This window comes from Peromyscus maniculatus, chromosome 19 (assembly GCF_049852395.1).
Source record: "Peromyscus maniculatus bairdii isolate BWxNUB_F1_BW_parent chromosome 19, HU_Pman_BW_mat_3.1, whole genome shotgun sequence".
In the NCBI taxonomy this organism is placed as follows: Eukaryota; Metazoa; Chordata; class Mammalia; order Rodentia; family Cricetidae; genus Peromyscus; species Peromyscus maniculatus.
The window spans coordinates 65,451,483-65,679,743 of record NC_134870.1 but is presented as its reverse complement, the minus strand read 5'-3'; the positions used below and the strand labels follow the sequence as shown (position 1 = coordinate 65,679,743).

The following is a 228,261-nucleotide window of genomic DNA, read 5'->3' as shown; positions in this document are numbered from 1 at the left end:
GTGGGGGCTCTGAAGAGAGGAACCAGGCCCATGTGGTAAATGAGGAGTTCTTCTCTTGCAACTTTCTGAAGATGGTTTTATAGGACAAGCCTGAAGCCAGGCTCTCCAATTCTCAGGTAGGAGACAGAGGAAGAAGTATGGAGCAGAATGTGTTCTCCCCGTACCCACCCAGGATCTCCTTTACTGTAAACTCATCTTCCCCCGGGGAAGAAAACTGGGCACCTGGAAGTCTGAGGCCCAGACGGTACCTCAGCAGGCACCTGCCAGGGTCTATGAGAGGGGAGGGGTTGCTGCAGGGATTGTGGCCTGAGTAGCAGTCTGGTCTGGATTCTAGATAGAGCATTAGGTTCTGTTCTGTTGGCTTTGTCAACTTGACACAGCCTAGAGTGTCTGAGAGACGAGGCCTCCATCCAGGGATGGTCTAGATCAGAGTGGCCTGTGGACATGTCTTTGGGAGAGTGTCTTGACTATTGGTTGAAGTTGGAGGGCACAGCCCACTGTGGGTAGCATCTTTCCTAGGCTATATAAGAAACTGAAGCTAATCATGAACTTGTGAGTGAGCCAGAAAGTATGCCAGCATTTGGTCAGTGTTTTATCATAGTAGGGAGCAGGGCGTGGGGTGGGGACAAGACTGTGGTTTGAATGCTAAACGGTCTTATAAATAAAAAACCTGGTACCAGATATTGGGGTGAAAGCTGAAAGATCAGAGAAGCAGAGCAAGCCACAGCCAACCTTACCTTGCCCACTCCTCAGCCAATCCTAAAAGCCTTTGAGTCCTCACCCAAAAAGCCTCAGCCAAAAAGAGCCTGTAGTTCCTGTCTCATGCCTTATATACCTTTCTTTGCCTTGCCATACTACTTACTGGGATTAAAGGTGTGTGTGCTTCCCAGTACTGGAATTAAAGGTATGTGTCACCACTGCCTGGCTCTGTTTTTTCTCCTGGACTGAGTCAATCTCATATAGTCCAGGGTGGCCTTGAACTCAAAGAGATCCAGACTGATCTCTGCTTCCTGAGTGCTAGGATTAAAGGTGTGTGCCACTAGTATCTGACCTCTATGTCTAATCTAGTGGCTGGCTCTGTCCTCTGATCCTCAGACAAGTTTATTAGGGTACACAATATATCACCACATGGGACCCCACCATGGCCCAAACTATAAGCAAGCCCATTTCCTTTACTAATTCCTGTCTCCAGGGTTTTGGTAAAGTACCACACAGGGACTTCACATCCTGTAAAACCAGACAAGCTGTACTGAAAACTCTGCAACCAGAAGCTAAAATCAATCTTTACTCTCATTAAGTTGGTAATGTCAGGTATCATGTCATGGCAATGAAGAATTGACTAGTATCTAAACAAAAAAACACATTTATTTGAAGGAAGATAATTATGTCTAATAAAGTATACAAACACAGAGAATAAGAGTTTATCCAAAAGGTGTAGCTACAAAACACTAAAAGACCCAGAAACTGTGCATTGACATTTAATAAACTATCTTGGAAGCTTGTCAGGGCAAGCCCTCCGCATGGGGTGGACACTCTGAGACAGGGCGTGATGCTCTGAGAGGATCTCCTGGATCCTGTCCAGACAGGCCTTGTTTGCTGCCATGCCTGCTTCAAATTCCTGGCGTTTCTCTTCCTTCTCCGCTTCTAGAGCCTGCTGCTGGTAGGCAATTTGCATCCGAAGTTGATTCCTATACTCCTTAGCCAAACCACAGCGCCTAAGTTTTAAAGACAACAAAGGATAACATTAAAAGTTACATTTGGATTCATTTATAGCATTATCATGAAATAAAGCACTTCCATGAATATGAACATGCAAATGTCACTTAGAGACTGAGAAGTGGGATTGCTAGATTATGTAACAGTTCTGGGTTTTGTTTTTTTTTTTTCATATTTAAGAAACTCCAATGCTGGAGAGATGGCTCAGAGGTTAAGAGCACTAACTGTTCTTCCAGAGGACACAAGTGCAGTTTCCAGCACCTGTGTTATAGGTCACTATGATCTGTAACTCTAGTTCCAAGGGCACCAATATCCTCTTCTGGCTCTGAGGTCACCAGACACGTATGTGGTGCTGGCAAAACATGCACACACATACAATAAAAAGAAATAAATACCCTTTTAATAAGTAAGAAAACTCCAGTTAGTTGTTGTATAATAACTGCTGATGGTACAACTGTGATATTACCCTAAACCAAAGTCCCTGGTCCTAAGAACAAGCATAGAGAGCTCTTTAAAACACCCTGAACAGCTTCACCCACAGTTCTGCAGCAGAACACCTGCGGAAGTCCTCCCCTTACTCTCTGATTCCCATCCCCAGAAGATCACGGAGACCTTCCCATCCTACCTTCTTTCCTCCCACTCACCCTATTACCCAAGACCCCAATGCAGACAGAAGTGCTGGCCGCCACAACATCCAGGGAAACAGGTAGGCTAACTTCAGATCTTTGCCTCTCCTTCCTTCTAAATCCAAGCCCCAAGCTCTGAGCAGAACATCTGATGTACCCCCACTCCTCTATGCCCCCATCTCCATCAGACCACAGGGATATCTGCACCCAAAGTTATAACCTTCCTAAATACAGATGCCTATCTGCCAGCATAAAAACACAATAATATCCAGGAAAATATGTCCCCACTAGAACACAAGAACTACTACAGTATGCCTTGAGAAATGCAAAATGGCTGAAGCATAAGACAAGGAACTTAACACATCCATTACGGATATGCTGGAGCTCCTTAAGGAGGAAATCAATAAACACCTTAAAGAAATCCATGAAAACATAAGCAAACAACACGAGAATAATAAAAGAGTTAAAAACTTCAAAGTGGAACTCAATCAAAAAAGAAAACCCAAACTGAGGGAAATCTGGAAATGAAAAACTTAAGAACTTGAACCACAGAGGCAAGGCTCACTAACAGAATACAAGAGAGAGAAGAGAGAATCTCAGGCACTGAAGGCATGATAGAAAAATGGATACCTCCATCAAACAAATACTAAATCTAAAAACTCCCTCTTGGGGCTGGCCACAAAGAGGACATTGTAATTCTTAATATCTATGCACCAAATACAAAGGCACCCAAGTTCATAAAAGAAACACGACCACAGCTTAAATCCCATATTGACCCTCACCCACGAATAGTGGGAGACTTCAAAACCCTCTCTTGCCAACAGACAAGTCATCCAGACAGAAACTAAGCAGAAATGCTGTTGCTAACTGACATTATGAACCAAATACACCTAGAAGATATATGCAGAGCATTTCACCCAAACACAAAAGAATATACCCTTTATGTTTATTCATAAAGGTATATTTATGGGTGAACTGGGGACAAACAGGGCAGGAACAGGAGAGATCAGGTGAGGGGAAGATGAAAAAAGAGAGTACTGGGAGAGATGACTGGAATTGGAGGACACTAGAATTGCAATGGAAACTCCCAGGAATCTATGAGGGTGACCCTAGCTAAGACTCCTAGTGATGGGGCATATGGAGCCTGACCCAGTTATCTTATGTAACCAGGCAAGACTTCCAGTGGAGGGATTGGGACACCAACCCAGTCACAAAACTCATGACCTACAATTAGTTCTGCCTGCAAGATGTACTACAATAAAGGTAGCACTGAACTTGTAGGAGTGGCCAATGATGGCTGGTCCAGCTTGAGACCCATGCCATGAGAGGAAGCCCACCCATAACACTGCCTGGAGGGCCAGGACACAGCATCTGGATAGCCCAGAGACCTAGAATATAGTCAAACATGACCAACAGGGAAAAAAAAGTCAATGAAAATAACCTGGGCTCATAGGGTCCCACGGGAACTGAACTAACAACCAGCAAGCCAACGTGGGACCAACTGAGGTCCTCTGCATGTATGTCACAGTTGTGTAGCTTGGTCCTCTTGTGGGAATCCTAACAGTGAGAGCAGGGGCTGTCTCTGACATTTTGCCTGCTTTAGGGAGCCTTTTCTTCCTACTGTATTGCCTCATCCAGTCTTAATATGAGGGGATATGCCTAGTCTTACTGCAACTTGATAGGCCATGTTTGGTTGATATCCCTGGGAGGCCTGCCCTTTTCTGAAGCAAAATGGAGGAGGAGTGAATCTGTGGGCCAGGGGAGGTGGGGAGAAACAACTGGAAGGAGAGGAGGGAGGGGAAACTGTAGTTGGGATGTAACATAAGAGAATAAAAACGAATGAATAAATGAATAAACAAATGAATGAATGAATGAATGAATGAATATGGCTTCTTCTCAGCACCTCATGGCACTTTCTCCAAAACTGACCACATACTGAGACACAAAGCAAGTCTCAACAGATTTTAAAAAATTGAAAAAACACCCTGCACCCTATCTAACCACCGTGGATTAAAGACAGATATCTACAACAACAGAAACACCAGAAGCTTACAAACTCGTGGAAACTGAACAACTCTCTACTGAATGAAAAATAAGTCAAGAAAGAAATTAAAGACTTTCCAGAATTGGATGAAAATAAATACTTCACATGCACAAATTCATGGCTCTTTGAGAAAATTAGTAAGATTAACAAAGCCTTATCCAGTGCCGGGCGGTGGTGGCGCATGCCTTTAATCCCAGCACTCGGGAGGCAGAGGCAGGCGGATCTCTGTGAGTTCGAGGCCAGCCTGGGCTACCAAGTGAGCTCCAGGAAAGGCGCAAAACTACGCAGAGAAACCCTGTCTCGAAAAAACCAAAAAAAAAAAAACAAAGCCTTATCCAAAAGGCAAAAGAAAGAATATCCAAATTGACCAAATTAGAGATGAAAAGGGGACATAACAGACATCAAGGCAATCCAAAGAATCATAAAGACATACTTTAAAAACCTGCACCCTACCAAATTTAAAAGTCTAAAGGAAATGGATAATTTTCTTGATACATACCACTTACCAAAGTTAAATCAAGATCAGATAAACAATTTAAACAGACCTATAATCCTCAGTGAATTAGAAGCAGTAATTAAAACTCTACCAACCAAAAGAGCCCAGGGCCAGATGGTTTTATTAAAGAATTATACCAGACTTTCAAAGAAGAGTTAATACCAATACCCCTAAAACTAGTCCACAAAATACAAATAGAAGCAACATTGCCCAGTTCATTTTACTAGGCCACAGTAACCTTAAGACTCAAACTACATAAAGATCCAACAAAGAAAGAGAATTACAGACTATTTCCTTTATGAACATAGATGCAAAAATTCTCAATAAAATATTTGCAAATGGAATCCAATAACACATCCAAAAGATCATCCATCACGATCAAGTGGTCTTCATCCCAGAGATACAGGGATTGTTAAACATAAATCAATAAATGTAATCCACCACTTAATCCACCAGTTTAAATGAACTAAAAGACAAAAATCACATGATCAACTTATTAGATGCAGAAAAGGCCTTTGAGAAAATCCAACACCCCTTCATGATAAAAGTCCTGGAGAGACTGGAGATAAAAGGGATACACCTCAACATAATAAAGGCAGTTTACAGCAATCCCAGAGCCAACATCAGCTTAGATGGAGAGAAACTCAAAGCAATCACACTAAAATCAGGAACAGTACCTGGCTGTCCACTCTCTCCATAGCTAGTCAATATAGGACTTGGTAGTCTTAGCTAGAGAGGTAGCATAACTGAAGGACACCAAGGGGATACAAATTGGAAAGAAGAAAGTCAAAATAGCCCTATTTGCAGATGATATGGTAGTACACATAAGAAACGCCTACAGCCGATAAACACTTTGACCAAAGTAGTTAGATACAAAGTTAACTCAAAAATCAGTAGCCCTCCTATATGTCAATGACAAATGGATTTAAAAAGAAATCAGGGTAACATTACCCTTCACCAGAGCCTCAAATAATATAAAATATCTTGGGGTAACCCTAACCAAGCAAGTGAATGATTGTATGATAAAATTTAAGACACTGGAGAAAGAAATTGAAGAACATATCAGAGGATGGAAAAATCTCCCATGCTCATGGATCAGTAGGATTAATATAGTAAAAATGGCCATCCTATGAAAAACAATCTAGAGAATCAATGCAATCCCCATCAATATTTCAACACAATTCTTCAAAGATTCTGAAAGGACAATTTTCAGGTTCATATGGAAACACAAAAAGCTCAGGATAACTTAAACAATCCTGAATCATCAAAGAGATCTTGGAAGTACCACCATCTCTGAGTTCATGTTGTACTACAGAGGCATAGTGATAAAAACAGCATGGCACTGACACAAAAACAAACACATGATCAATGGAATCAAATTGAAGCCCAGATATAAACCCACACATCCATGGACACTTGGGTTATTTTTTTTATAAATAAGCAGAAGTATACACTGAACAAAAACCAGCATCTTCAACAAATGGTGCTGGTCAAACCAGATGGCTGCAAGTAGAAGAAGCCAAATAGATCCATTCATATCGTGCTGCACAAAACTAAACTCCAAATGGATCAAAGGCCTCAACACAAAACTAGATACACTAAGCCTGATACAAAAGAAAGCGAGGAATGGCCTTGAACTCATCGGCACGGGAAAAGACTTTCTGAACAGAACAGCATTGGCACAGGAACTAAAGTCAAGAATTAACAAATAGAACCTTAATGAAACTTAGTGAAAAGCTTCTCTATATGGCAAATGACACTATCATCCAGGCACATTGGCAGCCCACAGAATGGGAAAGATTTTTACCAACTACACATCTGATAGAGGTCTAGTATCCAAAATATATTAAGATATCAAAAACTAGATATCAAAGAAAACAACCTGATTTTAAAAGTGAGGTACGGATCTAAACTGAATTTTTAAGAGTAAACTCAAATGGTGAGAAACACTTATAGAAATGTTCAACATCCCTTGTCATCAGGAAAACATAAATCGAAACTACTTTGTGATTTCATCTTATACCCATCAGAATGGCTAAGATCAATAAAACAAGTGACTGCTCACCCACTGCTGTTGGGGACTGTAAACTTGTACAGCCACTTTGGAAATCAGTGTGGCAAAAGGCCTTCACAGCAACACCATAGCCAAGGCTCTAACCCTATGCCAGGCTAATCTTCTCATCCCTTTCACTGATATCTCCACAGTGATCCTCTCTTTCAAGGATGGCCCCTTCTCCTAAAGGTCCTACCTACAACCTCCTTCCTTATCCCTGAAACTTTAAAACTTACTTTTCATCAGTCTATCTCTGTAGCTTCACACCATCAGTTACCCATTGTAAATGGAAGTTTCTGTCCTGCCAGCAACTCCCAAATACCTGGCAGCTGCTTCCCAAATAATTGACTCAGAGGCTTAATATTCCTTATAAATGTTTGGCTGGTGGCTCAGGCTTATTACTAGCTAGCTCTTACATCTTAAATTAACCCATTTCTATCAATCTATTGTATTGTCATGTGGCGGTGGCATTACAGGTCTACTGTCATGTTGCTCCTTGGGTGGCTGGCTGGTACCTGCTTTGACTCCACCTTTCCTTCTTCCTAAAACTGTAGGCTCACCAAGATAAGATAGATAATTAAGTATTTTCTCTAATTTTGTCAAATGCAAATGGATTAGAATCATGACTGTAATTCTTACTTAATAACTGTTTTTGTTTTACTATATTAAAGTTAAAAGCTTACTTTTTAATTGGACAAAAAAGAGGAAATGCTGTGAGATAATGCTCTTGGATACTGGAAAGATTTGTCCCTTGAATTGATTTAATAAAACACTGATTGGTCAGTAGCTAGGCAAGAAGTATAGATGGTGTGACCAGACTGGAAGAATTCTGGGGAGAGGAAGGGCAGAGTCAAAGAGTTGTCAGCCATATGCAGAGGAAGCAAGATGAGAATGCCCTACTGAGAAAAGGTACCACGCTATGCAGCTAAACATAGATAAAAATTATGAGTTAATTTAAGTGTAAGTGCTTGTTAATAATAAGCCTGAGTTACTGGCTGAGCATTTATAAGTAATATGAAGGCTCCAAGTCAATTATTTGGAAAGCAGCTGCTGAGTATTTGGGAACAGGCAGGTGAGAGTGAAACTTCCATCTACAACAGCAGCCTACCCTTCATGTTTTAGCCTTCATGTCTCCAATCCCTGCACTCAGCCTTCCTTCACCCTTCTGTCTCCCTGTATCCATGCCCTCCCCTAAATAGGGATACCTTATTGCCAATGAACACCTCCTCCACTGATCTCCTTCACTTCTGAAATTATGGATAGCACTCTAATACCCCTGTCCCAGAGGCTAGTGACTGCTTCACCGATGGTCATGCCTTAAAATTGCCTGCTATGCCATCACCAAGGAGCTGTCAAATCACTTCCTACCACCTCTGATCATGGATTCTAGCCCCTCCTTCCCAAGACTACCTTTCAGTAGGCAAAACTCACTGCTTTCATTACAGCACTGATCCTAACCACCAGTCCACATGCCTTAGTCAAAATCTTATTGCTATGAAGAGACACCATGACCATGACAACTCTTATAGAGGAAAGCATTTAATTGGGGCTTGTTTATAGCTTCAGAGGTTTAGTCTATTATCCTCATGGTGGGAAACATGATGGCACTCAGGCAGTCATGGTAGAGAGTGCTACATCCAGATCTAAAGGCAGCAGGAACACACACACACACACACACACACACACACACACACACACACACACACGAGAGAGAGAGAGAGAGAGAGAGAGAGAGAGAGAGACAGAGAGAGACAGAGACAGAGACAGAGAGACAGAGACAAAGACAGAGATAGAGACAAAGACAGAGACAGAAAGACAAAGAGACAGAGACACTAGACCTGGGTTAGGCTTCTGAAACCCCAAAGCCTACCAACAGTGACACACTTCCTCCCAACAAGGCCATGCCTACTCCAACAAGGCCACACCTCTTAATCTCTCTCAATTAGTACCATTCCCCAATGACCAAGCACTCAAATATTTGAGCCTACAGAAGCTGTTCCTATTCAAACTACCACAAAACATACCAATATCAGGCTTGGGGTCAAACACCTTTACCCACTGACCCATTTGGGCACCCTTATTTCCTTTAATTGATACAGTCCATTATGTAGCCCAGGCTGACCTTGAACTAAGTATATAGCCAAGGATACCTTGACCTCCTAATCTTTGCTTACATCTTCCCAGTGCTGGGATTACAGGTATACACTAGCATTCCTAGCTTGCACAGGTATTATTTTTAATATTAGCTGGTGGAATGATGAGAATTCTATTTAGCCTTTGCTTCTAGTAGGGAAACATATTTATAGGGCTTTTAAAACCCTTGAAGGAACAAGAATGTCTTCTTTAATTCACCAAATCAAGTCAGTTTATGGTAAAGAGATGGGTCCCTAGGTAGTTTCAAGACAGGTTTCTAGTCACCAGAAAGACAAGTTCTCAGGTAGCTGAGGCAGGTATTGAACCTACTACATAGCTGAGGATGACCTTGAACTCCTAATCCTATTGGCTGTACCACCTGAGTGCTAGAATTATAGGTGTGTGCCCCCACATCTGGCTTGGATATTTTCTTCTTCTTTTTTCCAATCTTGAATCTAGGGCCAGGGACATGGCTCAGTGGGCAAAGTGTTTACCATGCAATCATGGGGACCTGAGTTCATATCTCCAGAACCCACAAAAACTTGGGCACAGTAGCATGCATCTGTAATTCTAGCATTCTGATTGTCGCTTGCCTGTGTCTCTTCCTTGGTTACCAGACTACTGAAACAATGGACCCAAGAAATTTGAGTTTGACCATAGTAGAGTGCCTAGGTTGCAAAAATGGGCAAAATTGGATTTCTATGAAATCACAGCTGGCCTTTGCTCCCTAGCTAGTCTGTCTTGCTTGAGCAAACAGTTCCAAGAAGAAGGGACCATTGCAATCTGCAAATAACTTCATTATAGTTCCTACTTCCTCACCCCCAAGTCCATCACCTGTCCCTGTAAAGATTTTGAGCCAGCTCCAACCCTCCCACCTCCAGGCAGACCCTGCATTCCCTTAGGAGAGAGGCTGTCATCGATGTGTGTGCTAATAAACCCAGCTCATCTGCTGAGGTCAGATTCTGGTCTCTTTCTGGCCTTTGTCTCTTTATTCTGCACTTTGGTCAAAAATCTAACAGCCCAGGAATATCTTCTTGGCTGAAACTCTAGGGGCAGCAAGGGAGAAATAAGTCTCCCAGAGAGACATACAACGTGTTGGGAAGACTTTCAGGAGAGACTTTCCCTTCGGTTAAACCTCACCCTCATGTCAGGACCCCTGAAGATGGACTTGAGGGGTTACTGGATCTCTGTGTCCCTTTTTCCAATGTGGTCACATTCTATAAACCATTTGTTTTCCTGCTTTTAACTATTAATTTGGCTTTTTAAATTGGCTCATAGAGACTAAGTGGCCAAACCTAGATTGTTGGGGCAAAGGTTGTGCCCCCAAATCCGGTAACAATCAGGCAAGATGGGAGGTACCTTGGTGGAAAAGAGCACCAGCCATGCAAGCATGAGAACTTGAGTTCAGTTCCCCAGTACCCACATAGACTCTGTGCATGGTTACAGATGCTTGCAGTCAGCCTAGTCAAAACAGCTAGCCTCTGGCTTAGTGAGACACTTTACTTAAAAAAAAAAATAAAGTAGAAAAAGATAGAGGAGTGTGGTGATATTTTATCTGTGTACCCTGATAAAGTTTATCTGGGGATCAGAGTAAAAAGTCAGCCACTATAGTAAACATAGAGGTCAGGTAATGGTAGCACATGCCTTTAATCCTATCACTCGGAAGGCAGAGATCTGTCCGGATCTCTGTGAGTTCAAGGCCACGTTGGGAACAGAGCCAGGCATGGTGGTACATACCTTTAATTCCAGCAGTAACCATAAAGGTCTGGAGGTCTGTATAGACAGGAAGTGACATAGTGGTCAGGAAGAGGAAGTGATGTAGCTATACAGAGAGATGAAATGAGATGGCAGAACAGAAAGGCACATAGGCATGGGTATATAGGAAGTAGGTCTCTTTGGCTGACAGTATCTAAGTGGTAAGAACATGGCTGGCTTCTTTCTGCTTTTCTGATCTCTCGGTTTTAATCCCAATATTGGCTCTGGGTTTTTTATTAATAAGGCTGTTTAGCACTTTGTCTTACAGAGGACAGAGGACAAATCTACTCTGGCCTCCACATACACGAGTACTGACACATGAACATAAGCACATGTGCACACATACTTTCACATGCATGCAAAACACACACACACACACACACACACACACACACACACACACACACACACACACACACTCTACCTGAAGCTCACAAGTCAGCTACCTGGTGTATGCAGCAAACAAGAGACTGGCCCAAACAAGGTAAAAGGGCAGAACTGACCTCAACATGTGCACCATGGTCTGTTCATACCCACGCTCACACATGAACACACATGTACATCACAGACACACAAAAAGGTTAAAATTTTGAGTCTTACCACCTATATTCCTAGCACTTGGAAGTCAGAGGCAGGAGAACCTCCACAGGTTTGAAGCTGGCCTGTCTACATAGAAACTCCAGACTATCCAGGACTATATACCAAAACTGTCTCAAAACAAAACAAAGCCAAACAAAAATAAAAAGGGAAACAAAGAAAAAACCTCAAGCAAACAAACAAAAAATAAAAAAAGGCTTGAACTTGCCAGGTGTGGTAGTGCACATTGTAATCCCAGAAGGCTAAGACTCAACTATGAGGTAGTGACCAGCTTGGGCTACATGTTGAGTTTGAGTTCAGCCTGGGCTATGTAGGAACACTTTGTATAAAAACATACAAAAGTTTCTTGGATAATGCTTAAAGAGCTTCTGGAATGAGAAGGGTGGTAGCCCCACAGAATGTAAGGTATCTCTTCCATTAGTGACGAGCAGGTAAATATATGTAAAATATGTTTCTGAGTTCTATGAGCAGGCCTAGGAAACTTTGAATTTTGAGAAAAGGAAGTAGAAGCCTCTGATTTTTATAGGTGGCCAGAAAAGCCTGAGAGCTGGGCTTGATATTTAAAATACGTCTTGTGGGACAGCCCCTAATCCTGTGTGGTCTGTGTTATCTACAGTTAATGTCATAATTTAATTGAACTTTTGGATATTCAGTGTCTAGAGAATCAGATAATTGGTCATTGGTGTCAGTACAAAAGCTACCAACCTTCATAAGAAATAAAGAATTGTTTAGATATCCCTCTGTGGAAGATTCTGTCTTCCAAGACTGTGTTCTGAGACGGACTTTAATCCTACTCCCCTTCTGACATGCCTTTCTAACCAGAGGTGATGCTTCTTTCTCCATTGCTGTGAATCTGCACAAACCCTGTATGTGTCTGTGTGACCCATGGCATTAGGCAAAGGAGGTGCTCTGCTGGTCCTGCTCTTAGTCTGGGTCTGGAAACTCCTGTTCCTTATAACACTTGCTATGCAAATGCCCTCTTTCAGAACAGGTTGCTCTGCTATCAGTACTCCAGGCCTCACAGCTGCTAACACAGGTGAGATCCCCAACTACAGTGAGACACACTGCCAGTGATGAGTGGTGTCTTTAGGTCTACCTCAGTGTCTAGCTGCTAACACAGGTGGGATCCCCGACTATAGTGATGAGTGGTGTCTTTAAGTCTACCCCAGCCTCTAGCTGCTAACCCAGGTGAGATTCATAACCACAGTGAGGCACACTGCCAGTGAGGAGTGGTGTCTTCAGGTCTACCCCAGTCAAGCTTCCAAATGTACTCAGCCTCAATTTACATCTGAGCTACATGAGCCATCCTAAGTAAGAACCACTGAATTGAGCTTTGCCAACTTGCAGAATAAGAGAAAATAAATTGATTTAAACTACAAATTTTGAATGTTTTCAGGCAGCAATAGGAATCTACAATGCTTCCAGCTCACACTCTTTTCTTATGCCCCAGTTGACTTGATGTTGGGTGGGAAGGGGTGCTAATGGAAGATGTTTTCAAATCTCCAACAATAAAGTAGGAAGTAGGAAATCGGAAGGAGGGACTGCCAAGGTAAAGGAGCTTGCCACCCAATCTGATGACTTGAGTTTGACCCCTACGATTCATAAGGTAGAAGGTTAAAACTGACTCCAACAATTTGCCCTCTGATTTCCTATGCATGCCACCCTTTAGAGCAGAAACAGTAATTTGAAGTAAACAGGGTAGGCTACATACTATTTTTATCAAAGTGGCAAAAGGCTTAGATACAAAATCATACTCTTCTAGGGAAAAAAAAGAACATATTTATATGCACCAGGTATGAGAGAATGGACAGAACCCCACTCCCCAGGGCAGAGAGGATGACTGAATCAGAGGATACAGGCCCTCTTCTTCTACTGCACCCCATGGGAAGACAGTGAGGAAAGCTTCAAGGAGACGGTGGCCTGCTTTTCCCCCTGAGCCTGACTGGATAATCATAAGGAAGCACACTCATCCCAGAGAAGACTGTCACAGGAGGACAGTGGAGTTTCCAAAAGCATCAGAACACATAAACACATAGTCTTGGGGACACATACAAAGAGCACTGTGCATGTGAGCCATTCCTGCTAATCTGGCTATTAGGCTACTCTGGTCTATGCCAAGGGTCTTCCTCAATCACTCTCCATATTATTTATTGAGGCAGGGTCACTTGTTGAACTCAGAACTCACCAATCTGGCTAGTCTAGCTAGCCAGCTCGCCCCAGGGATCTCCTGTCTTTGTGTCTTAGTGCTTCCAGTTTTTATGTGGGTTCTTGTGATCTGGTCCAGTCCTCAAGCTTCTGTAGCAAGGACTTCATCCACTGAGCCACCTGCCCAGTTCCCTAGCCTGGTAGCAATCACTTTTAAGTAGAACCACCTGGGAAGTCCTCTGGTCACTGTAATCTTGACCTTGGTGGAAATATTGGGATCTCAGCTCCTTCCTCTTCCTGTTTCTTACATCCCAGCCATGAGGTGTTTAGATTTCTGCACTGTCATAGGCCCAAAGTGATAGCGATAACTCACTGAAACTCTGAAACTGTGAGGGGGAAAAATCTCTTTAAAAAGAAAAAGAACTGACCAGGTAGTGGTGCATACCTTTAATTACAGCACTCAGGAGGCAGAGACAGGAGGATATCTGTGAGTTCAAGGATAGCCTAGTCTACAAAGTGAGTTCCAGGACAGCCAGAGCTACATAGAGAAACACTGCCTTGAAAAAACCAAAACCAAAGAAAAAAAGAAAGAAACAAAGGAAGGAAGGAAGGGAGGGAGGGAGGGAGGGAGGGAGGGAGAGAGAGAGAGAGAGAGAGAACTTCTGATATAGGGTAAGGATGTAAAGACAGGATGAACATAGCTATGTACAAACTACCATAATCCCAAAATGGAAAGGAAGGAAGGAAGGGAGGGAGGGAGGGAGGGAGGGAGGGAGGGAGGGAGGGAGGAAGGTTGGCTCTAGATGTACAAGTACAGCATTAATATAAAATACTATCAATATGTATGGATTAATAGTGCATTATCCTTATGTTAAAGATACATTTTTTCTACATAAGAAATAGGAATAAAGAGAACAAGATCATACCTGGCAAAACTCTCCCTCTCTTCACAGTTAAGTTCTTTCAGGCCTTCATTTATACGTTCTTGTTCTATAGCCAATTCTTCTTGTTCTTTGAGTTTTCGTTGCACTAAGAAAGACAAGAGAAATTACTTGACAAAGTTTTTTTCAAGCAAGACTGGCTGATATCTCTCTGGGCACTAATGCCATATTGTCTTTAGAATTGCTGGGGTGGATCTCCATTGTATAGAAAGGAAACATAGGTCCAGTAAGATGATTTAGTGGGTAAAGGCTGCTAAACCTGAAGACCTGAATTTGATCCGTGCGACTGAAACATGGTGGAATGAGAAAATTGACCCCAACAAGTTGTCCTCTGACCTCCACGGGTGCCATGGTGCATATGTGCATGCACACATACACATACAATCACAGAGAGAGAGAGAGAGAGAGAGAGAGAGAGAGAGAGAGAGAGAGAGAGAGAACACAATAAATAAATAGATAAATGTAATAAAATTAAAATAATTTTTTTAATCAAAGGAAAAGAGAAGGTATGCAATTGTATACCTGTAGTCCCATGTACTTAGAAAGCTGATAGAAGAGCATCTCTTGAATTTAGGATGTTGGGGCCAGCTGGCTAAGATGTTGGGGAATATTATTTTAAAGTGTATTACTTTTGTTTATGTTGCATTTGTTTAACTCTGTGAAGCTGTGTTACTGTACCTGTCTAAAACACCTGATGGTCTAATAAAAAGCTGCATGGCCAATGGTAAGGCAAGAGAAAGGATAGGCAAGGCTGACAGGCAGTGAGAATTAATGAGAGAAATCTGGGAGGAGAGAAGAAGGAAGGAGAGAGGAAAGAGGAAGAAAGACTTCAGGGGCCAGCCACCCAGCCACCCAGCTATACTTCAGACACAGACTAAGAAGGAAAGAAAAGGTACACAGGAATAGAGAAAGATAAAAGCCCCAAGGCCAAAGATAGATGGGATAATTTAAGTTAAGAAAAGCTGGCAAGAAGCAAGCCAAGCTAAGGCCAAGCATTTATAATTAAGAATAAGATTCTGTGTGTGATTTATTTGGGAGCTGGTTGGTAGGCCCCTCAAAAGAGTGAAAACAACCAACATATTTTGGGCATATATCTACCTAGGTAGGGCCTGAGAAAGCTGGGGCAAAAAAGATACCACTCCTTAAGAGGCACTGCTGTTCAGCAGGGAGCATTGAATAGAAACAGCAAGCTAAGTAAAAAACAAAACAAAACAAAACACCCCACTTGCTTGTGGTTTCCTACAACTAGGAGGGTTGAATGCAGTTCCAGATCAAACAAACCTCTAATGGGGCCACAAGCTTTAGGTTTGGCTCCCATGAACCTAGAAGAGGGCAGAGCTAGACAAGAGGGTGGTGTGGAGGATCAGGTGTAGCTTAGCAATCTAAAGTTTGCTTGTGCAGTCAAAGTAATAACGTCTTTGAAGAGAGAAGAAAATAACGAAAAAGAATAAGCCACATAGAGATGGGGAATACACAGGGAGTCTGGAACCTGTATGTTATTGTGTTGATTTTGAATGTTTTGAATGTTGATAAGCAAACAACAATTGCTAAGAGACATGGGATTGAAATAAACCAGCCTATATACTTTAGGAATGCCTTAACTTTAAAACATCAAAAAATGTATTTGTCAAAGAGAAATAAAAAATGCTTTGGAGAAGAGGTTTTGCTTTCATTTCCATAGGAAACAAGAGGCTGTGGATTTGTGCCAGGTTAATATGGATCAGGTATGATCAAGGGAGACCTTCTGAAACTTGACAGGTGATATCTATCAGCAAAGGTTACTTCTGGCCTTTCCAGGACTTGGCCATTATCTCAAAATTTCCTCAGAGACCCTAAAGATACTTTGTCCACATAGAGCAGGAAGCAGTTTGGAGAACATGATGTCCACATTCCCAAGAGAGGTATGGGAGGCTTTTGGTTATTTAGTGGGTTATAGATGTTTGTTATAGTTAGAGGAATATAGGATAAAAAGACAACTATTAATCTCAGATATTGTGTATTGGCATGGATTTTGGTGTATTGATACAAATTTGAAGTTACTTTTGCTATACTGTATATATGTTTCTACTCTTGTTTGAAGTATTTTGCTTATGTAGCTCATTTTAAAAATGCAATATATAACTAAAAATGAGGTTAGTAGTTAATCTATAATAATGAAACTTGTAGTCACATTAGGTTTGTTCTCAAGGCTAAATAGATATATTTAGATAGATAAATGATTTTCAAACACTTCAAAGATCTACAGGATATGGCATTTACAATATTTTGTTAACCTAAAGGTTTTCATGACAGTGAGACACATCTGCTCCTGGAAGTACCAATTTACTTCAGAGATGATGGGCATTGAATGAAACTGATTTCATTGTGGCAAGGTTAGTCACTGGGCAAAGAAACTGCTTTTGCCTGGACTGCCTGACTGTATATTGTATAAGCTTTGCAGGACCCACAGTAAAGTAACCACTGAACTTTGCAAAAACAATACAGGATAGTCCTTCAAGGTTCCTGCTTCACAGAAGAAACTGCCAGATATTCTGCAGGACAAAGAGGAAACCGACTGATGAACTTTGCCTATACAAGGCAGGACAGTCCTTCAAATTTCCTGATTGTCTGAAAAGTTTGCCAGATATTCTGGGCCCATAGGCTGATGCTAGATGCCCCAACATTACAGAGGAACTTTGGGTGACTGTCCAGGCAGTCAAATATCTCTGTCATTTCTAGAGTTTTTGGAAATTCTTTGCAATGCACTTTTTGCTTAAATAATATTATACCCTTCTGGGGCCTTTGATGCAGTTGAAGACTAGACAGTTATAGCTGCAGTTTTCTTTAGATATGATAGAAAGTAAATTAGGTATAAAAATTTGAATTTACTAAGATAGGATAGATTATGGAGTATTTTCTTTAAATTGATCAGATACAAATAAATTGGAATTCAGTACATTGTGAATGTAATCTCTACTTGATAATTGTTCTTATTGTATACAGTATTACTATGTCAAAGTTAAAACCTTTAATTTTTGTATAGAAGAAATGGGGGGAAACATTGGGGAATATTGTTTTAAAGTGTATTACTTTTGTTTATGTTGCATTTGTTTAACTCTGTGAAGCTGTGTTACTGTGCCTGTCTAAAACACCTGATGGTCTAATAAAAAGCTGTATGGCCAATGGTGAAGCAAGAGAAAGGATAGGCAAGGCTGACAGGCAGTGAGAATTAATAGAAGGAGAAATCTGGAAGGAGAAAAGAAGAAGGAAGGAGGGAAGAGGAAGACTTCAGGGGCCAGCCACCCAGCCACCCAGCTACACATCCAGACACAGACTAAGAAGGAAAGAAAAGGTACACAGGAATAGAGAAAGATAAAAGCCCCAAGGCCAAAGATAGATGGGATAATTTAAGTTAAGAAAAGCTGACAAGAAACAAGCCAAGCTAAGGCCAAGCATTCATAATTAAGAATAAGCCCCTGCATGTGACTTATTTGGGAGCTAGGTGGCAGGCCCCTCAAAAGAGTAAAAACAACCAACAACAGTAACATAGTCGAATTCTGTCTCAAAAACAAAAGGGAGATGTACTTCTCTCCAGGAATAAAGCTGTGATCCACACAGATTTCTTTTCATCATTTTGCACTGAAAATCTGTGAGTGGCCTTTTCACAACAGATTAAAATATGTCTTGGCCAGACCTGCTAATTAGGGAACAGGCAAGGTACTCCCTTCATCTTCAATGCCCATGATCCCTCCCTAGCCTGGTAAGCCTGCTCCAGTCTACTGGCCACAAGCAGCCCATTGTGGAGTAGACTGGTAAGACAGCCTCCTCTTCTCTATCCACCTCCTACCCTCCATTCTCCTCCCAAGTGGTCTAGCCCCCTGATCACCTACAGGTACCAGGTTTGGTAAGCTAAAAATACATAACAAAACTCACAACCAACAAACTAACTCTGGATACTCAAGACTTGTTGGAAAAATACACCCAATACAAAAAAGAATAAGAAGACAATGTGCCCCAACCAAGCACCAATGGTACAGTAATGATCCCAAAGGAGAACAAATTAGATGAGATAGAAAATATGGAATTCAATCTTCTACGCTCTTGGATAGGTAGGATCAACATAATAAAAATGTCAATCTTAACAAAATCAATCTACAGATTCAATGCAATCCCCATCAAAATCCCAACACAATTCTTCACAGACCTTGAAAGAACAATACTCAACTTCATAGGGAAAAAAAAAAAAACCCAGGATAGCCAAAACAATGCTGTACAATAAATGAACTTCTAAAGGCATCACCATCCCTGACTTCAAGCTCTACTAAAGCTATAGTAATAAAAATAGCATTGAAGACCCTGACACTAATCCACACACCTATGAACACCTGATTTTTTAAAAAGAAGCCAAAACTGTAAGTGGAAAAGAAAAAAGCATCTTCAACAAATGGTGCTGGCATAACTGGATGTCGAATATATCCATATATATCACACAATACTCAAGTCCAAGTGGATCAAAGACCTCAACATAAATCCAGTTACAATGAACCTGATAGAAAAGAAAGTGGGAAGTAGCCCTTAATGCGTTGGTACAGGAGACCATTTCCTAAATATAACACCAGTAGCACAGACATTGAGAGCAACAATCAATAAATGGGACCTCCCGAAACTAAAAAGCTTCTGTAAGGCAAAGGACACAGTAAATAAGACAAAACAACAGCCTACAGAATGGGAAAAGATTTTCATCAACCCCACATCTGACAGAGGGTGGGAATGCAAACTTGTACAGCCACTTTGGAAATGAGTATGGTGAATTCTCAGAAAATTGGGAATCAATCTACCTCAAGACCCAGTGATACCACTCTTGGGCATATACCCAAAGGATGCTCAATTATACCATAAGGACACTTGCTCAACTATGTTCATAGCAGCTTTATTCATAATAAACAGAACCTGGTAACAACCTAGATGCCCCTCAATTGAAGAATGGATGAAGAAAATGTGGTACATTTACACAATAGAGTATTACTTAGCTGTAAAAAAACAATGACCTCATGAAATTTGCAGGCAAATGGCTAAAACCAGAAAAAAATCATCCTGAGTGAAGTAACTCAGACTCAGAAAGACAAACATGGTATGTACTCACTCATAAATGGATACTAGATGTAAAACAAAGGAGAACCGGACTATAATCCATAGCTACAGAAAAGCTAGGTAACACAGAGTACTCTAAGAGGAATGCATGGATTGTCCAGGAAAGGGGAAATAGATGAAATCTCCTGGGTAAACTGGGGGTGGGGATGATAGAGGAGAGGGAATTGGGGATGAGAATATAAGGGAATGGAATGGTCAAACTGGCAGAGGGAGGGAGTGGGAAAGCAATGAAAGAGATATCTTAATAGAGGGAGTCATTATGAGGTTAAGGAAAAAGCCAACACTAGGGAAATTCCCAGGAATCCACAAGGATGACCCCAGCTTAGACTCCTAGCAATAGTGGAGAAGGTACAGGAACTGACATTCCCCTATAATCAGATTGGTGAATATCCTGTCATCATAGAGCCTTCATCCAATAACTGAGGGAAGCAGATACAGAGATCCACAGCCAAGCACCAGGCCAAGCACCGGGAGTCCAGCTGAAGAGAGGGAAGAGGGATTCTATGAGCAAGGGTGGTCAAGATCAGGATGGGTAAATCTACAGAAACAACTGAACCAAGCTCCTGGTAACTCAGAAACTCTAGACCAACAACTGTGGAGCCCGCATGGGACCAAACTAGCCCCTCTGCATGAGAGATAGTTGTGTAGCTTGGTCTGTTTGAGGGGTCCCTGGCAGTGGATCTATCTCTGGTGCATGAGCTGGCCTTTTGGAGCCCATTCCCTATGGTGGGATGCCTTGCTCAGCCTCGAAGCAGTGGGAGGAGCTTGGTCTCTCCTCAACTTAATGTACCAGGCTTTGTTGACTTCCCCTGGGAGGTCTTACCTTTTTGGAGAAGTGGCTGGGAGGTGGGTTGGGAGCAGATGGGGGAGGGGAGAGCTGGAGGACAAGTGGAAGATGGAACTGTGGTTGGTATGTGAAAATGAATAAAAATTTGTAAAAAAGAAAAGAAAACACGGGATTCAAAAGGACAGTTATAAACAAATTCAAAGAGTTCAAAGACTTTGAAGAGGACACAAACACCTCAATGAGCTGAGAGGACAGAGATAAACTGATAGAAAACTCAAAGTGAAATGAAGCTGGAAATGAGAAAAAATTCATGAAAAGTTCAATGGAAAGCCTTAGCAGCAAAATGGGCCACGGAAAACACAAAGTAGAAGAATAGGACCACAGCCTCAGAAAATATGAAAGGTAACACATGAATTGGACATCCAGGGTCTCTGAGACACTACAAAAAGATCTAACCATGAAATGTGAGCATAGAATAAGGAGAATAATTCCAGGTCTAGGGCAAAGAAATCATTTTTAATAAAGTTATGAAAGAAAAATTTCCAATCTTGAGATGCCCCTACAGGTACTAGAGGCCAACAGAATACCAAATAGATGGGACAAGAAAAGGGACCCATCACATATTACAGAAAAATCTCAAAATCAAGAAAGGGTATTGAAAGCTGCAAGAGAGAAGGACCAAGTAACATATAATGGCAGCCCATTAGTATAGCTACTGAAAACACTATAAAAAAAAACTTCTAAATTTACATTTAAATTAATTAATTAAGTGTATGTGTTGATTATCTGTGGGAGTCTGTTCTCTCCTTCTACTGTGTGGGTTCTGAGGAGCAAGGCCAGGTCATCGGAGACTTATTTGGTTGTAGCAACCTTTCTCAAATGTAGCCAGACTTTCCCTTCTGGGACCAACAGCTCCCCAATAATGACACAGAGTCTTAATATTAATTATGAAAGCTTGACCTTTAGCAGGGGCTCTTCCTCAACTAGCTCTTATAATTTAATTAACTGTTTTTATTAATCTGCCTGTTGCGATGTGCCTCGGTTACCTCTCCTCTGTACTCTATGTCTGACTTGCTCCAAATCTCGATGGCATAATCTGCACACCTAGATTCCTTCTCCTCTTCCTCTCTTTCCCCAGAAATTCCATTTATCCTCTCCTACATAGCTATTTACCACTCAGCTCTTTATTAAACCACTCAAAAGGCACCTTGGCAAAGATACATCTTCACAGTGTACAAAAAGATTATCCCACAACACTTGGTGAGCACCATCAGCCATGAGCCATCTTACAAGCTCTTGATAGAAATGTTCAAAGCTAGGAAATCTTGGGAAGAGATACTTGAAGCTCTGGAAAAATACAACTGCCAACCCAGGCTATTATATTCAGCAGCACTATTGTTATGAGCGAAAGGGGAGCAAAAACTTTCCATGATAAAAACAAACTAAAGGAATTTATGACCCTTAAGCCAGCCCAACAGAGGATACTTGAAGGAATACTTCAGACCAAAAAGAAGGATAAACATACTTAAGAGGCCACAGGGAAAAATAAACATTATCAGGGCAGTCAATCAAAGAGTATCTTTTAAAAAAAAATCACAAAATCATAAAAATGACAGCAATTAAAACACATCTTTCAATATTACTGAATATTAACGGGCTTAACTCCCCAATAAAAAAGACACAGATTAACCAACTGGAGTAGTAAATAGGATGCAGGGGTTGGAGACCTGGCTCAGCAGTTAAGAGCACTTGCTGTTTTTCTAGAGGACCAGAGTTAGGATCCCAGCACCCTTTTGGCAGCTCACAACCAGCTGTAACTCTGGCTCCAGGGGTCCAATGCCTCTGGTCTCAGAGGGCATCAGTGTTCACATGCATATATCCACATGTAAACACACAAACCTACACGTGATTTTAAAATAATATTTTTAATTAAAAAAGAAAGTTAAAAGGATCCATCTTTTCTTGCTCCAAGACATACACCTTACCATTAAGGATAGTTACTACCTTAGAATACAAGTAGGATATTCCTTGTATCCATATTTCCAAGATATTCTAAGCAAATGGAACTAGGAAACACATGGCCATAGCTATGCAATATCTGACAAAACAGAAGACAAAAATTCTCAATAAAATACTAGCAAAACAAATCCAAGTTCACATAAAAAAGATCATACATCATGAAAGAGAAGTTGGTTTCTTCCCAGGGATGCAGAATGGTTCGATACTCATAAATCAATAAACACAATTCACCACATAAAGAGACTCAAAGATAGAAATCACATGATCATCTTAATAAATTCAGAAAAAGCCTTCAACAACATCTAACATCCCTTCTGGATAAAAGTCATGGAGAAGTTAAAGATGGAAGGAGAATAATAAAGGCTATCTATTACAAACCTACAGCCAACATCATACTAAATGGAGAGAAACTCGAAGTATTCCCACTAAAATCAGGAACAAGTTTCCACTTTCTCTACTCTTATTCAATACAGTGCTTGAAGTTTGAGCTACAGCGATAAGATGAGAGAAGGAAATACATGGGTATAAACAGAAAAGAAGTCAAAATATCTATTTTTGTAGATGACATGATTCTTTACACAGGATACTTTAAAGACTCTACCCCAAAACTCCCTTAGAACTGATAAACACTTTCAGAATATAATGCAAAGTGGCAGTATATAAAATTAACATGCAAAAATTAGTAGCCTTACTATATACCAATGACAAATATACTGAGAGAGAAACAAATGAAACAATTCTACTCACTTTATCCACTAAAAAAAAAGAAAATACCTGGGAATAAACCTATCTTAAAAAAATGAAAGACCACTAAAATGAAAATTTTAAGACTCTGAAAGAAATTAAGGAAGATACTAGCAGATGGAAAGACCTCCCATGTTCATGGACTGGAAAAACCAGTACTCTAAAATGATGATCTTATAGAATTCTACCATATTGAATCTATAGATTCAATGCAAGTCCAATCAATACACCAAGAAAATTCTTCAAATATAGGAAAATACAATCTTAAACTGTATATGGAAACACAAAAGACTAAGGATAGTCAAAGTCACCCAGAGCAAAAAGAATACTGTAGAAGGTATCACTACACCCGATTTCAAGTTATATTACAGAGCCATAATAATTTTAAAAAGCATGGTACTGGCACAAAAACAAACAAATAAAAGTACTCTATCATTAGAATAGAGACCCAGATGCAACTACAGCTTCCTGATTTTTGACAAACAAGTAAAAAGGGTACACTGGAAAAGAGATAACATTTTCAGTAAATGGTGTTAGACAACCTAAGTGTCAACATGAAGAAGAATGAAACTAGATCCTCACATTTCACCCTGCCCAAAATTCAACTCCAAATGGATCAGAGACTTCAATATAAGACTTGATACCTTAAAACTGCTAGAGGGGGTATGCTTCCACATACAGATATAAATAAGAACTTTTTGGATAGGGCCCTGGTAGCATGAGAAATAATACCAACAAGTGACAAATGGGAATTTTGTGAAACTTAAAAACTTCTGTATAGCAAAATAAACTGCTAATTCAGTGAAGATGCAGGTCCAAAGAATGGGAAAAATATTTTCCAGCTATATGTAATAGGCCCCCTGATCTTAGCATAACTAACTCCATGATGGAGGTACCATTCAGCATAAAGCTCAGCACATAGATAGCACCCCCCCAGCCAAAAAGAGGACAAAGACCTAATTCATTGAAGTCCATAGTTCTGGGAATGTTTCTAAATGTACTGACCTTGCTTTTTTGCTCCTGTAGTTCCACTTCTAGCTACCTGTTCTTTTTAACAGAAGTATGTCACCCAGGATACGGTTTTATGCTCAGAAGCTCACCCTGAGAAAGGCTTGGGGCTTCAGTGAGATCCTGAACACTCAGTGTAGTCACCAGCCAGCTAATAAAGACTTTCCATTGGCTTAAACCCATGTCTGAGCAGTCTTCTCTGGTGCATACCCCACATCTCTGGAGGTTCCACCAAGATTCTAGAGACCAGACCTTGGGACACTGGGGGTCTCAGGACCCCTTGGAACAGGAAAGAGTGTGGTGTTCAAGGGGCTTCTAGGAGGTTCACAACCTGAGATGTTCCAGGTCCCTGAGATGTTCCAGGTCCCCACGATTCCCTTTGATCGACCACTACCTAACACTTTTGAGGATTCTTATAGCTCCCCCTCAAAAGGAAACAAATTAAAAAGTTTCCTGATCTGTCACCTCTGGAGATAATGTGAGGGCTAAAGTTATATTTTAAGTCTACATTATTATGCTTTAAGAGATCTATAAAACAATACCTCCAACCTGTAAGCCCCAGTTGCCCGAGACCAGATAATGTCCTGGAATGCTAGGGGCTGTTGTTCATATAAGATAACAAGCCATGTGTTTTTGCTTCTATAAACAAGCTTGGTTGCCCCAGCTGCACAGGATGTGTGCTTGATCATGCATAGGCAGGAGGTACATAGACAGGAAGTACATCAGGATGCGTGTGTGCCTCCTATTGGATGGGGGTGGGAAGTGTGTAGCCCTTGGGTTTTGCCTTTATAAGCTTTTGACTAATGTTATTCTCTGGGAGTCCTGGGTATAGACCAGGCCGGTGTCCATCATCCTGGCTATTATTTAATAAAGCTTGTTTCAAATTTGTCTCAAAATTTGTGGTAGTGATCTTATTCTCACCCCGTGGAATTAACAGTAAATCTGGTTAAGGCACCTCCTGTTAGGACACATAGGAGAGGTTGAACACAGCCATTGCATATCCAGAATCTGTGGGAAATGTCACCAAATTCCCCTGTATGTTTCAAATGTGTGGTGGCCGTGTGTGTGTGTGTGTGTGTGTGTGTGTGTGTGTGTGTGTGTGTGTGTGTGTGTTCCTGTCAGTTCTGTTTCAGTGTATTGATCAGTGGTTTTCTCTGGTGTGAGACACCTCCCCTCCAAGGTGTTGTCTATGCCCCCTCCTATTGGGAACCCAAATCCTTTTGACTTTGCCAGGTTGCCCAGAGAAACTCTCAAGCAAAACAAAACAAAAACTCCACCTGTCCCATTCCCAGAGCTCTTCCTTGTTTCCAGGTAGGTCCCTGTGTAGGGGATGGAGAAGCTGGGCCTCTCATCCAGGCTCCCTGACATCTAAGCAGAATGCACACAGGGGTGGTGAGGCAGTTCCCCAGGTGTGTATTCCCTGTGCTCCTCGCCTGCTCAAACTGCCCTAGGGAAGGGAAAAGGGGAAGTTCCATTTCTTTCCCTTCCATGATTTACGTCTTTTCGGTCAATGATCCATATAATTGGAAGACCTAAAACCTACCTTCCTCTGAAAAAAAGTAGAAAAACCGGCCCCAGACTGGATGGGGGACTGCTGCTGGACAATGCCACCTGGAAAGAATGGATTTTCTCTTCTGTCCAAGCCTGACCAAAGAGACTTTAAACAATGTTTGCTAGGTCCCCTTTAGAAGCATTAAAGACAATTGCTGAAAAGATTTCCTTTGTCATCCAGTTGGCCCCAGATATTAGGAAAAGTTACAAAAGTTTAAAAAAATTAAAGACATAAATAGGTCGCAGATGCTGGGGGTGGCTCAAAAGGCGATTACCAACAGAGAACTGAGAGGGGCAAAGCCTTTTCCATAAACTGAAAGCCACCATCACCTTCTCTGACCGTGAGATACAGTCGGACTCTCTCTCAGATTAACAACGAATACTCATGGCAGTATGGGCAGAAACCAAACCCCCAGGACGGGCCCAGCACCAAGTTCCTATACCAGTTCAACTAACCAGGTCGACTAGCTCCATCCAGATTAAACAACTCCCAGTGAGCCTGAAAACAAGGGGAAATTGCAGTCCGTGTTGCCTGGCCTGGAGAGACAGCGTCTTCTGTGCACCATCCTGGCGCTCTGTCAGTCACTGTGGAATACACCTCTCGGGCCTGTGAAGAAACCTGAGACCTCTGATTCTCATGGTTCTGATTCTTCCAGAGAAACAGCTGTACACTGTCTTGGACCGGAAAGATGCATTTGAGCTGAGCCAATGTTGCTTTGAAAGGGACCCAGAGAGAGGACCCAGAGAGAGGCTACAGCAGGCAACTGATCTGAACCATGTTGCCCCAAGGATTTAAAAATTCTCCAATCCTTTTTTGATGAGATGCTAAATGCTGAACTCCTGCCCTTCCGTCAGAGGTTTCTCGGGAAAGTAAATTATAAAAGAGCCCCTGAGGGGCTGCTTCAAGAGTTCCAGTCTATAGATTGGGCTATAGATTGTTGGCTAAGAAAGTCCAACTGTTGTACATCAGGGCCACCTATTTGGGCTACTAGCTGAAGGGAGACAAAAGGAGCCGGTCTCAGAGTAGGACTGCTGCACTCCTTCAGATCCTGACTCCAAAGAGACAGGTTCAAGAGTTCCCAGGTGTGTGTATTGCTGCCTCTGGATACCAGAGTTTGCAGAAATAGCAAGGTCTCTATACACCAGCACAAAGGGGGCTACTGAGCCCCTTAATCTGGACTGAGACTAAACAGAAGACATTCGAGGCTTTGCTTTGATTTGGGCCCACTGAACCCCATAAAAGGAGGGATTTATCCCCTATGAGAATCATGTTTAAAAGACCTCCCCCATACTGGGACACCAATTCAACCACAAAACCTTCGACCCACACCTGTCCTGCCTACAAGATGTACTGGGGGCAATGGTGGCTCAGAGCTTGTGAGAGCGGCCAACAAATGACTGGTCTAACTTGAGGCCTGTGCCATGAGAGGGGGCCCATGCCTGTCACTGCCTGGATGGCCAGGAACTGGAAGCTGAATGGTTCAAAGACATAGGATAGAACCAAATAAGACTAAGCAAAAAAAGTCAATGAAATGATTCCTAATGATATTTGTGGTGATATTGTGTTCCCCAAAATATTGTGTACCCTACTAAACTTATCTGGAGTCAGAGAACAGAACAGCCACTAGATATAGAAGCCAGAAAATGGTGGCACACACGCACTTTAATCCTATCACTTTAATCCATCACTGGATGGATCTCTGTGAGTTTAAAGCCACACTGGAAACAGCCAGGCATGGTGACTCATGCCTTTAATCCCAGGAAATGAGCCTTTAATTCCAGGAAGTGGTGGCAGAAAGCAGAAAGGTATATAAGGCGTGAGGACCAGGAACTAGAACTGGTTAAGCTTTTAGGCTTCTGAGCAACAGTTCAGCTGAGATCCATTCTGGATGAGGATTCAAAGGCTTCCAGTCTGAGGAAACAGGATCAGCTGAAGAATTGGCAAGGTGAGGTGGCTGTGGCTTGTTCTGCTTCTCTGATCTTCCATCATTCACCCCAATACCTGGCTCCAGGTTTGATTTTATTACTAAGACCTTTTAAGATTCATGCTACAAATATTCTGCTATACTCATAGATTGGTGCCTAGCCCAATCACCATCAGAAAGTCTTTTTCTGGAAGATGATGGGAGAAGATGCAGAGACCCACAGCCAAACGTTAGGTAGAGCTGGGGGAACTCTATGGAAGAGAGGGAGGAAGGATTGTAGGAGCCAGGGGTGTTGAGGCCATCAGGAGAACATGGCTCACAGAATGAACTAATCAGGGCTCACAGGGGCTCACAGAGCCTGAAGCAGCAAGCATGGAGGCTTCAGCAAGCATGGGTTTGTGATAGGTCTTCTGTGTATATGCTGTGGTTTTAGATTGGAGTTTTTGTGGGACTCCTAACCATGGGAATGGAGGTGCCTCTGACTCTTTTGTCTGCTCTTGGGACCCTTTTCCTCCTGCTGGGTTGCCTCATCCAGCATTGATATAAGGGTTTGTGCCTAGTCTTATTGCCTCCTGTTATGCCATGTTCAGTTGATATCACTGGGAGGTCTGCTCTTTCCAGAAGGGAAATGGAGGAGCAGCACATCTGGGGGAGAGGGTAGGTGTGAGAAGAGGGCCTGGTAGGGGTAAAGGGAGGGAAGGATTCAGTCAGGATGCATTGTGTGAGAAAAGAAAAAATAAAAAGAAAACAGAAAAACAAAACAAACAAAAATACCTCCCCCACAGTTTCCCAGGCTCAGAGACCAGCAGTTGGTAGAACTCTCTAGCCACTCCTTTCCCAGGTCATTACAGACGCTCTAGTCTTCCATAAAGCCCATTCATCAGACGATGCGAGAGACCCAACTGACCTTCAAGTCCACCACAGTTTCCCCTTGTTTGAGTCCAGTGATACTGTCTGGGTCAAGCAGGTAGCCAAAGGGGTGCTGGGACCAACTTGTAGAGGACCCTAGAAGGTGACTCTCTCCGTGCCTACAGCTTTGAAAGCAACTGGAATGACACCATGGATCCACTACACCCAAGAAAGTGGAAGAAAGTGGAAGCCACAGATGAGGACGCCAAGTGACCCACTAAGGTTTCATCAGGCCCCTGGTACTTCCACTCCCTGTCCCTCTATTTCCTCCTGAGTCTTATGTTTAGTCTAAATACAGGGTTCTGGTCCAACCTGCACCACCCTCAGGCTTTGACCTGGGAACTGAAGAAGACAGATACAAGGAATGTATTAGACCAGTAACCCATATTCATCTTGGCCTTTGCTCACTGATGCTCAATTTAAACGTCTGGTTGTATTGGGGAAAGGAAAGATATGAGAATGTATCCTCTCAGATAGAAATACAGAGTTCACAATTCTATGCATGTCCTGTGGCTGGGCCTCTTAGTTGCCAAGAACAAGGGAGTTTTCATTGTAAAAATTGGTGTATTGAAACTGAGGTTTTCCTGAAAAAAAAAAAAAAAGAAATCCTTAAAAAGTATCTGGCCTTTGGGAAACAGGAAGAACCTAGGCATCCAACTCTACCCATGTCAAGGTCTGATCAAATCTCCCCTAAAAGTACTTGACACATCCAGAGCCAAAGTCTCACCTCCCACTGTCCAAGAACCTGAGGGACGCCCCATCCCTACTCTTGACATGGTCCACTGCTCAGTTAATTATTTCCAGCTGGAAATTAGCCAGGATTGCTGGTTATACTTAGACCTCCATCCCCTTTACTACATAGGGATAGGAACTCACCAGCCTGTCAGCCCTTTACACTGTGTGAAGATGTGTCACTGTGATTGGTTTAATAAAGAGCTGACTGGCCAATAGCTAGGCAGGAAGTATAGGCGGGACTTCTGGATAGAGAGTGCTCTGGGAAGAAGAAAGGTGGAGTCGCCAGTCAGACATTGAGGAAGCGGGATGTGTTAGAATTCTGCCCTTACTCCAGCTGCATGACTGCACATGTGCAGTTCAGGAGTTAAGCAAGGGGTCTTGCGTCTTGCATCATCATTGTGCACCGGTGATCGCGTACGTGTGGCAAGGTCCCACAATCTGTGCCTTAAATAGCCGAGATGCAGACCCCACCCTCTCTCTCTCTGCTCTGCTCTGCTCTCTCCCCCCACCCCACCACACCATCTTTCTCTCTCTTTCCTCCCCAGGCCTGGTCCTTTTGTCCCTCCTCCCCCTTCCTCCTAATAAAGCTCTCCACTACTAAGCAACCAGGTTCCGTCGTGACCGTGAGCTTTCCTCCCATAACCAGCACCACTTATCATTCATTTCAGGATACGCAATATAGAGTAAGGTAACTGAGCCACATAAAACAATGTAGATTTTAAAATATGGGTTAATTTAAGTTATAAGGGCTAAGCTAAGGCCAAGCTTTCATAATAAGTAAAAAAAAACTCTGTGTCATTATGGTGATATTTTATTTGTACTGAAATGTAATTTTAATTTTATGTTAATAAAGTTGCCCTGGGGTCAGAGCTATTAGAGCCATAGCAAGAGCTTGGTGGTTAGAAGAGCTAGGTAGATTTCTGTGTGTTCAGGGATACAGCCAGTATTGGAGACATACGCCTTTAAGACCTGGAGGGCGGTACTTACAGGCAGTGATGAGGCAGTCATGTGGTTGGGTTTACAACCAATGAGAAGGCAGAACAGAAAGTCTATTTAAACACAGACAAACAGGAAGTAGCTCTCTCGGGGAAGTTAGGAGCACTGCAGGAGGTAAGATTTTATCTCTGAGCTCTGACCTCTCGGCTTTCTTTTACATTGGCTCTGTGTTTCTTATTTTAATAAGACGATTGGTTACATCTACATGTCATTTTTTTTGTGAACTGGCAGCCCAAAGAAAAATCTGTCTACTTATGGCATCCAACATCCAGCCATGTATATCCACATCAGGCCTGAGAAAGCTAAAGTTCAAAACATGGAGCCAAACACAGCTTCCTGGCACAGCTCCCTGGTAACTAAGGTCTCTTAGGTAGGTTCACTGTACAGACACTGCCTGCAGGCTGGAGCCAGCCTCCGGCACAATGTACCAGTACCATGTGCTAAGCTGAGCCACACTGGTGGCTGACATAGTAATTTAAGATTTTTCTCACATCATCAGAGAACACTAAGCCATGCAGCAATACATAGATGCATAGAAATGGGTTAATTTAAATGTAAGAGCTAGTTAGTAACAAGCCTGACCTATTGGCTAAGCATTTACAATTAATATAAGCCTCTGAGTGGTAATTTGGAAGTGGCTCCTGGGACAGGAAACCTTTGTCTACATCAGTGGGTTATTTTTTTAAAGACATGAAGTTAGAGGGGGATATTGATGGGGATCCTAGAGGAGTAAGGGAATGGACAGTGGGCAGATAGGATGTTGTATATATGTATGAAAGTCTCAAAGAACTTTTCTAAAAGGCACATCTCATATGAATCAAGCAAGGCTATACATGAATGCAATCTCCATATTAAAGAGGCAGAGGCAGGGAATTCCAAATTTAAAGTTAGCCTAAGCTACATACCAAGACTAGTATTAAAAAAAAACAACAATTGTATATAGGAGGGCTACTGATTTTTTTGAGTTGATCTTGTATCCTACTATGTTGCTGAAGGTGTTTATAAGCTGTATCAGTTCCTTGGTTGAATTTTTGGGGTCACTCGTGTACACTATCATGTCATCTGCAAATAGGGAAAGCTTGACTTCTTTCTTTCCAATTTGTATCCCCTTAATCTCCTTATGTTGTCTTATTGCTCTGGCTAGAACTTCAAGTACTATATTGAATAAGTATGGGGAGAGTGGACAGCCTTGCCTCGTTTCTGATTTTAGTGGAATCGCTTTGAGTTTCTCTCCATTTAATTTGATGTTGGCTGTTGGCTTGCTATAAATTGCCTTTATTATGTTTAAGTATGTTCCCTGTATTCCTGATCGCTCCAAGACCTTTATCATGAAGGGGTGTTGGATTTTGTCAAATGCCTTTTCTGCATCTAGTGAGATGATCATGTTTTTTTTTTTCTTTGAGTTTGTTTATATGGTGTATTACATTGATGGACTTTCATATGTTGAACCACTGCATCCCTGGGATGAAGCCTACTTGATCATGGTGGATAATTGTTTTGATGTGTTCTTGGAGTCTGTTTGCCAGTATTTTATTGAGTATTTTTGCATCAGTGTTCATGAGGGAGATCAGTTTGTAGTTCTCTTTCTTTGTTGCATCTTTGTTTGGTTTAGGAATCAGGGTAATTGTAGCCTCATAGAAGGAGTTTGGTAATGTTCCTTCTGACCTACTCTGGGGATAGGATGGCCCAACACCCTAACTGTCATGCTAGCAATCTCATCCAATGACTGAGGGAAGCAGATGCAAAGATCCACGGCCAGGCCCCAGGTAGAGCTCCAGGAGTCCAATTGGCGAGAAAGAGGAGGGTTTGTATGAGCGAGAATTGTTGAGACCAAGCTTGGAAAAAGCACAGGGACAAATAGCCAAACTAGTGGAAACACATGAACTATGAACCAATAGCTGAGGAGCCCCCAACTGGATCAGGCCCTCTGGATAAATGAGACAGTTGATTAGCTTGAACTGTTTGGGAGGCACCCAGGCAGTGGGACCAGGACCTGTCCTTAGTGCATGAGCTGGCTGTTTGGAACCTGGGGCTTATGCAGGGATACTCTGCTCAGCCTGGGAGGAGGGGACTGGACCTGCCTGGACTGAACTTAGGTTGAGCTGAATCCCCAGTAGAGTCTTTGCCCTGGAGGAGATGGGAATGGGGCGTGGGCTAAGGGGAACATGGAGGGGGGGGGAAGGACAGGGGAATCTGAGGCTGATATGTAAAATTAAATCAAATTATAAAATAAAGTAAAAAAAAAAAAAAAGCTGTGTGGTGGTGGCACACACCTTTAACCCCAGCACTCAAGAGGCAGAGCCAGGTGGATCTCTGTGAGTTTGAGGCCAGCCTGGGCTACAGAGTGAGTTCCAGGAAAAGCTACAAAGCTACACAGAGAAACCCTGACTCAAAAAACCAAAAAAAAAAAAAAATGAGGACTAATAAATAGTCTAGCTCAGTATTAGAGCTTGTTTTAGTTAACTTTAAATTGCTATGATAAGACACAATGAAGGCAACTTAGAGTAGGGTTTATTGGGGGGTTCACAGCTTCAGAGGGTGAGTCTGTGACCATAATGAGAGGGAGCATGGCAGGCAGGCAGGCAGGTGTGGCACTGGAGCAGCAGCTGACAGCTTACATCTGATCCACAAGAATCAGGTGGAGAGAGCTAACTGGGAAATGGTTTGAGCTTTTTAAACCTGAAACCCCACACACAGTGACACACCTCCTTCCAACAAAGCCACACCTCCTAGGCTTTCCCAAACAGTTCCACCAACTGGGGAGGAAGGATTGAAATATATGAGCTTATGGGACAATTTTCATTCAAACCACCATGGAGCCCTTGCCTATCACACTTGAGACCTTCAGTATTATCTTCAGCACAAGAAGAGGAGGAGGAGAAGGAAGAGGAGGAGGAAGAGGAGGAGAAGGTAGAGGAGGAGGAGGAGGAGGAGAAGGAAGAGAAGGAGAAAGAGGAGGAGGAAGAGGAAGCAAAAGGGAGTTCACCAAGGAGCAAAAGCAACTAGGCTCATTCTGATTCTTGAGAGAAAATTATACACGTGTGAAGAAAATGCTGAAGAGAAGGTCTCAAAAGCTGTGAACAGTTATGATTTCCTGGGTGGTAGAATCATGTTTGGTTTTGTTTGTGTACTTATAACTCACCCTAGATGTTTAAGTTTTCCATGGTTCCTCAAAAATTTCAACATTTATCAATGATGAATACAAACATAGTTTCCACTTATAAATTTTCTTCTCATTTGCTGAGAAATTTAACTAATTTGAATTAACAATTTTTTTACTGCTATTATAGTTCCTAAAGTAAAGAATTAATCGGCAAAACCAGGATGAGCTATTCCCGTACAGACCACTTGTGTGGAAATCCAACAGTACTCTCCCGGTCTATATTGTACTTTTCTGGCAGAGGCAGAAACCTCAAGGAAGCAACAAACTTTACTCCAAGACTGAATGAGGATGAGGAAACACATGGGGTAGTGTAGTTTTCAGCTTCTTAAAATGGGGGTTTGCAATTCTACGTGGAGTCACATAACTGAATGCAGAGCCATGAGAATGTTGGCGACATTAAAAGGTTCCTGAACCTGCAACAACCAAACTTGAATTCAAAATCAAACAGGTAACATGACTGGACGTGCCTGCTAGTGTTGCAGCGACTTCCCCGGCCCCTTGATTCCAAGTGCACAGTGTGTGAGTTTTTTACTACACATAATGCCATACCACCCAGCGCCAATGAAGGCCGTTGGGATTACTGTGGGTTAGATTTGGGTGACTGTGTGCTATGAATTGCAGTTTATGTGCCAAGCTTTCTGTTCCTAAACAAACAAAATGGTTTAATTATGGAAATCATGGGGGTCTGATGAGGTCCAAAGTGAATGTGTGCCATTGGCATAGGCCTAGACATGTCAAGGCACAAATGCCTCAGATCTATGGGGATGGAAGGCCTTCCCCTGGTCTGGCTGAGAGGGATGGCAAAGCCCTCCTGGGTTCCAAGTACAGGTGTTGAGGAAAGTTTGATCTTTAGTTGAAACCAGTGTGTGCAGAAATTACCAACCCCTGCTTCCTCCTTCCTGATGACTGCATCCCAGGACTGCTTGCCTACACAGACCCCCCTCCCTATCAAGATTAGCTCACCTGCCTTCACCAAAGGCCTTATACATAAAAAAGCTGCTGAGTCCCCAGACTGCTTGCACATCTCCATCACGGCCCACGGCCCACGGCCCACCCGATCCCAGCCTTCCTGTATGTGTGCCTGTCATTTCTTCATTCCCTGTCACTTAGGTTAATCACTAAGCCACGCAGGTCACAGCAAATGGCACCCTAACAAGGATCCTGGCTCTGGGGGCTTGACATTTGGCCAGATGAGGGAAATCTCTTAGGAGAAATGCAGATGCATGCAAATAAAGTTTAGGGGAGCTCATTTTTATGCACTGGGAGCCAAACATGGGACAGCAGAGTCGAGAGACGGGCAATTATATCTTTAGATTTTGAAGGAGGTTTTGGGGAACCAAGGAAATAAAAATGTTATGGTTACATCAGTTCTTAGACTATGTTCAGGAGAAGTGCCCTTGGCTTCCAGAAAGGACAGGAAATTTGGCTATTTGAAAAAACGAGGAGAAAAGTTAAAGGATGGATACACAGCTAAAGGACCTGAATATATTCTCGTTTTAAATTTGGTTGATAGAGTCTTATATGGGATTCCATAGATCCTGGCTGTTTCCTCACTAAAGGACAAACTCTATCAAAGAGGGTCCCAGAGGTTGTCTGGTTTTGTGGGCTTTGCCCCTCGGGTTACAAAGGACTGACTCCTTGTCCCCCAGAGACAGCCATACATAGTTACAAGGGGACCACAGCTGAGGCTCCAACAGCACCCCTGGAATCTGGAGAAACATGCAAATTTGATTCACATGTCATGCTGGCCCTGACCTGCCTGATGCTTTGGTCAGTGATGCTGAGAAACATGTCCATGAGGACAAAGACACCCAATCTGGGGCAAAAAATTATACCTTGAGCCATGAGACTTATAGGGAAATAAACTCACTCCTTTACCACAAACCTTGTTTAGCGAGAGAGATTTGGGGGAAGACACTAATGATTTTAACCGCTTTCCCATATTTGAGTGACTTGATCCACAGAATCCCAACTAAATGGTATGCTATTATGAGACTGCACCTTCACATTTTTTAAAAGAGATCAAACAAGCCTGTACAGCCTACGAACCTACAGCTCCATACATTCAAGGGCTTATTCAGAGGATCCCCGGCGACAATGACTGCCTCCTTCTGACTGACTACCCTTGGAAAAGTCTTGCCTCAACCCAGGGGTTTGCCTGTTATTCAAAAATGGGTTTACAGAACCCTGTCAGGGCCAGGTGCCATGTGCTCCAGCCATTGCCATAACCCCCGATACGCTCCTGAGGGTTATGGGACCTTAACAGGGAGCTGAAAACCAATTACACTATCCTTTTCAAGCTTACCAACAAATTAATATTGCTGCCTTAAGGGCACTGAGAGAACTGTCCTCCAAAGGGTCAAAAACCTGGCCACTAACAGTTTTGCCAGGGCCAGCAAAACGGTGCCCAGACTTTGTGACCGGGCTCTTACAGGCAGCCCTGAGGAGAGGTGCTGCAGGGGCCAGGAAGGCCTTACTGGTTTCCCAGTTCGTCCAGCCTTTGAGCAGAATGGCTGGAACAACCCAGGCCAGAGGTCAAGGAGTTTGTTTTCATCCCTTCTCAGCCAGGTTCCAGAGACTAGGTGGGTGGAGCTGCTGCAAGGACTGGAGGTGGAGCTGCATTGGGAGCATTTGACAAATACCAAAGGGAGCCTCCCAAACAGTGCAAGCTAATCAACTGTCTCACTTATCCAGAGGGCCTGGTCCAGTTCCATCGGGGCTCCTCAGCTATTGGTTCACAGTTCATGTGTTTCCACTGGTTTGGCTATGTCTCTGTGCTTTTTCCAATCATGGTCTCAATATCTCTTGCTCACATAATTCATTCTCTCTCTCTCTCTCTCTCTCTCTCTCTCTCTCTCTCTCTCTCTCTCTCTCTCTCTCTCTCTCTCTTCATGGATTGGACTCCTGGAGCTCCACCCGGGGCTTGGCCCCCAGGCAGTGGGACTGGGACCTGTCCTTGGTGCATGAGCTGGCTTTTTGGAACCTAGGGCCTATGCTGAGACACTTTGCTCAGCCTTGGTGCAGGGAGGAAGGGACTGGACCTGCTTCAACTGAATCTACCAGGCTGGGCTGACTCCCCAGGGGAGACCTTGTCTTGGAGGAGGTGGGAATGCGGGGGGGGGGGGGGGGGGGGGGGGGGGGGGGGATCGGGGGAGGAAGCTGGGGGGGGGGAGGACAGGGGAATCCGTGGCTGATATGTAAAATGACTAGAAAATCTCTTATAGAAAATTAAAAAAAGAAAGAAAGAAAAAGAAATGCCAAAGGGAAAGATACAGGAAGCAGATAAAGTCCTGAGCAAATGTGTTGTTGACAGGAGCACAGCCAAGTTGGAGATGCCAGTGCCTCAGACCCATGAGAACAGCCAGGCCCTCCTCTGGTCCAAGTGCAGATGTTGAGAAATATTTGACCTCTAGCTAAGATCAGTGTGTGTATAAAGTAGCAGCTGCATCCTGAGACTGCTTCCCTACAGAGACCCTCTATCAGCTAACACACCTAATAAATGTGCTGAGGTTCCAAGATGCTCTCAATGCGTCTCCACGACAGCGCTGGACCATCTCACCCCAGCTTCTCTATACATAGAGTCTATCCCTTCTTCAGCCCCCATTGCCCCAGTTAGGTCAATCCCTAAACTGTGCAGGTCACAGAAATAAACAAAGACTTCAATTATTTTCTTATTAACATTCCTCAGTATTATCAGATCTTTGAATTGTATTATGTTAGGATGTTTGATTATTGATTAACGTACTATTATTGCTGTTTGAATTGCTGACTTGAGTTTCATTTTAAAAGATCAGTAAATGAGTTTTCACTTGGGATTAGGGCAGAACTTCCAACATTTCTGAAACAGGCTTCAATGTAATTCTGCCAGTTTGAACTACATGTTTATGTGAAGTTGCATTCTCAGTGCTGATGATTATAAAATAAAAACACCAGTCAACTCTGAAAATATAAAAAATGCTATCAGTCATGCATTATCAAATATTCCACCAAGATTAGGCCTCAAGATTTCATTCTTTATGTAAAATATGCAAGCATACCCACCTCATTAGTATGCAATTTTGCTTTTACCTTTAATAAATGGTAAAAATATACATATACCAAAGAATTGTTTTAAAATAAATTTACTTATGATATATTATCAGTTCATTGTTTGATCTGTGTATCTATTTTATACATTCATAGATATGGATTTGTTTAACAATTTCCTGAGTCAAAGGGTCATGAGTGGGAAACTGTAAGAAGTTATAATCTGGGGCTGGAGAGATGGCTCAGAGGTTAAGAGCACTGACTACTCTTCCAGAGGTCCTGAGTTCAATTCCCAGCAACCACATGGTGGCTCACAACCACCTGTAATGAGATCTGGCGCCCTCTTCTGGTCTGCAGTCATACATGCTGTATACATAATAAATAAATAAATTTTTTAAAAAAGAAGTTATAATCTAGACACTCAGAAGCTCTAAGACTGGTGGTCTCCAGGAGACCCTTTGAGACTCTCACTGAAGGCCTCTACATTCAGAGAACAAGAGGGCCACTACGTTGGATTACACTAAAGAGATTTATTGGAAGAAATATTACCTTTAATAAAGGTAGGCAGATACCAGCATGGCAGGAACTCTGGGGAGGGCTCAGGCCCATGTAGTAGAGTAGAGGTCCCTTATAGGTTTTAGTAATCCACAGTACACACCTGCACTCAGACTGTCTCTGATTCCCAGGTGATGGGGGTGGGAGCATGGGGGAGTGAAGGGTGTGGGGGTGTCATCTTGCCCTTAGAAAGGAATACACGACCTTGAGAATATGGCATGAATAGGGCGGTGAGGCCCAGTTCGTTAATGGGTATCTATCATACAGTTGGGAGTGTGTTAGCCAGTGTGCAGACTCGGCTAGAGGGAGGAGGAAGACACAGCTACAGAGAGGCATGACCTGAGAAGTCCCTGGTCTGGCTTCTAAGGCAGAGTTAATAGAATCTGTCACTTAGTAGTATGGGGCAACTCGGTCCAGGGAGATCCATGAGTCGAGGGTAACACAACACACAGGTACTTCCAGAAATCTTAAACTAAAGTTAACCCTCATACGAATAATTGAAAGTTCTTTATGAAACACCTGCGAACTGATGTAGACTAACTGCTGATAGAAAAGGGGGGAAGACCTCTCCAAATTTTGAGAATGGTCTCTGAATGGAGACCCTTCTGGCCCGTCAGTCATCTGAAATGTCAGAAAGTCATAGTTAAAGCCTTGGAGAGAAGGATACACTTTCAATGGGGGGACACAAAGAGCATTGAGAGAATCAGCCATTTGAGTTGACTTCAGCAAACACCTAGGATCTCTCAAGGTTCAGTACATTACAGGCTGTTAAAAATGACTTGCGCAGTTATAGGGATAGAAACACCTTCAGAAAGAAAAGAGGGACAGATGAAAGAGAGGAGGAAGAGGTGAGTTTCTGCCTTCCACCATTTCCTGCCTTTTATAATCATCAAAGTAAATGGCACTCAGAGTACACACTGCTCTTCGACCTTGAGAACACCTCCCTTGGGACTGTGCAGTGTCTGCTAGGATGTGAAGCTTCTCATTCATTGATGTCTCCAGTTCTAATTAGACAAGGTTCGCAAAAGCAGGAGTCTTAGTACTTGTAACATTCATGACATTTCACAGATAACGTACTTCAATGTTTCGATGGTTAAGATAAGAGCATGGAAGAGGAGGGTACAAGAGGATGGTGGGGAAAGGGTGAAGGAGAGCACAATATAATGACATGTATGTATTAAAACATCACAGTGAAACCCATCATTTTGAGTTGAATGCTAACTAAACAATTAACTTTTAAAAAGTAAAGACAAAGAGAAGATGGAGATAATTCAGTTCCTTACGCTTTTCTTGAACTTGGAGTTTTCTTGTACACATGACTTCGTTCTGGAGTCGCTTCCTTGCCTCCTTTTCAAGGGCCAGCTCCTGATCCTTCTGAGCCTGCTTCTTGGCCTTTATGTCCTCTAGTATTCTGTCTAGTTCTTTCTCTTGGGCCTTCTCTTCCATTCGCCGCTGCTTTAGATAGTCATTGTATATCTTCTGTTCTCTTTCCATGTCTTCCTACATAGCATAGAATTTAATTCATGTTATTAGAACACATCAGCAAGAGCAAGTTTATTTTTTTGACTTACATGGAATATTAGGTTGTCATTGCTGTGAAAAGACACCATGACCATAGCAACTCTTATTTAAAACAAAAACAAAAACATTTAATGAGGTGATGTGGCTTACAGTTTTAAGGTTCAGTCCATTATCATCATGATAGGGAGCATGGCGGCATGCAAGCAGATGTGGTGCTGTAGCTGTAGCTAAGAGTCATACATCTTGCAGGCAACAGGAAGTCGACTGAGACACTGGGTGATATCCTGAGCATAGGGTACTTCAAAGCCCACCCCCACAGCAACACACTTCCTCCAACAAGGCTATACCTCCTCCAACAAAGCCACACCTCCTAAGAGATTGATGCCACTCCCTAAGAGGTTATGGGGGCCAATTACATTCAAACTACCACACATGGTAATTTATTTGGTATGTGAATGTGTAATGTGTATGGGTAGAAACACATGTACCATGGGTGTGTGTGTGTGTGTGTGTGTGTGTGTGTGTGTGTGTGTGTGCTAGCATGCCTGTGGTGGGGAGGGGCGGTATCAAAGGACAACTTTTAATAACAGGCTCTGTCTTTCTACCTAGGGAAAGAACTCAAATCAACAGAGTTGATAGTAGACTCCTTTGCCTGCTGAGCCATCTTGTCAACCCCTAAGGCAGCCTGAAAAGCAGTCTTCTAAAAGGTACCATCCTTATCTTGTGGTGCCACATATTTAAACATTCATTGATACACTATTATGTCTGGAATTTACTTCAAAGGACTCAGAAGTGCTTGTAGGTATAGACAAGACAAGAATGGATTTTAGCTGAAGTTTTCTAAAGCTTGCTAAGGACACAAGAGGGCTCAGACCATTCTTTGTATCTGTTTGAAGTATTTGACAGCACATTTTTGAATAAGCTGATTCAAATGCTTTCTCAAAGTGTTTCCTAAAGCAGTTACCAGCACACTTTCAATGGGAATACTGCTACCCTACAATGGGTTGACTGGAACATCAACAGGAATGACCTAAGTAACCCATAAAGAGACCTTTCACCTAGGAGACTAAGGAGAGGGCAAATAAGAACATAAAACACTGTTCAACATCATTAACCATTAGTGAAATGCAATTTAAAGTCATATGAGATATTAGTCAACATGTATCATAATAAAGCAAAAAGAGTGACAATATCAAAAGCTAAAGAGAATATGGAGATACTGGAGTGCTCCTGCACTGCTGGGGTGACTAAAACTATCTTTTATAGTCTTCCCTCCTCTCCTCTCTCTCTTACCCTCTTCCTCCTGTCTTCCCTTCATTCCTTTCTGGTGCTGGAGACTGAGTTTAGGGCCTTGCACCATAAAGCACACAGAAAGTAACAACCCTATTCCCATGATGTCTTCATTTATCATGGTATCTCTTTCCTTGCTCTCCCACTCTGTCCCTGTTCCAGCTCAAACCTTCTGCTCCCCTATGTTCTCAACCCCCATCCCTTGCCCTCCATTGATGCCCCCCTTCACCCCCTGTTTGCTCATGTAGATCTCATCTATTTCTCCTTCGCTGGGCAATCCATACATCCTTCCTATGGTCCTCCTTACTAGCTAGCCTCCCTGGAACTGTGGGTTGCAGTCTGGTTGTCCTTTGCTTTACATCTGGTACCCACTTATGAGTGAGTGCATACCATGTTTGTGCTTCTGAGTCTGGGTTACCTCACTCAGGGTGATATTTTCTAGACAGAGTGCTAGGGAAGTTCCCAGGAATGCATGAGGATAACTCCACCATAGACTACTGGCAATGGTTGAGAGGGTGCCTGAACTGGCCTACCCTGGTGATCAGATGGTTGAATACCCTAACTGTCATCATAGAGCCCTCATCTAGTGACTGATGGAAGCAGATGCAGAGATCCATGGCCAGGTGCCAGGCCGAGCTCCAGGAGTCCAATCGGGAGAGAAGAGGGATTCTATGAGCAAGGGACATTGAGATCATGATGGGAAAAAGTAGAGACAACTAGCCAAACCAGTGGAAACACATGAACTGTGGACCAATAGCTGAGGTGCCCCCATGGAACTGGACCAGGCCCTCTGGATAAGTGAGACCGTTGTTTAGCTTAAACTGTTTAGGGGGCCCCCAGGCAGTGGAATTGGAACCTGTCTCTAGTGCATGAGCTAGCTTTTTGGAGCCCAGTGCCTATGGTGAGACACCGCGCAGCCTTGGTGCAGGAAGAAGGGGTTTGGACCTGCCTCAACTGAATGTGCCAGGCACTGTTGACTCCCTATGGGAGACCTTGCCTTGGAGGAAGTGGGATGGGGGTGGGTTGTGGGGAGGGAGGTTGGGGGAGGGAGGAGGGAGGACAGGGGAATCTGTGGTTGGTATGTAAAATGAATAGAAAATCTCTTAATAATAATAATAATAATAATAATAATAATAATAATAACAATAAATAAATAGAACTTGATCCACTAACTGAAAAAAGAAGAGAGAGAGATAGTAACAACCCATAAGACTGACAACAGCCAATCCTGACCAGCATTCAGTAGGCACTAAATAAACGCCTTACTCTCTTCTGCTTCTTCTTATCTGCCTCCTCTTGCAAGTCTTGCAGGGCCCTCCCCACAAGTTTCATGTTCAAGTCCTGCTCCTCTCTGTGCTCCTGCTGCAGAGACTCCAGCTTCTCCTGCACGGCCTTTTGCAAACTGTTCCTGGTTTCCCGTTTGGACTTCTGTTTCCGGAGCTTCTCTTGTTCCTTCTCTAGCTTAACCTGTGCGTTGTTCTTCTCCTGAAGAGCAATCAAGATGGACCGGCATAGTTAAGGAGGCAAGTAAGTCAATGCATTTGCTCTAAGGGGTGAGCCTAAGGGATTTCTTGCATTAAGAGGGGCTGTAGAAAGGGAGCTTGCTTTTTGACATAGCTGAGCCAGCAATAAAGCTTTGTTAGAATTGCTCAGTGTGTGACTGTAAACAATAGGTAGGTGTGTGTCCAAAAGTGACACACACAGAAAAGTAAATGTAAATGATCTTTGATCCCATTACTCATCACTCGCCACCACGCTCCACATGCCAGCCCACAGTCTTCCGGGCCTTGTGCTTCTATGCACATCTGTACATCTAGACTTGAGTGTATTATTAAGAAGCCATGAGACTTCAAAGTGGAAATGTGCTTAGTGGACCAGCCCCAAACTCCAAGCCTGAAAATCTGTATTAACCAGCCAGAAAGCGCTACCCTCGTGGAGCGCATCACCCCATCACGGGCATCTGAAAGGGCTCACCAGGAGGCGGGCCTCCTCTTCCTTCATCCTCTGTTCAGCCTGCCTTTGCGCCAGGTTGCTAGTGACTTGAGCATCCAGCCCCAGGCGTGTGTTTTCCACCAGCGCTTTCTGTCTCCTCTCCTCGTAAGCTTCTCGCTTTTCCTTGGCTAGTCTGTCTTCCTCCCAGAGCCTCGCATACAGCTGCTCTTCCACCAGCTTTTGCCTCTTCAGCTCCTCGTTGAACGCCACCTGGGCCTTCCGTTCCTCGCCCACCTTCAGCTCGTGGACGCTGACCAGTTTACTGCGGAGCTCCTCACAGCGTTCTCTGCAAGGGAGATTTAAAAGGGCAAAGCCCAGCATTCCGTGAGGGGCAGCGCTGTGTGTAGACATCTGACTACACAGTAACGCACAGGAGCAAGGACAACCAAAACCAGCCAGATGCAGGCCATCTGGACAGAGGACATGTGAGGAAGCCACAGGCAGGGGGAAGGTCCAAGCTGATATAGGCACTGCTAAGATACAGTCCTGCCATCAGGCCGGATCGGCTTGAATCCTTGCTCTGCCATTTCCTGTGTGACTTTGGATCAAAAATTTAACTTATCTCTCCAGGCGTAGTGGTGCACACCATTAGTTCCAGCACTTGGGAGGCAGAGGCAGGCAGATCTCTGAGTTTGAGGCCCAGCCTTGTCTACGTAGTGAGTTCTGGGACAGCCAGGGCTACACAGTGAGACCCTGCCTCAAAAAGAAAACAAAACAAAAAGAATTAACTTATCCGGGCCAATTGCCTCATCTTTAAAACCCCTGCCCAGAAACCTGTTCTCTCTGGTTCCTAAGTCTGAATTTCTTCTTACCAGCTAGCTGTTCTTACATCCTATGCCCATCACTCATTACAGCAGCGTACTTTTCCTATTATCCTCTGCTGCAGTGGTTTCAACCTTCCTAATGCTGCGGCCTTTTAATACAGTTCCTCATGCTGTGTTGACCCCCCAACCATGAAATTATTTTTGTTGCTACTTCATAAACATAATTTTATCACTATTATGAATCGTGTTGTAAATATACAATGTGCAGGATATCTAATACAAGTCCCCCATGAAATGGTTGTTCCACCCCCAGAGGGGTCTAGACCTACAGGTTGAGAACCATGGCTCTAGCAAGAAGGATTAGTGCAGTGTGTATTGTGAATGGAAATTCTATAGAACTGTGGTCAGTGATGAAGATTTCATGGTTCTCTGGACCACATCTTGATCTGATTTTGCTGCTTTCTCACCCTGCTTTGCAAGTGCTGTGAAAATGAACTCTTGTATTCCCTTTGTATTCTGCAAGTTAAGTGGGGACTTCCTCTTAGACCCTCTGGTCCCAAATGCAACTTAACAAAAGACATCCCTTTGCTTACTCATGTTCAGTGACTTGAGAACCTAACTGATATTCATTCTCCTTAAGTCAATCACCATAGTATTCTATGGAAGAAGTTGACGGTAAGTCTCAAAAATATTTATTGAAGCCAGGGGTGGTGGTAGTCCTAGGACTTGGGAGGCTGAGGTAGAAATATCTTCAATTCAAGGCCAGCCTGGGCCACAATGTGAGTTTTGAGATAGCCTAGATTACAATGTTAGACCTCATCTCAAAAATGCATGCATTCGGGCTAGAGAGATGCCTCAGCAGTTAAAGCCCTGGTTGCTCCTGCAGAGGACCCTAGTTTGGTTCCAGCACCCACATGGCAGCTCACAGCTGTCTGTAACTCCAGTTCCAAGGCCTTCTTGGGCACTAGGCACCTTCTTGGGCACTTACACCCATGCAGACAAAAAGCTCATACGTATAAAATAATAAGTGCATTTATTAATGAATTTTTGAAAAGGCTAATGGCTATGTTTTAAATACTTCCAGGAAAAATTTGACCTTTTCAAATCCCTTCTGGAGATTAAATTCTTAAAATTAAAAGACATATGAAACTGATAATCCTATCATGTGACAATCACTACATTGAAGGACTTGCATTTAAAAAAGGGAGCAAAATGAAGAAACCAACTTGAGAAATAAAATGGGAATTTTTAAAGATTTGTTTTTTTGTGTGTTTTCTAAATTATTTCTATATGTGTCTGTCTATATGTGGGTATGTGCACATGAGTACAGGTGTCAATGGAGTCCAGAAGAGGGCAGCAGATCCCCTGGAGCTGGACTGTCAGATGCTTGTGAGCTGCCAGATCTGTGTGTTACAAACAGAACATGCAAAAGCAGTGCACAGCTCTTAACCCCAATGACAGCAATGTCCTTAATGTCCACCTCTTAGTAGAAGAGGCAGTGAAAATATAGCTGCAGAATAATAAATTAGTTATAAATATATTCTTACTCTAAAAACTAGGAAGAAACAGCAATCATGGAGACTTTTCCAAATATCTCTGCTTTATGCCTGGGGATATATAAAGGCATAAAGATATAAATACAATCTACTGAGTCTGTCCAATGTCCCTTTTATTTGATTTCAGGGCTGACCACTTGGCACTGTAACACTAACCAAGAAGCGCACCCCTGGAAGACTAATTCTCCCACTCTCAACATTCTTTAGTTGCCTATAATTATTTGCCTAAATGAGGTACATTGTGAGAGGTCCCCCTTCCACAGCTCTGCTAGCTTTCTTATACAGCCCAGGCCACCACTTGCCTAGGGATGATGCCACACACAGTTGGGTTGGGACCTGTCACATCAATCAAGACAATTCCTCACCGACATGGCCACAGGCCAACTTGATCTGGCAATCCCTCAACTGAGGCTTCTCTCAGCAAGCTCTAGGCTGTGTTGATAGCTGAAGCTACCTAGGACAGGGATGGACATATACACACACACACATACACACACACACACACACACACACACACACACACACACACTTCTTTTAAAGGTAAGGAATGTGTCTTAGTTTATGCTGTTAAAGGCATCTGCCACACTCTGATGATGTAACACACAATTTCAAAGGAGTGGTACTTCCTTCAAAACGTCTCATGAAATCAGAACAGATTCAGGACATCTTAAGGTGGAAAGGCAAAATGAGAAGGGACACTAGAGACAATCACGGGATCAAACTGAGTACAGAGAAGACCAGGGATCTGAAAGCGAAGGGTCTCTGTAGTCTGTGTCAGGAAGCGGATCACAAGTCTAGGTGATCAGAATTGATCACGGTACCAGGCAATAATCGGACACTAGTAAACGGGGATCCACCATCTATTTGGCAGAGGTGAAAATGACCCTCACGTGGCACTTCCAATCTTGGGAGGTAAGCACAGAGCCCTAGAGCAGGGTTTAAGACAAACTGAGCACTTGTGTTTTAAGTGATCTATGTATTTAACCTGTGAATTTTAAGTGATTACCAAGATTTAAAGTATGATTACTGTGCACATCCTTCTAAGGCCACGATTTACTGTGAGCTAGCTTTCCTAAATCATTTTTAATATACCAGTTAGAATGCAAGACTGCCCTTTAAGACAGTGGTCACTCTTAAAAGAGATTCCACAGCCTAAAGAAGTCAAGCCCTGCTCCCCACAGCCACCGCCTGCCAGAGGACTAAAAGGCAGTCTATGCTCTGACAGCTCGTAATTTATCCTGGCTCTTCCGTGCCCTTTGTCATGAAGGTTATGTTGAACTAAATCACTGGTGTGAAGTGTCCACCAGCCTCCAGAAAGTTACAAAATCTGGCATCTCCTTTGTTCCTGAGGTTGATCCCAGGGCTTTCTCTGAGAAGGCTCCTCTGTGCCCAACCCCCACCCATCCCAGGTGCTCCAATGGGAGGGGGGCTCTCTCCCCCCCCCACTCTCTCTCTCCCCTCCCCCTCTCCCTCTCCTTCCTCTCACCCCTCCCCTTTAAGGCCCCCCGTTGTTCACTGCCACACACTCGACCATTTTCTGTCTAATGTCCTCCCTCCCACCTCAGGGATCCATCATGGTCTTGAGGAAGGGAGCCAGCCATGTGTCTGCTTCCTTCCCTTGATGAAGCACTTCTGCCAGTCTCCCTTCCATAGTCTAACAGTCCCGTGTCCCGTGTCCACACTCCCCTTGTGCACTCTTCCCATTTATCACCTGAATTGCTGCTCCAACTTTTCAGCCACAAAATCCTGCCTCTCTTTCTCCTTCTTCTCTCGTAAAAACTTGGTTCTCTCTCTCATTTTGTCTTTTTTCTCTTCAATGGTTTCTCCTTTCGATTGCATTTCAGTAAAATACTCATTTTCTTCTGATGCTAAAAGTTCACGTAGCCTGAAACAAACAAACAAACAAAACTAAGTAATTTATTCATTAAAATTATCATTCCAACTAACTTTTGTTCTTCTGAATTAGTGTCTAATAGTTTCTTCAGAAATAAAAGATCACTATTAAGTTGAGGAAATAACTCAGCAAAGCGCCTGCCTTGCAAGCATGAGTTTTGTCTTCAGAACCCACTTCTTTTTCGATTGAAAGAATAGTCTGATGACCTGAGTTTGACCCTGGGACCCACACAGTGGAGGGAGAGAACCAACTCCCAAAAGTTGTCTCCTGAACTCCACATGCGCAATGACACTCCCTCCCTCCAATAAATAATGTTTAAAAAAAAATCACTGTGGGTCTCCATAAAATAAGACCTTAATCTGTGCCATATTTTATTTGATAATATACAGATAAAATATGAACGCTTATCTTCAAAAGTAGCAGAGTGGACAGATTTTAATTAAAGAATCAAACCATACAACAGTGTACTCTTTTTCCATAAAAATGTTGTTAACATAAGCAAAAATAATCACAAACAACAGTTACTGGCTTTACTATGAAAAACTTAGCCAGGACCTTTATTTCACTTGATTGTTTCATGCACAATATTAAACATGGGTGAGCTGAGGACATAACGAGATGTTAGAGAACTTGCCTAGCCTGGGAGAGGCCCTGGGTTTGAGCCCCAGTACCCAAAGGAATCAAACATGTGTGGCGCTTCAAGAACACTCGGGCGCCTGGGCTCCCGGGTTTGCGAGCCTTACCTGTTGCGTCTCTCTTCGGTGTTGAGGATGAAGCCTTGCATGGCATCCCTGGTCCTCGCTCGCACCAGGCTGTCGAAGTACTTGCGGTCATTGTGCTCGAGCCAGTCACTTCGCAGGCGATCCTGCTCGTTGGACTTAATGGACGCCAAAGTAGTGTGATACTTGTGGTAGCTGCGCTGGATTCGTTTCAGATGTTGCTCAGCCCTATGGGCCTTGGGATGCTTGGCCCTCTGAAGACAAACAACAGCTGTCATTGACAAGAGGCAAAATTCAAGAGCCTGACTGTGGATAGAAAAAAACTTGTGTGTCACAACTTCTTACAAGTGTGTTACAACTTGTTGCTGTTACAACCAAAAAAGCAGCTTAAGCATCTAAAGGCTAACTTGTTTTGTTCCCTGAGTTTGATATCCTTCAAATTAGCCTCAAGCACAGAGAGTCTTTGACTTTTGATGAGGTGCATTCTGATAAACCTATTGTAAACAGGAGATACTAAAATGCATTTAACACACATAAACTACCAAGCGTCACAAACACTGCAGAGTATCTGTTACTCGGCCTCACGATCTCTCCTGAGCCTGGTGTAGGCTCCACCTTAACGGCATGCCCAAGGCCTTGAGAGTCACCTTACTATATATTGCTAGTCCACGAAAAGATCCAAATTCACATTTTAAAGTGCAACCTACTGAATGCCTATCATTTTTGCACCATCATTCAAGAAACATAAGTCAAATCATGAGTTATAGAGCATCTATTTTTCTTAAAAAGTCCTTTGATTAAAATTAGAAAAAAGTATTAAAGTTAAATTTTGAACAGCTTTTTGCACACTTTTCTGCATATTCCCACCAGGTCAATACATCCCTCAACCCTCACCAGAAGCCTCTATTTGCAGTAGATGGTGATTAACATGGACACCCAGAACTGGTCAAAGTGCATAGAATAAGAGACTACAAAATGCTCAGCCCCAAGGGAAACATATATACTGCACTCCAGCACCCCCTCCCACTTCCAAGGCTCAGGGATCATTGCAGAAGAGAGAGCAGAAAGAGAGTGAGAGCCAGGGGCAGTGGATGACAAGAAAACATCCTCTGGACACAGGAGGGGAGCTGCACATATGAACTCACAGTGACCGCAACAGCACAAAAACTGGGTAAGCCCAAGCCAGACTGAATCCCAACATGGAAAGGGAAGCCGGGCACACAATCCCATCACTAGCTGTGGAGCAAGTGGCAACAACTGTTAGCTGCTGAGAGGGAGAGGGAGGCAGGGAGGGAGGGAGGGAGAGGGGTGGAGGAGAGAGAGAGAGGGAGGGAGGGAGGGAGGGAGGGAGGGAGGGAGGGAGGGAGGGAGGGAGGGAGAGCACTTTCACTAAGAGTGTATCCCCTGGTTAAGCTGACCACACTCAGTGGAAGATCACACATCCAAGAATATTGGGGCAGCATAAATCGGTCTTGAAGGGTTAAAAAAGAAAGAGCGTACAAGTTGGGTGAGTATGGAAGAAGGGGGTGGACATGGGAAGAGTTGGGGTAAATACAAGCAAAACAGGCATGGAACTGGAAGCTCTCAAAGAACTAATATAGACAGATAGATGATTGATAGATAGATAGATGATAGATAGATAGATAGATAGATAGATAGATAGATAGATAGATAGATAGATGATTGATAGATAGATAGATAGATAGATAGATAGATAGATAGATAGAGATAGTAGATACATAGTAGATAGATAGATGATAGTAGATAGATAGATAGATAGATAGATAGATAGATAGATAGATAGATAGATGATAGCTAATAGATAGATGATAGATAATAGATAGATAGATAGATAGATAGATAGATAGATAGATAGATAGATAGATAGATAGATAAAAATTTAACAGACTAGGTTCTAGAAATTATTTAGTCAACCAGAGATATGAATGTTATGTTCAAAGTACTTCAAATAGGCTAGACCTGGATAACAAGAATTAGGGGCTTTCTCAAGCCTGCCCCTGTGACCTACTGTCCGCACACTGTAATCAGTTATTAGCATCAGAACACTTTCAATGAAAAAAAAAAAGAGGGCTACTATTTAACTACACATGTACTAAATTGTGAAAGACCAAAAAGGAAGAAATGAAGTAAGGAAAGAAGACTGGAGGAGGGGGCTGCTATTAGAAATTTACTCTGATTTGGTTGGTTTTTAAAAGTTTGAATGCAAGACCTATGTGACAGACATTTTGGGGATAGTTTCAGTTTCTTTTGAAGGGGTTAAACTCTCCTGTTTTCACAGCTGAATTTAGGTTCCAGTTCTCTGAGAAGGACAAATAGGTGTCTTTTCCGACAAAGGGCCACTTATCTACAAGACCCTTACATTCAGGGTCGAGGGAGAGGACAAACCCAGAGGGTCTAAGTCAGCCTCACAGTGTCTCAAGGACAAACCCAGCAGCCCCTTCTGGGCCACTTCAGAGCTTATGCAGATGTGTCCAAAAATGATAAGACTAAACCACGGCCAATTAAAAATATACTAATGTAACTGCTGCCTGCTTAACCAAGCAGTTATTATGTAGTTGACCCTGAAACGCCCTTTAGCTGTACTTAAAAGGAGCCTACCAGTCCCTCTTGGGGTCACCGCCATTTTTTCCAGGTGAACTGTAGATGTAACCAACCATCTTATTAAAATAAAAAACACAGAACCAATGTAAAAGAGAAAGCCGAGAGGTCAGAGCTCAGAGCTAAAATCTTACCTCCTGCAGTGCTCCTAGCTTCCCCGAAAGAGAGCTACTTCCTGTGTGTCTGTCTTTAAATAGTTCTGCCTTCTCGTTGGTTGTAAACCCAAACACATGACTGCCTCTCACTGCCTGTAAGTACCGCCCTCCAGGTCTTAAAGGCGTATGTCTCCAATGCTGGCTGTATCCCTGACCACACAGAGATCTACCTAGCTCTTCTACCAAGTGCTGGGATTAAAGGCGTGTGCCACCAACACCACGCTCTTGCTATGGCTCTAATAGCTCTGACCCCCGGGCAACTTTATTTATTAACATACAATGAAAATCACATTTCAGTACAAATAAAATACCACCATAAACAACTGCATATGTGTGCTGGTATAATAAACGCTCTTTGTTCTTGCATCCTACTTGGGCCTGGGGTCTTCCTTCAGCATTTCCTGGGATGCTACACTTTAAATGTATTCTCTTTGCACAACGGTCACTCAAACGTTGAACACGCCCACACACTTTGAATATGTATCCACACACTAAATGAAATCTCCTTGACTACATCTTTATCATTTCTGTATCACTAGCATTGAGCCTACTCTTCCCACAATTAGTCTCTCAATATAAGTGAGTGAACAAGTGTTTCTGGGTGGTCTTGATTCAGTCTCTGTACCTTTTGGTGCCACCAAGAAATTAGTAATCTTGAACATCATGTTTTCAGCAGCGGTTTTATGCAGTAATCCTTGGGTGAGTGGTGGCACGTGGATGCTCATTCATAGAAATAAACCCAGAAGGCACAGGCGGACTCATTATTCTGCTGAATTACATTTAGAACATTGGTGCCAGGATTACCAGATACTGGGGTTGGGGATTTGTAGTAGAGCATTGGAAGAAAATAAACAAACACAGCATCCAAAGATAAACTGATGAAATGTGTCAGGGACAAGGACAGAATCTCTAGTTAGTGGAAAAATACAGACCCCCAATAAGACGGGGAACTAGATCATCTTACAGTCAGGTTGCCTAGCAACAGGACATTGAGTCAGAGCCCTTGACCCTCTCACCCTGTAAACATCCTATACAAACATCCTGTTAGCTTGCCCCACTTTATGCAGATGACAGCTTCTTGCTCCCCCCCCACACCCTGTGGAGCTATATAAACCTTTGTGGAAGAGAAATAAAGTGCACCTTGATCAGAATCCAGACTTGGTGTCTTTCCTTTGTATCTCCTGTCCCTACATTCCCTCCTTAGGGTGGTCAAGAACCCGTTGAAGCCCTGCAGGCGGGGCAGAAATGTTTCGGGTTTGGGGCACACAAAAAGGTACCTAGACACAGCGGATAGGATGAACTGGGAAGCAGACCCAAGAGGAGAGTAGGAAGTATCTCATGAGAAGCAAATCCACATCAAAACTCTTTGGAGTCTAGAGTAATCTAATTAAACTACTATTCTCTAACAATCCTGGTATTTTATGAGTACAGATTCTGTGACAATGAAGTAGCTCAGGGTCACTTGGGCAGGAGACACAGCAAGAACTTAGGCTTCTGGTAGACAAGGGTGGGCTGAGAACAGCTCACAGGCCAGCTAGATGCAATTGTTGCTGTCAGGACAGGAATCAAGACCTGAAGTACACTTTGACTAAAGGGGGAACAAGGGTAAGAGTTGATGAGAAATAGCGTGGGTGGTAGCTAGACCTGGAAGCCTTGGAAGGCTTGGGGCATTGAGACATGGTGTCATGTAGCTCTGGCTGGCTCCAGGTCTCTCTTTAACTGATCATCTGCCTCTCCCTCCCAAATGTTGTAGTTACAGGCGTGTATCACCACACCTAGCTGAGTTCCCAGTCTCTGGATGAAGGAGGGACCTTGAATTGTCTAAAAAACGGAAAAAGGTGATGCCAATCAAGGAACAGGCTTGTCAATGACCAAAATCCACACTGTTCAATAGAAATATAATACAGATACATAACTGAAGTTTTTCTTGTAACTGAATTAGTTAAGTGAAAATGGGAAATTGATTGTGATAATATATTTTATTTATCCAATATATCCAGAATATTATCTTTTCAAAAGGTGACTCAACACATTTCCAGAAGTGAAGTCATATGTGGTTAGCAACTATAATAATGGACACTAATGCTCTGACCACACTAAAGAAAGAGCAAAGATTTGTGAAGATCAAGGAAGGACTTTGCTACTATAACATCTCAGGTTCCTATTTTAAAGAACAGTGACTTCATCTAGATTTGATTCTGGCCTACAGACTAGGTGGCTACTCACCTCACTATTCTTTTTTTTTTTAATTGCTTTTTCCTAGGGAATTTCTGAGAGTCTATGCTTCATCAATTGTTACCTCTCATCCTTTCATATCTGCATTTCTTTTCTTTTCTTTTCTTTTCTCTCTCTCTCTCTCTCTCTCTCTCTCTCTTTCTCTCTCTCTCTCTGTTTTGTTGTTGTTGTTGTTGTTGTTGTTTTGTTTTTTGAGACAGGATTTCTCTGTGTAGCTTTAGAGCCTATCCTGGAACTTGCTCAGTAGATCAGGCTGGCCTCGAACTCACAGAGATCTGCCTGGCTCTGCCTCCCAAGTGCTGGGATTAAAGGCGTGCGCCGCCACTTGGCATCACGTCTGCATCTCTTATCACACACTTATACACCAGAGAAAAAGAAACAACTCTGCCTTCTTTTGCCTCCTATTTCTTTTTCTGTAAGCACACAGTATTCAGTGGTCTGGTTCTGCTTTAGCAGTCTGGTTTTGTTTTGTTTTTTTTTCTGATCCTTATTGGTTATGAATATAAATATGTTCTCCAACAAAGGGCCTGGACCCTGAGCACTACATTGAGATACATGACCCAAAAGTGTTCTGATTCTGTCCCTCATGGAGTTATCTTGAGCCCTTAAAGCCCACAGCAGTTTCCAGACTACTTTCTTCCAGGGCCAGATTCTATAGTCCTTGGACCTAGAGAAGAGGGAGGTCTGTAAGTGGAAATATGGCATGTGCCCTATGTACCATATTACAGCTGTATTCTTGATTAGCCCAAATCTTTCTTCCACAAGTTGCCACCATAGAGACCATAACCTCCTACCTACTTTTAATGGCTTATTTAGGAGGAAGCTTTTCCACCATGTGAATGGGGCTTTTAATGAAGGGGAAACAGCCAGGGTCACTGGATTTACCCCTGAATATTCTTTAGTGCTATACACCCTGTAGTGGTTCCAGCCATAACTCTAATTACACAGTGCACGTTTTCTGGTCTGTAGAAACAAGTTTGCAGGAATAAAGAAACCCATAGGAGTGCGTGTATTCTGAGCAAAATTAAATTCCATTCTTATGGGCTACCATTATCAGCCCATCCTAGGAGGCAACTACCTGGCTTGCTTTCAGTCTGTAGGGGCACTTTTGTCCCTACCACACCAGCTACTTACTCATTTAGGGGGGCACAGGGAACATTCCATTATCACACACAGCATTCAAAGCCCAACTCCTTTTCTATAGACTATTTTCATAGGGTCACAAGAGCAATCCAAGGCTGTGCCGTTGAACCACAGCCAGTACAGATCTGCCTCCTGGCCCAGTGCCCTTCCACAATGCTCCAACACCCAAGCTCATAGCAAGGGGTCAGATCTTTCCTTTTGGAGGAGACTGAAGGCAAAACAAAAACACGAAGATCCCAAGTGGTGATTGTAGCTAGAGGTTGGAGTAGAAAAGGATGGGGTGGGTGTGGGCAGAATGATAGACAGGTGAGCAACCACCTTTTCTTCCTCAAACCCCGCGGCACCAGGGACCTGCTTCCCAGGTGAAGGACAGGCTCCACCAGATGCAAAAAGTCGTAAGCTTCCCGCACAAACAGCCTGTACTTACTATGATCACCGCCTTGGGAGTGGGGCCTTTAAATTCCCTGGGGACAGTGCCAAACCGTTGGCTGTACATTTTCAAGTCTCCTTGGGATGGCTGCGACCGGGAACCGCAACGCCCAGCGGAGTCTACTTCCTAGACGCAGATGCTCGTTGCCATGGTGAGCCACCCCTCCTACGAGCCGCTAGTGAAGGTGGGCGGGTCAAGCGGAAGTTGTCCCTGGTCACTGGCCCGTAACAGCACTCTGCTGTTATCACCCCGCCCATCCATTGCCCGGCCCCTGGCAGGAACACCTCCTTCTCATCCTCCAGGGCTTGCCAGATGCCCCACCACTGGATGGGGGAGTGGTGGTAATGGAGTAATGGAACCGGACGGGGCACACCTCTAACTGAAGGGTCAAAACAATCCAGTTCGCTAGCTGTCACCTGTAATTGACCTAAAAGCACGTGAAAGGTTAGTGGGCCATGAGTGACAAGGTTAAATTTTCTACTACCTTGAAGTTAATATTGATGGCGGTAATAATCACATGGCAAACTTATGCTTGATTTTTTTTTTTACAATTTGCAAAATATTTCCAGAAACAACCTTTGAGGTTGACAACAATCTTACAGAGTTGAAGGAACTGAAAGTATCATTAGCTTTATTTTATAATGAAATCGATTAAGGCTCAAAGAGCTTTAAGTGCTATATAGAGCCACACAACCAGTAATAGCTGTGAAGAGAATCTTCCCACTGCACCGAACGGAGAATGGGGCTTACACTTGGGTGAACACAGGAAGCAGGCAGGTCAGACGCACTGGTGGGGCAGTAGTCTTACTGGGCTGAACACGATAGTCTGAACGGAGGAATCAGAGTGGACCAGCACTTGCAGATCACAAGTTCAGCTACTCAATTCTTGAGCCAGAAACTCAGGCAAAACTGGCAACATAGTCCAGGGAACTAGATTGTCCCCCAGCACTCGTGGGGACCTCCCATCAACAGTAAGATGGAGTTATAATGTCGAAGAGCCAGTTATGAATGCTGCTTTGGTACCCCTGCTCTTAAGTGGGGGGGGATAAGAACAGAAAAGTAGACGAGGGTGGGTCAGTAACAAGGTCAGTCACTGACAGATACTAATAGTCTGAGTGCAACTCATGTGTGTGCCCTCTTAAGGTCGGTTTTCTTCAAAATTAGCATGCTTAATGATTTGTAACCCAACCACTTCAGGTTTTCTACACGGTACATCTCTAGATTTGGATTCCATTTCCTGAATTCCGGGTTCAGCTTTTCAGCCACAAAAGAATGTCTTTCTTCTCTTAATAATAATTGTTTTTTCTCTCCTACAATATTTCTTCTTTCAACTGCAGTTCAGTAAAATACTCATTTTCATTTACTGCTAACAGTTTATGTAGCCTGAAACAAACAAAAAAGAAAAAAAATTAAGAGGCTGTCTGGGTTCCCCAACAATGTCCAGAGGGGCAGCTCCTTCATCTGAGCGGCTCTAGGTGCTGGTCTTTGGGTGGGTCTCCCCTCGTCCCCAGCACATATTTTCTCCACAGAAGGGAGGAAACCCCTTGAGCAGGGTTTGTCAAAGACCCCAGAGATTGGGGCTGCCGGCCCCACACCCTTGAGATTCATGTAGCCACAGAGGTCCTGTTTGTGAGTTTGGGAAGGCCTGGGGAAGCTGACCCTTAGAGGCAGCCAGCTGCTTGCAGACATCACACCACCATCCTGAGCTCATACCACAGAGCCGTCAGGTGATGAGCCTAGTGAGGAAACTCTCAGGCTGTTCCACCATCCTCTGAAGAGTGGAACCGGCTTCTCTGTACCACAGGAGGGACTGCTTGCAGACTCTGCCCCAGGGTGCCTGGTACCAGCTTTAGAATCTACCCAATGGTCTTCTCAGCCAGTCCAGGCCTGGAGGAGACTTGTACACTGCAAGGTGGATGAGGAGCACAGTGCCTTAGCCTGCAGCTACGGCAATCTGAAGCCTAGGGAAATGACAGAACTGACCTTCATCTTGCCACCCACTATCCCAAATTTTCCACAGCAGTCAACACTGTTACCACCACCAAACATTCCTCAAAGAAAAACTAACATAAAAACCAATAAGTAGAACAAGAAAATTATTTTAAAATAATTTTAAAATAGAACAGCTTAGAAATAGAAATGATTAAGTTGTTTCCAACTTCTGGAGCATCTCAAAAAACTCAAACAAGGACTGGCTTCTCCATAGTATACTAGATTCTATATTTTGAGCATCAATGTCCATAATAAACTGGAGATCTGTGTATCACTTGTAATATATACTGATGCATTTTATAAAATTGCATTTCTAGACCTCAGTATCATGTACAGTGATAACTATGGGCCAAGTTTTCAATACTTGGATGAGTAACACATATACAGCTGAGACCAGCAAGACTGTTATGGATGAGCTTGACATGATTTCTTTGCTTGCTGGGACCATCATGAATCCATGGTCTTTACGATTCCCCCAATGTACTTCTGTCAGTTATCCTCAGGTGATTGCTGAGACCTTTGGGAGCTGCATCATGGCAGGGTGGCTTTCTAACATGTCACCTTGACTAGACTATGCTTCCCAGAATCCTTCCCCACAGACTTCTAGTTAAGAAAATCCAGAAACATTGTGGTTAGCAGAAGTGAAGCAGCAGCAGCAGGCTGTTGGAAAGTTGTTGCAGGGATACCAGGCATGTTGCAGTTCATACAAGTGGTCATTAATCTGCTGTCTCACCTTGGTGTGGGGAAACAGCAAGTCCTACAGGCAGGCCTTCAGCTGCTACAACTTCCCTGGGATCTTCCTTCAGCTTCTCTAGTCCTAGGTCAGATGCTACTTCACTCTGAGGAAGGACACTAGCTTCTGCAGGACACAGACATCATCGAAGCTGGAGACGATGAGACACTGACATGGGTTCCAGGCCATCTTCTTGAATTCCAACTCTTGTTCATGGGCTCCCATTTGTCCATCCACCTTCCCTTTCTGACTGACTGTCCTGAATACTTTTAAGTTCCAGCACTACATACAAATGACAGCCTTAGAGGCTATTAAACCATCTCCCAAAATTATATAATGTAAAATGTCTCCCAAAATTCCCTTACAACACATACACTATTCTTTGTTGTAGTGGTTCTGATCTTTCGATTGTACCCTAGTCAATACATAGTAATCAGAATCTTCATTCACAAGTCAAATGCCAACCAAAGGCATTACTCTTAGAACGTCGCTGTCAGAATTACTAGAATACTAGGGACAAGTGGTGTGCTCTGGGGGTTAAAGAGCAATGATTCCAGGACAGAAGTAGACAAAGCAAGAGTAGAGGGTGGCAGAGAGCTGTGCCTCGTGAGGTGGAAATAAGAGATGAGTAATCCCCATCTGAATTACCTAGAGCAGCAGGGCGGGGCGAGGCTAAAGCAAAGGGGGCACACAGGACACAAAGGATGACGAGGCACTCAGTCCTAGCCCTGTAAAGCTGGCTAAGCAACCAATTATATATCTTTTTGGCATTTTAAGGATAGAAAATGAGGTAAGGCTGAGCCAAGTCCAGCCCTTGGGCAGGACTCAGTGCATAAATTCATTCAGCCTCCTAACAAACATTTGGGCTGAGGGCAGGAAACAAGTACAAAAGACATCAGAGAAAAGATGCTGCCAGGAAAAGATGGGCCAGGCTGACAGCTTTAGTTCCAAGCACTGCTCCGGCCAAAGGGAGACCATCTGGGCTCAAGTAAACTGTCAGCCAGCAGTGGGAAAGAACACACTTTCGGGAGTCAGGGGTCCTATGCAGCATCCAGGGCCTTCAGGGAATCTGGATTCCAAATGAACCAATGCTCTGTCCAGAAGGTGACCCCATCCACCCACAGTCTGGGAATCCCTAAACCACAATGGAGGCAAAAGTGTAAAGGATATCTTAGCATTCATAGTGATCCACTGCTATTTTCAAAGTTACTAAAACTGTTACTGTAATATACATTATTGCACAAAAGATTGCAGTTAGCAGTTTAGTGGATTAAAGAATAAAGCTGTTATAGCCTGATGTATTTCTAGACTACCAATACCAGCTGTTTGACACTGGGAACATTCACCTCTTCTGGGTCTGTTTCCCCGCCTGCAAAAGTGCACAATGTCACTCACTGTCTTCCTAAGGACTCCTGTGAGGGTTTAGGAAGTGGCTCCACAGGAGGAGCTAACCAAACAATGCCTTTTCCTCCTTTATTCTGTAGCATTTCAACTGCTGGTTCCCTGAGAAAATGTTCAGACACACTGCCAGGTCTCATCCAGAAGCCACCAACAAACAGTTATGAAGATGGCTTGTTTGAGTTGTTTGTCGGGGCTTCAGTTATATCCCTCCCTACCCTACATCCAACTTCTCATCGCCTCGAGATCCTTGGAGGAGCAGACGTTCTCCCAGCCTTCTACTCTTTCTCTTCCTCTCCAGCTGGCTTCCGCTAAGCTTCCAGGACCGGGCAGGCCTGTTCCTCGATTGTGCTTGCAGGATTTTCTCCTAGGGTTCATTCACAAACAAGCTCTGCAACCAAACCATGGCCCAGCCCCTGGTAGATCAGGGTTGATTCTCATAAAGCCGATCTGCAAATATCACCTTCAGGCCTACAGTCAGCAGAGGCCTCCAGTCTACTGCATTTTAGCTTCAGGATTTTTAAGGTCCTTGGACCTAGAGAAGAGGGAGCAGGTCTGTCTGTTGAATGAGGTTTGCCATGTATAAAACAGAATCACAAAACCATTTCCTACTATTTTGCATCTGCATCAATTTCTCCTTTTTCACCTATACTCACTGTTCTGTCTTCTACAGACTAGCAAGGCAAACAGTACAGCACTTCTCTGTTAAGAGGAAACAATTTCATCTTCCAGAAAATCCTAAGCCCCTGGAATCCCGGGATCCTGCATCTCCTTGGAGCTGAACCTCACAGGCTGCAGTGGAAGTCCCCAGCCGCTGTACACCAGGCAGTCTCAGGCATCTTCACCCGCTATCTACAAGGTACACTAGCAGGTTTTTAGCAGTTAAAACTGGTGTGTGGGAACCAAGGAATCCAGGTGCTTGGCTAAAGAGTTTTTTAACCATAGGGGTGGTCCTCCCACTACAATGGCCTCTCTCCTCACTTCTGTCACTAGACATGTGGGGCAGTTCTACACAGCACCTGCAACAGTCAACTCAACAGGAAAGGCTTGGGATGCACAGCCCAAACCTACCCACAGAGGCTACTCTAGGAAGTGGGGGGGTACACTTGAAATCACACAGCTAAACAAACAGACTCAGCCACAGAGTCACTTAAAGCCCAATCCCCTAACCAGCTTGGGCAAGGCCAATGTCATCTGTGTGATCCACATTCTTCCCATCATCAGGGAACAGCTCACCCAACAATGGGCTCGGGGGACTTCAAAGGCCTTCAAGACCACAAATGGTGATCTGAGTAAGAATGTATTAGATATATCAAGTCTGACTCTTAAAAGGATTTTCTTAGGGAGTTGAGGACCAGCCTCACTTTATCTGTTTTCTTTCAAATCTCATTGTGGAGCATCAGTCCTTCTGTTCCTTCCCCAAGAAGAGAGCCCTGGAATACCAACAGGCTGGGTCTCAGGAGCAAGCTTACAGTGCTGCACGCACGCACGCGCGCACACACACCCACATACACACACCCACATACACACACACACACACACACACACACACTCCCTTACTGGCTGTGTACTGTAATGGTTACAGTGCTGCACACACACACACACACACACACACACACACACACACACACACTCCCTTACTGGCTGTGTACTGTAATGGTTACAGTGCTACACACACACACACACACACACACACACACACACACACACACTCCCTTACTGGCTGTGCACTGTAATGGTTACAGTGCTACACACACACACACACACACACACACACACACACACTCCCTTACTGGCTGTGTACTGTAATGGTTACAGTGCTACACACACACACACACACACACACACACACACACACACACTCCCTTACTGGCTGTGCACTGTAATGATTGCAGGCCTTTATGTCCCTCTGTACCCAATCAAATTGCTGACCCATGTTTAAAACTTGGGGCCCACACCTGGCCGGCACCCACCCGTCCCCACACCTAAACTATATGGGGCACACCTTGGCAACCAGGCTGCTGCATCCCGGAGACGGGTTCCACCCAGGCTGAAAATCTCCGTGATCTAGGGAAGAATTAACATCATGGGTCAGCATGACAGGAGAGAGCAGGCAAGGTAGGGAAGGGCGGCAACATCCCCCAGCACTGACCACTGGTGTGCCAACCCCTCCTGCCTCCTCCTCCGGGGCTGATTCAGAGACATAATCTTCTCTGTTTTCTTCTCTATCCTCTGCAGGGCCAGGGGGCTCTTGTTTCACGGGTGGAAGGTCTGAGTCTAGTGCCTGGAAGATTGAAGAAGGGCAGCAGTTAGGGCAGGGCCAGCTGAGGCCGTTTTTAGCTAACCCATTATGCAGGCAGACCTTGCTTTTATAACTAAATGCCACCTCTCTGTCTATGAACCTTTCCAACTCCTCAACGATCTTCAGGCTCCTGTGAGCTGGGCAGTACAGCAGACACTTAGCCGCCTATGGAGAGGAAGGCACCTGCTAGACACGCTGGGTAGTTCAAGAGAACGGTCCTCATCAACACACCGACCGGCACTATTCACAGTGCCGCCGCCGCCGCCGCCGCCATCAGGGCTCACTATAGTTTTGTTTAAGGACGACCTGTACAGCAGCGCCAGGACACCCACTGCCTCGCTAACCTTGCTAGGGTAGCCAGGCTGCAGTGCAGAGGTCGGGAAGCCTGTGCCTGATGTCCACTCCTCGGGGGCGTCCGTCTTCTCCTGCTTCACCTGGGGCATGGCTACACCCCAACTCTGGGCCTCCTGCATAAGGGAGGAGGGCAGCAGCTTTGGTCTCAGATCCGCGGCACAAGGCTGGGTAGAGCTTGGAGCAGCGGGAGGAGAGCCTTACCTGTAACGGGGCTTCCGATGAAGCTGCGGCAGGGCCAGGCACCTGCACAGGACTGGCGGCACCCTCTTGTAAAAACACAAAGTCTGTGTCAGGTGGGGGCAGCACAAAGCCTCTACCTGCTTGCTGCTTTGCTGAAGCCCGGGCAGGGCCTGGTGGGGTGGTGAGCACAGCCAAAGGGGCCTTTGAGGGAGAGCTCAGACGGAGTCGTCGTCGAGGAGAACCAGGCCTCTTTCGACAAGGGCGACATGGAGGCAGTCCTGCTCCCTCCTCAGACCCTGGCCCGGTACTGGGCAGCAGCCGCTTCTGTGAGAAAGATTGGGTGGTGTGGTCAACCTGGTGCCATCCGACCGTACCCACCCTGCCCTAGTCATTGTGCCCGCTAACTTCCCGTCGTCAGAGCCGGCACAGAAGCTGCTGCTGCCTACACGAGCGCGCGCTCACCACTGAACCTCTACAGTCTCCTGTTTGCAATGGCACTACAGCTGGACTCACTCAGCCCAGCACAGCAGCTGCTCATCCTCCACGACGGTCACTACACCACCCACCCATCTACCAGGCCTGCCCACTGCTCCCAGACACAGGGGTGGGCTGGGCCCAACCTAGCCCATCCACCTAACCCTTCCTGCCCCACCCACCATGGCAAACTGCAGGCACTGGCGCCAACGACACTTCTGGCGCTTCTGGTTGCTGCCCCCGAATTTGGGCTTGTCGCAGCAGAAGTCGCAATGGCCGCAGTCCATCCGCCGTAGGCAGGCTGCACAGGCCCCGCACTTGCGGTTCTGCCGGTGGTGGTTCGTGTAGGGCTGCTGGGGTGGAGGGGAACGGGGCTGCTGTCACTAAGGCTAGGAGAGGCCGTCCTCCACACCCGCTGCAGGGCTGGGGCTGGGTTCCTCGAGCCCCATGGAGGAGCTGTCTACACACGAGCCTCAGCCTGCTACCTCTCCTCGGCATCTGCGACTTCAAAATAGGCCACGATCACTGTGCCACCCGGCCTCCAAGACCACTAGGGCTGAGGCCGCTCCATTACTGCATCATCAGAGCACCTGCGTCCAAGACAGTGTCTTGGGCCCTCACTGCCACCGGTCCTCACCACTGCCAGCTGCGTTGACGTGTTGCCCTGCACCCTTGTGAGCGCCACCATTCAGCCTGCTTGTCCTGCACCAGCCACTGATGCTGGTCCGTCTGACAGGAAGCACTGTGCTGCTGAACCTTCCTTCCTTCTTCCTTCCCGGCATTGCTTTCCCATCTAGTACTCACTATCACTCCCTACTACCGGTTCAGCATCTGCTTCCTTGGGCTAAAGAAGCATCAGGAGCGTCTAGGTTTACCCAGGTAGGTGGGGCCACTCACTAGCTCGTCCTCGTCTACACAGTAATAGATGAACTCAGCAGGTGATGTGGGCGCTAGGTCGCTGATGTGCTGCAGAGGCAAACGTGTTGGGTCAGGGCAGGTCCCGAGGAAGTTTAGGGTTGTGCCTTCCCCCTGCCCACCGGGGCCTTACCAGCTCTGTGGGCTCTGGGTGCTGGGATGCAGGACGTGGAGGCAGGGGCTGGGCTCGGGAGTGACGTCGGGCAGCCACCTTCGAGCCACTCTTTCGACGGTCACGCTTATCCTAGAAGCAGAGACAGTTGAGGCTTGGTGGTACCCGGTCGACACAGGGCCCCCAGGGAGTGCAGAGAGCATGCAATGACTGGTCGGGACGAGTGTGCAGTCAGGCACTCACAGTAGGGGAAACCACAACCTGAGGAGGGCACTGGTGACATCCTTGAGGGTGACCACGGAAGCGATGGGCAAAGTGCTGGCAGAGAAAGGCAGGTAGGCAGAACCAAGGAGGTGAGCATGGACAGGAAAGAAGAGAAGACATGAGGCAGGCAAAGCCACCGGGAGGAAGCAACCGCGGCATCGGTGGCAAATGTAACAGCAGAATGAGCTCGGGCCGGCCGGGCTCCACCAGCGTGGCCCCTCCCGCCTGACTCACCCAAAAGCAGCGCCGCTGCAAACACCTCCACTGGCGCTTGAGACCAGGGCGGGCTGGGCGAAGGCAGACTCGGCAACGGCCACAGTCCTCTTGGGTCTGACAACCCCGGCACACTCCACACCCTCGGCTCTGTGGGGGGAGCCCGAGTTGTGACCTATGGGGTCAGGGCCTTGAAGGCCCGGGACTGAGCAGAGCCTTGACCCACCTCACCTGACTGCCTCACCTTCTCCACAATCCGGAGGCAGCGTCTTCGCTCACACTTGCAGAAGAGCTCCGAGGCCACGTCATGGGGCAGCTGCAGGCGGCAGATGGAGCAAGCCCCACAGTCTTCTTTTACAAGGCAAGCCGTACACTCTCCACAGCCGACTCTCTGTGAGCAAGGGATGGGGAGAGGTCAGAAGCCTAGGAAGGGGTCCACAGCGACTGCCCTTCCAAGTGTTGGCTGTACTCATTCGTCTCCATTAGCCTTCTTACTACAGCTCCGAAACTACTGACTGACTAGCTTGCCGACACCAAGACCACTACTATGCCTTCTCCTAGTGCCCTGTTAAATTCATCCCCGTGTCTGCTGCTACCCCGTTAATTCCCATTACTGCATCTACAAACAAACCAACAGCCAACTCTCTATTTAAAAGACAACAACAAAAGCCAACCTATCATGCCCTGCAGACCTGTCATCAATGCTAAACGCTCCATCAGTCCTGTCACATCCTGCTCCCTTGCAGACTGTAAGGAGACATGTTGTTCTTACCCTAAACATTCTCTGTTCTCGGTTGAAGGCAATTCTCTGTGCTGGTGGAAGAAGAATGGAGAGAAATGGGAATGAAAAGGGGCAGACACAGACACAAGGCTGCAGCTCCTGCCGTCAGCCTGACTTTGACCACTCTCCCTATGCCAACAGAGTGGCGTCACAGGCTGATCCCATCCATGCCCAAAGCCTCTATCCTGACACGTACCATACACCCTCCAGCCTCGCCTGCCACTGGGTCCAAGATGTGGTCCGTCTCCCACTCCCTAGGGACGTACTCACCTCGGCAGTCTTTGCACAACGCCTTCAACCTCTGCCTTTTGATACAATCCCGTGAGAGGCGGATCCCACAATTCTCACAGCACCTAAAAGGAAAAGAGCCGAGGTCAGTGCTCCCAATCCCAAGCCTCACCCGCATGGCTCACCTTAGGCCAACACTCACCCAAGTGCAGGTAACGAGGCTGGAGCTGCGCCCGCGGCAGCGCCAGAGCCAGCAGCAGCGCCAGCGCCAGCCTTACGGCCCTTCCGTGGAGTCTCCTTCCTGACCTCACTCTTCTGGGGCCCAACCTGACGTTTCTTAGCCTTGGCTGGTTTAGAAGGCTTCTTTTTCTTCTTGTTGGGGGCAGGCAAGGGATGGGTCTGGAGGTGAAGACAGCAAGAATGTGAGTCAGTACACGGGTGCCATGTGACTCAGAGGCCCCCTGCAGACACTGACACTGGGAAGCACCTTGGGAACCGGGTAGCACAAGATGCCTTGTCTGAAGTTGAAGAGGGTGAGGTCACATGCAGGGCCCAGGTATCGAGTCAGCTCAACTTTGCTTCGAATCTTCTCTCCTGTGGGGCTGAGAATGAACCAGAAGGAATTGGCACCAAGATGGTGTTAATGTCATGCCCCCCACAGAACATCCCCACAGATCCGGTGAGATGTAGGAAACAGTCTGGATTCAGCCTGTGAGCCTCACCCAAGTCCTTCAATATAACTAACAGGAATACAAAACATGAACATAAATACCAGCATGCAGACAAATGTTAATAAATAATACAACTGTGAACCTCATTTTTGATCCATGACATCACATATTCTATGGTAATCACATAGAATTATAATACAGGGGAAAATTCTATTATCTGACAATACTGTAATAATGTTAATGTCATAACACAAAACAGTATTCAGGCACCTGCAGTGGTGTATACAAAAGTATATACACAAGTGGTGTATAAAAGAGTAAACAAGCCTAGTGTATTGCACACTGATGTACAGTACATGCTTCATTAATAATTCAATTACTGGTTTATAAACTTAGTGATTCTTATCATTTTAGAGTCCTACTTAGCAAAAAAATGAATGTACTGTGAAACTGCAATGTTAGACTAGTGGTAACCTAATATAATTAAATGGTTACTGCTTCTTTTGACTTCATAATTCTCTCGTGTTTGATTTAATCTCATGATTTTTGTTCAGCATAGGAGCATATTCCATAGCTTATACAATTATATGGTATTCAATGATGCTCTCATCAATGATCAACTGCATATACACAATAGTCCCATAAGATAATATTGTCTAAGGACACATGTCCTAGTTTTATAATCTATAGTTTTCACATGAAAAATCATTAAATAACATGTTTCTCAGAATATATCAGTCCTAGTAAGCAACGTATGACTATATGAACATTTGACTTAGGTGTGTAATGTAGTATATTATCTCACCCAAGTTTGTGTAACTGTATTCACTGTATATTTCTCAGATTGTATTACTATTGGTACAGACACATAAAACAGGCAGGGCATGGTAGCACATGCCTTTAATCTCAGCACTTGGGGGTCAAAGGCAGGTGGATGAATCTCTGTGAGTTTAAGGCCAGCCTGGTCTACACAATGAGTTCCAGTGTAGCCAAGGCTCTGAAGAAAGCAACCCTGTCTCAAAAATGAATAAAAATAAAGACATACAAACATACTTACAACATGTAACACTATTAGTGTTGAAAATATGAGTAAAAATCGACACAAAACACATATTAAGTAACATGTAAATATGTATTTTGTTTTGTTCTGCTTTGAGATGGGGATATCATTTTAACCTAGAGGGCTTTGAACCTCCTATGTAAAGAAAGATGACCTAGAACTTCTGATCCTCCTGCCACTTCCACGCCAGTGCTAGGATTTCAGAAGTGTACTACCACACTTAGTTTATGTAGTCCTGGAAATCAAACCCATGGCTTCATGAACGTTAGACAAGTACCCAGTACTTAAACATGTTATGTATTACATACCAAATGAATGAGCATTAAAGCTTAGAACAGAGGTATTTTTTAAACATGAAAGTGAAACTACATTCAATACAAAGTGTAAGTAGCTAATGTTGAGGGATGACACTCCAAGTCTTTTCACTTCTGCAAGAATTGTGAGAGGCATTCAGTGTCTCTTGAAACAAACTACCTTCTCGTTGTCTCTAAAAACAAGTAACTTTAGAAAAGGTCCCCTTCCAGGGGAAAGGGCAGCATGCTTATTGTACTGCTCCTTGATTACCTATGATCAAACAGACAGGCTGTCTTTCCAGTAGACAGTGCAGCATATATGCTACTTAGGCCTCTTCACGTCATCCAATGGGAACTGGGATTCCGGGAGAGGTCAGAAACAGATATTTTCGGTTCTGATACTACTGTGAGAAGCTTTTTTTATCCTTGGCCCATAAGTACCACATTTCCTACCAGCATCCGCAAAACTAACAAACCAATTTACTATTCTGAGAAATATGTATCTTTTGACAATTACTTTTAAGTTTTGAAATTGTTATAAAATTTCATATGTGAAAAAAAGTTATAAACATAATGAAAACTATCTGAAATTGTATTACATTCTTCTAGGGAAATGGCAACTCAGATAAACAGGAAGGGTGGAGAAATGTTAATAGCTCTATCACAAATACATTCTAACACATGCTTCTGAACCTCAAGGCCGATGTATTTACAGTCAATTCTCATTATATATGTAGTAATTATGTGTTAGGAAGTTGCTACAAACACCCTGAATTTATGGAACAAGAACCACTGCTCCCACAGGAAATACACAGTCGGTTCCAGCATGGCCGCCACATTTTCAGCAACTCATCAATGCAGTCTTGTATGTGCTTCAAGACACTGTAACATTCTTTCTTACAAATGACTCCATGATCGGTTAATGATTAAGGGCCACTGGCTTCAGAGGATGTTCTGTCTACGTTTGTCTGCCAGTGTTTTGGTTTTGTTTTTCTGAACACACCTGATGTACAGAACCTGTATCACAAGTTTAAGGTCTTCATGCCATATCACCTTATGAAACACGCAAGCCAGCCAGAAGCAGCTAAAATGGTTTACATTTTCCTAATGCTGGCTAATAGGTCTTGGGCCTTCTTCACAACAATGCTGTTCACTATGCTTTACTGGCCACCAGTTCACACATCTACAGATTAGCTGCTTTCCCAACTCCTCCGACGCTTCATCAAGTGCTACAGATGTTAGTTTTTGTTCTTCCCGGAGCGGCCTCACACAATCCCAGCAAGTTTCCTCTTCTCTTTCGGGACGCACCATTTCTGAGCCTTAACATTGTAACTCAAGCGGATAGTACATGCAATTCATGGAGGAAACTTATCTGACGAGGAAAAGCACGTGACCATCTTCTTGCACTCAGAACACTAGAAAACCTTCAGCACTTTATTTGGGAGTCATTTTAAACAACAAATTTGGCAAGAAAACTATGGCACTAAATAGACAACAGAAAGAATGCCCGATTTGCAGTACAAAAGGAAACAAAAGGTTCTTGTTCAACTGATTGGGAACGCAAGCACTAGACAAGTCAAATCTTTAGCTGCCCCATACGTGTCTGTGAATAATCACAAATGCACTGTGAATACTGACTTTGGTCAAATAAAACTTTATTAAGAATAGGTGACTGTGAGAACACAAAACTTTTAATAAGGACCGACTACATGCACAATGTGAACTCCATTCGTTTAACTACTAACTAACTAGGTCCCACTCCACTGAACACTGTCCACAACCCACCCATTACCTCTGATAATAGATGTCTGAGCGTCCACAAGAGGCCCCTGACTTTCGAAAGGCCTCACGTCGCTTCCAGCCAGGGCCCAGGGCTGGGCAGTCTTGCCAGTCCTCAGCCATAGATGCTTCAGGAAAAGAACAGAAGCCTGCGGGATTGGAAGCAGGTAGAGCATGGAAGAAATTGAGGCTCTAGAAAGTAGGGAATCTGTTTCCAGACCACAAAAGTCATGTTTCCTTTAATACTTGCCCCAGACCTGCACACATACTTCCTTCCATGGTGCAGACTACTCATTCTGTATGAGAAGACAAGCTGCTCCTATTCTGGGTATGAGGACCCCATTTCTCTTCTCCTCAGCCCCCTACTTGAGTTTAACTTCATTTAAATTTTCCTTGACCTGAGTTTCCAACGCCTTCCAGTGTTTCAGCTGCATTTATGTGCATGAAAGTCCCCAACTCCATCTATCCAAGAGTCTCCTCATTCTTCCCATTCCTCAGCCTGGAAGCCTCCGGTGTCCCCCCTTCTTAAACCCAAGAGCTCTCCCCAAAACTCCTTTTCCCTCATTACTCTGACCCACAATTCCTCTCCAATCTCATCCCTCACCCCTCCAGCCAGTGTTAACCACTCTGTTCCCCTAACTTTGCAATTCTCGATTTCTCTTATCGTCCTGTGAAACTTCCTGGTTCCTTCACATAGTGACCCGCCTCTCAGTTTCTGCTTGTGTTCCAGGACGATACCATCTGTGCGTCCGTCTTCTGACGTTCTCCTCCTTTTGGTCCTCCACGGGTCTCGAGTCCCTCGTAATTCTAACCCTGCTACTTCTCCCGTCCCGTCTCGGGTCCCTGCTTCTCACTATCAGCTTTGAGGGTCCCCGTTTCTAGAACCTGTTAACCTGGCCGCCTGATGCTTGTCTGAACGTTCCGATCTCTTCCATTCCTCTTCCCTCCTCGTCCCGGAACCTCGGCACGGATGTCATCGCCCTGAACCACACTCCTTCCCTTCCCCTCTCGGGCCCAGATTCCCCAGGTCTCTCTTTCAAAGCGCAGAAGACGCCATGCCTCCTCCTGGCTGCAGGGCCCTGCGCGTCTCCCCGCTAGCGCTCGGGAGCCTCAATTCCTCCCAGCCTCCTCCTGAGATCGCTCTCTCTCTCTCTTTCTCTCTCTCCCTCTCCACTTGCACACGCGCGGCTGGCTCACCAGCTTGACACGAGGCCCGCAGCCTGCGGCGCTCTAGGCCCGGGGACCCATGGGGAGGATCCCGCCCGCGCGCGTCCCGCCTGCTCCACTCTTCTCCTCCTTCCTCTTCCACCGCAGCCTCCTCCTTAGCACTAGTTGTGGCCTCCGCGGCCGTTGGCTACTCCCGGAACCGGAAACCCACGGGCTGCCTTGCGGGCTCCGACCCGTGAACGGCACCTGTGTGCAGCCCTGACACGCCTGCCCTCAGTGGGGTGGCTCCGGCGCCTGCGTACTGCCGCGTCCGTGGGGCGCGCGCTTTGCCCGGGATCTGCTGCGCCTGCGCGCTGACGACATCCGCAGCCTGCACAGGTTCCCTTGGCCCTTGCGCCTGCGCGCTGAGCTCCCCGTATTTGCTTACCTCCCAACTCTGCTTGTCCCAAGAGCGAGCATAGGCGCCCTCGGGTCCCAACACAAGGGGGCGTGGACGGCCTGACCCCCTAGTTTTTGTCTCCACAAATAGCAAGCATGTGATCGCCCAGCTCGTGTCTGTCCACTTCCTTTCCTAGGAGACACCCCTCCTTTGTTCCTGTGACTACCTTCCTCTGGATTGGTACCCCTACTTCCGGGAACTTCCAGGGTCTCTGCACCCTGGCCAGGTTCCCTTCCTTGGGAACCAGGAGGGGGGAGACATAGTGCGGAAGCAGGGAATGAAGGTGCAAGTGAGAGCTTGCCCATCCCTCAAAGGCCCCACGGGAGGGGATGGTGAACTGACCAAGGTAACCCGCTTCGCTTTAACTTGACACCATTTGTGTGCTTCACCCAACAGCTCCCTGGCCCTGATGGGTTATGGTGTTCCGGGGTTGCAGACCACTGGGAAAGATCACTCAGACTCAAACAAATGCAATTAGCTGAATTTGGGCCAGCTGACCGTAAGAGGTCTAAACTTCCTCCATTTTACAAACTGGGTCCAAGTTTCTGTTTTAAGGGGATGTTAATCAACCAACAGCACCCCTGATAGCAGGGACAAGGGAGAGTGCATGGACAAGGCCTGATTCCGCGGCACAGTACCTCAAAGCAATGACCAATAAGGACAGTTCCTACCGTTGTGCCCAGATCGAGACCCCTGAGAGACCACCGAAGTCGAGCATTCCGGAATGCAAAAGCAAGGCTTTATTTGGGCGCAATACCAGCCTAGTCAGGGACCTCGGCAAGCACACCCGACCCGAGGTGTTGACCGAGGATGGAATAGGTGCTCAGCCTGAATTGAACATAGTTTTTTAAAGGCAAAAAACATAGGATTACCACAGCAAAGAATTACTTCGGTACGGGTACGTTTCTGATTTGCTCACTTCTAGGGACTTCCAGAAGCTTTGTCTTCATCTTACTGCAAAGCGGGTGGTTGTTTGTCCGCCGCCTGCGGGTGGGGACATTCCGCGGTTAAACAGTCACTCCCAGATGGTTATCTTGATATCCTGTACTTTGTACTTTTAGGTTCCTGGAATTTGGATCAGCGGTTCCAGGAACTTACACCTAGAATGTAGAGGCTTACAAAATGGAGGCCTTCTTAAGATGGAGGTGCTTTGGTCTCACACTACAACCTCCCCCCTTCAAAACTCACCCAAGTATGTCCAAAGAGGAAAAGGCTAAAAACCTCAGCCTATCAAAAATGTACTAAAATAACTGCCGCCTGCTTAGTCAATTTTATTTTATTTGACCTGTCCCTGAAATACCCCTAGCTACACTTAAAAGTGTTAGGATTCCTAACCACCACCACCACCACCACCACCCTGCCAGCTACATGACCCTATATGTGCTATCCAGCAGCCAGGTAAGATGCTTAGTCATCCCAGGGTCTTACGTCGTACGTAATGCGCCATGAGATCCCAGGGCCTATGTCCTCTGTAATACATGTTGGTTATGCCGCGGCGCTGCCTCTCGTGGCTGGTCGCCGCCTGCAGCAGTCATGCCGGAGGAGCATTGTGCTGATTAAAAGAATCACAGCCATGGTTACCTTTTTAGAGCTTTACTGGGGAGGGAGGGTGGAGAGACAGAGAAAGAAAGACAGAGAGAGACAGAAAGGGGTGAGGGAGAGATGGGGGCCGACGGGAGGAAGGGGCGGAAAGGAGAGGGGACAGAGAGCCCACAGAGGGCCTACCCGCTTTTTAGGCTGGGAAGCCGGCAAAGGTTGATGTCATAATTAAGGATCAAATCCTTACAATACATGCACCGTGAGGTCACGTAATTTGCGTGCAGCTGCGTAGGACTATATGTGCATGCTGGGGGGGGGCGGCAATAAAAGTAGATGCAACCCGTTCCTCCCCTCCTTCCCAAACCTGCCATTTCTATAGATCTATGAACCTCTTTACACCTGTCCCCTTTCCTTAATAAACTCTTTTTTTTTTTTTTTTTTTTTTTGTTTTGTTTTGTTTTGTTTTGTTTTTGTTTTTGTTTTTCGAGACAGGATTTCTCTGTGTAGCTTTGCGCCTTTCCTGAAACTCACTTGGTAGCCCAGGCTGGCATCGAACTCACAGAGATCCGCCTACCTCTGCCTCCCGAGTGCTGGGATTAAAGGCGTGCACCACCACCGCCCGGCTATAAACTCTTATATATATTTGTTGTACCTTGTGTTACTCTCACATGGTAAACAATGCCGCATAATAAATAGCCCCACGTTGGGCGCCAATATTATGATATACACGTGCTGACAGGTAGAACCAAGTGCCCCTTGGCAGGTGAGAGACAGAGATGCCATGCAGATAATGCTCAGTCAAGAGTTTTATTTGAAGGGGGAGGGAGAGAGGGGAGAGAGAAAGAGAGAAGGATAAGGGAGAAGGGTTTGGGAGGTACGCATCTCATGGTAGGAAAGCTGAAGAGATAGGACAAGAAAGAGAAATGGGCAGAGTTTCCCTTAAGAATAGGCTTTTGCCGGGCGGTGGTGGCGCACGCCTTTAATCCCAGCACTCGGGAGGCAGAGCCAGGCGGATCTCTGTGAGTTCGAGGCCAGCCTGGGCTACCAAGTGAGCTCCAGGAAAGGCGCAAAGCTACGCAGAGAAACCCTGTCTCGAAAAACCAAAAAAAAAAAAAAAAAAGAATAGGCTTTTACTTCAGGGCATAGGGTGGTGCCAAGGGGCCAGAATCAGAATATTAACCAAAAGGAGCCTGTGCATGCCTATCTGGGTCTCCATTTTGTATAAATGGTTGACCCTGCATGCCAATTGTTTCTGCAGAATAAGCACTCTTGGTTTTTTGCATACTATTCAAGTTTGGGGTCTTCTTCAGTGTTTCTTGGACCCTTACATCTGCACCCTCCAGATTGGAATAAGAGACTGCAGCCCAGGCTAAAAGAGGAAGGGAGCTTTTAAAGGCAAAAACCTACAATTACTCAATTTCTGAGGAATTTGTAACTGTGAGGAAATGCCTTACTTCCCCCTTGCACACAGCCATAAGCATGTTTACAGAAGCCAGTGCAAGCTAATCATTTCACAACAGATCCACTGGCTCTGGATCATGTGGATCAAATCATTGATTCATACTCATGTTGGGTTAAATGTCGATATTGGACTAGCAGAGCCAATATCTTAACCACAGTGGTGTTTTTTATATATGTAACTAGACAGTTTATGACATAAGGCCTGTGGTGACATCAGGAAGTAACAAGAGGAAAAGTCTTGCAGTTAGGGTAGTGAGCCAGGGGACCAGGAGAAAAGTGACGGATACCAGTGAGAGGACTCCCACTGGCTCTCTGATCTAGATTTTGCTTTACTGGAGTAAAGTTTCCCTTCATGACTTCCTGAGTTATTAGCATTAAAAACAGTGGTTTTCATCAAAGATCTCCTTCCTTTATGAGTAATAATTTCAGTCCTCTACAATTTTGTAATACCATCTCAGGGAGTTTGCTTGTTTTTTTTTTTTTGTTTGTTTGTTTGTTTTTTGTTGTTGTTGTTGTTTTGTTTGTTTGTTTTTTTAAGCTGGCCTATGGGACTTCAAAGGTGATCTAAATCTTGATCTATGCCAGAACTCAGAATCTGGAAGTTCTGATTCCTTAAGGCTAATGCTTAGGCTCCTAGGGCCGTTGATTCGGCTGTTCCTATCCTTGTGAGGAGGGGAGTGAGAATGGCTGAGACCACCCTCTTGTTTATACTGATGACTCCATCAGTCAAAATGGGGGTAGGGAGTCACCAGTGGAAGTGTTACAGCTCTGAGGAGAAAGGCATCCTGGCAGTCAGGAGCAAAGGAATACCACAAAGTCACACCACAGAACAAACCTCACACAAGAGTTTTATCAGGAGGGAAAACCCCTGGAGGATGATTGCCTCTGATCAGGTGAGAAGCAGCAGAGAACTGAACAGAAGAAAGGGTTTTTATATTGGGTTTCAGACAGAGGAAAGGGGCACTTTCCAGGGTGGAAATTTCAATCTCAGGTATTGGTGAGTTTTCAAGTTCAGAGCCTGGGCTTTTTATTCTGTAGGGTGGAGCTTGGCCGCCTGTATCTAGAGGGACTAGGGCTGGCTATTAGCAGCCAGTAGAGTGTTCTGTTAGAGGAGCCTGGTGGTTGGAGGTTCTTAGGGGCAGTGCCTGTCCACTTGCATGCCTCATCCCCCCCCCCTTTGTGTTTACTATTGATAAACAATCAGGAATTGGGAAGGGGATGACATTATCATTATACTACTTCCTGATGAATGGGGGCATCAAAGTCCTTTGGGTGACATCAGGGAATAATTGGGAGTCACCACCTCTGGCTTCATAGACAGGGTGCCAGTAATCCTGCAATAGCAACAGATTAAACATCTGGTTAGAAATCTTTTTAATCTGTTGTTGAAGAAATCTAGACAAGAAGTTTATAAAGCAGGTTTCAACTAGTAGGAATTTTAAAAGGAGAAGAAGGGGGTTAAAAGGGGTAGTATCCAGTTTCATAATGGATTGTCAATGACCCACTGGACGGAGGCATTGAGTTGTTTCTTACATTTTTTTTTTTTTTTTTTTGAGATCTGTCTGGAGTTGTCAGATCTTGTCTTTTACTATACCTGTTTAGTTGACATAAAAGCAACATTCATCCCTGAGGAAGAGACAAACGCCACCTCCCAGCTGTTAGTAAGCCTAATTATCACCGATTTTGTAGCAGCACAGCAGCCCGTGAGTCTATTTGGCCCTGGAGGGCAAGGGTGATCTAAGCCACCCACTGGAGATCCTGGATGAACTTAGATGAGCACTGATAGTAAATAACTGGGGAAGCAGTCCCACCTCTCCAGTGGCAATGCCAGGGCTTATGCCCAGGACTGCAAGCAAGGGTAGGACCTGAACCATTCATTCATTATGCAGCACCGCTATAAACCCTGTGTTTGAGTGTGGTTGAGTAAACAGCTTTCAAAACTAAGAAGTGACGGTCACCCCAAGGTTCCTTTGTAACACTGCAGCATCCATCTTCAGCCTACGGGTCTTAAATATCTGGGAGACGTTTCCGTGAAACAGGAGTTTGAAGGACTGTTTTACCTTGTCTTGGTAAAGTATGGCAGTTGTCTTCGTTTGGGTTCTGATTGTCCAATTTGAACAGCATTGTGTCAGCAGTTTTTTTGTTTGTTTGTTTTTGTTTTTGTTTTTGTTTTAGGCAAGGGCAGTTTCTTTGCCCAGTGGCTAATCTTAACAGAAATGAAAGCAAACTCCATATAGAAGTTCTTTTATGCCCATCATCTTTTTTTTTTTTTTTAAAGTAAATTGGTGCTGCCAGGAGCAGACATGTCTCACTGTCATGAAAAGCTTTATGTTACTAAAACATTTTAATGCCATATTCTGTAGGTTTGTGAAGTATTTAAAGATCACCTCTCTATCTAAAATATATCTGATTGACTTTGAAAACATACCTAGCATGACTATAAGTTTGATTGTTATAAATGACTAACTACTAACCTGTTTTTCTTTATTATTCTAAATAGCTTTCAAGTACTAAAATTTTACATTGCATTTAAAAATGAGCTGCATAGGTACAATACCTTAAATAAAAGTAGAAACATATAATAAATGCTGTGGATTAGGCTCATTGTTAATAATAAAGTTGATTGGAAAAAGATTGCAGAAGACAGTCTGACACAGGAAGAATGCTGGGAGAGAAGAATGGAGTTGGGGCAGTTGTGAAAGATGTCAGCCCGCTGACGAGCAAGCAGGATGTATAAAAAATTAGTTAACAAGCCATGAGCCATGTGGCAAAGCCTAAATAGAAATATGGGTTAATTTAAATGTAAGAGTTAGCTAGTAACAAGCCTGAGCTACAGGCTGAGTATTTATCATTAATTTTCATCTTCTGAGTCTGTTATTTGGGACTAGGTGGTTGGAACAGGAAACATCTATTTACATATGGCGCCCAACATGGGGTATACATCCACATAAAGCCTGAAAAAGCTTTTTTTTTTTTTTTTTTTTTTTTTTTTAAAAAAAGGGTTCTAAATGCACAGAAATGGTGTCACACTGTGCTTCCTAATCTCTTATGCTAGGCACAGTACAGAGATGCATCTTCAGACTACTGCCCACAAGACGGAGATGGCTGCCAACTGCCATGAGCTAAGTGGTGTGGCAAGTTTCTGCAATCTCTCACACAGGCCGCAGTACCAAGAGGTGAGAGGTGTTTCTCAGCTCCTGCCTTTAGACTTGAGCTGTGAGCACCAGCTTGCTGCATGACACACTTGGGGTTTTGCTCATGCCAACGGAAAGGTTTACAGATACACAGTAAGAACAGATTTAGACAGAAAAAAAAACTCTAAACAGGTTGCAGTATATTTCAAATATACATAGACTTGGGAGAGAGAAGAAAGAGTATACAAAAAATAGTTAAAGAATAAAATAGTAAAGTCCTTTTATTTATTTATTTATTTATCTATTTATTTATTTATTTTGGTTTTTTGAGACAAGGTTTCCCTGTGTAGCTTTGTGCCTTTCCTGGAACTCACTCTGTAGCCCAGGCTGGCCTCGAATTCAGAGAGATCCGCCTGCCTCTGCCTCCCATGTGCTGGGATTAAAGGCGTGCGCCACCACCGCCTAGCCAGTAAAGTCCTTTAAAAAGAAATAGAGTAATAAAAAATTAGAATAAGCCATGTAATGATTAAAAATACACAGAGAGTCTGGATTCTGTATGTTATTGTGTTGTCTTTAAATTTTTGGGCTGCTAAAACACCTTGGATTGCAGAAACTGCTATATTAAAACAACCTATATATTTTTAAATGATTTTGACTTCAAAATTTAAATCAAAATATATGTTATTTTGGGAAAGAGGTTCTGCTTTTATTTCCACAAAAAATAAGAGGCTGTGGACTCATTCTAGGTTAAAAACAAATCAGGTTTGACAAAAGAAGACCCTGTGAAAAACCTCTGATGGGAATGGATGACCCAGATGATCCAACATTTCAGAGTGCCTCTTTTGCAGTTTCCTCTGAGTTCTGCATCCAGAACAGCTCAAGGTTGCTGGCTGAGATGACTTAGCCTCACAGAAAACTCCAATCAGGACTTGACCATAATCCTAAATTTTCTCAGGGTCCCCCAAAGATTACCAACACGCCAATCAATAGTAAGTATTCTAGAGAACTATGCCCACATTCCCAAAAAGAAATTATAGATATTTGTCATTGTTTGGGGGTTTGGTTGCACATTGTTATTGGTCATAGTACAAAAAAAGATGCTAAACAAAGTAGTTAAATTCAAAGATCTTTTTTCTAAAGGAAAAAAGGGGAATATGATATAGAAATGATGGGGGAAAGGGTAGATTATTGAATCTACTTTAATCTAAAAAAACCTATTAATCTCAAAATATTTTACATTGGTATGGATTTTTGTATCTTGACACAAATTTGAGGTTTATTTTTCTACTCATGTTTAAGATATTTTTGTATATTGATACAAATTTAGCGTTATTTTTGTTAGAACATACTGTACATACATTTCTACTCTTGTTCAAAGTTTTGTGCCTATACAGTTTATTTAACAATGTAATGTAAATTTCTAGTCCTTAAAAGATATTATTACAAACTATTTCAGATAATAAAGAAATGCATGTCATTACAATTAAATTTGTAGTGAAATTTTAGGTATGTTTTCAAGGTCAAACAGATATATTTTAGATAGACAGGTGGTCTTCAAATACTTCAGTCATCTACAGAACATGACATTTAAGATGTTTTAATAACATAAGTTTCATTTGTTTGACAATGAGACATATCTACTCCCGGTAGTACTAATCTACTTCAGAGAAGATGATTGGCATCAAGGAAACCCCATGTGGAGTTTACTTTCTCTGTGGCAGAAGTTAGCCACTGGGCAAAGAAACTGCCCTCACCTCAGTTGCTGACATTTACTATCCAAACTGGGCCAGCAGGACACAAAAAAAATGTGACTGCCAAACTTTGCCAAGACAAGGTAGAACCATCCTTCAGAATCCCCTGATTCAAAGGAGAGTCTGTCAAATACACTCAGCCTGCAGGCCCAAGTTGGATACCCCAACATTACAAAGGTACTTTGGGAGACTGTCCAGGTAGCTTGAGGTCCCTGTCATTAGATAGCATTTCATCTTTCTGGGGTCTTGGATGGAGTTGAAGATTTGATAGTAAAAACAAAAGGTAAATTAGGTACAAAATGTTGGACTCACATAGATAAGATAAATAGTAAAATATTTTCTCTAATTTTGTCAAATACAAATGGACTAGATATTTTAACTGAAATTCTTACTTGATAACTGTTTTGTTGTATAACTATTTATTATGTTAAGCCTGAGCTATTGGTGGAGTAGTTATAATTCATATTCTGCCTCTGAGTCAGTTATTTGGAACTGGGTGGTCAGGACAGGAAACATCTCTTTACAGATACAGTATAAGAAAAATAGCCTTAAATTTGTATCAATATACAAAAATCCGTACTGATACAAAATATTTGAGACTGGGGGTTTTTTAAAAGTAGACTCAATAATCCATCCTTTTATCCCATCATTTCTCTACTATATCCCCTCTCTTTTTCCTTCAGAAAGAGATCCCTGAATCTAATCTCCTTTGTTCAGTTTTTCCTCTGGCCGTGACCAGTAACAATTTGCAACCAATCCCCTTAAATGATGATACACATCCATAAGCCACCAAACAGCCAAAAATCATCCACCCCACCTCTTGGGAATGTGGATGCCATGTTCTCAAGACTTCTTCCTGCTGTCTGGGGGTGATTACATCTTTGGGGGATCATGAGAAATTTTAGATAATGTTCAAGTGCTGTGGGATGGTCTGTATGTCAAATTGCTCTGATTGGTCAATAAATAAAACACTGATTGGCCAGTGGCAGGAAGTAGGCGGGACAAGGAGAGGAGAATTCTGGGAAGTGGAAGGCTGAGTGCAGGAGACACTGCCAGCTGCCGCCATGACAAGCGGCATGTGAAGATGCCGGTAAGCCATGAGCCACGAGCCACATGGCAAGGTATAGATTTATGGAATTGGATTAATTTAAGCTATAAAAACAGTTAGCAAGAAGCCTGCCATGGCCATACAGTTTGTAAGCAATATAAGTCTCTGTGTTTACTTGGTTGGGTCTGAGCGGCTGTGGGACTGGCGGGTGACAAAGATTTGTCCTGACTGTGGGCAAGGCAGGAAAACTCTAGCTACATTCAAGTTCTAGGAGAGCTAGCTATTGTCTAGTCTTGGTGTGATGGGAAAATATAGGGCTTATCTAAAATCTAGCTGGAGTAGTCTGTGAGTGTGGACCATCTCAGCCAGCAGCCATGAAGCTGCTCTGCGTGCAGAACTCTGAGGAAACTACAACAGAGGCATTCTGAGAGGCTGGATCACCTGGGCCACCTATTTTCATTTGTGTCTGGTGCTCTTGCTCTGAAAACACACACACACACACACACACACACACACACACACACACACACACACATTCTGCATTAACACAATTATGGAATGTACACTATGTGCAAATCAGTTAAAGATGGCTTTTTGTTCTATGTTTGAGCAGGTAAAGGCATCTCTCAACTTTATAAGTCTGTTTGGACTGCATAACCAAACTTTAATATAAATCTCTAGCTATGCCTTATAAAAGGATAGCATGTAATAATAAGTCATGAGGACTCTGTAGCCAACAAGATTTATCATTTCTCTTCTCATCTCTGAGCTGTTTCCATGCAGAGGGATCAGCTTACACATCACCTGTCCTGAGGTCTTTATTGGCTTCCTCCCCCATGTCTGTAGCCAAGATACTCAGTCAAATCCCCTGGTCAAATCTGACCTCTATTAACCTGAAAAGAACCCACAGCCTTTCGTTTCCTTTGGTAACAAAAGCATAATCTCTTCCACCAAGGTTATACATTTTTTGACCTCCATTTTGAAGTTAAGAAATTTAAAAAATATATAGGTTGGTTTAATTTAGCAGTTTCCATAATCCAATGTCTTTCAACAGCTATTGTTCACTCATCAGCAATCAAAAAATTTAAAGTCAATAAGACACCATACAGGATCCAGACTGTATTTTTTACCTTCCTTTTTTATATTATTTTATTTTCTCTTTAAAGACATTTTCTTATTATTTATGAACTACTTTTTCTATGACTGCCTATACTCACCTTTTTAAAGCCCACACACATTCTTTTTAAAACACACTGTAACCTGGTTAGAGGGTTTTTGTCCCATCTGGATCTGTCTTTACTGAACATCTGTACCATTCTCTGATGACATGAGACAAATCTTGAACTGCTGTGTCAGCCACCGGGGCAGCTCAGCTTAGTGGGTGATGCTGGCTCCAACCCGCAGGCAGTCTCTGTAAACAGAGCCTACCTGAGACACCTCGATCACCAGGAAGCCGCTTGTGACTCTGGTTTCTGAACCTTTTTTTTTTTTTTTAAAGCATTCTCTGGCCTTATGTGGATATACATGGCTGGATGTTGGGTACCATATGTAATGAGTCTTTCTCTGTCCTACCAGCCAGATCCCAAATCACAATGCAGAGGCACTATTAATTATGAAAGATTGATCAATAGCTTAGGCTTGTTTCTAACTAGCTCTTACAACTTAAATTAACCCATTTTTATTAATTTACTTTCTTCCGTATAGCTTTATTACCTTGTCTCCATAGTACCCATCCTGCTTACTCTGTGTCTCTTGCCATCTCCACCTTATTCTTCCCAGCATCCTCTCTGCCTAGAAATCCTAGCTATTGGTCATTTGGCTTTTTTTTTTTTTTTTTTTTTTTTTTATTAAACCAGTCAGAGTAACACATCTTCACAGTGTGCAAGAAGATTATTCCACAGCAGCAGTTAATGAGAGGCAAGTGTCTAGTGTCCAGTGGGTGAGGTTATGAATGGTGATCATGCATTTGACTCAGGAGGAATGCACAACCAGACCTCCTCAAAGCAGACAGAGTGTTATTCAGTAGCTGATGTGCAATTAGGATGGCCCAGATTGTCCCATGATATTTGCAGGACCATTATGAGTAACCTCTTTAAGTTTCTGGCCACTTTTTACAGTACTCATCCATGTGATTATAGAGAAAACAGGCATTTAGGTAAGCCCTGGGGAAGGAGAGATGGATAAGGGAGGTATAGGGGACCGAATTAACCCCTGACAGCCTGATATAGTGTAATTTCCCAACCCCATGAGGATGGACTATTGCTTAGAGGTAGAGGTCTTTTGAACATTGACTATGCAAACATAAGAGCTACCCCAAACAGGTGTAAATAGGAAGACATAGAGGAACAGAGAGAAAGTTTATATATAAATGATTTTTGGGTCATTTGTTTGGTGTGAGTCTTTATCTGTCCCACCTGACAGCTCCCAAATCACAGAGACTTAATTATTAATTATGAAAGCTTGACTGGCAGCTTAGGCTTGTTTCTAACTAGTTCTTATAACTTAAATTAACTCATATCTTTAATCTACATTCTTTTATGTGGCTCAGTTACCTTTACTTTGTAATATCCATGCTGCTTGCTCTGTGTCCCCTGGTGTCTCCACCTTTCCCAGTATCCTCTCTACCTGGAAATCCTGCCTAGCCATTGGCCATTCAGCTTTTTATTAAGCCAATCACAATGACATATCTTTATACAGTGTAATCAAATATCTTACAAATTCCTTTGTGCAGTCACATTGTCACCACTGAAAATCAAGCATGTCAGTTTTTGCCACTGAACTGTACTGAGGCCAAATTGTTTATAATAACAGAGCAAGGCTTTACTAAAATCTGAGTCTGTGGAGGAAAACAAGAAAGGTCACTGTAGTCAGGCTTTCTTGTTGGCTGCCAGCCCCAAATAATGACATGGAGACTGATTATTAATTATGAAAGCTTGGCCTTTAGGTTAGACGTGTTCCCACCTAGCTCTTATAACTTAAATTAACCTGTATCTATTAATCTATGTTCTGCCACGTGGCTTTTATCTCTCTCTCATTCTGTATGTCTGTCTTGCTCCACATCTTGCTGGGGTCTGTTTTGAACCTAGGTTCTTCCCAAGTTCCTCTCTTTCCCCAGAAGTCCCGCCCAACCTCTTCCAACCTATCTATTGGCTACTCATCTCTTTATTAAACCAATCAGAAGGTACCTTGGCAAAGACATATCTTCACAGTATATAAAAGTATTATCCCTACATATACACAATGGAGTACTACTCAGCAGAGAAAAACAATGAAAGCATGAAATTTGCAGGCAAATGGATGGAACTAGAAAAAATCATCCTGAGTGAGGTAACCCAAACCCAGAAAGACAGTCATGGTATGTACTCACTAATAAGTGGATTCTAGAAATAAAATAAAGAACAATCAGATCACAACCCATAGAACCATGGAGGCTATATATATAGCATGGAGGTCCCTAGGACGACTGTGGCTTATAATAAATTTCAGTTTTACTCAATTATTGAAAAAAAAAATAGCCAAATGAATGGAAATACATGAACTATGAACCAAAGGCTGAGGGGCCCCCAGCTGGATCAGGCCCTCTGAATAGGTGAGACAGTTGATTGGCTTGATCTGTTTGGGAGGCATCTGGGCAGTGGGACCAAGTCCTGTGCTCATTGCATGAGTTGGCTATTTGAAACCTGGAGCTTATGCAGGGACACTTGGCTCAGTCTGGGAGGAGGGGACTGGACCTGCCTGGACTGAGTCTACCAGGCTGATCGCAGTCCTCGGGGGAGGACTTGTCCTGGAGGAGGTGGGCATGGGGGTTAGGCTGGGGATAAGAGGAGGGGGTGGGAGGGGGGAGAATAGGGGAATCCGTGGCTGATATGTAGAACTGAATGGTATTGTAAAATAAAATACAAAAAAAAAAAAAAAAAAAAAAAAAAAAAAGAAGAAAAAAGAAATGCTGTATCCACAGCTAAAAAAAAAAAAAGTATTATCCCACAACAAGTGACAAAATCAACTCCACCAGAGGGAGTTTCTATAAGCTCCAAGTGTGCGCTGAAAGCAAGAGAGAAACCCAGGAAGGCACAGAGAAGCTGTGGAACTTCCAAAGCAGAGCTCAGAGACAGGAGGGATAAGGTCACAGAGGCCCATAAAGGCTTAAGGAAGCTGCAAGACTTAGAAGACATCTCCTAGGGGGAGAAGGCAAAGAAACAGAGGTTGATTCTACCAGAAGTAGAGGGGCAAGTGTCTTAATAAGTAGAGAATTGCCCACATGGTTATGCTCCAGAGGGTGTAGGAGGCTCCAGGAGCCAGAGAGGGGACACTTTCCAGGTAGGTGAGGAGAGTTAGATGGTTAGAACAGTTGGGGGGAAGGGGCAGCTGATGGGTAGCAGAAGCCAGCAGAAATAAACGATCCATACACACCTTAAGAGAGTCAAATCAGCAACTTGAGTCAAGTTGAAATGTTGAGATATGAGCATGGCTAAAAGGTAAGTGTGGCATCCTGTACCAGTGGTACCTGAATAGAGAGAACTCGGGAAGGGAGGAGTGTTTGCAGACTCTTGTACGTTAGAATATGGGACAGGAGGTGAGGAGAGAAGACAGAAAAAGGTTACTCAAAGGTTAACTTCTTTCATTTGCGTTTAAGAAGTTTGACTGTGGCCAGAGGTACATTCTTGTATATGAATGCATGGAAGTGTAGCTTTAATACCTTTTTAAACAAGCATTGTTTTAAATCCCATCTTTCGTAAACTGAATCCAGTGTCCAGAAAGTCCAGCAATAGATTCTGAGCTCTGGCCACCAAAGCAGTCACAGCAAGCAGTTAGCAGTGGTGGCTGGTGGCTGGCAGTGGCAGAGAGAGCAAAAACAAAACCAATAAACACAAAACACAGGAAGCTCACACACTCAAAGAGCTCTTGCAACCTACATTAGCCCATATTTCTTATCTAAGTCCTACCACGTGGCTCACGGCTTGTTACCTCATTTTCTACATACGCATCCTGCGTCCTCTGTGTGTCTTCTGACTCCCACAACTCCACACCTCTTCCCAGCATCCTCTTAGTCTGGCTCTCATGCCTGATCTCTTCCTACCTCCCTACAGGCCTGTCAGCTCTTTATTAACCAATGAGAGTCATACATATTTACAATGTACAAAGATTGTTCCACTTCAGACCAGTCAGAAACAAAACATTTAGTGGCCACCATCATTCATACATTCAACTAAGCCTGAGCAATTTCCATCGTAACTCCCCTGTTTACAATGAAACTTATGGATACACCAGAAAATGGATCCATCTGCACACAGGAAACAGACAGAACTTCCAAACAACTAGAATCCAGTTGGCAGGCTACATCCTGTCTTTTACCCTGGATGGGAGGGAGTAAAAGGGTTTTGTAATTGGATGATAACAGAATTTTCCCAAGGGCCTGCCCTGAGAAAGTGCCTCCCAGGGCCCTGGGGAAGATGATACATCTGACATGGTGTTATCTGAAGGGAAGGAATCTATATACACCATGCTCCTTCGTCCGTTTACTTTATGTCTCTAGGACAAAGTTCTGTCTACACAGCTTCAGTTCTGTTCTGACACTCAGTTCCTCTCTGTCACTTCTATTTCCATCCTCTCATTGCCTAATAGTAAGATCCTATGCTTTCCAACTTATCTTCGTCCTCTGTTCCTTTGTCCTCCATCTTTCCTTCCTTACTCCTTACCCCTGACTGCCTTTTTCTCTTCTCTCTGGCCACTCAGCTCTGCCTGCATCAGTAATTCTGCTCCAGTCTTTACTGCACCTGGTTATGCAAAAAGCCCTATTGTCCTGAGTCAATAGCTCTGCAATGCTACTTACTAGGCCTGAAGGCAAGAGATGGTCTGAGCTTCATTTGCACAAGAAACAAAGCTATGCATCTACAGTCTGCCTGTCTCCTGGGCCCTGCAGGGGTGTTAACTAGTGGATCAGCAGTAGGTCTGAGAAGCTTAACTGTTTGTCCTGTGGCCTAGTAGTATGTGAGGACACAAGAATTTCATAGCAGAAGACAGCTGATATATAGTAAAAGCTAAATAACACCAAATATTCCTTGAAGGAGTCCTTGGTAAGTCAAAGTATAGCTTATTATATACAGCTGAATCTCTATAATATATTCTTTCAGCCCATTGCAATTCCCCTTTTCTTGTATAGTTAAAAAAAGAATGTTTAATTCTCTCTAGGGCAACAAATGATGTGAATAAATATTAAGTTTGGAGATGACTGGAAAAATGATAAGTAATGGTCAGTTAATATTGATATATGATGAATATTTGTATCAATATATATTTATAATCTACAAAATATATTTATAATCAATAATCTATATAGATGGCAAGCTAAGAATTAGTTTAATCATCTAATAGGTATATTTGTATATAATTAGAATATCTCTGTCCCAAGAAGAGGGGCAGAGGAATAACATAAAAACCTATCATTGGCTAGTATATCATAATACGGTCAAATGTGTCTAAATACTATGATTCTGACTTATCAAAAAGAAATGGTTAGTTTGGAACATTGGTTCTATCTATTAATCTCTGGTAGTGGTATAAATTTGGTTAAACTGTATTTTAAAGAGGCATTGTTAGATAAAATTACCTGAATTAGTCATGAGCATCTGTGAGACCAAGGCTGCAGTTGAAGCTTACCTAATTTAAATTTATAATCAATGCAATATTAAACCATAAGCTGTGAGAGGACAGTAATAACCTGTGTCAGGGTGTACATAGAAAGACTCACCTATGGAACAACTGTGAAAAGTACATGAGGGGAATATCTGGTAGTGTATACATTTCAGGATCATGGGTAGAATTATACCATTAATAGTAGAAATTTTTTAAGGGCAGCTTAGCCCCTGGCCTTGAGAGTTCAGCTCAGAAAGAAGGGTAAGTGACAAAGGGGTTGTAGAAATCATCCATGGTTACTTCCTGCTGATATGGGGGCAAAGCTGAGGGTCTTGAAGGCTGGAATTCAGTAGAAACCCAGGAAGAACAGGCTGTTTTAGGCTTTGTAAGACGTGTAGCAGGATTTCCTGTCTCGTAGGCTGGAGGGCAGAGTGCAGGGTTGAGATGGACGGCACATCTGTGTGGGCTGGAGGATGAGATGCAGACCTGCAGCTGAACAGCGTGTCTATGGTCCAGAGGATGGCAATCTGTAACTCTTTAAATTGGAATTTCTGCTGGGAACAAATATATGTTTTAATGGTAGAACATGCAGCCAAGGAGTTTTAAAGATGAAGAGTTTTAAAGAGAAAACATTTTCTCTTAGGTGTACCTATGGAATATTAAATGCATGGTTTTAGCAGATGAGAGAAGGGGATACCAGGCCAGGGAGAGGGAAAGCTTCCCCCTCCTCCAGAGAAAAAGGAAAATTTGTAAGTGGGAGACATAAATTGTAGTCATGTTACATTCCTCCTGGTCTTTCTTGGCTTGTGAGTGTTGGTGAATTTTGATCTCCTAACGCTTATAAGAACCTTCTTAAAAGACAAAATCTTTAGACATATTAGCAATATGATAACAGTGATGAATTTTGTCAGAGCAAAATTATGAATCCTTGGAGTCTTAACAAAACAGCAGGATAGCTAGAGAATAAAGTCTGAAATGTTTCATATATATATATATATATATATCAAATCTTGTTCATCATTTGATCAAAATTAATAAAATACATTTAGAACAGAATTATTATTTTTAATCATATTTCTACAAGTTTTGATATCACTGATGATATCAAACTCTGTTCATCAATAGGACCTGGAATTGTATCAATTTATTTATAAATTCAAAGCCCAATAATTAAGTATCTATGAGTGATTAACAGCCTGTAATCAAGCTGGCAACTTTAGAGCACCTCTGTCCTGCAGTTGCCTGGTCATATGGTGTGATCAGGTGATCCAGGATCCATAAAGGCAAGTCAGTGTCCTATAAAAACATGTAAGCATATCCTCTTCCTGACAGTATGAAACTATCAGGACCTTTTCAAATACCAGTGAGAAGGTCCTAGAGACTTAGGTGTGACTTTGTGGCTTGGCCTGGGGGGTGATAAGGAACGCTGTAGTGGGAGATAGGAAAAGTTAAGCACCAATTCTTAAGAGCTCTTGAAGTATATGTAAGGCCTTTGTCCAATTATGAGCTCTAAGCATTCCTAAAATTGAAAAGCAGTAGAATAAATGGTGTATTACTTCTTATTTCATAGCCATAAATCATAAGAACATAGGCCTCATGGGTGAACTTCCATAGGGAGAGAATTTGTAATTGTTGGACAGACATAAGAAAGTGCTGGTGTATCCTGTAGACCTATCTGCCAATCTATAGACTCATAAGTTTTATAGTTTGATATAAATATAATGTCATCTGTGCAATAAATGTAATATATATGTACATTACATTGTACATATATATTATTGGATTGGGGTACTTTGAGGGGACTATAATTGACAGTTCTGATCGTTAATCTGTACATATGATGAGGAACTCTGCCCAATAAAATGAGTACTGGATAAACAGAACATGCAGCTCCTACTCTGTATGTCTACTTTGGCCTCAATTGTGGCAGGGTTAGAAGGCAAGCTAAAGGCAAAATGCTGACAATGTTTAGGGTGAGGAGGTATGGTAAAGAAGCAATCTTATAAATCTATGACAATTATATTCTGATTTCTAAGGATGGCCATGAGAGATGGCAAGTCAAGACTATGAAATTCCCCTTGGCTTCAATAAATTTTATTTAATTTTGTAAGGTCTTGTAACTGTCTATTAGCCTGATTTTTTCTAAATAACAAATACTGAGGTGATTCAAGTGCTGGTGAGAGGCTTTATATGTCCCATACATAAGTTTTTTCCCCCGCCAGACAGGTATCAGCTGTAATTCCCCTAGCATTCAAAGGTCATTGTTTAATTCAGATAGGAGCATCAGATCTCCAAGTAATGGGGTCAGCATTGGACAGTGGCCCCCAGGATAAATTTTGATACCCTAGGCCATGTCTGTCATTTATAATTTCTGGAATAATGGGCTTAGTTATGGCTTGGGTTTGTTTACCCACGTTCTTTTAAGTTTAAAACCCATCTATATCATTTTAGCTGGTATTAGTCCATAACAGAGATTAATGATACATCCATTTGTTACAGCAGGTCTCTTCCTCATAGTATGTTAGGTATGGAGGATGACATATGGGCAGAATATGCCATAATTTTCTCCATTCAACCATCTTAATATTCCTGAGCTTCTGGCTACATTATTAGTTTGGCCTAGCCCTATAAGAGACAAAGGAGAAAGGAATGATGTCCATCTAGAGGGGGGTTTTGAGTGTCCCATACCCAAGGATCCACCTGGGAAGCTGGTAAGGGAAAGGGTGTGCCAGACTGTGCGAGTTTGGAGGAGAAGGAGGACGGGGATGTCTGGTGAACCTGGGGTCAAACAGATGGGAGAGCAAAAGAAAGAGAGACTCCTCCTACCTTAGCTAGGAAGTCCCTTACCAGCAAGCGGATGGGACAGGATGGCACTACTAGGAAGGAGTGGGTAAGGGTAATATCCCTCAAAATACGGCTAAGTGGTATGGTTTGGTGAGGCTGGTAAAGCTGTTCCCTTACTTCAATAATAGAGGAATGAGAAGGAGAGCCAGGACCCCAAAACTCCATCGGAACTGAAAAAGTGTCCCCGGTATCCAGAAGGAAGGAGATGAATCACCCTGATACTGTGAGGACTACCCGAGGCTCCCTGTCAGAGACTGTGGTGGCTGGGTCAAGGGCCTCCTGGACTCCTGAGTCATCCATGGCCAGACCTATGAGGTCGGCTGGAGGGTGATCTAGGCTTAATATCCTCATGTCACAGAGGACATGAGGACAGTCAGGTACCCAATGTTTTGGGGTTTTTTGTTGTTGTTTATTTGTTTTGTTTTGTTTTGATGGCACTGTGGGCATAGGTGGAATGGTTTGTGAGGATTTGGAGAGGCCCAGGCACAATTACTCTCCTGACAGACCCAGAGGATCTCAGGCTTTGTGAGCCTGGGCAGCTGCTATGGCTGGCTGAAAGGCCTTATCCAGATGATGGGGACCCCATAACGATGATTCCACATCGACTATGATAATGCTACGAAGCTGACAAACACCACCCAATGATTAGCTTTGAACTACAAACTGCTCAGGACAATTTCAAGGTGGCTAGCTGAGATGATCCAGCCTCACAGACTACTCTAGCCAGGACTTGAGACAAGCCCTGTACTTTCCCATTATGCAGAGACTGGACAACAAATGATACAGCTTCCTCTCCCAGGACTTGACAATTAACCCAAGTTTTTCTTTTCAGGATCCCCTAAAGATGCCTTCACCCCCAGATAGCAGGAAGTAAATTTAAGAACATGATGCCCACATTCCTAAGCGGTAGGGTGGGTGGTTTTTGGTCATTCAATGGGTTATAGATATTTTCATTGTTTAGGGTGGTTGGTTACAAGTTATTATTGGTAATGGTCAGAAAAAAAGCTGAACAAAGGAGATTAGATTCAGGATTCTCAATCTAAAAAGAAAAAAGGGGGGGTTATAGAAATGATAGGATAAAAGTATAGACTATTGAATCTACTCTGAAAAGAAAAAAGGGGGATATAAATATGATAGGATAAAAAGGTAGATTTTTGAATCTACTTCTAAACCAAAAAAGTAACTACTAGTTTTAAATATTTTACATTGATATGGATCTTTGTATATTGAAAAAAGTTAAGATTATTTTTGTTAGAACATACTCTACATACATTTCTAATTTTGTTCAAGGTATTGTGCCTATATAGCTCATTTAACAATGTAATACAAATTTCTAGTCCTTGAAAGTTATTATTACCAACTATTTAGGATAAGGAATGTAGGTTAGTAGTCACCTATTACAATCAAACTTGTAGTCATATTAAGTATGTTTTCAAGGTCAAATAGAGATATATTTTAGACAGGTCATCTTCAAACACTTCAGAGATCTGCAGACTATGGCATTTAAGATGTTTAATGTCTCTCAACATAGGTTCTTTTTTATGACAATGAAACATGTTTGCTCTAGGCAGCACCAATCTACTTCAGAGAAGATGATGGACATTGCAGAAACCCCACATGGAGTTTACTTTCTTTGTGGCAAAAGTAAGCCACCAAGCAAGAAAATGCCCTTGCCTTGACTGCTGACAAAATGCTGTCCAAATTGGACAAGCAGGACACAAAAGAAAGTGAATGCTGAACTTTGTCAAGACAAGGTATGACAGCCTTTCAGAAAATTCTGCTTCACAGAAAAGTCTATCAAATATACTAGGACTGTTGTCTGAAGATGGATGCCCCAATATTGCAAAGGAATCTTGGATGACTGTCCAGGCAGCCAGCTGTTTCTGCATTTCTCACATTTTTTGGAAGTTGCTTGCTTGCACTTCCTGCTTATTCAGGTAATATTATTTCCTTCTTGAGTTTCTGATAGAGTTGAAGACTTTGTAGTTATAGTTTTAGTTTTCCTTGTTACCAGATTCAGAAAAGAAATCCACTAAAGAGGTATAAAGTGTATAGAGTTGAGAGACATTAAAAGATAGTTTTGATAATGCAAGTTAGAATAGAATGTGAATTAGTTGCCGGGCGGTGGTGGCGCACGCCTTTAATCCCAGCACTCGGGAGGCAGAGACAGGCGGATCTCTGTGAGTTCGAGGCCAGCCTGGGCTACCAAGTGAGCTCCAGGAAAGGCGCAAAGCTACACAGAGAAACCCTGTCTCGAAAAACCAAAAAAAAAAAAAAAAAAAAAAAAAAAAGAATAGAATGTGAATTAGTTAAAACCCTTTGGACTCACCAAGATAGGATAGATAGTGGAATATTTTCTCTAAATTTGTCAAATGTTAATGGACTGGGCATTGTTAATATAATTATTACTTGTATATATTATGTATAGTTATTATATTTATTGTATATAGTTTCTCTTATATTAGTTATAACCTTCTTTTCTATTTTTGACAAAAAGGGGAATATGTGGTGATATTTTGTTTGTCCTTTAACAAATAAAGCTTGCCTGGAGATCAGAGTGCAGAGTTAGCCACTAGATGCCAGGCAGTAGTGGCACACACCTTTAATCCCAGCACTTGAGAGGAGGAAACAGGAAGTGATATGCCTGGGTGGAGAGAGGAAGTGATAAGGCAAGGTGTAGACAGGAGCTCGGCCTTTTCAATCTGAGGATTCCTAGAGGTAAGAAGTCTTACCAGTGGCTGCTCTGGTTCTCTGATCTTTCATCCTTCACTCTGATATCTGACTCTGGGTTTTTATCAATAAGACCAATCAGAATTTGTGCTACAAGCCATCCTCCAGATCCCCGTGCCTCAGACCAAAAAACAACTATGCAAATTTCTGGGGGTAGCAGGTTAATGCTGTCTTTGGATCCTTGGTCTTGCCAAGATAGCAAGGCTTTCTATGTGACTACTACAGCGGAGAAACCATGAAAATGGACTGAGATAGAAAACCAAGCCTTTCAGGACTTGAGAATGCCCTAATACAAGCCCCAGCTTGGGCCTTACCTGATGTCACAAAACTGCTCCATCCTCCTTTTCATTCATGGGTTCTGGGGGATTACCAAGGGTGTGCTTACCCAGACCTTCAGACCTTATCAGAGGCCTGAAGAATACCTATCCAAATGCTTGGGTGGTCACTCTGACTGTGTCAAAGCTGTTACCAGCCCTATTGGTAAAGGAGGCTGATAGGCTCAATTTAGACCAGGACTTACCCCTTATGGAGATCCTGTTCCAGGGATCAAATGCCTGATGGATGTCAAATGACCACATTTCCCAATATTAGAGTCTGTTTCTCCATCAACTCCACATTCAGAGCCTCAGCCCAGCAACAGTGATGCCAGACAGTGACCTGAAAGTACTCTTTATTTGTTTGTTTGCTTTTATTTTTGTTTTTGTTTTTTTCGAGACAGGGTTTTTCTGTGTAGTTTTGGTACCTGTCCTGGATCTAGCTCTATAGACTAGGCTGGCCTCAAACTCACAGAGATCCACCTGGCTCTGCCTCCAAGTGCTGGGATTAAAGGTGTGCACCACCACCGCCTGGCCTGAAAGTACTCTTAAAGAATTGTGAGGATCCATTGGACATCTTCCTCAGATTAGCTTCCCAGACTTCCACCTCCATCCAAACATCCCCTTGCCTGAGGCAGACATTGACTTGTTTACATGTGGAAGCAGCCTCATAATGAATCAAGTCCAGGGGCAAGAGCTGCTGTGACCACTGGAAAGGATATCATTTTGGCCCAGGGCCTGCCTCTGGGCACCTTCACACAAAAGGCTGAGCTGATTGCTCTTGCCTAGGCTTCGCTTGGGAAAGGGTAATTGGGTAAACATCTTCAAAGACAGCAGGTATTCCTTCACCAGTCTTCATGCCAATGCCACAATCTATAGGGTAAGGGGGCTCCTAATTGTGGAAGGAAAACCATCAAAAACAAAAAGGAAAGTCTAGCTCTCCTCGAGGCTATCTGGCTCCCCAAGGAAATAACAGTTATACACTGCAGGGATCATCAAAAGGCTGACATTGGCAGACCAAGGGGCCCTAGCAGGCTGCCAAACTCTGCATTGAGCCATGCACTGTTCTGCCCGTAACCTTTTCTGACCTAGTGTTCCCCCTCAGCCAACATACACAGAAAGAGAAGACAGTGCTCATTCCTGGGGAACACAAAAGAACCCTGTGGAATGGTGGACCCTGCTGGACTACAGGATCATTCTTCCCACAGCCCTCAGACATCTCCTTGTGGACCAACTACACCAGAGGACCCACCTAGGTGCCACCAAACTGACTGAGTCATTATCTTTTAAATAACAGATCTGCCAGGTTCAAAAACTAACCACCTAGCCAGTCTTTCTCTGCCTTTCATACGGTCAGATTAACCGTAAACAAGGATTTAAAGGTACTGGTATGCAGGCCATTCTCTGTTTTTAGATATTTGATTACACTGTGAAAAGATATGTCACTGTGATTGGTTTAATAAAAAGCTAAATATCCAATAGATAGGCAGGAGGTATAGGTGGGACTTCTTGACAGAAAGAGGTCTGGGAAGAAGAGTCACCAACTGGACACAGAGGGAACCAGACATGCAGGAGGAGAGGTAAAAGCCAGGAGCCATGAGGCAGTACAAAGATTAATAGAAATGGATTAATGTGAGTTACAAGAGCTATTTAGAAACAAGCCTAAGCTATATGCTGAACTTTCATAATTAATAATAGGTCTCCATGTCATTTTTTTTAAAGCTGGAATCCCAAAGAAAAATCTGTCTACAAACGGTATACAATATGGGGTTACATATATCCACATAAAGACTGAGAAAAGTTTTTTTTTTTTTAAAGTTCAGAACATGGAGTCAAGCATGGTTTCCTAGTGACCACAGTCTTTCGGGTAGGCTCAGTGATGTTCAGGGATATGGCTACTGGCCATTGCCTGTGGACTGGAGCCAGCTGGCAGCACCATGTGCCAGCACCATGCGCTAAGCTGAGCTGCATGTCAGCTGACTTGTCTCATGTATGGGAGGCCAGCTGGGAGACCAGCACCCACATTTTACCCCCGGGAGGAGTAAGGTGTAAGGTGTGAGGGATAAGAGATTTAGATAGAAGGATAGAGGGGAGAAAAACAGAAACACGGGATAGCCTTGAAAGGGCCTGGATCCTATCCACTGGTCCCTCCTGGTTCTTCTAAAGGGCTATTTATAGGAATGCCAAGGGGTGGAGCAAAAGACCTCTCCCTAGCTCAGCCAAGTATAGACCCTTCCAATCACCTAGAAACCATGCACATGGTCAAGCAAACATATAATGCAGCTCTTCTGGGTAAAGCAAGCTCAGATCTCACTAGAAAACATTTGTGGGGCTGGAGAGATGGCTCAGCGGTTAAGAGCACCGACTGCTCTTCCAGAGGTCCTGAGTTCAATTCCCAGCAACCACATGGTGGCTCACAACCATCTGTAATGAGATCTGGTGCCCTCTTCTGTATACATAATAAATAAATAAATCTTTAAAAAAAAAAAAAAAACATTTGTGGGCCTCCACACTCATGCAATCAGAGAACATTGTTGATGCTCAATAAAGACAGAATCAGATGGAAAAAAAAACTCTAAACAAGTTACAATGTGTTTTAAAAATGTATGTAGGTTAAAAAAGAAAAGAAAATGGGTATAGACAGTCATGGAAAAATAAATAGTTTATAAATAATAAGATAGACCTTAAAGAAAGAATAAAATATTGTAAAAAGGATAAGACATGTACAGATGGAAAACATACAGAGAGTCTGGATCCTATATGGTGTCTTGCTGACTTTAAATTTTTTGATTGGTGATTTGGGAACAATAGCTGCTGAGAGACATTGGATTATGGAAAATTAAACCAACCTATATATTTTAAAATGCCTTAATTTCAAAATTGAAGTCAAAAAATATGTTGAGTTGGGGAAGATGTTATGCTTTTGCTTCACAGAAAACAAAAGACTGTGTGTAGGCATATTTTTCTTTGGGCTGCCAGCTCTCTCACAGGCACAGAGAGAGAGGGGGGGAGGAGAGAGGAAGAGAGAGAGAAGAGAGAGAGATACTTTAAATGGGGGAATGTAATGAAATAATCTTTTTGTGCACTGTGAAGATGTGTCAACCTGATTGGTTTAAATAAAGAGCTGAATAGCCAATAGCTAGGTAGGATTTCCAGGCACAGAGGATGCTGGAAAGAAGGGTGGAGATTCCAGGAGATGCAGAACAAGCAGGAGGAGCGGTATAGAGATGAGGTCATAAAGCCTCAAGGCAGAAAGTAAATTAATAGAAATGGGTTACTTTAAGTTATAAGAGCTAGTTAAAAGAAAGCCTAAGCTATCAGTGGAATTTTCATAATTAATAATAAGCTTTCATGTCATTATCGGGGAGCTGACAATCCTGAAAAAGAAGTCCAACAACAAATGGCACCCCACATTGGGTGCCATATGTAGGTAGAGTTTTCTTTGGGCTGCCAGCTCACAAAAATGGCACAGAGACTTATTAATTATGAAAACTTGTCCTATTGCTTAGGATTGCCCCACTTGCTCTTATATCCTAAGTTAACCCAATTCTATTCATCTATGTGTTGCCATGTGGCTTTTACTGCTCCTCCTGCATGTCTTGCTTTCCTAGTATACAGCTTGCAACTCTTTTCTTCTTCCCAGAGCTCTTTCTATCTGGAAGTCCTACTTAGACCTCCTGTCTAACTATTGGCCATTTAGCTTTTTAGTAAACCAATCACAGTGACACATTTTCACACAGTTTAAAGTAACACTTCACAGTAGCTGTGGATTAATTCAAGGTTGAGATTTGATCAGGGGAGAACTCTGAAAATCCTGGCTACAGACATAAAGAAATAAACCTAAGAAAACTATAAGATAGGTGGCTATATTTTGCCTGCTCAAACATGAAACAAAAAAATCATCTTTGAATGGCTTGTGTACTATGCACAACCCATACTTGTGTTAATACTGATGTGTATTCTACCTTTGAAAGTTCGTGTGTTTTCAGAGCAAGGGGACCAGACACCATTGAAAATGGGTGGTCCAAGTGATCCAGCCTCTCAGAGTGTCTCTGTTGCAGTTTCCTCAGAGTTCTGTATCCAGAAAAATTTCAAGGATGCCAGCTAAGATGGCCCAGCCTCACAAACTTTTCTAGCCAAGACTTCAGATGAGCCCTGCACTTTTCCATTACACAGAGACTGGACAACAAATGATACAGCTAGCTCTCCCAGAACTTGACCATTATCCCAATTTTCTCAGGGCCCCCTAAAAATGCCATCACCCCCAGACAATGGGAAGCAGTTTAGAGAATAGGATATCCACATTTCTGAGAGGTGGGGTAGATGACTTTTGGTCATTCAGTGGGTTATGGATGTTTGCCATTATTTAGGGGAGTTGGTTCCAAGTTATTATTGGTCACAATCAGGAAAGAATCTGAACAAAGGAAATTAGATTCAAGTATCTCTTTCTGAAGGAAAAATGGAGAATATAGTAGAGAAATGATGTGATAAAAGGGTTGATTGTTTAGTCTAATTTTTAAGAACCTAGTCTCAAATATTTTACATTAATATGGATTTTTGTATATTGATACAAATTTAAGGTTATTTTTGTTATACTGTATTATATGTTTCTGTTTCTTGCTTAAGGTATTGTAAAAATTTAATTTAAAAATGTGAAGTTCTAGTCCTGGAAAACTATTTAGAATAATAAAGAAATACAGGTTAGTAGTTAGTCATCTATAACAATAAAAATTGTCATGTTAGATATATTTTCAAGGTCAACTAGAGATGTATTTTAAATAGTTAGATGGTCTTCAAACACTTCACAGACCTACAGAATATGGCACTTAAGATGTTTTAATAACATAAGGCTTTCATGACAATGAGACACATCTGCTCCTGGCTGCATCAATCTACTTCAGGGAATATGATTATCATTGGAGATCCTCCATAAGGAGTTTTCTTTCTTTGTGGCAAAAGTTAGCCACTAGGCAAGAAACTGCCCTTGCCTCGACTGATGACAGTATGTTGTCCAAATTGGACAAGCAGGACACAAAAGAAAGTGAATGTTGAACTTTGCCAAGACAAGGCAGGACAGTCCTTCAAAATTTCTGTTTCACAGAAAAATCTGTCAGATATTCTAGGCCTGTAGGCTGAACATGGATGCCCCAATATTACTGAGAACTATGGGTGATTGTCCAGGTAGCCAGCTGTTTCTGTCATTTCTATGGTTGTGGAATTCATTTGCTCTGTACTTCCTGTTTACTCAGGTAATATTATAACCTCAGATCTCTGATGGAGCTGAAAACTAGATAGCTATAGTTACAGTTTTTCTTGTTAGCAAATTCAGAAAAGAAACTCACAAAAGAAGTGTAAAGTATATAAGGTTGAACATAAAATCTTGAGTTGTTCATCTAAAAAGATATTTTAAGATGGTAATACAAGTTCTGACAAAAATGATATAAGTATAAAACTTTGGGGTAAGATAGGATAGATAATGGAATATTTTCTCTGAATTTACCTAAAGCAAATGGACTGGACATTGTATTCTTAACTGATAATTCTTCTTATTGTATATAGTTTTTTACTATGTTAGAGTTAAAACTTTTTCCTTTTTATTTAGACAAAAAGGTGGAAATGTTGTGAGATATCTGGTTACACTGTGTGAAGATGTGTATATGTAATTCTGAACGGTCTTATTAAATAAGAAACACAGAGCCAAATGCAGAGTTAAAAGCCCAGAGATCAAGCAGCAGCCAAGAGCTAAGACTGCCTTCTTACCCCCTCGCTGTAGCTGTCATCCTTCCCCTGAGAAAGAGACCTACTTCCTATGCATCTGTATTTTTATTGACTTTATGTTCTTCCTTCTCATTGGTTGTAAACCCAACCACATGACCTCGTCACTGCCTGTCTATACAGAACTCCAGGTCTCTATGGTTGGTATTGAGATTAAAGGCGTGTGTCTCCAAGCTGGCTATGTCCTTGAACACACAGACTCTTCCTGACTTGTGATCGGATTAAGGGCATGTGCTACCACAACCAGACTTCTGCTAAATGGCTTGCTACTAGCTCTGACCCCCAGGCAACTTTATTTATTAATATACAAATAAAATCACATTTCAGCACAAATAAAATGTCACCATAAAGATGTATCACTGTGATTAGTTTAATAAAAAGCTAAATGGTCCATAGATAGACATAAAAGACTGTAACACATCTTTGCATCATTAAACAAATGTTTTTCACAAGCATAAACAAATGTAATACATCTTTAACTAATATTCCACAACACCTACAGGAAATAATTCCCAAGTTCCAGTTGCCTATCAATCAGCTCAGATAAATGATTTTCTTTCACATCATCTATAGCCCAACTGTTCAGCAAGGCAGCCCAACCACCTACCCCTGGTCTGCCTTCCAGTTAGGTGGATTTCCTATAAGGTAGGACTCACGTCCTGTGAAATTATTTTTGGGAGGTCACTTCCTGTGCTACCTAGATTAAAGGACTCTATTTTAGAGGAAATTGCCAGTAAGTCTTATAACAGATCTTTCTTTGGACTGTCAGCTCCCAAATAATAACACAAGATTTATTATTAATTATGAAAGTTTTACCTTAGCTTAGGCTTATTCCCAACTAGCTCTTAAAACTTAAATTAACCCTTTTATATTAATCTATGTTCTGCCACATGGCTTGTTACCTCTCCTTCATACTGTTATGTCCAACTTCCTCTTTGTCTCACTGGTGAATCCCCATGCCTCACATTCTTCCCAGAGTTTGTATCTCTGTTCAGAAATCCTGCCGATCCTCTCCTGCCTAGCTATTGGCCATTCAGCTCTTTATTAAACTGAGGTGCCTTAGGCAGGTGAGGTCATATACAGACATCTTCACAGAGTATGATCAAATATCCCACAACAAAGTCTCTTTATAGTGTCTGCAGCCTCTAGCAGACTTAAGGTGTAGTTCATTCTAATCCAAGACAACCTCCTAATTCCCTCCTCAAGTCCTTGCTGGAGATCTGGTATATATCAAAAATTCCAAAAAGAAGGCTTAACCCCTACATGGAGGGGACTTTACACTGTTAATCTCACCATACCAACCATCATCAAGGTAGATGGAATTCTAGTTTGGATCCATCATTCCTGAGTCAAGCTATCCCCAGACCAAAATCAAGAAGGGACCACCACTTTCCAACAAGACCCTGTCAGGCCAAGACCCCCAATCATAAGACTCTTGAAACTTGGCCATGTCATGTCCTTTGTTCTGACTCATCTCTTTCACCACTGGGTAGGTCTTTACTGAACTTATCTCCAAGAATACAGTCTTATTCAAGGCCAGCCTCAAGTTTCTTCCTCTGAAGTGTAACAGGAAATATTAGATGAGCGCACTGAAAATTAGGAAAGGCAGATTTTTATCTATGTCCAGGCCAACCTATTGTCATCAGGTGTGAAGACTCAGTTGAACTCTGCCCTAATGACTCTGCATCACTATAGTCATATAACTGGTGGTGTGTGTATATGGGGGCGACCAAATGATAACAGCCTTCTCTCAGTTTGGAAGCTGCATTTGTTGCTATGAAGACAGCCTATAAAGCTTTCATCAAAGGCAAAATCCGTGATTCAGTCAATCCTCCCCTTGGTGTTCATATGTCTCTGTGGGAAAACTGCAGGGCAATCTAATAGCCTTAAGGAAAATGTCTTTAGGTGAGCTTTTGGGAGAAATATGTCTTGAGGTAGCTCTGAGCCCTTATGACCAAGCTCTAGATAAGGCCCGATGCTACCAGCCATCCCGCCCTGCCTTTTAAACATATCAAAATATAAAATAAAGTTGGTTTCCTTTGTTTATAGGTCATGAGGTCATTGCTCTTCTCCTCCAGGATCTCCAAGTTTTAGCATTTGCTGCACTGGATGTGGCATCCATCAAGGTGGGGCAGTTATGTCGTTGTCTTAGTTAGTGTTTCTATTGCTGTGACAAAACACCATGACCAAAAAGCAACTTGGGGAGGAAAGGGCTATTTGACTTATACTTTCATATCACAGTTCATCACTGAAGGAAGTCAGGACAGGAACTCAAGCAGGGCAAGAACCTGGAGGCAGGAGCTGATGCAGAGGCCATGGAGGGCTGCTGTTTCCTGGCGTGCTCCCTATGGCTTGCTCAGTCTGCTTTCTTATAGAACCCAGGACCACCAGCCCAGGGATGGCACCACCCGCTGTGGGCTGGACCCTCCACCACTGATCACTAATTGAGAAAATGCCTTACAGCTGGATCTCATGGAGACCGTTCCTCAACTGACTCTAGTCTATGTCAAGTTCACACAAAACTATCCAACATAGTTATCTTCATTTGGATACAACAGGTCCTTAACTATTTCAGGGGAGTTGTGTCCACCTGGAACCTCTGATTGTACATTACAGAATATAATGAAGGAGCTTTGCTCACCCGTTAACCAACGGTTGCCACCAGGGCCAATTGTCCCTGTAGCCAATGTAGGAGACCCACTTTTTGCCTCTCCCACAACCACCGGACTTCATCCTTCTCTCTTTACCTCTACCCCATTCTGAATAAATCAAATGCAGTTCTCCACAATCTCTGAGTCTTGTTTCCCATGTCAGAAGAAATACACCAGCTGCTTAATCCTTCTCAGCCCAGATTTGCTGGAGATTGCTGGCTGTGAATTCCAAACTGCCTCACTATGCAGGGCTAGAGATGGAAATACCAATTGTTACAAATGACAGCAAGTCCACCTGTCCTGTCTCTGCCCTGCAGTTAACCTTAGGAAGATATAATGGATAGTTTTTCATGCTTTATAACATGACTCTAATTTCCAAAAATCTCCCTTCTCAGAATCCTGCAGTATACTTTCACCCTCAGCCTGTCTGATTCAAAAGCCTACTTGGCACTGCAGGGATCCTGGTTAGCCTGTACTCTGTACTTACACAAATGGATGGCCTCTGACAGATGCAGTAGTCTAACCTTGGGTGTTACCATGCATGTTTTCTCAAGGCATATGCTTACAATGGCCCAAGGATGCTCAGAGCACATTCCCTCCTGGCTTCCAGCTCCACCATATGCTGGAGGCTCTTGCTGATCTCTCTCCTCAGAAGATTTAGCCCAGATCAAACAGCAGCCCTAATGACGATCTCAAGAAGTGAGGTTGGAATATCCCAGATGACCCACAAATCCATGGGAATATAGGTCACCTACTGACTTCCAGTGAAATGCTTCTCAACAGGTTGAAATCTTTGGCTGAGACAGTTCTTCAGAATTGGGGGGAGGAGCTAGATGTACTGTTCATGCTTTGGTGAGATCTATGTGTATCCTTAGCTGTTTCTATGCAAATATATCAGTCCTTATTAAAAACACCTTACAAAATGGTCTAAGAAAATCTAAGTAAACATCAAAAGGAAAAAGGCCAACACTTCCTGGTTCCATTGCTAGCTTGGTTGGAATCCACAGCTGACTACCTTAAATACGGGTCTCAAAGTCTCCTCATTCTTCTCCTCCTAGGACTGACAATTGGGCTTTGTTTAATCAACTGGTTCTGAAACTTCATCAAACAACGAATAGCCTTTGTCAGATTAACACTCATAAGGGCCCAGCACAACTCCATGCCACTGGAAGATAACAAGTCAGCGCCTTGACTCTGCTAAGACCAGTGGAGAATAAACTAACCAAGGGAATCCCATTTTGTGTGCCTCACACAACCACCTCCCCTCCCCCAGCCTGGCTAACCACATATTGCTTACAACATTCTAGTCTCGCCATACCTGTAGTTTCAGGAAGACCGTTGTTTTAATCAACTAGAGCATTTGCAATCTTTTAACAGGAACTGTAGAAACTTCTGCCACCCGGCCTTGGTCTAATGCAATTGTGGTCCGGGCTTTATAAGCCCTATCCCGCCTCTCTCTGGGGTTGAAGGGTCTCTTTGGTATGAGCATGCTCTCAACTGCCTACAAATAAAAGACTCTTAATCAATTGCTGAATGGCATTCTTCTGTGTCTCTTTTGGGCAGGACAGACTGGATGGAGCTCCTGGTGAAGAAGCATCCTCTTGGTCTTTGGGAGAAGGCAACGTGAGTGCATGACCTCTGGTCTAGAGATGTACCCTGGTACAAAGGCGGTCCAGGTCCATACACACACACACACACACACACACACACACACACACACACACGATCACAGTTAATGCTGACAGTATACCACTGTACCTGAGTGCAGATCATTGGAAGGGCCTGAGTACAGATCATTGGAATCTCCTCAAATAGGTCACACTCTCACAGCAGAAGGCAACACAAGAGGAGTCAGCTGGAAATCCCAGCCTGCGCACTTACCACAGCCCCTCCTGAGGACAGATATGCCACCTCTATCTTGTCAGGGGTTGGGACCACAACTGAAAATGGAAGGATGAAGACTCTCAAGAGATACCCTTATTGGTTGTTGAAAATTTTATTAACAAAACCCATTTGTTTACGGAGAGGGTACAGGCAAGGGTGAGTAAACCCCACGGTCTCACCCCAGCCCTGAGTATGGAGAGGAACAATGGAGAGGGACAGACAGTGACAACGGGAAATCAGAGGCCCTTTAATAAGGGCAAATGGAAGCCAAAAAGCAGATGGGCAGAGGATAAAACTAAGGAGCGGTGGAAGAAACGGATGAACGGAGGAACAGAAAGCGGGCGATGCAGGGCCGCTCCCCTGACTGGAATGCAGGCCTGAGGGGCTCTGGGCCGGCCGAGCTCAGCGGTCGGCACTGGATCGAAGATCGGTGGTGAGTGGGTCGTGCTGGATGGTCTGGTGCAGCATCAGGGCGAGTAAGCCTGCTCGGTTGGTCATGGCTGTGCGAACATTTCGTTCCTGCTCAAACAGCTCGTCCAGCTTGTACCACTGCCAAGGAGGTGGAAGGAGGCATGAGAAGCGGCCCCCGGAGCCCAGGCTGCCCGGTCACACCCGGGATTCAAACCTACCACCCGAACACGCTCCAAGTCCACTTCTGCACGCCGGAGCTTCTCCCAGCAATAATGGCGATTGCACTGGCGCTTGGGCAGGCGGCAGAAGTCACCTGTGAGCTCAAAGACATCCCGCACAAGTGGACACCCGCAGACCTCATCAGCTGGCACCTGCAGGGACACCAAGGACGGGGGCCATGAGCTAAGAGGAGGAACGGAGAACTGAAGGAGTGTGAAAAGGAGGAGGCAAAAGGGGAGAAACCGGAGATGATTAACAGGGAAGAGAGGAAGTGGAAGCTGATGGGAAAAAAGAAGGGAGGGAGAGAGAAAGGAACAAATGGACGTGAGACATGAGGCGGGGTGGGGTGGGGCAGGATGCGGGGGATTGAAGGGAAGCCTTACTTTGGGGTCCCGTGAGTGCTCAGGACATAACACCTGCAGCCGCTTACAGTACGTTTTGCTCTGGGGATTGTACACATCGCAGAAGAGCCGGGTAGCCCTGGTAGAGGTCAGCAGGAGGGCGGCCGTGAGTAGCTCCCTGACCACATCGGAGGCCCATACCCACATACCCATGTCCAGCTCCACCTCCACACACAACCCCAGTTCTAACCCCAGCCTTAACTACCCTTCTCGAAACGCCAGGCGGCACCCGTACTCACCCTTCAATGCGTGTGGGGTACATGGACCCAAAGGATGTCTGGCTCTCATACTGGAAGGATGAGCACAAATAAAAGGACTTTGGGTGCCCTCTCAAGATACCACCCACACAACAGATCTGGGGGCCCCGTGGGCCCACTGACATGCCCACCCCCTCCCCTCCCTTAGAACGGCCCCTGACCTTGGCATAGCAACGCTCCATGTGGCGCAAGGCAACGCGCGGGTTGATGGGATGCCCGCAGGAGACGCAGAAGATCTGCAGATCTGTATCATCGCTGTCATTCTCGTTGTTCTGGAAGAGGGTGAAAAGAAAGGTGAGGCCAGGCAGGACAAGGGACGGGCTCCTGCTCGGCCATGCTGTTTCTTTACCTCCTCGTCCTCACGCACAGCCTGCTGCTTAGCTCGCAGAATGATGGCCTCGAGCTCGTGGAATCTGCGCTCCATTTCCTGGAGACGGGTGCGGGCGCTCTGCTGCTCACGGCGGATGCGTTCCAGGAGCTTCTTGCCGTGCTCTTCGGCAATGCAGGGGCTTTGCTGCCACTGCTGGATGCGCTGGGGGAGGATCTCGTAGATCCGGCTGCCGGGGGACAGTGACGCGCAGGCAGAGGAACACCAAAAGCAGTGAGTGGGGTGATCAAGGGACAGTGAAGGGGCAGACGGGACTGAAGGAGGGGAGGGGGAGGGGCAGGCGGTGCCCGAACAGTGGGTGCCTGCGGCCAGGTGGGGGTTTGACTGACAGCACACAGACGACTAACTGTAGGTGTCTGGAGGGGAGGCTCTGGTCATGCCTACTCTTTACTTTCTGACTCCCTCCGGTGCCCCAGGAAAGACTCACTTGGCTGCCAGCTTCATGCCACAGTCATCGGAACAGTACTTGGAGGCAGGCTGGGCGGCCCGCACACAGCCAGGCCCCAGGCACTGCGGCAGGGAGGCAGGGTCCTTGGGGTCAGCCCTCTCTGGGTGTTTCCATTTGTCTTTGTGTTTCTGCTTCTGTCGATGCCGTTTGTACCGCTCCTCCTTCTGCCGGGCAGGACACGTCGTGTCAAGGGGCAGCAGAGGTCAGCCTCGGACCTCTTCTGCCTCTGCGCGCCAGCTCTCTGGCCCTTTCCCCATCGGGCCCTTGCCTTCTGCGCCCCCCCCCCCCCCCCCGGGGCCCAGCCTCTCCCCGTAACGCCCGTTTTACCCTCTCCATCACCTTCTTCTCAGACTTCTTCTCTCGTCGCTTCACATGCTTCACTTTCACCGCCCGTTTCCTCAGGGCCGGATCCAGGAACGGGGACTCTTCCGCGTCGCTCATCCAGGGCTGCAAGCAGCAGGGCACGCGCTGACCACCTGACCGACTCACGACACCACCACCTATCTCCTCCTTTCCCAAAGCAGCCTCGTGTGCCCTCTGCCTCCTCTTCCCCATCCTGTAACTTCACCCTCTCCCCTTGCTCCCTCCCGACCGCAGGACGCCCCTGCTACTACTCACTAGGCCGTGATCATCGAAGGCCCCAGCACAGAAGTCCTGGTACAGATCCGGGTCCAGCGCTAGGTCCTCATCTGAAAGCGGTTCGGGTGTTGCTGTAGCTTCCGGTAGCTCCTTAGCCACGGATGACAACACTGTCCCCTCATCTTCACGGATACGCCCCAGCTTCTGGGATGGCTGTGGCTGCTGTTGAGTGGGTGGTGGCCGGCGGGGCCTTGGCAGGGCCTCTGAGGGCGTCACCGGCGACAGCTGCGGGGCAGAATCTCAGGACTGGCCCTGACCGCCCTGCCCGCATGCCCTGCCCCGCCCTGGGGGGCTGGACTCACCGAGGAAGGGAAGTACTTGTACGATTCCTGTGCGCAGGAGGAAGGCCTAGGTCAGCCCCAGGAAAATGGGAGGGTCACCCTGTCCTAGCCCCGACTACTTACTCATCCTTGCCTGGTCTCACCAAAAGTAGTTCTATCCCTCCCCCCTCACCACAAAGATACGCTTGGTTCTACCTGTTGTGACCTGGCATGCCTGACCACTTAAAAACATACAGTCCCTGCCAGCTGGTGATGGCATGTGGCATTCACCTGCACATGCTGGGCCCCTCCCACTCGCTCGCTCGTCTGTCCGGACATAGTCAGGCTCCCCCCCCCCCCCCCCCCCCCCCCCCCCCCCGCACTCTCTCATTTGCAGCTCCGGCAGCCCTACTTGGGCCTCCCAGGCATGCTCTCCCTCCCACCCGACCCTGCCCAGCCCCGGCCATGCTCACCCGTGCCCGCAGCTGGCACTGGCGAAGCCGGCACTTCTGCCGGATCTTGTTGGGGCCCCCGAACTTCTTCATGTCGCGGCAGAAGTCACAGTGGCCACAGTCTTCGGTGCGCCGGCATGCCTCGCACTCGCCGCACATTCGGGCCGACCGTTTGATCTGTTGTTGCTGCTGCTGTTGCTGCTGCTGCTGCTGCTGTTGCTGCTGCTGTTGCTGCTGCTGTTGCTGGTGATGCTAGGGGGATGATGCCCAGGGTAGAGATCAGGCACCCAAAGGGGGCCCAAAGCGGAACGTCACCCTCCCCAGCCACCGCAGTCACTCACCTGGCTGGGTGTAGCCACCAGAGGCTGTGGAGAAGATTTGTGGGGCGAAGCGGAGCCCCGAGCAAGCACGGTCCCAACCCCTGTCCCTGACCCTGCCCGGCGCTGCAGTTCTGGATCTGAAGCAGGCCTCTTGCGCCCTCCTCCCTCATCCCGGGGCTCACTGCCGTCCCGCTCACTGCCATCCCGCTCCCGGGACTTTTTGTGCCGGTAACGAATCTCCAGCTTCGGGTCCTTCTCTGTGAGGCAAAGAGTGGGACCCAAGTGGGTTTGCAGGAAGGATCTGAAGGATCCCAGAAGCTCTTTCTCCGTTCCCACCCCACCTACTTGTCTGGCTCATGCTATAGGAGAAAGTTCCCCCTTCCTTTAGGATCCTCCATTACTGCTCACAGGGGGGCTGGCATTCCAATCCACCAGAGACCCAACAATCACTCTGTCCACAGAGGACACCAAGATTACCCCAGGATCCCTCCCATTGATGGCTCCTCTTCATCTCGTGGAGCCCACCTGCCTTCCCTGCCCGTGCACAGGCCTCACCTCGGCACTCCCGACAGTACCATTCCCGGATGGCCTTGGCCATCTTCTCCGTGATCCGGATGCAGTCCCCATGGAACCACTCATTGCAGTTGTCACATCCACTGCATGTAATGGAGCAAGCGGTAGAGCCATGAGGGGTCTGCTCCCTCGGCGTTCCCCAACCCTGCCGGGCGGCAGCCCACCTGCCTCTCCCTAGCGCTCACATCATGAAGCAATTGATGTCCGGCTTGCGGCAGATGCAGTAGATGGGGGCGTTCTCCCCATTCTCAGACTTGCTGTCCTCCCCGGCATCTGGAGGTTCCAGGTCTGATCCGTCTCCTTCCTGCGAGACCCACCCCCCCAATGAGGACTCCTTAATTTCCCCCACTTACAGCTCCACCACGGCTCACCACAGATTCCTCCTGGGTCTTTGGACTTCACAGCTTCCAATTCGCCTTTCCATCATAGTTCCCCCCTCCCAGACCCTCATCACTCATGCCGGGGCCTCACGACTTACACTTCTCTCCATCCCTCTGCCCCAGACCTCCCTCCCTCCCATCACACACCCCCTCCCCACTGACAAGCATCCTGTCACTCTTAACTGCTCGTCACACGCACTTGCCACACTGTCTCCTTCGAGAGTTCGGCCCGGATAGCACTTCATTTATTCCGCCGGCGTCCCATCCCGGCTTCCCACAAGTCTCCATAACTTCTTAGCTCACAGTCCCCACCCACCCACCCACCCACCCCCGCGATGACGGCTCTACTCATGGCCAAGTCCTTCCTATCTCCCCGACCAAGGGACCTCAGGTGAAGCTTTCCTACAAAACTGCCGCCCCGGGGTCTCGACTCCATCAAAGAACTCACAGATGGCTTCCCCTCCAACCCCATCCCACCCCTTTTCCCGTCCGCACCCCCAGCCCCGGCACCCCAGCCCGCCTGCCAACAGGCAGCCGCCGCCAACCCCGCCGCCCGCCCTGGGCCTCGGAGCCCCCCGCTCCGAGCCGGGTACTCACCATGTCTCCTCCGCTCACCGCGCACCGGCTCCGGATCCCTGGCAGCGACCCCGCCAAGCTGAACCAGCCCCTCGGCGGCGGCGGCGGCGGTGGCGGCGTCCGCAGCAAAGGCGCCCAGAGCCACTTCCGCTCCTGGTCCCGCCTCCGCGGCCCCGCACTCTCACTCCGCACGCCCCCCGCGCACGGACGGGCGCTTAGCAGCCAACAAACAGGTCGCCCACCTAGAGCCGCCAATGTCGCCCAGGCGCCGCCATCTTAACCATCGAGTCCGTAAGGCAGCCGCCGCCGTACGTTCCGGGGAGCTATGGCCGCGCCTACCAGGGCCGCTCCTCCCAAGCGCGCCGCCACCTTGTCAGTCAAGTCCGTACGGTGGCCGCCAGAGGGCAATATGGCCGCGCTTGCTTCGCGATTGCGGCGCAGAGGTCGCCCTCTGTTGACGCCTCGTCGGGGCGGACTCCGTTCGTTCCTAGGCAACACACGGTAGCTTCCGGTTCACGGCTTCCAAAGGGCGTGGCCATCTTGATTGTTGACTCCGTACACTGACTGCTGCTGCCACTGACTGGATAATCCTGTTACTGCCTGGATCATGTCTCATTCATTCCTTCGTCCAATCACGTCACCCTTCGACGTTTATCAATGAGATGCCAGAGTTCCACAGAAGAGAGGAATGTGTCGTACCTGCCCAGTTGTTTATCCGCTTTTTACCCGCCTCGCCCCTCACGTTTTTCAGCCAGATCTGGCTCCGTTTTCCTTTTGTTTTGTTTTGTTTTGTTTTGTTTTGTTTTGTTTTGTTTTGTGTTTTGTTTTGTTTTGTTTTGTTTTGTTTTGTATACAAGATCTCTCCGGCCCTGGCAATCCTTCAACTCACTAGGTAGACCAGGCTCACCTCGAACTCACTCAGGTGCGGGGATTAGAGTCATCACACCTGGCTATCTATGTATTTTGGTTTTAAAACTTCGTAGGTGTGGTGGCACATGCTGGAAATCTCAGCGGGAGGGGGAAAGGGAGCAGGGGTTAGAGGGTGCAAATCCACACTAAAGCTATTGCTGGTGTGTGCCTGTGCCTGTGTGTGACACACACATGTTGTGCCCAAGTCGAGAGACACTCCCCCCACCCCCAAGAGACCAACAGAGACACGAACTCACTGAAATGCAAAAGCAAGGTTTATTGGAGCAATGCAGGGACGTCAAGCACACCTACGCAGCAGAGGCTAGAGGAGGTGCCCTTCCCTGAGCATGCATGGTTTTTAAAGGCAAAAACCACAAGGTTACCACATTAGGGGGTTTTCAGTATGAAAGACCCTAACCCTTCAGGCTTATACACACTCCCCCAAGCCCCAGGAGAATGAGGAACTTTTTAAAAAGCTAGTTCCAAGGGCAAACTGACTCAGCCATTACTCAACCACCCCTGCCACAATGTAACAATGTAAAGAGATTCCTATTAAGAGATGCACTCAACTGTGACTGGGATAATTCCAAGTGTTCCAGGAAAGATTGTAGCATGAATCTGACCCCAGATAAGTTTATTAGCATGCACAATATTTGGGGGAATACAATACCACATTTCCTCTCTTTTTGTCTAAAATTTTAAAAAAGCTTATAACTAATACAAGAAAAATTATATCCAATAAGTATATACAATATACACAGTCAAGATTACATTAACGATGTCTAGTCCATTAACATTTGACAGATTCAGATAAAAACTCCATTTTATATATATTAGCAATGTCCAGTCCAGTAACATCTGATAAACTCAGACCAAAAAATTTTCATTACTTATCTTATTTAAAGCAAGTAGTTCCTTTTTAAAAGTAGATTCCATAATCTCCCTTTTTATCATATCCATATTATCTCTTTTTTTTCATAATACATTCAATAGTCTACCTTTTGTCATTTTTATATCTTCCCCCTTTTCTCTTCAGTGTAGATTCAGTGATCTACCTATTTATCCTATTATTTCTTTATCTTTTTTCTCAAAGTAGATTCAATGATCTATCTCATATCTTATTCTCTTTTTCTTTTCGCTTTCTAGGAGTGAAGATATATTTAGGGAATCTTGAAAAGAAAATTTTTGGGTTAATTGTCAAGTCCTGTATCATTTGTACAGTCTCTGCATAAAAAGAAAGTTCAGGGCTTGTCATAAGTCCTTGCTCGAGCAGTCTGTCAGGCTGGATCATCTCAGCTCGTCATCTCGAAATTGTCCTGACCAGTTTGTAGTCCAAAGTTGATTTTTTTTTCCCCATGGTGTTAATTGGCTTAATGGCTTTATCATAGTCCATGTGGAATCATCGTTGTAGGATCCTGTCATCTTTTTGAAGATTTCAAAGTCACTGTTAGGCATGGTCATGGTCATGGTTCCCTGCAGACTTGTGTGTGTGTGTGTGTGTGTGGTTTGGAGCAATCACAGTCTGATAAATGTCTGTCTCTCAGAACCATGAACATTCTTCCCTAGAACAGAAAATCTTCACAGCAATTTCTCCCCACCATTGTCTTGCCAAACTTTTCCAAACTGACCTTTGCTGATGCTTTCTTGTAACACGATGGTCCTGGCAATTCTTCTCTGAACCAGCATCAGTAAACCCTTTGTCCCAGGTAGCAGCATCACCACAGTCACCAACACGATGAGAAGGAGCCGGCAACATGGAGTAGTAGCCACTGCTTCCATGGTCCCACCACTGTTTGTGGCTCAGTCCAGGCCGAAGCTTCTCCCAAGCCTCCTAGGCCAGCCTCAAACTCGGGATCCTCCTACTGGCCGTTGGGCACCAGATGTAGCATGAATTTTAAAAGTTCTTATTAATAAAATCAAACCCGGGGCCAGTTATTGGGGTGAATACTGGAAGACCAGAGAGACAGAATGAGCCACAGCTAACCTCACCTGGCCAACTTCTCAGCTGGTCTTGTTTCCTTAGACTGGATGCTTCTGTGTCCTCATCCCAATGGCTCTCAGATGAAATGCTGCTCGAAAGCCTGAAAGCTTAACCAGCCAAATGCTTCTAGTTTCTGGTCCTCATGCCTTATATACCTTTCTGCTTTCTACCACCACTCCCTGAGACTAAAGGCTCGCTTTCTGAGATTAAAGGTGTGAGTCACCATGCATGTCTGTATCCTTGAACACATGGATTTCTGCCTCTGGAATGCTAGGATTAAAGGTGTGTGCTACCACTGCCTATCCTTTATGTTTAATATTGTGGCTGCTCTGTCTCTGACCCCAGATGAGGTGATTAGCATGCACAATATTTGGGGGAATACATTACCACAAAAGACCACTGTAATCTTTGTGTAACCTTCACTCCCACTCTGATACTCCCCTTGAGGTTTCGGGAAGAATGTGCATGTGGACATGACTGTACCCACCCTGTGATCAGGCCATTATCTTGTGAAATCAGCCTCTAGACATAAATTAATTGAAACGAAATTGTATGGGAATTGTAATCTTATGGCTTTTGTGTGTTTTTCCTTTAAAAGTACCCATGTGGCTGCAGTAGGCGCAACTCTTGCTCTTGGGAGGAGAGTAGCCCGACTGTACAGCCGCATCAATAAACCTCTTGCTGTTTGCATCAACTGAACCGGAGTCTGGGTTCTTGGGGCGCCCACCCAAGAAGATAGTACCCTGGGCCTGGGGTCTATCAAGTACGGGTACAATCCTGATTGGCTCGTGCTTAGGGACTTTCCAGAATTCTGCTGATAGCTCATGTTCAGTTTAGCCTCGGTTATTTGTTAAACCCTTTTCCCGAGCTGTCTCCAGGTTGGGACATTCTGTGGTCAATCAGTTGCTACCAGATGGCCAGGTGGCTGTTCCTGACATCCTGATTTTGTACTTTCTGGTTCCGGGATCTATGTCAGCAATACCAAGAGCTCGAAACCTAAGGCTTGTTGCAAAATGGAGAGGCTTACAAGATGCAGGGGCCTTGGTTCTTCATTTCCCTCTTATGTGCCTTGTGGAAAACCAATCATGGGTTCCTGATGGCCAGCTCGTAGGTATCCCTTGTCTCTGCGGGCATATACGCTTGTGTTTTCTGTACCATGAGCTGGATTGTACCCAGCCTCTGTCTCATGTATTGGAGCAACCGGTTGAGGTTAGTACCAGAAGCAGCACTATCAATGGGCCTATTAAGGTGGAAATTAAAGTAGTTAAGTGGGGTAAGCTGTTGAACCAGGACTCAACTACCCCGGCTGGTTTCTCGGTCACGCTTTCCCTTCTCAAGTCCCTCTCTAATAATAGCCGTGTTATCTTTCACTTCTCCTGAATGATCCCTGAAGAAGCAACATTCTTCCTTAAGTGCCACACAAAGCCCCCCTTGCTGCAAGAACAGGAGGTCCAGGCCACTTCTGTTCTGCAGCACTGCTTCTGCTAAAGAGCTAGGAGAATCCTGCATGTGAGTGATGGGTTTTTCTATCTGTTGTAAATCCCGATCTGTATTTTTTCTAAGGGCTGAATACTGCTGGTGTTGGGAGATGAGTGCCGCTGAACCTGTTCCCACACCCGCAGCTATACCGACTCCAATTAAGACACTAAGCGTAAGGGAGATGGGTTCTCTTTGGAACCTAAGGGGAGGATGAACCGGCCTCCAGTAAACCTAAAAAAAAAAAAAAAAACTCATTAGCATGGTACATTATTCTCGGGACAAGTTTGACCAATATGCAATACCCCTGTACCTGACTAAGCACTTGGAAGTGTATGCAAGGAGTGAGTCCTGTAGAATAAGTCCACCAAGTATCACCATGTGGGACTAAGTAGCTAACAGGAGAAATGCCCTTCCAGTTCCGTGGAATTACATAAGTGGAATTACAAAGAAACTGCTTTTCTTTTGGGACCTTCCCCACACTTATACCTGGGCAAGACCTGTTCCAGGGTAAGCCCTACTCCTTGGGCTTACCTACTCTGCCATCTGCAGTATGCTGGGTCGCCAGAGTGACCTCGGCTGAAACCACAATCCCCTCATAGAATCAGGGAGTGGATTTGTAGCAGAGCCAGCAGGCAGAAGCCTTTATGTAGTCTGTCTCATTCAAGACCTGATAAGTTTGGTCAAGTAGTTGCTGCAAAAAGTAATCAGATGTTCTTTGGGGCAACCTGGGTGCCTATGTTACTGTATCATTCAAGGGAGTCTGAGCCTCTGTGAGAGGGGTGGCCTTCTTTGAGGCTGGGGCTGTCCTAGTTGGGGTTTTAGGGCCAGAGTGGGGGTTGTTTCTTGCAGCCGGATGGTGAATGTCAGCTGGGGGTATGCCCTGGACATGCATAATCTCAAACCCCAGGTTTTGCCCTTACTCTAGTCCTGTTCTCTTTCCCTCTTCAGTAAACCTAACAACCAGTGGCTTGCATCGCCCTCCAGGAGTAGCCAGGGCATGGTATGGGAAGCATTCCCTGTCATAACATGACTCACATGATTGGGCAGAGGCCGGGGGTCCCCACAGAATCTGTTTCCCCTAATCCGTATATCCACTGCCCACTGTACTGTGATTAGGTCTCCCTTCACTGAAGGTGTCCAGTCTATCCACCAGGTGGACTCACATCCCCAGTTACCATAATATGCTACATCCGGACCCCAACATCTGTCACTCTGTGTCTTTGTCCAGGAGTGGCCCCGGGGAAACATAGAATCCCTTGCTTCTTGTCTTGGCTTGCCCTCCCACCCCCACCCGGGGTACTGCAGCCTCAGCAGAGACTTTTTCCACCTCATCTGAAGAGGGTCCTCGATCAGCCCCTCCCAAGTCACAGAGGTCCACATACAGATCGGGGAACCAAGTGGCCCTGAGTGCCACGGACAAGGTGCTATTGATTAGGTTACCCGTTTCGGCGTCGATGATGAGCCAGGTGAGGTGCATGGATCGATGGGGGTTCCAAGGTAGATGGACACCAGCTGTCTCAACTCCCAGTATCATAGAAATCAGGGGCAGCAACAGCACCAGAAATACGGGATTCATGGGCTGGGTCGTTCTTTTCTGCATAGCTTGAGCTTCAGTGGGTTGGAAGGATGCTTGGAGGCTTCCCAGGCTTCTCCCCAGTACTCGTCTGGAAGGGCGAATGGGTCCGCCAGTCCAGCATGGGAGTAGTGAACCCAGGTTGTGATGCTGTCCACTCTGAGGGCGGTGGGTGTTGTCAGTGTTAGTTATTTAGCGGCACTCTTACCCTGTGAGGAAATGTCACGAAACATGACAGAATCCACTAACAAGAGTTTTATTAATATAAAGGAGAGAGACAGATGTGCTCAGGCCTATGAAAAGACATGTGAATAAAGATGGAGTTGGAAACATGGAGCCGGCTTATAAAGGCTGGGCCGTGCCTGCGCACACAGGCCCATGTGGCTATTCCACACATGCACGTAGATCACATGGTTGCGCTGCGCACTTTATGCAACCAAAGCCACAGGGTCCTGGTCATTCGAGACCTTTTGACCTGGAAATAGCCAGGCGGCAGTGTCTAGGTCTGCTGGGCATGCGCAATCATGCTCAACCATGGGGGTGTATTGTGAATCCCTATCAATTAGGATGACAATGTAAGGCCCCTTCCATCATGGCTCCAGGAATTTGCGGTGATGCCTCCAGATCAGGACTTAGTCTCCAGGTCTAAACCTATGGGGAGGTGGGGAGGGGTGGAAGCAGCCTCATAAATGGCCCGAAGCTTGGGCCAGATATCCAGGTGGGTAAGCTGGAGTCTGTGGATGGCAACCAGAGGTCCTTGTCACCCATTGAGGCAATTAATTCAGTCTGTAGACTCGGTATCATAGGTGGGGGATTGCCATACATGATCTCAAAGGGGGTAAGTCCCATCTGATAGGGCGAGTTTCTCACCCTAAACAGGGCAAAGGGAAGGAGAATCACCTAGTTTGTGCCATCTCCAGGACTAATTTGGTTAGGGTCTCTTTTAGTGTTTTATTCATTTTTTTTTTCTACCTGTCCTGAGCTCTGGGGTCTCTGTTGCACAATGAAGCTTCCAATCTGTCCCCAGTGAAGTGGTTATTCCCTGGCTTACCTGGGAGATGAAGGCTAGGCTGTTGTCTGACCCTATTACTGCTGGAAATCTATACCCAGGTAGAATTTTCTCTATCAGTTTCTTTGCCACCACGTTTGCCCTCTCATGTTTGGTGGGATACACTTCAGTCCACTCAGAGAAGGTCTCTGTAAACACTAATAGATTTTATATTTAAATTTTTTTGGCTTTATTTTATTGAAGTCTACCCCCCAATACACACCTGGTTCCTCTCTATCTGGCGCCAGGGTTGGAGACAGATGAGATGGCATTAGCCATTTTATAGGCTTGGCACTTGGAAACTATTTCTTCAATCGCCTGACTACCATTCTGTATTTTCACATTGGCCTGTCTCAGTAGGTCCTCCAGGTTCCCAGGTGGGAGGATCGATGGATTTTCCTGAGCATTGTCCGTCCCATTCCTCATGGCAGAATATCCATCCATCTGCCGTCCTCCACCAGTCCTCTGTTATTTGTTCCATGGGCAAGCCATGAATCCAAGCAAGATCTGCGGGGGAGTACTGGGGGACCTGTAGCAGACTTCTCACTCTGGGGTCTACCAGGACTGATATATTTTGGGGGCTGATGCTACTTCCCTAGCTGTTTGGTCAGCTAGGTTATTTCCTCTTTGGATCAACCTGGTCCCTTTTCGATACCTCGGGCAGTGTATGATTGCCAGCTTTGTAGGCCCCCATATGGCTTGCAGGAGGTCCAGAATTTATTGTTTGTGTTTGATTTCCCTCTGCTGTGAGCAAGCCCCTTTCTCTGTAGATTGCCCCATGAACATGTACCGTGGCAAAGGCATATCTACTGTCCATGTAAATGTTTAATTTCTTTCCTTTTCCCAGTCTCAAGGCTTTTATCAGGGCAAATTAATTCCACTCTCTGTGTGGAAGTTGCAACTGGTAACGATTCTGCCCATACAATGTCTGAGGATGTGGTCACCACCACCCCAGCATACCTCTGACCATCTCGCATGTAACTGCTCCTGTCTGTGAACCAGGTGTCCTCAGCATCTGGTAGGGGTGTATCTCATAGATCTGGATGGATACAGTGTACCTGGGCCAGGATTCCAGTACCGCCATGTAGTGGTTGGTGATTTGAGATTGGGGTTGGGCAGCAAGGTGGCTGGGTTAAGGGCAGTTGGTGGGGTGGAGGAGCAAAGCTTGGTAATGGGTTAGTCTGGCATTGCTCAGTCATTGGTTGGGTGGCTGTTTGAGAACCCCTTCCAGGGCGTGTGGGGTGGTGATCACCAAGTTCTGCCCCAAGGTCAATTTATCGGCATCTCTGACCAGTAGTGCCATCGCTGCTACGATGCCGAGCGGATGCATGGTGGCCATCCTGCTGCCACTGGGTCTAGTTTGTTTGAAAGATGTGCCACTGGGCCCCTTCCACGGTCCTGTTGTTTGGGTTAGCGCTCCTTCTGCCACCCCCTTATTTTCATCTATGAGCAGACAAAAGGACTTACTTATATCTGGCAGGCCAAGAGCTGGAGCCTCTAGGAGTTTTTGTTTCAAGGCATTGAATGCCTTCTTCCTGTCCTCTGTCCAAACAAAGTCCAAGGTGTTCTTAGTTGCTTCATACAAAGGTTTGGCCAGCTCTGCAAATCCAGGGATCCACAGGCGGCAGCATCCTGCTGTACCCAAGAACTCCCTCCCTTGTTCTGTAGTTTTGGGAGTGGGTATTTTTAGCACTGTCTCTTTACGGGAGTCTGACAGCCATCTCTGACCCCCTTCAAGGATGTACCCCAGATACATTACCCGGGGTTGACAGATCTGGGCCTTCTTTGCAGAGGTCCGGTACCCCAGATCTCCTAAGGCAGATCTTCAGTTACCTTTCTACAGGTCTCTCTGTCAATAGCCACAATCAGCAAGTCATCTACATACTGCAACAGGCTTATATCAGAGTTCTGGGCTCCATACTCACTCAGATCCTCATGTAGAGCCTTGTCAAAGATGTTTGGAGAATTCTTGAATCCTTGGGGTAATCTAGTCCAGGTTAGCTGACCACTGATTCTGATCTCTGGGTCGTGCCACTTGAAGGTGAAGTACTGCTGACTCCCGGGGCCAGGGGCAGGCTGAAGAAGGCATCTTTTAAGTCCAAGACTGAGTACCATTGCTGGTCTGGGGGCAATGTGCTCAGTAGGGTATGGGGATTGGGCACCGTGGGTTGTATATCCATTACCCTTTTATTTACTTTTCTTGGGTCCTGTACTGGCCTATAGTCATTGGTGTGGGGCTTTCTAACTGGTAGCAGTGGGGTGTTCCATGCAGACTGGACTGGCCTTAGGACCCCAAACATCAGCAATCTTCTTATGTGGGGCGTTATCCCTTCCTTTGCTTCCAGGGGCATGGGATATTGGTGGACTTTAATTGAGTCTTTGCCTGCCCGAATTTCCACATATATAGGGGATCTGTGTTTTGCTAGCCCCATGCCCCCAGTTTCTGCCCACATTCATGGATCAAGCACACCATCACAGCGGAGGCTAGAGGAGGTGCCCCTCCCTGAGCATGCATTTTTTTGTGTTTTTTTTTTTGTTTTGTTTTGGTTTTTGGTTTTGTTTTTTTGAGACAGGGTTTCTCTGTGTAGCTTTGTACCTTTCCTGGAACCAGCACTCAGGAGGCAGAGGCAGGTGGATCTCTGTGAGTTTGAGGCCAGCCTGGTCTACAAAGCATGCATGATTTTTAAAGGCAAAAACCACAAGGTTACCACATTAGAGGGTTTCAGTATGGGTACAATCCTGATTGGCTCGTGCTTAGGGACTTTCCAGAATTCTGCTGATAGCTCATGTTCAGTTTAACCTCGGTTATTTGTTAAACCCTTTTCCTGAGCTATCTCCAGGTTGGGACATTCTGTGGTCAATCAGCTGCTACCAGATGGCCAGGTGGCTGTTCCTGACATCCTGACTTTGTACTTTCTGGTTCTCGGATCTATGTCAGCAATACTGAGGCTTACAAGATGGCGGGTCCTTGGTTGTTCAACACACACACACACACACACACACACACACACACACACACACACACACACACACGGGAAGGGGGTGGCAGCAAATAAGAAGCTCTAGAGATAGCTCAGTGTCTGAGGACTCTTGCAGAGCACATGAGTTCAAGTCTCAGCACCCACATCAGGCAGCTCACAACACTCCAGCTCCAGGGGAATCCCACACCCTCTTCTGGCCTCCAAGGGCACTGCACACACATGAACATGCCTATATATACACTTAGTTAAAGAGATAAATTAAAAAATAATAATTCTTAAACTAACTTCAAATTTTACTTCAGTTCTACAAGTTGCACAATAGCTTAACAGTATGCCACTCTTTATCCATTTCTTTGTCTGTTTCATTAGGCTTTTTGAGATAGAGTATTTAGCCCAGGGTGACATTAAACTTCCACCTCTGTTGTGTAGTAACTCCACCAGAGAACATACACAGACATTCTTTTTGTTTGTTTGTTTGTTTTTGTTTTTGTTTTTCGAGACAGGGTTTCTCTGTGTAGCTTTGTGCCTTTCCTGGGACTCACTTGGTAGTCCAGGCTGGCCTCGAACTCACAGAGATCCGCCTGGCTCTGCCTCCCGAGTGCTGGGATTAAAGGCGTGCGCCACCACCGCCTGTCTTACACAGACATTCTTAAAGAATAGAAAGTCTTTATTTACTACTGGTAGCTGCATGAGGAACTTGCCCAAATCATGTAGCCCCAAACCTTACTGCTCTTAATCTTTTAAGCACAAAAACTACATCCTGGGTTGATACACTTTGGTTAGCAAGAATAATTAGCATGAAGCAGATCTACAGAGGCCAAAAAGCAAGTTATCACGTTTAGGGACTGGAGGTCTGTACAAACAGACAGGAAGTGATATGGCTGGGCAGAGAAAGGAATAGAAGGTGGGCGGGGACAGGAGCTCGTCCCCTTTTTTTTGGTCTGAGGATTCGGTAGAAGTAAGAAGTCTCTCTAGTGGCTGCTCCTTTACTTCTCTGATCTTTCAGCATTTACCCCAATATCTGACTCTGGGTTTTTATTATTAAGACTAATTGGAATTTACACTACAGTCTCCCTGACATCTCTTGCTCACCTAGATTCCTTCTCCTCTTCCTCTCTCTCCCCAGAAATCCCATCTATCCTCTCCTGCCTAGCTATTGGCAATTCAGCTCTTTATTACACCAATCACAGCAATACATCTTTACACAGTGTATCAAATATCCCACAACAGATAGATAGATAGATAGATAGATAGATAGATAGATAGATAGATAGATAGATTAGATAGATGTCTTTCTATATAGCTCTGGCTGTCCTGGAACTTACTATGTAGACCAAGCTGGCTTCAAACTCACAAACTCTACTTCCTGAGTGCTGAGATTAAAGGCATGCACTCCAATGCCTGGCCTAAGCAATGCATTTTGGTGTAGATAATCTCCACTGTGTAGACTACAATGACAATGGTTGCTCAGTTGTTTTTCCAGTCTATGGAGGGCAGCATCATCCATTGTAAACCAGAAGAGGCTTCAAAGAGATGACTCAGACAATAAAAGCAGTAACTGCACAAGCTTGATGACTATAGCAAACTCCAACCCCAAATCCAGGTAGAAAGGCCAAAGTGACACACTCTTATGGGGAGTCAACTAGAGATGACTGCTCAAACACAGACTGCAGCCAAGTGGTTATCTTCATTCCAGCTGGCTGTTATTACACTCGAGTATTCCAGACCCAAGTGTTTAGAGTAAGAGGTTCTTCAGAGCAAAACCACTTCTTGTTATCTCACTTGGCAGCTGTAGGGGGAAGATTTTGTGCAAGCAAGCAATCTAACAGAAGCTAAGCTAAGCAGTTAGCAGGAGGGGGAGGTTTGCACAAGCAGGCAGTTTAACAGAAACCAAGATAAGTTTGCTAGGGCATCTTTACCTCAGGTCCTAGAAATAGAGTGGGGTAATTTTCCATGGGGTTTCCATCAAGGATATCAAATTCTAGTCAAATATAAATGGCCTCAGAAAGAATACAAGATGGAGGAACTCGGCACTGTCTTGCCCTATCTATCACAATACATTGTTTTTTAATTTAAAACATTTTGCATATGATATATTTTGATCATATTTCCCTTCCCCCAACTCCAAGCAGAACCTCCCCACCCAACTTTATGATCTCCCTCCATCCCTCGCTCTCTCTGTATATCGCAAACCCCACTTCTCTCAAAAAAAGTAAGATACTCTTTGGTCTAAAGAAGGCCCTTAATGGGAGTGCTGCTGACAATGTCCTAAACAGAAGGAATCCAGTGGGTAAATGGGTTGTTATTGGGCAAAGAAAAAAAAATCTAAACTCAGCATTCCTCAGGAATCTTGAAAGGCAGGTATTCTATGTATCAGAAAAGCCACTACTTCCCCTATCCACTCTCAGAGCCACCCACCACCATCAAGGGTATCTAGTTCCTGATTAATCCAAATAGCTTGCTTCAGCTCAAAGACCTTATCTTAATTAAGGTTTCTATTTGCTGTGAAGAGACACCATGACCATGGCAACTCTTATAAAAGAAAAACATTTAATTGGGGTGGCTTACATTTTCAGAAGTTTAGTCCATTATCATCATGGTAGGGAGCATGGTGGCATGCAGGCAGACCTGGAGAAGGAGCTGCTACATGTTGATATGCAGGCAACAGGAAGTAGACTGAGACACTGGGCATGGATTGAACATATGTGAGACCTCAAAGCCCACCTCCATGGTGACACACTTCCTACAAAAAGACCACACATACTCCAACAGAGCCAAAACTCCTAATAGTGCCACTCCTTTTGGGGAACATTTTTTCAAACTGCCACATTCCCTTCCCTGGCCCCCAAAGGCCTGTACCCATATCATAATGCAAGAATGCATTCAATCCAACTTCAAAAGTCCCCATAGTCTATTTCATTCTCAAACTTATTTAAAAGTCCAATGTTCAAAGTCTCTTCTGAGATTCATGCAATATCTTAACTGAAATCCCCTAGAAAATCAAAATAAAAAAAAACAGATCACAGACTACTTTCAACATATAATGGCAAAGGATATACATCGCTATTCCAAGCATAGGGAAGGGAGCATAGTGAGGTACAACAGGTATTTCTTTGGACCTCCAGCTCCTGAAAAATGACAGAGTGTAGATGGTCTTTTTGGTCTAGACTGCAGATCAGATCTGTCCTGCCAGTTGTCCCCAAATAACTGACATGAAGAATTATTATTGTTGGCATTCAGACTCACTTCTTGGAATCCTGGCCAATAAGCAGATAATACTCTGGCCTTTCCAGCGTCCTGATGTCATCTTACATAAAGCCTATTTTAAGAGAAAACTTCTCCTCCCCCTTCTTTTTCTCTCCATTTCCATGAGGTGTGCACCCCCTCTCTCCTTTTTCCTTCCTTCCATTCCCTCCTCCCTCCCCAAAAATAAACTTTCCACATGATTATTAATTATAAATGTTTGGCCAATAGCTCAGGCTTGTTACTAACTAGTCCTTACAACTTAAACTAACCCAGTTCTATTCACCTATGGCGTTACTTCTCTTTCATCTTGCATCTTCTGTTTCCTCTCCCTGTCTCCCTGGCAACTCTTCTTTCTCTGCCCTTCTTCCCAGTGTCCTTAGTCTGGTTCTCCCACCTAACTTTATTCTGTCCAGCTATTGACCAGTCAGCTTCTTTATTAAACAAATCACAGTGACATATATTCACACAGGGTAAAGCAATATTCCACAGTGGAGACGTTTTATTGATTATGAAAGCTTGGCCTTACCATAGCCTTGTTCCCAACCAGCTCTTAAAACTTAAATTAACCCATGTATATTAATTTATGTTCTGCCACATGGCTCAATACATCTTTTCAGTACTGTACATCCAACTTCCTCTGTGTCTAGTCATGAATACCCTGCCTGTCTGATTCTCTCCCTGAATTCCTCTTTCTACCTGGAAGTCTCCTGCCTCAGTATTGGCCATTCAGCTCTTTATTAAACCAATCAGAAGGTGCCTTAAACAGGTGAGGAAGGACAGACACATCTTCACATAGTGTGGTTAAATATCCCACAACAGTGAGGAAATGCTGGACCAAAGCAATACCAAAAATCAACTGGGCAAACCAAACTCTTTATTTTTTAATTCCTTTTCACAAGTTGGAAACTTAGCTGGGTTTTTAGCTAGCTCTTATGACTTAAATCAACCCATTTCTATTAATCTATGTGCTGCCCTGAGGCTCATTTACCTCATGAATGTACTTCCCATCCTGCTTGATCTGAGTCTCATGGTGAGTCTCCACCCTTCTTCTCCTCAGCATTCTCTTAGTCTGGTTCTCCTGCCTAATGTTATCCCTCCTAGACTTTGGCCAGTCAGCTTTTTATTAACAGTGAGAGCAACATATCTTCACAGTTTACAGAAGGATTATTGCACAGCATAACACCTTCACACAGTGTACAAATACCCCACAACAGGTGACTTCAGTGAAAAATTGCTATCATTACCTCAAGATGAAGTATGACAAGCAGAAAGCAAGGTAATTTTCTAAAAGGAAAGATAATCTTTGACAGAAATATAAAAAGAAAAGTGCTCCTTTTTTTTCTGTGAAAAGGATATGAAACATTTATTTGAAACACCTAAGGGGGCTAGATAATCCAGCTCCACTGCAATGGTTTTGTTGTTATTGTTGTTTTGTTTTAAATGCCCCTTCAGCACAGTATGTGGTTTCGATGTGCAGCCTACTACCCCACATAAGGCCTAGTAAGATTTCAGCTGCTCTTCTAAATACTTTCAGTCTCTATCTAGGTCAGTCAAAATAGTAGTAGCCCCAATAGTTTTATTGAAATCATTTTGAAACAAAACATTAAAAAGGGGAAATTAAAATGTTTCAGTGACCAAATGTCTGATTCAAATGCAATCAATTTAAGTGAGTTCTATCCATGTCCCACTAATAAACATTTATTTCAATCTTGAGAACTGTTAAGTTGTCTAGACCCATCATCCTTGTCCAGTAATTCAAAGGCAAATTTCAAAAGGATAAGTAAAGAAAAATGTAGGAATTAACACCCTTTAAATTAGTTTTAAATGTGTTGAAAAGCTATTTAAAATTTTAATGTAAATAGACATTTCCTGTCCCAACTGCCTGTTTCCAAATACCTTTGGAAGCTGGTTCCCAAATTACCACACAGAAGCTTTTATTAATTATAAATGCTTGGCCAATAGCTTAGGCTTGCTACTAGCTAATTCTTACACTTACATTAACCAATATCTATTAATATATGTATTGCCACATGGCTTGTGGCTTTAACTGTCCTCTAGCATGTCTTGCTTCCTGGGTGACTTGCTGGAGTCTCTCCTGACTCTGCCTTCCTTCTTCCTATCATTTTCAGTTTGGCTTTCCCACCTAACTTCCTGCCCAGCTACCAGCCTGTCAGCTTTTTATTAACCAATGGGAGTAACACATATTCATAGTGTAGAAAAGGATTGTTTCACAGCAGTTCAATTCCAAGTAAGAAAACATCTGAATGACTATTGTAATGGCAAGTAAAATGCTGCATTACCTGTGAGGCATCCCAGCTCTTCTGCTTAGAAGGTAACTTTTGTTTGTTTGTTTCTTTCTTTCTTTCTTGACTCTCTTTTACACATTTAACTGTGGGGGAGGTGGCTCAGCAGTTATGAGTGCTTCTTGTTCTTGCAGAGGACTCCAGTCATATTTCCAGCACCTGTTAGGTCACAAAGCCAGCCACTAAGGTGGCACCTTAGAATGGCTACCAATGCTTAGCCAAGGCTGATGGCCACGAGGAAACAGAAACCTAGCACCCAGCATTTCTCAGAACCCCTATGTCTTAACTAGTTGGGGTTTCTATTGCTGCAACAAAACACTAAGGCCGAACAGCAAGTTGAGGAGGATAGGGTTTATTGGGCTTTCACTTCAATATTGTAGTCCGTCACTGAAGGAATTCAGGGCACAACCTGGAGGCAGGAGCTGATGCAGAGGCCATGGAGGGGTGCTGCTTAGTGGCATGGTCCTCATGACTTGCTCAGCAAGACGGCCAGCCCAGGGCAAGCACTGCCTACCATGGAATGGGCCCTCCCCCATCAATAATTAAGTAAGAAAATGCCTTGTTGTTTTATCTTCAGCACAGTGGCTGTATCTTAATCTATTGCTATTTCAGCCAGCAATGGCAACTCTGCAGTTATCAGCTTGCTTCTTTGGTGGCAGCCTGGCCGCACAGGCCACAGTCTGGTGGGAATTCTGTTCCCACAGGCACCAGCTCTGCTGCTGACACTAAAGGTAGCTTTAACTAAATCTTAATCCTTCTGTTTATTGATAAGACTTGATATTCAGTGGCTGGTGTGAAAACCTACTAGCTAAGAGAGGTTGAGCAGCAGCTAGCTAACCTTTACTCTGAAAGGATGATAAATGGCACTGGTTGCAGCACTGATTACCACGTGGAACGGTCACGGTCATGACAGAACCCAATGTTAGTTTCTAGAGCTTTATTAGGAGGGAAAGGGGGGAGGAGAAAAAAGAGAGCCAGGTCTGGAGAAAGAGAAAGATGGTGGGGAGGGGGAGGGAGCAGACAGGGAAGAGAGAGAGAGCAGAGAGAGAGAGCATGGGGCCTGCATCCGGCTTTTTAAGGTGTGTATGTGGTCGCCAGCACCCCTGATGATGTAAGATGCAAGACCCCAAGCTGTGTCTGTGCAGGAGTGAGGGTAGGATCCTAACATTCCAGACTTTTTGCTTATTATAAAAAAGGGAGTGATTAGGAATAGGGACATCGTTTCTCCTGGAAGAACTGCTTCCAGCTGAGTTGGTGGGCATCAGTTGGCTCTTGGGGGGTGGGGGTGGGTAGGGAAGGGGGCCTTCCAAGGTAGACAGGTGTCCTGGGACGTTGGGCTGTCCTGCTGCTCTGGAGCCGTCCATCCCTCTTGACTTGGCACTCTGGCCTCTTTTGTGTCTGACAGGATGCTGGTGAGACAGAAAAAGCCTGAAGTACATGCGTCATGTCCAGATGGATTTAAGCTGGTTTCTGGAGCTTGGGGAAAATTTTGAACATGTTAAAAAGCAGCCATGAGAAAATTAGTGACCATTGTAGTGTTTAGTACTCTGCTTGTATTGGTTAGTGTTAATGAGAGAGACAGAGAGATTGGAACATGTTTTTAATTTTTATAACCTGAGATAAGCTTTATCAGTGACAGATTATTTTAAGGCACCTGTATCCTTTACTAGTTTAGCATCCAAGAGACACAGGTAATCAATTGTTGAGAACATTTAGCAATAATAAATGGTTATATTAAAGTCTGTTTTTGTAGAACCCAGATGCTTTTGGGTATGGGGTGTAAATACCTTTTAGCTGTTACAGTTTCTTACTTGATGATCTCTGGACTCCAGTTCTGTGGTGATCCAAAGCAGACATTAGCTGACCAGTTAATTAGAGGAGGGAACTGGGAAGACAAAAGCTTGTGGTGTATGAGAATTTATTTCTGTGGAATTAGGGACAGGGCAGAGATCAGGGCCCTGTCTGTGTGCATGAGGAGGAGAAGCCCTGTCAGGTCTGGAGTGAGGCACATGGAGGGAGCAATGAAATGAAAGCTCCCACCTTAGTTGGAAAATCTTTTCCCATTAGGTAACCCTGAAAGTACAATTAAGTCTGGTGAGGGGGGTAAGATTGTCTTCCCTACCCTGACAATAGAATAGAAAAATGAGGAGAGGTGAGACCCCAAAACTCCCAGGACTGGGTTAGTGGCTCTGGTGTCTAGAAGAAAAGAAATGGATCACTTCCATGCTGTGTTTTGGGTTCCCTGCGAACAAGCCTGTGGCCAAGCCTAGAGGTCTTCTGGAGGTCTTTGTCCCCTTGCTCCTTGGTGCCTGGGTGTAGTCAACTGACCAGTTGTCTTTCTAGAGCATGAGACTCTTAATTTCAGGGTCGTGGGTTTGTGCCCCATGTTGGGCGACAGATACTGGTGAAATTATTAAGGCCATTCCACGTAGTTAAAAGGATATTTATTTAAAGGCGTAACTTACAAATTAAGGGATAGGTAGGCCGTGGGGTCTGGGGAAGGTGTATCACAGCCCAGTAGTGTTCTCTGGAGCTCTGCTCAGTCCACCTCCACCGTTCAGGGTCCTGGAACAGAGAGAGTGCTGGCCCATCCAGATCTCAGGTCTCCAGGTGCCTCCCCTGGCCCCACCTCATAGGCGTGACAGTTGCCAAAGTCTCAATGGGGGTTGGAACTTCCAGATCAAAGCTGGAATGGCTACCCACTACAAACTCTCCTTGCTAGTGCATCAAGAGAAAGCTTCCTTCTGATCTGCCAAACAAAAAAAGCCACACCACTACAACTCCCTCCCTACTATTTCTGGTGCATCTCTCTATCTCTTTCAGATGCCCTCTAATGCTCTACAATTACTTTCTGTGAACTAGTTGCTAACTCAGCCACCTGACCCAAGGTTAATTTTTATTTAATTAACACAAATGCAAACTCAGGGTTCATGGTGTGATTGAATATCCCCAACAGTGCTTTTGTTGTACCTGTTTCATGAAACCCCCAGAGACCATCAAGGAGCCGGTTTCTGATGCAAGCACATAAGGGTCCTTTTATTGTCAGGTTTGAATATGGGCCACTGTTCGGCAGAAGGAGGGAAATGCAGCAGTGGTGGCAGGCCCAGGGGTAGAGAGTTTTATAGGGAAAACCCACAAGCCAGGAATTACATGCTTTGGTATCTCAGGATTGGGTAGAAGGAATATGAGGTGAGGTGATTTTTTGAAACTATTGGTCTAGACTTTGGGCATGAAAACACATTTAAAACTTTTGGGTTGGACTTTTGGCTGAGAACCACAACTCGCTGAGCAGAATTATCTGGGCTGCTCAGCAGGATTCTCTGGATATCTTCAAGGGCCATAAACCACAGACAGAATGTCTGCAGGAGCATACTGCCCTGTATCTGTTCCAGTTGTCATGGAACATTCCTGAGGTCCTTCCTGGAACTGAGTACAGCAGGAGTCTGTATTGCCTTCACATCTTAAAGCTGGATCTTATGGAGGCATTTTCACAATTGAGGTTCCCTCCGTTCAGATGACTCTAACTTGTGTCAAGTTGTCATAAAACTTTCCAGGACACCCTGTGTCTCAGAGATCTTGTGTATCAGATAACTGATGCTTCCTCATTCCTCCTTAAAGGGCCATCTGCTACAGGCAAAAGGATATCTACTACCTGTAACTGTGGGAGGCCCAAAACAGCTTGGCCACACAGCTGCCATGACAGGCTTAGGGGCTCAGACACAGTTTCTGTGACAGGCTTACTGGCAGACAACACCTGGACCTAGGAAATGCCATAAGCTGACCCCACCCAGGGGGGACCTACATCTAAGGGGAAGTACCTGGCATCCCAAACATTCCAACCATTAGATAGGGTTAGATAAGATGGTCAGATGTCCCTGAGTCTAATACCCACCTGTTTCTGTTTTACAGATACCACTAGACAAATGTCAGCCAATCAGGGTCCTGAACCCTAGAAATCCCCTCACCCTAGCCTCTGCTAAGATAAAAACCCTACCCCACCTAGGCTCAGGGCTCCCTGCTCACACCGCTACATTGGACAGACAGAGAGACCAAGCTCAGAGCTTGAAATAAAGGCTCTTTGCTTTTACATATGGGATTCAGTCTCCGTGGTGGTCTTTTGGGGGGTCCCTGTGATCTGGAAATAACAACCTGGTTTGATTGGGCCAGGCAGAGACAATATCCCAGCAGGCTCTGCACAGGGACTCTGATCTACCCAAGACAGGAGAAAAAATCTCCTAAGAGGTGGGAGATGCCCCAAGAATTTAGAGACCATATAAAACCCACTTGCTTTCCCCTGCTGGGCTGCTCTTCTCCACTCTCGTGAGATAGCCCAGCAGTTTGTTCCCCAACAAACTTTTTCTACCCAAGGAGTGGTCTTGTTCGGCAAATTCACCACACTCCCTACAACAACCTGTAAATCCAGCCCCATGGGGTCTGTGGTGGTTTGAATGAGAATGGCTTCCATAGGTTCATATAGTTGAACACTTGGTCACCAGGGAGTGGCACTATCAGTATTAGGAAGCGTGGCCTTGTTGGAAGAAGCATGTCACTAGGGGTGGGCTTTAAGGTTTCAAAAAGCCCATTCCAAGCCCAGTCTCTGTCTTTCTGCTACTTGCAGATCTAGATATTGAATTCTCAGCTACCACGTCTGCCTGTGTGTTGCCATGTTTCCTGCTGGTTTTAAACGTGGGGCTTGTTACCATGCCAGAAAGGTCATGAGGCATGACAAAACCCAGTATCAGAGCTTTATTGTGTGTGTGGGGGGGGGGGCAGAAGAGAGTGACCAGTCCTGTGAAAGATACATACAAGGAGAGAGGGTATAGCTAGAGTTTTCCTGCCTTGCCCACAGTCAGGACAAATCTTTGTCACCCGCCAGTCCCACAGCCGCTCAGACCCAACCAAGTAAACACAGAGACTTATATTACATACAAACTGTATGGCCATGGCAGGCTTCTTGCTAACTGTTCTTATAGCTTAAATGAATCCATTTCTATAAGTCTATACCTTGCCACGTGGCTCGTGGCTTACTGGCATCTTCACATGCTGCTTGTCATGGCGAGAGCTGGCAGTGTCTCCCCACGCCTATACTTTCTGCCTAGCCACTGGCCAACCAGTGTTTTATTTATTGACCAATCAGAGTAATTTGACATACAGACCATCCCACAGCAAGGGGGGCGGGGAGAGGAGAGAGCAGAAGAGAGGGGAGGAGTCTGTGACCGGCTTTTTAAGGATTTCCCTGCTCAGGCACATGTGGGCTTAAGGAGCTATGCCACACATGCTCAGATGGCGTGACCATGCTGTGCACGGATGATGTAAGATGTAAGGCCCATTACTTGGCTATTGAACTGTGCATGTGCAGTCATGCAGCTGGGGGAGTGGCCAGGAATTCTAACACTCCAAACTTTTTGCTTATTATAAAAAAGGTAGGTGAACAGGAATAGGGGTGTTGTTTCTCCCAAAAAACTGCTTCCAGCTGACTTGCTGGGTGTCAGTTGACTCTTGGTAGGGAAGGAGGCTTTTGGGGTAGCTACTTTGGGAATCGTCTGACAAGGTGCTGTGCAGGTGGATTCAAGCTGGTTCCAGAGCTCGCTGACCCATCCAGGTGGGTTCTCTGGAGCTTAGAAAAAAATTTAAACATATTAAGAAGCAGCCATGGGAAATTTAAATTTTGAGCTTGTGATTATATTATTGTAATGTTTTAGTATTCTGCTGTATTGGTTAGTGTGTGTGTGTGTGTGTGTGTGTGTGTGTGTGTGTGTGTGTGAGAGAGAGAGAGAGAGAGAGAGAGAGAGAGAGAGAGAGAGAGAAGAAAGAGGAGAGGGGGGATATTTGGAACATGCTTTTGATTTTTGCCTTATCAGAGACAGATTATCTTAAGGCACCTGTTTCCTTTATTAGTTTAACATCTAGGAGACACAGGCGATCAATTGCTGAGAGCATTTAACAGTAATAGATTATTATATTAAAGTCTGTTTTTGCAGAGCCCAGACACTTGTGGGTCTGGGGGTATAAATACCTTTGGACTGTTACTGTTCCTTATTATGATCCTTGAACTCCAGATCTATGGTGATCCTGTGACAATTAGCTGAGTAGTTAATTAGAAGAGGGAACCAGGAAGAGAAAGCTTGTGGGGTGAGACCTCATTCTTCTGGAATTGGTGACAAGGCAGTGGATCCTGATGTCCTCTGGAACTTGAGAGAGCAGGGCCCTGTCTGTGTCACTGTGCATGAGGAGGAGAAGCATTGCTGACCAGACTGGAGTGAGGCACATGGAGGAGCAAATGAAATGAAAGCTCCTACCTTAGCTGGAAAATCTCTTCCCATTAGGTACCCCTGAAAGTACAATTAAGTGGTGGGGTCTGATGAGGTGGGTAAGGCTGTCCCCCTATCCTGACAATAGGGAAATGAGAAGGAGAGATGGGACCCCAAAACTCATTCAGGACTGAGTAAGTGGCTCAGTGTCCAACAGGAAGGAAATGAATCACTCCATACTGAATCTTGGTTTTCATGTGAACCCATGGCCATGCCTAGGAGGTCTGCTGGAGGTCTTTGTTTGATGTCTCCATGCCACAATGTGCATGAGGACAGTCAGCTGACCAGTCGTCTCTTGAGGTGGCTCTTTGATCAAGGCTCAATTGATAGCCTGAGGGGCAGGGCACATAGTAGCCCACGTGGCCATCTCTACCACACATTTAAAACAGGGACCTGGAAGCCCTTATGCAGCTGCTTAGATAGCATGTGCCAGCATTTGGCAATTCTGTTCATGGGCTTTCTCATCTCTCCCATGGTACCTTAAATGCTACAGCTGAAATTTCTGCCTGTGTGGTTAGGGGACTCTGTTCTCCAGATGCTTAAGCTTAGCCCTGATGTCAGGAAGCTCTGGGAAACATGAGACGGATTTTATTCTGTCTTGAATTCATATATATATATAGTTTGAATTCATATATATATATATATATATATATATATATATATATATATATATATATATGTTTGCTGGTATGAGGACAGCTTTACAAAGACCCACCAAGAGGCAGGCTGAAAACTGATCTCTGGCTAAAAAGCCATCTGGATTATTATGATCCCAATGTGGATCCTGATTGTAAACTCATTTGCATGCATCCTAGCCTGCTTCCAGACCTGTCCATGCTTCTCGGGGCAGTTGAGAATAGATGACAGTAAGAGTGAAAGTGGGAGCCAGATTTGGGCAGGAGCAGCCCTCCCAATACAGGAGAACAGAGTGGAGGTCAGATAAGTGGAGATTCTTTGGAGTCAGAGATTCCTCAGGTTCAGGAATGCATGTGGGCAGGAGAGAAAGACTCAGAAAGGGAGGATTCAGAGCTTAGGTAAAAGTGTGGGGACCAGGGATCTCTTTTCATTTGACCATTTGCTGGCAGAAGTTAGATAATTCCTGTTAAATATCATGGTTCAAGCAGCCGTTTCACAGTTATATTTACATAAAATAGAGGTATTTAAGGCATTTGTCAGATGAGGGGTGGGAGCAAGAGGAGGAAACCTTTATGTCCCATGACTGCAGCTGAGAGAAAAAATAAATAAAAAATTAAAATAACAAATGGGATCCAAGATTTCCATCTGGGCATCCCTGAGAGTAGGTAATCTGTGGACCAGCATACATTAACAGCACAAGTTAGGCACCAATGTTGGTTTTAAATACGGCACTTGTTACTGTGCAAGAAAGGTCATGAGGCATGACAAAACCCAGTATCGGAGTTTTGCTAGGAGAAAGTGGAGCAGAAGAGAGTGACCAGGCCTGTGAAAGACACATGGGGAGGGTAGGAGAGAGCAGAAGAGAGGGGAGGAGTCTGTGACCGGCTTTTTAAGGATTTCACTGCACATGTGCATGTGGGCTTACGGAGCTCTGCCACACATGCTCAGATTTCGTGACCATGCTGTGCACGGATGATGTAAGATGTAAGGCCCCTTACTTGGCTACTGAACTGTGCATGTGCGGTCATGCAGCTGGGGGAGTGACCACGAATTCTAACACTCCCTGCTGTGGTCATGGTATCTTTTCACAGCAATAGAGCACCGACTAAGATAGGCACTGATATCCTCTGTTGGTCTTCCCAGGCACCTGGAGTCTCATGCACATACCCCACACAGAAACACACACAGACACAGAAACATACTTAAAAATTAATAAATGTAAAAAGGTTTAATTGGGTTTTGGTATAGATATCTCTGACTTTGTATAACTTAGTCCATTAGGTTTGTGGTGGCTATTCTTGGTTGTCAACTTAACTATATCTGGAACCAACTAAAACCCAAACTGGGTACACCTGTAGAGGATTTTTCTTAATTAAATCATCTGACATGGGAAGACCCACCTTTAATCTGGGCCACACTTTCTGGTTGCTGGCTATTTAAAGGACATGCAAGAAGGAAGCTTTTTATTTATTTATTTTGCTTGATTATCTTTCGATGGGGTTTCCACTGGCATCAGAGATTACTTCTTTTGGATTCCAGCATATACTGAAGACCAGCTAAGACACTCAGCCTCATGGACTGAACACATACTAGATTCTTAGACTTTCCATTGGTAGACAGCCATTGTTGGACTAGCTAGATCACATCTGTAAGCTAGTCTAATAAATCTCCTTTTAATATGTATATATGAATTCATGGTAGTTTATATAAGAATAGTCCCCACAGGGTCATATATTTAAATGCTTAGTCATAAAGGAGTGGTACTATTTGAGAAGGATTTGGAGGTGTGGCCTTGTGGGAATGGCTGTGGCCTTGCTGGAAGAAGTGTGCCACTGTCCGTGGTTTTTGAGGTTTCAAAAGCCCATGCCAGGCCTGTGTGCCACCATGCTTTCTTTCATGATGATAGCGGACTAAACATCTGAAACTATAAGCAAGCCCCTAATTAAATGCCTTCTCTCACAAGATGCCTTGGTGTAGCACAAATCCTAATTGGTCTTAATAAAAACCCAGGGCCAGATATCGGGGTAAATGCTGAAAGATCAGAGAGACAAAGGAACTAACCACAGCCACTTCTCACGTCACCAACTCCTTAGTCAAAAAGACTGAGCTCCTGTCTCCTCCAGTCTTATATTTCTCTCTCTCCACCCAGCCATATTAATTCCTGTCTCAACCTCCCTAGTGCTGGGATTAAAGGCATGAGATCCCAAGTGCTGTGATGAAACGTTTGTGCCACCACTGCCTGGCTCTCCTTCTGTTTTAGACTAGATCAATCTTGTGTAGCCCAGGGTGGCCTTGAACTCACAGAGTTACATCTGCCTGTGTCTTCAGAGTGCTGGGATTAAAGGTGTGTGCTACCACCACCTGGCCTCTATGGCTAACTAGTGGCTTACTTAGCTCCACATTCTGATCTTCAGGCAAGCGTTATTTGTTAGATCACAAACAAAATATCACCACGTCTTGGTCATGATATCTTTTATTTTATATGCATTGGTGTTTTGCCTGCCTGCATGTCTGTGTGAGGGTGTTGAATCTCCTGGAAGTAGAACTATAGACAGTTGTGAGCTTTGATATGGGTGCTGGGAATTGAATCCAGGACCTCTGGAAGAGCAGCCAGTGCTCCTAACCACTGAGCCATCTCTCCAGCCCCCTTGGTCATGATTTCTATTCACAGCAATAGAATAGTCACAAAGCCAGAAGTTGATGCCAGGGAGCAGGCCTGACCATGCTGTTTGTTGGCAGATTATAGACTTTGGGACTTTGAATTAGGAAATAAGCTGAACACTTTAAGCTAGGTTTACTGAGCCATCCTAGTTGGAGCATGGAAGAGAGTGATGCTGCAAGCGATGTAGATCATGATGGCCTGGCTCACGAAGTTTCAGAGAGGGAGAATATTAGCAAATGGCCTAGAGACCATTCTTGTGATATTTTGGTAAAGAATGGGGCTGCTTTTTGTCCTTGTCAAAAAAAAAAAAAAAATCTGCCTGAGGCAAAACTGAAGAATTTTGGATTAATGGTATTGACAGAGGAGATTTCAAGACAGTCTAGTATTGACTCTGTCACATGGTTATTAGCAATCACTCTTATGCAGTCCTATAATGAAAAGGAGCAAGAGGGACAAAGAGAAATAAAAAATGTCCAGTTCGAGGAGAAAAGGAGCACCAGGAAGTGTAATGGAGCTAAGTCCAGTGCTCCAGGAGATCCAAAAATTAAAGAAAAACCTGATGCTAAATGGAATAAAGGTACTGGTGATCTCACAGCCATGCCCTACCCAGCTAAGCTTCCAACTTATGAAGAAAGTTAAAGAAAAATTTAAGCAGTGAAGGAAACCATAGAAAGCAGAAAGCTGAGGAAAGTGCATTTGAATGAGGGGGCCAAATTCTAGCCCCAGCAAACAAAAACTTGGAAGCTTGGGCCACATGTTTCTGCCTGTAGAGTCAAGGATACAAGAAAGGGGTTGTGGAATCTCCCTCTGTGACTAAGGCAAGCTGCTGAGGCCAGATGTGTGTCAGGGGTTCCTTGCAGGGAGGCCCATTGTGCAAAGCTGTGAAGGTGAAGCCTGGGTTGTATGGGAGACCCCACTGTGTTAAGAGATGCCTAAGTCACGGAATACCTACCAAGGAAAAGCTGCAGAGCAGATGTTGAACCAGCCCAAGAAAGAGAAGTATGTTGTAGTCAACAAAGCTGATAGGAGTTGGAGATTTGAAGAGTGCTTTGACATTAGATGTATAATTTTTTTTTAAAGATTGATTTATTTATTATGTATACAGAAGAGGGCATCAAATCTCATTACAGATGGTTGTGAGCCACCATGTGGTTGCTGGGAATTGAACTCAGGACCTCTGGAAGAACAGTCGGTGCTCTTAACCTCTGAGCCATCTCTCCAGCCCCATCAGATGTATAAATTGTCACTTGCTCTGGTGATTTTAGGTATTGCTTTGGTCTAGTATTTCCTCATATGCACCTCTTCCTTCCTTTTGGAATGGTAATCCATATTCTGTGACATTGTATGTTAGAAGTATATGATCTGTTTTTTATTTTTTATTTCACATGGGAAGTTACAGTTAAGAGATTGTTCATGTGTCTCAGACGCTTTGAACTTTGGACTTTTTAAACAGTGTCAAGGCTGTTATAGATTATGGGGAATTTTGAAGTTGGACTAAATGCATTTGCATTAAGATATGGCCACAAGCCTATGGAGGCCAGTGTTGTGGGACATTTGTACTCTGTGTGAAAGTGTATTGCTGTGATTGGTGTAATAAAAAACTGAACAACCAATAGCTAAGCAGAATGTGTAGGTGGGATTTCCGGGGAGAGGAAGGAAGAGGAATCTAGGCACGTGCGAGACACCAGGAGAAAGAAGAGGAAATAGGAGGCATAAGATGGAAGAAAGGAGCCAGGCAGTGGTGGTGCACGCCTTTAATCCCAGCACTAGGGAGGAAAAGGCAGGCAGATCTCTGTGAGTTCAAGGCCAGCCTGGTCTACAAAGTGAGTTCCAGGAAAGGCGCAAAGCTACACAGAGAAACCCTGTCTTGAAAAAAAAAAAGATGGAAGAAAGGTAAAGCCACTATGAGACCAAAATGAGACCAAAATGCCTTCATCTTAAAAATAAGACCTAAGCTTTCTCCATTTTAGTTATAAGCCTTGAGTTACTGGAACCAGTTAACCCAGATTCCAGGAATTAGAAAAATGCAAAGTACAGAGTCACAAGGTATTCCTTTCACAAGGTATTCATTAGGTAATGACTGTTTAACCACAGAATGTTCCAATTCTGGTTTCCAGGGTAACTGTTTGACCACAGAGTGTCCCAACCCTAGTCTCCATGGTGATTGCTTGACCACAGAAATGTCCCCACCCAAGGGCAGCCAGTGAGGAACGGTGACAGGCATCCACCCCCTTTAGATGTAAGATTAAACCATGGTTTCCAAGAAGTTCCCAGACATGAGCCAATCAGAGATGTACATGTGTGGAAATCTCCTGCTATTGTAATTTTGTGGGTTTTGCCTTTAAAAGCGGTGCACAATTCAGGCTGGGCGCTTCCTCCAGCCTCCACTGCGTTGGATGTGTTGGATGAAGTCCCTGCCTAGGCTTGTATTGCTCTTGGATATCCCGAATTAAAACCTTGCTTTTGCATTCCAGCACACTCATTTTCGGTGGTCTCTCTGGGAGTCGCAATCTGGGCACAACACCATGTGATAAATCAATATAAATGGGTTCATTTAAGTTTTAAGAGCTAGTGAGGAACAAGCCTAAACTATAGGCCGAGCATTCATAATTAATAATATGTCTCTGTGTCGTTATTTGTGAGCTAGTGGCCTAAAGGAAAGTCTGACTATAGGCCAGCGATTGGAATGTGGTAGTTTGGATGAGAATGACCCCCAGCCAGGCTCATGTATTTGAATGCTTAGTCATAGGGAAGTGATACTATTTGAGAAGGATTAGGAGGTGTGGCCTTGTTGGAGTGTGTCACTGGGGGTGGGCTACATTTGAGACTTCAAAAGCCCAGGCCAGACAAGATTCACTGTATCAACTCTGTTCCTCTAGAGAACCCTGACTAACACAGGCCTCTTGGATCTTACAAGTTGTCTTGTTAGGATTTTTATTGCTGTGAAGTGGCACCATGACTGGGGCAACTCTGATAAAGGAAAAACATTTGTGATGGTTCACTTTCAGTTCAGAGGTTTAGCCTATTGTCATCATGGTGGGAAGCAAGGTAGCATGCAGGCAGACAGGGTGCTGGAAAAGTAGCCGAGTTTCCTACATCTTAACCCGCAGCCAACAGGAAGTGGTCTGACTCACCGAGCATGGCTTGAGCATATATGAGACCTTAAAGCCCACTTCCACAGGGACACACTTCCTTCAACAAGGCCACACCTCCTAATAGTGCCACTCCCTTTGGGGGCCATTTTCTTTCAAACCACCACACAAGTTTTGAGAAGTTTTCTGCCATTATTTCTTCACATTTTCTGGGTTCCTTTCTCTCCATTTTTTGTCCCTGTGACTAAAGACCTGAGGAAACTGTTTGGGTGGGAGCTCCACCTCAACCCCTGGCACCCTGGCACCCTGGCATCCCTATACCCAAAGAGTCTGGAATGTTCTAGTGCAAGATCCACCTCAACTTCCCTCCCCCATCTCTTTCCCTAAACCCGCCCCAGAGCCCACCAAACACAGCTCCTCCCCCAGAGAGGCTCAAGACCACTTACACAGGGTATATAAGCTGCATCCCAGCAAACAGACACGTGGTCCTTCTGATCTCTCATCCCTGTCTCTCTCTCCTCTGAGGGGCCAGGTAATCAACCGGGAGCACTTTACCCATTAAAACGGGCCTTTTTCTAATTTGGTCTGATTTGGATTGCTGCGTCGGTGGAGAGGCTTTATCGGGATACAAAAAAAGTATCAAAACCAACATAAATCAGAGAAGGTATTTGGGCTCAGTTTCCAAGACTTCGGTAGTCACAGGGCATCAGGGTGGCAGAGGCTGCTTCCTTGGTGATAGCTTGGAAGGAGAGAAAGAAGGGAGGGGAGAGAGAGCAAGAGCATATGAGCTAATAGGCTCCCCCCCCTCCGTTCCACCACACCATCCCCTGCCACCCACTCCTCCACCACCATTTATTGGATGGTTGTTTTCGATCCTTTTCTGGTTACTGTAACAAGAATAATACCCGACAGAAGCCACTCAAAGGAGAAAGGAATAGCAGGAGTGAGTGGCTGGGACTCCTCACACCTCCACAGACCAGAAAGCCGAAATCATAAAACCTCAATGCCTGCCCCGAGTCACCCACTTCCTCTAGTGATGCTAAAGTTGGGTTCCATACTTCCCCAAACAGTGCCGCCAGCAGTTGACCCAGCCGCAGTCGTTTAAGTGTTTAAACACGCAAGAACATGGGGGACATTTTTCATTCATACCACAGTGATGTTGCTCGTCCTCATCTCACCCTTTCCATTGCCTGGGACAAAAGGCTTGATGACAGACAAGTGGTTGTCTTGCAAGCACGGCAAGAACTTGGGCGTTTGATGACTGTGGAGCTAGTATCCCGGCCCTGGGACGCTTTCCCCCTTTTCTCAGCAGGGGAGATTAAACTTTTAGAAGGTGAAGTAGCACATTTCCTTATGTCATTTCATATACACTTATTTGGTTTCCATTGAACCTTGTCACTCTCTCCCCATCCCCACTTCCATCCTTGCCTCCGCAGTATTCCCTTTTCACTTTCCTATCACAGATGTTCGCAATTTTTAATATGGTGCTTGTATTTCCCTTTATGGAGTATTTAATCCCCATAACGGCAGACTCTTTAAACTCACCAACCTGGCTGCTGTGTGGAATCATATGGGAGTATTTTAAAAACACGCCCTGAGTGCCTGAGCTCAGAATTTCGGCACAGTCACTGGTGTTTGTAAAAGCTGCCCCCGATGAACTCTGCAGCAGATTCTGAGAACCACTGTTTCAATATCAAGCTCTGGGCAGCTGGCTGGGCTGTGGTCCCAGCAGGCTGATCAGTGAATTCACCTGTGAACCCCAGGGCTCAAAAAAGCGGCCTTTCCACGCTGGAAGCCAGCCAATCCTGCCCCAGCGCCGCCTCCGGTCCCCGCCTCTGGCCTCCTCTAGGCCCCACCTCCGGGCCCCGCCTCCAGGCCCCGCCTTCAGGCCCCGCCTCCGGGCCCCGCCTCCAGGCCCTCCAAGCCCCGCCTCCGGGCCCCTTCTTTAGGCCCCGCCCAGACGCTGCGGAGTTGAGCGGAAACAGATTCGCTAACTGAGTCTGCGCAGTTGGGGGAACGCGCTTGTGCGCTTGCGCGCTAATGCGGCGCCAGGTCCCGCACACAGTTTGAATTTTAGTTCTGGAAGCAGATCAGCTTTCCCGGATCCGCGTTTGGAAGCTTCACTCACGCCCCAGCCGCAGCGAAGGATCTTTGCTCCCAGACTCCGCGAGGTCCCTGGCCTGGAAGCCGCTGGAGTCATTGCTTAGCAGGTGGGGGTACCGGGCGACGCGGAGGGTCGGCTTCCCCCCTTTTCAGACTTCGCTGTCTAGCCAGGCACGGCCATCCTGGATCTGGGCAGATTCTGTACTCGGTAACTGCATTGCGCGGTTCTCCGGCATGAACTTGACGATGGCGTGGCGCAGTGTCAAAAGATTGGACACGCCTGCTCAGATCGGCATCTCTTCACTCACCCCTGCGAGGATGTTTCGCCATGGACCTTTCGCCCCCTCTTACACCCAAAATGTGAGGCCTCGACTCCTACCCAGCCCAGAGGAAGATGGTAGCTCTGGTTTAAGGTGTCTGGATATCCGGCAGAAGCCTCCAAGACATGCTGCCGTTGTGTTTGTTAGACACTGGATTTTGTAGAATTGAGAGGCGGGGGTGTGGGGGGTGTGGGGGGGGGAATGCCCTCGAATTGTGTGTTTTTTTTTTTCTTTCAAAGCATGTTGTTTACTATGTTTAGATTTTGAAAGTGAACAGAAATTTGGCTTTACATAACTTTCTTTTTAAAGCGTTTCTATGTGTTTTATTTAGACGCTCGAAGGATGGCCTCAGATCTAGAACAGTTATGCTCTTATGTTAATGAGAAGATTGGCAATATCAAGAAAATGCTGTCGATAAGAAGTCTTGGTAAGCAAAACTGACTCACTGCTTTGGGGTGCACACAGTGCATCTTGATTATTGTTCTTCCATGAATGTCTCTTAGTAAGGTAATTTTAGATTTTCAATAGTGATTTTTCAAAACACTCTAGTGTCACTGTTTTAAATAATGCAGAGGCGATGTTAAGTAATGGGTGAATATTTAACCTTATTTACTTACATTATTCTTAGCCAGAGAGCCAATAATAAGATTTGAAGGGGGTGTAACATCCATGGTTCTAGATTTACTACTCCGAAAGAGAAAAAACAAACAAAACCAAAACCAACCAACCAAATAAACAAATAAAAACTTCAAATGAAAAAAGATCTACTAAGGGTGAAGTATCCCATAACCAGTTTTCATCTTGTTGTGGAGGAAGCTTATCCCTATGTATCAGGGTGAAATAGCTCATTGAAAATGAAGTTGTTAAGGCATAAAGGTCAAAGAAACAGAGAAGCCTTATCAAGTCTAAGATATTTTTAAAAGCGAGTTTCCTGACTTTGTCCCAGAGAGTTCAAAGCTTTCTTAATAGACAGAATTCTGTCTTCTGGAAAGATTGTGTTGATTTTGCTATAGTTTGTGAGGTGGATTGGCAGTTTAAAGTTTTAATTTTCTTTGAAATATGAAATTCTGTTAAATATCCCTCCTTGAAATTTGGTATTTTCAGTTCTTATTTAAGGACTCCTGATAAAGGAACCGGTTTATTTTGTGGTTCATGGTTCACATGCTATAGCAAGTTAAATCAAAAATGTCTGTGAACTCAACATAGCAAGTCCTCTCATTTTATACTCAAGGAGACCAAGATCCAAAGAGGCTTGCCCGAGTCATCCAGCTCTTGAGCACTCAGATGGGATGATGGTTCTCAGTTTAAACTTCTCCTGCATTATCTTTCCACCCATATACCATTTTTATTGAAAAAAAATCTGGTCACACATAGCAGCACACACTTTTGATCCTAATACTCGGGAGGCAGAGGCAGGTGCAAGTGAATCTCTGTGAGTTTAAGGCCAGCATGGTCCACTTAATGAGCTCCAGGACAGGACTGCATAGTGAAACACTTTTTTAAACAAAACAAAAATGCAAGAAAGAAATTGGATTTTTAATGATTAGCTTTCTTTAGAATCTTTTTATAAAGAGTTCTAGATTATAGTTGGATAAACATAATTGGGGGGGGGTGTCTATAAAGTTGGATTCAAACAACCCCACCAAAGTCTGGCTGGAGTAGTGAGATCTACTAGACAGATGTCATTCTGTAGTTGAGAATAATACTTTGTTTCCACAACCTGTTGAATAAAGTCTGGTGATTTCTCCCACCAGATACCAAACATCAAGTATGAACTTGCTAAGGTGATTGTATTATTATAGATCAGTAAAGAAGATTCTAAAGTCTAGATGACTAATTTTTTTTTTTTTGGAGATACCAGTGTTCAGAAAAGATACTATATCCAGCTGGTTAACTCACCTTCCTGAAATTATTCTTAGTACAAATATCAGTACCCTTTTAACATTAACTTATCAGAGCCAGGTGGCTAAACCCAGCACTTGGAAGGCAGAGGCAGGCAGATCTCTGAGTTCAAGGCCAGCCCAGTCTATGTAGTGAACTCCAGAGCAGCCAGGGCTATGTGATGAGGCCCTGTCTCAAAAACACAAAAACAGAGCCTCTGGAATTAACTTAGCAGTTCATTTAGTCGTTATGAATTGTCAGGTAGCGTCAGCATTGCACAGCTAGAGTACCACATGATCCTCACAGAGATGTCGTAGGTGGCATTTAACACGGGGTTTGCTAATTCCCAGATGCACCGTTAAGTCATCCTTGTCCTCTCATGTAGGAACCTTTCTTTGCAGCAACCTTCTGTAACAGGTACTGCTATCTCTGACTTCAGGCCAAGAGCTTCTAGCTATTTCCTTTGTCTCTACACAGTCCATAATGTCAAAATGTTCTTCACTTATTTGTATTTCATTGTTTGGTTGTTTGAAGCACATATAAAAATTCTTTTTTTTTTTTTTTTTTTTGAGATAGGGTCTCTATGTAGTCCTGGAACTCTGTAGGCCAGGCTGGGCTTGAAATTCACAGAGATCCTCCTGCCTCTGTCTCCCGAGTGCTGGGATTAAAGGAGTGTGCACCCTACCCGACTGGCCTTAAAACTTTTAAAGTTACTCTTAAAACACCATTTTGTTTTATTTCCTTGGTGTGTGTGTTTGCAGGAGTGGCTTTTCTGCTTCCACTGTGATCAAAACCAGGTTGTTAGTTAGGCTGGACAGGGGCGTCCTTGACCCGATGAGGCGTCTTGCTTGTTCTCAGTCACTTCTGTTTGTAGGGAAGAAGGAACTCCAGGTTATCCGGTCCCTTTCCACTCTGAGTCTAGAGAGGTGCTAGGTGGTACAAGAAGTATATACACCCTGTCTTGTCTTTGTTTCTTCCAGGTACCCAGTCTGTATCTGTGTTGTTGGTTCTGTCTCTGGTTAAGGTTTTGAGTAATGGGGATGGTGTAAATATGAATTCCAAGCTTACATTACAAACTCCCAAAGAGACCTCCCCTGTCTTCAGCCCTGCCCCTGTATACAAATGCACTTGAAGAGCAGTCTAAACATGACTTTATCTCCCTAGCACTTGAAGTTTTTCAGGTTACACTTTAACAATGTGTCCTCTGAAGTATGATAACAGCCTCACTTGAGATTTTTCATTTCTAGCATCCTCTGGTTTGAGGGCTCAAAGTCATTGGCTCTTTGCCACAGTGAAAGTCAAGGGTAGCGGTCATTGAGACCGAAAACCTCCTCTCTGGCGTTTTTCCACATGAAATTGGATTGTTCTCACCTCTGCTCATACACTCCACTTGGTGTCTGTGTGTCCCACCTGATGTCAGCCCAGGAAGAATGATCTCGTCCTCATGAATGCTTATATACAGATGTTTATCATTTCCAGATGTTTTGTTACATTGAGAAGATTTGCCAGAAATCAAAGCAGCAGGAAGCACTTTGTACTTGTCTGTCTCCTCCTTCTCTTCCTTACTACTTTGAAATGAAAGTTAGGCCAGGCCTGGCGGCATACACCTATAGCCCTGCATTGGAGAAGCTGAAGAAGGAGGATTTAAGTTTGAGGTCAGCCTGGGCTACTGCATAGCAAGACCCTGTCATACATTAATAACAAACAGGACAGGTGAAGTTTAAAGTTACCTATGGAGACAGGTCTCAGAGCGAAGAACTCGTCCTTTCCCACCCCACTGGTTTTCTACGGCATAGCTGTTGGTCCAAGTTTACATGGGACTTGTATGTTTTGGTTTGATACATACTTTGTTTTCCATTTTCTCTTTCTTTATAACAGGCCAAGCACCTGCCTTGAAGACCACCTTAAGTAAAATAGGAGATGAGATCATTACAGTAAATGAACTCCTAAATAAGTTTGAATTGGAAATTCTGTATCAAGAACAAACCAACAAATCACTTAAGGTAGTGCTTCCCTAACTTTTAAACAGAAGGCAGTAAACACAGACTCCCTAATCACCAGGTCATTTCTAAGGATCCTTTATGTTTGTGATGTTCTTGGCTTTGTAAATTAGTCTATAATATTTTTGTTCTCAGTAGAAAGGAGGTCAGAATGCCAACTGTTTCTTTATGCTAATGGTTCCTAAGGAATTTTTGTAGGCAGGTTTAATATAAACAAATGGTGTCCTGGGGGAGTGCTGAGTGAGAACACCTGCCTTGAGTAGATGAAGGGCCTTACCTTGGTCCGCTCTGCCACGCTGGGAAAGCCATTTCACCTCTCGAGGGCTCAGGATCCTCATTTAAAGAATAATGGACGACTGTTTCCCAGCTGCTTTCTGTTTCTTCATTTCTATAAAACATCAGGACGACTCATTAGAGAAAAGCTTGAACTTCACTCATGTGCGCTTTTTGTTCTAAATAAGACTTCTGATTAACGTCAGCTAATAAGAGCGTTGTGTACTCTCCTAATGAGGAAAACATAACTGTGCCATGTTCAGTGAGGTTGAAAAGGTAGCCTCACCTCCAAGCTCCCCGTCAGCCTGCACTCTTCATGGTCTGAGAAGACTTTTCAGCTCTAGACATGGGCATACTTAGGCTTAATCTAATCCCTAGTCAAAAGTTAAACATGGTCGTGAACATAATTGAGTTCTTGAAAAGAAAGATGTCATAGATTCAAAATGGAAAACAGTATTGGTCTATCAGTTTCCACCTGTCCAGGAACATGCAGACTTACATGAGAACCCAGACTGTGTTCATCCGAGACATGAAGTCTATTTACATTATGATTGACAGCAGGTGTCAAGACCCCAAAATTATAGATTATTTTCTGAATTAAAATTTACATGAGTTCATTGCCCCAAGTTCTAGTAGAAGTTAAAAAAACACACACACTGTACACATAGACACACACTGTACACACACAAACCCCTACCCCACCCCCACATACTATATATATGCGCACACGCACACACACATATACACACACTCACATATTGTATGAACACCACACACACACACCGAAACACTCAACCAAACAAAAACCCTAAACTTTAAACCAGAAACGTATGACTGCCTCCCTGGGTTGACCTTGATGGCTCTGGTGCTCTTTCATAGGCCGCACTGGGAACATTGCTAACTCAATAAGAGCAATTTGCTAGACTGAAAAACATCAATATTTCCATCTGTTTCTTAGTTGCTTCCCAAGGTTAAAGTGTCTGGGAAAGACTTAAACTTCAACCGAATCTCATGATTATAATGTGATTGATTATCATGCTTGTTCTCTGAAAAAGAAAAAGAAAATCCAATAGAGAAAAGTATCATCTAGAAACAGCTCTAAAAGTTATAGGGCTCCCCTCTCCTGCCCCCCACTTTTTGTGTGTGTTGATGATCAAACCCAGGGCCTTGGACTTGGTAGGCAAGTAAGTGTTCCACCAAGGAGCTACACCCCAGCCTTAAGCTCTCCGTATTATTTTGTTGTTCATTTGGGCTTGCCTTTGGTGCTTTCCCAGTACATTCTGTGTTCTCGGCACTTACAAGGACTGTGAGTGTCGCTTACAGTCTATCCTGACTGTGTACACACATCCCCCGTGTAGAGGCGGAAGTCCTGCTCACAAGCATTTTTGACACTTAGGAGCTCTGTGCATCTCTGGAAGACGATTTTAAAGATGTGGAGCATCTCAAAGAACACATTCCTTCCTATTTGCCTCAAGTGACAGCGACCCAGAGCTTGTAAGTATATTTCTGAGTCTTGCTGTCTGGAGTTATTTGTGGAAACAAATACCTCAGTCATTTTCCGTCCTATGCTTGTGTTTTTTTTGTCAGTGTTCATTCAGTTTCTTGTCTCTTGCAATAGAACCAACTTCGCCTGTCTCCTCCAGTTTCCTCATTCTGCACCTCTGAGGAAAATGGCCCCTTTCCTCAGGCAAGGCTCCCCTGTACACTCTTTCTCCTGTCCTTAGACTTTCAAGCTTTGGCCAGAACATTCTTTGCTGTGAGAATAGGGTGTTCAGTAGCATCATTGTCTCCTTCCACTATATACCAGTCTCATGCCTCCTGGCCAGATTGACAGTGAAAGTCTCTGGACATCAGCAAGATTTTAACCTCTGTGTGGTGTCTCCATCGACCCTTGAGAACCAGGGAACCCTCTGCCTTTAGGGTAAGCTAAGCTCAGTGAACCCTGAAAAACAATTGGAGAAGCCATCAGCTTTCCACTTGCCATTCTCCCAGAGGCCCTCATGCCTGGCCTTCAGCTACCGCTGCTGCTGCTCTTATGAAAATGATGGGTTGAAGGTTGCAAGGACCCGAGTTCTTCCTCAGCTCCGTGTCTGTGTTCCTCGCTCACCCACTTTGTTTCCAGGTGCTGAGTCCATGCTGCCCTGCGTTTCCTTGGCTGCCGCCCTCCATTCCTCAGATGTGGCTGCTCCTGTCCCGCTCGCCTCCACAAACGATAGTTCTTGTGTGCTTACCTGACTCCCATTGTCTGATGCTCTGAAATGTGCAGTTCTTGTCTTGACGTCTAGTTATGGTGTTCTTGGGACCTGCTGGAAGTCTGGGAGGAGCTGTTTTCTCTCCAACTTCGCAGGTCCAAGGCTGAACTCAGTGATTCCTTTGTTAGCCATGGATCCACCTCTTGCTTTTTTTGCCTAGGCAAGATTGTCCTGTCTTCACCATTTCTTGTTCTCTCTTAGCTACCAGCTGCCCAATATGTCTCTCAGGTTTTGTGTTTTTTCTTCTTCCTTGTTCCCATTGCCTGGCTCTGAGTAAGATCTACCATTTTTTTGTCTTTATAATATGAGTTTCTATGTCATGCCCCCCCCCCCAATCTCTCCAATGACACCAAAATTGTGTTTCTAAAAGATGCTTTCAGTAGGTACAAACATTCCATGGCTAACTTAATTTTTGAAGTGTATCAATGTATAGAAGAGTGATTATTTTTAGTAGTGTATGTAAAAATCAAAGAATAGTCAGTATCCATATATGTATGAGCTAAACTTAGAACATATTACCAGTACCGTAAAACACTTCTGATACAGATGATTCCTTCACTGTACAGGTAATGGCTCTTCTGGTCTTGAGAATGCTTAGGATTTCCCTACAAGAAGAGAAGACTGCCAGGGAAAGTCACGCATGGATATTTGGGGAAAAGCGCCTCATGGTTATTATTCAGGAATATAGAGTGGGCTGGACATTGGATATCTGAGGAATGTGGCCAGCAGAACAGAACTGCTGTAGCCCAGCTTCCATTATCCAGGTCAGGTCAAAGCGGTTTTGAATAGGTTGAAGATATTTTCAGTGGATACAGTGAGCTGGGCATGTAGGAGTGGGTTATCAGTTATCACATTCTTAGCACATGATCAGGAAGAGAAAGTTAAGAATCAGGTACAGGGGAGAGTCAGCCAGTTTAGTGATGGAGGCCATGTTAGTATTCACAAAAGGATGGCAACATCGCTGTTCATTTTATTGTAATTCCTACCGTAATGCAACTTCACAGCCAAGATAGTATTTCAGATTTTATTGACAGCCCACAGCAACCAGTCATGTTTGCTACACTCTGGGTCTGGCTGCCTGTTGTTGTCTTTCTGGGGAATTCCTTCGCTTGTTTCTGTGTTGGGTCTACAAATTTCTGATCTGGTATCTTTCTTGGAACATTTCAGCCATTGTGGTTGCAGATGTCTCTTCCATCTTGGTAGTTAACCTCAAAGCCACAACCCGTTTCTAGCCTCTTTTTGCCAGAGTGAGTCTGCAATAGATCGCGACTAACAGTAACAACTAACAGAATGCGCTGGGACAGATGGACATGGCTGATGTTTCCAGGTTCAGAACTAGGGGAATGAAGAAGAGAGCTATTTGGAGTTGAGTTCAGCTCTACACATGTTGACTTTGAGAAGCAAATAGGAATTACTGGTGAAGGCATGTAGTGTATATTCTGTGCATGACATGTTTGGGGTATATAAATGAAAATTGTCATACTCTAAAGATTTAGTAACTTAAATTTTCAAAATTTCTCTCACAATTTAGATCTTCATAACCAAGGGGTAGGGCTAGAAAGAAAAAGTTGACTATACAATAATTAAACTAGGATATGTCACTCATTTATAGTCCCCCCTCCCCCAGCTTGAAAAAAAAAATCTGGTATGCTGCTTAATTCTAACAATTACCTGTATGTATATTCATCTCTACTCTGTAGGGTTAACCAGTCAGATCCGGATCCTAAAGAACCAGTTGAAGCTGAGGAACCTGTACTGGCAAAGAAGCCTCCCAAAGAACAGAAAGTCATTAAGGAAATGCACTTTATAACTACTGATGAATTCAATGGTGTTCCTGCGTAAGTACTGAGCATAAATTCTAATGATCAACACTACTAATCGACATACATAATTGTTTAAGTCATAACACTTGATTGCATGAATTGTAACATGCGATGTTGAAGTAAAAAGGCCAGAAAGTGTTTGTGACAGGGTCTCACTATGTAGCCCTGGCTGATCTGGAACTCATATGTAGCCCAGGCTGGCCTTGAACTCACAGAGATCCACCCATCTCTCCTCATAAGCACTGAGATTGTACTGTGTCACTTTGTGGTTTGGTGCCTGCCACTTTTCTTGCAGAAAGTCCAGCATTTTAGATACATTCACTATGTGCAGGAATTCTATCACCAAGGGAAGGGAGAGATGTAATTACATTATAATCTCAAAGGAAAAGTTTGTGTGATTATTTTTTTTTTTTTTTTTTTTTTTTGGTTTTTCGAGACAGGGTTTCTCTGTGTAGCTTTGCGCCTTTCCTGGAGCTCACTTGGTAGCCCAGGCTGGCCTCGAACTCACAGAGATCCGCCTGGCTCTGCCGCCCAAGTGCTGGGATTAAAGGCGTGCGCCACCACCGCCCGGCCAGTGTGTGATTATTTTAAAGAATAACTACATACATTGGAACACTCAGCCCTCAACAGGTTGTCTCAATCAAATCCCTCTCCTCAGGGCTCAGGGAGCCCTACAGAAGAGGAGGTAGAAAGAGTGTGAGAGTCAGAGGGGATGGAGGACACCAAGGAATCGAGGCCCTGTAAATCAACATGATCAAAGCACATTTGAACTCACAGACTGAGGCAGCATGCACAGGGCCTGCATGGGCTTGCACCAGGTCCTCTGTTATATATTATCCAGTTTAGTGTTTTTATGGGATTCCTGAGTGTGTGAACGAGTAGGTCTTTGATTCTTGTGCCTTCTCTTGGGCTCTTTTCCTTCTGTTTATCCAATTCCAATGTGCTAAGGTTTTGTTTTACCTTATTTTATTTTATCATTTAAAAAAGTAGTAGTAAATATTTAAATATATAATAAAATATAAAAAGATTATAAAATGTAAAAAAGAATAACTCTATACTTTTTTTCTAAAAACAGGTATATGAAATCCCGCTTAACATATTGTCAAATTAATGATGTTATTAAGGAAATTAATAAGGCAGTAGTTAGTAAATACAAGATTATGCATCATCCAAAAGCATCTATGAATTCTGCGAAGAGAAATCTCTATCAAAGGTTTATTAATGAAGAAACAAAGGATACAAAAGGTAACGTGATGTAATCTATATGGACCTGTCAGCTGTTCGGAGACTAGCAAACCACGCACTCTAGGAAATGATGCATGTGGAGAGCCAATTATCTGCAGTTGTGCTAACACTTCACTGCGTGCTCGGCCACTCTTGTCCTCAAAGCACCCTTGTCCCATTTTGCAGACTGGATAAAGAGCTCTCAGCTCATCCAAGGTCTTCTAGTTAGGAGCTGCTGTGGGTCCCTCTGTGTACCATTTCCACAGAATGTCTCTGGAGAAGTGAGCTGTCAAGGCGGCATACCAACACTGCTCATGACAGCAGAGCTACCCTGAGGAAGTGCAGCAGTGATGTCGTGTAGCCTCGGTCAATGGAACATTACTTTAGCAGGAATACCACGTCCCACTGTGTTTCCTATTTGGATAGGGACAGTAAGAAGGACTCAGCCATTCACAAGGTGATGCCATAAAAACTTCTGTGAGAATTGGGCTCATGAAAGTTAGAACCTGGTGTTTCTCTTTTCAGGTCGTTACTTCATCGTGGAAGCTGACATAAAGGAATTCACGGCTTTGAAAGCTGACAAGAGGTTGTATGTGATCTTGAACATCCTGCGGCATTGCCAGAGACTGTCAGAGGTTCGAGGGGGAGGACTCACCCGATATGTCCTAACCTGAGGCTTTTGCAGGCTTGGGACTGACTGGCAGGATATAGGGTGTAGAGGATAGTCTTGAAATTTCATATGTAACATTTTTAGCTTCTGCATTTCCTGGTCTTGTTCCCTACAGAAATAAAACTTTGTTTGGATAAAGCATGTGTATCTTCAAAATATACTGCCTTTAGGAACATCCCGTGGATGAAGCTGGAGCTCAGAGTATGCACATAAGCCAGAGTCAGAACAACAAATGATCTCATATGTGGAACCTAGATTGAAATGAGATATGTGTGTAAGTGCAGATCGTGAGACTGGAAAGGGAAGGGAGAAACAGAAGATAATGGGATGTTGTGATAGGCAAGCAGGAAGGAGGGCTGTCTGGAAACCAGCCCAGGGTGGACATTAGCGAGCACAGGGAAGGACAGGGCATAATGATGCACGATGTATGAGAATGTAGTAATGGGACTCATTCCTTTATATGCTAACTTAAAAACTAATTTTAAAAAATCACTGCCTTATAGTCAACACTGCCATGTCCAGCCTCTGTATGAGGTGTGCAGTGAAAAGCACATTAGTTTGGTTAGTAAACATTTCTGCAGATACCATGAGCATAGATTTGATGTTGGGAAAGATGAGGGTACCCAAGCCCTCTGAGTTTCCATGCGCCCTGAGGGAACAGCTTGCCTAAAATGCATTCAGTATAAGCCAGCCTGTCTGCTTCAACCTGTAATGAAGCCTGTTGAGATGCTGTAATATTGTCGTATAATAAATATGTATTACATCTTCACTTCCAGTTCTTTGTTCAGAGTTTCTAAAACCCTTGTAGTGTCCTAAGTGATAGGATGCATCTGTGTTGACCCCAGCTCCTGACTGTAGTTCTCAAGTGCCTTTGAATTCCCTCTGATCAGAGCATCTCTTGTTCTGATTACAGAGAGCTGATTCTTGGATGGTTTCTAGGTGGGACCTGGTTACCGAAAACACAAAGCCGGGACTAGAAAGTTGCAATTTTGAGCTGATCTCCACTCCTAGGGCAGGTGTGGGGAATTGGGGTTAGAGATTAACTATTGATCATGACAATGGACTGTGTCTGTGCTGCATCCTTTGCCTGTAAAGTTTGGAGAGCTTCCTCGTTGGAAAACACAGTGATGTGCCAGGAAGTGGTGCACCCCAACTCTATGTGGACCGAAGTTCCGGTGCCTGAGACCTTTGAGGCCACCTCTTCATTCAACTGCTAGTTTTCTTAAAGTCAAATTCAGTGCTTTCCTGCATTTCTTAAGTTGTCCTAGCAGAATTACCAAACCCCTAACAGTGGGGATTATTAGAGTTCTCTAGAAGAACAGATTCAGTGTGATGAAAATACATATATATGAATTTATTAAGTTAGTTTTAGAATAGCAAGAACGGCTAAACCACACAGAAGCTGTGAACCCAGTAGTTACTTAGTTCTTGAGACTAGATGCCTCAATAATCCAAATGGAGGGCAGCAAAGGGTAGTTACTTAGTCCACAAGGTGGAGGGCCTCAGTAGTTCGATCTTGCTGAGAACCACTGGTCCCTGGTCCATGATGATAGCTTGGAAATGCTGGCGAAGAATCAGCAGCAGCAACAGGACAAATCGGCTTGGTAGCAAGAGGAAGGCCAGCGGAGCAGGAGGCAAGATGGTCTTCCTGCTGACATCCCCTTTGTATCTGGGCTGCCAGCAGAAGGTGCAGCGTACAGTCAGGGTGGGCCTTCCCACATCAGTCAGGGCGATGGGACAGTTCTAAAGGGGACTTTAATCTGTGACAAGTTGCTATTAAAGGTAACCATGATAGGTCATAGGAATTTTGATTTGTAGCCAAATAGGATGCAAGGGTACGTAGTCTGGGGACTTGTGATGCCATCTGAAGCCGGGGTGTGCTGTGGGATGTTAATGTATGTCCTGTGGGAGCCCTTCTTGGGTTCTTTGTGGCGTTACCCAGCAGGTCCGTATAGAGGATGATTAGGACCATGGGCCTGAGTGCAGGTGTTTGAGATGGTCTGCACTTGGCTGTGCTGGGGGATGGTCTGTATGTCAAGTTGCTCTGATTGGTTAATAAATAAAACCTGATCGGCCGTGGCTAGGCAGGAAAGATAGGCGGGACTAACAGGAGAAATAAAAGGACAGAAAGGCAGAGGAGACGCTGCAGCTGCCGCCATGACCAGCAGCATGTGAAGACGCCAGTAAGCCACCAGCCACATGGCAAGGTATAGATGTATGGAAATGGATCAATTTAAGATAAAAGCACAGTTAGCAAGATAAGGACAGTTAGCAGGAAGCCTGCCACGGCCATGCAGTTTGTAAGCAAAATAAGTCTCTGTGTTTACTTGGTTGGGTCTGATAGGCTGTGGGACTGGCGGGTAACAGAGATTTGTCCTGACTGTGGGCAAGGCGGAAAACTCTAGCAACAGGGGTGGGGAGTGGGGGGTGGGAGGTGGGGTGGTGGTGGTGGTGGTGGTGGTGGTGGTGGTGGTGGTGGTGGTGGTGGTGGTAGTCTTGTGGGACTTAGACCTTAACCAGGGGCCTACACTAACTCTAGGTAGTGTTAGCATTGAATTGTGGGGTGCCTAGCTGCTATCCATATTCTTGGAGAGTTGATACCTGTGGGAGGAAAAGCCCTGCACATTTGGGATCAATATGTGGATGGATAATAGAAGGAAACAGCTTTTCCTAGTGAGGTGGAAATGATAACGTGTGAACAAGTTGAAAAGGGTCAGGAGAAAATGGTAATTGGATTCTAAGAACTTGTCGTGTTCCTCTTCTGCACCTGGGGAGGCTGTCTGGTCTATTAATAGCTGTGCCATCTGCTTGCCAGGCTCATCCCTGCAGTAGATAAAAAATGTGTACCATTACTGTGATGGCCACAGAGTGAATTATAGGCCCTGCATATTCATTATTAGCCATCTTTATTCAAATGCAGGCATGTTTTTAATTTTCATTTTTGTGGTTCTAGAGGTCAAGCCCAGGGCCTTACACATGAGAAGCAAGCTCTCTGCCAGCTGCAAGAAACCCTTGAGCCATTTGTTTATTTTTGTATTTATTTGACCAAGTATGTTCATGCAGTTGATAAAGTATATAGAGAATAATGAAGGCCTTGATTTTAGAACCACTAATCTTGACTGTTATGGGATATTTTGATCGTACTCTGGTACTCCTGAGACTGCCACTAAAGCTGAACCTTGAATCAGGGGGCGGAGCCAGTGACTAGCTGACCGGAATTGCCCATAGAGAAGCCAACAATTTGGACAGAAAAGATGCCCAGGATGGAAAGGGTGGGGACTTGAGTTTGGCGCTTCCTTTTGGTTCTGGGACTAATGGAGAGATGTGTCTCTTGCAGAGTCTTCTGCCAAAAAGCAAGGTCAGCTAGTTGCTACTCAGCCTCTCTGAGCTAGCAGTTTTTCAACCCAGCCTTTGACTCCTGAGTCTTACTGGTTAAATAGAATGATAGAGACTTTACTTAAGCCTACATATTCTGGCTGTGGCAGAGCCAGGACTGCAGGCCACAGACAGCAATTAAGATATCAGTAGATTCATGTGCAGCTGCTAAGACGACCGAAAAACATCACTTGACCTTCATTTTCAAGCCAAGCAACAGACTACTAACTCATTTTTTTGTAAATGGCATCTTCAGTTTTAAGAGACATTTTCATCCTGGCTCTGCCCTCAGGTCCATCTCTCACCCTCTTTGCTGTCTGTCTGCTCATGGCATTCTGTAAACTTTTCTTGAGGAGCCATGCACAGTCTCTGCACCCCATGGGGCACCAACAACAGACCAGAGGAACCATTCCATCTGAGTCCAGCTTGGTGAACCAATGGCTTTATCGGGCTGTGTCTTGGGGGCCTGGGTGAATGCAGAAGAGCTGGACCACTTACAAGGTCCAGCGTAGCCTGAGTGCCAGCCTCCTGGAGGATGCAGCCCCTCCTTCAGTGACCTTCCATCTCCTGTGTGCCCTAGCACCTCCCAATACCATGTGCAACTGGGGCCGGGGCCAAGGATGGGTAAGTGGCTGTAATCTTAGGTGAGGGTCTGGTGACCCTGACCCCATGCCTATGAGGGAATGGCAGCTGCCCTGATCTTGTGAGAGCCTTGCGCAGTAATCACAGCTGTGCTGATTCAGATGATAACAGCTGTATCACGGCTGGAGAGGCGAGTTCTACAACACAAAGGAATGCATCCCTGTGTGCCTGTTCTGGCGGCAGCCTGCAGAGCCTGGGGCCTGATTTACTCACCTTACCCCTACTGCCAGCAAGATGGGTGGTGGGCATCTGGAACTTCCCAGTTATGAGATAGTAATATTTGTGTGCCGTTAATCTAAAAGGCAAGTGGGGAGGCACCCAGAATTTGAGTGGAGGGGCTGGCAGGATGGCTCAGTGGGTAAAGGTGCTTTCTGACAAGCTTGAACTGGAAGCATTCACAAAGTGGAAAGAGGGAACTGACTCTCACAAGTTGTCCTCCGGCTCCACACACATATTCAGCCACACTTGTGTACACACACAGTAATGAGTGTGTTTTTAAAATTCTCTTAAATTAATTTGAGCCAACGTGAGAATGACCTCCTGAGGAGACATGTATTCTATTTCCCCAAAACAAGTGCTGTGAGATGGCATCCAGAGGGCCTGTTTTTATTGATATAAAACAAAACAAAACAAACAAACAAAAAAAAACCAGGAAGGGGCTGCAGTAACGTGGTTATCACAGCTCTGTTAGTACACATGGTGAGCACGGGTCATTGATAGGTCACCGCTCTTATGATAATCAAGTAAGGGCTTTTCCCAGGGTTATCTTCACGAAGTCAGAGTCGGCATACTAGAACAGGATAATGGAAGTAGCTGCTATCATGCCTGGACTGGCTGGTTTGTGTGTCAACTTGACACAAGCTAGAGTCATCAGAGGAAGGAACCTCGGTTGAGGAAAGGCCTCCATGAGATCCAGCTATAAGGCATTTTCTCATTTAGTGATCGATGGGGGAGGGCCCAGCTCATGGTGAGTGGTGCCATCCCTGGGCTGGTGGTCCTGGGTTCTATAAGAAGGTGGACTGAGCAAGCCATGGGAAGTAAGCCAGTTATCAGCATCGTTCAATGGCCTCTGCATCAGCTCCTGCCTCTGAGATCCTGCCCTGTTGGAGTTCCTGTCCTGACTTCCTTCAATGATGAACAGAACTACTGAAGTGTAAGCCAGATAAACCCTTTCCTCCCCAACTTGCTCTTTGGTCATGGTACCTGTGGCAAGGCTCATCAGGGCTCGGCATGAACAAGCAGCCCAGGTTCTGAGACAGATGAGGCCAAAGCAGCCCGAGGAGACACCCATCTCCTCAGGAACTGTAAAGGGGGGCCTTTACATTGACTCCTGGAGAGGTACCAGCTCAGCTGTCTGTCTGCTCTCCTGAGTGAGTGTCAGGCTTATCTCCCTCTCACCTCTCAGGGCCAGGTCCCTGGCCTGACTCAGCTGGACCTGTAGCAGTCTGGCTCATTTCCAAACTTAACAGAAGCAGCTGGTCACTGGGCATATGGGCTTGGTCTTTCGGAGTAGGTGGGAGGCTTTGGCCCCTGGGTGTACCTTTCCCAGTGAGAGAGCAGGTGGAGCTGGCCGATAAACTCCTGTGTCTACTTGAGAGTTTGTTTTCTAATCTCCCTGGGACCAGGCTCCGTGGCTGTGTGCTGGTTATATCTCTCTGCTGTGTGGAGCCCCGGCCAGCTTACGTGTTTATCGCTTTGTGTTTTCTTCCTGTCTTCTCTACTTATTTCTTTTTCCTTTCCCAGAGCAAGTGTCTGCCTTACGTCTGCACACCGTACACCAAGATAAAACTTTAGGCCCTGGCTCTGTATCTCTCGTGAGCATTAGTAACTCTCAAGTAAGTTTTTACTTACTTTCTTTAAAGTTCTCCCTCCTACAAAATATAAGCAGTGGTTTTGTGCTTTTTGTTTGCAGTCTCTAACCGTGCTCCACAGTAGAGAGCACTGGATAGTGTTCACTGAATGCACAGTAACTAAACCAGTTGATAGACTTCAAGGCAAATGATGTCACCTTTTGTGCCTCTGTTTCCTCCTCTATATATTGAAATGGTTGCACAAAATTTTCTTAAGGACCCTCTACTTTTAATATTCTGTGCTCTAATATTCTTAGTTTCTTTTACTTGATGCATTTATTATAAAATTAAGGAATATTCCAATTAGATCATGAAAAATGTCTTAAAAATCTCATTATTGCCGGGTGGTGGTGGCGCACGCCTTTAATACCAGCACTCGGGAGGCAGAGCCAGGCGGGTCTCTGTGAGTTCGAGGCCAGCCTGGGCTACCAAGTGAGTTCCAGGAAAAGGCGCAAAGCTACACAAAGAAACCCTGTCTCGAAAAACCAAAAAAAAAAAAAAAAAAAAAACTCATTATTACATTGTAAATTCATCTTTTAAGCAAAGAATCTAAGTTATTGTTTCAAGAAATACTGATATTCCAAGTTATTAATTATACAAGGTTTCATTGATTGAGGACCCTTCTGGGATGACTTTAGTTCTCTAATTTATTTTGCTTACTACGTATGGTCTTAGGATTGTAGCAGGCTTTCTTTTGGGCCACCAACCAGCTCCCAAATCATGACACGGAGACTGCTTATTACTTATGAATGCTTGGCCTTATCTTAGCTCTTAATTTAATCTGTGTCTTTTTACATTTTTCCTCAGGGTTTTTTCCTTTCTTCCTTCCTTCCTTTCTTTCTTTCTTTCTTCCTTCCTTCCTTCCTTCCTTCCTTCCTTCCTTCCTTCCTTCCTTCCTTCCTTCCTCTCTCTCTCTCTCTTTCTCTCTCTCTCTCTCTCTCTCTCTCTCTCTCTCTCTCTCTCTCTCTCTCTCTTTCTATCTTACTTTCCTGCTGTCTTCATGTCTGGCTGTCTGGCCTCTGGCCCTGGATGTGTCCTTCTCTTTCTCCCTCATTCTCTTCTCCTTCTTCATTCTCAAGCCTGGATTTCTCCTCCTATTTAGTCTCTCTGCCCACCAGTCCATCTATCCTTTCACTGCCTGGCTATTGGCCGTTCAGCTCTTTATTAGACCAATCAGGTGCCTGAGGCAGGCAAAGTGAAACAGCAACACATCTTTACATACTTAAACAAATGCAGTGTAAACAAATGTAACACATCTTTACACAGTTAAAGTAATTTCCACAACATAGGATTTTTACAGTTTATTGATAAAGTACACTCAGCCATGGTTGAAATGACTATAGTACACGACATAGAACTTTTACAGCACAGAGTTTCATCTGTGCTGTTAAATGACTACTTTTCTGAAGCATCCCATCTCTTGGTAACCATTATTTATGGCCGTTGATCAACAACTATATTTACTAATGCAGACAGTGAAAAGGAAGAGTTATTCAAGACACCAGGCTTCTTTCTGATGTTTCAAAGCATGTTGCTCACATTTTGGAACCAAGACTGCATTTGATTAGACAGTAGATAAGCAATATAATGCACTTGGAACTGTGCTCTGTTAGAGTTACACACAAAAGTATGTACAAAAAATTAACGGGTTAAGTATGGTGGTGTACACCTTTAAACCCAGCACCTGGGGAGAAGATGCAGCTAGATCTCTCTGCGTTCAAGGCCATCCTGGTCTGTTCAGTGAGTTTAAGGCTGGTTCGAGGCTACATTATGAGACTGTCTTTAAAAACAACAACAGAAAGCAGACAAGGACTCCCAATACCACTACTAAGCTATACCTCACATTATTTACTGTGAGTGGTCTTTCGCCCCTGTGTATTGAAAAGCAGTAAGTTGGGCAGCTAAGTGGCACACATTTTTAAAGGTGAGAAAGGAACTGTGCGGTGGTGGCACACATCTTTAATCCCAGCACTCAAGAGGCAGAGATAAGCAGATCTCTGAGTTCGAAGCCAGTCCAGTCTACAAAGTGAATCCCAGGACATCTGGGGTTACACAGAGAAACCCTGTATTGAAAAACAAAAAACAGCAGCAAAAAAAGTGAGATAGAGTCTTACAGAGAAAGACAGACTAAGGATACATACTGGTGAATATTGACTACATATACAAGAAACAATACCGGGAGATCTTTGTAGTCTTTATTCAGTTTCTTGCAATGGTAACATTTACAATTACAGTATCATGGGCTGGAGAGAGGACCTGAGTTTAGTTCCCAGCACCCATATCAGGTGGCTCACAAAACACTAACTCCAGCTCAAACACTCTTCTAGCTTCCTGGGGCACCTGATCGATGTGGTCTATTAGTCAAGGTTCTCTAGAGTAACAGAACTAATAGAATGAATCTGTCTCTATCTCTGTCTCTCTCTCTCTCTCTCTCTCTCTCTGTCTCTCTCATACACACATATGTGTGAGTTTATAAATATAATATATATTTATACACAGTATATTTATCGTGTATATAAATATACATATAGATATATATAGGATTTATTAGAATGACTTGCAGGTTGTGGTCCAGCTAATCCAACAATGGTTGTCCCAAGTCATTAATCATTCCTCCTATTGATTACAGTTTGTATCTATTATGAATTAAGCTCCATTCAAGTTCAGGTTTTTCATGGATATAATCCTTCACTTATCTGGTCATGCAATTCTCAAGAGAGTTGTTCTTGAGTCCTGTCATAGTTGCATGTGTTTGTTTGGTGTTTGTTTTTGAATAGCCAAATTACTTCCCAGAGCTGTGCTCTTTTAAATTTCCTGTTGAGTACTATCTACATGTTTAGTTAAGTTAAATTTTTACTTTCCTTTTCTTGAAATACTTTTAATTTTCTTTTTTAATTTAAACTTTATTCGTGTGTGTGTGTGTGTGTGTGTGTGTGTGTGTGTGTGTGTGTGTGAGAGAGAGAGAGAGAGAGAGAGAGAGAGAGAGAGACAGAGAGACAGAGAGAGAGGGGGGGAGCGGGAGAGGTAAGTGCAGGGCATGTGCATGTCCTACTCTGTGTGTGGATGTAGATGTAGGGGACAACTTTGGGAGTCAGTTCTCCCCTTTTACTTTCTAGGGGTCAAATTCAGATCTTTAGGCCTGCTTGGAAGCAGTTCAGTGGCTGAACCATCTCTCTGGCCCTCTTTGGTGCTTTTACACATTTATTATTTAGAAGCATGTGTGATACCTCAGTAAAACCCCCCACTCTATCCCCTACAGACAAAGAGAAGCTTAAACCAGGATTTGTAAGTGTAGATAAGAACTTAGACCCCTTTTCCCCAGGTGGCTGTATCTGCTACAGGGACTTTGGAAAACACAGTCAGGATATTTGACCAAAAGACTAAAAAGGGAGGCGGGTTAAAATAAATTATATGGTCTGTGCCTTTAAGAACTAGCCTCACAAAGAAAGGGGAGTGCTCCTTCCAACCTCCCTGCTGTGAATGAGAGATTTAGAAGAGCCTCCTTGGAGGCTTGTATACTTAGACAACACCTTACTTTTGCATTCTGTACCTAAAGTCTACAGTGGTGGCTTTGGGGACGTGATCTAGGCACAACAAGACCCTCACTCTATTGTCTCAAAAAGGGGGCCTTAGACAAAGATATCTCAATATAGATAGACCCAGGCCAGTTTCAAGTCCCCAGAAATGATGGCGCCAGCCCCAGGAACAAAAGAACAGAGTCAGGATGTCTGATGGTAACCAATTAACCACGAGATGCCCCTCTCCAGAGATAACATGACCTGACCCCGGAAAGGAGTTGTAAAACTCCTGACAAGGCAAACAGACAAACTAGAATAAGATAAAGTCCAGGCCCAGGAAAAACTGGACCAATCAAGGATGGACCCGTACTAACCCCCTCCCCTCTAAGAAATTTTATGGGTTTTGCCTATAAAAACTAACTTCCCCAAGAAAGAGGAACTCCTCCCCGCCTCACTGTGTTGGGTGTAGGAATGAGTCCCCTGTCTAGCTAGACTTGTATCTGCAGAATAAACCTTGCTGTTGCATTCTGGACATCCAATGTCTTCGGTGGTCTCTTTGGGGGGGTCACAATCTGGGCACAACAGCATGTTGTTTAATCTCCAAATGTTTTGAGATTTTTTTAGCTATTTTCCTGTTGACTTTCAGTTTAATTCCATGTTGATCTAAGAGTATACTTTGTCTGGTTTCTGCTTTATATTTATCAACATATGTTTTATGACCCTGGGTATGGTCTCTTGGTTAGCGTTATGGGTGTGCTTGAGAAGAATTTGTATCCTGCTGTTATGGGATGATGTATTCTCTAAATGCCACTTAAATCCAATTGATTGATGGTGTTGTTCAGCCCAACTTCATTCACACTGATTTTTCTCAGTCTGTTGATTTCTAGTTGAGTGGTATTGGTGACTGTAAGAGCAAGTTTGTCTATTTCTGGAGATCACTTTTTGCCTCATGTGTTTAGATCTTCTGCTACAAGGCACATACATCTTAAAGATTTTTGCCTCTTCTTGGAGAATTGGCACCTTTATTGCTAGTGCCTCCTTTGTCTTTCATAATTTTCCTTGCTCTGAAGTTTACTTTAAGTGTTATTTAATTATTTCAGCTTACTTAGTCTTAATGAGAAATACCAATGATGTTGGCAGACTGCAAAAGCAATTCACTCTTTCAGAATACAAAGGCATGTTTTTCAAGCCTGCTCATACTCAAGGTTAGCAGTTTTATAAATCAAATTTGAGAACTTGACTAAGTATTTTCCAGCTTTGTTCTTTAGGGAGCCTCACAGCACTTAAAACAGAGGATGAGGAGAGGCAGGAATAAAGGGACAGGTGCTCCTGGGACTGTGCTCTAGTCAGCAGCAGCATGTTTCCCGACTTTGGTGTGGGAACCTAAAATCCTGTGTAGTACTGATCCCTCCAGCTCTCCTTTTTGATTAGTGTTAGCAGGGTCTATGTGAGACTTTTGCTCCTTCCTCTTAGCCCATTTGTCCTCATTTTAAAAATGGGTTTTTATGGCCTATACACTCGACCAAGTGAAAGAAAGATCAGAAGGTATGAAGATCAAGGCTGATAAAATACTGCAACAAACTACCAATACATTCACTGATATAGGTAGCAACTTCAACAGCCCTCAATCAGTAATTGACAATACACAAGTGGAAGAATCAATGAGGACAGAGATGCACTGAACAACACTGCCAATCAATCAGATTAACTGTTCCTTGCAGAATTCCTCATTCAACAGCAGCAGCATACAAATTCTTCTCACACTTACATGGAATACTAACCAAGAGACCATAGCTAGGTCCATAGATCATACCTTAACAAATAAAAATAATAATAATAATGAGGCTATTATTATCCAATAATATTGAACATCTCAATATCTAAGAAACTCCAGGACTTAAAGCCTAGAATATAAAGAGAACAAGACTAAGAACCCATGGTGTAGAAGAAGGGATTTAATAAATACTAAGGCCAGAAAGAATTTACTCATGAAATTACAGCAGAGAAATCTTCAAATATCAGAATGAATACATATTCAAATACAAGCGGTAGTAAAACCCCAAATAGATGTAACCAGAGAAGAAGTTCTTCACAAAATAGTCAAAATACCAAGAGCACATATATAGGAATATTAGAGATATATATTTATGTGTGTATACAACAACAGTTAATGAAAAAGGGAGCATCAACTCACCCCGGACAGTGAGGCTAAGTCTCTACAGACCAAAGAAAATGCCGGAAGTCCTGGATGGGGTAATTGGGGCTGGAGGAATTTGAACACAAGAGCAGTGCAAACAGCACTTCTCATTTTCATGACTAAAGCAAGTGATGCATGCAGTGATGTTTATGGTTAACTTAAGTAACTACAGTACAGTGAAAGAATATACCTAGTGTTATGTTTTATGAATATTATCTCTGGTCATGTGAAAGAGCCAAGGATATTCCAGGCCTTTGTCTTTCCCACAAAGATAATATGGACATGTCAGGGCATTCCCTTCCTGTCCTTGTTTTCAAGTGCATATACTTATCATAGTTTATGCAATTCTTTCTAGAAGGACATCTTGTGGGAAGAACATTTTGCACTCTGTCTCATTCACAGTTTTCTTACATGGGCTCCCACAGAAGAGGCCATGAATTTGAAAGAGAGCAAGGAGGGGCTATATGGGAGTGCTTGGAAGGAGGAAAAGGAAAGAAAAATGATGTAATTAAATTATAATATGGAAGAAAAGTGATAAAAAGTTTTAACACTGAAAAAAAAAATACCTGTAAGACAAACACATTAGAATAACGTCAGAGCTCTTGTTAGCCAGGACCATGCCCCTCCCTGCCCCCCATCAATATTTTTTTTACATTTTTTTAAATTGAAAACTTATACAATATGTTCTGATCATAGTTTCCCCTCAGCCATCTCCTGATTTCACGACTTCATTCTCTGTCTTTAGAAAACAGGCAAAAACAAACAAACCAAAGTAAAAATAAATTATTAATTTAAAAATCATGAGAAACACACACAAATACAAACAAAATGTATGAAAACACAAAATCCCAGTGAGACTCCATTGTGGAAAACTGACTTTTTTTCCTTTGTCAGTGGTTGTCAGTTAGAGATAGCTTCCTGGTTAGGAAAGGGGGTACATGTCTATTCCTCTCAGCTCGGGATCCTATCTGACTTTAACCTATGCAGACCCTGCGCATGCTGCCACAGTCTCTGTGAATTCTTATGTGCATAAGTCCTACTGTGTCTGGAAGACATTGTTTCATTGGTATCATCCATCTCCTCTGGCTTTTCAGTCCTCTTTTGGAGAGTTCCCTGAGCCCTGAGGGAAGGGATTTGATGAAGATGTCCCATTTTGAACTGAATGTTCCAAGGTGTCTCAGTCTCTACATTGTTCAGTTTGGGACTCTGTATTAGCTCCCATTTCCTGCAAGAGAAAGCTTCTGTGATAATGGCTGAGTGAGACACTGATCTATGGTGTACTGGCTAGTTTTACGTCAACTTGACACTAGCTAGAGTCATCAGAAAGAAGGGAGCGACAATTGAAAAAATGCTTCCATTAGATCCGGCTATAGGCAAGCCTGTAGGGCATTTTCTTAATTAGTGACTGATGTAGGAGAGTTTAGCCCACTATGAGTGGGACCACCCCTGGACAGATGGTTCTGGGTCCTATAAGAAATCGAGCTGAACAAACCATGAGGAGCAAGCCAGAAAGCAGCACCCTTCCATGGCTTCTGAATCAGTTCTTCCCTCCAGGTTCCTGCCCTATTTGAGTTCTGGTCCTGTGGGAGTCTGCTGGAGTCCAGCTCCAACCTGTTCCCACCTTTCTAAGAGTTCTTGGGTGGAGAAGAGGGGAATGGGGAAATAATAGGTAGAAAGATAGACATAGATGACCAGAAGAAAGACAGAGACACAGGGTAGCTTTGGGAGGGCCCTGGGTCAATACCCAGCTGCCCACAGCTTTATTCAAAAGGGTTTTATAAAATATGCCAAGGGGAGAGGCAAAAGACCTCCCCCTTTCAAGATCAAAACACACCATACAGCCAAGTGTAGACCCTTCCAAACACCTGGTAAATATGCCCCTGCCCAAATCATCCTATTATGCAGCTCTGCTGGGTAAAGCAAGCTCAGATTCTCTGATCTTGAGTAAAGTCTCACTGGAGAGCCTCTGTGGGACACCACATGGTCCTGACTTCCTTTGATAATGAGCAATGCTATGGAAGTGTAAGCTGAATAAACCCTTTCCTCCCCAAGTTGTCTTGATCATGGTGTTTCATTGCAGCCATAGAAACCCTAACTAAGACATACAGGTATAGCAGAATGTCATTAGGAGTCATTTTATTGGCTGTGTTCCTTTAACAAAAGAATGGTATTTGATTTTCCTCTAGGCCAGCAGTTGTCAACCCCTTTGGTGGTCACATACCAGATAATCACATTATAATTTATAACAATAGCAAAATTACAGTTATGAAGTAGCAACTAAAATAATTTTATGGTTGGGAGTCACCACAACATGAGGAAATGTATTAAAGTGTTGTAGCATTAGGAAGGTTGGAAACCACTGCTCTAGGCCCATGGCCTATCTAGTCTCAGGTTCTTGGCCACCTGAGCAGTGTCAAGAATGGGTTCCATCTTGGGGAGTGGGCCTTAACTCCAATCAGATGGTGGTTGGTTACTCCCACCACATGTGTGCCACTACTGCATAAACTGTAAGCAAGCAGGTCACTGTTGTAGATCACAGAGTTTGTAACTGGGTTGGTGGTTACCTTTCTCCTATGGTAGCACTGTGAATACTAGTGAAGGCTCTAACTAGGGACAAGCTTGACTTTTCCACGTTCAATGAGATACGTAAGTGATGTCTTCAGAAATAGGGCCTTACCATCAATTTCCAGAGAGCAATCAATAGCCTTGACAACAGCCTGGGAGTCCTGGGGGTTTTTCCATGGGCTCTCTTTGGCCAACAATTCATTTATATGTAACCCATTCTTGGCACTGAAAGTTTGGTGGCAAAAGACATCTAGTTGTGGCATTACCTCTCCTGTTATTTGGTGACTCCATTTATATTGATTTTATATATGTATATATTTTAAGAAGCTTCTATAGCAGTTGGCTTCCATGTGACCCCTCAAATGGACCTCAGTGTTAGTTTTCCTTTCCCATAGAAAAATATATTTTATGTGTACCTATGGTGATATTTTATTTGTCCTGAAATGTGATTTTATTTGTATGTTAATAAATAAAGTTGCCTGGAGATCAGAGGTCAAAGCGAGCCATAAGCAGAGTCTGGCAGTGGTAGCACACGCCCTTAATCCTATCACATGGCAGGCAGAGTCTCTGTGTGGTCAAGGACACAGCCAAGCATGGTGACCCAAACCTTTAATCCTAGTACCAACCATAGAGACCTGGAGGTCTGTATAGACAGGCAGTGATGAGGAAGTCATGTGGTTGGGTTTAGAGCCAATGAGAAGGCAATAAAAAGACAAGTCAGACAGGAAGAAGCTCTCCCTCTGGGGAAGCTACTTCTGGTGGTAAGCTAAAGTTAATTGTGGCTATTGCTCTGATCTCTTTGGCTATTTCCTCTCTATTTGGCTCTGTGTTTCTTATTTACTAAGACTGTTTAGAAATTTGTCTACATGTACCCATGTTGTGTGTGTGTGTGTGTGTATGTGTGTGTGTATGTGTGTGTGTGTGTGTGTGTGTGTGTGTGTGTGTGTGTGTGTGTGCACGCACCAGAGGACAACACCAGGTGTTGTACACTTTTTTTTCAGAGAAAGAGAGAGAATTTCTCATTGCTTGGAACTTACCATGTTGGCTAGGCTGAGGGGCCAGCAAGCCCCAAGGATCTGCCTATCTTCATTTCCTTGGCATTGGGATTACAAGCACATCACCACACACAGCTTCTGTTTACATTTATTATCACTGTTGTTGTGGTGGTGGCATGTTTGTGCAAGCACATGGAGGTCGGAGGACAATTTTGTGAAGTTGGTCTCTCCTTTCGCTTTTATATGGGCTCAGGGAATTGAAGTCAGGTTGTCAGGCTTTTGTGGCAAGTCACAGAACCATTCGGCCATGCCCGACTTCTTAATGTGAATTCTGGTGAAACAACTTAGGCCCGCGTGCTTGCAAGGCAAGCCCCTTTGAATGGCCAGTGGGTCTTTGAAGAAATCAAGGAGGAAATTAAAATACTTACAGAGTTAAATGAAAATTAAAAATACAACCAAGCAGAACCTCTGGACTATCGTTAAGGCAGTTCTCAGAAGAGAGCTGTGAATGTGCACGTTATTAAGTTAGCAAGATTTCAAATAACCTAATGTACCTCAAGGTCCCAGGGGAAAAAAATCAAACAAACAAAAAACCAAGAACAAACCAAACCTCAAAATATTAGATGGTAAAAAAACAATAGACATCCAGGACAGAAATTGATGAGATGGAAATTGGAAGAATCATTCATAGAAAATTAAAGAGCTAGTTTTTCAAATGTGTAATATTGACAATGCCTTAGTCAAACAAAGAAAAATAGAAAGAAGGAAAAGAAAGAAAGAGAGAGAAAGAAAAACAGACAGACCTGGATTAATAAAATTAAAGGTGAAAAGTGGAAGGTCACTACAGATTTCAATGAAATAGAATGATTAGGGATTAATTTGGAAACTCATGTTCCCAAAACTAGAAAATCGGGGCGGGGGGAATCAATAATTAATTAATTATTATTTTCTCTCTCTTCCTTCCTTCCTTCCTTGCTTCCTTCCTTCCTTCCTTCCTTCCTTCCTTCCTTCCTTCCTTGCTTTCTTTCTTTCTTTCTTTCTTTCTTTCTTTCTTTCTTTCTTTCTTTCTTTCTTTCTTTCTTTCTTTCTTTCTTTCTTTCTTTCTGTGATGAGAGATGGTTTCTCTGTGTAGCCCTGGCTGTCCTGAAACTTGCTCTGTAGACCAGGGTAGCCTTGAACTCAGAGATCCACCTGCCTCTGACTTCTGAGTGCTGGGATTAAAGGTTTGTGCCACCACCAATCAGTAACAACTCGATACATTTCTAGACACAAGTGACCTACTAAAATCAAATCAAAAGATTCCTTGGAGCTGGAGTTACAGACAGTTGTGATCCCCCTTGAACCAGGGTCCTCTGGTTAAGTACTCCGGCCAGTACTCTTAACTGCCAAACCATCTCTTTAGCCCTAAGCTACCTCTCTTAATGAAACCCATCTCCAGGTTTTAAAGGGAAAATTCTCTTTCCTTTTAAGACCCTATTTCATGTTGTCTCTAATATCATGTATGGTTCCTTTGAAATGTTCACCTATCTCAAGGGCTTGATCATGGTGACTGTGGTCTTCCCTTTATAAAACTCACTCCAGAAAGGTAATTATATATCAGCTCCTTTCACGAGCCAACCAGCCTGTTAGGGTTTCTCTTCCTTCCTGTCTAACTCTTGATGGCCACCTGTAGATTATGTATTCATTTTAATATCTCACATATTCTACTCCCCTCTCTGCATGGCTTCTGGTGGGGAGTCTGATGAAATTGTTGTCTTTGTCCCTCTTTATTAGATCCTGTTGTGTCACTGTGACCAAAACACCCAAAAGAAGCAACCTAAAAAGGAAAGCATTGTTGTGGTCCACAGTTTCAGGCTGTCCTGGCAGGAAGGCTTGAGGAAGAAGCCCAGTTCTTGGTGGTGGGAGTGTACAATGGAGGCTTTTCCCATCAAGCCAGACTAGGAAGCAGAGGGCCGGGCTAGACCCAGAGCCCAGGCTAGAGTCTTCAAAGCTCTACCCCTAAAGGCATTCTTCCTTCAGTGAGGTCCCACTTCCTAATAGATTCATAGTTTCCCAAAGACGTGCCACCAGCTGGAGTCTAAGAATTCAAAACCTGAACCTGTGGGGGACAGTTCAGATTCAAATCATAACATCTTCTGTCCATCTATTACACCCCCACTGACTTATTTTAATATTATCTCTCCCTCCCTCTCTCCACCTCTCTCTCTCTCTCACTCTGTCTCTCTGTATCTCTGTCTTTCACACACACACACACACAGAGAAAGACATACATACAACTTGAATATATTACTGCAGGGTGTATTCAGACATTGCCTCAGATTATTTATCAAATGTTTCTTCTATTCCATTCTTTTTTTCCTACTTGTGTTCTCACCACATGTCTCCACCCATTCCATTAGTTCTTGGGACATGTTATTAACATCTAAGATCTTTCTGGTGTTCCCAATCTAGTAGGGTTCAATACCTAAACTTTCTCTCTATTTTTGTGATGTACATATTATGCCTACCCATCCACTCCTTGGAGATGTGGGGAGCCCAAACAGCTTGACCACACAGCTTCTGTGACAGGCTTACTGGCAGGCAACACCTGGACCCAGGAAAAGCCAAGATGACCCCACCCAGGGAGGGCCTGCATCTAAGGGGAAGTACCTGACATTCCAGACATTCCAACCATTAGATAAGGTTAAATAAGATGGCCAGATGTCCCTGAGTCTAGCACACATCTATTTTCTGTTTCACAGATCCCCCTAGACAAATGTCAGCCAATCAGGGTCCTGAACCTGGGGTGGAAATCCCCTCACCCCAACCTCTGCTATGATAAAAACTCTGCCCCGCTTGGTCTCGGGGCTCTCTGCTCTCACCGCTGTGTCAGACAGACAGAGAGACCAAGCTTGGAGCTTGAAATAAAGGCTCTTTGCTTTTACATATGGGATTCAGTCTCTGTGATGGTCTTTTGGGGGGGTCTCTGCAATCTGGGCATAACAGGAGACATCTCATTCCCCTGTTATCAGCAGGTATCTGAGTGAGTGTGTAAGTAGATATGGAGTCTTTGCCTCTTTTTTTTCTCCTGTTTGTTTTTAATTTATTTTATCTATCTATCTATCTATCTATCTATCTATCTATCTATCTGTCTGTCTGTCTGTCTGTCTGTCTGTCTGTCTGTCTGTCTGTCTGTCTGTCTGTCTATCTATCTATCTATCTATCTATCTATCTATCTATCTATCTATCTATCTATCTATCTATCTATCTATCTATCATACAGTGTTCTGCCCTTATGTATGCCTGCAGGCCAGAAGAGGGCACCAAATCTCATTACAGATGGCTGTGAGCCACCATGTGGATGCTGGGAATTGAACTCAGGACCTTTGGAAGAACAGGCAGTGCTCTTAACCCCTGAGCCACCTATCCAGCCCGAGTCTTCCCCTCTTGTGGCTCCTTCTTCTCTGGGTTTTTGTACCTGTTTCTAGCCACTGGGGCTTACCAGTTTTGTCTTTTTTTTTTTTTTTTTTTAAGAATACCAGACCTTTATAGTTATAACCTCTATTGCCAGCCATTATTGTTACAGAAAGAACACTCAGACACAGTTTATAGCCAACTGAAAGTCTTTATTACAGTCAGCTGGCATTTGAGACCCAAGTGTAGCACCAAGTGTTTAGAGGTAATGTAAGAAGCCTTTAAAGGCAGAAACCACATCTTGTTATCTCACTCAGAAGCTGTAGGGGGAGATTTGTCACAAGTAAGCAGTTTAACAGAAGCCAAGATAAGCAGTAAACTGGAGGGGGAGGTCTACACAAGCAGGCAGTTTAACAGAACCAAGATAAGTTTCCTGGGGCATTTTGACCTCAGGTTCCCTGAATAGAGTTGGGCAATTTTCCATGAGGCTTTCCATCAAAGAGATCAAATTCTATTCAAACCTAAAATGGCCTCAGCAAGAACACAAGATGGAGGAGCCTCTGCACTGTCTTGCCCTGTCATAACTATAACCATCACCTCAAAAGTCTGATACCTCAAACCAGTAATCTTGGCTTTTCTGCTAAAATTTTAGTTGACAGGCATACAGATTAGGGAATGCCTTTAGGTGAAACATGTGTAAACATTAATCTTACACACTGCAAATCCCTTCTACCAAGTGACATGCCCTTTCCCATTCTGTCTGCTGTTGGTCACTTTACAGGACCTTCAAATAGTTCTCTTTAAGCTTCTCTGGAACCTGAACTTAGGAAGGAAGCCATCTCTGGAAATCTTTGATGTGAGGAGCAGTACAGACACTGCCATGAATCTCCCTTGGTCACTAGGAGATGCACTGCCATTTGCCTGCTGTCCATCTCGAAGGAATCATTAGTATTTTCCTCCTGAGAGGGGGCAGAAAGGTAAGCCATACTTTTCTATTTTAAACATTTGTATTTGATTTAGAATTTTCTACAAATGAGACGAAAATTCGCCCGTACTTCATTCTGGCCCATTTCCCCAGGTTAGAAGAAGATTAGGAGATACACGCTTCTTATTTCTACCTCTCTTCCCAGAGGTGATCGCTGAGGTAGAAACCCTGCCAGCTCTCTCTTCGGTGGCCTTTTGTGATAACAATAGCAGGTGCTGGCACCAGTAGGCTAGAAAGAAGTGACTCACTTCTGCTCATCATTCCCCCGTGAGACACCACGAGAAGTCATAACAATCATGCGCCCCTGTGTTGGAACGCCCAAGCCTCTGCTGTTGCATGTGGGCAGGGCACAGCAGTGGGTGGCTCTCTCCTATTCTGAGGCCTCTTGGAGGTGGGGTTGGATTCAGAGTTACATAGTCACAGCACCTGTGCCATTTCTGAGTGTGAGTGGGCTTCTAGCATGGGGTGTGTGGGGAGGTGATTTGCTCTTTCTGCCCCCTTGATCTGCTCTGAGTCAGAGAGGCTCTTGACATTAGCCCAGCAATGTACACAGCCTAATTGCCAGGGTTCCCAGTCTACATTGTCCTTTTCAGATGGCTAAGCAGCAGTGTTCTGTGCCTGAAGGCTTGGAATCCATGTGTCAGGTGGGATTTCTTCTGCATACGCCACTGAGAAAGAAACACGATGATAAAAGCAGTGCTGCTTTTAAAGTATTTGTTTACACAGTGCAAAGATTGGGCTCTTGAGAATGTGGAGATGTAAAACCTATGTTTGCCAGGGGCAAACCTTGTGTTGTGTTCATTTGGCCTCTAGATGGCAGTGTTCTCAGATGGTAAGGTGTTCATGTCCTGCTGGAAAGAATCCTGTGGCTTACTGTTAGGATGGAAAAACGACTGTCCCCACTTTCTTAGTTCCTGTTTTCTCTTCCTCATCTGATTACTCCTCCTGGTTTGGCATTTCTGGACCACCTTTTCTGTTTACTCATTGACTTGCCCTCTGCCCATCACTAAGCCCAGCCCTAGCATCAACCTCCCCTGGCTCTAAGTGGTCTTTCCCTACTCTCTCTGTTGAAACTCTTACACAGTAGCTTTCCTTTCTATCTTTCCTGCCCTGATAGGGAAGATAAATCTATTCATCCATTGGGCAGATGTTTACTGAGTCTCTAAGCACTGTGTCACAGGAATGGAGGATCACTGATGTCCAGAAACATGAGTTGTGTACATGAATTGTTCTGGGAAGCATCATAGCTCACCCAGTACAAAATGGCAATGTGATAAATGCTTTGATGTGGACCCAATGGATACTGGAAGGACATGTCAAAACACCTAACACAGACATGTGAGAATCAAATAAGGCTTCCAGGAGAAATCAAAGCTTGGGGGTACCTGCAAGGAGAGAAGGTTCAAATGGGGGAGCAGCCTCCATCATTCCTATGACTGACACCTGCCCGGGAGAAACTCCAAAGTAGTTTTTTTTTTTTTTTTTTTTTTTTTTTTTTTTTTTTTTTTTTTTTTACTCTTTTGGGGGCCCACCACCCAGCTTGCAAATAAATATTCGGAGACTTATTCTTACTTATGAATGCCAGGCTTAGCTTGGCTTGTTTCTAGCCAGCTTTTCTAAGTTAAATTATTCCATTTCTCTTTAACTACATTTTGCCTCTGGGATTTTTAACCTTTCTTTATTCTATATCTTTCTTTCCTTCTTACTCCATGGCTGGCTGGGTGGCTGGCCCCTGGCGTCCTCTTCTTCTCTTTTTTTCTCTCCTTCTCTCGAGCCTATATTTCTCCTCCTGTTTATTCTCTCTATAGGCCCTGCCTATCCTTTCTCTTGCCTAGATATTGGCCATTCAGCTCTGTATTAGACCAATCAGGTGTTTTAGACAGGCAAAGTAACACAGCTTTACAGAGTTAAACAAATGCAACATAAAAGAATGCAATACAACTTTGCATCATTCAACAAATGTTCCCCAGCATAAATATACATAACACATCTTCAACTAATATTCTACAACACTCCAATTCTGTCCTACCCCCACCCTTTTCACTGGAGAGAACATACAGAATGTAAAGTGAACAAACTACCTGAAGAAATAGGAATCTTCTCTAACCTAAAAAGTAATAAATTATTTACCTATTTTCTCTTAATGAAGAGTCCATCTCACCCATAGAAATACACTCCCCAAAGGATTTTATATACCAATTATAATGTGGTATACACAATAATAGATAACACAGGAACAGTCAATCACACATGCACAACCCTAAAGCTGATCACTACTAAAAGAGGGGATACACCTTTTACTCTCTCTCTCTCTCTCTCTCTCTCTCTCTCTCTCTCTCTCTCTCTCTCTCTCTCTCTGTGTGTGTGTGTGTGTGTGTGTGTGTGTGTGTGTGTGTGTGCATGAGTGTGTGATGCAGGTCATGAAACGATGAGGGGACCATGAAAGGGGAAGACAAATTGAGAGAAGGAAGCAGAGCAAGAGAGGGTGATAGAGTACCTGTCACCTGAGAGGAAAAAAGGAGGACTATTTGGGGAGAGGAAGGGAGCTAGCAGTGAGGAAAGGCAAAGAATAAAAATAAAACATAATAGTGTGTGTGTGTGTGTGTGTGTGTGTGTGTGTGTGTGTCTGTCTGAAAATACCATGATGAAATCCATTACTTTGTATACTAACTTTAAAAATAAATAAAATCCCCCAGAGCAACACACACACACACACACACACACACACACACACACACACACACACACACACTCCTTACGAAAGGAATCTTATGAAATAAAACTGGCACTTAAAATTTAACAGACTATGAAGATCTCCCATGCCAGTCAGTGCTCTTCCGCAATGCACTTAAGCAGCCATGCTTCTCACACAACACATTTACCAAGTGATGTCCATGCTGTCAGGCCCTCCGGGAACTTACAAAGGTCTGTGAACTACAGAGTCTTAGGAAGGTCTGGAAGCTGTGCAGCCAAATCTTACTGGCTTTTGAATTTTGTGGCCGGTAATTTTGTTTTGTTTTTCAGTACAAGTCTTGCCATATAATATGGGCTGGCCTTGAGCTCAAAATCCTCATGCCTCAGTCTTCTGTGCATGGATTATGGCCAGTATGATGCCCAGGCCTAGCTCCTTCTTAAGTTAAATGTGAGACCCGGTCATCATGCTTCCTTTAGATGATAAAATAAAAGAGAAGGTTTTCTTATATGTTCGGGAGAAATTCAATTGTTAAAGCATGGAAAAGCATTATAAGTTTTTATAAAGCTAGTTAACATTTTCAAAGTGCAGTTCTATGATAACATTATCATTTGATGGCATTTCTTTTGTTTTTTTGTTTTTTTTGTCTTTTTGTTTTTTAAGATTTTATTTATTATGTATACACATGCCAGAAGAGGGCACCAAATCTCATTATAGATGGTTGTGAGCCACCATGTGGTTGCTGGGAATTGAACTAAGGACCTTTGGAAGAGCAGCCAATGCTCTTAACCTCCAGCCCTTGATGGCATTTCATTACCAAACTTAGAGAAGTAATATTGAGGAGCTTTGGATTTTATATTTAATTAAAAACACAATGTTAATATTAACATATTAACTTAATGTTTAATTTAAAATGTTTTCTTAATTTCTTTTTTACCTTTAAAAGCATAGTAGTTTAATTAAATGGAAGTGGCCTTTATGACTCATACGGATGCCAGTTTAGGACAGGTGGCTGTGCTGAGCTCTTTCTGACTCCTAGCAAGACTGCCATCCCTCGTAGCCATGCTGTTGCTCACCACAGGAAACCCAAAGTGTAATTGCTCTGCAGCACAGTGACACTGTGGCACTCCCTGACTGCTTCTGCAGAACCCAGCCCCATGCAGGCAGCCGGTACAATGCCTCTGCACAGGCAGCTTTGTTTACTGCCCTGCCCTCTAGCGGTTCCACACTAATTTACACGAGTTCCTTACTCCCTCTCCCTGGATTTCATGGTCCCTGTCATCCCCATCCTGCACAAACATTCTGGTGGCCCATATGGAAATTTCACCTCTCTCCTGCCATTTCTCTTGACTTGGGATCCCCTGTGAACTTTGTCGAGGAAATGATGGTGTCTACACAGTTATTTGCTGGGAGAACCTGGAGATCGCCTTACTCCTGTGTACATTTGTTACTCCCTAAGGGGTAACAAATTCCATTCAGACCTTTCTCTCTACATTTGGACCCTTTGAGGACTGATGTAGCTGGAGTTTTCTCTCCGGGTCCCGCCAAGCCCTGGCAGTCTGATAGCTCACTTATAAAACAAACACACAGACAGTTATATTATTTACAAACTGTATGGCCATGGCAGGCTTCTTGTTATCTAGTTCTTCTATCTTAAATTAACCCGTTTCTATTAATCTATACTTTGCCACGTGGCTCGTGGCTTACCAGTACCTTACATCTCCCTTGTCGTGGCGGTGGCTGGCAGTGTCTCTCTGCCTCAGCCTTCCACTTCCCAGAATTCTCTTCTCTGCTTGTCCTGCCTATACTTCCTGTCTGGCTACTGGCCAATCAGTGTTTTATTAATAACCGATCAGAGCAACACATTTGACATGCAAAACATCCCACAGCAGACTGAAGCTTGGAGACAAGCAGTAATTGCCAGTCTGAAGGCTTCCTGCTCTTGTGGACAACTCCCTTGGAGTGAGAAACCCTCCCTCTTTACAGACTTTTTAGTAGGCCAGCTCTCCTCATCAGCTTGCCGCTGCTGTCCTATATGGCAATTGTAATCATGTTTCTTAGAAAACTCAGGGGAAAGTCATCTCCTTCCCCATTAGATTATTTAAGGCATTTTAAACTACATTCTTGACAAATTGCTAGTAACCATCAGAATGAACATGAACAGGATTATTTGTGGCCTCGTCATTCCTATTCTTGTTTAGAACATAAGAAATCAACTTAATTTTACTGCATGGAATATAGGCTCGTTGCCCTAGAATGTTGAAGCTGTTTAAAAACATGTCACCCCTAGAAATTTTGATACGTATCTGTGTGCATGGGTGCAGGTACACATATACCTGCAGGTGCAACATGTATGTCCGTATGTGTGGAGGCCAGAGGTCAACCATGATGTTGTTCCTCAGAAGCCATCCATCTTGTTTTTGAGACAGGATCTCCCATTGGTTGACCTGAATCTCATCAATTAGGCTAAGCTGGCTGGTGAGTACCAGAGACATGCCAGTCTCTGCCTGCCCAGCACTAGGATTACAGGTGTTTACCACCACTCCCAGCCCTTTTATGTATGTTCTGGGGCTTAAACTCAGGGCCTAATGTTTGAGTGGAAAGCAGTTTAGGGTCAATCCATCTCCTCAGCTGTGGTATTTTGTGATGGTATTGTGTTCCCCAAAATACTGTGTACCTTAATAAACTTATCTGGGGTCAGAGAACAGAAAAGCCACTAGTTAGGCAGTAATAGCACATGCCTTTAATCCTAGCATTCCAGAGGCAGAAATTCATCTGGGATCTCTGTGAGTTCAAGGCCACATTGGAAACAGCCAGGCATGGTGACTCATGCCTTTAATCCCAGGAAGCAAGCCTTTAATCCTAGGGAGTGATGGTAGAAAGCAGAAAGGTATATAAGGCATGAGGACCAGAAACTAGAAGCATTTGGCTGATTAAGCATTTGGCTGGTTAAGCTTTTGGATGGTTAAGCTTCAGGCTTTTAAGCAGCAGTTCAGTTGAGAGCCATTGGGATAAGGATATGAACATGGCTAGCCATGAGAAGAGTGAAGACTGCCAGAAAGAATGGAATGGAGATGTGCCCTGGTTGTATAAAAGACACAAGGGTTAATGAGACAGACACAAGAGCAGATATGGGACATTTTGAAAAACTGAAGTGTGGAGGGTCCCAGTTTCTGGACAGACCATTTATCCTGGATAGGTGCCCACTTGAGCCTGGAGAGGTGGTACCAGCACTGATGTCCCAGAAGCTTGGGGGATGGCATGTCAAATCAAGGGATGATGTGTTCCAGGAGTACCTGAGCCACCACATCTGTTGTTGCCCTGGAGATGGGAAATGCCTCCATCCATCCTGTAAAGGTGTCAACAAAAGTTAGGAGATGGTGGAGCTTTCAGTGAGTGGGCATGTGGGTGAAGTCAACCTGACAGTCCTCGCCCAGTTGGTGTCCTAAGAGTTGGTGCAAAGGCTGGTGTATCTGGAAGGCTCCCCTGTGGGTTGGCCTTGGCATACATCTGGCAGGAGGAATGGACCTGTAAAATATGGGCTCAAAGTGGGTGGGACCAAGGAGGGGCTCTAGAGACTGATATTAGTTTCCACCAGGAACATGCAAGTGTCTGTAAAACAGCTGGAACAGACTTACATCTTGGTGTCACAGCAAAGGCTATGGCTTTGGGTTAAAAGGCATGAACATTTTCCTATAAAGGCATGAACATTTTTCCTAGGGCCTGGTTTTAGCCTGATAAAACACAGCTTTAACTCTATACTTAAAGACAACCAGAGGACATTTACTGAATGAAAGAGGTTGAACAAGTAACAGAAGATGAGAGAAGGAGACTGAGGAGAGGAGGGAGGAGGAGGAACAGAGTTGAACATGCATACAGGCTTCCATTTCACTTCTAATGCTAACCTGTTCCAGAATGGGGAGTTGGCAAGAATGAGCAGCCATGGATTGTTGGATTGTTACCACACATGCTTTTCAGCAACACTTCAGCAGAGTTCTGTTACATGTGGCTGGACAACATGGTAATGCTGAAAAAGCTTCTATGCAGTCCTGTTAGTGTCGTAAAGAACCTAAAAGCTGGGGCCAGTAAAAATTCACAGAAATTTAAGAATGTCTGAAAACTGTAGTCAGTGCTCTATCCGTTTATCAAAACTCCACTTATCAATGCTAAAATTCTGAAGCCTGTTTATCCTTTACTGTGAAGCCTGTGAACAAGCAAACCTTCTGTATTTTTTTTTCATTTTTCTTTATTAAGAAATTTTCTACTCACTCCACATGCTATCCACAGAGCCCCCCCAACCCCCGCCCCCAAAACCTTCTGTATTTTAACAAAATATTTAACTAATGAACTGAGCTTTCAAGATTGGTTGTAGCCTTGGGGAGTCTGGAGGACAGCTGTTAAGCTGGTAAATCTATCAGTACCTTGTCATCAAATGGCATCAGCTCTGAGAAGGATACATTTTACCTGAGTAAGCAGAAGTGACAGGAACTTACTAGCTACCTAGGCAGCTACCCCAGGTTCCTTGGTGGTCATTGGGACAGAGGTCCCAAGGCAGTATCAGTCTTCAGCTGCCAGGCCCAGAAGATCTGACAGACTTTTTTGTGGAGTAAGAACTTGGGGAGACCAGCCTACGTTGTTTTGGCAAAGTGGGGCAATCAGTTTCTCAGTGTCCTGTTTGTCCACAGTCTGGACAGGGTCTTAGCAGCAGTTAAGGTGCAAGGCGGTTTCTCTGCTCTGCGGCTGGCTTTGGTACATTTAAAGCAAGCTCCAGGTGGAAGTTTTTCTGCGGCCATCCATCTTCCTTGGAAGAAATATGAGATGCTGCCAGGAGCTGGCATGTCTCTATCATGAGAAGCTTTTTTATTACATGCCATGTTCTCAGATCTCTGAATCATTTGCAGATCAAGGGGTCATTATCTGTTAAGTATAAGCAGTTTAGTATCTCTAGAAGGCCAAACCCAGTTTTAACAGTGTAAACAATTTAATGTTTTTAAAAATCAATGCCAAAGGGATTACTCTTATGTTACAAAATCTGACTGCCAGCAAGATACATCCTGTACATGGATGTATGGAGGTGCAGCTTTAATACTTCAGTAAACCAGCATTTTTTAAAGTCCTATCTTTCATAAACCTTGTTTTTAGGATAGGACAGGAATTATCATACAGAAATCCATCCTAATCCCAAACATCTTGGAGACCTGTTGTCATCTTTGTAGGCTCACTCCATGTGGTCACCTTTATTAAAGATGGTGGTGAAGTCATATGACCTCCCTTTTCTCCATCCTTCCTCAAAACAGTGGCTGCCCACGTGGCTATACTTTATTAGGGTGGTGGCAGACCATGTGTTGTTTTGCAGAGCAGTTCCAATTTGGAGTTACAAGTTTTAAGTTAACATTTTTTTTAAAAATAAGGTAGAACAGTATAAAATAACTTTCTCTGTCATTTCATCAGATTCAATGGCCAGGAATCCCAGAGGCAAATTCTGATCCCAGGCAGCTAGTTGTAATAGCAATGGCTGACACGCCTTTAATCCCAGCACTCGGGAGGCAGAGGCAGGCGGATCTCTGTGAGTTCGAGGCCAGCCTGGGCTACCAAGTGAGTTCCAGGAAAGGCGCAAAGCTACACAGAGAAACCCTGTCTCAAAAAACCAAAAAAAAAAAAAAAAAAGAAAGAAAGAAAAAAGAAAAGAAAAAGAAATAGCAATGGCTGACACACAGACCATGTAGACTCAGGCATCTAAGACCAGTTAGAAACCAGCATGCAGTGGCCACATACATTCACACATCCAACTGAGCCTCAAGTAAACATACAGGCACAGATCCATCCATATATACAAAATAGACAGCACTTTTTTTTTTTAACAGCAAGACAAACAAAGCTTTCCATGGGAAACCATGTCAGATGAGCAACTTAAAAATCCTGAACTAAGAGTTTACAGTATAGAGCAGCATGTAAGAAACCATAGCAATAAAAGATGTGTTAGGAGTGAGTTATGGTTACTTTTCTAGAGCTTTATTAGGAGAGAGGGGGGAGGAAAGGAGAGAGAGAGAGAGAGAGAGAGAGAGAGAGAGAGAGAGAGAGAGAGAGAGAGAGAATGCACGGAGGGGAGAGAATATGGAAGGAAAGAGAGAGTACGGAAAGAGACCTGTGGGAGGGCACACCTGCTTTTTAGGCTGGGACGTCAACGCAGACTGGTGACGTAATAAGAACATAATCCTTACAGTGAGGAAGCAGAGCCAGTTCCATGGATAACACAGCCGGCTGGAGCTTAAGCAGCAGGTCTCCCAGGTTGTTGGGGGAGCCCCAGCATAGACAGACAAAGAGAAGAGATCTGTCATGGGTGGGGCAGGCAGCTAGAATTCCAGCATGGTGCAGTGGAAGAGCAGACAGGAGCAGGCAAAGAGAACAGGTCTGTTGCAGGAGGAATCCCCACATGGCCAGACCAAATGCCAGAAAAGCCTGGTGAGTAAAGGCAAAGTGGGCACCCTTTGGTGGGCCCTGTCAAGGTATGCCACTAAGAGAAGACGTCAGGAACAGCAGAGTACGAAGTTTATCGAGGAAATGAGGGGGAGGGGAGGGCAGTGCAAAGTTCAGGGCCCCAAAACCCTGGATGAAGGAGCTCAGACCATCATATGGCGTGAGACCATCCCAATTTGGTTAAATTTTGTATCAGACACCCCAGGGTTGAGTGAGGATTGGGCTTGGACCCGCAGCTACCCCTCTACAAGCCTTTTGCTGGAGACTGAAGTATATAGAACTGCATTCAGTGCTCTAAGCCTATGGCCAGGATTGGTGTCCAGGAGTGCCTCTGTTCAGAACATTGTACAAAGGGCTCCACGGGGCAGGAACTGTGCCTGCTCCAGACACAGGCTGGGGTTACCTGGCATTGCAGCAGTCTGGCAGGTGCCCCAGATGTCTTTGACCACTTCTGGGTCAAAGACTCGGAAGTGATCCTGGATGCTTTATAGGCTTTTTGCCTGGAAATGAGCGACTTACCCAAGCCAAAAGTCGATCCTGTCCAGTGGAAGGCAGGGTAAAAGGAAGAGTGGCTTTCCATGTGGTTGAGGGGCCAGTGGGGAATGCTCAACTCTACCTGGGCTTAGCACCAAGATGATAGAGCATTTCTCTGCTGACACAATAAGCCAGATCAAGCCAAGTTAAAAAGACCAGGTTTAATGAGCCAAGCCCTCTCGGGTGACCTTTCCAGCTCCCTAGAGGGGAGGGGGGAGGGGAGGAGGAGAAATCACATGGCAGGTCTAGGGATGAAGGATGCTTAAATACCTGAAGGAGAGGTCTTGAGCTTTGGGGGAGGAGCCCAGACTTTTGAGGAGCGTGTTTGGAATGGAGGAGGAGTAGGGCTGAGGTGGAGCTTCCAACGGAACACATGGTACAGGATATACATTACCAATCCCCCCCAAAAAGGGGAAGAGATCATAGGGAGGAAATACTGGACCAAAGCAAGACTGAAGACCTGGTGGGCAAACTCCAAACGCTGCATCTCCATGTCTGGTGTCAAAACACTCTTCAATTCCTTACAGCTTTGCTGACTGCAACACACTTCTTTCTCTTAAGCTGGTCCCCATCCCTGTTAGCAGCTCTTCTTGGCAGGTGTCCCATGGCTCTGGCATCTCCAACATCTTGAGGTCTCCAAGGCAGTCCAAGCTTCACCTTTACAGCTTCACACAATGGCTTCTCTGGGCCTCCATTCAGGAACACTCCTGATACATGCTTAGCTTCAGTGGCTTTCCTCAGTCACAGAGGCAAATTCCATAATCCCTTTCTTCTATCCTTAACTCTCAAGCCAAAAAGAACCATGTGGCCAAAGCTGCCAAATTCTGCTGTTTGCTGGGGCTGGAACATAGCCCTCTTGTTCACTTACATCTTCACCAACTTTATGTTTTTGATAGTTACCTTCACTTGCCTACGCTTGGCTGTCCTTGAACTTGCTCTGTAGACCAGGCTGGCCTCAAACTCCGAGATCTACCAGTAACTGCTATAGAAAACATGCAGCAACCTAATAAGATACAGAATGGAGGGTGGTGGTTTGAGACAGTGTCGTTGGGGAAGACCCCACTAGGGAGAGAGATGTCATTTGACTGAGTAAAATAAGGAGGAAAGTCCTATGAGATACTAGGATGGCATGGGGGCATGTGGAGGTCACAGGGAAGAGCAATTGTGAAGGTCTTTAGAGGTCGGACACTTGGGTGAGACTGAGTCAGGGCCAGGGAATGCTGGACGCCTCAGCAGGGGCAATGAATTTAATTCCAAGTATGATGGAAAACCTTTTAATGGCTTTTGGCAAAGGAATTAACATACCGAGAAGAGCCAAGAACAAAATCTCCTCTCCCGCCTGACTCCCACTTCTAGCTTTACCTTGCAGAACGTTTTCTGGGTATGTGTGTCCCTAGTTGTGGCCCCCTTCAGCTGTGTTAGCACCAATGCTGGCTGCTAACAGTGGCGTGTTCTCGTGCCCCTGTGCTTTCTGAGCTGTCTGTGGCTCCCTAGCCTGGCAGTGCCCAGTCATTCCTCATCCGTTCACCTGCAGAACTACTTACTCACTCTGTGTCTTGCCCAGATGCCAAGGGTCAATTGGGCAAGACAACTGGAGGTTTTTCTGAAATTTTCTGGGTCAGAGTTAGAAAATTCTCTGCTTCTGTATAATAACTCTTGTGTTAAAATTAAATTCCCTGCTCATCTCTCCAATTATAAAAATTTCACAGTACAATATATGGAAATGGAAAACAAATTACCCATAATTCTACCCTAGTACTGTCACCCAGAGACATACATGTTGTACTCCAGGTTCTAGTCTGTTTACTATCTGTCTGCACACCATATGTATTGTTCTACTGATTTTTATTTTTTAATAACATCATTCCATAAATGTTTTTTCTGATTCTGGAAGATGGCCCAGCAGATGAAGATGGTTGCTACCAAACCTGATGACCTTGATTTGATCCCTGCGACCCACATGTGGAATGAAAGAGGCAATTCCTGCAAAGTGCCCTCTGACCTCTACATGTGAGCCACGTCATGTGTGTAAAACACTAAAAAAAATTTATTATAGAAAATTCCTAATATAAAAAGTACAGAGAGCAGTGTAATGTGCCCATCACCAAGTTCCAACAATTAATGACAATTTTCATTATCACCACAGACCCTCCTCCAATCAGGCTTATTTTAAGGCAAATTTCTGATGTGTTATTTCAACTATAAATTTTCCTCTATGTTTATCTGAAAACATAGTTCTGAACTGGGGCTACATGTCTCTCAGGAAGTTGACAGCAGTGTCTGGAGACATTTTTAGTCGCTAGGGCTATGTGGGGGGAGGTGATACTGGCATCTAGAAGGTAGAGACAAGAGATGTCACTAAACATCCGATGATGTACAAGACAACCCTCAAGGAAGAGAGCTGAGCTTCAGGAAGACTGCTTTAAAAGACAATTCTATTAAAAATTTTACTTTGGCATTATGTACATGCAGAAAGCTCACAGACCAGAAGTGAACATCCAGACAAGATATAGTATGCCGTCACACCCAGAAAATCCACTGATGTCTCCTCCCAATCCCCCTCAGGAGAGAGGCGCTTCAAAGTCTGCACACTCCAGAGGAAAGCATGGCCCTTGTCCTTCTCCCAGATTACCAGTGAGGTGTTGGAATACCCTCCGCCAGTGGTGATTTTTTATGCCTAGGGTGGGCCATGTTAGATAGTTATGCTAATGTGATTTAGGTAGGAGCTTCGGGGCCTTCTAGAAGAAGCTGGAGATTGAGGGCCTCAGAGGGTCAGCCATACCTCTGTATTCAAATACCACATACATCTTGGACACTAAGGGCTGGGGGAGTTTGTCATACAGGAAATAAGCACCCTGCTTCCTGACAACCCCAGTGATGAAAGATGATGGATCCTTTTGTCTGGTCTTGCCTGGACTCTGCCTTGTGCATACATTCCACTGCTGGTATCAGTCTGTGTCTGTAGCCTTGAATACATCTGCTTCATTGCATTGTAAGTCCTAGTGAGTCACTGGACCTGAGAGAAGTTTTGGGATCCTAAACACATCCATGTTTATTTTTAAGGCATCTATTTTAAAAACTACCATTCACCCTACTGGAACGATTTATCTCTCCTCTACCAGACTAATGCCCACTGAGTCATTCAGTTGAGGTCAATCCAATCAACCTATGTCCCAAGCCATGGAAACACTAATTTGTCATGTGAAGGATCCCTTTTCTTTGGTCTTACACTCTAATACAGAGGTTCACAACCTTCTTAATGCTGTGACCCTTTAACACAATTATTCATGTTGTGGTGACCTCCAACCATAAAATTATTTTCATTGCTACTTCATAACTGTAATCTTGCTACTGTTATGAATTAAAATACAAATATCTGATATGCAGAATATCTGATATGAGCCTCCTATGGGGTCATGACCCACAGTTTGAGAACCACTGCTCTAATATATTAGACTGTTTTGTCTTTTATACACACACATACACAACCTTACACCCTTTTGGCTCTTTTCTGTTTTCCATTGTCTCACCAAGCCAGATCATGCCACCATCATGTTGAGTTACAGCAACTAGATTCTACTATATCTGAAATTAATAGGTTACCACTCAAGAAAAAAAAGTGGAAATCTCAGCTAAAACGTAGAGCCATAAAGAGACCCTCATCCCAAGAAACAGAATGCCTCTGGCACAAAGCAGCCCATCACCAAGTATACACCCTCCTGCTCACTGGCAGAGGACACTCAAGTGTCACTATTATTTACTGTTTGTGACCATTTATCTCTATAGATCCCAGGCCGGCCCGTGATCCTCCTGCCTCAGACTCTGGAGGGTTGAGAGTGCAGCTTTTATCCCCCTCCATAAGCCATGCTTCTGACTAAGACCTGTCTTCCTCAACAGTCTAGGTTTAGCTCCATGAAAGTGGCCTCAAGTTTTGCCAGGGAAGCCAATGTACCCTCCTATGTGAGGATGGATTTCCCACCCTCTCCACCTCCATCCCCCAGCAACAGGAAAGGGCCATGCGTTCTGGTGAACCAGACTGGTCAAAAGGCTGGCTTCTGGTCCTCCCAGTTCAGTGAAGTCCTGGTCCTTCAGATAAACACCGCAGATGCCATCAGGACAGACTCCAGCGGTATTCACACCTCACAGGGACAGCCTTGGCTCTGCTAACCACTCCTGGGTAAGAGATTTTTGATGTTTCCAGATCGAGAACCTGGAACAGTCTAGGACAGCCTTATCTGTAATCAGATTTTTCTTTGGGCCACCAGCTCCCGAATAACCACAGAGATGTATTATTAGTTATGAAAGCTTGGCCTTAGCTTAGGCTTGTCCCACTAGCTCTCATAACTTAAATTAACCCATATTTTTTTATTCATCTATGTTCAGGTGGAAGCTCCACCTCAGCCCCCCTCCACCCCCCCCTCCAAACCATCTCAGAAAACCCGCCAAACAGTAGCTCCTCCCCCAGAGATACTCAGGGCCACACCTACAGGGTATTTCAACTGCCCCCCAGAGACCAGCCATGTGGTTTTTCAGTCTCTTCTCCTTGTTTCCTCCCTGGGGGCCAAAAGAAATCATCCAGGAAACCTTTTCATCTACATTCCACCACATGGGTTTCGCCTCTCTCTCCCATTCTGTGTGTCTGAGTCGTTCCTCGTCTCCTCGGGGTCTCCTGTGCACCTCAGATTATCCTCTTCCTGTCTGTGCCCGGAAGTCACGCCTATCTCCTGCTTCACTATTGGCCGTTCAGCTTTTTATTACACCAATCACAGCAATGCCTCTTCACAGTGTCCCAGTACCCCTCAACACTTGTCTCAGCGTGGTTTGAACTTTCTTTACTGCATAAATGACTTCCTTTTGTTAAACTCCCCTCCTACACTGACAGGAAGAATAATTTACAGACGGTTGCATGTCTGGGTTTTGTGACAGAAAAATGGGCGACTGCTCTGATTCCGTGGGTGGGTGAGGGAGAAAGCCTCTGCAGCCGCTCACCGCAGCGGGCCAGCTGGATTCTGGGGGCTTCTGGGCTGAACATTTTTGCAATCTAATTAAGATGAGTTACATAAAGGACCATTTGGCCTGGTCTGCCTTTCTTGCAAAGGTGCTTAAACTTTCTGCCTCCTGGCCTTCAAAATGGAAAGCAGAAATGAGCCGATTTAAATTAAAAAAAAAAAATTTATTTTAGATCTTTCACTAGTTGGAATAACGAATGGTCAAGGGAATGGATAGACATCGGCCATTAACACATCCTGAAGGGAAAAGCTGCCCCCTGGTGTCTGGGATGGTGCTCCCTCTTTACTGAGGCTTTGTGTTCAGTGGGGCCAATGGGAGCCGCAGAGCAGGGCCCTGACATTTAAACAGCGTGCAGGTGCGGGATTCCCGGGAACAATGGCTTTCAGGCGGTGTCTTCCGGCTGCTGGAGCAGTACCATGGCAACATCTGCGGGGAAGAGTGTGTGGGCGACCGGGCTGCGCCAGCATCCGAGTTCACGCCATGTCGGCTCATATGTCTCGCGTGGATCACCCTTGCTTGTGAATCCTCGCGTCCCCCGATGTAGTCAGCCGCATATCCTTACATCAGCCATCCCCAAGCAGCTTCTAATTGGTACTTTGAGCGAGAACAAGGAGTGAAACTGAACACATTTATCAGTGAGGGGGACAGGAAAGAGTGCGCACAAGCCCACGCTCCCCACGCTCCCCAAGTGAAGCCAAGAACCGAGAGCCCCACAGGCATGCGATTTATGGGGCGGCATCCGGATCAGTAACAAACAGCTCCGGTGGGGCTGGAACGTCCGGAGCATTGGATTCTGTTCCTCAGGTAGAACAAAATTGAGAGGTCTTTTCAGCTTGGTAATTTTGTTTCGGTTGCAGACGATTCAAAGTGACTAAATTTGTTCCCTATTTAGTGGCTTCATCTTGTGCCGTCAACTGTGTTCTCGGAATCTTTAAAATATCCCTGCCCTGCTTAGCTGAAAATCAAGGAAGGAGAGAAGTGACAATTAAGAAACCGGAAAGATGTCTGGGGCACGCTTCTCTCCGCCAGAGGTTTAGACATCGGCATTCATTTCCCGGGTATTGGAGGGAACCAACCAAATGGACACACAAATACAGTAAGAGAGAGAGAGAGAGAGAAGAGTAAATAGCACCATGCGTTGTTTTGTTTTTGTTTTTGTTTTTGTTTTTGTTTTTTTAATGATTTTAATTGAGAGAAGGATTCCTCAGGAAGACCAATTGAGGGGGGGGGTCTGATAGACTAGAGAGCAGATTCAATAATCTACCTAGAATTACATCTACAGGTGTCCTAAGGATGAATGGGGAAGAGGTCAATGAAGTGAGGAGGAGGTATTATTCCCGGGGAAGATGGCAGAGAGGACATGTGCAAAGGCCCTGGGAGCAGAGGGAAGTGTGGCTGATATAAGGGAAACGATGTTAGCCAAAGTGTCGCCCTGGAATTTTGGCAGAGAAGGAAAGAGGGCAGCGTGCAGAGAGCATAAGAGACTGTAGGCTGCTTAGACCTAAAATGGACATCTTACACCCTCCTGCCAAGCCTCAGGGGTCTATGAGGCAGAGAGACCGGAAGAGAGAGGCGATACGTAGCTTCAAGGAAACAGTGTTTTCTAGACATAACCTGGCAGGTGCACATATGAACGCATAGTGAGTGTGACAGCGTGCACGAGACTCACATGAGCTCAAACCAGACTGTCTCAGCATGGAGCCAGGGAGGTGGGCATGAGGTCTCACCACTCCTGAGGAACTATTGGCCTTTGGTGGCTACCGAGAGAAGCAGAGTCGGAGGTTTTCTCTGATGGCACAGCCCCTGCTGGGTTGGTCACACTCCAGGGCAGATCCTATTCCTAAGACTGGCTGGGAAATACAAACGGGACTAGAGGGGGGGAAAAGTGGGAAGTTGGGTGGGTAGGGAGGGTGGAGAGGTGGGTATGGGAAGAGTTGGGAGAGGGGTGAATACGACCCAAATACATTGCAGGAAATTGTCCAAGAATTAATGGAAGTAGTTGGAAGCTCTCACCCTTTTTTAGTGAAAAAAGAATTTATTGAAATATTGGGTCATTTACAGAACAGCAAGAAGTCATTGGGAAACAAGTCCAGTAGTGATGTGCAGGATAATCCTGTCCAGCTTGTGTATGACGATGTTGAGGACTGATGTGTGGTACGTGGATGCCAGGCACTGATCATGCAGCAACCCAGAAAAGACTTTGTGCTTAAGAGTTTGTTATATTGATCAAGAAGGTAAGTGGATGGCCATCAATTTCAGTTTTAAAGTGCTCATGGTCAAGGACCAGGGCCAAGTTCCCTGCAGGTAGACCCCTCTGCTACTCCGGCCTCACCTTTTATTCAGTAAACAGCTCCTCTTGCCTCTGGGAATGAAATGCTGAATCTAGGCTTTATCCAGGCTGGAATTCCAGGGTTGTCACTGACACTGAGAAACTCATTTCCATTTTGGATTCTCTCATCTGAACCCTCAACAACAGGGCATGGTTCTTATCCTATATCACTGTGGCTGGAAGACAAAGGCAGTACTTTCACCAGGGTAAGTCTAGTGTCTTTGGGATTCTTTGAGTGTGCATAGGCAACAGTTAAGTGGGAGATTCATGGTAAAAGTACCCCGGTCCCAGTCCCACCCCCACCCCAGCCCCAGCTCCACCCCAGCCCCACCCACCCCACCCCACCCCCCGTCTCACCCCTACACCAGCCCTACAGGCATCAGATCTCTTTTTATATCTTTGCTGCTTAATGTGCGTGACACCTAGGAATACTGGCAGCACCTAGATGCTTGTTAGAAATGCACACTCTTTGACTCTACTCCAGATCTTACTAATTAAGAATTTTAACAAGAACCTCATACTATTCACGTGCACATTAAAATTTAAGAAACACTAACCTGGGTTTGGCATGCAAGTGAATTTATGGCATTAAATATTAAATATCTTAGTGTTAGACCACCCCTAAGACCAGATATCAGTCACCTAATTGAAACCACCACTGAAATCACCTCCAGCTGCTCAGCTAGCACGTAGAATACAGTGTTCCTGGACTACACAAATGCCAGTAGACTCAGCCCACTCCCAAATGAAGTAAGTTCCTTTCTCAATCTACTCCATGTTTCCAAAGTGTTTCGGAATAAAAATGAGCAGTCTCTTGTGCGTCCTCTGCTGCGCACATCCGTCCTGGGCTTGCCGTTTACATCCTAGTCAGGAGGTTGAGAATCACGAGAGAGGTGTAGTTAAATCAAGTTCGGAGGAGATGACCTTCAAGCTAAGGACTAAGAAGCAGCTAAAACAAGAAGTGGAGTCGCTCCAGGAAAGCCCAGAAGACACTGAAAAGGAACAGCAAGTGGCAAAGAACACTCAGCCGAACAGCGATGAGTCACCAGAGGCACAGAGCAGCAGCAACCTGAAGGAAGAGGAGACGGCTCGGAAGCAGGTCCTAGGGGTGCAGGGACGCTTCTGAGGAGGGGAATCCACCCGATGAAGATGGACGGTGGTTAACAGGAACTGATCCAGCATGGTAGAAGGAGGGGGTGATTCAGAAACGTAGTGGAGCTTAGCAATCATATCCCGCTGTTTCTTCTCATAGCTGCTCTCCTGAGGTCAAAATTTTCCCACTCCATTCCCCTCATATCTAAAGCACACCTCCCTCTTCTCCAAGATGTCCCCCCCATATTTATTGATTCACACTGCACACTGCCTAGCTCCATTTTCACTCCCTTCAGGATGCCTAGTGGTTTTGTTAGGCCTTCACCTGTAATTTTTGCTTTTAATTTTAACACCTAATCGTGGCTTAACAGTAAAAAATTATGATTTATATAGGAAAACAAATGAAATAAAAAAATGAGTGTATCTTGCATCTTTTTTGGCGTGCACATCCCTTCTGAGTCTGTCTTCTGGAGACAGCCCAGCCGCTAGCCTAGAACATGTCTAAATCACAAGGCGAATCAGCTCACTGGGCCTCAACCATGACTTGTGGGGACCCAGAGAGCAAGTTAGTGGGAGCTTCACCCGGAGGAGAAGGAAGAGTTCCTCCTGCTGTGTTTGGAAGCTTGGAAAGTGCTACAGCTTGAACATGTCCCAGAGTTCGCATGTTGGAAATGTAATTCTCGGTGCAACTGGCAGCACTGTTAAGAGGTGAGAAATGTACTAAGAGGTTTGGCCCTCATGCATGAAATGACACCATTTTTACAGCAGCGGGGTGAGAGGGCCAAGCAAATATCGTAAGAGGTTGCTCCAGGCAAATATCATAACAGGTTTTGCTGTCAGAGATCAGGCCTCAATTTCAGTTTCCTAGGACTGAGCAAGCCATTTCTGAAAGAGCCACAAACAAAGGGCAATTAATCACTGGTGCCCCTGATAACAGGGACAAGGGAGAAAAGATGCACCAAGCCTGGGCCACTGAGCCAGACCCCACAGTCAGTACGTGCTAGGCCAGCCAGCCTCCATAGCAGCTCAAGGACAAAGCCTGGGACTTGTGCAGGTCTGCCCCCAAATGGAAAAGCTGTGGCCCTAATCAGCCCCTGACTAGCCCTAGAATGTGCTACTATGATTGCCACTTGCTTAAGCCAATCATATCTAAGATGACCTAATTGCTCTGGGAACTCCCCTTAGTTGTGCTTAAAAGGAGACTGTGAGCTCCTCTCAGGGTCATTGCTATCTTGCCTTTGTGGGGGATGGCCAGACCCAGCATGCTGGAAGCTTTCTCGAGATAATAAACACTCTTGTTGATTGCATACATGGATGGTAGTTTTTTGTGGGACTTCTCCAGGACCCTAACATGGGGGAGTTACTGAGGGAGTGGGTTCCTGATAGAAGGATGAGTTTGGCTACCTTCCCTTCTTACTCTTACTTTGACATATGTAAGCAAGACACATCTGCTACATAGGGTGATACACAGGCTTAGATTTCCTGGGCTCCAGAACCATAAGCTACATAAGACCCTGTTCATTGCAGATTGCATATCCTGTGCTACTCTGTGATAGTAACACAACACAGACCAGCAAATGCCTTTGGATCTTTGCATTTTGCCCAGACCTTCACTGCTCCCTAACTGATGCCCAAACTTTTACCTAACAATGAATGAAGAAAAATGAATGAGATTGTGGATTAACACTGTAGTTCAGGAACTCTGGGAACAAATTTTGAATTCAGGTTTTGTGTTGTTGTGGCCACATCTCAAGCCCCCCTGAGAAAGACCACCACAGAGCCAATATCTGATGCAAAACACACAGGGGTTTATTGATAACAAGCAAGCCCAGGCTTGGTCCTTGTCCAACATCTGACACAGCAGGTAGAGGAGGACGGCCCTGAGCTCTCAGGGTGAGGGTTTTTTAAAGGGAAAAACTGCAAGCAGGGTGATACAAGCCTTTGCATCATATGGTTGGGTGAGGGTATGTAACCTTTGCATTTATTGGTTGTGGATTACAGTTATCATTTTTGGGCAGGCCTGGACAAGTCCCAGGCTTTGTCCTTGAACTGCCATGGGGGCTGACTGGCCTCGCACATTCATGTTGACCCATGCACGTAGCTCTAAGTTGATGAGGGGTCCCAGACAGTAAACAACTGGCTGAACCTTGAGCAGTCAGAGTATGTGCAGAAAGGGAGCTACTGCAAGGACTATTTCATCTTATGTTCATGGCCCTCCCAGAAACTGCTTGCTCAAGTCTCAGGAAACTGAAACTGAGGCCTGATCTCTGAGAGAAGACTGAGCAGCCTGTTATGGCATCTACTTGGTCCTTTCAGTGTATCTCAGACTTAAAGCCTGAAAAGATGAGCCACTCCAGTGGACATTACTTCTGAGTGTTTAGGACTTAGAGCTTGTCATCATGGCTTCCTTAGGCTCTTTGTTGTTCAGTGTCATTAAAAACAACTATCCCAGGAGCTGGGAGGTGATTCAATGGATACAATGTTTGGTATTTTGGATCTCCAGAACCCTTGTGGCAGCCACCTTTGTAATCCCAGTATTCAGGATCCTACTAGACAGGAGATCGCTGGGGCAAGCTGGCTAGGTCAGAGTAAGGGACAGATCTTGCCTCAACAAATAAGTTGGAATTGTAAGAGCCAGTAGTGATGGATGACTCCCAGGAAACAGAGTCTTTTAGACAAGGTTGGCGCACATATGAATCACTGAGACTTTGACAGCACGCACAAGACCAGCACGGATTCAATCCAGACAAAAACCCTAGCACAAGAAGGGGAAGTAGGCACCAAGTCCCATTCCTAAACAAAAAGCTATTTGTAACTGATCCTTGCTCGGACAGGGATAATCAATTTTCTGTCCCAATGGAATGACACCAGACATATTGACCAAACCCCAGGGCAAGCCCCATGCCCAGGGTAGGTGACCAACGGGAGACAGACTCCATGTTTTTTGTATGTGCTTTCTTTCATTACAACTTGGTGGTTTTTTTGTCTTTTTAGTCTTGAACATGAAGTTGGGTGTGTAGGGAGGTGAAGAGGGCCTAGGGGGACTCTGGGAAGGGGAATGATTATGATCAAACTATATCGTATGAAAATTGTTAAAAATAAAAAAATAATTAATTAAATGGAGAGTAAACCTGCTGTCAAGCTCCACACGTGCATATGCACACACACACACACACACATATGCACACACTCAAGCACTCATACACACATGCATGCATACCACATGCACACAGAAGAAGGAAAGAGAAAAAACAACCACCCCAGGACAGAAGCCTAGCTCAGTGATGGAGTGCTTGCCAATAGAAATCATCAAGTTCAGGCTCACACTATCATCATAAAGATCTATCCCTCTGAACTACACCTAGAACAACTGATAGATTCACTTTTTCCCCTGCTCGTGTGCTGGAGATTCAATGCAGGGTCTCATGTATATTAGGTGAGTAATGAGTGGTGAGCTATATTCACATTCCTAAATTAGCATGTGTGTATGCAGAAAAAGAGAGAGAGTTTTATCCTTAGGCAAAATGTGAAAATGTGTCTGTTTATAGAAAAAATTTAAAAATAATTTATTAGGGGACTGTGCTGGATAATTTTATGTCGGCTTGACACAAGCTACAGTTATTTGAAAGGAGGGAATCTTAATTGAGAAAACGCCTTCCGAAGTTCTGGCTGTAAGGCATTTTCTTAATTAGTGATTGATAGGGAAGGGCCCAGCCCACTGTGAGTGGTGCCATTCTGGGTTGGTGGTTCTGGGTTCTATAAGAAAGCAGGCTGAGCACTCCATGATAAGCAAGCCAGTAAACAGCACTCCTTCACAGCTTCTGCATCAACTCCAGGTTCCTGCCCTGTTTGAGTTCCTGTCCTGACTTCCCCCAATGATGAACAGTGATGGAAGTGTAAGCCAAATAAACCCTTTCCTCCCCAACTTCCTTTTGGCCATGGTGTTTTATCCCAGCAACAGAAACCCTAACTAAGACAGAAGTTGGTACTAGGATTATGGGGTTTTGTTATGACAGTCCGGACCTTGTTGTGTTAGAGAGGATTGTGGAAGGACTTTGGAATTATGTGCAAGAAAAGCCATTGAGTGTTCAGTGCTTGGTGAGCTCTTCTGTAGGAGCTTGGAAGAATGTTGAGGGCAGTGCAGAAGATGGAGGCCTGGCTTGTGAAGTTTCCGAGGGAAGTTTAAAGACTCTGTTGGCGCCATTTGTTATTTTGAATTAAGATCCTGTGGTTCTGATTAGCCCAAGTCAGCTGTAACTCCAGCTCTGGGGAATCGCCTGCCTTCTTCTGGCCTTCATGGGACCTGCACTCAGGTGCACATACCTACACATAGATGTGTACGCATACAGATAATTAAAAATAAGCCAGGTGTGGTGGGCATACCTTTAGTCCTATCACTTTGAAGGCAGGAACGGGTGGATCTGTGAGTTTGAAGCCTGTTCTGCATCACAAGACTTTGTCTCTAAATAAATTCTTTTGAAATTCCCAGCAAAGCCCTGCATTGTAATTTTAAGCTTCTTTTTAAATCTACGTCTTTCAATAGCATAATTTGGGTCAGCATGATATGAGCTGATCTGACTACTGAATAAGGAAGAATGGTTCTTGAATGGATGGTTTGATGTATTTCTAAAGGCTCAATGGGCAGGTGACTGCCTAAAAACTGTGGGAGATGAGGTTGTTTGTTCCTAATCTGCCTCATCTACACTCTCTTAAGGCAGCAAGGGCTGATGGGAATTCTCCAGCTGTAGAGCCTGTCGTACTGGGCTCTGTGGGGATGCTTTAGGAGGAGGATGGGTATGTCTTTTCTCCAATGAAGAATCGGATAATCCTAGACAATGAGAAGCTTTGACTTGTACAGCAATCATCATGGAATTAAATGTTATTTAGTAAGGGGAACAAGTAAAATATCTCTCTCTCTCTCTCTCTCTCTCTCTCTGTGTGTGTGTGTGTGTGTGTGTGTGTGTGTGTGTGTGTGTGTGTGTGTGTGTGTCGGGGGGTTGTTTTGAGGTGGAGGGTCTCACTAAGTTTCCCTGATTGGTCTCTAGTTTGGGGCGCAAATGATTGTCTTGTCTCTGCTTTTTGAGAAGCTGGAACCACAGGTGTGCACCACAATGCCCAGCTGCATGTAAGGTTTTTGGTCTGTGGGATGAGGAGCCTTTGTTTCCCTTCTTTATTTTGTTTCTATCATAGCGTTTATAACAGCAATTAGAGTGTGAGCTAGTCAGCATGTGGGTTGAGGTATTAGCTAGAGCTGAGGGGGGGAGGTGAGATCAGAAACCATTTGAAGTAATAAAGAACATGATAACCATAGCTCAGAGCAGTGAAAAGTAAAAGAAAAACAATTTTTTTTGGCATGGTGGGTATTCTTGGAGAAGGTACATTTTAAGACTAATTCTTCTTAGAGCAGAAGGTTCAGCATTCCTACTTTGCAGGAATACAATCAGGTGAAGTCAACAAGCTCCACTTGACTTCAGCAGGGTGGGCTGTGGACTCACTGGCTTCCAACCCAGTGCGCTTGTGCCAGGCACAGCTCCTGCTCCAGGCTGCTTCCCAATGCCCACTGTTTGGTTCACTCATCTTGTCTGATCACCGCAGGAGAGGACATCCCAGAGGCTTCAGGCCTGAGTGGGAGAAACTCTGGAAACAGCGAAGCCAATTTCAACCCCATCAATTCTGCGTGTTGGATCAAGTATCCATTTGGGGCTGATTAATTCCAGCGCGTGCATTCTGCACAGATGGCTCAGGAAAGAGGGTCACAAAGCCAAATGTGACACACATGTGGTTTTACAGAATGACTTCTGAAGCCTGGACTAGAAAACGACCAGGTTTCAAAAGTTCAAGCAATGGTCACTGCATCACAGGTGTGGATTTAGCAAATCAGGAGTAGCCTGGCTGTCCGAATTACTCCACAAAGCCCGGGGCCAGGCCAGCAGCACAGAGTGGCTTCTTTCACAGAGAATTCTTCCACCAAAAGTCACAACATATTCATGCTTCATAAGCACACCCAGGCACTTAAGTCCCTTAAGCACAGCATGCCACATCACTTCAATTAACAGCTAAGTGGTGCCCTTTGCAGCCCAAACTCTGCCAGCTGCTAGTGGCCGGGAGTGCCTTGGCAAGAGGGCAGCTAGCCGTCTGGCTGCAAGCCACAATGACCAACGTGAATACATCCAACAATGAACCCCTCGGCCTTAGCAAGGACACTGTGGTCATTTCCATGTTTTGCTTAATTCATAATAACCAGAAAATCTTAGTATTGGAGCTTGGAGGCTCCATAGGTAAGAAACACCAATTAGCAACAGCAGACCTATTAGAGAAGATGAAGGGCAAGGCCATCATCACACACTAGGTGTTCTGTCTTTCTGGTCAGTACAGAGATCTAGAACCTTCCATTGAGACTTAACAGCCCCACCCCTACCATACAACTAGAAGCATTCAAATGGAACAAAACACCAACATCAAAACACAGAATATTCCAGCACACAGCACAGCTGAGTAGGGATTTATTGATAAAGCCATCGTTGACACAGCACATCTCCCCACATTTATCAACTAGATCCCCATGGCTGGAAGCCCTTTGTGGGATTGCCTAATCCCTGACTCTTTCAGCTCTCTCTTTCTACCCAGGTATGGGGCATTTGGAAATGTTTAGGGGTGGGTGTTTTCATAATGGTTGGCTGTGTGGTGCTTTAGAAACTGGTCATTAAAGCCCAGAGGCTGATGGGCACTAAACATCCTGCTCTAAATGAGCAATGAATTCTTTTTAATAAGATTTCCAACTGAAACGTCAGGCGTGCCCATTCTGGAGAAAACTGGAGCCTTTGCAGATGAGAAGGCCACAGACTGGGGATAGGAAGACTTGCCCCACCAGTGTGGTACTGGATCTGCGTCCTGGAACCGGGGATCCTGACACCCAGCTCAGGGTTCCCTTCACTAAGCCCCCAGAGCCAGGTTTCATGAAAATCAAAGTTGGGACTGAATGAGACTAGTTGGAGAGCAGTTCTGTGAATCAAGGACAGCTTTCTAGATCAGGGCACAGAGCCCCTTGGCTCCACACTGAGCTGACATGGTACTTGGCCTTAGCAACTTCTAACAGGGTAGGCTTGGGGAGCAGAGTGATGGAAAGCTACACTACACATGTATCATTGTGGGAAGACAGGCTATACATTTAGTCATCCATGAAAGATCCTGGGATCAAATAGATGCTGTATCCCAGAGTCAGAGCCTCTTGCCCTTCCTTAGGACTAGAACCTTCCAGACACATCCAAATGGATGGAGAGCTTGGCTCATTCTCAGCCCACAGACAATGTATGTTTGAGTTTTATGTGGATTTTTGTTGAAACACATACAGGCAAGCCCAGAAATGATCCACAGAGGTGAGGCGGTATCAATGACAAAACAGGGAAAGTTATTTATAGTCTAAACTGTCTGCTAAGGACTCAAGCTTGAGTGTTCCACCTTCTCAGAACTGTCAGTACTCCCGATGGTTTGGGTTGTTACCAGCAGGTAAAGGTTGTGGTAGTCTCCAAGGCAGAGAGAGCAGATGAAAACCTCTGTCCAGTGTTTCTAGGTTCTTATTTCCATCAAAGAAAGAGTTCAGAGAAAGGACAAAGTAAGGGACTGGGAAGACGTTTATTGCAGGACAAAAGTTCAAGGAAAAAGTCTAGTAGGAGAGTTTGGGATACCTTGTTGTGTTGACAGTTTACCCAAGGCCAGGGTTATCCTTGGGTTAATGTGGGGGAAAGAAGAAATCCAGGAATGACTTAGGATGTCCCCTGGAATAGGGTTCCTTTGCCTTCTCTGTCTTTATGTGGTATTTGGGGATATGACATGACATTAAATCATGACAGGAACAGGCAGTTCTTCAAGGCCCATCAGATGGAGACCCCACTGTAATGAGACAAAGGACAGCTGGAAGTGTCTCAGTCTGTCCCATTGGTCCCAGCCAGCTTGTGATGATCTTGCTGTAATACAGATCTGAGAGTGCATCAACCCATGGGCTCCTGGGAGTTAACCTCTTATTTTCCCCAGGTCTATTAGCCTAGCTCGAGATTATGTTCTGTTCCCATTTTGTGTTAGCTGATATACACTTAGGTGCTCCTGGCAAGGTAGTAGAGGGAGATGGGAACATGATGCTGACATGGGAAGAAAACATGACAAAAAGGGTCCGTCTGGCCAGGCCTGCCTGTTCTGAGGATGGGATCAGAAAATTTGAGCCACCACTGAGAAGGTCAGAATTTCCCATAGGGATAATACAGGTTTCCCAAAAGACATCTCATCAAGGACAGGAAATAGCTGTGCTCACTTAGGACAAAATGATGTGTAGCCTGAGTTTCCAGCACTCCCTTTTCTTAAGCCTAAACATATCATCTCATAAGTCATATCATCTCATATAATCTCATAAGTACAATTTTATTTACGAAAGAAAAGTCTTTGACTTTTCGCCTTGTTGTAAACTACATCTCCAAGCAATGTTTAAAAGGTGGGAAGTTTCCCGGCAACCTTTAGGTATGTAACTTGAAAGCCACCCAAATCATTCCCCCCCTCCCTCCCTCCCTCCCTCCCTCCCTCCCTCCCTCCCTCCCTCCCTCTCTCTCTCTCTCTCTCTCTCTCTCTCTCTCTCTCTCTCTCTCTCTCTCTCTCACACACACACACACACACACACACACACACACCATAGAAAATCAAATGATGACTCTACCTTGGAAAACCCATACGCACACATGAGTGTCTTATTCCTTCCCTTGATGTCTCTCTGTCTGTTAACTTCTGTGCTTAAGATCTATAATAAAAATGTCTTTAACAAACTCCAGTTCTGCTTCATACTGACTTCTTTTCTGTTGTGAAGCCGGGTATCCTGATGTGGACTGAGTGGACGTTCCTAAGGGAAAGGAGAACTCTTCATGCTCCTGTGGGGGATACAGCAAATCTATGCTTTTGTCCCTATTACCAGCAACACTAGTATTCAAACAAAACTCCTTATAATAAAACCAAACTCCCTCGGTGTAAGGACTGTCCCTGTGGCCTTAAGCATCCCCATGCCTTACACAGTTAAGCATGTCATAGACTTCATAACAGCTGTTGCTAAGTGAATGTGGTGGCCCCTGTAGGCTCATGTATTTGAATCCTTGGTTCCCAGTTGGTGGGACTGTTTGAAAAGGATTAGGAGGTGTGGTCTTGGAGGAGGTGTGTCACTGGGGTTGGGCTTTGAGGTTTCATAAGCCAATTCCAGGTTCCATACTTCCTTCTACCTGGTGCTTGTGATTCAAGATGTGAATCCTCAGCTACCGCTCTAGCACCGTGCCTGCTTGCCTGCTGCCACGCTCCTCACCATGATGGTCATAGGCCTACCACTCTGGAATCTGGAGGGAGAGACAGGTAGAGCTTTCTGAGTCTGAGGTCTACATAGTTCCAGACTAGCCAGGGCTATATAATGAGACCATGTCTTAAAGAAGGAAGGGAAGGAGAGAGGGAGGGAGGGAGGGAAGAGAAAGAACACAGAAGCAAATGTTTTCAGCAATAACTATTTGTATGAGTTTTTGTGGCTTTTGAAGTTATGTCATTAAAGGATGTACTCTGTAACTCTACAATTGAAAAATTAAGTGAAGTTTAAACCTAAGAAAGATACAAGATGGTTTCCTTGTGTCTCCAGTCTTAATTGTTTTTTCTTTTAGGGCCAGTGAGGTGGCTCAGTAGGTAAAGAGACTTGTTATACAAGCCTGCCAACCCGAGTTCAGTCCCTGCATTTTACATTGCAAGGAAAGAATGACTCCTGAAAACTGTCCTCTGACCTACAGGCTCACAATACAGCCTGCACATACCTACACTTGCGTGCGTGCATGACACGCACATGTGTGCATCACACACAGTACTAATAGATTTTAAAACTCAAAGAAGAAATCTTTTCGTAAATGCAATTATGAGATGGTTCACACGGTGCATCGTTCAAGCTTGTGGATGCACAAAGAGAGCTGAGGAAGTAATCAAAAGTCTCGGGTTTTTGACGCATGTCTTGTTTTGACTTTTCTTTACATGTGTTTGTTTTGCATGGTACATGTGTGGAGAGTGACAGTCCTAGCTGGAGTCAGACCTCTTCTTTCACCATGTGGGGTCCAGGGATCAAACTCAGATTGTGAGGCTTGGCCTTCACCCACTAAGCCAGTGGTTCTCAACCTTCCTAATACTGTGACCCTCTAAGTTCCTCATGTTGTAGTGACCCCCCAACCATAAAATTATTTTAATTGCTGCTTCATAATGGTTGCTGTGGAATAATCCTCTTGTACACTGTAACAATTTGTCACTCTAATTGATTTAATAAAATGCTGATTTGCCAGTAGCTAGGCAGGAAGTATAGGCCCCAGGCAACCAAACTAAGAATGATGGGAAGGAGAAGGGCAGAGTTGGGAGTTGCTAGCCAGACACAGGGAGTAGGAGATGAATGTGCCATGCTAATAAAGGTGCCCTCAAATGGGAGAACATAAATAAGGAATATGGGTTAATTTCAAATGTAAGAGTTGGTTAGTAATAAGCCTGCACTATTGGCCAAGCATTTATAATTCATATAAGCCTCTGTGTGTTCATTTGGGACCAGGCAGTTGGGACAGGAAACGTCTGACTACAAACTGTAATTTTGCTACTGTTATGAATTGTAATATAAATATCTGTGTTTTCTGATGGTCTTAGGTGATCCCTCTGGAAGGGTTGTTTGACCCTCCAAAGGGGTTGTGACACACAGATTAAGAAACAATTTATGGCTAGGCGGTGGTGGTGCACACCTTTAATCCCAGCACTCAGGAGGCAGAGCCAGGCGGATCTCTGTGAGTTCAAGGCCAGCCTGGTCTACAGAGTGAGGTCCAGGACAGGCACCAAAACTACATGGAAAAACCCTGTCTCAGAAAAAAAAAAATCATGAAGCTGTCTTACACATAGTTTGATATTATTAATGGCTAATTAGCTATTTTAATACTCTTGTTTGAGATGTCTTTCAGGGAAAGGAGAATTGTCTCTGCATAGGTGACCCCTTTCAGAGCTTTGGTTAGTGGCAAAATTATTGATTCTTAGGACAGTAACATGGCAGAAGGAGAAAACCAACTCTCCCAAAGTATTCTCTGACCTCAACATGTACATCATGGCACACAAGGACACACACACACACACACACACACACACACACACACGCCCCAAATATAATTTTAAAAGTCTTGTTATTTAATTCTCACCTTTCAACCAGCAAGAGACCCAAATCAGATGGAGAATGTGATGGGTGTCTTTCTGTTTTCATACCCCTTGATGTTTCCTTTCCTGCCTTGCTATGAAAATATTTGGAATTTGATTACCTATCATTTCACTTTAACCCACCTCCTCTTACCTGTCCCCACCCCTCAGACCACCCTGTATATGGTGTAAGTGTCCCCTTGGGGAAGTTTGGGGCTCGTCTTCATCACATTTGGATTGTGAATAGATTTTCTTGTTGGCAGTGCTTGTCATTGCTGTGAATGGCATGCTGTTCAGGGGCAAGGTGAACATCACTGGGTCATAGAAGCTCCCCAGATGTCAACGGTACTTACGGTGCTTGATCTCCAGGCAGTCCTCTTTTTCTTTAAGGTCAGCCGATGGGCCTGAAAGTGTCCACCCTCTTAGCACTTGGTGTTTCTGGTGACCAGTCCCAGCTGAGGTTCTAGGGACCTCATCCTGAATCACTACTTGAGCATAAACTCAGGCGTAGCAGGGAACAATGACCAAATATATTTGTTAGTACACATTTGTGCTTGGCAAGCTCCAACCCCTAAGGAAACACCCCCCCCCCCAGTGACATCACTACTACTTCCTAAATTAAGCCTATTCCCATGCTTGAGGTTTCCTAGGATCTAGAGCAATGATGTGAAGCATAGTTTCTAGCTAAAACAGAGAAGCAGTCAGAAACATGCACAGATAGTGCACTGAGACTTGACATTTAGAGTCTGTCGATTCCAAACAGAATGTGTTGGTCTGAAAAGCCAAACTCAGGGCAAAAGACCATATGGTGGCTTGTTTGGTGGCATCCAGCAGGTGCCTGAAGAATTATATTTTGGCTGAACTAGTTTACCTAAAGTCAGTGGTTTCAACCTCCCTAATGTTGAGACCCTTTAATACAGTTCCCCATGTTGCTGTGACCCACAACCATAAAATTATTTGTTGCTACTTCATAAACTGTAATTTTGCTACTGTTATAAATCATAATATAAACTTCTGATATACAGGATATTTGATATGGGACCCTATAGTGATATTTTATTTGTACTAAAATGTGATTTGTATGTTAATAAATAAAGTTGCCCAGGGGTCAGAGCTATTAGAGCCATAGCAAAAGCTGGGCAGTGGTGGTGCACGCCTTTAATACCAGCACTTGGTAGGCAGAGCTAGGTAGATCTCTGTGTGTTCAAGGATACAGCCAGCATTGGAGACACACGCCTTTAATCTTAATACCAACCATAGAAGACCTGAGGTCTGTACAGACAGGCAGTGACAAGGCAGTCATGTAGTTGGGTTTACAACCCAATGAGAAAGCAGAACAAAACATCTATATAAAGACAAAAACACAGGAAGTAGGTCTCTTGGCTGAAGAGGCTAGCTCCAGCAGATGGGTAAGGCTCTTAGCTCTGATCTCTTGGCTTTCTCCTTTGCATTGGTTCTGTGTTTCTTATTTAATAAGACGGTTGGTTACATCTACAGGACCCCACCCCCCACCCCCCCACCCCCCACCAAGGGATCATGATCCACAGGTTGAAAACTACTGCCTTATCTAGAAAAGAGTAAGCCATGTCTAACCAACACTAAGAGGTGTCTCCAAACACTAAAAAACAATTGAGAGTTAAGAAGCTGTTGAGAAATAGATGTCTCTAGTACACCTCTCCAACTCCCAAAGGATGAAAAACAAAATATAATTTGACAACAAATACTGAAAATCCTGATCTGTGTTAGTCAGCATGGTCCCTGGGTCTCAAGTTTCTTATGAAATAACTTTCAAACAGGCCAAGTTTTAATTAAAATGGCAAAAGGATTCACTGCATTCTCTTGAGTGATTATAATCAGTAAACCACTCCCAAGGTTGGAGACACTGATGAGGACTTTGCAGAAGGCTCAGTAGCTGCTGTGGAGTGTCTAGACAGAAGTCTAGGGAGATGGGGCAGCGTGCCCACATCCTGCATAATGTGTTAGTGGCATAATCCAGCTCTGCCAGCCTCCATCCACACTCCTCCCACTTACTCCATTTTAAGAAACCCTGTATGGGTCTGTGTCAGCTCCTCCCATCTCTCGGCTTCTTCCTAGCTCCAGTCTTCAAAGAGGAGGTTTTCCTCTTGCAGAGAAATTTTGCTATGCTCATTATATTTCCTTAGCCTTTTAAAAGCTTTGAACATTTATGTATAATGGAATGCTCTCCCATCACAGGAAATGTGTCATTTTTTTCCTCCCAGAGTTTTTTTTCTTCCTCCTCAAATACACTGTTACCTATAAAAATAGATGCTGTCATCATTAAAGGAGACTTCAGACTTATACCAAATCCCATGGGAGCTTCTTAGCTAGAGCCTTTGGTTTCCCAGAGTCCTTTGCGCTGCAGGGGCATCCTGAGTTAGGAAGGATAGTACCATATAGGCTTTGCTCTTCCACTGTTTTGAGTAGTTCCTGTCATCACCCTGCACTGCAGTCTCTGTGAAGAGGGGGTTAGGTGTTCCATAGGCCAAGGTCCCATGCTTGCTTTATTCAGAGCCAGGCTGAATGCTTGTGTGAACTAGTTCAGATACTGACCAAGTGAGTATTAAATAGAATGTGAAGCTGGGTGAAATGTGAAGTGAATTCATTTCCCATTGCTAAATTGTATAGAATTCAGAGCCATCTTTCCCTTGCATGACTTTAATTGTAGAGATTTCTCTCCCATTCAATATCTCTTATATTTTTGGTTGTGAGCCTAGCCTTTAACGGCTGAGCCATCTCTCCAGCCCTCCCATTCAATATCTCAAAACTCATGTAGACTCATATGTCAGTGAAGGAAAAAAATTACTCCTACAGGAAGATGGGAGTAAGAACATGGAGCATATTACTGGGAAGAAATCAGCTGGCAACTATTTCTTGTTATATAAAAAGGAAGAATATAAATAACACCTATTTATCAGTGAAGAAGAGGTCAGGAAGCTTCGCTGGAGTAAACACCCCAGTTCTGTCTGTATTCCCAATTTCAACCTCTGTCTTCATTTGACATAATATTAATAACAGTCAGACATGGTGGCTCATACTTGTCATCACTTGAGAGACTGAGGCAGAAGGATTACTCTGTGTGTGAGGCCAGCCTAGGGTACATAGTGAGTTCCAGTCTAGCTTGGGCTGCCAAGGGAGAACCTGTCTCAAACAAACCAAAAATACTATTTGTATCAATGATAATTGCTTAAATATCTTCCATAGGGTAGGTCCCAATCTTTTCAAATATCATGTCGTTTTTTATCACTATCATCATTGTCGTCATCACCACCACCATCTCCATCACCACACATGTGTGATTCTGCAGCTGTTGAGCACTAAAGATGAAAACATGGCTTTCACTCTGAAATTTTAGTTCAAAGCATCATGAGTCACTTGTGGGCAGTGAGGTGGACTCTTGGTATAAAATTTCAGAACCTTCTGAGTGAATATGTCCCTTTCCTCCCAGCCAGGGCAGCCACAGCTGAGGATACTTGATAAGCGCAGACTCATGACAAGCCTAGAACTTCAGTTCTCTCAAAACTGTGGTGCCTCGACCCACCGACCTGAGGTCTCCCTGGGCATCCTGTACGTGTTGGCTGGGGCGGCGGCGGGGCGGGGGGTGTCTCTAGATCCACTTTGAATTATCTGTTTTTGATACAAGATTTGGGTCTTATGTACATTGCAGAATGGATGGCAGGAATCCCTAGGACCTAGAAGATAGGGATTGACACCTGGGAGCCCCCTCTCTGGTAGGTCTTTAGCAGGCAGTTCCCATGCTCCTATTCGACTGGAGAACAATAGGATTAGTTACCAGTGTGCTCGATGTTCTAAAAGCTTTTAAAATGGTGTAGGTGGTTAGGGCAGAGAGCGGGAGCAGAAATAACGGGAACAGTACCACAGAATGCGTTTGTTTAATATTTGCTCAGTGCACTTAGCTTTGCTAAACCCTCCATGGCCATTCTTACTTCTTTCTTATAAGCAACCGAAGAGATTGATATTGACATGTTACAGTTTCTGAGCTCAGAAACACTAAATGACTTGTCCTAGGTCGCATGGAATGCAGGTGGCAAGGGTAGATGTCAGACTGTCTCGCTAGGAAGCTACCTATCACTTCCTGTTGCTCCCAAGTAGCATAGTTTAGACCCAAAGGCACCTGCTCCCTTAGCCCCACCTGCTGATGATGTCTCTGGGGCCTAGGACAAGGTTGCAGTAGAGGCCCATGTGCCTGTTTATACAGGTATTTCAAAGTTATAACTTCAGTTAACCAAATGTAAGTAAAACAAACCTTTCTTCCTTGAAAAACATACTGCCATGTCTCTCAGGGCTGAATAATATGTGTAAAGCTGGGCTTTGAGGGCTGTGACTGAGGCACACATTTCTGATTGTGAGCTTGTGATGTGTGAGTTTTCAAAAGTACAGGCTTAGGGCTGGAGCCTCTCTTAACCCGGGTCTGGTGAAAATGTTGACCTCAGGATGACAGGTGGTTCTAGACCAGGAAACATGACCCCGTGATTGTGCTGAGATTGTGCTGAATTTACATGAAGTCACAGTACATCAAGTTGAACTTCGTGGCTTGACCTCATTTTTGCTGTAATAATTCAATTTTAAAATTACCATATAGAATAAAATTATTAACCCCTAAACTGAGACAGAACATTTGAATTCTTTTTGAATCAGCATATTTCAATTCGATTGGGCAATGTAGGTTCAAGCTTTAAGGCTTAAACAGAAATAGTTTTTACCACCGAGAAAGTTATTAGTAGTAGCTTTCCATGTCCCATTGCCATATGAACAGACGTTTATGCAAAGGAAAGCACAATTTCGAATTTTAGACATTTCAGGTCAAAGATAAGCAATTAATTTCCCTCACATATGTAGTTCCTTTTATGAGCAAGCTAATGAAAAGGCAGCAAGACAGGAAAATAATGAAAGGAAGAAATCCATCATAGGCAAAACCAAAGCTCAAAGGGGAAAGATACTCAGCCTTACCAATGATCTTTAAATTGAAAATCAAAACAGCAAGTGATGTTTTATTTTTTTTTTTTATTCATTGGCAAAAAAAAAAAAAAAAAACCAACCTGCAATATGAGAAACCAACTTTCTCCAATGGCAGAAAGCATCAGTTGGGTTGATTAGTTTGGGAGGGACAGTCTATTATGATCAAACATGTTTAAGATTATTGACTTGGCAATTGACTTCTAGATATTTATTCTAAGGAAACTGAATTATTAGGGGTTCTCTAGAAGAACAGAACCATTAATTAAGGATTCAAAACTTTTAATTGGCTTAATCAACATGGTTGTAACTACCTTGCATGGATCATTTCTGCGGTTGGTTAATTTTTATCACAGAGCTTGTTCTATTTTTTTTTTAAGGATAGCAAAGCTACTTTTAAAAAAATTTACTTATTTATGTATTTTTTTAATGTGCATTGGTGTTTTGCCTGCATGTATGTCTCTGTGAGGGTATGAGATCCCCTGGAACTGGAGTTACAGACAGGCTTGAGTTGCCATGTGGGTGCTGGGAATTGAACCTGGGTCCTCTGGAAGAGCAGCCAGTGCTCTTAACTGCTGAGCCATCTCTCCAGCCCCAAGCTTGTTCTTTTCCTTTGTCAATGCAGCAGTAGCATTTTTCTTCCCCCACCCCAAAAAACTGTCAAAAGTTTTATATACAGAATCACTAAATCTGTTGCCTTTCAAAATTGGCAATTCAGGATAATCAAATATAGTTGTCTCCATAAGTTTGTAAAATAGTTCACATTATAGACTTTCAATACTCTCTGAGCTTCAAGGAGAGGCTTCAGTAACTGAAGAGGCAATATGGGACATATATTTATATTATATATCATTAAATAATTATATAATTTGAAGTGGGAAGAGCCACCTCCAATCTGGATGTTTTGAGGTGGGAAGATCCACCTTTAATTTTGGTCACACCTTCTGCTGGCAGCCTACATAAAGGACATGGAAGAAAGAAGCTTGTTTGCTCTTACTGGCAAATTCATTCCTTCACTGGCATTAGAGCTTGCTCTGTGTGCGTGTGTGTGTGTGTGTGTGTGTGTGTGTGTGTGTGTGTGTGTGTGTGTGATATTAGAGTGACTTACAGAGTGTGGTCCAGCTAATCCAACAATGGTAGTCTACCAATGAAAAGCCCAAGAATTTAGTAGGTGTTCCACCCAGAGACTGGGTATATTAGCTGCTCTTCAGTATACTCTGGAATTCTGAAGAAGCAGGCTCTAATGCCAGTGCAAGAATGGATATGTTAACAAGAGCAAAACATTGGGACTTAAGGTGGGTCTTCCCACTTCAAATTATTTAGTTAAGAAAAAAAACCCTCACAGGTTTACCCAGCATGGGTTTAAGTTCATTCCAGATGCAGTCAAGTTGACATTCAAGAATAGCCATCACAATCCACCCCTTGTCAACTTGACACATAATCATATCTCCTTATGTCATGCTTAATTTCCTAATGAAAACAACAACCAGGTCATAATTAGGCCTAACATTGTATAACTATGCCATGTACAATCACAAATGCATTATAAATTTTCAAATAGGTGGCAATGTCCCTTGAGGAACATTCTTTGGGGATCTCAAAGCTTAAACATGATAACCACTGATAGTCTCTTAATTAATGTTACATTATATGATAAAGAAATCGAGGGAAAAACCAAAAATATCTGTACAGACACAATCTCAACAAAATATGACAGAAATAGTCATGTCAACTATAATCCTCATTTCTGCAACTAGTCACATGTCCTTAGCTATAACTACCTTCCTCTACTACCCATTCTGTATTTTCTCCACCCTCAGCAAGCACCTCAGCAGGTCTTGGCTCTTTTCCTAGAGGAATGACCCATACCTCTGTGCCCCTTGTCATCTTTTCCAGATTAAGTTGCTGTAGTTTCCCACTGACATTCATGATAGGACATGGTAAAACCAAGAAAAGCCCCAAAGGATCCTCTGTACTCCACACATAATCTTTCTTACCTCCACTGTGGAAAAGCAATCTAATTTCCCCTTGGTGATCTGGATCAATCATTCCTTTTAACACTATTACTCCTTTTTTAGCCTGTTGGCTTAAGGGCATCAGCATCGTAAAGTGGCCAGAGGGAAGTCTGAGTTTCCAGTTCAATTGAATGTCTACTGTGTGTCCTGGCAGGAGTGTTCCACCCTCTGGGACCAAAACTAGGCCAGCAGAACTTAAAGATCCAAGAACTTAAGGTTCCAGGATTAAGAAGTAAAACTTTTCCTAGTGGGTCACTAAGGGTGATAGTGAATAAAATCATTCTCTCCTCCACCCCTTGATTCTAGGACCCATGGATCCTGGCTATAGGAGAAACAGTACTGTAGTAGGACAGGTCCATAAGCTCATGGAAATTGGTTCAGAGCAGTTGCCAAGGCATGCACATAAATTACTTCCTTATGAGCCAACATGGAATCTGCCTGAGGGCCTAGCAACAGGCACTGTCAGAGTTCCTGATTGCGCCCAGCCAATGAGGGATGACCACAAAACGCTACCGGATTGGGACACAGCTTGGGTGCTGGTAGAAGGGTATATAAGGCCTTCCTCATTATTGAATAAAGTAGTTTGCTGTTTACCTTCAACTGACTCCCAGTGTCTGTGTCGTTGACACTGCGCCTTCTCACCCCCTCCCCCAAGGGAGCCGGTAGGATCCAGCAACCCAGTACCATATATTGGATGCTGATTCAAAGCATATGCTTCTTTCCAGAGACCCCCACCCCAGCCTTGCAGGCTGCTGGGGTCTTCAAACGGCCATTTCATCCGTCTATCAGACCAGCTGCTTCAGGATGGTGGGAAACATGGTAAGACCAGTGAATTCCATGATCATGGTCAGAAGTAATACTGAGTCGAATACCATGGCAAACATAATTTTCTGTAGCCCTAGTTGTGTGTGTGTGTGTGTGTGTGTGTGTGTGTGTGTGTGTGTGTGTGTGTGTTAGAAGCAAACACATTTAAAATGTCTAATGAGAAAACTTGAAGTTTGAAAGAAAACTTTTTCAGGAAAGCAATTTTCTTTCTTCATTCTATTGTGCATTGTTCTTGACTTGTACAATGACTTGAAACCTTATCATACATAAGCAATGGGTGTTTAGGATTTTTACTATATTTCCTTTGTATTTCTGCATTTATAGAAAATAACCATAAGGTCTTGCACAGAAGCACAGTAAGACTTGTGGTGGCTGGGCATAGTGGTGCATGCCTGTAAACCTAGCATTTGCAAGACCGAAGCAGAAAGGCTGTGAGTCTGAGGCCAGCCTGGGCTACCCAGCAAGACTCTCTCATAAAGGCCAATAAGAAAAAACCAAAGAATTCAAAGGAAGAAAAATGGCTGTTGTGCCTTTTGTCACAGATGTCTAGCCTTTTGTGTGGGTTCAGACGGTCGGTGGGGATTGGATTAAAAAGCAATGGACACATTAATAAAGCACACCTGTTGGCATCTGTGATAGCATTTGCAGAGATGACTAAGGGGAGAACATCACTGGGGGCTGCTTCATTCCATAGACTGGGGCCTCGATGGGATAAAGCAGGAAGAGGAGAGACAGCCAGCTAATGCTGCATTCTTTCTGTTTCCTGTCTGAGGTGGTATGAGCTGCCTGGCTTGGTCATATACCTCACCATGATGGACTAAAGCCTCTGGAATGGGGCAGAAATAAACCCTCCATTCAGCTGTGTTTCTCAGATTTTTGTCGTGACAGAAAACCTAACACACCCTTGTGTTAAGAGATGTCTGTAGGTTTGTTTGTTTTTTTTTAATGTAGCAGAAATAAAAAAAATTAAATGTTAAATATAGCTGGCTGTTATGGGAGTTCCTCATTGCCATACACTGTTTGGGCTGTAACAAAATGCCATCCAAGGTGATTCATAAAGATCTGAAGGGTTGGGGCTAGAGCAATGGCTCATTGGTTAAGAGCTCTTGTTGCTCTTGCAGAGGACCCTGATCTGGTTCCCAGCACCAACATGGCGGTTCACAAACATCTGTAACTCCAGTTCCAGGGATGGCACCCTCTGCTGATCTCCACAGGCACCAGGCATATATACATGGTGTATATACATATATGTAGGAAAAACTCATACACATAAAAAAAATCTAAAAAGAAAGAAATTTTTAAAAATAGAAATGTTTTTCTCATGCTAGAGAGGCTGGACAATCCAACATCAAGTCACAGGCAAATCTGGTATCCTGTGAGGACCTGATATGTTTCATAAATGTTGGCTTTTGGTGTGTCCACACATGCTAGAATAGGCACAGAGTTTCTCTCAAGCCTCTTTCATAAGAAAAGAACTATCCTGTCCATGAGGTTCTGTCCTTGCAATTTAATGACCTCTTATAGTAGCCAGACTTTCCATCTCTATGGCAAAATACCCAACAGAAAAAAAAAATGCAGGTAGGATTTAGAGTGGCTTATGTTTTCAGAGGACTCATTCTGTTGTGGAGGGAAGGGTTGTTATGACAGGGTGGTTCACACGCTAGCCCAGAGGCAGAGAGAATATGAGCACCATCGGACTTTCTGTTTTATTCTATGTGGTTCTCCAACCTGGATGGTGCTGTCCACATGCAGAGGGCTCCTCTCTTTATCACCTCTAAAAACATCCTCGAAGATATGCACAGGTGTGTCTCACTGACCTCCTGGGAACGTCCCAAGTCCACTGAGTTAACGAGATTAAACATCTTTTCTTCCAAAAGCCCCACCACTTAGTATTGTTACCCTAGGGCTAAAAATTTTAACAAATCAATTTTAGATAGGCATAAACATGCAGGCTACAGCACGTACCTCCCAAAAACTGACAACAAAAGGCTTACAGTATAGATAGAAACTTACAGCTCTATGTAGATGCTGAATTTTTCTTTGAAATGAAATTATTCCACTAAAAGTGGAATATTTTGACGTTAGTGGTTGCCTAGGATTGGGAGAGGCAGTGGGAGTGTTTTAAGCCAAGTCCTTTCTCCTAAAATGGCTATTTTAGGGAGCATTTGGAGAAATGCCAACTCACAGGGCCAGAGACATAGATGATCACAGATGTCCAGGAGATTATAGTCTATTCTGTAATAAAGCAGTTCACTGGAGAATCTTCAGCTGCTTTTATTTTTACCTTCTAAAACAAAAACCAGGTCTCATGTGATCTAGGCTAGACTTGAACGCCATGTAGCCAAGGCTGACCCTGAAATCTTGATCCAGCTGTTCTCACCTCCCCACTGCTCAGTTTAGAGATGTGTGGTACCACACACTCATTGGGTAATCTTTAGAAGGCCCTATCGTGATGAAAAGTAACCAGGTGTGTTTGATTTTTTGATATTGGTAACATCAACAAAGTTTACACTTGAGAACCATGAGTCAAGTTACCCTTCTTCCATAAAAACATTACTGAAATAAAAATAACAACAACCCTCATAGTGTTCTAAGAAAGTTTATAATTTTGTCTTGGACTGCATTCATAACTGTCTTTGGCTGCACGTGACCCATGTATTGTATGCGGGTTGGAGATTCTTGTTAGGTGGAATATTCTGGCAACATTAATAACAATGATCGGGAGCAAAATAAAATGGAAACTGGGAGGCTACGGTACTTATTTAGGTTAAAAATGAGGCAAATAGTACCTCAGTGCCTATTAATTCTTGCTTCTTCAACGTTGCCAAGGCCTAGCTTTGTGCATAAGACTAGGACCTAGGACAGTGCTCCTGGCATATCAAAATACTCAGCTCCAGGAATGAACGAGGTCTGGAATTAGTCTGGTTTCTGAGTTTAGTATCTGGGATGTGTTAGGCAGACAAACAGCTCAAGCTTTCCTCTGGTCACATCTTCATAGGCCGGTTCCCAACACTGCTCACGGCACCCACCCAAAGCAGCAATATCCTATACCACAGTGACCTGAGATGGGCCAGGCCACAGTGCCGTGAAGGTCAGACTTCCACCTTACCTTTACTTCTAAAGGGGGTTCTGCTTCTCACAGATGGAGCTCTAGAGCCATTCCTTTGTCATTCTCCCCATTCCAAACTCAGCACAGTCTACAGGAGAGCAGCTAACATATGCTCACCCGCCCTCTCCTGCAATTAAATGGTGCCATTGAACACAGCAACCTTTCCCATTGGGCAGAGAGGCCACCTCTGAGTCCTCTTCTCCATAAAAACTTTATAGACAGTCACTCTTACAGACTAGTACTGGCCATGAGGTGAGGATCTCCTTCTCCATGGCGTCAGTTCTACCAAGGATGGCATCCACTTCACCATAGTTCCTTGAGGCTGGATTTTTGGTAGGCCTGGAGCTCTATCTGGCACTGGAACCACTATTCTTGGCTTCTCTTTTTCTCTTTAACTTGGTTGTCTCAAGGCCAAACCCTCCTGAGCCACAATTCAGAGTTTGTGCCCTGGGAGTTTTGAAATCTTTGAAGACTCAAATCAAGTCTTGGGCCAGCCAGTTGAAGTAAAGATCTCTCTTCTCCTAATTTCACCTGCCTGCAGCACTCTGTGGGAGAGAGCCGCCTAGCTGACCGTGGCTTTGTTCTTCTGGAGTTCTGTCTCTGGAGAGAGATGTCATGGAGCTGTGAGATCACCCTAACACCCCAGGCATCCTAAGCAAATGCTAAACAAATGCCCAGAAAGGATGACAAACACCAGAAAGAGGAATTCAAAATACACAGGAGCAGATAATTTTGGAGACAGCAAACAAGGATGCACGCCAGATTTATCACCATGGCTGTGGTCCCTCAAGTGCCAGATGATGGAGAGGCACTCCAGGTGCCGTGGAATGAGCAGGCAGGAGGAGGTGGTACTCTGCTGGCCTGGGTGGGCCCACTGAGCCTCCCGGTACTGGCTGTGGCTCCAGGAGGCAGCAGGAGTGGGTGAGCGGCAGGAACACTCATCACCAGGAACATCCACGTGGTTCCCTTGTCATCATCCAAACTTAAACTCATCGACACCCACAGCCTCGAAATCCCCAGGGAGGCAGCAGGCAGTGGATTGGGCCACTGCCATGCGGTGGAGGGCGGTGAGTGCTCTGGGAGGCTTCTCCTGGTGACTTCACAGCAGATGACACAAGCTATCGAGAAAAAGGGAGAACGATGAGAGGTGGAAGCTGCAAGAGCAGCATCCAAGTTGCCCACACATTGAGCCCCAACTGTAGACTATTCTGGGATAGCAGAGCCTGAGTAGAAAGCCTATCACTCCCTCTTCACAGCCTGATAGCTGCTGGAAGCCTGTGGGAGCCCGTTCTGGGGTTCCTCGTGGCTTTACCCAGCAGGTCCGAATAGAGAATGATCAGGACCACGGGCCTGAGTGCAGGTGTCTGAGATGGCCTGCACTTGGCTGTGCTGGGGGAGGAGGTCTTTTGCTCCACCCCTTGGCGTCTCTATAAAAACCCTGGACCAGAGACAGTCCGGGCCCGTTGGAATAGGTTCCAGGCCCTCTCGAGGCTATCCTTTATTTTCTATCTGTTTATCTCCGCAAGATTCTCCGCTATAAATCCTTCTATCTAATATTTCCTGCTGATCGCACTCAAGAAAACTCTGGGAAGCTGTGGGGGTGGTGGGTAAACGCCCCACAGAAGCCTCTGTGGGGCTTGTGATGGGAGAGGACTCCAGGAAGCCAGGATTTCCCTTCTATCTGCCTAGCCAAGGCCACGCTGAGACAGGGGTAAAATATGCAGCAAACAGCATTATGAGGCGAACAGCACTATGAACAGCTCCCCCTTGCTTTACCACCATATTTGTGTGCAGTGGCTAATGATACGAGCAGGAAGGAGGAGGAGCCAAGGGGAACTGAACTGAAGGTACCTGGGGCTGCTTGGAAGCAGAAAGGTGATGCTCCTGTCTGTTCCACATGTGCATAGCTTGGCAAGGATGTAAGGAGAGTACAAAATGTCCCCACGGGAACTAACTTCAGGAAATCAAGCTAACTACACCTGAGAGGCTTTTATTCTGACGTCTTCCTCCCTCTCCCTCGTTCTCCTCCCCGACTCACTACATCTTCTCTTGCGGTCAGGCTTCCAGAGAGGTTCTTGTATGGGACACTAAGCATCCCCCAGTTCAACTCTTTCTCCCCCACTGCCATTGCTCCACCTTAATACAAATCATCTCTTGCCCTTGCTACAATCACCCTCTGATTACTATTAATCCTGATTCTGCTCTAGCCCCACAACTGAATAGTACACGATCCATATTTCCCTTCCGTTAGAATAACCTGTTCAAACTAGCAAGTTATTTGCGTCGCTCTATTGTTTAAATCCACTTTCCAAATGACAGCTTTGAAAGCTCTAGGCAGGAGAGCTAGCTCTATGGTAGAGTACCTAGCAATTGTTAATGCCTGGGGTTTTCCCTCTAACACAGCACAGCAAATGAACAAACGCCCTGAATGTCTGGTGCCCTGAGACATTTCTAGACTCTCCTGGGAGGAGATCCCAGGAAGGAGTTCTTCTCTCCAACCACAGTAACTCCCACTCAGGCTCTCAGTGGCTGCTGGCTCCTTTTTGCCTTTGGGATTGTCTACAAAGTGTTATTTCCTTTGTTGTTGGTTTAGCTTAGTCTTTAGGAGTTGGTTTCAAGAAATAAAGATCTTCCCTGACTGTCTTATCTAGTCTATATTATTAAATTCAAGATGCCGCCAGTTATAAGATATACCATTATCATTTTGAAAGGTTTTATTTTATGTACAAGAGTGTTCTCCTTACATCTATTTGTGTGTACTATCTGTGTGCCTGGTACTCACAGAGGCAAGAATAGACCAAGGCATCAGAGCCTCTGGAGCCATGTAGAAGCTGGGAACTGAACCCAGGTCCTCTGGAAGAACACTAAGTACTCTTAAGCACTGAGCTGGCTCTCCCACCCTACACACACCATTATTCTATGTTCAGCTAAGAAAGCAGAAAGACTACTTACTATTCCAAGCTCCAGCTATTATAAGTTGAATCTTAATATCAGAAATGTCAAAGTATTAGAAACAGATGCCAAGAATCCATGAGACATGACAAATAGTTTCCCTGTCATTCCTGTTACTGTACCTTGTTCTCCAGTATGGCACAGTGGTCAAGTGGATATCGTTATATCTATTCTTTTGTTCTGAGATCTAGCTGTTAACTGAAAAGCCCATGAAAACAGGATTATTTTACTTTATTTTATTTTATTTTACTTTATTTATTTTATTTTATGAATTCAGCAGTCACCTCAGTCTTTGGACCCTAACAGATATCTCATAAGTGGCTGATGATGACATGAATGAATAGATACAGTGACCCAAGAGATCCAGACTTAAATCTGTCTCTGTCCTTAACTAATTGGTGACCCTGAACCAATCACTCTTCCTCCCCTGGGCTCTGCTTCCTCATCTCAGCCTGGAAAGGATTGGTCCTGGCTACATCTCAGAGCCCCATCCAACTCTCAGACCCCAGGAACTGGGTAAAGAAATCTTTACCCAACAGCAGCTTGTTTTTATGGGCTTGTCTCATTCTCATAAATGCAACAGGATATTCCTATGGTCCTTCAGCCACAATAGCATGAGCAGATTTCTTCACAATTGGAGATGGTTTACATGGAGATTCCCCCATTACAGAGTGGCTGTGAGGGCTACCTTGCCCTAACTGCAGCATCCAGATGTTCCCACTTCTGCCCGGTAGCAGCATCAATAATACACGAGGACAGCTTAGCATTGCAGGCAGGTATCCACTTTGCTCTGTGAGGCCAAGGAGGGCAGGGCTTCTGCAGAAAGCAGCTGCTTAGCTCTATGCTATGAGATAGTGTGCATCCCATGTGGCATCGGATTGCAACTGGTTTTGATGATTACTCATTCTCTCTAGCCCTCCCGACTTTTGATGAGAAACTATGCGGGGAGTGGGGATCCGAGATCAAAGGGAATCCATGCTCTAGTCTAGTGTACCAATGTTTTTACAAAAAGGGCCAGCCATTAAACATTTCCAGCTTTGTGAGCCATTTGGTCTCCATAGCAATGCTACAGCTTTGCAGCTGTAGAATGAAATTGTATGTAACTGTAGAATGAAATCGTATGCAATGGTAGAATGAAATCGTATGTAACGGTATGGGTGTGGCAGCATTCCAGGGAAACAGAAACAGGTGGTGGTGGAGGTGGATGGGGGCCTCCAGGCCGTCTGTCAATTGCCGACCTCTGTTCTAGGATTCTGCATTCAGAGTTCTTCAGGATCCTGCGTGGACTTCTCAGGCCACATTTCAGGTCACTCAGTAGAGATGGGCACTCTGGCTTATCCAAAGTTACAGTGGGTTAACAAGCGTGGGAGCTGAGTCCTGGCCTTCTGACCCTTGTCCAGAACAATTTTCCCTACAAGGGAAGGAGCTGCCCTCCACTGTTCTTATATTCAGTGATGAATCCAGTACGCTTAATTCTACATAGCCAGTGGGAGAGTGTGTATTCTTTAGGTATTGTATTAGGGTTCTATAAAGGAACAGAACTGATAGACTCAATATGTATATATAATATATATATATATATATTATAATATACATCTGTGTATTTAAAGGGGTATTTATTAGATTGGCTTACAGAATGTAGTTTGTTAATCCAACAATGGGTCTCACAATAGAAAGGCCAAGAATCCAGTAGTTCTGTCCATGAGGCTGGATGCATTGGCAGTCCAGATCTGGTCCTGGAGTCCTGGAGGATTCCTGGAGAGCTACTGATCTTCAGTCTAAGTTGGCATCCTGAAGAAGCTGGATTTAATACTGGCCACATTGTATTGGGATAGACAAACTTGGCAGCAAGATCAAGGGCATGCAGGAAGGCAGACTTCCCCCACACCCTTTCATGACGGCTGCTGTCATAGGTGTGGCCCAGATTTAGGGTGGAACTTTCTGTTTCAAATAATTGGATTAAGAAAATCCCTCACAGGAGGGCCTGGCATCATGGGTTTTTAGTTGTTTTTACTCTGAGCGGCTGAGGGCTACTTCGGGTCTGTCTTCTGGTCACAGTGTTTGGCGGTGGCTAGTGTTCTGTGGGAAATGTCTTCATGGCCAATGTCTAAGTCCAGCTTTCAAGGTAAGGACTTGGTTGGCTCCAGTCCCTCAAACCACTGCTCAGTCAGAGCAGAGGAAACAAAATGAGTTCATGTTCCAGGAGTGAACTTTGGTTTGCCATGTGTTACTTGTCTTTGCCCAGGGGCCATAAAGATGCAGACATTTGGCTCTGATTTTCCCTGTGCTGCTGAGGATCCAGCCTTGTAAATACCAGGTAACCACTCGTCTGTCACTGAGCTACAGCCGCAACCTTCATGACTCAGTTTGGCTCTCAGGGTTACTACTGTGTGGAGACAGGACATAAGATTGTAAAAAAATTAAATATAATGCAAGAAAAATGATGTGTTCTCCCCCTCCCTCCCTCCCTTCCTCCTCCTCTCTCTCTGCAGGCAGTATATAGAGGAGTCCCCAGACAGACAGTCACCTTGAGGATATGGAGAGGTGGCTCAGAGGTTAAGAACATGTGTTGTTCTTGCAGACAACTCTGCTTCAGGTCTCAGCACCCATGTGCGGCAGCTCCCAACTGCTTGTAATATTCGCTCCAAGGGGAATTCTATGCCTCTGACCTCCATAGGCACCTGCACTCATGTGTACTTATCCCAACACACATGCACATGCGCACACACACACACACACACACACACACACACACACACACACACACAATCTTAAATATAAAGCCACCTTGAGAAAGAAAAACTTACTTTTCTTGAATACAGTATAACCTGTCCTAACCCCCTACTCTCCTAATGCCCTTTACATCCTTTTACAAAGTGGTTTCATTGTTTTCTTCCATGCTTACGGACAAGGCCTGTAAGCTCAATGAAGCCTAAGAACCAAGAGCCACTTCAATGTCTTGTCAAACAGATCATCTACCAAGGTCAGATGCCTTCAGTTCCCAGAACACAGAAGCCCATTAGAAATGAGTTCTTTGCCTGCTTTTGAAATGAAATTCAAGTTGTTAATGAAGGACAGCTTATTGAGCAGGTGTCTTCCCTTACAGATAGGCAGCATAAAGATTTAGAATCCACCCAGCCACATAAGTACTGCACTGAAGTACGACGCAGCCAGGTTTCCCTTGTTCATGAATAGAATAGGAACTGGGCATTTGCTCTACGTAGAGTCTGCCTTCCTGGATCTGCCTGTGTCTGGAATGTTTCTACAGTGAAGCCATTAGGCTCATGACAAAAATCAAAATTGAAGAGAGGAAATAGGATTCCTTTTGTGTTCACCTGATGACTTACATTTTTCAACCATGTAAATGAAATTACCAGTCTTCCCTGAGGAGGAAGAGATGGCATCCATTGCTCCAGGTCGTTTCCCAGCCAGTGAGTGACAGCAAGTTCTAGCTCAGGAGGCCGTGGTCACTTGCTCTGTCCTGTTTCCCAGATCCCCAACCTTTGAAGTGCTCCTGAGGACTCTCACAAGTTCCACCTTGCGAGCATTGAGCGTTGTTGACAAAACCACTGATGAGTGATGGAAGCTGAAGGACCTATAGTAGGTCCTCTGGTCCCATCACCCTCTGATCTGCAGCTTGAGTGTGGGAACAACTAAAGCCAGCTTTGCCAGGGCTGTGGCCACTGTGAGGACCAGAGAACCCAAAGCTGGAGTGGAGTCTGAGTTCATTTCCAGCTGGACTGGTGCCACCTTACATCTGTACTCAAGGCTGCAGGAACCCAGACCCATTTTTGGGCCTGGTGTGCTTGTCTTCGGCTCCTTTCCTGAGTCTTGTCCACTGGATCTCTTCCAGCTCACTGCCACCAACCTTCTTAATAATTCCAACTCCAGGTGCATTTGTGTTTGGGGTGCCAGGGGCAAAAGTCAATACCCAAGTGTCTTCCTCTGGCAATCTCCACCTTCCTTGTATTTGTTTTACTTGCTAATAGACATGGTCTCTCACTGAACCCAGAGCTCACTGAGTAGCTGGACAATCTGGTCCGCAAGCTCCAGGTAGCCTCCCATCTCTGTCCATCCCAGAGACAGAATTACAGACATATGCCTAGTTTTTATGTAGATGGTGGGGATCTGAACTCAAATCCCCTTAACGGACACAAGCACTGTACTAGCTGTGGCATCCTGAGCCCCCACACGCTGCTTCTGCAAGTCTGGCAAGAGACTGCAGAGAGCAGATGCTGGCCCCATTAACCCCACACCGAGTCTACCTGTGTCCCAAATTGGGTTTTAATAGCAATCGCTTTCTAGAACAAGGCTGGGCCTGAGCCACCTCATAACTTTGTATGACCAATTTTCACAGTTAGGGACAACCTAAAAAGCCAGGACCCCAACAGATAATGTTACTGACTTTAAAAAAAAAATCATCATTTTTCAAAGTAGGTAAAGTTGATCTCTAGTCATCAAAATCATTATGATTCTGGTGTCTTGTCTGTCAAGAAATTAGATTCTATTTCAAGTCATCAGACATTACCACAGTTTCTAAAAAACGTGGTCAGAATTATCATGTTTCTGGCATCACATCTCGTGGCTTGTGTTATACTCTGTATCCTTACAAACTGCTGTTACAGGGTAGCACTGACTTCTTCCTCCCAGAGCTTTAGAAAGACACTGACATAGTAGGGAACCCTCTGGTTTTATTCTGTTTCATCTGCTTGATTTCCTTTTGCAGATTCAAAGCGACTATTAATGAAGATGATATCAGAGCCACCGTCTGCAACTGCCTGGTTATTCTGGGATTTGTACTATGTATTCAGGCTTCCCGGATGTCAAAATAAGTTTGATCATGGCCTTGGCTGTTCCTGTCTTTAGCATAATGACTGGCAAATGTGTCAGCTCCAAACTTTCTGGCTACCCCCATTCCCACATTTCTGATGGATATCTAATCTCGTTTCTTTGGTTTGTTTCTGGATTTTATTAACCTGTGTTCCTGGGTGTAAATTAACCTTGGAGTTCATTCTACACTGTGATCCTATCAAGATTTTTTTTTAAAGAATAGCCTTATTTTTTGTGTGAAAATATGATATATTCTTGGTGACACAAATTCAAGGAATACACATAGAAAGGGAAAGAAAAATTTAAAGATCGTCTGCTTCTCTGTCACCCCGAGAACCATTAAGTTCTTCATAAGGATAGTTTCAGAAATCTGTGTAGATATGTGCACAAATAAAACTGTGCAGACACAGTTGCATACAGTTGGAAACATGCAGTGCTAAGGATGGTTTTCCTCATTCAGCTCAATCATGAATCACAGCTTGGAGATGGGTCTCCACGGGTCTCCTCTGCTCTTGCTTGTACGATAAGATGCAAAGCCACTTATTTTTAGCCTTAAGTGTGTACTGCAAACTTGAGAGATGAGGCAATGTCTACCTCTGGATGGGATTACTTATTGCTTGCAATAAAATGGTGGTTTCCTGAACTCTTGACACTGTTGATGCATAAGTGTGAGGATGGCTGCATCAATTCCTACAGAATATGATGCAAACTCACTGTGCATTAACACCCATCTAGGCTGGCCATGTTGCCTTCCTATAACTGAGGTAGACTTGCTTTTGTCTTATGATTACCAATTACACTGTCATGCATGAATGAATTCTGAGTTAATCCCTTACAACCTGCATACTTAGTACAGGCTGTTAATGATACTCAGGACATTACTATTATTCAAAGAATATGAGGTTATGTATTTGCAGATAGAGAAACTGAAGCCCAGCAGTAAAATGGCTTGACTAAGATCACACACAATAGCAACGTTTGAGCCAGAGGCCCACATTCATCTTCGTGCATGGCTCACTAGTTCAAAGCATATAAGAAATAGTGGCCTATGATGTTTGTCAGCTTTAATGGTATTGCAATCATACTCACATTTCTGCACACTAAAACTAAAGGTTTAAATGTTTTTATTAAAATAAAAGGAAAGTCATTTCATTTTTAAATGATCCTGAGATTTGGGTCAATTGTGGCCTGACATACATAATTAGGTCAAAAGTGACTTTAGTCTGTGCTAAAATGGGCTTGGTTCAGCTCAAGCAATGTCAAAGATGAGGACATCCTGGTACTGGTGGCGCCAGGGTCTGGTGGTCAAGCTGCACATACCGCTGTTACAACTTTGTTGACAGAATGTGGGGAAACACACCAGGATTACTCAGAGGCAACCATGGCAGTTCCCGTTCAATGTGGCCACTGTGAGGTGAGGCTGAGCTCCAGTATGTCTCTGAGACATCCAGGTCTTGTGAGAGTTGCCTCCATAAGAGACCTCCAGGAAAAACAGTTTCCCCTGAACTGAACAAAACTCCATGACTATAATAAACATCACTCTGAAAAGCAGCTGCCTGTGGTTTATGAGTCAAAGGCTCTGGCTGTCAATCTTTCTTCTTCTGCCCTGACCCCATAAATTCACAGCTTAGCATGGTATCCTTGTCATTGCCCCCCCACATACTCCCAATGCCATTAACCTCTTTTCTTCACCATACAGAACCTCCCTCATTTAAAGCCCAAATAAATAAACATTTTGAAGACAATAATTAAGAAAAGGGAAAAGGAAAAAACAAAACTTAGGGCTGACACTTTTTTCCTTTTTTTTTTGCTATAAAAAGAATTTTTATCTGCATGATAGTCTATTAGAGATTCTTTAAATTCATGTCTGAGTTACAATCTTGATGTGGTTGGATTTATAGTTCCTCTTTGTTATATAAGCTGTAGTTTTAAATAGGAGAATTGGGACAAGGAGAAAGAAGTATGCATAATATGCATAACTAAGCAATTTGAGTCAAATAGTGATCTGATTGGTCATTGTCTCTTTCCTTTCAGAAGGTGATTCTGGGGGAGGCCTTATCACCTGCAGGGGCATCCACTTGCCATGGAACAGTGGTTCCTGCTCATAGTGTGACAGCCTATTTGTACCCTGGAGTAAGAGCTCCCACTTAGGAGTGTGATCTCATCATGGGTTCATCGGCCCTGAAATGTCAGGTGACTGAAGGTTAGGGGCAAAGACTGAAGATCCGGAAGAGCACTCTCGCAGGGTGCATCTGGTACATGGCTTGTACAAATGAACAGTAAGATGCCGCAGCTATTCTGATCTCTGTGCTATCAGCCTTGAAAGGTGATAGGATAGGCTAGCTATGAGCTATTTAGACAGCTTTCAGACAGATACACATTGAGGAATTAACGCTGTATGACCTATATGTAAATGAGACAGAAACAAAACGAGGATGGATGCCATGCTTTTTTATCTCACTGTGTTATCCTGTCGACCCAAATGAGGAGTCATTGCTTTCTAGCAGAAGTTGTTTCAAAGCACCTTCTAAAGACATGTGTATACATGCATGGCCGTATAGGTGTGTACACACTAAATATTAGAATGCATACATGTTCCTGGCAAGAATGAAGATGAGAATTCTACAGAGACACTTGTTTCCTTCCCTTAGCCTTCAGACTACTGAAGTAATGGACTCCATGGCATTTTTCCAAGAGACTCAGGGTGGGAGAAAGAAAAGGTTGAACCCCGGTACCCATCAGAGAAGAACTCTTTCTGGAAAAGACCACACATCGTTTTGATAATTTGTCTGACCGCCATGCTGGAGAGACTGGAGCTGAGATGATGATGGATAAGAAGACCACACCTAGGCCATCAGTTACGCATATCTCTTGTTTTTGACTTAAGCCTAAACTTCCTGTTAGGGCCCCCAACATGGACTTGGTTGCTCACTGAACCTCTTTATTCCTTTTTCCAGTGTGACCACATTGAATAAGTATCTTTTTTTTTTTTTTTTTTTTTTTTGGTTTTTCGAGACAGGGTTTCTCTGTGCAGCTTTGCGCCTTTCCTGGAACTCGCTTTGGAGACCAGGCTGGCCTCGAACTCACAGAGATCCGCCTGGCTCTGCCTCCCGAGTGCTGGGACTAAAGGCGTGCGCCACCACCGCCCGGCTGAATAAGTATCTTATTCTCTGCTCTTCACTGTTAGTTGTATTTTTAATTGGCCTCCAAAGGTTGAGTGGCTGAGCCTAGCTTCTTAGAGCTGCCAGGGCCCAGACCCTGACCTTAACAGCTCCAGTAACAAAAATAGATTCTTTAAAAAAGGTAAAATCATGACCCTCATACAGAGAGATATTAAAGATCTTTATTGATTCATGAGTCAGTGAGGGAAACAGATGTCACTACCAGTTCAAAGAAGTCTTAAAATTTTTTTATAGGAGCGAAGGAATGTTGGATGTACAAGCAGAGGCAGAGTTAGCTTCTTCCACAGTAGGTCAGGAATGCCAGTTAAACTTCTTCTCCTAGACGGGGTGGAATTTGCTGGAAACTAGGTCCTACCATTTAAGACAAGAATGATTTTCCATTGCCATCAATTACCTACAGTTTACCAAGAAGTAAAGCAGCTTCCACGGAATTAGAATCACATAACTCACGGTGGCCTTTGGAATCTAGGAACAGTCTTCCATGGAAGCATATTTTCTTCCCACAGCACCCAGCACAAACGCACCAAGCTCTACTCACTCCTCCCAACAGGCAGCTGCCAGAAAAAGAGCAAAAGGCCTGGGGAAGAAGGGCAGGATTCATTTCCTGTTAACCCAGAGGAAAGCCATCTTCATTTCCTCCTGACTTCCAGCAGGGACGGCTTCAGGGCTGTGGGGAGGGGGTTGGGGCTGTGGACTGGAAAGGGAGAGGTGTTTTAGACTATCTTTCTTTGTATCTGATGGTGATAGATTTACAAGGACCCTATTTGGGTTTTAACCAATAAACAAAAAGTATATGTGGGCAACACCTAAAAGGGGTAGAGAATTTGGAGGAATAGGGCCGAGAATAGTTAATTCTCTTACTGCGTCTCAGTTTTATTTGTAGATACGTTTTTTTCTATGTGGAAGTGCCCGCACCTTACAAGCCTACCAGGGCTCCCTTCTTAGTGCCCTAGGCAAAGGGGAAGGAACTGGGTTGTTTTGCTCAATCTGGCCCAAAAGGGACCTTCTTTCCCTTCCAGTAATGGGAGACTCTTCCTCCTTATGTGGAGCTGCATTTTAATAAGGCTCAAGGGACATCCTTGGGGGCAGAGAGCATTGAGTCAGCATTTCAGTTTAAGAGCCTGGCTCTTTAGGTTTTTGATTTTTGTTTTCCTTTTGGGTCTTAAGCACCTCAGTCAACTCCCCCTGAGAAGCTGAACTCCTGGGACATTCTGGGCAGCTGCTCTCTGTTCTAGAGCACAGGTCTTATGGCTGGGAGAAGAGTCCTGGGGGCAGTGAGGGACCTGAGAGGGATTCATCCAGTGGTCCTCAGACTGTCTTTAAAAGCAACACATTGCTGGGTGGTGGCGGTGCACACCTTTAATCCCAGCACATGAAGAAGCAGGTGTATCTCTGAGTTCGAGGCCAGCCTGGTCTACAGAGTAAGTTCCAGGACAGCTAAGGCAAGGCTGTAGTGATTGGGAGCATAGGTCTTTCGGGCCCACGCCATGCTGGTCTTTGTCCTGAGCAGTCCTAGCCTAACAAAGTTAGTCTAATGTAGAGTCTCCAGGGAACATAGTGCCAGTCACTGGGAAATTTGGCAGTGGTCATTTACATGTCACACCACTTCTCTGGTCTTGTCTACTCAAGTACAGGTGGCCCAAGTGGGGAGATGAAGGGTCTCCAACCACCAGAGAAGAAGATCCATGTTCTATAACGTGGGGTCATGTGCTATCCGTTCATCCTTGGCTCCCAAGGGACAGCATAGCTATCCTATTCAATGGCCATTTCACCCCACCCCTTCTTCCTGCTAACAAAACCCTGCTTTATTTCAGTGGTGCGGTAAAAGTCCATTGACCTCAGAAAAGGTAGACTCCTCTTCCAGTCCCAGTTGTTCTAAGACAGACATGGCAATCCTATTCTCTTCCCAGATGCATCTCCACCCTTTCTAAGCTGGGGATGAATTGGTGAGTCAGTAAGATGAATGGGGACTTCTGGGGGTGCCTTCTTGATAAAAGAAAGGGTTACAAGACTACTGTAGCAGATGTTCTCTGCCTTCTACGTCTGGTATATCGAAGTGAAAATCTTACCATTGAAGCTCCAGCAGCATCATATGACTGAAGCTACACACTCAGAGACCAAAGCATCTCAGGGCACAGAGGAACAGGTTCTTCTTATTCGGGCTCTTGACAACACTCTAGGGCTCTGCTCCCCATCTGGAGTTACCACTCTCCACATTTCTTAGCATAAGAGGTTAACATGTATCGCTATTGCCTAAATGAACATTATTTGAGTTTTCATTCATTTGCAACCAAGGCTCATTGATTAGGCAGATGTTGCACTGGATCAAATGAGGCAACCTCAGCTCAGGTCTGAACTTACTCTTGGGTAACCGTGAGACACTCTCTTCACCTGACAGGGCCAAGGTTTGTTCTTCAGAACGGGCTGGTAGTCCGGACTGTCTCATAAAGTGTGCTCTGAGAGACAAACCAGAGTGTGAGCATGACAAATTAGAATAGCATTGTCTGTCAAACTTCTGCACATGTGGATATTAGTGTTTTAGTAACAGCTAGGTTTCTTTTCTTATTGACAATCTTCTGTTCAGTTAAGTACGCAGTATCAATGGCATGCACACACATTTTTTCCCTCTTTGTGATTCAATAAAGCCATTTTTAGATTTCTTGGTGGAAAAAAAGTAAACATGCTAATCTTTCCTAAATTAACTTTCGTACTGAAAAGAAATAGAAGGTTGCTTAGCACTGAGTATGAAAACTAAAATGTTCTTTACCACCAGAGAGATCTATATTTGAATGTGGATACTGAATGTTGAAACTTACTAATGCTGTGAGCGTGGGTCTAAATTAATTAACTTCTGACTTATACCAGGGTGATAATGCCTGCTTTATCATGTATACAGGTAAGGGTCCAAATAATTTTTTTCTGTGTGACTCTGACTCTCTTAAATTAATTTAGGTTTTCTTTTAATAATGGTTTGTGGTTTTCAAGGTGAAAAATTCATTCTTCTTTGTTACAATTTCTTTTATACAGTGCCAGACTAAATTTGTTAGTATTGAGTTAAGTTTTTTAATTATATATTCATTAAAGACATGAATCTGTATTATTTAAAAATTATCTTTGTCTTGTTTGGGAGTCAGAGTAATCCTAGTTCCACAGACTGGATGTGAGAAATTGGCATGGTCCTGCTGCAGCTCGGGTTCCAGTCCTGAGAGGGGGAAGGGACACTGGCGGAAGAAGAGATGAAGTAGTCTGACCACGAGATGAGTTTCACACAAGTGGCCAGCCCCAAATAGCTCCAGCCATCTTTATTTATATTTCAAAGCAAGCATGTTTTTCATACTAACAAATATGTTTTTCCCACCCTCCAACATTAACCTCTGGCAAAAACAAATACGTTAAATATTTTTTCCCAACTTTTACATTTAAGCATCTTTCAAACCAAAAACACTTATTATTTTGCTAGCTTGGCCAAATATCGAGCGAGGTACATCCTGTCTTTACAAAGCTAAAAGGTGATAAACATAGGTACACATTTTCAAGAACAGTACCATTCAAAACTTAACAAAGCATATTTACAAAAATAGGGGTGATGTGCCATAAGCTGCCTGCATATGGTTAGCTTACACTTCTTCAAATACCTGTTAACTCTTACTGCCTCTGATCCAGTCAGCACTGAATGTGAACAGTTCCCAGGGTCTGGAGTGACAGCTGATATTTCCAGATAAACCTGAGAAGTATCCGTTCCCAAAGAACTTTAGGGGAAAATATTTGAGAAAAAAATGAGGTTTCCAGGAATGATCACATCTGTCTCATGCATGACTGACAAAATTACACTAAAAACTATCAAGAGAATCAACAATGTTATGAGAGAGGAGAGCATGCAGGTCCCGTGGTTCCAGGAGTATTCTGTGCTGTCCTGAAGTCCACTGGTCCTTATCAAGTGAGACAGTCTTCTTGGGCTTTGCCTCATGGAGATCTGTTGGACAAGCACTCATATACTGATCCAAATCTAGGCCACACTGCTCTCAACAGGAAATGTGTCCCTCCCTCTTCTGTGGTTTTGAAAAAGTTTATGAACACTTCATAGTTATTCCTAGGTATTTGGTAAAGTTTTTCAGTGAAGCCATGCTTTTCATTTCGGGTGGTTAATTTAATTTATAACTTTTTTTTGAGACAAGGTCTATGTAGTCTAGGTTAGCCTTGCAGTCACAATCCTCCTGCCTCGAGCTCCGAAGAAATGTGCTTACAGATGTGTGCCATTATATCTGGCTTCAGTCTTTATCCTAGATTGATTCAGAATTCCAGTTTCTCCTTGAGTCAATTTTGTTAGTTTATTTTATGTGGAGATTTGAATGAGAATGAGCCTCATGGGCTCATATGTTTGAATCCTTGGTGAGCAGTTATTGGAACTGTTTGGGAAGGATTGGAAGTCATGGCCTTGTTGGAATGCATGTGGCCCTGCTAGAGAAGGTGTGTCACTGGAAGTGGGTTCTGAGGTTTCAAAAGTCCACACTGGGCCCAGTCTCTCTCTTTCTCTCTGTCTTTCTCTCTCTCTGTCTGTCTCTCTGTGTCTCTCTGTGACTCTCTCTCTGTCTCTTTCTCTCTCTCCCTCTCTCCCTCTCCCCCCTCTCTCCTGACTGTGGATCAGGATATAAAGTTCTCAGCTACTGCTCCAGAGCCATGCCTGTCTGCTTTCCATCATGATGCTCATGGTCCTAACCCTATAAAACTGCAAGAAAGCTCCCCATTAAATGCTTTCTTTTATAATCATCGCTTTGTCATGGTGTCTCTTCACAGCAGTTGAACACTGAGACATATAAGTTGTATGACTTCTCCTAAGGAGACTTAAAGGGGTGTGTGTTCACTCTGGATATTGAAGGCACCAACAGACCAAAGAGAAGATTACATTCGAGTCCAGCTTGGTGAATCAGTGAGTTTATTGGGTTACTTACGGGAACATGGTTGATTCAAAGGTAGCTAGGCTACCATGAAGTCCCACCCCCAGCACAGTGGACTCTGAACAGCTGTAATACTGTAGAGTTACAACCCCCATAAACTCTAGCACATCTCTCATATCCACAGCAGCTGGGGCCGGGCTATGTGCCCTGTCAGGAGGGAGGGGTGACTGGAGTTTCGTAACAGGTTCTCGCCATCCTTCTCCTTCCTTCCAAGAGGGAAGGTTAGCAGCCTCATTGCTCTCCTCACTGACCTGCTATGAGCTGTGTTGCCCTTACCTGTTTCCTCACCGCAACTGAGGGCCAAGGATTTCTATAGGTTGCTAGAGAAGTTCTACCTAGAGGAAACAGTTTTCCCATGATATCTTTCAAGGACTTTGCCAATTTCATCCAGGCCACCTATTTTTTTTCCTTTTAAATACAATGTCATATTTTATATGCTATCTCACATACTTTAAAAACTTTCATAAGTGTTACATATTCTCCAGACTTTAGCATTCTAAAGAGAAGAATATGACAAAATGAGGATACATCACGCCTGGTATTAGATTAAAAGAGACTATGGCCTCTAGGGCCAGAGAACGATAGTTCAAATGCCATGAGCATGTTAGAAACATAGAGGAACACATTTGGGCCTTTCCACAATGCCAGAATTGGTTGAATGGCAATCAATTTACAAGGTCGAATGGTTTCATTAGCAGTAATTTGCCAAGTAGCCCCACTTAAATAACCCCTGAATAGCCTTGGCTGGGGCAAACATAGGTATCCAAATCTTAATTATTGATAGTAACTTTCAGATCACACATTACACACAGCAATATATCTCTACATGCGTGAATGTATAGGTTATAGAATGGATGCAAAGACTTGGGAAGTCCGTGACGGCCTGGGGAGTAGCTCCATCAGAAAAGAGCCTGCTCTGCAAGCATGAGGGCCTGAGTTTGGATTCCATACCCATGTAAAAGGCTAGGCACGGCTGCACACACATGCCTGTGACTCCAGCGCTGGGAGAAGAGGCAGGAAGATGTCTAGGGGCTGCTGATTGACAGCTTAGCTCCAGGCTCAGTGAGAGACCCTGCCTCAGGAGAATAAGGCAGAGAGTAATAGAACCTAATGTCCTCTTCTGGCCTCTGTACATGCAAACATGTATGTACATACAACACACACACATGCATACACGCAAACACGTGCATATGCATACAAGTCCAAGGAGATGAGGGGAGACAAGAACAAGATCCTGGAAACACATTTTGGTGTTCCTGTCCAGGTGCGGTCAGGTTTCTTCCATCTTTGTTGTTATAGGGTGTGTACTCACCCCCATCCCCACCCCCACCCCTGCACCCATGGTTAAGACCATGGGATTTTCTGCCTCCTTCTACCTGTAGCTTCGCTCAGTCTGCACACTTCTTTCACCTGGCTATGGGGTCTCTTTCACCTGTCTTCTTAAGACATATATGACTCAGGTTGCGCTCTCTTGTGGCACACACATATATGTTCTGTCTCCTGCCTCATCTATGCTAACCTAACTCAACTGTTTTCAAAAGGTGGGTGGCAAACACTCAGGTAATGTTTTCTGGATGTCCCTGCTGCCATGCAGTAAGATACATGCATTTCCTATATCAAGGCAAAGGAACGATGAGAGATCCCAAACACTGGCTGCTTCTGGTTTAAGGCACTTGCTTCATGTACTTGCTCACTGGGTCCTCAAAGGAACTTGGGGGTTCTCCTCTTTATTTTATGGCTTTTCTCCTAATCTCTCTAGATCTTTAGAGGAAAGAAATCCATGCTGTATCTTCAGAGAGGCGATCATACTTTTGCTATCCACAAAAAAAAAAAAAAAACAGGCAAAACTTGGTCTCTGCCAGCCAAAGGAATGCCAGAATGAACCACACATAGTTCCCAGGAAGCTTAAGAAACTTAGTCGCTGCTCACCAAGCAACTCTGGGGTTGACTGGATGAAGCATGCTGCACCCAGCTTCTAGGTAGATTATGGAACTTGGTCACTCCTGACCAGGGCCACTCTGGAATCAGGCAGGCATGCTACTCATGATTCCTAACCTCCTGTGTGAGATGGGTATTTATCTTCTGAATGGTAAGCCTGCTTCTATTCCTATTGACTTACCTCTTGTATATATTCTTCCAGACTGGAATAAATTTGATTCCCAAAGTGTAAAATGAAGGCTTAACTTGGATTCATAATATAAGCAGATAATTTGTTATATGTTAGAGAGATCTGACTATAACTTATAGCCTTTAATGTCATCCTCCAGCCAAATACATCTGGTAAAGTGTGTGAGCCCACAGTTTTCCTAGTGAGATCTGAGCTTACTTTACCAGCAGGACTGCGGAAGAGGATGATTGGACCACAGGCCTGGGTATCAAGTGTTTGGAAGGGTCTGCACTGGGCTGTATCTAGCAAGGGGGAGATCCTTTGTCTTGCCCCTTGGCATTGTTATAAAAAGCCCTTTTGAATAAAGTTCTGGGCTGGTGAATAAGGATTCAGGCCCTCCCGAGGTTATCTTGTGTTTCTGTCTTTTTCTCTCCCCTCTATCCTTCTATCTAAATCTCTTATTCCTCTCTCCTCAAGAGTACCCTGTGGGAAAAGGTGGGAGTGGGTGTAGCTAGAGTTTTCCTGCCTTGCCCACAGTCAGGACAAATCTCTGTCACCCGCCAGTCCCACAGCCGCTCAGACCCAACCAAGCAAACACAGAGACTTATATTGCTTACAAACTGTATGGCTGTGGCAGGCCTCCTGTTAACTGTTCCTATATCTTAAAGTAACGCATTTCTACAAATCTATACCTTGCCACGCAGCTCGTGGCTTACCAGCATCTTCACATGCTGCTTGTCCTGGCGGGTGGCTGGCAGGTGGCAGGCAGCGTCTCCTTCTGCCTTCCTGCTCTTTTATCTCTCCTCTTTGTTAGTCCCGCCCATACCTCCTGCCTAGCCACGACCAATCAGGTTTTATTTATTGACCAATCAGAGCAACTTGACATACAGACCATCCCCCAATACAGCCAAGTGCAGACCATCTCAGACACCTGCACTCAGGCCCATGGTCCTAATCATCCTCTATGCAAACCTGCTGGGTAACACCACAAGGAACCCAAGAAGGGCTCCCACAGGACATACATTAACATCCCACAGCAAGTGGGTCCCCCACAGTGAAGACAGAATGTGATCAGCTGTGGACTAGGCTTTTAAGAATTTTATAAAGGCAAATAAGACAAGAAAGAAACTCCCAAGTGTGAGAAAGAGATCAATGTCAAAGTTATAGGTTTAAGAATATACTTCTGGTTATAAAAAGGAAATACTTCTTGATGAAAAGAGATTCATATAATAAATAAGTTTCATCTTAAAGTGTTATTTAAGATGAAAATAGAAAGCGATTACGGAAAACCCAAAAGGTTAAAGTATGTCACAAATTTTGTGGAAGTTCAAGCTTAAAGAAAGGTGGTATAAATTTAATCAAATTGGCTATAATTAAGCATTATTAAAAGTTTGTAAGTTCAATCTCAAGATACTGTGTAGAACTGTAGCCTGATTCTCTGTCTACAACAATTATGTTTCCTTAAAATGTTAATTTGCTCATAAAAACTAGGGAAAAGAGATTCTGTATTTTATGACGATAATTGCTTATAATTTCTATTAACTTTGTCAGCCTTTGAGCTACGAGGGAAACTAAGACTTGAAAGATCCCAGATTCATTGAACAACCATCTTTGTCAAGCTTTATGTAAGTGTTATGCTAAAATTTAAACCACCATTAACTCTTCCAGACAGGTGTAGCTGACCTTACTTGTAGGTCAAAGCCATTAAGCATAAGGAAGCTAAGAGTACAGCTGATGTTTTGGCCTCTTCCCTGGATTAGCCAGGTCCCAGGGAACGATGGGACATGGCTAAATGATCCTACAGCTCCAGCTGAGTAGAGAGGTGGTGGGGAATCCTGAGTTTGGACTGTAACCAGTGCACATTTTAAAACAAAAGGAGGCTCATTGCAGTGGGAAAGGTCTTCAGTCTTCTAAGGGATGGCACATGGTCAGCACTACCTGGACCCATCCCAACGTGATGGTCCTCCTGATAGGGACAAAACTGAAAGAAGCAAGGGCTTCATCCTAAGTTCATAAATGTAACTCCTAAGGACTTCAACTTACCTAATAGGAAAAGAAAATGATGAATTTGGGGCCACCTACATGACATTTAAACACCCAACCATTAAGTATAGCCACTGAATGGAAACGATTGGAAAAAACACAAAACAGAACTAGACTAGACTTTAGCTTGAGGAAAAGAGTGCATCAGGCCTCACAGGCCTCCCCCAACCCCAAGTGTGGGCTACTGGCATGCCAGGTAGGACAACCACCCAGCTATAACCAGATTAAAGGACTCTTAAGCTTTTACTAACCATAAAAAAATATTTTCTCTGGCCCAAAGCCCAGGCAGGACTTCTACCCCAGTCAGCAAATTCCTCCATTATGGACTTTTAGCTCTCTGTTTGTCCCTTTGTAATACTCCAATGGTGGCTATGAAACTTTCTTTGTGATTTGGCCTCCCAAGATCTTTTCAAGGTGATAATGGCTCTTCCTTTCCTTCCCAGGTCACTCAGTCTGTAGCTAAACCTCTGGGAATTAGATATTATCATCACTGCTCTCGAAGCTTTGGTCCCGTAGAAATGTGGAATATTCCAGTCACACCATAATGCTGTCTATTAAAAAGCTTTCTCTTATCTTACTTAGAGGCCAACATTCCAATGGCCTTCTCTAGAATTTCTATAGGTTTTCATTCAACCCCTGGCTTAAGTCCTTTTGAGGTGTTTTATGGGTTCCCTTTTCTAAATTCAGATCTGTTCGTGAATTATAAAACCCAATCCTCAAGCATATTTGCCTCTAGACTTAGTGAATTCCCACAGGATCTCAAAGGGTATGTGTTGTAGAGACTGCCCGAGCCATTGG

The 228,261-nt window shown here is 44.3% G+C and overlaps 4 protein-coding genes across 44 annotated transcripts; 1 reads left to right on the top strand and 3 right to left on the bottom strand.

Annotated features, from left to right (window-relative positions):
• Positions 1-1,345: 1,345 nt before the first annotated feature.
• Cfap53 (cilia and flagella associated protein 53) lies at positions 1,346-54,758 on the bottom strand. Its single transcript, XM_006970112.4, has 8 exons — positions 54,370-54,758; positions 47,815-48,044; positions 46,889-47,062; positions 42,840-43,143; positions 42,132-42,350; positions 39,338-39,554; positions 14,492-14,594; positions 1,346-1,715 (listed from the first exon to the last, which is right to left on the bottom strand). Exons 1-8 carry the CDS (start codon positions 54,436-54,438, stop codon positions 1,487-1,489), a joined length of 1,545 nt encoding a protein of 514 aa, XP_006970174.1. The 5' UTR covers positions 54,439-54,758; the 3' UTR covers positions 1,346-1,486.
• Positions 54,759-54,898: 140 nt separating this feature from the next.
• Mbd1 (methyl-CpG binding domain protein 1) lies at positions 54,899-69,735 on the bottom strand. Of its 35 annotated transcripts, none has more exons than XR_001579164.3 (18): positions 69,319-69,735; positions 68,135-68,270; positions 64,806-64,920; positions 64,521-64,717; positions 64,361-64,443; positions 64,082-64,122; positions 63,554-63,700; positions 63,331-63,459; positions 63,076-63,150; positions 62,854-62,964; positions 62,703-62,771; positions 61,988-62,158; positions 61,353-61,655; positions 61,142-61,264; positions 60,648-60,779; positions 60,501-60,562; positions 57,098-59,030; positions 54,899-55,755 (listed from the first exon to the last, which is right to left on the bottom strand). XR_001579164.3 is itself a non-coding variant. In XM_076555487.1 (18 exons), the coding sequence occupies exons 2-17, from the start codon at positions 68,242-68,244 to the stop codon at positions 59,895-59,897; spliced, it is 1,902 nt and encodes a 633-aa protein (XP_076411602.1). In that variant the 5' UTR covers positions 68,245-68,270; positions 69,319-69,735; the 3' UTR covers positions 54,899-55,755; positions 59,860-59,894. The 35 variants fall into 35 exon arrangements, 31 of the variants coding, with proteins under 31 accessions (XP_076411602.1, XP_042120147.1, XP_042120148.1 ...); XM_076555487.1 differs by lacking the exon at positions 57,098-59,030 and adding an exon at positions 59,860-59,928; XM_076555486.1 differs by having other exon boundaries at positions 55,629-55,755; positions 58,959-59,030.
• Positions 64,359-147,720, top strand: Ska1 (spindle and kinetochore associated complex subunit 1). 3 transcript variants are annotated; one of them, XM_076555503.1, is made up of 8 exons: positions 64,359-64,463; positions 101,171-101,230; positions 137,791-137,886; positions 141,219-141,343; positions 143,010-143,107; positions 145,566-145,703; positions 146,764-146,933; positions 147,438-147,720. In XM_076555503.1, the coding sequence occupies exons 3-8, from the start codon at positions 137,802-137,804 to the stop codon at positions 147,584-147,586; spliced, it is 765 nt and encodes a 254-aa protein (XP_076411618.1). In that variant the 5' UTR covers positions 64,359-64,463; positions 101,171-101,230; positions 137,791-137,801; the 3' UTR covers positions 147,587-147,720. The 3 variants fall into 3 exon arrangements, with proteins under 3 accessions (XP_076411618.1, XP_006970164.1, XP_042120009.1); XM_006970102.4 differs by lacking the exons at positions 64,359-64,463; positions 101,171-101,230 and adding an exon at positions 137,004-137,246; XM_042264075.2 differs by lacking the exons at positions 64,359-64,463; positions 101,171-101,230 and adding an exon at positions 137,094-137,499.
• Positions 101,585-107,445, bottom strand: Cxxc1 (CXXC finger protein 1). 5 transcript variants are annotated; one of them, XM_006970104.4, is made up of 15 exons: positions 106,837-107,445; positions 106,045-106,163; positions 105,842-105,942; positions 105,308-105,543; positions 104,988-105,218; positions 104,557-104,583; positions 104,234-104,479; positions 103,955-104,062; positions 103,595-103,779; positions 103,129-103,336; positions 102,941-103,051; positions 102,762-102,811; positions 102,505-102,601; positions 102,121-102,273; positions 101,585-102,040 (listed from the first exon to the last, which is right to left on the bottom strand). In XM_006970104.4, the coding sequence occupies exons 1-15, from the start codon at positions 106,837-106,839 to the stop codon at positions 101,894-101,896; spliced, it is 2,022 nt and encodes a 673-aa protein (XP_006970166.1). In that variant the 5' UTR covers positions 106,840-107,445; the 3' UTR covers positions 101,585-101,893. The 5 variants fall into 5 exon arrangements, with proteins under 5 accessions (XP_006970166.1, XP_015858130.1, XP_076411597.1 ...); XM_016002644.3 differs by having other exon boundaries at positions 103,943-104,062; positions 106,837-107,282; XM_076555482.1 differs by having other exon boundaries at positions 103,943-104,062; positions 104,988-105,197; positions 106,837-107,108.
• Positions 147,721-228,261: the final 80,541 nt, after the last annotated feature.

Bases quoted from the DNA above. Each gene is read 5' to 3' on its own strand.
- Ska1 (XM_076555503.1), top strand. From the start codon at position 137,802: ATGGCCTCAGATCTAGAACAGTTATGCTCTTATGTTAATGAGAAGATT. The intron at 137,887-141,218 runs GTAAGCAAAACT...TCTTTATAACAG, and splicing joins GCTGTCGATAAGAAGTCTTG to GCCAAGCACCTGCCTTGAAG. The intron at 145,704-146,763 runs GTAAGTACTGAG...TTCTAAAAACAG, and splicing joins GAATTCAATGGTGTTCCTGC to GTATATGAAATCCCGCTTAA.
- Mbd1 (XM_042264213.2), bottom strand. From the start codon at position 68,244: ATGGCTGAGGACTGGCAAGACTGCCCAGCCCTGGGCCCTGGCTGGAAG. The intron at 64,123-64,360 runs GTGAGTACGTCC...TTCTTCCACCAG, and splicing joins GTTGTGCAAAGACTGCCGAG to CACAGAGAATTGCCTTCAAC. The intron at 55,756-60,500 runs GTGTGCCCCATA...TGTTTGTTTCAG, and splicing joins GCAGCAGCCTGGTTGCCAAG to GCTACATAAACTGTTAGCAG.
- Cxxc1 (XM_016002644.3), bottom strand. The intron at 104,063-104,233 runs GTGAGTAGTAGC...TGCTGCTTGCAG, and splicing joins CCTTCGATGATCACGGCCTA to CCCTGGATGAGCGACGCGGA. The intron at 102,274-102,504 runs GTAAGGCTTCCC...GTGTCCCTGCAG, and splicing joins AGCACTCACGGGACCCCAAA to GTGCCAGCTGATGAGGTCTG.
- Cfap53 (XM_006970112.4), bottom strand. From the start codon at position 54,438: ATGTACAGCCAACGGTTTGGCACTGTCCCCAGGGAATTTAAAGGCCCC. The intron at 14,595-39,337 runs GTAAGGAACTGA...TGTCTTTCTTAG, and splicing joins ACTCCAAGTTCAAGAAAAGC to TGCAACGAAAACTCAAAGAA. The intron at 1,716-14,491 runs GTATGATCTTGT...TTTAAAACTTAG, and splicing joins GAGAGGGAGAGTTTTGCCAG to GCGCTGTGGTTTGGCTAAGG.